Raw genomic sequence first — 288,358 nt, 5'->3', positions numbered from 1 at the left:
ATGGGTCCTAAGTCTCGATTCCCCTTCCCCCAGAGCAGCATTGCTTCTGCAGCACAGCAATCACTGCTCCCAGAGCTAACCAATGTTTACAAAGTTTGTGGACTAAGATGCTAAAGACATCTAAGACCTGCTGAGGGCATTTCATCTGTTTGCCCAGTTGCATATTAATAGGGTACACTGTAAACCAAGGCTCACAGCTGAAGGGCAGGCGGCTTAGCTCAATTCTTTCAAACTGCTGTGAATGTAATTACACCTAACAAATCAGCCTTTGAATGATGCCCACCAAAAACGAAGCACACACAGATTTATTGCCTGGTCTGTGTGTGAGAAAGGCAGAGAATGTGATCTGAAAAGGAGAGAATACAAAATTAAAGGATCCCATAGCATACAGAATTCTTTGTAGATGCCTATGGAAAAGAGCAGCAAGTTTTTGGTTTTATATTAAACATCATCAGGTGTTTTGCCTCTCAGAATATGTCATATCAAATCAATGGCCACCGAGGAGGTACAAAAAGGGGTGCAGAACCACACACTGCAGAAAATGGGAAACACACGGTGACAGCTCTGCTACTGTCAGTCACACAGGCTGGTCCTGTGCAAGAGACCAGCTCTGGCTGCATACCTTAAAGTGCAGCACTAAACATATGCGCTTGCCTGCTTCTGACAGGGGAATAGCAGTTGCATCACTGACTCCAAGGATCTGGAGTGATTTATTTTTCCTAAGCATTCCTGATAGGATATTATTATATGTTGGCTTATTTCCAGCAGTGGGGGTGACATCCAGTATTTGAGCATTATACTCAAAATGCACACACGTATCAGGAAAAGGTCTCTAGCTAGGAAAAAAAAAAGGTAGAAAAAAAAGTGACATGAAAACCTTACACTTTCTGAATGCTCTGCACATACTCATCAACCAGGGATAATTAGGCCCGTTGAAGCCAGTGAATACTGAAAACGTACAGAGGGTTTATTTGTTGCTCTGAAGGGGTGCAATAACAGGTTTGGTTTCTTTTGCTGTTTGCCTGTCAATCATACTTTTAATTACCTAATTGTTAGATCTGTTAACAGCCAAGACTGGTTGACAACTTTAGGGTAAAGGGCCTAATAATTTTACTGTCAACAGTACTCCAGTTTTTTCAGTACAAGGAAAGAAAACAAATGCAGCCTTCAACACAAACAAATGGAAAAAACAGCTCCAAAAGCAGCATGAAGCAAACGACAGGCGAGCTGTAGCACACTCAAATGATCAAGCTGCTGTAAGTGGATGAGCTTTGTGCACGAAGTTGTCCGGTCTGGGGTTGTTGTTTGCATTTGCCTCAAGTCTGAATTGAATCCTAATTCATGCTGAGTGTATAGAAAGTTTGAGAAGATCAGTTTTAGTTTAAAAATTGAGGACTTCTGTGCAGTAGTTTCTACCTGCCTAAAGCTTTTGTTAACTGTTTTTACTCCTCCTGGCACTTCTGATGGTAGGAAGGACCAAATCTTGACAGTGCTGCACAAAGTAGTCACGACTATCAGTTACAAAAGATACTGCATGTGATCTTCCTGGAAACTGAACTACAAATGACAATGTCTGTACTTTGCTATCTGCATGACTGATGAACATCTGGGCTATGTTAAAGGGAACTGAGAAACTTCTGAGAAATTCCCCTGGTTGTGCTAAGCTTTCTAGAGCAGGGTATGATTCAGACACAAGAACGTAATTCCAGAAACAGAACATAGGTTTAAAGTAATTTCTTCTTTCTTTCTTAAAAACATTTCTTCTCTCCTACCCACTTATATACTTTGTGGCTAATATGTTGACATACTGTTACGTGATTTGCTAGCTGTTCAGTAATGGGCACGTGTTGTTGCTACCGTAGGGTATGGCACTGCATAGAGACCAGAATTATGACAGATGCTTTTCTCTAATCAACTCATCGTCTGGCCTAAAGATATTAAGCTTTGTTTTAAAAACAATAAATTTTTGTGTTTGCTTTTTATCTCTTAATATTGTGGGATAAACCCAAAGATTACTACTTGACTGGGAGCCAAATATTTCTCTAACTAGAGTGGAGCATTTGATGTTACCAAAGGTTTACTCCTATCGCTGGAGTCACTGGTTCAGTTTTCTCCTCTTGGATCAGTGTTTAGGCTATGGGAGTTTTCATCGCGATGAGGTAATGCTTCTATTTTGTCTTTTATTGATTAACTCTTTTCCCACATTCTTCTGGCAGAGTGCAAAGGTTTGTAAAGCATAGGAGGCTTTGTCTGGAGCTGTTTAGTTAGCATTACTCTTAGTAAACATAGTTACTTTTACTAATTCCCTGGCAGATTCTTAAATGCTGCTACTACAAAAGCATGAAATACTCCTGTGCAAATGGTATGCCAACCTGTAACCAGTTTGTTCCTCAAATAATGGCCAAAATGAATAACACCCTAGATTTTAGCTCAGCCATGGTTACAGATTCTTGGTTATATTATTTGCTTGTAAGGCAGAAGGAAAATCAATAGGAATTTGTCCAAGAGACAGGCTAGTCACAGTCTATTTCCTGGCTTCTGGTTTGTGGAGAAGAGAGTTTAAACCAAAATAATAAACCAAAATATTTACTTTTAAGAGATGTAAAAATTACTGTTCCAGATATGTTTGCCATTCAAGGTCCTGATCTAGAGATCACTAAAATCCATTATTAGACTTTTACTAACTTCAAGAGATTTAGATCAGACCCAAACAGGCAACCTCTGAGCACTTTCACAGGATCTGGTGGACTGCAAAAAAAGTATTTCATAAAACCTTTATGTGCTACGGCTGTTGACACCCCCACTGACAAGTCCAATGTCATAATTTCACTGTTTCCAGCTGGCATTAGATTTTGGAGCAGAATTATGGCTCTATTCCTCAGTGTGTTCACTCGTCCTGTAGCAGAAGTCAACATAACAGAAGCCCACAGAAACAAACTTGAAGTACCTCGGTACAGTTTGTCGACATACATGCAAGGAGATGTGATGATTATTTTTTTTTCAGCTTTAAACTTGATGCACAGCGACAAGAAAATTACTGGGAATTGTGTTAAATGACCCAAAAGTTAACAGTATGCTATTGTTTCTCATCTTTGCTTTTTGCTCTCTTTTCAGTATCCTAAAATGCTTCATACAAATTGCTTATGGCTCAGATGTCTTGCCTGTTAGCAAAGCAGAAGGTTGCTGTTTTATAACACCATCATGGGTTGAGTGACTGGTACCAGGATGTCCCTTGGGGGGCTGTGAGTCTGTTGCTGATTTTTCAATCACAATAAAGCAAACTTCTCCGGAATCTAGTGTAATGGTGAGATCCAGCTCACAGATAAAGAAAACTACTCCTCAGGAAAGGAAAAGTAATGAGAGTGTGCTGGCTACTCAAAGCCTGGCTATTACCAGCATCCCTGCTCCCTCTTTTATTTATTGTACTGGATAAGAGTGCTTGTAAAACTCAGCTGCCTGTTTATTGGTATATCTGATGGAAATAAACCTATGCAAAGTGACAGCCAGTGCTCTGTGTACAGACCCAGGACTTTTCCTCCATGCTTCCTGGGACACACCCTGTACCCTTCTGCCTCTGAGTTTGGTACCTGACTGAGCGGTCCCTGTGCAGCATGCCTGGATGTGGGAAGACACAGCTCCTCAGGATGCTGCTGGGTCCTGGCAACCATGATCCTTCTGCTCTTGCTGCTGTGTGATCCCTGTCTTCCACTTTACTACAGCCCTGTCCTTGTTCTCTACCCCTTCTCCGCCAGCAGCTCCCATGTTTGCGATCACTCTGGGCCATTGTGACAGCTGGACTGAGACGGACTCTCTAAGAGGAGCCTCGAGTTCTTGTCTTTGCTGCAGAGACACATTTCCTACCCTGGTGTCTTGCAATGGCTTTTCTGTACTTTCTGGTTTTTACAGTGCCAGGCTAAACTCTTTTTGTGGATGTTTTTTTGAGTAGTGCTTTGTGGTGCATGGAGGTGTACTCCACTCTTTCATCTTGCTTTCCATGACACGATGCCTATGTATGTGTCTGCCTCACCTGCATTCCTTTTTCTCCAGCCTCTGATGTACTTGTTCTTTACTATTCTTCTAGTTTTAATGTATGCTCTTAGCAACCCAGTGATTTCTGTTCAGAAGCACTTGTAGTTGGGTTTGAGGTGTTTCTCTCAATGGTCAGTCCTTTCACCTGAATTATTCATCTCATGAATGATCTTGTCTGTGTTTAGTGATTCTTTCATGTCTCTAAATGTAGACATGAATACCAAGGCTCTGAACAATGCATTACAAACGTGGATTTCCTTTGCTAATTCCCAGAGACGAAATGTTATTGTCCACTTTCAATCAGTATTTTAGCAAAAGCATTTATTGTCTATTCACCAATTATTCTAGATAGTTGGATATTATTCTTGGTTTTCTGTTTGTGATTCAAACTGCTAGGACAACAAAGTTTTAATCATTAATTTTCATAATTTTTAAATCCATGAGTTACTCTGTCAATGTTTGAATTCTTCTTTCCATGCTTATACAGGGCTTGAAATCCAGCTCTCTTATTGTCCCAAGTCCCTTCTTTGTTCTGTGCTCGGTGATGTTTCTATTGTCTTCCTGTCAACTGCGATCTCCTCTTCTCTTGCTCTCATGGTTCTGAAAGGCTTTGTATACTATTTGCCAGCTAATAGCATAAGATGATGGCAGCCTTGCCAAATGTGTTCAGCTTCTTATAAAAATAACTACATGCAGAGATTCATGGCCTGATTACTAGTTATATCCTTTGTATACAGTTATTTATCTAAGTACCAGTCAAGCCAAGAGCAAGCTGATTCCTTCAAACTCCTTCCTCCTGTAGGCTATACTCCTTCCCTTTCAGCTAAAAACAACTGCAGCTAAAACCAGCCATCTCTGGAGTACGAGTATCTGCTGTGTCTCCTCCCTGATACTCCTCTCAGTGTCTGTGGTGCAGTCAGGTTCTATGTCTTCAGCAGAGGATTAAATACATGGCATGGCTGCCCAGATTTGGGAAACCTTCCAGGAATGTAAAATTAATTAAATGTAAATAGGCTGATCTCAAGAGCAGATCACACACAAACAGCTTCAGAATTGCAGGGAACTCTAAGGCATGTGACAAGGAAATCATCTGGTACTTACCCCAGAAATATTTCATTGGAAGACCTCACACGGGATGTTGATGGCCACAGGGCCAACCCCCTGATGGTGGATGAGCAAATTCTCTGTATTCTCAAGCAAAGAAACCATCCTACACAATACAGACTGAAAAAAAAAAAAAAAGAATGGCTTTTTGACAAAATCCCATCTCTGAAATAATGTGTTTTCAAGACTTTACAGGGGAAGTCGTAGAGCAAAGGGCAGATTTTAGCTGGGTCAGGTTTCTTGCAAGCTGGATCTGTTGTACAGTGCTGAATTTGATTTCCTATATCGTTTCATACTGTTATTGTTTTGATTTTATTATCTGCATCATCCTAACACACTAAAAATCTCAAATTATAGGAATCCCACAGTGCAGGGTTTATACAGACAGGAAAAAAACAGTTCTACCTGCTGAGTTTGCTTTCTGAGTACAAACCAGGAGAAGAGTATAGTCTGCATGAGAAGCCTTCATGTCAGGCATGTGGTCTGCAACACAGGGAATTCACTATGTTGAGTTTTCATAGTCTTTTTGACAAGCTTCCAGAGATGTACACATCCTTATCATAACTGTACATAAGTCTAATGAAATCTGGAACTAATAGTACATAAATCTTTCCACTTGAGTCATAAATTAGATGGTCTAGAACTGTAGTATCGTAATAAAAGCTGTATTCATAGCTTGATTATTCTCTTTTTTTTCCCTTGTCCCCATGGGAGCTGTGTTCAACCCCTCAGCTGATGTACTCCTAATCTCTGAGTGTGCATTCATTACCATAAAACATACTCCGTGCACTTCGAGCATGAAATAAAACAGAAATTTAATACATGCTCATTTTAGATCCCCATTTCAGGTTGTTTACACAAAAAGAAGAAAAAAGGAAGTTGATCTCTTCAGTTTTTCTTTAAGGAAAATTGACAAGCTGCTTTGAAGGCTTGCTTTGAGGCTAAGTTATTAGTTTTGCTGTGGTTTTAAGGAAAAGGTGAAGACAGAAGATGAAATTAGATCAGCAACAGGCTAAAAGTCCTTTCCCAGAACACCTGGAGAGGTTAAATAAACTGCATATGGCCCACATTGAATTTACACATTGTTAGGACTTCTGGGAGTCAGGAGAAAAAGTAGGCAGACTGCTAACTTGCCATCTTAAGCAAAAAGCAGCTGGGGGAATGATTATTGCAGTCCTAGATAAGCATAATGCATAATGAGATATACATCAAGCTTATAAAACACAATTCCTTGATTTGACTAAAATCTCCGCAAGTCGAGTTGTGATCTTGCATGCAAGGTCCTGAAAGCTAACCCATGCAAGAGAAACGTCTTGTATGGTTTTATTTGCAGTGTGGGGAATTTGGTTGGTTTTTGGGCGGGTTGTTATTTTTTTGGGGGGGGGAGGGAGTGGGGAGGTGTGCCTTTGTTTGTTTTTTTGCTAAACTACAAACACCCTGGTCTCTATGGGCTTGCAACAACATCGGAGTTTGCTGATGCCCTGAAACAAATGGCAATCATGGTATGCTTTCACTCAAGTATTCAGAGTATCAAGGTTGGTTCATTGAAGTACCATTTGATGCTATACACTGACAATGTGCTTTTGTTTGTAACAAACTCTGAAGCCGCAATCCTCGCCCTTCTAGTGTTAATCCAAGATCTTGGCTTGCTTTCAGGCTATAGAATTAACTGGGAAAAGTTGAAACTGCTTGAGATCTCCCAGCTGCCTTGCACAACGGCTTTTCTTCCAGTGCAACTCCTGAAGGCAGTCAGAAGCAATTAAATGTTTGAGGGGTGAAATACTAAGGAATTTTGAAAAACTTGCAGAGATTAATTTGAAATCCACTGTCCTTCAATTGGCAGAAGACAACAGGTGGTAACAAATTATTTATATGTTTCTTCTGGGAAAAATTAACAAAGTCACCTCTTAGCTGTTCTTTATATGCTTTGAGTAGGTTAGTTCTCTCCATACTGTACTCTGGGGGTATTTTTTTTGTACTATTTTTGAGAAAGGATAGACTCCCTACTGATAGAAATAGTTGCTGAACCTGCAGAGCTTTTACTGTTCTGTTGTCACACATTGAGCCCTTCAGTGATCACACCTGTAACAACAGCCCATGGGAAGAGGGTCAAAAGAACACCAAAACAGATTCTCACTCTAAAATCCTGGTATCCTCATGTACACAGGGACGTCTAAACTGTTCTGGCTGATAGATTTCATCTGACATCCCTCAAAACCTCATTCGAGGGTCATTTCTCCGTAGGATTGGTTGGTTGCCAGAGCTTATGGCAAGAACTGGTTGAAAAGAATACCTCTGTTGTGTGTTGTGTCTTAGAAGTCCCAGCTATATAATATAAATATAGGTACATTTGAAACATCTACTGATCTCTAGTCTATAAATACATGGTATGTATGCAGCTCTAAGATTGTCCTGAGTTTGGCCAACCTCTGTGCTATTGACAGAAAAGGTATTTTTTGACTTCTGGAGATGCTTCTGAAACCTATTACAAAGAGTAGGAGTGGAAAGTCTTGGCAAGCAAGCTCATGATTTTGTGCTGTGTGGCCAAGTTAGCCTTTAAGTATGCATGTCTGACAACAGGTTATGTAAATGAGCATATTTTTATGTTGAACTCGAGGCAATGGAAGGGAGGCAGTAAACAGACATGTGGTGGCTCATGTGATATTTTTGCATCTGAATGCTGAAAGACATTTGAAGAAGCAGCCCAACATAAAGACAGCTTATGTGAATGGCATGTGGAGAAAAGAAGGCCAACAAAGTTCATTCAAGAACTCCTACCAGGATCAAAGGTCTGTTGTGTTAGACACCACACCAACACATAGACAGGTAGAGTGACTGTCCAAAAAGATTTCACTCTGAAAAAGTGAATAAAAAAATAATAGCAAAAATAAGCACTTTGAAATAATGCAGCCAAATGTAAAACCCTACATCTATGAACAGGTTTCCACTTAATAGTGCAAATAATTTCCATGTATACCATGACATGAAAAGGTATTTGGGGGCCAGATAATTCTAGGTTTCCAAAAAAACGCTGACTCTAAAAATGACAATTACTCAGAGCCAGGGAAATTTTTGAGGAACTTCTTATAGGACCCACCTTTACAGCCCCTTCCCCATTAGTAGAAACAGCTCCACACAAACTCATGACACTCTAACAAACTTTTTAAGGACATAACCCTCTGGATGCCCAGCCTGGTGTATTTTATATACTTAGATGGTGTCTATGCACACGGAAATCCTTCTTGGACAGTGCTGGAGTGAATTAGAGTATGTACTATTGCACAAGACTTCCCTCTTACATCTCATTTTTCATGTTGATAAGAAGAGGACAATACTTGAGCTTTACAAGGAGGTTAAATCTAGATTTTAGCTTTGAGTTTTCAACCTTTCTCAGCTGTACACAGAAAAGAGTATCAATCTCAATGGTGTAGCTTCTTACACAAAATCAGTGGTAGCTTGCACTTTGATAGGTTCTCAAAAGAGGTACTTTAAAAAAATTCTCAAAAGTCAAAGCTTTCTATTGTGTTTCCAGATAGAATAATAGATGAAAGCTAAGAAGATACGCCAAGTAATTCCAAAATCAACTTTAAAGCACACGATCATGTCTTGGCAATCTGAAAGCAGTGTGTGGAGAAGAGAAAAGGGTTGGCAGAGGAATGAAGAAAAGAAGTATTCTACAAAAAAAAAAAAAAGAAATGGCATGTCTTGGCAGAGAGACAATGTTTGCTAACCTGTTGAAGGGTTCAGTCGTAAAAGAACTGTGTTCATGAGAACTGAAATAGAGCAGAAACCATTTACCACTTGATGTTTTAAAGCAAACTGCCAAATAAAATTCTGAAAGGTTTCGCTTTGCAGATCAACTCGACCTTATCATGTGATAACATAGCAGGAAAATCTGTGCTCTCACTAAGTTCCTTAATAATGCATCTGAGAAGAAGACAACTCACATTCTGCTCTCAGTTACGGTGGAGTAAGCCACAATATAGCTGCTGAATTCATATTTATTTTGGCATAGCTGAGAAAATGAGGTAGTCCAAAAGGTGCAGTAAGAATGAAGTCAGTCACTTGGGTGATAAATTAAAACTATAAACCAGGAGTTGGATGTTGAGCAGGGCAAGTGAGGTGGATGGGGTTGATTTTGAAAGGATAGGAGATGTTGTTAAGCTGATCTTGCACATGAGCATCCTCAGTGTTTGGTTTTTTTCAGACATAGACTATTAGTTTGCGTCCTCTTTCTGTAACTTTCCAGAACATCTTTTTTAAAGTTATATTGCATGCAATAAACTCAAGAGAAAAGGGAATCTTGGAGGTGGCAGCAATCATGGGGAAAACCACCTGAAATACTTCTAAAATCACCATGGAAAGAAATGTGTGGGGAAGGTGAGGCTCTAGTAGCCTGGAGAAGACTTTGTGGGTGACCATGATTGTGTCTATCTTGTGCAGACATGTTCTGGCACGACAGTCAGGCAGTGCCACCACTTTTTTGCAGCACCATCAGGAATGCCAAAACACATGACCATCCACCTCTGATAGGTTTTTTAAAATGATTATTTAGACTGAGGTTTTACTAATCAAGCAGGGAGCAGCTGAACTTTACTCACCCAGACAGAAGCCCTCTTACCCCTATCCAGCAACAGATAACCCTGTTCTTTTGCTCACCCAAGTGGATGCGCAAGCAAGCACTGAAGCTGTGTTTGGATACACAAGGGTTTTGTCCAGCTTGAAAGATCCCTGTGTTTGTACTTAGCAATTAACTTTGCTGTTATCTGTCTTCAGCGTAACGTCTCGGCTGCGTGTGCTCCTCGGGAGAGCTCTGCTGTGAGTACACAGCTGAGGACATAAGTGGGATGTATACAGTGAGGCTGTTTCATATGGATTGGGTTTGGTATGCAAGGTTTTTCTTCGATGACTCGCTTTTTTTGAGCAGCAGCTCTTGTTATCTGAAGATAAAAGAAGGGTTAATGCAAGTCCTTTTTCAGCCCCCCCTCCTTTCCCCCCTGCCAAACACACACACACTCAACAAAATCTCTAAATCATGCTCTCTTCCCGGAGCTCCAAGACTCTGAGTTACACATAGGACCTCTGTAGCTGCACAGTGCCACACTATTCTGAACAAGATGCTGAAGGCACTCTCTCCCCTCCCCTCCGCCCCAGATTTAACCTAGTTTTATGGCATGAACAGCCCCAAAGAAAGCCAGAGAGAAAAGAGATGAAGGCCAGAGAGCAGAGGAGGACCAATGAAAGAAGCAGTAACCATTCTGTCATTCCTTTGGAGAGCAACACTAGACACCTTTAAATGCAGAGAGTGTCCTCTGCCTTTTTGCCAAAGCCCTTTTATCTGTGTGAATAAAAAAAGGAGGCAGGTCAGCCTAGTTTCTGTTGCCAAATAAAAGCATGAATAAATTAGGCTATTCTTAGTAGGCAAGTGAAAGGGAGAGGGGGGGGGAAAAGTCAGTATCTATTTCTAAAGTAATTTCATATTCTGCCCCAACTGTTTGCACAGGATAGAAAGGGGCTGGAGCTGCCTACTATTATGATTAGTACTATTGTTATTGCTGAAGGGCCTCATTGTTCTAGAAGATGTTAGGTTTGCATGATTCACAATCCGTCTCTATTCATCCAGGAAAGGTTAGCAGAGAGGATCTGATATTCTGCAAAGGGTTTTCTCCCCCCCCCTCCCTCCCCCTGCCTTCTCCTTTACTGGCTTAAGGCAGAAAGCAGGCAGAAGGTCTCCTATTAACTAGAATTAGGAAACAGGGATCTAGGTGCCTGGGAACAGCCGCTCCGTAGCTCTAATCCCAGTGAGGACCTTAATTGTATCTGGTTTAACAGTTATTCATGCAGTTTTACTGCAGGCAGGCATGGTGATTAGGGACATTGGTTGGAAAAAATCTGTTCATTAGCCTAATAAAGGCTGCCTAAGCCTTCTTGTTCAGCCACTAATAATCCAACTATTAGTGCCATACTAGATGCCGTGGTATTAATATGTGTAGTTTACTAGTGTCACAACAGCAATATGGGTCAGTTTAGTCATTCCTTGGTTTCACAGTCAGACACCCTGTGCTGGTGCAGTAGAGATAAAATGAATGAGTGAATGAGTCTGACAAAACAGATCACACCATATAGTGAACCCCCAATATGGTTTTGTCTGCAATTCAGAAGCAGCTCAGGAGCCTTACAAACAGGGTTGTTTGAGGACAAGAAAATCAGCCCCTTCCAGTGAGAGATGTTCTTGAAAAGCAGTTTATTTTTGCATAGGTAGTTCACTCATTTTCTTCACAGATGAGCTTTGGGTGTATATCAAATATTAACAGAGGGTAACTGTTGGGGGAGAGGGGAGTTTGCCTTCCTTGCAGCATCACACAGTGCATGGACACACACACCTCCTGGTGTGTGCAGAGACCAACACCTAGCTTGGGAATGTCTAGATTACCTTTGGAGGAGGAGAAAAGGAGGTATCATTGTCTTTTTATCTTCTTCCTTGACTTCCCTCAGATGACCTAAACTTTTCCTTTCCTGATAGGAGGTAAAAATACTGCTCACACTTTAGGGGATTCATCCACCCTAAGCATAATCCTTGGGTTGCTAATTAGAGCTTCAGTGGCTCCTTCTGTAATAAAATCCTGTCATTCATCTTCCTCTTATTTATGGGAATGATCTGTTGCATTTTCTAGTGGAAGATGAAACAATAATATAATATTATAACTAAATTGTTGCCAGATACCTTTCTATGGAAACTCTTTCTGAAAATTTTAATAAGGGATTAGAACATTAAGAAGTGGATTATTGCTTTTTTCTTTCTATAGCTGATCTTTCACCTCCTTGTTTTCAGTATCTTTTCCTGTGAGACATTACGTGTAACCAAAACTTGCCTTGACTTTAAACCAGACTAGATTCATAACCACAAGCAGGGAACAGAATTAAGCATGTACACATGCTGTATGTGGCTATTTATAGTAGTGGTAACTGTCATAAAACACCAAAAAAATAAAACCAACAGACAGGTAGGTGGCCTTTTATTGCCTATACCTACACACCCATCCAAACACAGAGGATATGTACTCTGCTACACCCTGATAGGTGCCACTTAAAACACAAATAGCAAAACTGAAGCCCCTCAAATGGAGACATAAAATACAATCCTTCATCTTCACAGACCCTCACCTGCATTCTGCTAAACACAGGAAAAAATCTAACCCAAACCCTCCCACAAAGTGCAAGAGCTAAAATCTGTCCTTGCTGAGTCGTCTAGATAGTTGTCTAGATCTTGTCAGATGTTGCTTAGTAGCTTTAGAAGAGGTACATATCTTAATGCATCCCTTTTCAGTTAATGACTTTGTTTCCTATTCTAGGTGTGTGTTTTAACTGCAGTCTCTGTGTGCCCATTATAATTTATAATTTTAATCCATTTTATCATCCCAGTGGTTTCATGTCAGTGCTCTTAATCATTTTTCAATGATATTACATTTTAACTGTTTGTATAGTGAAGTGAAGAGAGGACATAGCAGGTTGGGCATGTACTGTTCACTGCTGCATCCATGTGCAAATGTCTACATCTGGGATGCTGGTGGTACACTAAGCGGTGCTACACCTTTCATAAATTTCAGTCAAGTGAATAAGTACATTTTTCATGCTTCTGTGATCATCAGCTTCATTTCTGTGTTCTGAAACACTGCTTCCAGAACTACTGCAGCAGATACTAGGCAGATTCAGGCATCAGTGAGGGAAGTACTTCTTTCCTGTACTAAGTTGGCTTGGAAAACAGTTGAAAACCAGTAAAAAATGAGAGATCTTATGGCTGTGATATCCTCTAATGTTTATGGTTGGAATTCTAAATGCTATAGTCTAAAAACTGGACTATTTCTGGGACTTTACTGAGAACCCATATGCTCATAACTCAGAAATGGAGAGTTTATATTTTTAAGTAATTAACATAGTTTGGAAAATATTGTTATTAACATAAATTCCCCCTCCCTTCAGAATTAGACATAGATAAACACACACAGGTGAATGTTTAATAGACAGAAAGCTTCAGGAATAGAAATAGCTTGTCTTTTTATGCTTCCTGCTGTGTCTCCCTGCCTGATGAGACATGCTTTATGTTCTAATATACTACAAGATGTTTTATATAAGGTTTTTGAAAGAAAACACACTGATTTGGTATGACTGAAGAGAAAAGCTGTTGAAGAAACTCTGAGTATGATATACCTTTGATAAATCCTGGATGTTGACTATTACCACATTTTTTTACTAATAATTTTATTATTGCCATATTTGCCTTTGCTCTTTGATGTTCAGCTCTATATCTGTCAGCTCTGGTTTTTAAAAAATGTATATTACTTTTAAATCTGCAATGGTAGATATAGCACTGGTTTGTAGAGGTGAAACAGTGGTAGGAGTCTGGATAATAAGGCTGATCCCATTTTCAAATAAAAGTAACTTGGAAATGTTTTTACAGATGCTGCTGTGTTGGGAGAGATTCTGTAATAAGGACAGAAGAGGCAGCGCTCTTGTGCTCTGTTTCCAACACTGATGGTCCTTGTGAAAAGTTTAGCAAGAAAAATGAACGTCTCCTGACTAACTTCCAGAATCTGTAAAATTACTGTAAGGACACATTCAGTCTCCAGAGGATCTCACAAGATTGAACTATCTTGGGATCTCTGGATGAAAAGCTCATGAAAAACAACTTATTTACTGGCCCTATCTCTTACAAACCATTATCTTTATTTCATGAACAAATTGCTTTGTTTACTACTTTGTTTATTTTGGAGACTGTATCCTAGATGTAGGGGTACAGGCGTTGTAAAGGACAGTCCAAGACTTCTTTTTATCAAAGTGAAAATTGTTCTACTAATGCATTCAAGGGGATTAAAGTGAGACACTTTTTCTGCTGGGATATAGCTAGACCTCTCCAATAAAAACTATAGCCTCCTCAATGAATTTAAGGGGCCAATTATATGATTTTTCAATTGCCTGTTGCAACCTGTCAGTGCATTGTCCCTTCTCTCTCATTGTCCCTTGTCATTCAGTGAAGAAAGGGCAGCAGCTGTTGAATCATGCCAGCACAACTTCTCCTAGCTTCTAAACTGTTGTTGATAACAACCTGCATTAGTGGCTTCATTTGTTAATGCAGGAATATGTACTGTGACACAAAAAGTTGCCCATGGCAGCACCCAATGGAGAAGACAAATTGCTAGTTCTTGAAGACAGTATAATACAATAAACTATATCTCATTTCCTTTCAAGACTGCATCTAGGTGGATGATGGACTAGGGCAAAGCAGCCAGAGTGTAGGAAAATGCCTAAGTTTTGAAGAAGATGCCCCAATTATGTAGATTAGATATCTACATGGATTATGACAAAGCAAGAGAAGTTTTTGGCTCACTTTAGTTCTTCAGCAGATAACCTCCACAGGGGTTAACAAAACTGAGGTGCTCACAGTGCCTATACTAGAAGAGCCATCACGAATATGGATATTCAAACACTAAGGAAAGAAAATCAAGTGCAGGACCAGTTGCCAACTGACAACTGAAAAATCTGAAAAACTAAGCAGTCATCTCTCAGTTGTATCACATACATATGTCCATCAGATGTTACTTCAGAAGATGGAATTTATCTCACGTCACCAGCAATAGATGCTTTCAACAGGAGCCCACTATGAATTTCTAAATCATACTACTAATAGTCCATGAAAAGATAATTCAGTCTAAACTTCAGTACAGTTTTAATTGGATTCCACGGATTTTAGATAAGCCTGTGGTTGGAAGCCTAATTCTAAGAATCCTTAAGGAGGAGGAAATTGTAACTTTTATTTCAACATCTGCTTAAGAAGGCCTGTGGAGATGTTAAAAAATTAAATTCCACGTTTGCCTTCCACATGCATCTGTCTGGAAAAAACAAAGAAACCCAGCTGCTGCCTAATGTTGAATTGCTTTTCAATATTTGGAAATGTATGGTAGTCCACATGAGCATTTTCTGAGGCATCTCCAGTCCACCTCAATTCTTGCTTTGCCATAATGCTGATTTTAAATTCAGACCTTGAGATGAAAAGAGAGAGATCAGTCATTTGTGTTAACTTACTCTGTGACCTTATTCAGCCTTTAATAGATGAAAGAGGGAAGGACATTTATTTTACCTGCTGGTAGCTTAAGATTGACTGTTATTTCCTAGCCACTTTCACTGTAGATGAATCCTTCTAGCTTTTCCACACACTACTAGTATTTATCTTCTCCGATACATAAGGACACAGTTATCTAGAGTGAGGAATGTAATTTGTAGCAGGCTGCTGAAAGAACAGAAGAACAGTGAGTTACTGTGAAGGACTGCACTATCTGATGGCAAGAACGTTGGACAGGGATTCATGAGACTTGTCTTCTATTCCCAGCTCTGCCTTGTGCCTGTTGAATGACCTTCAGCAAGGCACTTTCTCTCTTTTGTCTCAGCTATCATTTTACCTGTTAAAATGTGATAATGAAACACTTTTTTTTTCTTTAATAAGCTGCTAGGTGCTGATGAACAGCACTACTGAAAAGCATTGTATACAAGCTAAGTGGTATTGAATATTTGATTGCACTTGGCTTCTTTGAATTAGGACTGATAATACAGATATTGACCTGCAGGTAGCTTTATTGGTCCAGTAGATATGTTTATATAACTATCAAATTTTCTATTTGTCTGCCTTTTTCAGTCTCAAAAATAATGCTTCACAGATGACACAGTTTGCTTTCTGCTGTAATCTCACAGAAAAGCTAAAAGCTTGAAATCTTTTCACTGGCGCTTATTCTGTTTGACAAACTTTGTAGGGAATGGAGCTCAAGATGTCTCTTCAGATTAGATAATTTAAGATTAGTTAGTAGTAGGCCAATGAGTCCAGAAGGCTTGTACTTAGGTGCAATTTCTTGTGCTTGTACAAACATGAGACAATTTCTTCCAGCTGTGGCGTAAATTACTGTACCCGACCTACCTGCTGTCATGGGTGGGAGTCAAGTGCTGTCCCCCCAATCTGAAGGAAGCAGAGCTGACTGAGATGCTGTGTGAGACACTCTTTGCTTAGGAAAGGTGGTCAGTTTTAATGTACCTTTCTGTTTCTACATGATCATGCAAGGACCTGCTAAAGTCTAGAGACAAGTAACATTACGGCAACTTAGATGCTTTGCCAGAAATCTGTGCTGAAGGAAATGTATCTAAAATTGAGAGGAATGCTGTAGGTCTCTTAGCAGACCAAGAAGCTCAAGAAAACCCACCAAGGATCCACGATGCCACCAAACAAAAAGATTGCTACTAATCTTTTAAGATTTTTATTTTTAAAGAGCTTAATCCTTCTGCAGTTTTATTCTAGCATTTAACTTAATTTCATCTTGAGGTTCTCAGCTGTGGATACATTGAGCTTTTTGGTTTTCCTAACAATTTCTAACAGTTAGGTAAAATTCAGGCCTTGAATATTAGTGTTTCTTAATACTAACCTATGTATTTTCTGTAATAAGGCAGCGTGGGTATTTTGTCTTGGTATTTTTTCAGAAACGCAGAAAACAGACAAACAAAAGCATCACATCTACTTCTTTGGTGTAAATTTTGTACTCTGTTATTTTTAATCCACTTGCTGAATTATGGGGTTAACATCTCCATTCAAGTTTGTTTAACAGTCTTTTGTATGTTGGTGTTTCTCTGGAGCTGGCACCTTAAACTCTTTAATCCTATCTCTTGACTGGGTGGTCAGCAGCTTAACTTTAATTGATGGCTTTTGGCCATAACACAGTGCAGATATATAGGCTCCTTAATCACGGACAAATTGTAGGACTATTCTGAATAGAAGATCCAATATCTTTGAAATTACCAAGTCATACACCTGACAAGAAAGAAATATTTAAAAGCTCAAATCGAAGTAGGTGCCCAGAGTCCATCTGTTCTCAGTGGCAGGTAGATGTCTATCACTCATGTCTTTGAATACCATCTTTCTGTCTTAAAAATAAAGATTGTCCTAAGGGAGCTATATTTTAGTGTTTCTGTCACAGGAAAGATGAACTTACTTCCATGCTTATGTGGTGTGCTGCAAGGTGAAACAGAGACATTCGATACAATGAAAACAGTGAACTGATAAAATATGAGACTTTGTTAATGCTAGTTCAACCACCAGAAAACTTCATAAAGCATACTCATGTATCTGTATCCTTGAAAGGTGTGATTTAAAAGTATTTCCTACCTATGGCTAAATGATGAGAATTACTAAGATTGAGGACTCATTTCCTGTCTTTCAAAGATGGTGTATCCTTGTAAAGCAAAGGGAGTTTTTATACCAATACTGTTCTTTCAGCATTTGTGCTATCAAGGAAAGAAAAATTTTAAATCATATGTACACACAGTTTGTCACCCAAAGCATAAGAGCATAAAGTTTGCTCCCTATGTTTATTGGTCACTGATGTGCAAAGATGAAAACGTCTCCCTGAAAGTCTAGCATTAGCAGAGAGAATTCAGAAAATGAATGACAGCTGGACACCTAATTTCCTTGGGCTGCTCTCATATTTTATTGTTATAGTTTAATTTCCTAGTTTTGGAGATAAACATTCAGAAGCTGAACTCCTTTACTTCTGTACTTCCTCATAAAAAAATCCTACTTGCTTTGTAATCTCAGCCAGTTGGTGAACTTTATAACAAATAAGAATACAAAATCCAACAAAGTGGAGTGTGATTCATCCTCAGCTGAGTTAAAGACTTGAAGCCATTGCTAAAAGGTACTATTTTTAACCACTACTATTATGCATTTGCATTATAGTAACAAACAAAAATTGTCCAAGTTTGGGATGCCACTTAGTTAAGGCTCCTTTAAACACAAGAGTTGGCAAACTAATATATCAATTGAATATGATCTTGAAAATGTTGTCACTACGGCTATCTTTAAGGAAGAGTGATTTCTGATGTTACTTCTCATTTTGTTACGTGGTTTGTCACGTGTCTCTCCTATCTTATTTGGTAGTGTCATGTATAAATTTTAAGTAATATACACTCTGCTTTCTGCTGTTTAGATTTGTGGATTTGTTTAGTGGCAGTACTAATTTTGTGTAAAAGGATAAAAAAAGAGCTATTGGGATTATCTGAAATCTTAGACTTGTACATAACTTCTAGTACATGTGCTACAGCTTTTAGAGAGAACTCCCCCAGATAAGAATGTAGTATATGAATAATAAATGGATTTATATCTACAGCTCTCTATCCCATACCATACAGTCTGACTTCTGTGTTCACTCAGGATTTCATTTAGGTCTTTGCTACGTTAAATTTACAGTCTCTCTGCCATGCACAACTTTTTAAGGGTTTCACAAATGTGCAGGGGTTACAGCTGATCAGGCCCTTGAGGCAGCTAGAGTGCCCACTGTTGCTCGCTACCCCCTTCGCAAGGGCACATTGCACCCATCACTCCCCGAGCCCTCACTCTGCAAACCTCTTGCCTTGATGCCACAGTGTTTGTGTGGCTGTGCATAGGCAGGCTCACACCAAGAAAGTCTTAGCTGCTTGGAGGTCACCTTCCTTCACCTCCTTTTCCAAAGGGGAGAACCGAAGCCAGAGAAGCTTAGCATTAGCCAGTGAACAGACTACTCTGCTGTTCTTACTTTTAGATGTGCTATTTCTTTAACCTTGCTTGAGCTGAGAACATTTTATGAAATAGTCATATTTTTCTCTAGAGCCTCTTTTGTTTACTTTTCACTCTCAAACTGGTGTTATAAGGAGCTGAACTGATATCCACCACAATTTCCCTACCTCAACAGAACAGATGCACTTGGAGCAGAGTGCAGCAAAGAAAAACTTTTAGCTTTATTATTTAACAAAGCAAAGCTAATCTCTTGATTAAACCATCCTTGCAATAATACTTAATTTCATTCATAGCTTTTCCCCCCAAGGCCTGTCTGCTTCCTCTGTTTTCCTTTCCCCGCAGTGCCTTATTTGCACCTCGTGGTGTGGCTGCTGCACAGGGACATGACTGCTCTTACAGACCCATTACCACCAGGCACCTGCCAGTTCCAGTTAACCTTTGAAGGACAAGGACTCATATTAGTTGAAATTGACAGATAACTGTTAATGGGAAGAGGATGAGGGGTTTAGATTATATATTCTTCAGTTATGAATAGAGTATTGGCTCAATGATACAGCTCACAAAGGCCATGCATGGTAATATACCCTCAGGAGAGCTACCTGCTGCAGGTGGTCACTATGGTGTGGGATAAGAACAAGAGAGACCTTCACTGGCCTACTGCCTCCATAGGGCTAGCCAGGAAGGGCTTGAAAATACTGTGTGTAGGAGTAGGTTATGTAGTTTTGTGGATGGTGGTAAAATGAGGCTGAAAGTCTCCAGCTACTTGGAAACTTCTTGGAATTCATTATAATCTCCTGTGTTGTCCTGCTGTTCTTAGAAATAGTTCTCCTTCTCCTAAAAATTGAGTTATTAGAGAAAATTGTGGTTTCCTGGCATATGGTGGAAATGCTAGTATTCATCGTGGTAGATCCCAAGTATTCCCACATGGAAGAATGGACATGGCTCTTCCACAGAGATCAATGAACCAGCCAGAGTTGATGCTGTAGCAGATTTGGTTTCAGTAAGTAAAAAATGTACTACTTTTGAATGAAAGTATCATAAGAAATTATTACTGGGTTAGGAAACGCTGACTTACTCCTGTTAAAATTAGATGAAAATGTCTCAATGCAGAGTGGGGAAAGAAGCATGAAGTGGAAGAAGCATGAATTACAAGAGAAAGCTACCATGCTGGGCTTTCTCAGCAGTAGCCCCCATCCCCCTTAGCTTTAAATTTCTACATAAATGTATCTTGAGTACATACCTGGGATGGAAAGAACATTTGAAGCTAAAGGAAAATAGTGGTTAAGAGTGGTTGAGTAAAAAACTGGACATAGACAAATGTAGGCTGAAAATAAGAAGGTTATTACAGCAGTCACAGTCTTAGCACTTCTCTCCCCCTATTTGTATTAAAGTCTGGTTAATTTTGATCTGGAAATGCACAGTTTTTAAAGTGGATTGTAGGGTATGGCTGTTAGCAAGAGCAGGCCAGTGAGCCAAATTGCCAGTTCCATAGGCACTCATCAGATCCTTATCCAGCAGTAAAAGTGTAAGCCTGTAATATTGATTTTTTACTAACTGATAATCAAAATGAAACTGAGAAATGAGCTGATTGATGCCTGACCTGCACCCAAATATCCGAATAAAGTGAGTTAAGCTTCTTAAAGTTGACATAGATATTATAGGAGGATGTTCAGTTCCTGCTGCAGTTGACTATGCAGAACATAAAGAGGAAATGTAAGGGTTTTGAGCTGCTCTGTAACCAGCTCTAGCTCTTTTTTCACCTCTCAGCAAGTCTGTGGCTTTTTCTCTCCAAAATATAAATGAAGTTTTCTCTTTGCTTTAAAAACCCAGGGTTTCCATTATCATATTGAATAAGTGGACTTGTCATTTTGTCTTTGCTGTAATTTTTCTAACTAGCCAAAAGAGTAAACCTCCATCTGCAAACAAAGGAGCTAAAGGGAGTTTGTCACCGTCTTCGTGTAAAAGCATACGCTTCACTTGTTCGATAACATTTATTTTCAGTACAAGCTCTGGATTGTCAAATTGATGTACAGTAATTGGTTATTATTTTCTTCCATCTTTTGAAATTTGTCTTTTCTTTGGTGTCAGTTATGGTCTTGTGGTGTGAAAAAAAAACCCTAAAAATCAAGCAGCCTCAGCTTGAGTCATATATACTCATTACACCAGAAAATCAGAATTATGGTACTGCATATCCAGCCTTCAGACACGGCCTCTGCCTCTGAGACATTACTTCTGTCTGTCTCTATAATACTACCATGCTCATATCTCAATAAACTACAGAATCTTTACAGGCATCTGTCATCACTAGTGCAAAATCTTTTCCCAGTGTATCCTTCATTAGTTAGTATTTAAATGATATTTTTGGACCACAAAGCCATCCCTTGGAATAAGACAGTTCATATAACCTTCACGGAGATCTGCTTCCTTCCTCTGTTGAGATCTGTGTTCTAACAGCCCTAGTTCCAATGGGAACCCCCAGTACATTTCACCTAGCAGAGGTCTTGCTTTACATACAGCAGCAAGCAGCATTGTTGAGATAGTTAGGAACATGTAATTGAATATCAGTCCTTAAACTTCTAGTGTCCAGTCTATAGCAGTCCTATTTCATCTCCATATGTGTCTATCTTTCCATAAGATTTTCTTTTCACACTTTAAATCCATGCCTTATGCTCCTATAGTTTTTTAATATTTAATCTGAAAGAAAGAATAACTCCTGCCTAAAAGTAGTTTGTTGACAAGACCTGCAAAAATGAGACATAATTGAGGTCTGCTGAAAGCAACTGTTGGAGCTGGGGCAATGTCCAAATGGAAACTCATTAACTCTGTAGTTTGCTTGTGTTCAAATGGTCTCTATAGGCAGAAAGGAATGGTTTGAGTGCACAACCCCAGATTTGACTTCTATAAAATCAAACCATGATTCAATGAAGCACAGTGTACTGTTTCAGTCTTCAAGATTTTGCCTCTAACCCCACAGGACATTTCTTCCTCTAGTCTCGGATCGCCTATTCTGGGCCAAAACTGAAGGTCTGGTTATTTTCTCACCCTTCTTGGTTAATTTTGCTATCAATTGCCTACTCCTTCTTTTCATTTTTTTCCTGCTTTTAAGGTTCATTCTCTTAAGAATCTTTTCACCTGATGAGCTTATGTTCAATATCTTACTAGCCACACTTGCATTTCTGTCAGAGACCCATTATCAATAGCACACACAGCATAAACACGTGAAGACCAGAGGGAAATGATGTTTAATTGATGATAGTCTATCAGATCTGAACAGTTACCCAGGATTGTGTTCACCAGAAAATGTTGAAGATGGTTAAAAAGGTCCTGAGGTTCAGGAGAGATAAGAAATTTCTATAAAAAGTCAGATAAAGACAGAGGAACCCAATCATCTAAATACAGCAAAGGAATCTGATGAATACTTCAGCTTGGAAGTAATTGATTTTATAATTCTTATCCTACTGGCAGTTAGAATGACTTTCTAAAAGTTAGAACAGCCACAGGCCCTCAGTTAAGCTCAAAGCTAACTTTAGTTACAGGACTCTGCTTTTAATCATGATCAACTTGTTAGTCATCATCATCTAGTGCAGACCAATTTCCAGTTCTGGAAGATCGCTACAGTCAGTTCGTAAATATCTGCTTTTGTCAGAGAAACTGAATATCAGATAATAGCTGAAGCAGTGAAGCCTAAAAATGAACATCCTCATCATTTCTGACAGCATCTGGCATTTAGTAACAGCTACTAATATTTTTTTTTAAATGTAGGGACTATCAGCAAATGATGCTGTATGTAGACAGAATTTTAGTGCTCTGTTTTGTACTGAAATCTAACTTCAGCTCAAAGTGAGACTATCACTAATGATTTTGTATATAAGCTCTGAAGTGTTGAAACAGGTAATTTACAGTTAACTGAGGTTACAAAGGAATTAATGTCAAGGTATTTTTAACTGATAACATTATAATTATTTAAAATACATGTAATTTGTTACTCTTTAGAAACATACTTCTTACTATGACTAATTTTGTCTAGTATTCATGAAATTAAATCAGCTTTTGTATCACTCCATGTTTCCTCTACTTCTGCAATTGCTGTATGTTTTTGTTAGTGACTCTTTCTAGACTCAGCAGCTGAGAGCTGCCTTGCAAAGACAGGGATTGATTGAGGTAATAATTTTTTAAATGTGCCTTTGTATATGTTATTTCACAACAAATATTTCTCCTCCCATCAGGACTGCATGCATGTGTTGTATGTCTTGTTTCCTAAGCCCTCCTTATCTCAACTATTCTGTTCTCATATGTTTGGCTTCCCCTGACTGTTATCCTGGGACACCGCAAATCAAAGATTTTTTTCCCTTGAGTCTGATATTCCAGTTTCCACATCTTCCAGTAAAGACAGACTAAATTTGATGGCAGTATTGTGTAATCTACTGCATGCCAGGAATATCTTACATACAGTTCTTTAGAAGGACAATCTGGTAATACATGTCACCACAATGTATTTTAAAGATGATTAATGGGCTTTTAAATGATTCCTCAGGTGAGCTGTAGATCTTCATTATCTTCTCTGAGGACATTGCATTGAATTTATTTGGAGAAAATGAAATTAGGGTCATGAACCTTTCTTGAAAGGCTAATTTACATCTGCTTAAATATTGAAAGGCATTACACTCTAATGATGTGATATGGTTGTTGATATTATAAAGACAACTGTCAATAACATCCAGAAGATAACTGTTATTTCTTATTTAACAACTTGGGAAGTTGCTGCTGTCTTTAAAGCTATTTTTAATAGCTGCCGTTCCTACTTCAGTTTCATCTGGATACACTCAAATTCTATCTGACTACCCAATAATTAGTTGCTGTCAATCCAATCAGTGTAAGATTGGCTAAGCTCTTTTTTTCTGAAATGCGAAAGTTGTCACAACACTTCTTGACAATATTATGTCATGATGACGTTAGGTACTTTGCCACCTCACCCACTGCATAATGGCTAATTTGAGTAATATTAATTGAGTGATAGGATTTAGGATTTTGATGAACCAGAATTTGCCTGAAGAAGTGTTGGCACATAAAATATTTGTATGTAGTTTATTGGGATGAAGAACATCACAAAGAAAAACTTCTGTCATTTCCTGTTGATATATTAAGCCTTTCCAAGTGAAACACAACATCTAGATCTGAAAATAGTGGCTATGGCCTATTTTGTGATCTCCTTATTAGCTGACCAGGAGTTTATGCAGAGAGTGCTTGGGCTTTTGATACTGTATCATTTTGTGTGGCCATATATTTAGTTCTGTCAGTTCTGCAGTTTTCATATATTGAAAGCTGCGCAGCAGATACCTTGTACCTCTGAGAATTTGGGAAGTGGATGGTTTGCCTGGAAGTACAATTTTGTTTCTAAACTCTTCTGCTGATCCTCAGTTTCTCCATGGTTTCCTGTGCTACATCTATCTAAACAGTTAAAAAAACTTGTGTTAGCTTTAACTGGTCTTCAGTGGTCCTAACACATCCCCTGTGGTGGAAGGAGGCTCTTTTATTTGAATTGCAATCTTTTTAATACCAAGTACATATGTTTTAATATATATTGGAGATTAAAGAGAACTTCAGCTGTGGACTGCTGATTAAAATGACATGTTCTAGTGTTTCTGTATGTCATCACTCAACAATACATCTCCAAGCACAAGTCAGCTGCTTGAAATGAGTGGGTGATTTGTGAAACTCCAATGATCCTACTCAAATTGAATGGCCTTGTCTCTGGAGAACCACAAGCACCCATGGAAGTCACTAGTGCACCTAGGTTTAGCCATGTGCCCTCTCTGGGCTGAAATTGCTGCCTATCACATGCATGAAGTGCACAGAACGTATTTCCTTTGAAGACTGGCAGCTCTGACTGTGTTTCTATAATGGGACTGTCAAACCCATAATAAGCATCATCATGGCAGTGTTTTGGGTGAGGAGTTCCATTGTATGAGCACAATGTCTGCTTGAGGTAAAATGTTCTCAGTGGGATGGCTGTCAGAAGAATAAGTGTTATCTCCCAGACACTGGCAAACACTTAAAGGTCAGTTTTTAGGTTTTCAGGTCCACAATGGTATCTTGCTAAGCATGGACATGTGTAACGCTTTCAGCCAGTCCTCTGAAGATGGCTTATTGCTCTTCACACATATAGGATAGATCTATACCCTGATGTTTGCATAACACTTTTCATGGTTTCTTCAGAGTTTGCTCCAGGTCCGTTTCCTGGAGCAGTCCCCTGTGAAAAGAGTTTGAGCAGAGGGAAGCAGCAGGGACATGTGAGCATGACAATGAACATTGTCTCTTGTGTGTGTATTCCTGTTTGGTTATAAATTCCTTAAAATACTAATATTAAGTAATTCCTTCACCTTTAACATATGATTTGAGAATAATTACATCATTCACTAATTAAGAAAACTAGATAGAGTACTACAGTCTATATTTTTCATGCGAGTTATTTCTAACAGCACTTAATAAATGGAGTTACTCTGGTGAGTCTCGGTGAGGTGAAAAAGAAAAAAAAGGCATTTTGTGTACCACTGCAAAGTAATTGGGGTAGAACAAGTCCTGAGGTGCTCATCTGTATATTACTGGGGATATTGTTGCCTGTGATTTAGAGCGCTGGAAGAAATGTACAACTTTTTGCTGAGAGCCTCAGCAGCAATGGTTAAAATACCCTTCAACTGCACTATCACTTTCCTTTTTAAAAGTCAAAACGGGTCACAGAGGGTGAGAGAAAGTTCTTTCTCCTTCTTGCCTTCATTAAGCTTTTTCTTAAAGAAAAGAAAGAAGGGATTGAATTATGCAGCAATTGCTTCAATAACCTTGCAGCAAACTGCCAGAAAGTTTTCCAAGGCTCCCATGTAATTGAACCTGCTGAAAGGAACGTACTCCTCTACTCCAGCCCACAGCCCTACTTAATAAAGTTGCTGGAAGTCGAGGCTTTTTTGAACACTTATTTGCACAGGCCTCCCGGCAAACCAGTGCCAGGCTGAGAGAATCAGAGCTGACGTTGCCAGTGGGGATGGGAAAAGGCCGAGCTGACAGAGGAGGCTGAGAGGCGTGCGGCAGGCTGACGATCCATGGTCTCCGGTTTCCACAGCTGATCGGCCGGCATACAGAAGTCACCAGTTATGATTGGGTTACTCATGACTATTTAGACTTGGACATGGACTTGAAGCCACTTCATGTCAGTACAAAGGGAAGAATGTAACACTGTCTCTCCAGTGCCAGGGGGGAGAGATTTGTAGGTTGGTATGTGACCTTCACTGCTGGCCCATGCAGGTGCTGTTCAAAGGCCCTCCCCATTCAGCTCTTGATACTGATACTAGATTAAAAAGGGAGAATGAAAAAAGTCGTTGTTAAAAACGTTCTTCTCTGTTTTTCCCCTTTATCTCTGCGAACAAGTTGTCTTTTGATTTGCTTGGGTTTGTGGGTTTAGGAGGCTGTTTTCCTTTCAAGGACTTTTACTATGTATTTTTTTTTCCTTTAATGAATAACATTTAACTCGGTGAAAGAAGATTTTTCTTGAAGCAATTTTTGGGTCATTTTTTTAGTAAATTAATTAAAAAATTGTTTTGTGCATATGATGTTTTGTCACACCAGTTTTTTTACACTTTAAATTTTAGCTTCTTAATTCATACTGGTGTTACAGTACATTCGTTAAGGGTCGAATCAAGGAAATGAGAAGCATGAAAAGCTAGCAAATTCACATCAGGGCAGTTAAAATAATAGCTAATAATAATCTTACTGTTGATCAGGGAAGGGACCAGCACTCTTTCTGGTGTCTGGCACCAGTTTCTCAGTGTCAGTTGTATTTCTGAACATTCCACTGCTCTGTGCACTGGGGTAATTCAGGGTATTTAAGACGTCTTCAAGATGACGTGTTTGAAAACTGTTTAGCGAATACGGAAGCGGAAGAGCTCAGCCTTCCTCACCCTGCAAGATGGCATCTATCAGCAAAGGAAGGCTTTGCTTAGCACAGATTTTCAGGACTGATTTTTGGACTAGAAAAGATCACAGGGTTTCTGAGGAGCTGAAATGTGCAACAGAACAAAATTTATGTAAATGTCATATGCTAGTAAGTGCTTAGGTCAGGTTTCTTCTCCAGTCCTCTTTGGGAGACTGCAGAACTATGATGCCTTCTTATAAAGACTATTCCTTTCCTGTATGTGTGCTAAAGGGAGACCAAAACATGTAAAACAGCGTTGCTCCCTCTGCTTCCAAACTCCCTCCATGGAATACTACGCAGCAGGCTTGGGCAGCAAGCCTGCTCAGCCTTAGCAGCAATTTTTTCCTAACTCTTATAGGGTTTTCCTATTGAAGTGGTTGGCATAATTAAGCAGCAGCTCAGCTGCTGATGATTTTCTTTGTTTTATATTTACTAGAGAAAACCACTGGGTTGTTGATCTGTGAGTTTTATGTTATTATTTAATTACATTGAGGGACGATACTGCATTTTGGCCAATTTAGTTTGAGTGAGGGATGATCCTGCATTTTGGCCAATTTATTTTGAGTGTTGCATTTTCCAGGGCCTCATTTGGTTCCAGTATTAATCCCTTTCCTTCTCAGAAGTTTGCATATTGCTTTGGATTATTTATACTTCACTGTGCTTCCAAATCCATTATTAATCACACAGGTATTGAAATACATTTCACAGATAATACTGGACATACTGCTGTATTGTTTGCTCACATAATACTCATGCTTTCACTCGGCAGGTTTCTCATACATCAAATTATCATTAGATAAGAAAAAAATGTTACGGTGAAGATTTGCCAACAACTTAATGCTGAACGCTCAAGCAAAACCCTGATGTTCCCAATTCCAGGTGATGACTCCTGGGGACAATAAATGAGCAGATGCTCTAGTTAGATGAGAGCATATCACCTTCAGGGATGTGAACGGTGCAAGGTTCTACTCAGTGGACTTAAAGGAAACCTCTTGTTCATTTTTTCTCCGGCAGCAGTCCAGATGACTAAACAAGAGAGATTTCTTTATAGTTGCATATTGGTAAGTATAAAAAGGGACCATATTTTAGCTTTGAGACTGTCTTGCAGTTATTAGTGATTTTAAGCCTAAGAACATGGGGCTGGAAATGACCATCTTCTGTTATGGCGTCCAGTTTCTGGGTCACCCAGTCTCTAGCTGATTATATCATTACAGCCTCACAGCAAGAACTCAAAAACCTGAAGTAAAAATAAAGGAAAATCAAAGGAAAAAAGCAAGAGTGATCAAGAGTTTTAGCAATACTCTAGATCCTTGTAAGAGCAAATAGAGGTCCTTGATGATCCCGGCAGTCAGCCCTAGCCTGCTCTACAGACAAATCAAATTCCCTCATGCCCTGCTTTCTCTACAGGTTTTGTCACCTGAACCCCTGAGTAAAAAATTATTTAACCCTGAGCATTTGAGTAAGTGAATCAGCCAAGCTCTGGGAGATTCTAACACTAATGGGACCTGCAGTGCTTTCCATTTTGTGTATAGTCACTGCTTACTTGCCACACCAGTGTGAGGTGTTTTAGGGCCAAACAAGAGCATGGCTTTGCACATTGGACATGGCTAACCCATGAGTGTGTTGCTCTGCACCATGTAGAATAGTGCTGTTTGGAGGAAAGGGATGCAACACAAAGGTCCAGATTGGGCTGCTGAGACAGATTTGCCATGCTTAGTCTGGTAGGGATCAGCATGGGCTCCTAGCTGTGGTAAAGCATGCTGCTGACCTAAAAGCCTTTCTCAGCTGGCATTAAATTAGGGAGCTTATACCTGGGCATATACACAATGCAAGGACTAGGGAAGAACGCATGAAAATTGGAGATCTCAGTGGTCATTCCAAGCAGAAGAAGAATCTGCAAATACTTCTATTTTTCTATTTCCACATCTGTACTTAAGGGGAAGTGATAACACTTTTCCATAAAAGCATTTTTCTGGTCCTTGAATGGATGGTTGGTGCTGTCATTAAGATATAAATCTGTTCAAGCTGAGGATAGGCTTCTGCAGGGGAGTTGGACTAGATGATCTCTAAAGGTCCCTTCCAACCCTACCATTCAATGATTCTATAATTCTGTATTATTGTTATTATAGTAACTCTCTTAGCTGTTCGAAATGACCTTTTTTTCTTAAATTAACAGAAGTGAAAAAGTAATGCTTGTTTTCTGTCTACTCGTGCAGTCAGGCACACATGAAGTGGTTTATCAGACTTCACAGCAGACTGGAGGAGATGCACTGTGTTATCCTCATTGGTTTCTACAGTGTCTGCCTCTTTTCAGCACAGTAAAAGATTGATTTCTGTAGACAAATAGCAGCAGTAATAATGTCTACATCACTAAAATCTGAAATTCAGACAAATAACAACACAAGCTTACAGAATTTCCTCCCAGTGATCACAAAGGATTCTGCAAGTGGGAAAAAAACCTCAGAAAAACCACCCCTATTTTGCAGGTGGCAAAAACATGTCACAAGCAAGATATGACTCATCAAATATTCACAGGAGAGCTGGGGCACAGCAAAGAGCAAAGGAACTTGACTCTATTGCCTGCCTGTGCTAAAAGCCAATCTTACAAAAATGGATAAATGCATAAAATAAATGTGAGGATTTGTTTCTCTTGCCAGTTGAATATCATTTTAAGTCATGTGCAAATGACTATTCTTCCCTCCAGTGTAATATCAGCTCTAATCTGGCCAGCCTTCGAGAAGGATGTTTGATTGACTGAATTAGAGAGAAGGAAGATCTGCCCACAGGCAATTCTACCAAAACCATTTAAAAGGTTGGCTTAAGTTCAGCCCATTTTGGGGACTCATGAAGTCTCTTTATATGGAGATATTTATAATTTATGTGAAATGATCTTAATCTTTATAATTTATATAATTACAATATATTAATGTGGTTGTTCTAGATTAATTTTTCTGCTGACAAGCACCACTGTGCTTCCCAATGTACAGAATTACAGCTGGGCCAGGGTAGCATCCTCTGTCCTGTCATTCCTCTAGCTCTGAAACTGCCTTGAGAGTAGAAACTTCAGCTTGTCTCTGAGTTTCCCAGTCATCATTTTTCCCCTCAGAACTGTGTATGAACTCTCTTTCTCCCATTTGCTAGTTCAAAGCTCTCTACATTTCCTGCTCTTAGATTTTGCTCTGAACTCTAAATAATGAGATGAACAGAGGAAGCAAATGGAATTTCTTAGGGTAGAACAGTATCTAGATACATCTAGATGGAGAGATCTCTGGAGACAGTAGTACCTTCCTGATTTGTCTGTTGAGTGCCCACCTCATTGAGCAACCTGCTCTAAGACAATAGGCAATTGGATGCAATGCAAGAGAGCTTTATAGTTAAAGAACTTGAGAGGTTTTTTTTTCCTGTAAGGAGGGAAAAGGTTATCAAAAGGAAATGGAAGTTTTATTTGGGGGGAGAAAGTTGCCAGAGCAACATCATGACCCCTTCTGTGTTCCTGTGTCATTACTTCTGTGAAAATTCAAACTATCTCCTCTGTGTTCGTGTTTGCAACATCAAAAGGACCATAGAACAGACTTCTTTGATGTTAAATTTTTCTGCTGATGCCATCTGTGGTCAGGTAATACCACATGATGAATGTGAAAAGATTTGACCTTTGCTTATTTTCCCATGTTCACTAGCAAGGCAAAGATGCAATGCATCGGTGGGATATGAGATATAGTCAATAAAGAGATTCCTCAGTGTTAGAAAACAGACTTTTAGCTTCCCCAAATCAACCCTGATGTATTTTCTTTGTGTTTCGTTTTTTGTTTGGTTGTTTGTATAATCATTTAGTATTAAAGAGAGAGAATATAGTTTGGTCATTTGGTTAGTAAAATCAAGCCTTGGGAGTACCAAGTCTGGGAAGAACTGGCTCCTCTTGCTCCACTTGTCTCAGCTACTGGGCAGCTTAAGCAGGTTACTTTGTCTCTTTATAAAATAAGGATAATGGTTCCTCCATTGTAAAGATGTGAGATCTGCTGCTGAAAAGCAGTACATGAGAGTTAGGTAATATTATTTCTGGCTCTCCTACAGATGTGCTTAATGTTCAGTTTTCCCATCTGTAATGTGGGGATGTAAGAACTAATCTACCTCCCAGGGTTGTTTTGCTTAATTCCATAAAGTACTTGAAAACCTCACATGGAAAGAGTTATAGGAGCACAAGGTTTCTTAATAAAGCTCATTCATGAGTAATGTATTTTTGAAGTAAGTGACTTGAACCTTCACCCATAGTTGGAAACCAACATGAGCCAAGGTTTCTTTGTTGTTCAGCAAAGGTTGGTTGATATTTTTTTCCTTACATATTTAATTCTCATAAGGCTTCACATTTCTGGTTTCTGGCTATGATTGAAAGCAGAAATGCCAAAATACCACAAGAGAAGGCTGGGGTTTTTTACTTTTTTTCCTGACCCTCCCAGAAGCTGGAAGTTTTGAAACGCACAAGAGTCTTCCCACCATCCCCACTTCTCAGTTTCCCCCTGCAAAGATAGATGTCTGAAGCTGGTTTCTCTGAAGACTGAGAACTAACCAAATGCAGTCCATACCCTGAACCTTTTGAGACCTGCCCAACCATGTTGAACGTGATGTGCAAGTGATCCTTAGGTGTATCAGGGCTGCTCTGTTCAGATAACCATTAGATGCTTTATCTGCATCGATTTGCCCTGCCTTGAGCTATACAAGACCACATTCAATCTTATCCACTGTGCTATTGTTGTTGATTATTGCACAGAGCATGGTAAGGATCTTTTGAGGTGCTGCACAAATGCTGAGGCTGAGATGGTCTTCACGTCAAAGGGTTGTAAGAGAAAATTTGCCAAAACTCATTTATCTGAATGTCAAAATTCCTACTAAGTGAGGAGGAAGCAAAGTTGGAGCAACCTGGGAGGCTTTTAGAAAGCCTGGCCTTTGCAACGTGGGATGCATTACAAACGCGGATTTGCAGGATCTCTGCCTGCAAATAATCCATAATCTCAGTGCTCTGCACATATCATTTGATGTGTGTAAAAGAGAAACGGTGCCAGGAGCACAGAAGCAAACTTGGAGCTTGGGGAAGTTTTCCGTGGGTTTTGCCAGGGTTTCCCTAGGTGGGAAGGCAGGGATGGCTTTCTCCTGCCCCCTCCTGGTGCAGCCCTTAAAGTGTGGCTCTGCAAGCACGGCAGGCAAGGAAAAGCCTGAAAAAAATGGCACCTCGATTTTTCAGGGGATTTGCACCTGGAGTATATGACATTGGTCTGTTTGCATGGCACGAAAAGGAGATGGGGTTTTTTTTTCCGTCTATTTTGTGTTCTTTTATGATCTTGATATTGTAAATCTGGTTGAGCTCTGTGAAAGTAAACTGAAGCTGGATCTGATTAATGTACTTGCAGCTGACTGGATAGCAAAATTTAGTGTCTTTCAGGTGTATGAGTGAATGCCTTTCATCATGGGAATACATTGCTTAAGAAATAGTTCTTAATTTCTTTTTTAAGATGATCCAATCCTTAACCAACCAAAGAACGACGTGATGCAAATAATTTAAAGAAGGTAGATAAGAATATGTAGTCTGTAACAAAAGGTGGGAATTCCATTCTAGAGGATAGCTGGAAAAACAATATTTAACTTCAAGAATACAACTTGGCAGTTTGTAAAATGTATCACGCATTTGAACCAAAGACACCCTCTGGGCACTGTACAGCATGGAGCAACTCATGTTGCTTGAGAGTGCAGAGGCTGATGGGGTCTCCGGCATATGAAGGGGGGTTTCAGCACACTCAGGTGACAGGCTAATGCAACCTTATTTTGCAATATTTGATCACAGAAACAGTAAATCAAAGTATAAGTCAAAATATCTACCGAACGGAATTGTTCCAGACTCAAGGCCTTTAGCCTTTTGGATTGAGCTCAGATTGGATGCAGTCAAACACAAACTAAAACAGAGCTCCCTACAGGTGGGCATGCTTGTTGGGATTCTCAGTCTCTTTTTCATGCCTGCATAAAGTTATTTCACTTCTTAAAACTATTATCATTCATCAGAACAGGAAAAGATAGTGCAAGGACTTTCTAGCCTTTTGGTCACAGTATTTACTTGAAATAAGACTAAATCTCTGGACTATAATCTGGTCTTGATGCAAGTTCCCTTGACACTAACACGTTTCTGAAAAAAAACCCAACCTTACTTTCACAAACTTAGAGTTTTCTAACCATAGCAAAAAGAATTGCTGAGTTTCTGATCATTTTCTGACCAATGTCTGTTCCCTTAACATGCCTACAATAGGTCAATTGCAGAGGTTGAGTCATCTCCATTTTATCACAATTTTTTAACTTGCTTTTTTTTTGTTTCAGCTAGCTGTGGTTGTGCTGCATTTTTAGAGGATGTCTGTAATTCATGGGAAGGTGTTAAACTTTCCATCAGCCCCCATGTGGTTGTCCAAAACGATAGGAGCACTCTTACTACACAGCTATATCCCGAGCTGCGATGAAGTAGTAGGTGCTTCCTAGGGTATTACTTTTCTTCGGTATAGATGTTTGAAAAACAAGTTTTGCAGTACTATGTGAACAATCCCAATGACATGGATTCTTCTTCATGAAAAAATACATCTTTTTTTACATGTTTTGGCTGACACACTTCTGTATAAGGTCTTGCAACTCAGCTCCCACTGACTTTGTGTCCAGCAGTTGGAGAAAGGTAGATGAGAGACCACCTTTCTCCAATTGGTCCACATGATTGTGTAGCTGCAGCACTGTAGAGGAGAGAGAAAACAAAGTAAATTCCTCTTAAATGGACAGCATCAGACGGGGGGTGGAAAAAGAAGGGACTTTCTATTAACATTTAGTCATGTCCAGTAGTTGTAACGAGAAGGTCACCCTGCACAAAGCTTTCTCCACCTGAGTGATGTCTTTTAGGGAAACTTCCAGAGATTAATTCCTTTCATTTGGTTTCTCTGGGATTTTCCGTTGCAGGGTATACCTGGCCATTTTTTGAAGATCTGTGACTCTATGAGGTATTTTCATACTGTATGCATCCAGCAGTGTAGCTAAAACGCATAGAAAGGTCTGAACAAAGCCACAAAAATTCTGGGGAGTGAATCATTTGTTCACCACTCACAAATTATGTTATGAGTTGACTTTTCAAGAAAATTTTCCATAAATTTGTTTATATGCAGCAGACCACAAAGACAAAACAATTTCAAATCAAATAAAACAGTTTAGTCAGACTGATGAAAATATCTTCTTTTCTTTTTTTTCATAGTTCTTTCCATCAAGAAGCAGATATGAACTTCACTTCAGGGCAGTGTGAATGTTCTTTTCTCCCTTCAAGTTCACCTAGCAAACTGAAAAATTAGCTATTTGTACAGGCCTGGTTGTGAATCATCTTGACTCAAATGTGTCCCTGCTGGAGGAGACACGTTAGCCTCTGTCACCTTTGTGAGGTGCTTTTGATTTTCTGCTTTTCAAGCTCATCACGATGCAGTTTGGCCTCAGATGGCCTGAAAAAACACCATTTCTCAAAAAGCACTTGAACTGTACAGAGCTTCAGGGCAGGTAAGAACCAAGATAGGTATTAGATAACCAGAACCTTTGTTTCTGATCTTTCCCAGACACTGGCATAGCCCAAGAAGAATAACAGAAAAGCAGAAAGATTTGTTTTCTAAACAGAGTAACTTAGATATGGAAGTTTTGTAAAGTTTTATAATGTTATATTCCAATTTTCATTCAATTAGACCTCTGAAAAACAGAGGACTTACACCTCTTGATAGTTTTAGTATTTTGCTTGTGACTTTTCCTTGAATCATAGCACAGAAATGACAGCACTAGATGGGAACTTAGGAGGTCATCTAGTCCTATGCCTGCCCTAACCAGAATCAGTGAGGAGAGGAGAGGAGAGGAGAGGAGAGGAGAGGAGAGGAGAGGAGAGGAGAGGAGAGGAGAGGAGAGGAGAGGAGAGGAGAGGAGAGGAGAGGAGAGGAGAGGAGAGGAGAGGAGAGGAGAGGAGAGGAGAGGAGAGGATTATTTTGACTGGAAGAGACCTACAAGGATCATGTAGGGCAACTGCCTGACTAATTCAGTACTGACCAAATATTACTAAAGGCATTGTCCAAAAGGCTTTTAAACACTGACAGGCTTGGGGAATCAAGCACGTGTCTAGGAAGCCTGTTCCAGCGTTTAGCCATCCTCTTGGTAAAGAAATGATTCCTAATGTCCAGTCTAAACCTCCTCTGGCACAGAACTGTTCCCACACATCCTACCACAGGATCCCAGGGAGAAGAGATCAGCAGCTCCCTCTCTGCTTCCCCTCCTCAGGAAGCTGTACAGAGTAATGAGGCTGTCCCTCAGCCTCCTTTTCTCCAAGCAACTACAAGTGTTCCTCACAGAGATTCGTGTAAACACATCTTAAAAACTCCAGAGACAGTGGCTCTACAGCTTCAACAGACAACTAATCTGTGACGTTTACAGCTAGAAAAATATTGTTTCACTGTCTCTCCTTCTGTTATTTTTGGTTTGGTTGCTTCTTGTTAGTTGTTTTTTCTAAAGAAATACAGCCGAGATACACCGTTGTTGGAGCTGTAGCACCATCAGCATGACCAGTGATTAATTAGAGTCACTTTAACATTTTTAGCTCATTTTCAAGTTCAGCTTTAAAAACTTTTTCCCTACTGGATTGTATTGCTGTATCAGATCAGAGGTATCTTTCTTTCAGACATCCACGGCTTCTCCACTCAGAGAGGACCATGCAGTCATCACATTTTCTCTCCTGTATGCCATAGGCTTTTCTATTTCATGCTGTTACCCAATACTTTGCATTTGAATCACACATAGCTTTTATTTTGGCTAAAATATATTTTTCTGGAGAAGCATCTAATTGTGATATGAATACATCAGGAAGTGGATAATCAATCATTTCCTTTAGAAGTTTGTCACATTGGTTAATCGCTGTCACTGTTGAAAAATTGTGGCCGTTTTGAATTCCTGATTTCAACTTCCAGTCACCGGTTCTCATTATACATTTCTCTGCCAGATGTAAGAACCCTTTAGTATCCAGTAAGTTCTTGTCCAGAAGTAACTGTGCAGTGTAATTAATACATCACTTCTCTTTTTTTATTTCCAGTAAACTCAGTAGATGGGTCTCTAAGTTTCTCTCACAGTCAGGTGTCTCCTTCTTTCACCATGTCAGTCCAACACTCATTCTCTGTTGCCATTTAAGTTGTTAATAGAGGCTGGTAAAAACTGGACTCCAGGCTTTCTATGAGATGTACTGTGAGGAGGTAAAATCATATTACTGCTCATTGTTCCCTTGTGTGTAGGTGTATAGATCATGGGAACAACTTGCTTTTTTTTTTTTTAGTCATTCTGGAATTAGTAATTTCATGCTGCCTTACTTGCCCCCTGTGATTCCCAAATCATTCTCCAGAATCACAGCTCTCCAAGATCCAGGGTGGCATCAGGTTTATTTTGCCTTATGGATCACCTTTGCCCTGACTGCATTTAGTTCAAATGGGCTTCCTTTAACAAGTGACCCAAAATACTCCCTACGTGAGTATTTTCTCCTCATTGTTATTTACCAGGCTGCTAATATTTGTGTCAGCCATCTGTCGATCAGTGCTGACTTTATATTCCCTTACAGAGCATCAATAAATGTGCTGAATAGCACCAAGTATACTTCAAAGCCCTGCAGAAAGCCAGTAAAGCATCCTGATTTGATGATGATCTGATTGACGCAGCTGGGTTTTGAGTTATGCTAAAAAACCATGTCTTAGCTACTTAACATAAGTTTCCTTGATGTTATATAGTGTTTTTCTAGTGAGTATGTCATGCACTAAGTCTAAAGCCTTGAGAAAACTTGCTACATCTGTAGAGTTAGCTTTTTTTTTTTTGCAGGCAGAACATGAAACCAGTTTTATTCAAGAGGAGCTATTTTCCATAAACTCATGTTGACTGGCAGTAATTAAAATCTTGTTCTTTCATGTTTTGGCAGTTCAGTCTTGTCTCAACTTTTCCCCTATTTTACCTGAGATTGATGTGAATTTAACTGTTCAATAACTCCCCTGTAATTGCACTTGATTTCCTGTTCTCCCTCTCTCTTTATCTATTGCTTTCTCTTTTTTTTTCCAGGCTACCACCCTGTTTCCAGTCACCTGGAATCCCTCTGATATTAAAATGTATTAAAAATTAACATTAGCAAGCCAGAGTTCTCCTCAGTCAAATATTTTAGGACCCCTGGGTGTGATTTATCCAAGCTTGCTGATTTAAAAATGTTTATCTCTACTAGATGAGGGTTAGCATCCAGCTTATTTCCTAATGGGCTAGAAAGTACTTATTCAACCTTGGTCTCTATATATAAACACCCTCATGCTATTACTTTCCAAAATACCAAACAAAAACATTTATTGAACAAGTCTGGCTTTTTGTATTGCTGTTTGTAATTTTACTTTATGCAGTTCTAGCATTCTCAAAAAAACCCTCCTGCTTAGCATCACCACAAATTGCTTTTTCACAGTCTCTTTATTTTCCAGTATCAGTTTCTTCTACACCATAACTCTGCATTTCAGACAGTTGCTGTGTTTTTTCCCATTTGTTGAATCTTTAAAATACTTCTGGTTTACCACTGAAGTAGCTGGGCCTTAGTCAGTCTGTCCTCAATGATGCTGATGGACTAACTCTATTCTGAAAGAACTTCTGATTTTCATTCATGTTTTCCACTCTGATTTCTTCCTCCCACTCGCTGTTTTCTCATAATTTTCCTCAGCTGGAGGATATTAGCCATTGGGAAGTGCCAGCTACAATTGTCTTCATTTTGTCCACTTTTAATTACAAGTTCTTAGGATAATGTCACTTTCCAGCTGTATGACTGATATATTCTTTGCTAATCAGAACGAGTTGTGAAATAAGTAGTTCATGTTGGATGCAGTATCTTTTCCTTATGTAAATGCGTAAGTGCATGTTGTCATCAGATCACTCCCTCACTCTCATTTGGATGAACTGCATTGCACTCAGGATTAATGAGATTATTAAGATTTCTCCAGAACTACAGGTCAATTCTCAGAATCTTTGCACCGGATTCAGGAGAATCACTGACATCAGACTTTGCTTTTCGTTCTGGCTTTATCTCACATCAGGTTCATTTCTCTCTGCCTAAATTGCTCCATATTCTGATGCCTTCCTCGGGGCTCGCTGCTGCAGATGGTGTTTTTATATTAACTTAAAGATTGCATTCCATCTTTCAAATGAGATTAATAAATTTTTCAGACCATTGTGATTACCCGACCTGACCTCCTATAAACGCAGCCTATAATTCTTCACCCGGATTCCAGCATCTGGCCCAATAACTCATACTTGAAACACAACATGTCTTCTTTAGAAATGCATCTCATGGACACGTAAAGCCTCTGTTACTGGGCTGTTTTTCCAAATATTGCTAGAATAAAAATCTAGTATCTTGCTGATATATAGACATCACTGAATCTATGGATGTAAGTGTGCAATAGTGACAGAGGTCTAACTGTACTTCAGTACCTGCCTTCTTCCTGCCTAAAATACTGCCCTAAGTTTCTTTCAAGTGGATATTGCTCTGGGCATGAGCACAGGATCTGAAAAACAGTGAGAGTTACAGATGGTTAATGAAAGATGCATGATAAAAACCAAAATAATCCAATTACCTATGGTGATGTCCTCTTAGGCACATGTGCAGGGGCTTGTTGTCTGTCTATCTCTGGGCTATATTTCATTTTTCTATAATAATTTTCAAATTATGATGGAGCTATAGCTGCTGGAATTGAGGGCATTGTCATTTGCTCTGTGGAAGGGACGTATCTTTTTGTATTTCTGATTAGTGTCAGAAAACAGGAACTGAAGTCTACTTAGTGTTCAACCTCTTACTAGTACTCCTGGGTTTTACACTTTTAAAATTTCATTTAATTTCTTTTTCTATGGTGAGATTTTAAGCTGAACCCTAATATACTCCTGCAGAATGGCATTCTCCTGGGCCTATTTGAAATTCTTGATCTTTTCTGCATCTGTTTAAATCCTGTGTTCATGCACGTACAGTACAAGGTCAACCCTTTTGTTTGTTATTTTTATGGAGTTTAAAGAAAGTCCAAATACCTGACCGAGGTACCTGTCTGGTGCAGCCTTGTGACAGTTGCAAAATCTTCAGGCTCAGAGAGTCACATGATTAACTGTTTCATGAGGAATACAAGAAACCATAAAATCAAGGTGTTTGCCACATAAAAGATATGTTTTGCAGCAAAAGGATGTTTAGAGTTGGCTCACTACTGATCAAAATACAGAAGGTGGCAAATCATATGCTCAAAGGAAACCAGCCAAGCAACATATTGACAACTTGTTCTGCAAACAGAGCCCCATGTTCAGGGAGGTTAACAGATCACAAACAAATCATAAAGCTCAGCCTTTCCTTAGACATCATCTTTAAATTTAGTCTTACTCCACAGTTAACCAGCTCCAGAGATCAAAGAGTATGCAAGTAGGAATAATCTGCCAGGAGCATTTAGACTTATTTCTGCAGAAGTTGTACACTTGAGTCCGTAAATGGCACTTTCCAAGACAATATTGAATTGAGCCACCAGTCTGGTGGTATTAGAGGTATCATATTTCTAGGACAGAAGTTGTCAATTGTTTCAAACATGAAGTTGAGCTGTGTGTTGTGGTACTGGCTGCACTGCTAAAATCCCAGGAACTTGGTCACGGAAGGCATTCTGGAATGGCTACATTTAGCCCTGAAATTGTAATTACTTTAATTTTTTTATCTCTTTTTTTTTTTTTCTTCACAAAAGATAAACTCTCTTTAGATGTTTGAAAGGATTTTGTTATATTTAAGCTACATTTTATTGGTGTAAATCTTTGGGGAGAGGCTGATGTCTAAAGGAAACTTATTATTAAGATCTGGCTTTACTGTTTCCCAGTAGTGAGCTCGTTACTAGCACCTTTTCACCTAAACTCTGTAATTGGTAATTATGTTTGTCTGACCTACATTCTCCTGTGTAATTGTAGCAAGATATGGTATTCTTCAATTCCTAAGTAAAAATGTCCACAGCAGTTGTGGAGTGTTGCTGGGCAGAAGCTTTCACCCTCAAAAGGCAAGAACATTTTTGTGGTGGAACAGGCCTTTTTTTTAAAAAATAAATCCACAAAAATATATCCACTAGGATCCTATGTGGATAAAAAGCAATGCACAAATAAGTTAGATATAATGACATGATTTTTCAGAACCTAGGAAACTAATGGTCAATTAAATCCCAGTGGAGGGTACGTATTAGCTTCCTAATTTGTTTTGGACCCATGACTGGAATGTGTATGCTCATGCTATTCAGTCCAGAGCATTCATGTGAAAGATCCTTTGGGTAATTTAACAGCTACAAATGGCACTTCCATCTAAAATTGTTATTGTGTTGTGTTTCTACACCAAATGAGTCTTTGGTAACAGATCTGCTGCTCAGGTTAGAAAATTCTGTCTCCTACTGGTTTCATCATCTTGAAAAAGAAAAATTCAGATTCCTTCCGAGGCTCTTCAGGGGATAAAAAGCCTTCTTTTACACTTAACAAATCACTTTTTATTTTCCACAAATAACATGAGAAATGTCTTCCCTACTGCTTCATCTCAGAAGTTTTCAAAATTTTTCACCTGTGAAGGCCGGAGGATCTAGTGGATCATTAGCATTTCCCAGTACATGAACTAGATAATCCGACCACAAACCTTGTTTCTGAGCCTTTCACTCTCTGGCTTATTGACCCACAAGTTTTTCATCTGTTCTTTAGGGGCTACTGAGAATTCTGATATTTTCTCCATCTGTTTCTTGAAATTTCCCCTGTGAGCACTCGGCATGTTTCCCTGTTCCTTCCAGATGACCCTCTCTTGCTGTTCCCACTGGGTGTCATAAACTCCATGACTACTTCCAAGAAACGTTAAGGTGAGTCGCGTTTTATTTATTGTGCTGAGTAATGCCATTAACACATTCCAAATTGATCCATCAAAGAAGTCAGCCTGGAGAGCCTGCTCAGTGGAAACTTCAGGTCAAATATTTAGGTGGGGCACTGTCTTTCACCTGAGCACTACATGAAGTTGTTATTGAAGTATATTGCCTAAAATACCCCTCTGGGTAACTCTGGGCTCTGCTGGAGTTTCTGGCCTATTCCACGAAGTCGACCAGCTGCTCCTTTTAGAGTCCCCCTCTGAAATGTGAACACAGGACAGTGGAATTGCCGTCCCTATGGATCATTCATCTGGAAGAGACATTATTAATAAGGAGTGATAGACTTCCCATTGAATTAGGACGAAGGTATGTTTATTTTATCAGTGGTTTGGTGTCTCATTTTTTGAGCCCAGCACTAAGTCCCTGAGCGTAGCCTGTCTGAGACAGAATCCTACTTTAGGGGAAGCTTGCAGTATTGACACTTCCAGTGGCTGCAGTGAATGCTGGCAAAAGGAATCCCTTCATCTGAGGGAGGGAAACCAAAGTAGTCAAAAAATCAGAATCAGATAATTCCCTGTGATGCATTAGAAATGAGAGGATTGCTGTCTGGAGCTTCTCAGAAATTGCTTTTTGGTCCTCAAGCTGTATATAAGGGACAAGGGGCAGCTGTTTTTTTCCTAAAAACCCCAAATGAACTCATTTGAAAAAAACGATAATTAATTTGTGTTAAACCTATTTCTCTTTATGTATTTTGCCATGTGGCTTCACTGAAACTATGTTGTGGATCCCTCTTGATTTTGGTCTCTTCCATCCCATTTCCAAGCCCATTTGCTTTGGGCTGCACGTATTGTGATGTTTCACAGTTCACCCTTTGGAGCAGGGAAAGTAACCTCTCACAGGAGTCTCAGCCACAGGAGTTCTGGGCAAGCTGAAAGCCTGGCACACAGGGAAGAAAAAGACCAGAGAATTATAGTGTCCCTAGTTACCAGGGAAACACTCCTAAATTGAAGCATTTTTTTAATTTCAATCAAGATATCTGTTTCCATTTGAAATATTTTTATAAAAATTTTAGGGTTTTTATTAAAAAATATTTGGGGGAAAAAAGCTGATTTTAAAGTCTCCGTTTTTTTTATGATCGGTCTTTATAACATGCAGACTTGATTAAAAAATATATATACTAAGTCATCATCATCTTTTCATGAACACCTAACCTTGTACATAACTTCATAGAAATACAGACATCATTGTTGAGGTCAAAGGCACTTATAGAGGTTCACTTGTACAGAACAGGATAACATACACCTGGATTTCCCCCAACAGGTATTTGTTTAACATGTCCAGTATGGAAATTCTCCAGTTGTCTTAGGTGACCTTACAATTTCCTAACCCCTACAGTTAGCAAGTTTTCTCTGATACCAATCTAACCTTCGACACAATTTTAAAGCAGTTAAATACCAATTTTTACTTGACTCTGTAAAGCAATCTATTACATATTTGCAGACCATTATGTATCCCCAGCCTCTTACAAACAGACTAATGTCAACATTATTTTCTTGGTCAGAGGTCTATAATCCATCACCTTTCACGCTTATTCTCTTCAGAGAAGACACTTTTTTCTGGAAGTGTCATGCCCTCAACTCACAGGAATGGTTTTATCCCAGCATGAACATTTCTGATTGCAGAAAGGATCCTACTTTTTAAGCAATATCTGCATCTTTTCCTTCGAGCTGAACAGATATCTCACTATATCCAAAACTGTGTGTTTAAACATATTTTACCCTTCATGCCTATATAACAACAATATTTTGACAATGTAATTCGTCAGTAGCATCCTCCTGTTAAGAGCTATCATCTATAATCTGAAGAAGTGATACAAATCTTAAGTACTCATAACCCTCTTGACTTGTTCATCGAAGACGATCTTACGTAGCCTTCACACCTGCCATTTCTCTGGCATTTTCCTCCACAGTATCCATTTGATGCTCATTAGGTTTTCAAGTTATTTTCCCAGCTTTTTAACTATGTGTGCAATCTTGTATTCTAAATAGGGTTGTTTATGCCCCATGTGTTTCAGTGAGTATTTTGGTAGCAGTACACATGCAGGCGATATATTTGTCCTACACATCTTTGTCCCAGCATTCTGCAGTTCCTTCCCACTCGTGCCTGAAAATTGGAGTACACTGAGGTTTTTTTTCCTTCATCTCATCATTGTTGTTGTATTTTTTTTTACCCTCTAGCATTTTTAGAACATAACATATTTTCAAAGTAGTGTTAATTATGTAACAGCAATTTATCTCAGATAAGATCTTTTATTTTTGTTGCAATTTAGCAATTAGAATGCAGAAAATTTCTGTCTTTGAACCCTGCCTTTTATGTCAAGTTGTCTGCCCACAACTGATGAGTATAAGTATCTGATTTGCCTCAGAAAAGGAAGTGAAAAAAGTACCATCTGCAAATTTATTGGGAATCTAAATATCTTGGAGGTATGGCTGAAGGAAAAGATCATGGAGTAGTTAAAGGGTTGCTCTGTAATAGTGACCATGGAGTGCTTCAATTCAACACCCTATGAACCATTATCAAAGGGCTTTGAGAATAAAAGCAGATTGTGTTTTAGACACATGAGGATAAGGCAAATGCCCAGTGTCTCATGGGCAGAAAATTGTGTGGCAGGGAACCAAAATGAATATTTTTTGCTCATGCATCACAGTTTACTGGGATTTTTTGGAGGAGTCGGCAAGCACATGGATAAGGGAAAGCCTTATAACTGTTTATAATTATTTTGTGAGAATTGAGTAATGGTTGGAGAAGAAGAAAGGATATTTCATGAATTAAAGTAGTTTAAAATATGTAAAATGAAAGAGTAAGTGGCAAGACTCACAGTGGACTACCACAGGGGTCTGTTTTGGACCTCTGATCCAGCAGAGATCTCTATAGAACCATTCTTATGTTCTAATTTAGTCAGTGCACCATGTGCTTGATCCAAGACTCTGAGTGTATGGTAAGTCTGACTTCATGTATCTTAAATATGTCTCTTTCACATCAACTCCACATTTTCTTTAAAGAGACTTCATCTATACTTTTTTTGTTGTTGTTAGGGACCTGAAACTACTGGGGACTGGATGCTCCACTGCTTCCATAGGAAGCTTCAACTTCTAACTTCAGTATTAATTACAGCAGACACTTCAGTGCTGGACACACAAACAGATTTGATCTAGTATTCCGTAGCTGCCTTCCTACAAATGTGTATGTTGATGTATCATCTTTAGGACATGGATGTTATATCATCTTTAGGAGTTCCCACTGTGGTGCCACATAGTAAGCATACTGGGCTTCTCAGTATTGCCGGTCTTCCTGTGGCTGTAGTACTCCCCTTTATGCTTCTAATTTTATGGAAAGCATCTCTTTGGATGTTCATCTATCTCTCATCATCCCCCTGAGATACCTTAGTGACACAGAACTACAGATCCTAATTTAGATATTTTTATCACATTGGTAGGACATCACAAGTCCCAAGTTCTCTATGAACTGCCATGACACTGCTGGGTTATGGAGGATATTCCTCACTCCGCTGTGTCTATCTCTGTCAGATTCGACTGTCCTCATCAAACCGATCAGCTGACAAATCGACTACATTGCCTTCAACGTCAGAGTAGATTTTTCTAAGTAGGTCTAGTTGATGAACATATGCAGGAGCCAGAATAGCAGTTGCCCGCCTTTATTTCATCCTCCTCCTCTGACAAAGCTAAGTTAGCTGATGTTTCCTACCCAGTATGATCTTTCAGGTCTTTTAGTATCCTCTGTTCAAACAATTTCCAACTCTGAAAGAGGAATTATATCCCCTTCAAGCCTGTTGGATGGTGATGACAGAGAGGAATTAGCCCTGATGGGTAGACCCTTGCACATGTGTTGGTCAAACAATATGACATATTACTAAGATATATATCCTCTAGACATCTTCAGTTATGTACCTTCCTAGCTTCAGACATCCACAGATCAGCATTCTCGTGACACTCGAGTGTACATCTAAAAGAACTCTAACTTCATCAGTATCAACTAAAGAAGAGTCTGCTGTCTTTCAAAATGTGCTAGAGTTGCTATCTCTCCACTGAGAGAGCAGCAGAGCTTCCTGACGTACAGAAAGCACTAATGACACAAAGTCCTGATGACCTTCACTCTTACACGCTGGTAAGTGGCCGTTCCTGCTCAGCATGGCAAGAGGGCAAGTCTTTGTTTTGGGAACTGTGTGATGAGGAAACACTGAGACACCTGAGACTGTTTAGCCTGAAGAAGAGAAGACTGAGGGGGGAAATCTATCAATGCTTATAAATACCTACAGGGTGGGTGTCAACAGGATGAAGTCAGTCTTTTTTTGTAGTGTCCAGTGACAGGACAAGGGGTAAGGGGCACAAACTGGACCATAGGAAGTTCCGCTTGATCATGACAAGAAACATCTTTACTGTGAGGATGACCAAGCCCTGGCACAGGCTGCCCTCATAGGCTGTGGAGTCTCCTCTGGAGGTTTTCAACACCTGCCTGCATATATTGCTGTGTGCCCTGATCAAGGTGAACTTACTTTAGCAGGGGATTGGACTGGATGATCTCTAGAGATCTTTTCCAATCCCATTATTCTGTGATTCTGTGACTCAGAGAGGGAGACATTTCCTGGGATACACAGTGCTGAAGGACATGAGTGCACATTCAATGGGTACTGTAAGTGCTGTGAAGAATGTACCTATCTGGTATGTTTTTCTCACACAGCCAGGTTTAAATCAATCATCAGACTTGGGATGAAGAAAGAGTATTTCTATGGCAGGTACCATCATCTGTCTCTGTTTCTTATAGTTTTATTGTCTTCTGCAGCATGGTGCATGGTATATTTCCCAAGGACTGTATGTCTCAAACCTTGTCTACTATATCTACCTATGTTAACTGGCTAAAAAACAGTTATCAATGTTGCTCATCTAAGATCACCCACACAGTTTCACACACAAATGCCCATGACTCAGTGTCCCATCCTCCCCTCAACTGCCTATACCATTAATTTATCCTATTCTTGTTGAATTGTGTGGTCCACTCTCTGAAGCTTTTGATCTTTGATTCAGAGAGTTTTAAATGGGTATTGAGAGCTGTTTTGTTATTAGTGATGTCGAGGTCTGGGGGTGAGGTAAGAGGAGAACATCTATTTCTTTCCTTACTAACCATTCATATATGATGGCAAGAATTGGAACTAGACTGTTCCAATTCTGGTCTTTCTCTTTCTTGAAGGACTCTGTTTCTTAAGCAAAAGGTAAATAACCCTCTTTCCTCTGACCCAGAAATACTTATATGAGTCATAACGTTCTAAATGTGCCTGTCAGTGTAAAACTACATGCTGATGTGAAATCTTTCTTTAGGTTTCAAGGTTGTTTCGGAACAAAGTGGATGTTAATTCTTCACAAATGTTTTACTTCATTGTTCATAGAACCTGGAAATGAAGGAACCTATACATGATTTTATTTACACAAAGTAAATATATGACTGTTTACTTCTGATCTCATAACTACACCCTAACGAGGAAAGAAAGGAGAGACGAGGAAAGAGAGTGCAGAGATTTAATCAATTCTGACAAGGACAGAGAAGAAATCAATGCTTCAGGAGAGTTTCTGTCTCCTAAATTTCACTGTAGTGTCTGCTGGACCATCTGTAATCCCCACGAAGCAGAATTTTCAGAACTATTGTAGAGGCCAGTGAGACTTGAAGTCCTTTATAATTTGTCTTCCTGAGCTAAAGAGATTCTTCTCAATATCTGTGCTATTCAATGTAAGATCATTCTGACCTTAGAACCAAGAGCACTCACCTTTTGATGAACTCAGGTGGACACAACACCATAACTAAAACTTGTTCTTAAAATTCCTTGAAACAAACTCCCTCGTGAGTGAAGGGAGAGTAGGAGAGAGGGGGACAGACCAAACTGGAAAATTGCTGGGAATATGAGAATTATATAGGACCAATAATGAGTCTTTCAAAAAGAAGAGCTGGCTAAAAGCTGTAGGAGGATAGTGACAGCTTTGCCAAGTTTTCTTTGGTTCTTTAATAACTACTTTAAAGTTTCACACACACACAAAAATCTATTCCATTGAAATAATGCTTTGAGATACTTTAAAATATATGACAGACAGAAAAGCCTGTTGTAACTCTAGATGTGATGTTCTTTCTACATTTGGAGAAACTGTGATTTTGTAGGTCTCAGGTGAAACCCCCTTTCAAGTTTATTTGTTAATAAATAGTGCAGCACAGTCATCTAACTGGGGTATTACAGAGTTGGAAGATGCTTGGCTGGGATTGGCAGCCTGGATCTGAACCTCGGGTGACTGCAGAATGGGGGGCAAAGATGGTAAATGGCACTGTCATAGTCATTCAGGAGGTATTTGAGATAGTGCCATGGAAGGTGACTCTATTGCCTAGTACTCCCCTTTGTAAATAAAGCCATGAAGATGAGATTTCCTTGTCCTGCTACGGGTCTAAAGTCGATTTATAAGTACAGGTAAACAAAGTGCAAGGCAGTATCTGGTGCACCAAGAAATTAGGACTGAACAAGCAACTGGATCGTGACAGATCTCAACAATTGCAGAAAACCATGTTAATACATTAAGGTTTTAAAAGTCTACATGTACGTCTTTCTCTGGTCTAGAAATTCACATCAGAGGCCATAAAATATGGTAGGAGACTTAAGAGCAACAGTAAAAGATGTGAAACTGAAACTGTAATTTGTTGTACGGTAAGAGCAAGAAAGGGACAGTTCTGCTGATGTCCAAAATCTCTCTGGGATAGCTAGAAATCTGCCAAAGAAAACTCACTGATGTCTCCTGAGAAGAACATTATGCTCCAGGGTACAGAGAAGCAGGGAGGAACCCAAGAGCATCCCTCCTCCCTGTACACCCAAATCTGGTTGTCAGCTTGAAATTGAGTCATTTCAAGAAGACAAAAAACTTTGGTCACAGGGAGCTGTGCTCATGGTTTGCACCTGAGGGTGTGCAGAGGTCCGGATTTTACCACTGAAACAATCATTAACAAAGATGTTTTTGAGCACAGATATGGTCCAGCCGAAGGGTTGGAAGCAGGCTCAGCAGTGTGAAGTTGGGGTGGGGTTTTTTTTGACTTGTGACTCTTTTTGTGCACGCGGTAACTGCTGTACATTGGTGCCATCTACTGCCAGGCCCCTGGCTGTCCCTGCCAGGCCTCCACTAGTGGCACCAGAGCCACGAGGAACAAAAGTGCAACACAGGTAGGAAAACAATTCTACAGTTCTCTGTTAATGTCCTGACATAAGAAGAAAAATAGTAATTACCTGTCATGGTGATAGCAGCACTGATTTAAAGAGAACAGACCTGTTAACCAGCAATACGTCTCACTGTCTTTGGAGGCAGGACAGAAACCATGGGTGAGAGTCTCTACTGCTTGAAAGAAACAAGAAGGAATTAACTGGATTCTTATATCCAGGTACCATGGCACTATAAGTCTCATCTGATCCCATAGTCAAGAACAACAGTAGTCAGACAGTACGCCCAAGAGACAGAGGATGAGCTGCTGCAGCTTTTGCAATGTTGATGGTATGTGGATGATTGCCTGGTATCAACGAGAAGGTTCATGTGGCATCTATGCCAGGAGCTTGGCATGAGAGAATAGGCCCCATCTCACACCCCACAGATGCCATCTCCACCAATTGTGTAGATCATGACATTGTGATTGTCATTATGAGCAGGCAGCTGTGCACTTCTGAAACCCCTCTTCATACCAGGGCTTCTCTGTTGTTCATGTTTCCCTTTTAATATCATTACACTAACCCATTCATAAAGCAGTTTGATGATTCCTTAACCTACTGCTCATGGCTGCTGTAAAACTAATACATGTAAGAGATGTCTCAGTCATCTGGTCTGAGCTATATAGCACAGTCCATGTCATCACAGTTTACTAGACTCGGGCTGCTCCAGAAAACTTGGTGTGCAGGGAAGGCAGGAGAATGATGTCTAAATGTGAAAAAGCTTCTGGTTGTAGAAAGGGTTATGCTATCAGTGGTCTGAATAATGACTGGGTAGCTCCTCACATTTGTCAGATGTTGACTTCTTAAGTAGTCATAGGCATTGTGAAACCTCTTTTAATCTAGCACAATTATTGCAATTAAACTTCAGCAACATCTGCACAAATGTTGAGTTGGCCTACAGGATCCTTGTCAAGAGCCTCTACACTGCCTGGCATTGAGCAGCAGTGGTGTTTTCAGTGAGCAGTGGCATCTGACAAAAAATTAAGTAAATATGATAAGGACAGAAAGAAGCAGAAAGAAAAGTTAAAACTAACCAGGAGAAGAAGGGACTGACCTAAGCACATGGAAATTCAGCAGGGTGTGCTCTGTGCCTTGTATCCTCAAAAAACCCTAAGGAGGAACAATTCATAAATTTAAAATCTGAAAATAAATGTCTTTACATCACTTACTGTTGATATAATTCACTGTCTAAATAAGTGATTGAGAAGGAGAGGGTATGACTGATGGCCAAATAACTGTGATGCTCAGGAGCACAGTGTAGCAACCAGCTCCTGAGGAACTGCTTGGGCTGGCGATGGTGTTTCCTTCCGGTGGGACAGCTATAGGGATCAGGAGAAGCACCTGCTATCCTTCCCTCAAGAACGGGGTTAATGATCCTCTCAATCCATGCCATTTGTTGTTCATAAAAAGCTGTTCAACTGGGTATATGCAAGTTCCTTAGCACTGCTGTGGTCAAGGATTTCATCCCATTCCATATTACTGTGCCCTGTTTGTGAGTATACTGTTCTCCTTTTACAGGCAATAAACAGCCAAAGTTCTGAATACCAAGTTTGTGACCCTCTACCAAGCCAGGACTCAAGCAACAAGAGCAATGCCAGCAGCAGCAGCAAATGCCATCTCCCACTAGATCTATCCAGAGGAAAAGAGGAAAGAGTATCTGAAGACAGACATGGTCTTTGCCTGACTCCTGGTTCAAGGTGAAGTCCCGTTTAATGATGCAGTCTTTCATATTTACTTTGTGACAAGAATTATCTCAAATATTTTCACTCTGTGGATAAATGCTGACTTTTCTAACGTGGTATTCTGAATTCTTGTTTGATCACTGTGATTACAAGGTAATCTGGTAAGCAAAGACTCTTTTAAGTCTTTGACTTATGAAGTGCCTGAGTTCAAAAGGATCTACCTCAGTTTCTCTACTCAGTGTCCCTTGCTTCAAATGAAGATCAATATTCATCCCAAATATCTCAAAGCCAATTCCTATTAACGAATAAAATCTTTTGTAGATATGAATGTATATTTTTGTTACTATGTAAAGTACATTTTCCAAACCCCACAAATAAAAGGAGTTCATTCTCCTTTTTAAGGGGGAAATTCTTTAGAAATTATTGAAAATAGCCTTTCTTGATAATTCAGTTTTATACAAATAGAACATAAACTCTTTTTGAGAATGTGAGAATAAAGGAAGAACATTTTCCCAGGGCTGCAAATCAGTGGAGACTGCCTTTCTAAAGAAGAAACTGAAGTTTCCCACTGGGAGCTGATCCCACACATGACTTTCAGGAAGACCAGCCGTGGCCACCAACAGATACACCACCAGAGCCAAATGTAAACCTCAGGGGGAAAGTGATCTGACAAGCAGCTGCCACTGATGAAAACTTTCTTTCTAGGCTCTGACATCTGGCTTCGTCAGCTGCCAAGCTTGGCCTCCTCCAAGGTGCCACAGGAGGCAAGTCACTGCAGCAGGTAGGAAACTGGGAAGACAAAAATGACAATTTGATATGACCAGGAGGCAGGGGATGGGGTTGGCTGGATGTAAGGCATTAATTTGCCAGGCCTTTGTGACTCCTCTTATTTTCTACTGTTTTGCTCATGGTTTCACAGCTCTAGATGCATAAATTATAGTAGCAGAAGAAGGGAAAGGTGGGGAAAAAAAAAGGAACAATAAGGACTGCACTAGAACTTTTATTCTGTTTACATACTTAGGAGATTGGGATAATCTGATGATTTTCAAATCAAAGCTCCAAATCCAAGTGCTTCGCTATACTGAAAAGGTTGTGGACAGCTATATCGAAGGTGTCAGCAGTAAGAAGCGAGATGGGGCAAGTAGTTGTGCAATAGTGATATCTGAGCCTTAGACAGTGAGGATGAAAATGAAGACTGACATGGTGGTGGTCTCTTGAACCAGCCTGGATATTGGGAACCTGGTGACTTGAGCTGGATGTGGCATGGCAAAGTTTGGGTCTATGCCTGCAGCTCAGCTTCCTGCTGGTGTACAGGGGTTTTTTTTGATTCAAAGAGTATCATCACTTCCATCCTTTTTCTGGTGCAGGTAAGACCACACTGAGGCTTTTTCAGGTACTGAATAAGCCAAGATTTCATTTCAAGAGGTGGTCACTTGAGATCTGAATGGTGAGACGGGGTGAAGGGAAGTTCATGTTGCTACAATAGGCGTGACTGCATCGTCACAGTAAAAACAAGGTGTTTGCTTTCCACGGCTTGCCAACTACTGGCTGTACAGGCCAGGAAGGAAAAGAGTAAGATGAGTCACTCTTTGAAAGGAAGGTTTCTTACTCCTTCCTCTGAAATATCTGGTCCCAGTGTGGGAGACAGGCTAGGTCACTGGTTTCAGTGAGGATAGCACTTTGAGTTGCCTCTTGGCACTGTGCAAATATCTGTTCTCCAAAAAGCTGAAATAGTTCTTTGCTTTATAATAATTTTTGCATATAATTGACTGAACTGCTTTGTTCAAAACTTGGCTCCTACCTAGACCTCAGTGAAGACGAAAAGAAATTGCCTGGGTTTAAATGCTCCCCTGCTTATAATCCAAGCACTGTAGCATGGAGCTATTGCGTGAGAACTGGGAAGTGAACCTGACTACAAGCCAGCTTCTCACAAATGTGAAACAAATGTCAACCTTTCATTATCTGAGACAAAATGTAAAGCAAATGGCTACAGACGTAATTCATTTAAACTGTCTCAATGAAGGATGAAAGTATTTCCATGGACGCGGAAGAGCGTCTTTACCAATAATTACGGGTCTTTAGCAAAAGTCTTTTACATCCCGTTACCGACCATAGTTACCAACGGGAATTAAAGGTTAACTAGTACTTTTTAAATCTACCACGAGATGGCAGAGTTGGACTTAGAAAGACTACATTTTTTCGTAAACTCGCGACTCAAACTTCACACCATAAAAATGTCTTTGTTTCCTGTAGATAAGAAACAAACAAGAGTCAGACATTAAAGAAACATCTTCCCATGGCATGGAATTGTGCATCTGCATAAAACCAATAGTAGCAAACAAACTAATCAGTTCTATCTAGACCTAAAGTCAGACACTGAACTTGGCCTCCCGTCTGATTATCCCTTGCCACGGTGAAGGGAATTACCTGGATCGTGATGTCTAAAAGAGTTGAGGAGTGATTTGGTGGTGGTACTTCTATTTTAACCAGGGTCAGGTAAAGCAAAAAGCCAGCCAGCAGCAGCTGCAAGCTGATTTCCAGATATAGCAGAAATGCACATGATGGCCTACTGGTAACAGCCAGTGTTACCATGAAATTTCCATGGATATATATATTTACAGCAAATAGAACATTGCACACTTCTTGAAAAGTGCTGATGCTCACAGATTGTGCCTGCTAAGCAGCTCTCTCTCAAAAAATAATATTTCCCCAAAGCTACAGTGATGTCTTCTACCCAGTAAAGTTACTGTCTTGAAGGGTATCCTGAGAATCAAACTTCTTGTACTTCAAAATACTCATATGATCCTCAAGATGCTAACCACCAACACATTGTACACCAGGTTCCTGCCATTTCTGCACATCAAAATAAGATAGAAAGAGGGTGAGTGGAAGTAATGTAGGTATTTCACTATTAGGAAAGAAGTTAATTATATGTGTCCAGGTCTCTGATACAGACTCCTATGCAGAATTCTGGCTCTGTCTGTACACCTCAGGACTGCTCTGAAACCCTATGCAGTATCCTTTATCTGTGTAAACTTTTCTTGTTGAGTGGCTAGAAGATAACTTAGGCCATGCTCAGTTATCACATCAATGGGATTGCATACGATGACTTTTAATGAACTTCTGGCTAGTTCTATTGCAAACATACAAGCACACATACACAAGCAATGTTACGAGCATCATATGTGGCATCAATACATAATATGTACGTTGTACATAAGATACATTATTATATACATTCTAGATTTCTGGCCAGATACCCTTCCCTTTGGAGGTTAAAATGCCAACCTAGGGTTATTTGTCCACAGGGAGCCTTGCCTATGCATTTCCTACTGTTCTGAAGTAGTTTATTCATCTCTTTCCAGGTTTGAGGAATTTTGTTTTAGCACTTGCAGTGCCTGGTTAAGGTATGGTTTTCACTTTCCCCCTAGATGGCAGATTGTCATAATTGAAATGCTCAGCCCAGGCTGTTACTGAGCATCATCTATTTGCCAGTCTCCTAATTGAACTGCTCCAAGTACAAAGAAAACTTTAAAATCAGAATAGATTTGGTAAAGCACTCTTCACCTATTTGTTTCAAATTCAACAGGTTTGTTTGCTTATTTATAGAGCTTGCTACACATCAGTCTGACATTTCTGTTTGTATGCATCAGGACACGTGGTTCCCGAGAGCATCAAATCCATGCACTTTGCAGCTCCATAGTACCTGCACAGCTACTTCAGGGCTCTTCAGAAAGGAGTGTGTTGGCCAAACCACTCCTGTATAGATCCAGAACACGTGTGCTATGGCTCTCTGGAATGTCTAGACACAGGACATCTCAAAAAGTCCATCACTATGAGACAAAACACTCTTTTTCCTTTCCAAACCTTTAAGGAATCAAACCTGCTTTCTAAGAGCTGATATCTCTTCTGGTTGTTATTGCAGACTTTTCAATGCCCTTTCCCCTTGCAAATGATGAGCTCCCTTTGCTATAATAGGCCAGATCTTAAGGTCTCAGCAATAAAATCTGCAGTACTGATGCTCCTGTGCTTGCATTAGATTCTACAGGTTCTAGTTATGGCTTTGAAATTCAAAGCAAACTACACTACAGTTACAACATTTTTCCTGTTCCACTCAAACCCATAAATTGTTACAGACTCCTGGAAAAATGACCCAGAGTCTCAAGACCGTTCATTTGGATGCAGTTTTTCTCCTCAAGAATGTGTTAGTTATATCCTTAAGAAATGCTTTTAGGGATGGGCTTGTGCTAGTGTCATTCACTGAATTTAATGGATTTTTTCCTGCTTTAGTTTGGTGTCAGAGAGATCAGAATTGGTCCCACGGATTTCTCCCCTACCAATAACTGAGTTTGCTACAGTGGCCTCCTGACTCTGCAGTCTGGGCTAAGGAAGTAGATTAGCTGTTTAAATGTCAAGGTCTCTCCTTCTAAAACCACAGCACAGAAGATTTCACATGCCCAGCTCAGCGATGGGAATTCAAGCTCCATTAGTCACAAAGCAGCGACCAGCATCTGAAATTTCACTTCTGAGGGAACATGTGTGAGCTTTGCATACAAAGGCAAATAACAAATTACACTTCTGAAAGTGTCAGCTTTGTCATGGACCGTTGCCTCAGCAATGGAGGCCTTCCAATAGCCTCAGAGAGGTGTGAAGTACTCACACCTATCTGTATCTGTTTTCTTAAGTCTAGTGCAAGTCTTTCAAACTTTCATTTGGGAGGAACAATGCTTCCTAATAGGTTTTCAAATGCATGGAGCAATTTCCCACTTTCTTGTGACCTAGGTAAGGACCTTGGTATCTTGCAGTGCTAATTGGAGCCTCTTACAGCTGGAATGACCCGTTGGAGTGTGGCAGCATCAGGTATACAAAGGTCACCCAACATCTTTTTTCTTTGTAAGCAGTTCCTGGAGTTGGCCATGTCCTGGAAAGCGGTGATCTCACCTCTTCGCACATCTAATGTGAATGACTCCTGTCACGGTAGATTAGCATTGATGGGATATATTAGTAGGGACAATCCTGCTGCCTCCCATGCTGCTGGGAGCTTCCTCACCCCTGTTAGACAGTAATCTTTTTCATACACTTTCGTAGATGTCAAAGTGCCAAAGCAATTGTCTGAGTTTGTTTTCTTGTTCTTTCCCTGCCCCAGGATCCTACTAGTTTGTTAATGTAAAAGATTTGCAGATTCATCTCTCAGGGAGGGTTTGGCTCTTCAGAAAGCTGTACAAGTCCAGCAAATACATCTATGTAGAAATACTTCATTTTCCCCAGACGTAGCCATTCCTTCAGGCTCCCAGTCTGCTTCAAGCCCATTCCCATGTGTGTCCATCTGTAATTTGCTGCAAGAGTCTTTTGTTGCCAAATATTGTTTTGACTACATACAAAGAGAATATCCCTAGAAACTATCTGAACTCATCTACTGGAAACCCAAAGACTTGTGTCAATGAAAAGACCAGTTATATGGCAGTGACAGGTTTTCTGTGTATAAAAACCTTGTGACTAGAAGTCCAATAATTCATAGACTGCAGAAGTGAGAGCTTTATATCATTTCCAGCTCACTAATAGTGTTGCCAGCTCTCATGATTTTATCATGAGTCTCATGATATTCTTCTTAAAAGCTTCGTTTCTGGAGTTAGGCAATTACATGAGATTCCTTCTTTTTTTCAACATTCTTTTCTTAGCAGCAAGTTTCTAGCCCTGCTGCTTTCAAGGGGGAAAAGAGGAAAGAACTAAAACAAAAAATAAGAGAAATCTTTAAAATATGATCAGAGTTTGTCCTGAAGATTCAAAAAGCCCAAGAATGCAAACCAAAAGAGGTACGTAGATATTACCATTTGCTTGTTTCTTTTTAATCTTGTAGGTTTTTATAAAACCAACCTCATGCCCAACTCATGATTTTTTGAATGCTTGGGATTGGCAACATTATTTTGACAGACCTAATACTTATGTGTAGTGCTGGAAGTCCTGTTGTGGCATTTATTTTTAGAAAAGCTATTTTAGCTCATTTGGCACATTCTTTATAGCTCCATCTACCTTGTGTAGTGAGGCTCATGGGGCCAGATCCTTTGCTGGAGCAAATTAGAGCAAGGCCAATGATTTAAACCATATGGAGATCATGGTGCAGTCATCTGGCTTTACTGGATACGAAATATAGCCCCAATAATGTCTTTTAAAACTCCATAAAATGTGCCTAAAATAGTCTTTCATCGTTCTGGAGCAGATGTGGTATACACAGAGAACACAAGATGGAAAGCTTCAGAGGATTTTCTTGCTGATTTTCTGAGAGCATCCCTACAGGTCACTCCATCAGATCTGCCTCTTGTGGGTTTTGTAGTCTTCCCATGCACTGCACCACAACTGAGCTGCTGCTTAAGCATGTCCCTGCTGGGTGCTGTAAAATCATCTTCACATAAGCGAGCTCCACACCAGGGAGACACCTGCTGTGCCTCCTTTACTTCATAACCTTTTACCCATTGCAGTGTCACCATGCATCTTAGCATGCATGAAGAAACTCCTCAGATAATAGCCCACATTCAAATCTCTTCATGCTGGGCTCTCAAAAGTCTTCGGAGGTCAGACAAGGTCAGTGCCAGTCGGCTGGATACCTCAAGAAGGATGGAGGAGCTGCAGGAAGCAGTCTTGGTGACTCAGATGATGGCAGTCATCCTGCTAGCTCAGCATTGACACAATGCCCCAGCATGATGTGAGAAGGCAATGTTTGCCTGGACATCCTTCAGAAGAAGTGCAAGGTGAGAACTCCGACAGCTTTCTTTCCAAAAGGCCTTGCAAACCCTTTATTCAGGAACAAAAACTGGAGTATCCTTTCTGGAGACAGAAATAGTCAAAGAAATGTGATTACTAATTCAGATTCAGATTGGAAATGGGCATTTTGTTTTTTTCATTCCCAACTCTTCCTCCAGCTGTTCTGCAGCAAAAGTCTCTACAGCATCCTGTGAAGCTCCTGCTGAAGGTCACTAAACTGCTCCATTTACTGGTTGCACTTTATGAGGCTGAATCCTCCTTTGTTGAATTGTTACCATGTCAGAGTTGTTCAAAGCTGCTCTTTGACTTTAATTTCTGTGACTGTATTGTTGACACCGCACTAGAAGCATATGAGTTCCTATCCTACTGCTGAGTAATTCCAGTGACAATAATCAGAGCAAATTTATCATCAGTGCTCTGAGCCTCTGTAGTACTTTCTGCTCAGCTACCTCAAGTTGCTTCATGGCAGCTGAGTGTTTTGCAGCTCCCAACTCTCTCCAAAGATAATGATGGGAAGGAGATCATAGCCCAGTAGCTCAGCTGCAAATTGTGCAATGCCCTGAACCACAACTGCGGCTGGAGCTCTTGGCTCCCAGAAAAGTGTTGTAGGCAGGATGGCCTATTTCCTCAGGGAAATGTACCCATGGGGTACATCTTCCGTGGGGACTGTACCCATGCAAGACTCAGGGCTTGCTGTGGTCTTCTGAACTGCAGTTTTTGTTTGTTGTGGGCTTGCTTGTGGTTCTGCCTGCGTCACTCCTTGGATGAGCTGTTCTTCTACAATACACTTTGTGCTTTCTTACCTTTTGACTACAGGGTATACATTGTCTCATGTTACATCAGCTCTACCCTTTTTCTTTTTTAATGTTTACTTCAGGTTTTTCTCTGGACTTCTCCAGAATCCAGTTAAATACCTTTGTCCTGAACAATAAACACTTTAGAAAAACTAGGGGGAAATGGGCATTGGCTAGAGAGCACTTGGAAAGAAATGCAGAGGTGGGCTGTGCATAACACCCTCAGGAGGGTCAAGGACCCAACATAGGCTGATGGAAAGCCTTATAACACTCTGTAGGCTCACTCTTTTCTTGTCATGGTCTTCAAAGGTGGCACATCTTTCAAATGGTAACTGTGATACCCTCTGAAAGCTGAGGAAAAGGCTGGTCAAGTACAGTCCTCCAGGGTATGCCTGATTACTTCTACCATGATTAATTCTTACGTGGTTAGAAGGGGAAAACATAATTTATCAGAATAAAACAAATATTTGGTGTGTTATATATGTTTATAGCAGAACACAGTATGTATTTCAAATAAATATTGAAAGGTATGTTGAGAGAAGTCTCAAGGTGGGGCCAACTGTTGGGCTACACCAGGATCCTGTGAGTTGCCAGCCCTGTTCTAAGGGGACCCTACTCCTGCTTAGAGGTGCTGTGGCTAAATGATAGAAGGACAATATTCTTTCTGATATTTGAAATTTATTAATAAGTCAGGACTACTGTGCTGTGTTCAGTGCTTGTCAGCATCTCAAGATGATCTTTGCAGGGAAGAATGTTGTTCTTTGCATTGATTACAATCTGCATGGTCAGTATGGAGGTGTTCACACCATAAGCACCTGGCCTGGGGATGCTCAGCTCCCCTGGAGGCTGCCTGGGCAGCTGGAGAAAAGCACAGCCTCCCCAAAGAGGGATTCACAACAATAGCCTGACTTACATGCTCTGACATGACCTGTGCATAAGCCTCTCCCTCTGCATTAATACATGGGAAACTTAGAGCAATATCCTCCTATATTAGATGCTCAGCATGGTGCCCACATTTTTTGTCATTCTCACCATGTTACAGTTAGTATTTAGGTTATGTCATATTGGCTCTGCCAGCTGGAATTGAGAATTTTGCAGTGATACTGGAAGATTAATTACCCTATTAATAGGTCATATTACTACAGAACCAGATGTATCCCACATTTTTATATCAACACACTATTATGGGTTTTTTTTCATATTTTATGCTAAACGATTTTGTGATAGCTGAATCTGGATTAAGGATTAAGAACATAATCTCTCCTCTCCTTCCACATATGATTGTTAGTATAGTATATTTTCTAGGATTTCTCCACTCCTACTTTTCAATATACCTAGGGATGGAATTTGCTTGGTCTTGAGTTTTTTTATTAGCATAAATGTTATAATTTTCATTCTGTTTTGGAAAATTCAGTTGAAATCATGCATCAGAAATACTCGATTCAAGTGACTAAATAGTTAGAAGGTGGTAGAAATACAATCAGACTTCTGGTGAATGTTTATGTGGTCCTTGCTAGTCACCTTCTGCTGATGCTGTTCCAGAAATATATTAACAGGTCTAAATTGTCTTGGATTGTTGCACTTAAGACAAAGGCACTTATGTTATAGCAGTGTTCAATGTGATTCTAATGTATAAAAGTTGCACATTTGTCTTGTGTATGGCAACATCAACTAGTATTATCTACCACTGAGGACTACATCCCATCTTCTTAGCCCATGGGACATGCAGAGATCATCTCCTGCACGTAAATCCAGGAGGATTTAGGCTCTGTTTGGGAATATTTTGGATCTTTCTGGAAGAAAGGTATTAAATTAGTGTTACAGAGCTACCTATCTGTACATTTTATCCTAAAAACTAACAACCAAGTGGTTTAGTTCTCTGGAAAGGTTTTATGCTGTGCATTTCAATGGAAATAACTTTTGCCTCTGTGGATGTGTAGCTTTTTAACATTGGTTCCCTAAGTATATGTAAAACATATTCTGCCAGTTCTCGTGTAGACAATATGCATATTTATTGGGAAAACATATGCAAATCTGTCAAGTGTTTTACATGTTACCCAATTTCACATGAGAATACATGCATTAGGCTTCAGTGTATTGGTAAAACATTATCTATTTTCTTATTGTATGAGGAAGTTCTGAACCTCACTACTGACTGTGGTTCACAACACCAAGTCCTGTTAAACAGGACATAAAATATTGCCGTGGTGGCGGTTTGGGTTGTGTTGCCATCATGAGAATCACTGAGCAACACAGTAAGTTCAGTGGAGAATCTAGAGAAAAGGAGTATCCAAGCATTAATCATCCATCTTGACACTTCATAAAAGAAATCTCAGTGAAAACAAAAGTAGGAAGCTCAACTATTCTGAGAAGCACTTTAAAGTAGCACTAGTTTCAGCTACCAGAGATTTGCACTATCAATCAAAATATATTTATTTATCAGTTGAATCATATATTAAAACTCCAGGCTTTGTAGAATAAGAGGCAGAAGAGAAATATTGAATGTATACATGCAAAAATACTGAAGCCTACACTTTCTGAAAATAATACATAAATGTCATTTGCTGACAGAAAAAAGGATTGTTGTAAAAGGAACTCCAGAAATGACCTGACATCAGAATCACAATTTCCCGTGTCACAGGTTAGTGAGAAATTGCTTCTTTACAGCCTAACAATTCAAGGAATAATGACCTAACATTGTTCCACTGTGAATTGGGGCCAAGAGATATATTTTTGCGGGTAGCAACAAATAAGAACAAACCTTGCAAAGAACTAGAATACATAAATCCTAAAGCACACCGGAGAATTCAGAAGTTTTGACATAAGCAATCTATAAGCAATATAACCAATTTGAAATATATCAGATATGATTGCAAACATTACTTGTCTCTTCAGCAAAACCAGGCTGGACCTTTGTAAGCAGTACATAGGAGGGCTAGTACTTAGGGATTTTAGGTCCTTATGGTTCCAGAAGTTGATGTCACTCATTTATTCAACAAACGTGATGGAAATTCACATTGGCTTGATAGAGTTTTCAGATGTCAGATGGTTTCAGCCAACAGTTTTGTACACCCTTGTCCACATTTTTTTGTTCATCATTATAAGCCATTAGTCAAGATGTAAAGGATGGATATTTTGGATGCCTGACTTGAGATAACTCATAGACATCAGGTTTTCATAGAAGGCAGGCTGTCTCTGAAAATTTGAGTGCTGAAAATTAGAAGCCCTTTCCAAAACTCTTAGCATTTGTACAACTCTGACTGTCATTCTACAATCCTTGGAGATGTAGTCTTGAGAAAGGCATCCTCAGTAGACAAGAAGTCTGAAAGGCGGATAATACAGTCGTATTCTTGTTTCTAATCTTTTTATTCCTTTACAGTCTCCTAAAACTAGGAGTAGTGCAACAGTCCGTACTTTTGCTGAAATGCTATCTAGAAGATTTATAATTCCTCTGGATGACAGAAAAACTGACTTTAAAAGAGCTAATAAGGTGAGATGTTTTCAAACTTTATATACCCCGAAAGTCAGCACAACAGAAAGAAGTCTGAGCTCTGACAAAGGATTTCTTCTTGGAACAATACTATCTAGTAGCCTTAATTGTGGGTCTAGGAACTGGGATTTCCTTTCCAGCTTTATCAGAAACTCTATATGTGGCCTTGGATGAGATAAGCTTCAGATATCCTAATTAGTACTTATGGAACTGTAGAAGTTGAATGGATAATGGGGTGGGTTTTTGGCTGAGGGAAAGCACAAATTTTTGGTAGAATCGCTGGTAACTATAGATAATGTTTCAGCAGTCTAACATCAGGGTAAATCAGTGCAAATTATTCATCACTATATGTACACGGATACAAAGTGTAGTATAGTGTGTAAAGCACCAGATTATAATTTTTTTACTGACAAAGACTTCTGGGTTTGTGCAAAACCCTACATTTTGTGGTTTTATGCAGTCAATGAAAAGTCTTCTAATTTTTCCTGCATGAAGCACAAATATATCTTCCAACAAATCTCATGAACTTCATATCAGTGGCTGAATTTTGCTCTGTACATTGCCAACTCCAGTTATATGCAGTTCATTTTATAATGCCGTATACAGGTACCCCAGTTAGTATTTTGTGCATCCCATCCCCTGCTTTCCTCTCTCTAAGGACACAACACACTTTGAGTTACTTTGAGTAACCTGATCAACCATGAGCGAGAAAAACATTACCTGGCTCCTCAGCAAAGCAAGCAGGTTGCTGGGAACAGATGAAGTCCCAAAAGAGCCCCGTGATGTTAGTGTGCTGTCCTTCTCCTTTCTCAGACCCTAGGGCAGTCAGAGCCCTGTAACCCATCCCTGAACTGGCAGAGAGGCTGCTGTGAGAGAGGAACAGGCAGAAGAAAAATAAAGACCGAGAAACTGCAAAATAATGAGAAAAGACCATCCCTGAGAAGTTGTGCATTTTGTTCTCACATCCATACCAAAGAGCAACACTTTCTCTGTGCCACATTTTTTTCCTTTCCCCACATAAGCACAGTATACTTATTTTCTACAGCTAGAAACACTATGAGAGGCACAGACTCAGACCTGAGCTTTTCTGTAGTTTGTAGTTTGTAGTTTTCTGTAGCTTGGAGTTCCTAGTCTTAGAATAAAAGGTGTTTTCTGTTTCAGACCTGAATTGGAGAAGAGACCTCTCACTGGCCACAGGCGTGCAAACTGTGCAAACATGGCTTCTTGTCCTTCTATGGAGACAGGTAACAATTAGCATGTATATTCCTAGTTCATGGTGAATGAATGTTCAAATGGTTTACTTACCATTTTACAAGCAGTAATTGCAGCGTATGTAGTCATGTGCATAAGGTTCCGTTTTAAAAGGCTATTTGAACTTGCATTTAAAGTTGAATAAGATCTTGTATCCTCTTTGAAATGAAAGGCAGACTTCCAGGCCAGCTTGGCAGTAAATAAAAGTACCATCTTCTTTGCTGATGTAGCATGGAAGTATCCTTTCATAATCACAGAAAAACCTCAGAAAAGTTTATGGCATTAGCCAATAGTCATGATCCAATATAGATAAAACCTGGCAACAATGGATCTTTCCAGTGGGAAAAAAAGAGAAAGAAAAGAAAAAAGAAGAAGCTATCAGGAAATTAGCACTGAAGTTACACTTTGTAGAGATGAAAAACAAAATAAGGCTTAATCAAAATGTAGAATGCAGGAAGATGGCACCTGCCTCAAGGAACTTCCCACCGAAGCTTTAAACAAGAGACAACACATACCTGGAGGCAGATAGTAATTGGAGTTGCATATCAGCCTGATGAGTATAGTCTCATGGTCTGCCCACAGGTACAATTTCTCCCAGGTAACAGGGATACTTTAAAAAAAAAGGAAGGGAATGTATTCTGCCAAAAAATCTTTCCATTTTCCTAGTAAATTTGGAGCCAGCATGGCACACAATGTCATTAATTTATTAAATATCATTATGATTAATTATATTCCATAGATACAGTGTGCATTCAGATTTAGTGTAACTTGATTGACCCTAGAGCCAGTACAGCTGTTTAAATCAGGGCAGAACTGATCATGTGCTACTTCCCACTTGGACTTAAACCAGACATCATAAAGAAATGAGTTGCATGAAACATGATTTTAGGCCTCTATCTCCTAGTGATCATCCCACATGTAATTATTTTGTTCATTCTAGAAAAGAAGCATATTTAAATGTGATTTTTTTTTCTAGTAGTTTCTACTCCTGAGTACCCTTTGGGTCTTTTAATTTATCATGAGGATTTATGAAGATTTCTAGAAACAAATCCTATAGACACAAACAGAACAGAATGGAGCATCCCTCGTGGATTTTTTCCACAATTTTCTTTAAATATCTTCTTTAATGCAAAATCACAGTCCTCTTTCACAACTATATCAAACATTTTAAAAGCCACATTTGTCCCTTTTGAGGCTAATCTAACTTCCTCTGTGGTTAATCAGATTCATTCTATTGACCTATCAGAAGTGGAACAGATTTCAGATTAGCAATCCTAGACCCAGGGATATGTGTCTTTTATCATTCTGAGAGCTTTTCTTAAAATTGTGATTAAAACCCCCTCTCCCCTTGTTCCAGAACATTTCTGAATGCGTCTTCTATATCTACACCCTCATGCTACAGTAAAGTATAGTAAGTGTACGTTGTCATGTATCTTTATAACCCTACTTGGTTTCATCCCCATCAAGTTGTACAAGAGCAGGAGGGAAGACCAGAGGGAAGAGCTGCACTTTGACCCCTTGTTCATATTTTGGTTCTTTTATGTATACCAAATGTCAGTCATTCTGTCGTCTATTTAATCTCAGACACCTATGGAAGATTAAGAGAGGGCAGTTCAATGAGCAGAGCAGGAGAGGAAAGGATGGATGAGCTACAGCAGTCAGATAATGTAAAAGCCGACTGAAAGTTCTCAAAAAACTCCAGCCAGCCATCATCCTTCTGACAAAAAGGAGTTTCAATTCAAGCTTAAAAATCACCATTTTCTAAAGAATTGACATTTCTGAATTCTAGAAAGGAAAACTGTCCTTAACTGCAGAACTGCTCCGAATCCTTTAATTCTTCCTTCTTTTGATTTTAAAAATGTTCTTGGCCAACAGTCTGGATGTACACGTGTTTGTAACTATGCAGTATCTATTGGGGAGTGGGGGGTTGCAGCTGCTCTTTTTGGTTCATCCAAACCCCTCATATTCTAACCCACCTCCCAAGCTGCCAGGTCACCTTTCCCCAGTAAAGTAACCTGGGAATACAAATGGGCTTTGTTTTTCAGAGAGGAAAGACTCAGTTTGCTCCTACTTTCAGTAACCAAAGCCCCCCTCTCCATTGCCTGGTGCTCTTCAGTAGTAGGTGCAATGAAACTTCTCAGCACAAAATTATCCACCTGCTTGTGGTAAGGTTGTGCTGCTGTGCCAGCATGGACTGTATGTGTACCATGGGGAGAGGAGGAGGGAATTTCTCTGGACGAGAGAGTGCAAAAAAAGAAGTTGCAGTGTTGATGGTTGTGAAAGTAACCTGTTGCCTCACAGCCCCCCTCCAACCTATACAAATGGAGTAAATGGGATGTGGAGATACATGAGGAACCAGTTGTCACCCTCAAATATCAATCTTCTAATGCCATCCAAAAAAACCCAAAAGAGGATGTGCAAACTCAGACAGAAGGCAACCAAGTTGGGAGCAGGCTTTTAGGATTAAAATTGCAGTATCAAGCCTGGATTGCTTTGCACAGGATGGAAGAGAAAGGTTTTTGAGTGGTGTAAAGCTCATTTTCCTCTTGCCCAGACCTGGGCTTCATGTCGGCCAAATCCGCTGGCAAATGTTAACACTGCCCAAGGGACTGAAAGTGAAGCCGGGGGCTGATGTGGCATGCGGTTGCCATGGTACTGGCCATAATCCTCCCAGAGTCAGATACCCTGATGATAGGGCGAGTTTCAGCTTGCTCTTGGGTGCAGTGTGGTGACCCTCCCCAGCAGCATCTGCTTGTGTTTTAAACTTTTTGATGAATTCCGTAGCCAAAGAAATCAAAACAAATCAAGCAACAAGCCCAGTCTGGCTAAACTCCAAGTTAAAACTACTGCATTTCTCATTGGTATTACCGTTAATGCACCAGATCGGTGCAAAAGAGAACATATTTAGGGTGGGAACGGGGCACTTTTGCGAGATTCTTTTTCCTCTCTGTGTAGCTTCGGTCTCAAAACACGAGGATTAAAGAAGATTATCACGCTCCGATAGTTACCGCGTTTAGGGAACAATCTTTAATGAACGCTTCTCCTACCGAAGATGCTCCAAAGCCTGCAGCTGCCCGAGTGCCAGCGCTGGCTGCCCGCCGGGTTCCGGCCGCAGCTCGGGTCGGGCCGGCCGCGGTGCGGGGATGCTCCGCCAGGCTTTAGTCCCTCCAGCCCCGGCGGGGCGGGGGCGTGAAAAGTAGCGCAAACTCCCGAGGAAAACCAAACCACAAAAAAATCCAAACCACCCTCCGCCTCCATCCCGCCTTTACGCGAGTGAATTCGCACAAGGCGAAACTTTTGTTGTTTGGAGGAGGGAGGCTACTTTCTCCGAAGAAAGGGGATTTTTGTGGGTTTGTCGCAGATACCATCGAGCCGGGCGGGGGGCGGGGGGGCTGCCGGCAGCCCGGGGCGGCACGGCGGGGCACAGGCAGGGCAGTGCATCCCACCCCTGCTGCGAGAAAGCCCCGCACCCACAATGGTGCTGTTCGCCGCGGCGAGGGGGTGATTCGGAATGAAAGGGGATAGTAGGAGGAGAGAGAGGATCCGGAGCGGTTCGCTGCTGCCGCGCCGAACGAGTGGGAAGGTTTTGATTTCCTTTTTTTTAAAGGGGGACTAGGGGAGGGAAAAGAAAACAGACCCTACAGCCAGTTTTCTTCTTGTGTAAGGGCTTGAAAGCGCTCCAGCGTCTTCCCTGCAGGCTGCTCAACTTCAACCTGTGCGTACGTATGTGTGTGTGTGTGTGTATATTTCTGTATATATAAAAGTGTGTGTATATATTTCTGTATATATAAAAGTATGTGTATGTGTGCGCTCGGTGTGCCGCCGCCGTCCCGGGCTGATGGGCAGCAGGAGCCGCCCCGCACCTCTCCAAACTGCCCCTGTTCCTCCCTCCTTCTCTCCATCTCTCTCTCCCTCCCGCCCTCTCTCTCTCCCTCCCTCCCTCCCCGCCCGCCTCCGCGGAGCAGCTCCGCGGCAGCAGCCGGGAGGACACGGAGCCACCGCCGGGATTCGCGGCAGCTTTTGGCGAGGAGCGGAGCGGAGAGGGGGGCAGAGGCACAAAAGGGAAGGACGGAGGGAAAGTCCCTCCCACGCCCCCCTCCCCCAAGTTTATGATGGGGGTCCGGAGGAGCAGCTCTGCTCCGCAGCAACCGCTCGCCTGCTGAAAACTTGCTGCTCCGCTTTTTGGGTAAAGTTGATGCTTATTGTTTATTTTCATTGTGCTTTCTTCTCTTTTTTTCTCTTCTCCTCTCTTCTCCTGCTTTCGCCGGAGCTGCTCTGCGCCAGGGAGGGCTGAGGGAGGGTAGAAATTTTGTGAGGGGCTCCTCGCAGCCCTGGGGGAGGAGGGGGTCCTGTCCCGCGCCCGCCCTCCCCCCCACCTTCCCTCCCCCCGCAGGTGAGAAGAGTGGATGCGGTCTCTTGTGTGTATGTGGTGTGTGCCCTCCCACCCGGAGCAGATCCCGCCGGGACTGGGCTTTGGGCCGTGCTTCCAGAGCTATTGTTTTTCGCGGGGGCTGAGGTGACAGTCCCAGCCGCGGGCCGCTGCCCGGACCGCCTTGCCCCGGGTCCCGGAGGACAACCGGGCTCCATAAAGCCAGCAGAGAGTTTACTATTTTTTCTTTTTTAAAGGAAAAAAAAAACCCACCCAAAAATGAAGCTGTCCCCCCACTCCCTATCACTCCCCGGGAGGGGCAATCTTTCGACAAGTATATTTGCTGAGGAATTTAAAAAATTCCCTGCTGCAACTTGATCCCTCTGTGATGAGGAGCGGCTTGCAGAGACCCGGACTCCAATCCTATTAAGGACTTAAGAGAGTTGAGAGTTTTTCCCCCGGACTCGGTGGCTTTAAAACAATCAAGGAGGAGGGGAGGGAGACGGGCTCATCTAGATGCCTTCTCTGCCTCGACTGATTGCCATCATTTCCTGGGAAACATGACTTTTCCACTGCAGGGGCTTTAGGATGGTTTATCAGTGGTCCCGCCGCTGGCCTTGCCGACGGTTAGGGGATTTTATACAGAAATATGTCTTTTGCTAATCTACAGCCTGGGCTTCAAAACTTCCCGGTCCGGGGCTGCCGCGGGCGCGGTGCCGGTGCGCGGGGGGTGAGCAGCGGGACCCTGCGGCGGGGCCTGGGAGGTGCTCCCCTCAGGGGACCCAGCTTGGCCTCCAGCTACAGGCAATGGGCGAGAGAAGGTCCAGGCGTGGGGACACTGCGGGCTGAGCCAGCGGAGCTTGTGCCTTCCTAGGGATGCTCTGCTATTTGTTTCATCCAGTACCAGGTGCCGGGAACCTGTATGCCCACCTTTGGGGGTATAGAAATTAGGATTTTGTTGGTGTGTTGTGTTTATATTTTCATAGGCAGAGATAAAGGGACTAGTTTTAAAACTTTGTCCACCCCCTGCCAATCCCCTTCACTTTTCAAGTTTTCTATTTTTTTCCCCTTAACTGAGGCTCTTGGGATGTACAAGAATTTGAAAGTAAACTTTTTGACTAGCATGCTGCATAAAACAGCATTTAAATAAATATTGTATTGGCATGCACTGTGGGGTTGGTGCCAAAAAAGTAAAGTAAATAAGCCATGAAATTCAAAATATACAGAAGTGGAATAGGCTGATTTGTTATAAGACTTGCTGATTGGATCTGTTTGTCCAAGCTACCTTGCTTTTTATGAAGAACAAAAAATAAAGGTTTGAGTTTTTATAGTTCTAAACCTAACTCAATTAACTAGAAAAGAAACTACATTCACCTGGAAAAGAGAATCCAGCTAAATAATTGTTTATGCTTCTGGGATGTTTGAAATGCGGGGTAATTGCTGCACACATCTAGTACAGTTGGTGGATTGGTTTGGTTCAACTTTTCTGATGGGCGGATATGGTAATTTGTATTTTGGCTGGAACTTCAGGAAATGTTGACACCTGTCAAACTTTGAATTGCAATAAAAATGCCATATTGAATGTTATTGCAAAGCTGACAACTTTTAAGAAGTGAATGAAATTCATTATGGCTTTTCCACTGTAAACAACTCTTGGAAATTTGTCATTTGATTGAAAACATGACCTATCTGTAGCACTGAAAAGTGCCTGATCCACTAAAGATGAACCGTTAATCTATGAGTATGTGTACATCCAAGCCTCTGGTGTGTGTTTGTGAAAGAGCTAATGTTTAGAGCAAGGTGAGGTAAGATACACTTGATCTTGAATGTTGTTATTGCTTAAAGCATGTGACTTTGAAGTGCCCAGAAATGCAACTGCTGTTCTTCAAAGAAAAACAGATCTCGAGGACTGTTTCCAACTTCCTTTCAATGTCTTTTTTTCAGTATGTCAAAGGGGATGTATACAGATGGACAAATGCTGTTTGTGTTAGGTCACCCATTTAGAGAAAAATTAGAGCCGTGGAAGAATTTGAACGAGATGCATATGCCAGTATAAATCTAGCGTGATTTCACTGAAACTACTCCAGTTTATACTTGTATAAAAGAAAACAGAACTTGACCTCAGTTATCTAATACACAGCAGCCTTCATTCCCTAACGTCACACTGAATACTGAAGTCACTTTTAGCAAAGACAGCCTTTTTGCAGTAGATATGTAATAACCAGGACTTTGGGTATTGTTTAAATGTTCAAAGTTCTGTGGCAAAGAACCATTTTTGACTTTGGTTTCTGTGATTGTGATGATCTTAAAGGCTTATACCACAACTTTGCTTTCAGTGGCACATTTGTAAAGAGGCTGTACAGGCTCTGAGGCTGTAAAGGGGAAGGGTTATGGGATCACTAGTGTTGCATAACTTGAAAATATGTTTTTAATGATCTTGACAATTTACTTAGAGAGTTTGTCTTTTTCTAAAGAGTTTTCTAGTCCTCTGGCCCCATGTTTTGTTTTTTAATTTTATTTAAAGATATGGTGGAGCATCTGACCTAGCACCAACATTATCCCCATTCTCTGTTTGTAAGTACGCAGGACACTTGGTTGACAGCCTCCCCCCGTTTTTCGTGGCCTACTGTAAGCCAGTTGTTTGCCCTGTAGTCTGAAAGGTACACAGATACTTCATGCTTTTGTACTCTGAGAAGTGCTCTGTTCATAGTGAAGTTTCCAGTGCAGATTAGTGAAGGCAGTGGATTCAGTAAGCGGTCACCAAAATCTGTATGTATTTGTGCAGCAAACACCTATCTATTGCTCTGCCACAAAGCCTCCACTTAATAATCTGGCCAAGGATTTCGAGGCAGGGAGTTTTTTCAAAGAAGCTACTTAGGAACATTAGATGTGACTATAGCATCAAACTAATTAGTTGCCACTCCATTTCTATGAAGCTTCCAGGGCTTTATAGAAATGCGATATTTGCACTTCTCACTTGCTGCTGAGGCACTGAGGTTAAGCAGTCTCTGCTTTTTGTCTGCTTTTTTACTGATGGGAAAGATTCCAGGGCATTGTTCGAGAGCTGCACAACCCTCTTATATACCTGGGTAAATATTTTAAACAGTTGCGCATTTGGACAACTTTCCACAAAGCACTAAGTGGTATTTAGGGTTTGCTTCAGCTCTGTTCCCAGGGCCCTTTTAAAGAAAACCAAAACAACAGAAGGTATTTGGGAATTAATTAAAGCAACACTAAATAACATAATAGCAAAGAGCGAATCCTGTGAGTGAATAACTGCAAGAAGGCGTTGTGTTTGAAGGTAAATAACACATGTGTGCCTGTGCATCTCTACATGTATGGATGTGCACGTGTGTATGTATGTAATATGTACAATTCTTGACCCATCTATACAACAGATCCCATTTATGTGCATCTTCTACAAATTAACTGGTATTTGGTGTACATGTAAAGCAAAGTGGATCTTGTATGTTAATCTTGACAGTTGAAGAGGCAAAATTGCAGGTTTCCTTTGTGAAGGAGTGACTGGAATGGCAATACTGGGTAACCATGTCTAATTTTCTGCAGGTCAGTTCCAGTGGGGAGTAAATACATATTTGATGTGTGTAGTCCAGGAGAGGCCACAGAACTTCATTCACGCTCATCTACTGTAAAACCACACCCCATACCCTTTAACTTCTTGTAAACAAACTAAAACCAGATACACAAAAGCTGAAATGCGCACCATGAAGGGAATAGGAAAGTTGTTGTCCTGTAATTCAAAAGTTCAGGACCGTAAAAATTGTTTGGGATTTGTGAATATTCAGTACCATTGAAGAAGAGGCCTCGGTGCCTGGAAGTGGACACCCAAATTAGAAAACATTTGAAAACAGCCTCCTTTGGGCCTCCATGGTAATGAGTGGCAGCATTTCTGGTACTGTCATGAGCATGGCTGCCCAAACACATTAGTCACTGGTGAATCTTTTCTCATGTTGCACAATTATTTTCGACTGGTTGTCACCTTTCTGCAATTATAAATATTCCAAGAGGAAACAATACAAATTAGAACTGTAGATACCAGGATCTTTGTACTAGATGTATTTCTTTTTACTTTCTAAGTGTTCTTTTTCATGTGAAAAGAGTTTAGCAGCTTTATCCTTATTCAACTCTTTTCTTTTTGTATCTGCTGGGGAGAAAACCATTAATTTTGAGGAATGGTGAGAGCAAGCCTTAAGCTGTCTTTGACATTTTAGTTTAACTTGAATAGGTTAATTTTTTTTCTTTTTTTAAAAGAAAACAAGTTGGTGGGAAGTGTGTTTTAACTGTGAGCCCCCGATTTCAACCATTAGCATAAGAAAAAAAGTTTTAGTGCATTTACTATTGTATTGAATGAAGAGTTCCAACAGTCAGGGAAAAGAAAGTAAAAGGCTGTAAAGAAATGATGGTCTATTCAGATTATTCAGCAGCCCAAAGCTCTGGTCATCTGCCTCTGAAATCTGTGATCGGGATATCACTTTTATCTTCCTGTGCCTTTCTCTCGCCTTTTTCACATGTTCACTTTTGTCGAGGTTTATTGATCACGTTTTCTTCTCTGCAAATCTGTGGAAAATTTAATGAACCAAAAACAACAGAGAAATAAAGGGAACTTTTTATTCATTAGCACTAGATTGAATTTTGTTCCATAGTCACTACCCTCTTGCCTCCCATGTGTGTCATTGTGTCACTCTTGCAGCACTTACAGTACATACAGTGGGGATGGCTGTATTATTAATTCTCTGCCAGGGAAAAGTTTGTTTAATGTTGTGATCTCATGGCAGATCAATCCCCGATGCTCCCCTCTTCTCTGCTCTCCTCACATTCAGGCTCTCCACTTGGGTGCTTCTGCCACTAAACACCTTAAAGTGTGTATTCCGCAGAGCATTCACCTCTTCAAGAATGAAATGTATTTGCTGCCTAGCAATTAAACCCAAATTTAAATGATTGCAGATTAGTAGTAGTTATTTACAAGCCTGATTGTTTAGGTGCTATGATCCTTGTTCATTACACATCTGCTTTGCCTTGGTGCTGCCCCAGAGTGCTTTGTGATGCAAATGCTTTTGTTAACTTACAAATAGTTTCAGTATCTAGATCATCTCAGGTGACATATTTAAGTCTCTTCTTTCTTCCCAGATGGACTTAAAAAGCTGTAATTAAATGTGGCTTCCAGTATGATTAAGCTTTGCTAACATTTTCCATGGAATGATTTACTTGAACTCTGGCACTTTCTGATCCTGTCACTGGAAGATTTTTCAATAAAGGCCCTTTTTAACATTAATTTCATTTCATTTAGTGCAGCTTGTAAGTGTAGGGAAATGAGTTAAAATGGAGCATAGATCTGCCTGAGAGATATCTAGGGTGTTGCTTGATTCCAAAGAACTTAACTGTTAGTAGTTGTAAATCCCAGGGGAAAGAAAATCACAGAGTTCTGTGGAATAGTCCCCCATACTCGTAGTGAGTAGTAGCATCACTGCTGATACTTTTAAGGGATGAGCTAAAAGCCACAAAAAGGCACCTGTACTCGAGTTTGTAATCTTAGCTACAGTGATGGCACATCTGTGTTTGCATCTGTTTTTCTGTGTAGTAAGTGACTCTGCTCTGTAGGAATACACATCTGCAATCTTAAGCTGCCTCTAAAGCTAGGGAAAGGACTTTGTGCCCACTGGGAAAATCTGGGCTCCTGTTTTGTTTTGTTTTTAAAATAATTTTTAAAGTCTCCTATCCCCTGTGAAATGTGTGATTTTAGCACAGATAATTAATTCAAATAAATCTAATGCAATCTCTCCAGAGGAAGATGCCTTCTCTGGGATGCTCTGCTGCCCCTCAGTGAGGAGCACCCTGTGGTTACAGTCCTTCACCCCTGCCAGGAGGTGCCAAGTACTCCCAGCGAGGGACCAGCTGGTTCTCCCCAGGATCTGCAAAGGATGGTCATCTGCACAGCTTAAGTCTCTCAGTAGAAGTGGAAAACTTCCAGTGGTACAAATGCAATTCAGATGAGTAGGGGTTGCTGTAATATCACACTACTGTGTCTTGTATTCATCACTGGGAGCTTTAAATATCCAGTCCCTGGAAGTTAAGTCCTTTTTTTTTCTTTGCACATCCCTTATATTTAGTGATTATTATTATCTTTGAGCAAGGGGATCACCTGGAAGTTATCTAGTGCTGTGTTAAGCAGTTTGATTTTGTTGCTAAAATTCATTGAAAATCACTTGAAAACATCCCACCGTTGTTTTTTTCCCAGCTTAGAAGGCAGCATCCCTAGCTGAAATTAGTATCCTGCTCCCCTCCCTACCGACGTGTGAAGTCCTATTAGAGCCTCTGTTATCATACCTTTAAAAGCAGGGGTCTGTTGATTGCCACAGTGTTAAAAGAGCATCAGTTCCCAGCACCAAGATAGCTCCTTTTCAGAGCAATCCTCAGCAATGCCTCTTTGTGCAGTGGACAATGCAATAAGTCAGACAGGACTTTCTGAGCCACCTCTATAAGAAACTGTAAGGGCTGCTGAAGTACACTTGTGTTAAGTTGAATTGATTGAAATTTAATGGCTGTTAGTAGCTATGAATGGTAATGATTTTCTGGAGTATCTTCACCATGCTTGACATTAATAACTGGAGAGCGTGTATGTGTGACGCTAGCGCACTATTCATTTTTAAAGATGCTTTCTCCCAGCCCCCTTTCCCATAATTTAGTTGTTTTGATGTTTCAGGGAAAAAAAAAAAATCTTGGTCTTGGAGGAGCATGTACATCTTGTCAACATAATTTTGTGCTCATGATTTTTATTTTTTCCAATTCCAACATAAATCAGACCACAATATAGTGAGAATGATGAATTTGTTTTACATGCCATCATGAATTAATGTTATGCAAATAGAAGCTTTACAGGTGCCATGATTTACTTAATAATTTCAAGTTCTAATATTTAAGCTCATTCATTATGTTTGAGTGGAAAAAAAACCCAAACCCTCGGCATGTTCATATTTCTTAAACGTGAAATGTGAGATTTGTGTGCGTTTGCTGTGTGTAGTTGCTGTGTAAGCACATTTGATGGCTAAGAAAGAATCAATCAGTGTTTGCATTCAACATCTTATTCCTGTAGATGTTACAGAGACATTTCAAAGAGAATAATCAAATATTTGCGTGAAAGGAGAAGAAGAGGCTGGTAAAACACCTTTCAAGGATATAAAGAAGCAGAAAACGGCTAAAGGAAAGTTTTTTGGCCTTTAAAATTTGAGCAGAGTGCTGTAGTTTTGCTATGCAAAGTGGCCTTTATCCTGAAGAGTCTGCTGAGAGCTGCTCCCATAAGTACCATCTTCACTATAGGGTGAGGAGGAGCCAAGATGCTGGTGAGAGCTATAAGCATCCAGGGTCAAAGGTGAATGCGAATGGGAGCGCAGGGTTTTTAGGCTCTGATATCATTTTTAGTGAGCTTCCCAAAGGCTAAGGACAACGGGGAGAAAGTCTGACACGTAAATACATCTTGGATCTCTGAAGATAAGAACAGGTTTTGACTTTATTTCTCAAAAAATTGAGGTCACTGTGGTCTGATGACAGGCTGAAAGCCCATCACTCAATTTTTTTCCTTTTCTTACTTTTTTTTTGCTTTCCTTTTTTATTTCCAAATGAGCAGACAGAAGCTTATTTTTGATACATTGTACACATTGAGTTAGTGACAGCATATTCGAGTTTGGAAGTTTGTAGCCTCAAGGTCAAGGTTTAGCATCAACATGCGGGCCTCTGCCCAAGCAGTAAGAATTTTACTGGTTAATTCGCAAAAGAACTAAACCTCCTACATATGGCAGCATGGGTGAATTAAAAGTGAAGCTTTACAAAATGTGTTCACTCCATGTAATGGGACCATGTGTTTCTGTGATTGCTGCAGCCATTAGTCATGGGAGTAGGCTCAAGAATTGGTCCTTGACCTCTCCAAGCCCAGGGGATCATTGGCCAGGGAGCAGAGTGCTATTTGGCTTTTAGTAATTTTGACAACTTCTTCTTTTGCTGTGTGTGTTCTTGAACTCAGAGAAGAAATTCACCCCGATGCGCCATTCAAGCCAAAGATTTAGCTGGGTGTTAAAGGGCCATTTGGGAAGTGGTGCACAGTGTATGTACCGTGATCAAGTTAATTATGTTGCTTTGGCAACCACAGCTTTGGCATTTCCTGACTAGGGCTCGTTGATGGAGTCATATTCCAATATCTGGTGTCATCGACACTAAAAACTCTTTCAAAATCAGGTCAGCATTGTCAAAAAGTGGGAGGAAAAAAAAGAGGTGAGGGATTTTTCTGGCAATGTTAATAATTCAGTTTTTTGAAATAAGTTTCTATTCTACAATTTCTATTTTACAATTCCATTGTAGGAAATACAGTAGCAATATAATTGATTTTCCAGTAGGCTCCAAGTGGTTGTTTTAAAATAGCTTTTGTGGAGAATTTCAGCATTTTGTGGGTTTTGTTGCAATTCACCATGTCAGATTTGGAAATCTTAAATTCTTTTGTAAACTACATTAACTATATCCCTAACTTTACTCTTCCCTTCTCAGAACCGGTAGGGAATATAGAGCTGAGCTTAGTATATATGTTCCCAAACCATATCCATGGCTAATTATTTTTTGCCTTGGTTTACTGTTGATGCTGTGGGGTCTTTCCCCCAGTTTCTTTTTTAATGAGCATTATGCATATTGGGGCTGCATTGTCTCAGCAAAGCCTGCACCTAACGACTGTTCCTGCTGCAGCGCCTTTAATCTCTATCTCCTATTTGAGAAAACCTTCCTACTTCTGCATTTTACTCCAAGGCCTCTGGCAGGTCTTGCTAAAATTTAAACTATGTGTTAGTCTTATTCTGAGAAATTCAGTGGTGCTGGAGGTGAGTTCATCCCTCTGGGACAAAGCACATAGTGGGGAGTGGGTGGTGAAAGGCAGGTCTGGATCTGTGTCGAGGGGACGGGGATGAAACAGGGCAGTGCCAACAGCCTCTGGAGGATGCACTATTCTCCCAGGAGCATGCAAGGTGAGGGATCCTCCTCCTTTCCCTTCCAGAGGGCATTTCCAACGGTGCAGATGGCAGGGAGATCTTTGCCAAGGCATTTGTATCCTTTAATCTCTTCTCACAGGGTAGAGATACCCAAGAGCCAAACACCATCCAAGCTGTCAAAGGTCCATACTACCTGACGGTTTGCCAGGGAGGGACTGCCTCAGATTAGACTGGAAAACTCCAGTGCATTGGATGCAGTCAGATGATCCAGTCAGCTCCAGCTGTTAGGCTAAAGGAAGGAGGCACAAAATAACTTGAGACTCTTAGCCCTGGTCGTTTTGGTGTCTTCCCTTTTTGCTGTTGAAGATACATCTTTGGAGCCTAAGGAGACCTCCTGGCTTCATTCCTCTTCCTGTTGCTGTGTGTGGAATAACAAGCACCTTTATGAAGTATACCAGGAGCAGTGTAGGACTGACTGATGGAGATGAAGAAGGCAGCCACTCAGGATGTCCTCTTCAAAGTGGCTTTTTCCTCTTTTCCAAGAGAGTGGTTGAACTATATTCTCCTGGCATGGCATGGTTGAGAAGTTGCCTCATGGGGTTGGCTGGATGTTAGCCATCCTGTAAGGAAGAAGGAGCAGTTGTTTTTTTATTGTTTTTTTCCCCTTTTGCTGAGTGTTGTAGTTGCTAGGATGAGGTCAGTGCTTCTCTCACAGCAAACAGTGTGCCTTCTGGGTATACTAAATCACATGTCCCCACAAACCTCCCGTGTAGGCTGGACTGGAAGCTGTTGGTGCAGTAGTTCAAACAAAGTGCAGTGCTGCAGGTGCTCTTTTGCTGGCTGATTGCTTCAAATGTCACACCTCTCTTCCCCTTAACATCTATGCTATTACAACATCTCATGTGAGCTAATGGAGTTTAGACATCACCTGTTTCTCCCTCTCTTTCCCTGGAGGTTACACACTTCTGGGCACCCTTGAGTTGAAGTTTTAAGGTCATTGTTGGCATTCTTAGGTCGTAGAACTGCAGTACCCTATCTTCTTCAGCTAATCAAATAACTAATTAGTTCTTCTGTTGCTGCCCATTATCTTTCTCTCTAGCTTTAGTCCAGCTCTGCAGGATGAAGCCTACTAGGAGACAAGATCAGAGAATTATTTGATTGGAAGCTTAGAGGTAGATATGGTCAAGAGACTCCCTATGAGCAACAACTGATGCCTGTGTTCATCCCTGCATCTCAATTCATTCATGTCTATTAAGGCATCTGTTAAAGCACGATGTTTACAAACTTCTTTCCTATGATTATGGCAGTGAAGATACCAAATACACCTTTCATTCCACTGCAGTTTGAGTCACTTCCACAAGAACTTTACATAATATTTTTTCAACAAAGGCAGCTGTGTACATACATTTTAGTTTGGTTTTGCATCAAGGCACTTTACCATGCACCCTCTAAAATGCTCCTAAGTCTGGACTTGGGCAGTGCAAGCCTTGGTGTGTATCACAGTCGCATTAACCCACTTTATTTCCCGCTTTCCTCAGGTGTTGATGGCATCTGGTTGCGACAGATGCTTTCTGATAAAGCCTTCAGATCAACATGCCTTTGGAGACATCAGTGCTCTGTGTTGGTACTTGCAGACTGCTGTATCCAAATACTCTTCTTTAATTGTCTTATTAAGTAGAGAATTAAGCTCTGTGCTTTGACTGTTTTGGTGCCAGTGATTCTTATTGCAGGCTTTGGCACGGCACCGCGTTGCGTTTTAAAGAGGCAGCATCACTTTAATGATGTGGGAATTGAGTTGGAGGATAAAAATCCACTGAGAAAATGGCTGACTGAGAGTATGGTACGTAAAATCTGATTTTATGTTCTTCCTTTCCAGCTGTGAGGTGGGGGGTTTAGTTCAAATGCCTGCGATGATTTAAGAAATAAAACCCAGAAATTCTCACTGCTGCCAGACCACAGGCTCCTCAGCGCCAGACTTGCAGACGAGTGTCACATGTTACTGTATGTTTTGAAAGCATACCATGTGTTATTCTTTAGCTGTCTCAGTCCTCCCCCAAGCTATATCATCTTCTCCCTAGCCGATCTCACAGAAAAACTTTTAATGAAATAAACGTTCCTCTTCCTCCCCTCCCAGCAGACGGGGGGGATGTGTTCCCCTGTACCTGGCGGCTCCACGCAAAGAACTCTTGTCTGTGAACTTGCAGAAGTGATTTTAACTTGACTTCATGTAACTCTGCCTCTCATACTTTAAATCAGGCACTTCTGACACTGATATTGCAGCTTATGTTGTGTGTTAGGATCAAGAGCTCACAAATGACTAAACATATGGCTAAAACTTCTTTTTTTTTTTCCATGGAATAGAATATGTTTCAGTTTAACTCAGCTGTGGGTCTAGATAACGAATGTTTGCCATTAGAATCATTGCATTTCCAGAAACAATTTTTTACTCCTTCTTTTCTACTGTCTTGGATTAATGTTTCCTCCAGCTAATGACAGGACCGGACATGCAAACTAGATTAGAGCGTAGTGTGAATAGCATGAGCTGAAAATGCTGGCATCTCGCTTTATTGCCTACAAGGTTAAGCGGTTTACTGCGAGGTCGCCAGAAGTAAACTGAAAGCAAACAGGCAAATTAATCCAGATCTTGTGGGTCCCTCCCATGGGGTGAAAGCAGCTCCCAGGGGATTTATCTCTCAAATATTCTTTGAATGCCCCCTCCTCCTCACCCCCTCCCCTGCCCCCCCCCCCCCCCCCCCCAGACAGCAGTGATGCAGAGCTTTCCCACTGATGGCCAAATTGCATACAGTTGGGAGGTCAGAGTCTGGCCACACATCAGATACCTGTCTGTGATTCCAGCAGCTGGCCCATGAGATGCCGCTTCTCCTCCTGCTATGCGGTGCCAGGATGAATGTGGCAGAAGAAGAGGTGGGAACTGCAGCTGGACACTGCGGCTGCCATGGATGGCACAGGCTGCTTCATATTACAGCCATTCCCTGGGGCTGCCTTCCACAGGAGGTCTGCTCCTCATTTCAGCAGGATTTTGCTCGACATCTCTATTAAGTTTGCTCCATGGAAAACCCCATGGCTTGGGGATAGCCTTTTTTCTTTTTTTTTCCCCAGATAATAACATTTAAGTTGGTCCAGTGGTAGGACTTCAGATCGCATCTCTGACTAACATAACTCCCCGACAGTTTCTTGCTTAAATAAAGGATAGGTGGTGAGGACTGGGAAGACCAGAGCAGCTGGTCTGAGAGATGCTACGTGCATACTTCCATGTGCCAGCTGTAGGCAGACATCTGCTGAAAAGTCATCATATTTCGTTTGTATTCCGTCTGTTTTTCCTTTATGTTTCTTTTTCTTTCTTAAACACTGACCTGGTGGGATGTATGCAAGCACCTGCATCCAGCTGTACCTTGTAATTGTATGTAGTGCTCCTGCCAGCCTGGGGCTGAGTGTGCCAAGTGATATCCCAGTTTGCAACCATACTGGCCATATCGGAGACTGGATGGGTCTGCATACATATTCTACTCAAAAGCTTAGATTTGAATCCATGTTGAATCATAGAATGGTAGGGGTTGGAAGGGATCTTTAAAGATCATCTAGTCCAACCACCCTGCAGAAGCAGGGTCACCTAGATCAGGTCACATAGGAACATGTCCAGACGGGTCTTGAAGACCTGCAAGGAAGGAGACTCCACACCCTCCCTGGGCAGCCTGTGCCACTGCTCTGTCACCCTCACAGTGAAATAGTTTTTTCTTATATTTAAATGGAACTTTCTGTGTTCCAGCTTCATCCCATTACCCTGTGTTCTGTTGCTAGATACCATAGGCTGGATCCCAGCCTGTGTCTTGGGTGTCAGTCTTGGAGTTCTATCTCCAGCAGAAATGAACGATTTATTTGCTTTCTATGAAAACCAGACAATAATAGGAAGTTTGTGTTTCACATTTAGGTGTAATTATGAGTAGGTACTTGAATGATGAGGTGTACAGCATTCAGAAAAAAAGCTGGCACCATCTCCCACGAGTGTAGGGTTTCCACCAAGCCGTGTCTCTAGCAGGTCTGTTCAACCGTCCTGCTATGACTGGGACTTCTTTCCTCACCAATCCCTTGTATTTCCAGGAGAGATGCAGTGCTCAAAGTGGGTTCAGCAACCAGTTAGTTGTGTTATAGTGGCAGAAATACTGCTGGGACACAGCAAATGCCTGTACTGGGTCCCCAACCTAAGGAAGAGCAAGTGTGTGTCCTGCCCAGATAAAATATATGGCTTGTATCTACAGGGAGAAAGAGGAATTGTGTCATCTTCCACCTGGGACATCACAGAGGAGAACAGGAGGCAGATTGACCTCCAGAAAGGTAGAGGAGACCATATGGTATCAAGATAAAAATGAGACAGAAAACCACTAGAAAGCCAGAGGAGTGATTCCTGTACTCAGTAAAACCAACTTGTTACTTTTTAAGTAATCTTTGTATTTTTTTCAGGACTGAGTTGTGTTGATTGTAGCAAGGCTCCAATACTGCTTGAACTTACACAGCTCTGCTCACTGAGACAAGGTAGTGAGGAACACAGACCATATTTTGAGCTAGGCTATTGTTTTGTCCTCATGAATAAAACGGGTATCCAAGGAAGCGTTTTAGCCATGGTCAGGGTACAGTTTTCCAAATGGGCAGTCAGGTGGCACTGGTTGACTTTATCAGTAATTTGAAGGTATCTTAAGAAAAGAGTCTTGTCTGCTGCTATCCAAATGCAACCTTCTTCCCTCTGGAGAGGTTGTGGAGGAAGGTGAGGGTACCACTGCAAGGCACCCAGAGTCCTCAGAGATACAGTTTCGAGATGAGCAGAAAACTCTGCTGCTCATATGGACTGGTCATCTGTATCTGGCAGCAGAACTGGATAATGAGTCAGTGCAGCTGCTGTTTAACACTAGCCTACCTTTAGCATCTCACAGGATGGTTTTGAGATCTCTTGTCTAATTTAACAGCACTGGATCTGTTTCATCTTCTGCAGAAATCCCAGAGGGGTAGTTTCACAGGCATTTTTTCTTCCTGAAGAGACTCTAAGTTGCAGTGCTGCAGGTTGCACTTTCTGCTGCACTGGGCTGCCCGTGGGTAAAGGTCTAGGGTCGTTTGGAATATATTTGCAACACTAAAGATATGAAGCCCTGAATCATTACCCAATGTATCTTTCTAGAGGCAAGAGAATGGGTTACCAAGTGTTTCCACAATAGCCGTGCACAAAAGGGTAGCTTGATTTAATCCCTTGGGAATACAAGTAAATGTTGCAGCTCTATCACCCTCATCAAGGGAGCATGGCTGCTCTTTACAACACAGGTCCATGCCATTGAGCTGGAGAGTGATGATTGCTGTGTGAGATCAAGCACGACCAAGAAAGCTTTCTTCCAGCCTTATGTGTCTTATTGTTTCCCTCTCATGTGGACCCCTGTGACCTGCTCGTACTAATGTGTTAGACATGGAGGTGGCCTTGAAACCATCCAGAGCTTGTGTTAGAGCAGAATGGTCACTTATTCTGCAGCCCACCAAGGACAACAAGTGATACACATGTTCTGCAGCATGCCTTGTCTCCATATAAGTATACAGGGGATGTTAAAGCTATAAATTAGAAACATCCGCCAGGTACTTGCGTTGCTGTGACAAGACCTTTCCTTTGTAATGTCGTCATGGTGGCACATGAGAAGCTACCTGAACTCGATCTCCTTGGTTTATGGAAGAGTTGGTTGAAAGCTGGGTTATTTCCAATGGGGCTTCTCAGAAAGCAGTATTTGCCCTGCACTTTCCTTATTAGGCAGAGCTTCTCTGGAATATCACCTTATGTTTCAGGGCATTTGTGGGACACATATATGTTATGGCTCAGGTTGTTGTATGGATTATTTTAGACAGAACTACTGCATTATTATGTGAGAAGTTCTTAGAACTTTCATAGTCTATTTTTTTTAAGGGAAATTTTTGCCTCCAAAATCGTTGATCTTCAGTGGAAGAGCCAATGCCTTATAGAAAGGAAGGATGGAATGTGAAATTATCAGCTCCCTGCTCTGCTAGACCTGTGGGCTAGTGCAAAACCACATTTATCTCACAGCCAGCCACAAGATGAGCTGCCTCTTGGCTCACATGTAGTTAAGGGACATCAAGGAGTCCTAGAGAGACAGGCTCCCAGACAACTTAATGGCATATGGGGTAAATACCAGTGGGGGAAGAAGGGGCATAAGACAACCAAGTCTGTAGAAAATCACCCTTCATTATTTCTGCAACCCGTCAGACAACTCACATTCTTTTATTAACTTTTTATTACGGCAAAAGTGACTAGAATAAAAATAGTCTAGGTGCCAAGGGGATAAACAGTGAATTAAAAGGATTAAGGTCTGAACATTTTATTGCTTTTAGTAAGACGTTATTAGATTTACTAGGCTAAGTTAAATTTACATGACTGAATTACTTCTTAACTTAGTGATGAGTTTTGTGGGGAAAAAGCCATCTGTTAAGGTGTTTTAGAAGGACTTAATCCAGAATACATTATAACTCTTTAGGCCATTATGGAAGAGTAGAGCAGCTATCCTTTCTGCCACAAGCTAAACAGACACTGACTGGGCATTTCAGCCACCTTCTGGAAGTCAGCGTGACCTGAACATTGTGTAGGAATTGATAGCAACTCCAGTGGGAAAGATAGCAGGAGAACTATTCCAAATGTTGTGTTAGTTATACTGCCAAGTGAGATATGTTAGATTATTTCAGTTTTCATAAACTCTTGAGGCACTTCAAAATAACTTGCTATTTTTTTAACTTATAAAAGCCATTGTTTTCTGAAGATTGCTCACGGTAAACTGATGACTAACAATGGCAATTCTGTTTGAAGTCATCTGCAATAAACTTCTCTTCTGACACCCATTGACATAGTCAAGTCCAGCCAAGCTCCAAACTGCTGCCCTTTGTAAGGGTTCAGGATTGCAGGACGTGTGTGTGTGTCAGCTTCCTCTGAATCCACAGTGCTTGTGTGTGGCTTTTTTTCCGCCCCTCAGCTCCTCACACAGCACACTTGCATGTTGGACAGAGTCCAACTTTCCTCCCTCCTGGGGATTCCTTTGCTGTTAATTTAAGTGATGGCAAATGCAAACTTCTTGCCAGAGCTTGCTGTGTGTTTTTGGATGCTTTTTTTAGCTGTTCCCTGAGGGGTCTGCTTTTGTCCATCCCCACCATACTTTGAGCTCTAGGGAGAGAGGCCTCAAGCTGGAGCTGATTGGTCCCACCTGGCTTTGAATGTGTCTCTGATATGGCTTCAGTACCTGAGTCTCTGCCACAGTTTTCAGAGGCTTTTGCTTTGTTGATGTCTGTACAAAGCTGGGCTTATAATAACATATATGTAATCTTTATCTTAATAGCAGAATGAATCGTTCATGCCTATAATAGAGTGTGACTAAGTTCCTATTAGAGGGTTGTCTGCAGCACTGTGACTTGATGATTTTAGATGCTGAATGGGAGTTAAAATTAGGGGGAAAAATGAGTATTTTTAATAGGTATGCAAAATAGCTTTTCTCTTCAAAAGTCATGTGGTGAAGACATGGTGTTAATATGAGACGGAGTGAATGTGTTGAAGAGAAATGAATGCCCATCTGCTGTAAGTCCAAACCAAAGATTTACAGAAGCTCTTCCCAAACTGGAGATAGGCAGATAGATCGGACCATGGTCTGGAAAAGCGCTCAGTGGCCACAGCCTCCTTCCAGGCAGACCTTCAGCAGCCAGGAGCGCTGGAGGACGGCTCTTCTGTTTGAAGTCATCTGTGACTTTGCTCCCCTCCCTCTGAGGGGTCTGCCTTTGTCACTGGAGGGGTCTTTGCTGCCTGCCCTGGTGCCGAGCTCTGCTGCCCAGGATTATTCTGCAGAGCCTCTGGCCTGCTACAAGGCTTGTGCTTGCACAGACAAGAGTCAGTTCAGTTGTGGTTTTATCCCGTGAGCTATTTTCAGCAGTTTTCCTCTTTTTTCTCCAGACAATTTTGTTGGAGGAACTGTGCAGCAGGAGGTGTTCACAGGATGGGAAAGAACAGTGCTGGCTTTATGAAGACACAGGTGTTGGAGGAATGTCATCTGTTTATGCTTCATTTAGCACTGGGCTTCTGCAGGTTGCTGCATTTTCTGAGACCATCCAGGCTGGTTTTAAAAGTGAAATATTTGGCTCAGCACAGATGTATGTAACGTCAGTCAGTGCACAGGTGGGAAGGCCCTGGTGTGGCCTCCCTTTCTCTGGTGGGTTAAAAGTCTCTTGTAGAAGAGGTGGTGCATAGAAGTGCTCTGTGATGGCACCTGGTAGGCAAGTGGATTTGATGGTGAGGGAGTGATCCAGTGTGGCCTCTTGGCTGGGAGGATAAACCCTTGAGGCAGGGAACAGTGTGGCTGGTGGACTTGGCATTTGGTGGTTACCAGGTGACTTGTGTAACTAGCTTCTAGAGAGAAGCATCAACTGGGATATCAAGTTCACCAGGAATGGGCAGCTGAGTGTGAAGAGGCTGCAGATTTGCTGCTTTTGGAAACCTGAAAAGACCTAAAGAAGATTTGGGTGCTCATCTTGCAGTAAGGAGGCATCTGGGACTGAGGTTGTAGCACTGGTAACTGCAGGAAGCGTAATGCATTCAGGTTTGCTTCACTCCATTACAACAGATTGACAAATTGGAGAGAGTTCAGGAGGGAAAAAAAAAGCAACAAGAGAGCTTGAGGGATTGACTTACGAGGGAAGACCGAAAGAGCTGAATATGGATAACTTGGCTAAAGGATGACAAATGAGGTGGTTGAGATATAAATCTACAAACATCTGAAGGGTGTAAACACCAAGGCTATGAAGAATTATTTAGAGTGGTACAATGGGGTGTAACTAGAAGTAATGGGATGAAATTTAAGAGAAGGCAAATTTCAGTTGAATAATGGGAGAAGCTTTTTGACAGTGTGATATATTAGGCCGCAAGATGCTCTTCCAGAAGTAGTCCTATTCCTCACTAGTTAGGGCTTAACCCTGTTTATTAAGAAGGCAGAGTTTTCCAGAGTCTTTATTAAGGACAGTTTTAAATCATGCCTTTTGGGTTTTACGTATTTGGTGTGGAGGTACACACATTCTACACCAAAACTGCCATGGCCCTCAACACATGCACACAGCAGCTCTTGGTATTGTGGCAGTGGAGGAGAGGGCACAGGTCTGAGCAGCCCCTCAAGCTGCTGCTCAGCTCAGATGGCCTCACTGGCATGGCAAGTTCAGCCAGGTCTGTAGTACTCATACTCTGATCAGGACCTCCTTTTGCCTCCTGCACTTCTCCAGACCTGAGTGTTGTAGTATTACCATTTGGGGAGCTGGTTCAGACACCAAAGTTACACTGCAGCTCTGTGTAAAAACCAAGAAATCTACTACTTTGCTTCAAAGAAATCAGGACAAACAAGATGCCATTGATGCACATGGTCTATGGTCTTTTATATAGCTACAATACTGTACCTTAACTTTTTCTTTAGAAACTCCCATTTCTTCTCCTGCTTTTCACTTCACTTGAAATGCAAACTAAGGTCAAAGGATCACTTTCCTACTGGCAGAACACACTGCATTGTCTGTCATTTAACATGTCCTCCACAGTAACAGAGTCCAACAGAGTGACTCTCTTGAATGCATTTTGCTTTTCCTTATCTTGAAGGGCTAAATTAGAAAATTAGGTAAACTAGCTGTGTAAATCAAGTTAGAGCATCTCAACTAAAATGGTAGTTTGTCTTCAGCACAGGGAAGATGGCAGATTCATGTAATTAAGAGAAACAAATGCAGCTGTAGCACTGGCAACTCAGCTATTCTCTTGAAGAGAGGGAGGACAGAAAACTTTAAAGCATTGGCATGCTCAGAGCATAAATGAGACAAGAGCTGAAAGTGTCTTTTATAATTGTTCTTAAATGTGTTTTGTATTGCTCGTGCTGTCCCTGAAGAGGTCTGAGTCTGTATGCTTCAGGGAAATTTCTGAATTACATCCTCTCAGTCTGTGGGAAGAAAGAACTGCTGAAGGGTTTCATTCTCCTCTGGATGAGGATGAATATTTTCTTTGCTGAAAAATGCAGTTTTGGTCTCCTCAGCACGGAATTCATTTGGTGAATGCTTTTCATAGGAAATTTTGTATGTGAGGAAATGTCAAAAGAATTGTGTCTTCATTGCAGCCCTTCCTGCCACTGAGAGCTATGGTGAGAGCACACTTTTGGATAGGAGAGCTTTGCTTTGAACAACTTTTCACATCCAGATCAAGGATGGATGTGTGTTCAGGCCCCCTCGTCTCAGGAGAGCAGCATAACCACTAAGCTACCTCAAGTTTGCCACCTTAATCTAAGTGGTTTCCATTCAGCAGAAATAAATCATTTATGTCAGTATGACTCCAGAATAATTTTTAAAAAATTGTTTGGTTTCACTACTGTGCAGGAGTATAAATTATTCTCCCTACTTTGTTTCTGAGGCTGCTTTAAAAGGGAATTTTAATTATGCAGCTGGAGGTCACTAATAGCATTTGCAGAAGATATCACCGGGTTTTTCCTGGAGTTTGATTCATGATGCTTTTGCACCTCTATTACTAGTCTTGGGCCCTACCCATTTACAGGGCAGACTTTCCAGTCATGCACTTCTCACAGAAAGGATGAGGCAAATACAGCCAGATTTCCTTTAACTGCTGCTGCAAAGTCACGTGAACCCTGTTAGTGAAGTGTGACTTTGCAAAGCAGTGCCCCATAGCATGCCAAGGGAAGTGTTTGGAGGCCATGAACAAGGGCTTGGAGTGAAGGGCACCTCAGAAAAAACCTGTAGCAAATGTTGGGGTCACCACAGCAGTCTAGGCTGCTTTGTTTGGTGATAGAGGTCTGGAAACACCCTTACAAAATGTCAATGTCTGCCTGCAGCTTCCTGTCTATCTTCCACCCGTTTGCAGGTGTGTCTGTACCACCCAGATCTCAGGCTGGTATTTTACTGTCAATCCTTCACAGCAGGGATGGATTATGACCTGGAGCTTTTGGAGTATTTCCACATTGATGGTCTGGGTTGATAATCTGCAGCTGAAGGGCTGGGGAGATGGGTGAGAGCCATGAAATCTCAGCAGGAGCTGTAGAGATTCATCTGCCAGAAGCCCAGCTTGTGAGAGCCAACCCATGCAGAACATAGGGCACAGTAAGTATACTTTCATCAGTATAAGAAAGAAAAGAAAGTTGCCTTCTCTCCTTATCTGTTGAGGGCAATTAAAAATCTTGAGCCAGCTTGTTCAGTGAAAGGATTAATTTGCTGTGGATGTTTGATTAATAAAGTAGCAGTTTATCTTCTTGCCTTTCCCCATAGCAACTGCAAAAGGGTTTCAGATGTGCGTGGCCTTTCCTGTCTCTCCTTCTACTGTGAAACAGATGTTTTGCTGACTGTTCCTCAAAAGTGCAAAACAGCACCCAAAACCACCTTCTGGCAGGACATAAAGAGAAGCACTCGGGCCGACTCCCTCAATTTGAGCAAGGAACACACCTTTCTTTTTCTGCTGCCATATGGGAAAACACGTAAATGTGTGTGTATGAGAGCCACACTATGGAATCAGATTATTTTGACTCAAAATAAGCTATTAGCTTTCTTTAGCAGCAATTTAAAGGCTGAGGAGGCTTCAGCTAATTATACCAGAGAGTTGTATAGTTTCTCTGCTGTCCTCTGTCTTTTCCTGGACTTTTATTCTCCATTACTTCTATACTAGTGCTCTGCCTTTATCTCCTCGAGTCCTGCTCCTCGGCTCAGCATTGAGGGCCTCTGAGAGTAAATGTTTATAATGTTCATTTAGCTTTCAGTGAAATCTCTTCCAACTTTTAAAGCAAGCTCTTTAGTTTGGTCTGCACAGATGTAAACTTTCAATAGGAGAAATTCTCTAAATTCAACTAATGGCTTCAAAGACTCCCAAGTGTTGCTGATGTGCTGCAGTTCAGTGTTGCTGTAATCGTGTAAAAACTGTGTGCTACCTCTGATTTTGAGTTTAAGCACTCCACAAGAGCAGATTTAGGCCTTCTATACTCACAGGATATACTTCAGTACCTATTTATGTTTATATATAAATACAATGTCTCTCCGCAAGATCCCTCAGAGGCCAAGCTTGGGGTTTAAGAAGGAATAAATAAGCAATAGGAGAGTTATTCTGTCATAAGGTGCATTGTGTCGACAGAACTTTATTTTATTTACTTGTTTAAGTAGGAAGTGCTCTGACTTGTTACAGTTTGTTATTGCTTTCTGTTTTGTTGGGTGCTAACACGTCTCTCAGTCACTTTTGTATTCTTTTATCCCAAGAAAAAAAAAATATCAGCTTCTTTTTATTGTTACTTTCCTTGGCAAAAGTTAGTATTTTATTTATTGTTAGTTGCCATAGGCTGTAGATGAACTAGCTCATCCTTGAAGGTACATAATTCACTCATTTACTCTGCACATTTATTTAAAAAATAAGAAAAAGAGGATGTAGCACAAGCCATAGGTGATGGAAATGTTTCCCTTGTTGCATTCAAATTACACAGCAAATCCAGATCAGTAGTGACTGAAGGTTGTGATGGCTGTGGGCTGCTTGCTCTGCCTATCAATACCCACACAAGTACTTTCCACCATACTTCTCAAAGGGCTTTAGAAAAATGGCTGAGCATTATATGCCAGTTACATGTGATAAGAAGCCGAAACACAGGTGGACAGTTGGGAGACTGATATCAGGACACCTGATAATAGCGTCTGAGAATGGGGATCCTTGGCTTCCTGTCCTGGGAATCAGATTGCTTCTTCACAGTGCTGTGTGCACTGAGTTTCCTTTGGGGGCAGATTCTTGTGAGTGATGGTCCCCACCTGTGTCCCACCACATCCCACAGAACTAGGAGCTACACTTTACTTAAGGTCTCAGCCACCTGTCAGTGTTGCAAGATAGTGTATTCTAAAGCAGAACAAATTTCCTGGGATTTATTGGGATATCCAGAAAAATCATCTGTCTTTGCAGTACACCCAGCCTGGATGAACGATTTCTTGTCACTTTCAGAAGACAGGAAACTGAACGGCCGTGACCGAGCTGTGCCCTTAGTGTGCCTTGTGAGGGCCAGGACGAAAGGGCCACATTGGAGCTGGGCTCTGTTGGTCTATGTGTTGAAGCGTGGCTCCAGCACCTCTAAGCTAGCATCAGATAAGCAAGTGATATGGCAGGTTTAGCAGCGTCCTGGCAGTGCTGAAAAGGTCATGCAGTCTAGTGCTTGGCGGACCTGGACCGGACAGCCCCAGCCTGAAGGTGTCCAACACATCCTGTTTGAAGTACAGACATGTCTGCAAATGCCTTCTAGAGCTGCCAGGCTGAAGACTTTCACTAGCCTAAAACTCCCTTGGAAATGTATGAATGAAGGTGAAATGATTAGCAACCAATTGGCTCTGGTCCCCTGAATCAGTCTTCCTTTGTTGCCATTTGTTACCATAAATCCTTTTGGCTGTGTGTATATGGGGGGGGTGTATATGTGAGCAGGGAAAGGAGGAGAGAACTGCTGGTATTGATTAAACTGAATCTTAAACTCTGCTTTGTGTTGAGCCAGAAGGACTTAACCATATATATTTAACCCATAGTGACATGGGACTTGGGTACACTATCTGTGTAAGCACTGCTTGTGACGACTGAGAGCTGCCGAACCAGGCTTCAGATTTAGGAGATGTGGTTCAGACACAGAATTGTGCCGGTGCCTCTAAACTTTCCTATTTTTGAATAACATTTTTCTAGCTGAGGTTTTGCAAGTAAAAAAGCCTGGAGCCAGCTTAAAGAAACTTTATGATGTGAAAATTAAGTTTTTTTCTAGTAAGCTGCAGTTTGTCAAAACAACAGCACACATTCCATTTGGGCTACAATTTGGCAGGATGCAAAGATCTCGTCTCCCTTTGAATATCCAAAGAAAATGGAAACCTGACATCTTAGTGCTGCATGAATTTCTACACATCCCTTTCAACAGCTGGGATAAGCTACTCTGCTTTATCACACATTTCCCTTGTGTTATGAATCACCACCTTCTCTGAAGGCAGTTCACATGCAGGATTCTTCAGTCTTTGGAAGCTCATACATTTGACTAATGGGAGCAAAAAAAGGTTGTAAAGGGACTTGCCCAAGGATAAGATGGATCTCAAATTTGTTTGTCTGATGAGAAACGACTTGTCATATTATTGGAGGTGGTGCTAGCTGATATTTCTGCATTTGGGGGAAATATTTCTGGAAAATTCACTCTTGTTTCCCAAAAAACTCTTAAAAGTGCCTCACAGAAAGGAAATTCCATACGTTTTTTTGCTATGGGAGAAAAAAAAGAAAACGGGGTTTAGCTGATTATTCCAAAATGAAAGAGAGCAGCTGTCTACCCTCACTCCCAGAGCAGAGGGCTTAAAGCTCCCCTAAGCTTCATGCAGAGCTTGGACTAGTGGAGCTCTCAAGCTCCTGCCAGCATCCTAAGATGGGTGTCTGTGCTCCCAGTTGCAGACTGCAGCCCATGGGGTGGGGCTGCCTGGGAATGGGAGAAGCTGGAGGCTTTGGCTATCTACCTGGTGAGAAACTAGGCAGATTTCTGACCCACCCCACCAGTGGTTAGCTTGAACCGATGCACAGTCACAGACATTTCTGGTGTAGACAACCTGATGCTTTCCACTGGAAGCCTCTTGTGATGAGTTGTATATTGGTGTGTATGCCATGTGTAGCATATTGCTGATAACTTTGTGTAAAGCCATTAAGATTTGGACTCTCGCTGGAGCAGAGCCCAGTTGGGGTTGCAGCTCAGAAGGTCACCATTTGCATAAGAGCTAAATGGAGGTGCCCAAGTAGTTGTCAGCAGGTAGTCAATAGACCAGAAAAGCCTGAGTTAGTCCGTTTTTGCTTTGCGACCTCAGTATGTTAGAGCTTTCCCCTTTATGAAACTTGCCCCTGTGTGAATTGCCTCACAGCTGTAAGAACAATTTAGTTTCACTCATTAGTGATGAAGCAAAGGTACGTAATAGAAAGGAAAGGATAATACATCACCTAATGTATTTTGTTCCTGGGCTTGATGTATGCAGGGCTCTTTAAAGTATTAGTTGTTTCCAGATATAGTAGACGCACCGTTGTGTGTTTTGGAGAACGTAACCGTCTAAGTAATAGGAGACCTCGGCCATATGCTCCACTATTAAATTTTTGCTGAGAAGTATGGAGAAACTGGTTTTGCTCTGTGTGTGTTTGTGTGAATTATGAGCTGTGCAGACCAGCAAAGTGCAAATTATCAGTCCTCTACTGTCCTGTCATATCTCGACTCACAATAACAGAGTTCAGAAGTTCATTGCTTAAGGGAGGAAAAAAAAATTATTAAGAAAGTTTGCTCTGACTTAGTTGTGCTTTTATGAAGACTGTCTGGAGCTGAATAACCCCTGGCGAACTTGTATCCTCCACCCCAGCTGCAGCCTTTCAGCTGCAACAAAGACCACTCACTAAATCCAGGAAATAGAGCGGCGCGTGGGTGAGTGACTGACTCCACATTCACACCCTTGCCTGCTCTCCGGAGGCAAAGCCGCTCCTCCCCGGCCATTCCACCCGGAGCCTGCAAGCAAAACCCTCTGTACGTCTGTGTGGAAAAAAAGAGAATTCTTTACCATCCACAGAAAACTGCACTTTCCATTGAGTTTTTCCAGCAGTGCAACTTTACAGAAACCACAATAAAAAACTCCGGGCTGCAGGACTTTTATTCTTTCCATACCTCACTGCACACAAAAAAAAGAGGCGCCAAATGTTTTTCTGGAAGCAGGATTTCCAGCCATGAGCGATGATTTAGGAGGGTGGGAATATCAGTTTTCAAGAATGTTTCATTTGGAAAACTTTGAGATTTACTTGAGACACTACCAATCTATTTCCTCTGCTTTGATTACTCTGCTTCCAGATACATTTAGCCACTGGCTGTTGTTCTTTCGCCCTCCAAAAAAATCTGTTTTGATGCCCTAAACATTGCCTTTGTTATGCTAACATGGGAGATGGAGCGGCATGCAGAGAGAGAGAGATAAAAGCAGTGTTGTTTTATGGATCCTACGCAGTGTGCTTTGCAAGAACTTTTAAAATACTTTGCACAGTGCTCCTTAGTGGGATAAATGGCTTTTAAGACCATTTACAAAACAGGAACAAAAGAATATTAACAAAGACATGTAAGCACAGATTTCCTCATTTCACAGGTGAAGAAACAGAGCTCTGTAAACTTTATTTGCTGGTATAAGGTCTGGGCAGGAGTAAAAAAGGTGAGGCTCAGCCTGCAGGGTCCTCATGTCCACATGTCATGGTGTTTGGAGGGAGATGGTAAAGTAACTAAGAGACACATATTTAGTAATTTAACCATTAAACTTTGCTACTTGTCTGATATGACGTGTTTAGGAGATGCATTTAGGTGACATGGATTTCTGTCATTGGGATGTAAAAACAACCCAGAACCTCGTCTGCCCTTGGCAGAAGCTGTAATCTTTTGGATTGGAGAACTTTACACAAATTTAAATTTTGTGATGCTTGAAGATCAGAAGTTTCCTTGGCAATTTCCAGCAACACAGCCTGAAATGAAGGAGGTGGGCTGTTGGGCCAAGGAAGAGAAGGTCCCTGAAGGAGCAGCTATCAAGGAAGATTGCCTTACTGACCCCATGAATTCCCTCTGTGTGGAAGTCCCACTACCTGGTTTGCATATTTTGTTAAAATCAGTGGTTATTGGTTTAGAAACAGTTGCAATAAAGCTCATGAGGAGAGGTTAATGCAGTGTAGTTAGAGCTTTGCAAGCCTCCTGCTGACTGTGCTGTTCTCCAGTTGCTGCCTGGTCACCTCCTCTGGGAGGCAGGACTTTCAGACTCACTGTACTTGGGGATGCTTTTGGTCAATGGCAGTTTCTTGGGGACTCAGAGTCCACATGCTTTCTCTGGAATCCATCATGAGTATGCCAGTATAAATGCCAACCTTTGAGAGCCTGAACAGTTGCCCTGGGTACCTCGTGGAAGCACATTCATGGGTTTTCCTGGCCCTTCTGCTTGCAACAGGATTGTCCAGTCTCTGCTGCTCACATGAGAGGACATATTTAGGATTTTTCCTCTGCAAGGTGTTGGTCAAAGGCAGCTTAAACTAATCCAGCTGTTACGGTCCTGTTTCCGTCTTTACCCCTCTGGCACTCACATGGTCACACAATATACACATTCAGATGTTGAAAACTGATCTGTTTTTCTTTTTTTCTTTCTTCCCAGAATCATGTTTTTGGCTGGATCAGTTCCCTGAACTGATTGACACTCTAATTGCACTAATGTGAGTGCAAGAGAATGGGAGGTAATACGTGAAGAAGAGGGCTGATGTGATCACAGCACCCCAGTTCGGTATAAGCTGCTGCCTTGGTTGCTGGGACAGGCTGCATTCATGATGGCTAGTGGGGCATAAATTTGAAGATAATATATGCAAGAGAGTACAGTAAAAAAAATCCATTGACTTATCTCCCAGGCCCCTGGAAGTAATCCTCTATGCCAGCTACTACACAGCCTAAATCTCTTGTAGACTTTTATTTTGTTTAATCAGTTGGCCTTGCAGTGGTTTCAGTCTGCGTCATCTGCACTTAAGTGTTGCTTCTGCAGTGTGATACTGCTGCTTATCAGTGACTGGGATTACTCTGCAGCTGGAGCTGAATCTCACTGAGCAGCTCCAGGAGGAGAGCTGGTCCCCAGGGACTGGTCTGAGCAGACGTACACCAAGAGTTTTACAAATGGCAGGCTGATGTTTTTCCCTCTTCTGGCTGGACTTTTCTAAGTCTCGGTAACTGTAGGTACAGCTGCTTTTCCCACAGTCGCCTACAGTGTGAGGACAGAAACTGCTTTGGTTTTCAGAGCTTACAGCAGGGTGATTTTCTCCCTTCTATTTTCACTAGCACATGGGGACACAGACTGACCGTCCTGGTCTAGCCTGCTTGCGAGATGCTCCCTGCATGCTTTTAGCTGTGGTTCAGTCATGTCTCCCAGCGGGCTTGCCAGTAAACTGGAGTCATCTGTCTTGCAAATGGTCTCGTCTTTAATTAGAAAATCTTTAATGTCTGCAAAGTCACATGTGGGTGCCAGAGTTTGAGGCTCTGTAATGTAAGTTCTGTTGCCTCACTGGTTTTAGGTGTAAAGTTTTAAAAAATAACCTCTCAAGTCTCAGGATAACAGTACCCATTGAACTCTGCTAGCAGATGTTCCAACGCTTAACTCTGGCCAAAAAAACCTCCTTATTCATATCTTTACCTTAGTGAAACACTAAAAAACGTTTTCAATTGATTTTCTCATCTTTATCCCCTAAGGCCAACTGTTTTCACCGTCTCTGTGCAATTTTTTTTCTGATTTTGTTTTGTCCTGTAGTCCAGTATCCTGAGACTGTTTGCTTTGTATCAAGTATTAGCTTGTTTTTCTATTAATTCTATTATTATTTCTATTATCACATGATCTTCCTGGCTGTACCTTTTGCTGTCTGACTGCTGCCACAAAGTTTCATACTAAGTGTCATGCACTGGGTATTGCTGAGAGAGCGGCGTCTCTCTCAAACTGCAACCCCTTTCTGATGAGAAATGCTATGACTGAAGCCAGTACAGAAACCATGAAGGCTTCTTGGTGGACCCTTCAAATCTCTCTTCCATGTTCTTCCTGTGTTATGGGAACCTATCTTGCTCCAGACTTAAAAGGACTCGTGTCTAATGGCAGGACTTTGAGAAAGTTCTTTGCCCATAAAACCCTTGAACATTGCTCTGGCTTTCTAGGAACCAGAAAAACATGGCCATGGTTCTTTTCATGGGGTTGTGGAGCAGCCAAAGTCTTTCCACTGAGATTTAGCAAGAGCTGCCCTGCAAAAGATGTAGCAGGAGGTTAAACGGACCACAGACCATATTTCCTATGTCATTCCTAAAAGTTGTTCCTACACGTTGAGGCATCAGGAAAGAATGCTACTTCTTCCCAGAGACTAAAACTCCCAACTCTAAGCAGCACTTTGTGGACAAAGCTTGTTGAGTTGTGCAGAGAAGATTGTTAAGGAAATAAAACAGCTTCATCAGAAGCAACACTTAGTGCTTTGTCTGCAAAGGAGTCGATCTTTCATAAAAGACTTTGTGTTCTCCCGATTTATTTATTTCTTTTTCCATTGACTGAGCAAGATTGTTCAAAAAGGGTGGTGGGGAAGCTCACTGGGGAAAAGCCCCCTCCTCTACTCACTCATCAATTCTTAGAACATTGAAAAAATTAATTTAAATTGCCACTTTCCTCAAAATGAAATGTAAAGCTTTCATAGTTCTGTTGTTTAATTTCCCAACTGGATATGAAATTAAGGAAATTGTAATTGTTTGACCTTTCGCATCAGGGAGCCTAGGTATTTTTTCTTCTGTTTCACAGGAGTACATCTATCTGAGAATAACGGCTTCCCTGGAGGCTCCATTGCTCGTAAAATACGATCTAATGAATTAAAATATATCTCCTCTTGTTGGTGCTTTTGCATGCCGTGACCTGCCTTGGTTTTGAGTTTGGGGTGGCTCCCTTTGAATTGTCTGAAGGCTCTCAGCACGCTTCCTCCTGGTGAATTGTTCTTCCTGAAGATTGTCCATTGATTACATCCCCTGGATTGGGTCGATTGTCTTCCTTACACGGTTCACTAATTTTTCCTCACTAAGCATTGCTAATGTGCCTTCCATAAACTTGCAGCTTTTTGAGCTTTGATCCAGGAACCTTTCCAAATTCAGCAAAAAGTACTAAAGAAGCGGGGACCCTTCTTTTCTTCCTTTGTGTCCTTTGTTACTAAAGAGGGCTGAAAATATTTAATACCATTTAAAGCCAGATAAAAACCTCCATATTTTCTGGTGATTTCTCCAAAATACCAGTTGAGTGTTGTTGGCAAGGACATCACACTGGAAAGGACTAACTGTTCTGAATGGTTTTGAGGCCAGAATACTGCTGGGATTATCCCTGGTTCCTGGGTGGAACTCTCTGGGTGCCTGCCTGAGAGCCATGAGGTCCCAACACAGCAGATGGACCTCTCTTGGTTGATACTAAAGAACAAAGCTTCTTTTTGATGAAGGGTGAAAAAAAAAATGCTGAGTATCAATGAGGAAGCAGCAAACACCGGTCTTGAGATCTCTGTGCTTTATGTCTGATAAAATGCAGATGAGGTTTCTCAGGGGATCAAATCAACTGTCTTTAGAGAGTAGCCAGACGTGTCAAAGTGTGGGGTAAGGATGCATTCATTTTGAGGGGACTTACAGAAAACTTTTTGCCCTGAAGTCAACATTTTGAGAGATTCCCCATGTGGTAGGAATGGGTCTGAGCTGACTTGCCACCAGAGTTAAAGATATTTTCTTCTTAAAGAGAAAAGGTGAGCAAACATCAACCTCACTGCTATATTTAGCTCCTGGTAATTGTAAGGATGAGTTCACTGGATCCACAATCTCTTGCTTAGCCTATATTTCCCAAACAGGCCACACAAGTGGCCTTACACACACCCCATAGCAGCTGGTAAAACAGCTCTGCTTGCGCAATGGGAAGAAGTTGGCAAGAGAGGACTGTCAGGATGGTTTTGCCAGGAGTTCATGGCAAAGAGCTGGCTTTGTCGAGGCCACAGAAGAGTTGTGTCCAGACTAGATCAGAAATTGGGGTCTGCTGTGTTACATTTTAGATTTTAGAAGCTCTGGCTTATGTAGCATGTCTGTGCTTGGGGTTTTAATGTGTAAAAATCCTCATTTTGTTTTCCCCTTCTTCCAATCCTTTGCTTTAAAATTAGAGAAACTTTCCAGCATGCCCAAAGTAAGAAAGTGGCAGAACACAGAGGGTTGCCCATGTTCCAGGGCAACTCCTTCTGTCCCAGCCTGGCAGAGGAGACTCTGCATCCACCCATGGCCTTGGGAGCAGGGGGGAAGGTGCTGAGGTGGGGGTCCACTCTGCCAAACCACAGCACGGTGGGAGCAGCGAGAGAGAAAGCCCTGCCTGTGGCCAGCAGCAGCTGTGGGGCTGGCAGCAGCAGCCAGCTCTCTGACAGCACGGCTCTGGCACCACCGAGGGGCCAGCCCTTTGTATTTAACCATCCAGACCTAATATACTGACATGGTCGTCATCAGATACAGTTGACACATGTTTAAATGGTGTATCTCACTGCTTTGAACAAGTGGGAATGTGTTCTTGGACTGCTTTGGTCTCTGCTCTTCTACGGAGTTTCCCACTGCCCATTTTCCATAGTTACTTACAGCAATTAACTGGAATTCAGGGCTGCAGCGGCTGCACGCATAGCCTCTCAAACCACACCTGTGGCTTTTTTGTGTCACATATAATTCATTACTGAGTGATGCTTCCTGCCTTGTCATCTTTAGTCCAAGATGAATGAATGGTGCAGCTAAATCAGCTTAGTGCCGAACTAAAGCAGCGCTTCTGTGACTCTTGCACAAGTCGTGCAGAAAACTTATTTGTGTTGGTATGGCTCGGTGTTCACTGGAGGCTCCAACTCTTTTGATATCGGATCCACTCACAGCTTGCATGTCCTGCCTCAGCTTTATTTTCCCTTCCAGAGGCATAGATACTGCATGATTCACTCTGTCTTTGCAGAGGCTCCAATGGGCGAAGGTATTTGTGCTGAAACCTCACCAGGCTGTAATTAATCTGTAGACGAAAGGAAATGGTTTTGTGACAGCTAAATGAAGACCAAATAATGCGATGTGATGAAAGGTACGCTCAGCATGATTCAGGATCTGAAGTTTAGCGTTATGGTGAGCTGAAAAACGTTTGAAACAAGAATTGCCTCAAGTCCCAGTTAGTAGCAGGCGAAAGTAGACAGAGGTAAACCTGCATATGATTATATGTTAATATGCAGAAAACTGAACGGAGGTTTAAGAAACAACAGCATGTTATTCAGTGTATTTGAAAACGTTCAAGAAGCTTGAATATAAATTGCATACGAGTGCTGTACACAGAGAAGCATGTGCTTTCTGCATTAGATCTGTGAGATCAGGATATGTTCTAGTGAACAGGCTGTCTCTTCTTTAAGCTTTAGTTATGCTGAAATAGAAAACATCTGATAACCTTTAAAAAAACCCTACAGACTTTTGTAAATTAGGCAGACTGGGATTGTTTTGCAGAAGGAAAGAGGTTGCTGATCACCTTGTTTGAAAGTTAAATATTTATCCAGTGAAATGTTTTGGGGTTTATTTTGTTTTGTTTTTAAAGAAGAAAGTGGTACTGTGAACTTGTGTTTCAGCTTGTTCCTCATCAGTTGCACTTTTGCTGCAAGTTCTCTCACATTACTTCATGTGTAGCTGAGATTGTTTTTAGCAAAAAGACATGGTGTAAATCTGGCAGCTTCCCTGTAGTTTGGTGACAGTGACCTCTGGGGAGGTGCACTCTGAAATTGGTTGATGTTGAACATTTTCAAGCAGCTGCAACAGTGGGTCTTTAGTTAACTGAGTGATCTTCCAGAGCATTGAGACTTCTAACTCTACTTGGTTGGAATGACAGAATTCTAATAAATTCAGAGGGCAGAGGCCTGCTGGGGAGCTCTAGTCCAGCCTCAGTAGTCCAGCCTCCAGCCCCACTGGGGACTGTCATCAGCATCGTGTCAAGTTGGCCATGGCTTGTCTAGGGAATTCTTGAAAACCTTCAAGAACAGAGATGCCACAGCCCCTTGGTGTGGTCTGTTCCAGCACTGCCTAAATAAAGAGTCTTTCTGAATGTCTAGCCTGAACTTTCTGTGTTATACTATCTGTGACTACCAGGAAGGGTTTGGTTCCATCAGAGTTAAAACTGCAGACCATCGTGCTATATCATGTGTGCATGCTTGTATTCACTTTTAATCTAAGCCTCTGATAATGAAAGAGGAGTTAGACTGTCTGTATTTAAGCTAAAATCTGATCAGGCTTATACAAATGTCATGAAATCTTAACTTCACTGTGTCTACATCATACATATACCTTAGTGGTATTATAAGACTGTGACAGTATTGTTGTTATAACTACTCTCATTATCATCATCACTATCTCTATACTTAATATGAACATATTATTTCAGGTTGCCATTCCTATTTTTGAAAGGAGAAAACAACTCTTTTGTTTAATGACTTGCACGCTGATAGGAGAACAAGTTGGTTATGACTTTAGCATCGTCAACAAAATGACCAAGTACTGTAAATTTAAGTTATAATTATGATGTCAGTCAGAAACAATATAACTTGGTTTTCAGGTTGACAGAGAATGTATCCTGGGAATTTGGAGAGAATATATACATCTCATTTGGAAGCTGAATAAGTCCTAGCAGAAGTAAAGTATTTCAAGAATATATATGAAGTTCAGTGGTGTTATATTCAGCAAGTATTTTCTATTTATCCCGAGCTTTAAGGCCAGAACATTTCATTTTTTATTCTTGTTTTATTTACTTGTAACAAATGAACTCGGGATTCTGCACCTTTTTTTTCCCCTCCTAGTATAATTTGTACTCTACATACCTATAGCAAGACTTGATTTTTTTTTTCCCCTTTTTATCTGAGATGTGAATTATTCATTCAAGTAAGAGCATTGTAGGTAACTTGAATCTTGAGAAATCAATGCTGGAGGAAAAGCTCTGTTTTTAAGTTTGGTGAAGGTATGAGTCAGTATTTTCAAGAGTATAGTCAATTGGCTGCTGCTAAGGGACACTGAAACACCTCATCTCATTCTTAAAAATTTCTTTAAAAATCCTCTTGACTGTATAATTTCTTGGAAATATCTTGTCATGGACATCCAAAATCCTTCATATATGAGTGATGGCAATACCTGAGCCGTGCTTTGTCTGTTTTAGAGAAGATATCCAATGCCTTACAGGACCTCAGCTGCTTCTCAAAGTCACCTGGAGGGGGTTATTCCTCTTTAAAACAAAACTTTGTACCTCCAGTGACTTAGGACTTTGTCTTCAAGAGCTTTCTGATTCTTCCCAAGGAAAGACTTTCCTTGGTCCTGTTTGGGGTTTTAGGGTCCTCCAGGATGACTCCAAGGAGGCAGCAAAAGCAAAGGGCACAGTAATGTATAGAACGATGCCGTCTCTCACCCCACAGTGGGGATGTGAGCACATCTCCTGTGATATGAAGCAATATCTCTTCCAACTGGAACCGGTTTTATTTCTGTTTGTGCTGGTGTCTAATACCAGCCAGCTGCTTTGTGAATAAACAACAGTCACTGGAGCTGAGCACCTTGACTGTGCAGCAGCACGGTTCTGTGAACCTGCTTTCTTACCTTCCCGTCTCTCTCTTCCCCTTCCCCCCCCCAGTTTCTACTTCGTTTTCTCTTGTAGACGGCAATATAGGATCAGGCTGCTTTTCATTTCCATCACTTTTCCCTGCTGTGACTGAATCTGTTGCAATTAAATTTTAATTGAGATGCACACAGCTTAAATAGACACAAGACAGCTACAGCTATTGCTAATTAATTTTCTTCCAAAATGACAGCATTTAATAATTATATTCCATGTCACTTACATTATTTATACAAGTTTAACTCTGGGAATTTTTTTAAAGACACGTCAGCTGTGAAAGTGCTTTATGGTGTTAATCTCCTGTAAGGCAATTGTGATTAACTTGAGAAGTGAAAGTGTGTTTATGGTGCTTTTAGTAAATTAGCATGTAGCTCTGAAAGTTGCAAGAAAGATTGAGATGTTTCTATGAGAAGGTAATAGTGGTCCTGGTTACAGCATTCAAATCTAGAGGAGCCTTAATGACAACAATTTGTGCTTCTGTATCTGAGGATCTCAAAGTACTTTCTGCCTACGAACAAACGTGAGCTTTCCTTATGACAGAGATTTCTCCCTAGTTTCTCACTTCACCTTGCATAGCAAAAAAGATCATGATCTGCCCCAGCTTGGAAAATTCCTTGCACTCTGCTACTTTGCTCTAATACCGGGAAAAGAAAATGACCTTTTCATACTTTAGTCTGAAGAATCCATCACTGCTTGCTGTCAGGCAGCATGTTGGATGAGCAAGACCATTTATCTGTTGCAGCATGACAGTTCTTAAGCAGTACTGTGACAATTTGGGGAGCCTGTCTGTGTGAGAATAGATAATTGCAGCATCATGCAATGACTTGGTGTTTGCAGAGAGGCGAATCATCAACCTCCAAACTTCAAATGTTCACTGAACGGGTAGAAACTTCTCGGGACAGCTGTGAGGAGAATTTTTCCAGCCTCTCCTGTGGGGGTGCACAATGGTGACTCTCCCTCTGCAGAACAAAGAAGCCGGCTATGGAAGGTGAGATGCATCAGCCATGGGGTTTTATTGGCAGAAAAGGAAGGTGTGGGAAAGACTGCAGAATCAAAGGGCTTTTTTCTCTTCCCCTTCTCAGCAAGGGTCCTGTCTAAGGTGAAAGTTAAAGCTGGAAGCTACAACAGAAAGATTTTGTGGGTCAGAGAAATAAATGTGAGAGGGAGGGACAGGTAAGACTTTTTGATCCCTCAGAGGACCCAATACCAATAGAAGTCAAATCTAGATGAGAAAAGTAACTGCGAGTACCTGGTTGTGCATATTTCCTCTGCTAGCATAGAGTAACTCTTTAGAAACCTCTGCACCTTTCTACTTTTCACAGTCACCTATCAGTGCAAAGTTAAATCTGCTTTGGGAACAGAGCTCTGGAAAAGTGTGTGCTTGCATTTATTAAGAATGTTGGGGATTAGTAGTGATAACTGCAGAGCAGAATTAGTTGGATAGTACAACCTGCTTCTAGGAAGGCACAACAGAGAAATTTTCCACGAATGGCATGAAAAGCAATTGTACTTTGTGCTGCTGTGATCACAGGCGGTTAAGATGTTTTGGACCTGAACAACGGGGCAACTGGAGTGTCTCAGCCAAGTGAAACTTCCTGGTTGAATATGTAGGACTACCATATTGTATTCCCTTACATAAATTTCAGTGTCCTCTTGAAACTAGTCAATCGGTTCCTTTTACAGTGAACGTATAGTAAAAAAAAAAAAGCACATCCAAACCATTTCACTCTGTGTTAATACAGACTTGAATGGAAGGCTGACTGGTCTTCTGTCTATCCTCATATACTGTCATGGAAACAGATTTGCAGTAAAAAAGAAAAATCCTTTTCATTGTTACTTCACATTATTTCCCCCCACAACTTTGACAATAGCAGAACATACTGGGAAACAATTATTTCTGTTCTGGTGTCTATTTGGTTTCCTGTGTACTGTTGCACAGTGGCAGAGTTAGATACTTCAGGAAACTGTATCTTGGGTTTTTGTTTTAGAAGTAATGTAAACTTTTATTGCTTTTATTTTATCTCTTCTCTCAGCAGGGTGTATCTCTCCTCCTAAGTAGGTACTGCAGTTAATTATACACAGAGTTTTGTGCTTCTCAGTGATACAGTCATGATTCTTGGCAAAGATGCAGCGTCTTGGTAGCACAGCAGGGTGGGACAGCAGTGCATGCAGCCTCCTCTCTCCCCAGTGGGTCTGTCCTGGGAGCCGAAGGCTGCTCCATTGCACCTGATGAGACAGGAATCATTTATTCCTCTAACAAATAGACCTCTTCCTCTCTGTGTTTTCCCTGAAGTTATTTACACATGATGTTGTTTGCTTTGAGGTCTCGCACGCGCTGTGATTTGCATATGGTGCTGGAGTTACTGACGGTTGGTTCCTTTGATTGCTGATTCTCACGGTCCTGAAATATGCCTTTAGCTGCCAGTGCAGTTGTGTAGCTGCAGGGGCTGTAAGCTGAAAGGCCACAGGTGTGGTAAAAGCTGGAGGAGTTTTCTCCAGGACACAGGGCATAAGTGGTCGCATCCAGATCCTAATCAAAAGATAGGGTGGGAGCCATGTGGCTTTGAGTCTGTTTTGTATCATTGCACTGGCTGGCACAAGGGAAGGCTTAAACATTAATGAATGTTCACAGCTAATAGTGCTCTGCTCTAAAAATCTCAGTGGGGTGCAATGATGAAAAGCCAACCCTGTGTGTGCTTCAGGTCTGTTTCTCTGAAGGCATTTGCCTGGATATAGCCCCATAAACAAAGACTTCAGTTACAAGAGTACTAAGGGAGGGTATCTAACGTTTTCTCAGTATGGCACTAATGATTTGGTGACGGCCAACAATTTTTTGTTTTCAAAAGATACATTTTCTCTAACTTTTCCTAGTAAACATTTTATAAGTTAGCAATAAATCTGTGAAAATGTGACTTTGCAGTGCAGCTAGTGGCACCAAAACAGAAAGCGTGATGAGCTGTCTCTCTTGTAATGCATGCAAGGCTACGAAGAGCTCTAGAGGACAAACTGGTACCAAATGTTGGGTGACTGTGGACATGGTTTAGAGACAAGAAATTATGTGGGCATCTGTAGCTGGTGACACGTCCCTTATCCCCATGCCTTCAGTTCTATGAAAGTTTGGGCTTAAATGTATGACTAACAAGTTAGGAGATAACATGTGTTTATTTCTTCAGTAGAAAAAACCTAACTTAGTTTTCAATCAGGTGCTAGGTTATGGCAGCAACTAGTATGAATACTTGAAAAGGTATTTCAGTATTTCTAGTGTATAATTTTGAATGTCAAGGTGCTCTGACACTGTGTGTTATGCAGAGAGCAAAGGTGTATAAGAAATATGCTTTCTTTTAGTAAGGGATGAATGAGTTATGGTAGATGAGTTATGCAAATTATTATTCCCTTACTTGAGGAAAAATATAGTGCATACTGAAGAACTCTAGGATTTTCCTTAAAATCAGACTAATGGATCCTAACAGATATGCTCACTGGTTCATGATTTTCCAAGGGAATCTGATTCTCATATTGGGAACCTGTACTAGAGCAGATCTCCAAGTTTTCATTGGTGAAAACTAGTTATGGTGAAAACTAGACTGGGAGTGATCAGATATCTCTGATCTATAGGACCAAACTGACTCAAAGAACACATGTTTAGGCCCTGCTTGAAGAAAGTGCATAAGCATTTGCTGGACTCTCCCTGAAACCAACGAGATTGAAAGCATAATGTGGTAGGCTTTGAAGGGTTTTGAAAGAGGAGACAATGGTTTAGGCAAAACAAAAGAGCATGCCATCAAAGGATGTAAAGCAAAGTGACAGGAACAAAGTGACAAGCTAGGAAAATGCTCTTTGCTCCCACATTCTGAATGGCTGTGAAATCAGCTTTGTACTCATTAGAGCCGATGCAAAGGAACTTGCTGTAAATGGAAATGAATGGCTTAGAGGCTGGTGTTTTGAGTTCAGATGTGTAGGTGAGTGGCAGGAAGCTCAAGGAAGCACCAGACTCTGAGACATTGTGCATACGGAGTGTGTGCAGGAGTTAGAGGTGGCCTAGAGGCAAAATCTTGCAGTGAGAATGGAAGAACCCGAGGACCACCCCAGGTTTCAGACTTTAGTAACAAACAAGGATGCTATCCACTTCTACAGCATTTGGCATCCTTTGCCACCTTCTAACCATGGCCAGACTGCAGTGAGAAGATATTTGAGAGGGAGACTAAAGTTTCTACATAGCTGGAGGAAATCAGGTCTGAACTAGGTCAATCTGTGAGTAAAATGTAGGAAAGATTTAGTGGAGAGAAATCCCAGGGGCAGCTGAGTACAGGAGATTGGATACAGTATAGCTGTGAATGAGGTGGAAGATGGAATGAGAGTTACAGGCAAAATTAGAAGTTTGGTTTTTAGAGAGAAACAGACCAAAGCAGACTGAGTTTATGCAGAGAAAGAACAGAAAAAAAGAGAGAAAAAGAGCAAGAGAAGTGGCTGTAACATGGTTTAGAAGATGGTTGAGGAGATGTGAGGTGATCAGAGGAGAAGATCAGATGAAACTTTACAAGTAGGGAAGGAATTGTAGATGGGAGGTAAAAGACTTTTTGACTGTTTTCTCTAGGAAGAATTGAACAAGCTTGTGTGCAGAAAGAGATATAGAGATAGAATATCACTATCATACCCATTAATACACAACAGATATAACGTGCAACAACTACAAGGTAAAGAATAACTATTACTAGCAATTCAAAAAAGCTATATCTATATATATACACACACAAGTCTGTGTGCATATACGCACGAGCCCCTATAAACGGGGTTTTTTCTTGAAGAATTTTTATTAATCCTTTGTATTTTGTCTTAAATTAGATAGTACTAAGGAACAACAGAAAATGAGGAAGTATTTACAGGGTCTTCTCAGGCTAACCTTAATGATTTGAGTCTTACATAATGGCATAATAAACCCCATCGGTTTTGTGTGTTTTCTTTTTTAGTGGCCCCAGCAGCCACTGTGCCCCAAAGTCTGGTATAGCATCTGAATAGCTGTGGTTGACCCAACAAGAGCAAATGCAGTTCTCAGTGCTCAACCTCTGGACTGGTTGCCACCAAACACAGTTCTGTTGCTTTAGTTGCTTCAACTGGCCAGTTGCATACACACAACGTGGTTCCTGAACCATTCCTCTGAGCCATAGCAACCTGCCGACATTTGCTAAAAGTTTATTGCTAGCCTGGGTTTTGTTCCAGTAAGTATTGTGGACATGAGATGTGCTGGCATGTCAGCCCAGCTTGTTTTGCATGTGAAACAGATACTGCAGGACAGTAAAGGATCTCTGCCCTCCTCCTATTTCCAGTCTTCTGTAGGCGTGGAGACACACTGTTGGGGTTGGGAAGCGAGGATTTTCCCTTAATTTTTATAACAAGAGAATGAAATAAATTACAATGTTATTTCTTTCCTTGCTTTTGATGCTGGCAGCTACTTGCCATACCAAGAAACCAAGTCAGTTCATGTAATTTACCAAGTAAAAATTGCATGATAGTCTGCTGGTGAACGGTTTTATATCTCAGTCATCAAAATACTTGAAGCATAGTAGACATAACTGCATAGTAAAGGAATGTATGCTCGGCAACATTGCCATTGGCAGGACATAAACACCTTAGAGTTTATCAGTGTTCTGAGAGATCTTTATTACTGTAGTCTTATTAATTCCTTATCACAAAGGCAAAAAGTTGAGAAGCTAGAAGTTTGTTTCACTTATAAGCAGAGATGGGCATGGCAAGATTCAGTCATTCTAAACGTGATGATTTGATCTGTGAAGGTATGGCAAGTCAACCATTTGTAACACACATATTTAGTGCATAAGATCACAGAGGATCAAGGTGCTGATCTAGTCTAACTTTCTATATGTAACACCATCAGAGAGCTTTCCAGTACTTAAACCCATCCATATCCAGTGATGAGTCTTAGACTACAGCAGGTCTTCTGGAAAAATACCTGAACTAAATGTCAGCTCTGCAGTGATAGAGAGCATGTCACAAGTCTGAATCCAGTGCTGCAACTGTGAGCCTTGCTTCCAATCTAAATTCCAGCTCCCAGTCTTTGTAATTGGTATTAGGTAACTCTAATCAGTTTAACCATAGATTCTTTTAATATCCCTTACCTTTGTGTCAAAAAGCATCTGCTATCAAATTTTTGTTGATTTTATATGTATTAATGTTACTGATGGAGTCACCCTGCAAGCATGGCTCTGGAGCTCTCTCGTTTTTCTCAAGGATAGCACTGCAGCCTTTGCATTTTTCATCTTTCTGCTTGAATTTGTGGACACTAGAGCTGGGTGTAGTGTTCCAGTAACAGTCAATTCAGGGTTAGACAGAGGCATTATAACCTCACAAATTCTGCTTATACAAACACAGTTTGCCTTAGTTGTTTGGATACTGGCAAACTCCGTAGAGCTTGTCAGCCACTGTTTGCCCACCATAAACTTCAAGTTGTCTCTAGTCAGTGTTTCTGAAAACAGGCATTTTAATAAATTGTTTTCCAGATGTGTGGCCTTGAATGTGGTTGCTTTAAAATATATAATTATTGTATCTAAGCCATTTAGGGACAGAGAGCAGGTCAGTGGTACAAAGCAATTGTCTTTATTTACCGTGTTTGCAGTCATTTGTCACTGACAAACTTCATGACTCTGCATTGGTTTCCAGTCACTCATATGCAAAATAGTTGTAGCTCTCCAATCATATGAATGTTTCTATCAGATTCAGTAATACTGGTCAGAACTAATTTGTGTATTAAATGAGCTATTCCACTTGTTTATTACTCGGGTTCAGAGTATTGGAGTCTACACAATTAAGGAATCTCTTCTCTTTGAGTCCCTTGGTACTTTGATTAATTTTAATCTTGACGTCTTGATTTCTGCCTAAATGAGTGCTCATTTTCATCCTTGTCTTTTGTCATTAGCTTAATACCCTCCTGAATACTTTAGCCTGTCTCCTGAAAGACTTATTCCCTTCCACTGAAATGACAGCCAGCCACGTCGTACAATCTCTGTTCTCTGTAGAAGATAGATCTGCACTGCTGAAAACTGAGGGGCTCTGCCTTTCTCCACTTACTTAACCATTAATTTTTGGAATCATATATAGTCCAGTAACTTGAGTTGCAGCTCACAGAAATGAGAATATGAATTTCATTCTCCCTCATATTAAAGTTCCTTGCAAGGGCTCTTGGCTGCTCTTGAATCTTTCTTCACTGGTGTGTTTGTGTCCTTGCAGACTTGGGCTGTGTTGTGGTTCATGGGTATGTCCCATATAGCTAGCTCTGTCTTCTCCTACTACATCGTTTCTCATCTCTTTCAACAGTTTTGGGGTTTGCAAATGCTCTGTTACTCATGAGAGGGTGGGCTTCATGTCCTCCGTAGGACCCTTCCAACCCCTAAACACTCTGATGTTGACAGCAACTCTTTTCCCATTCCCATCTGTATGATTTTTTTTCTCCATTCTCCCGTTTATGAACTGCCAACCATTTTATGTGGTCTGCATCCTGCCTTCATCTGGCAACTGTAGTCTTATAAAGACAATATGTGTTTCTACCCAGTGTCAAATAGCAGCTTGTGTGGTGTATGTGTTCAGCAGAGGAAAATGAGCCAATTGAAGTGTTGCTTTTTTGTTTTTAATTACGTTCTTGTTTTCTTCCCAGGCTTCTCTCTTCCATATACTTACATGTGTGCCTCAGGAGGGAGGATTCAATAGCCTGATGAAGTGAACTGGAATGTTTAAAATAAAATTTTGTCCTGAAACACATTCTGAAGGAACCCAGTTGCTATAGGGATTTTTTTTTTTGCAAGGATGCAGTCCTTCACCTTTCATTGCTCAAAATAAAGGTTTCCATTCCTTGGACCAAATGAGGATTTTCTTATCCAAGCTTTGCAGTCCATTCAGTGTCATCTGGATGAACTAGTCATTACAAGATAATATTACTCATCCCACTTCTAAACAAAGCAAACCTATTAAACTTCACTGCATGTGGTTGGTATTTGGGATTTCATTCAGGAGAGTTGAAAAATGCCCAAATTACTGCAGCAAGAAGTGAAATCTTGAGAAGATTCTCCTTCAGTCACCAGAAGCCAACAAAACTTTCACTTCAACCTTCTCAGAAGCTCCCTCAAATCTCAAGGCAGCTCTTCATCTGTCAAATCTCTTGCTTTGACCCTAACTTACTCTGTGGAACCTGCATGAACATCTCTGTTTGGAATCAGAGTTTCGGCTCCACTTGTAGTATGTGAAACTTACTTCCTAGTGTCCTACACTCATAAACCTGCTGAAAAGTCAATAGGTTAATTATTAGGGATTTGGAATTAGAGTCTAATTTTGTTATAAGCAGTTTAACTGCTGGTCCTCCACCCTTGTCTTAAAACAGTCAGTGTTTTGCTGTTACCCACCCTGGTGTATCTGCCAAGCACCACAAATGTTTTATCTGACATGTAAGTTATTAACAGTTTCTGCTCTTGTTGGAGCACGAAGATTTGATGAGGTTTTTTTTTTTAATGTCTTAATTTTCTTCTTTTTTTTTTTAAAACTTTGTTATGGTGTTTCCTAGAATGAAAGCAATATTTTTCCTTTAGATACATGAGTGTACATATTAGTAATACTCATCTTTTTTGGAGGAAAAAATCCTAAACAAACAAAAAACCAGAAAATTCTGTAACAGGAAATTGAAAGCTTCTTTGGATTTACATCAAAACCCCAAACTTAGACAATTCTTGCCAAAGTTTTCTCACCTTACAACAAAAAAAAAAAAACCCCAACAAATAAACAAAAGTCAAGTGAAGATTCATGGACCAGTTATAAATGGTGATGCACCACTTTTGAGTAATTTTTGTTTACCTGGTGGCATCCACCCATACTTTTGCAGCATGTTAACACAAAGTCTGAATGCAGGAGTGTCTTGATTATCGTCTTGGACGTTTTATTTCACATGTTGGAATTTGCACAGTAAAAATTTTCTCATGATAAGACACGTAGGATTGACTTTGTAAAAGTATAAGCATGACTTTGTTTTCCTGTTCCACTACAAAAGGCTCTTCCCTCCAGCCCATACTCCTCCATCTTGTCAGTTCTTCCAAAGTAAGAAACAAAGATAACTTCAGAGAGAGAAGACAAAAAGTCCTGTACCCCAGCCTGCATGTCTCAGCAGGGACCAATGCCGAATCTCTGTCTGGCGCTGAGCTTTTATGTCTGCTCATATGTTTTGATGATGTATTATAATTGTTTATAACTCAGTATCTGAAAGACAATTTCTGTTGTAAGGTTGGCAACTTGAAAATATAATTGAAGTGGGGAAACAATTAATATTTATCTGATATTTTATAAATTAGCATTATTTGTAAGGAAGTAGCAATATTAAAGTGTCGTTAATGTTTGTGAAAAATATGAACAGCAGGCTCAACCAAAGGAAGGAGTGAAATGTGGGTTCAGTATCATCTCCTTTCTAAGAACTGCAGCCCAGGAAGGAAATGGCTTCAGAAAGGGAAAAAAAAAAATCAGTGTTTTAATTCAGCAGCCTTAATATTGTTGTACGGTGCCATGGAGTGTCCTAGGGTAGCCCGGCCTCTGGTTGACATTCCTGAAAGATGCATGTCTCCCTTAGATGTGGCACAGTACCTGTCAGCCTTGCCCAGGACCAGGAGTCCCAGGGTGCTGGGTGCCCCTAGGCTGACACCAGCATTGCACAATCAGCACCTGGTCCCTGCTGGAAGGTGTCCAAGGAGCATGCAGCTGGTGAAAGCTAGTTCTGGAGTAGGTAGCTGAATATCCAAAGACCTTGCGTATGGTGATAATTTCTGGTCACTGTCACTAACTTGACTGATCTTGCTTCATGTAAGCAGAAGGTCTCTGTGGTCAGTGTCAGTGCAAGGAAGAACAGTACTTGTGACCCTTTCTGACATGTTTCATGTCATATACCTGGCCCTACTTGGAGTGGATTGTATACTTGTCTCTAGGTACTCCAGCTACACAGAGTGATATGATAGAGCATACTGGAGGCTTGCATTTTTTTTCTGAGTGGTTTTCTGGCACATTTCTTCCATCAGAGACCCTTGAGCTCTCCATTTTGCTTCCCTGAAGATTCCCTGAACATCTTCTGTTTCTCTTCTCTGTGCCATTCTTCTCTGCCCCATCTCTGCCATGCTAGACATCTTGCCATGCCTTCCTCTTACATAGCAGGGCTATGTATCTCTATCTTCCTTGGTATTAGGTCTGTGTGCAGCCTCATTCTTCCTCTTTCCCGTGCTACTCTTTTTCTCTGTTCAAAGAATGTGACATTGCCTGCCTTGTTCCTGTACTTTACTAATTCTATAGAAAGACCTTGCCTACTCTAGTCTTATTTCTTCTCTGTCTTCCAGTTTCTTCTCCATCTTAAGGAACCCCCTATTCTTTTCATGTCCTTGCAAACATTCCTCCTTCCCTCGTGTCTCCTTCCCACCACACATTTTTCCATACTTTGTCTCCTTTCTTACCTCCCTGAGCAGAGTTGTGCCCATTGGTACCTGGTATGTCCTTGTATTTTCTGGAGCTGGTTGGAGACGATGTTCTGACATTATCACATTACAAAGAAATGCTGCCAAGCACTAGGCAATCCTGAGTATACTTTGAACCCTTACAATAAGGCAGCAGTGGCTTCTTCCTCGTGCTTTTGGTTTGCTGTTGCCATATAGAAATGGCAGATGGTGTTGATCAGGAAGTTAACCTACAAGAGTATCCGTTTCATGCCCTACGTGAAAGATTTGTTCATTAAGCTCAGAACTCTAATTTAAAGCCAATTAACGGAGTGATTTGAAGAGACTTGTTGTTTTTGAAGTTCAAAAGAGATGCTAAGTCTCTGATTTCAGCCTTTGTACATTCCAGAACCTGTATAACTATTGCAGTGTTGCCAACTCTCCTGGGTTTTTTGTCTTTTTGTCTTTTTTTTTTCTTTCTTTTTTAAATTTTATCTTAATTTTTTGAGTGATACAACTTTTACCATCTTTGGTGAAGCCTTTTGAACACTTATGTTTCTTAGCAATTCTAGCCCTATGTTTGGGGACAGATGGGAAGAACTTTTGTGTCTGTCTTCTTTGCTGGAAACCAGCACAACTCTCTCTTTCCTCTCTTTGGCAACTCAGTATTGCTCTTCCCTAAGTAGGAGTTAGGGAAAAAACGAAAGCAGCCCTGAGCAACTTTGTGCCCTCCTAACACCACTTCTGTCAACATGGGGTTGTCTCTGCTTCCTTTCCTTCTCTCCCCACAACATCTCCCAGAAGCTGATAGGGACCCGCCACAGAAGCCTTCTCAAGCTTGGAAGGGGTACATTGTGCAGACCTCAGAGTACAGCTCTAATTTTGATATGTAATCTATGCTGTACCGTTCCTAAGAAATGTCAAGATGAAAAAGTTTGTGTCAGGAAGACTCCAAAATTGATTAGCTCCGAATTAGTATTTATGCCTCTTTTACCTGAGATTGATATTCTGTGAAAACTGTAGACCTTTCAGCAGCAATGTGTTTGAATAGTCCCAACTTTTAATAGCAGCATGTGTACAGAAAAAAACTTACTTTAGTAATTTGAAGCCGTTGCTGATATAAAAGAAAATAGAGAGGTCAAGTTTTGCTGTGGTATAAAGCCTATGACTTCACCAGGTTAACTGCTGCTACTTCCGTGTAATTGAGAATATAATTTGGCTCAAACCCTGGGAGACCAAAAAGGATCACAGCAGACCCCTGCATTAAGCTAACGTTCAAAACAGTTGACTCACACCGAATTTCATAAGCAAATCATGTATTCCTAAGGCTTTAGCTGTATGACACAGTCCTCTGAAAAAAAGAAGAGATGGTGGGAGTATCTCTGTTTATTTTGACTAAAACAGCATGCCAGGAAAAGCTGTCAAGCATGGTATTGTACCTGTGCGGTGGGCAATGTGGCAGCATAGATAAAGCATCTCCCTGTGGGTGCATGAGGGCAAATCTGGCAAGAGCTGTGTTATCCCACATCATGCCAGGAGCAGCGGAAGCAATGGTGCTTCATCCTGGCTGGGCTGTGGAGGAGGTGGTGCTACTGGCAGCAGCCAACATATCTCCATCGTGTTCTCTTGGGGATGAAGGCACCTTGCTGGCACTGCTGGGGCTGTGAGTGAGGAGGTCAGGTAGAGGTGGACTTAAACTTGGGGTAGATATTGATCTAAACCCAAAGTAATCACAAAACCAGAATGGCTGCTCAAAGCCTCATTTGGAAACCCCTTCCTGCTACTGTGTTGGTATACTGAACGTGAAGGTGGTACTCACTGACTGTGGTGGCTTCTGGAGGATTGGACTCATGTCAAAACATCACTGGTGGCATCTCCCCTCTGCCAGAGAGGCTTGCTCCTGTGCTCCTACTTAGTGTTTGAGGAGAGGTGGCCAAAATTGGCGATTCACATTTCACAGAAAAGCTGGGTGGGGGGCAGAAATCTATGTTTTCTGCTCTGTCTGGGGCAGAAGGAGGGGATTTTCTGATGAAAGAAAAATCCCAAAGAAGGAAATAATGCCTTTTCAAGAAAAGAGGCGGGGGAGTCATGGCTGATGAGTATCTGTTTATTCCCAAATTTGCTGGCAGTCCCACTCAGGCTGATGCCCTTCAAAACAGACATTTTGGGACAGCACTTTTGACCATTCCTCGAGCACTTAGCAGGAGGGATTGTTTTATTAGGAAAGTTTACAGCTCCTTGTTTTCCCTCAAAGGCAAATGTGACTTTGTTGGTTTTAATTCTGTTGGGATTTCTCCCTTTTAATATACAACGCAGCTGTTAAAATAGCTGGGGTTGTCTAGGGCAAATCATATAGCACTTTCCTTGTTCAGATCTCAGATGGCTGGTTTTTTAGTGTCGCTGCAGAATTATATTACAGGGCATATGAATAGTGCTGGTATTAGTGTCAAAATCAATTACCCAACCCTTCTCCTGCAGAGAAAGCTACAAACCTTAGGAACAATCTGAGTAATCCATTCTGTGTTTCTAATTCTGAGTAATGACAGAGGGCAGAGACTTGTGCTTGAATAAGTGCACAGGGTCTTTCTCCATATAGTCACTCCTAAATGTATGCTCTTTACTGGAAAAAACAGGCTCCCTGTGAAACCCTTTTTCATGCCAAATGGCTTGCTGCTAAGATTAATCTGTCATTGAATTTATAAATTCTGTGTGGCATAGAGCAGCGGAAAAAGTTTAGCATTGAAGAGAAAGCAAACTATGTATTGCTTAAAAAAAATGAGTGTTGTGCTCCTAGATGGTGTGGATTGACTGCCTTCATCAATATATCTTCTTATACTGGTAATAAAAATACTTCCATAGCCTTGTGCCTCCGAGGATCTCCAAGAACTTTGCAAACAGGGCAAAGTACTATTTCCTATTTTACGGCTGCGGAAACTGGCTGCAAGAGAGGTTAAGCTTTTTGCCCAGGGACACTAGGGGACTGAAGCAGAGCCAAGATGGGAACCTAAATCTCCAGAGTTCCGGTGCTCTGTCCTGGTTGTACACTGGACCAAAGCACGTTGGGAGAGTGTGCTGGTCACTGACTCTCAGCCATCACCTGTAAAACCTCAGGAGGTGGCATACAAAATCAGTGTTGGTGGTTCTTTGCTCCCTCATCTGTGTCCCGATCTGTGGGCAGCTGTGTTGAGCAAGGCAGGATCCATCTAGGAAGGATGCTTGTGTCCTTCTGAGCTGGGACAGTCAGCTCTGGTTGTGGATAGGAAATGTCTTTTGGCTGCTGATGACTTGGGGAAAAGCTCAGAACTTCGTATCCAGCCTCCTTTGCCTCAAGCACCTTTACAAAGCAAAAATAATTATAGGCTTATTACCCTAATTCCTGTAAGATGAGAGTGGCTGCATTCTTTTTATTTTTTTCTCTAATCCAGTATTTGAGAAGGATTTACCTGTTTAATATAGCCATTTATTAGAAACACCTGACTATTTTTAAATTCATAATTAATTTGAAAGGAGAGCAGACAGCTACACTGGCCACATTTTCAAATATGGGCCTGATCTCTTGTCAAATTCCAGTTAGATAAAGGACACATCTGAAAAACTGGGTCTCTACTGATGTGTTTGTGGCAGGGATTTAGATATCTTGCTTGAGGCACTTCTCTGGAGAAAAACATGGCTCCTGTTCCTCATTCCTTCCTCAGGGTCCCTATTTGCTGCAGCCTGCAGCCCCCCTCCACCCCGAGGAAGCTCCCATACCATAAGGCTGCCCTGAGGGTCAGGGTAAGGCTAGGAGGGGTGTGAGGGCAAGTGTCTGGTTTCAAACAAAAGTGCAAAGCCTTGAAAAGAAGGACTAAGAAGAAACAGGTGGGGGGGTTAGTAATATAGCCTCTGAAGTTTATTTGCTTAATGAACAGAAGCCCAGGCTGTCAGACCTAGGTCAAATACTCCTCCAGTTTGAGTATATTTATTTCATACATGGTCTGTAACCCAACCTGATTTCTGGATTAAATCGCTGTAAAGTCCTGGCCCCCAGGAACCCATCCCATGTTTGCTATCAAGCCCAGCACATGCCGGGGCAGGACCTCAAGGGGCCACCTCGATATTCACTGAAGCCTTGTGTCATCAGTAAAGCCTGTAATTGCGGGTCCCATCATTTCCAATGCAAGCTTTTTGCTGTTTACAGCTGCAAATCGTGACTGCAGATCCATCATTTAGTTGTCCCATTAATGTGAGTTGTGCCTGAAGGCTCCTGGGGTAAGCTGCCTAGGCTGACAGCCACTTGCTGGGCCACCATCCTGCTGGAGCCCAAGGCCAGAAAACCACAGCTACCATGTTCCAGATCAGTCTGAGGTACCAGCTCTGTATTTACAGCAAGGTTTTAAAGTAGTTCAGAGGACGAGATACTTTAGGACCGCCTGTCTTGAACAGTGGTATAAGATGGAGGGTCTCCAAAGACAAGTGTGAGGATGTCTGGGAGCACAGGGCCACATGCCAGCTGCAGAGTCATGGAGCTCATTATGTAATGAGGAAAGAGGTTATTCACTTTCAGGTTTGTCTGTCCTGAAGTTACAGCACAAAAACTGCTTGAAGATTGGCAAAATAGTGAGAAGGGAAAAAAAAACCTCACAATCACAAAATGAACTTTTGTTCATTTTTCATGGCCAGGGCCGTGAATGACTAAAGGATAAAAGCTACAGGTCACACATGAGGGTAACTGAAATCTTTATGTGCTTTAAAGTTTTTAGGAGAGTTAATTTTTTAAATTTGAGATCCTCAGGAGTCAGTTAATCCTCCAGAGTGAAGGGAGGTAGGTTTGAGCTGGCACAGTGGTGGTAAAACTACCTGCACCAAGGAAAATGTTCTCAGGTTTCCCAGGCATTTTTGGGGGGAATCTCATTAATTCCAGTAAGGTAAACAGCCAGTGTGCTCCAGAGCATCTCAGGAGCTGAAAAATTTGCATCCGAAAATTTGCATGTGAAAAATTGCAGATCTGCATTAAAATTAGAAGGGAAAGGAAGAATTAGCAGTGGGTTTTCCCAAAGACCAGCCTGAGGCCTGTAGTGCAGTGTGACTCTGTGGGTTCTGTGGAAACAGTAGTCCCATAGAGACATTTGAAATAAAACAAGTTAAAATGGGGGAACAGAAGTATTTGCGGCCAGAAGTGAAGCATGCCTTCTCATTTCAGAGAAGCCACCTTTTTATGTTAAATTTGGGATGCTCATATGTATGCTTTTAGGAGACCAGTTAAGTTTGAGTCATGCGGAACAAATGACCAAGCTAATGAATTTCAGGAGCTGTTATTTTTCATGGTTATTTGTGCTTTGGGTATCTTCTTGTCTTGTGGAGCTTTCACTGGCACTTAATTCACCATTTGGAATGGGGATAAAGCTGTAGCTGATTTCCAGCAGTGATGGGTCAGGATAGAAGAACTTGGTTGGTAGAGAGAGGAATCGCTGGATGTTAGTCCTCATCAGTGAGAGCTGGATGAGCTCTGGCAGACCTGCTGTGCCATATCCATAAGCGCTGTTGAAATGTTCTGGTCAGGGCACTGGTTCAGAACCAGCACACAGAATAAGCACCAACTGGGGAAAAGGAAAAAAAAACACCTTAAATGTACTTTTAACTGTATTTTTATTGGAAAATTTTTGCTGACCCTTTTCTTTGTTATGGTAGACTAGGTCATGTATAGAACGGACAAAGGGGTTTTATACATGCTAAATTTTTGTATCCCACTTGTCCTTTAATCCTGCAAAATCCTTTGGACCTGTAAGCTGTATTATGTAGACTGAGTGGAGAAAAAAAAGTGTGGTTTTGTCCTGATCCTTTTATGTCTTTCCCCATTCCTTTGCAGGGTTATGCTCTTTTTGCCTGTGGCTGCTGTACCACTAGAGTTAGAAACCCAGCATATCTTTGTCGCTTTCCATTTTCCATTCCTCGTTTCCTCATGGAGCTGCTTATGCCTGTTATGTGAGTGGTGACCAGAATCTGGTTTTGTTTCATGTCTCATAGGGTTGCTGAGCTGGAAGATGCACGTCTAAGATGGAAACTTCTGCTTCAACTGCTGCTGGGAAAAAAGAAGGGAAAAGTGCTGTTCTGGAGGGGAATGGCTTTACAGAGACGGGGAAGAAACCCACTCCTTTAACAGCTGCAGGAGCAGCAGTGGCTCAAGGAGGTACTTTATGTTTTCCACAATTTGAAAACAGCAGGAGTGTTTTTCATTAGACTGTAAGAATTTAATAAGTACGGTGGCATCCGTCCTCCTGTGAACATGTTGAGTTTATTGGGGTTCTTGGCCGTCAGAGGTCACAGGAGTGGGAAGCTGTGTCACTGCATGGCATCCAAACATCACTGTGTGATGATGAGTTACTGGTGCTTCCAGCAAACTGGGCTGGGGTTAGGGAGTGGATGGGTGGTAAGAGGTGGCTGTTGGAGAGTTGAAGCTATCCCATCACTGCTTGCCACTGGCTGGCCAGTGTTGTGTGAAGTAGGAAGCACTGTGCCTATCACTTTTCCACAGAATTAGAATGGTGGGCAAGGCTGGCTGGAGCTGGGGAGCATCCTGTTATCATGGTCAGGGAGGGACGTTGTGTACTGGCTGTCATTGTGCTAATGAGCTGAACAGACTGCATTGTCTTCAGTCATTGCTGCTGGATTTCATGGTTAGCAGTGAATTTGGGATTGTCCAGCCCCAACACAAGAAGGTTTACAAAGAAACATCCCCGCTTGCTTTTTTCCTGTTAGTGTTAGAAACAGCTCAGCTCATGATTTCTTTTTGCATCTGTGTTTTTGGCAAGATTTTGGTCCTGCTGGTGTTGAAGTCAATCGGGAAGCTCTTGTAGACACCCATAGGCCTGGGGTTGCTTTTGGCAGGTGTAACACCAGTATGCAGAGGAGGTGTGCAGACATTTGCCCTGCTTCCTCTCACCTGCTATGGCAGGCAAAATATGGCCCCGGAAAACACATCCCTCAGTTGCACATGTGCTGGTAGACCTCCAAATTGATGCCAGGACCCTGTATGGTGGCTCCTTGGTGGGCAAGGCTGTGCCCACTGGAAAGGAACTACACTGGTCTTGCTGGGGCCTGGGCTTGGGAGTCTTTTCTGGACAAGGACGTACGGAGACAAACTTAGAAGGGGTTACACCGGCTTGGATGTGTTGAGACATCCCAGCTGTGTAAACTTTGCAGGCAGACTTTTTTTGTCTTTAAAATATACCTTATTGCTAACCAGACTCTACCTCAAAAGAAGCCCTTCTCCTCCCCTTCCTTCACTGCAGGGTGGTTTCTCATCACCCCAGGAGAGCAGCATGACTCCTCTGCGGGCTCCTGTTTCTTATGCAACTTGGCTGGAGGATGGTGTTTTCTGTTGCCTGAGTTTTAAAGACAGTTCCCAGCCTAAATTGCTTGAATCTACTTTATCTATCCTTCCTTTTCGACACCTTTATTGCTCAGCTTTTGTTTCCATATTGACCCAGGAAGACTGAATATACAAAATAAGGTAGCAACTGCAAGATTATAATCTATCAGATTACTTCATGTGTTTGATAAACTCTGTTAGCCAAAGGAAAGTTTTCCTTAGAAAGAGCTGGGACATCTTTTACACAGAGTTGTGTAGAAGGAAAGACTGTTTCATGCTGCTGAATGTGTCTGAGCCACCTTCCTCATGTGCACTCTGCAAAGTGGCAGAAGGAAGGCTTTCTGAGTGGCAGAAATAAGGGAAAGGCAGAAACAGCAACATACATAAATTGGCCACTCCCCAGCAGATTTTGATCCCTGTTGAGGAATCATAGGCTGCAAGATCCACTGGGGCAGCCCACTTGAGGCATCATCCCCGTAACTGGCAAATCCAAAAGGCTGATTGGCATTGACAAAGTCCAGTCGTGGAAAAATTCAAAACCCACAGACATGCTGTTATGAAAATACCTTCTCCTAACTTGGCACTTGCCTTGGTAGTACCTCCACAGAGGAATCACTGCATTTCCAGAGATGCAATGTAAATGAGGATGTCCCTGAGCTGGAGTGTCCATAGATCCATCTGGCACCTCCAGAGGCTTGATTGGTTTTTAAGCATCCAGTATCATATGTCACTTAGCAGTATGCTCTCATCTTTGGAAAGAATGATTTATAGTCTCAGTGTTTCCCTTTTTATTATGAGGAAGTGGATAAGTAAGTGGAGGACTGTTTGGAGATGTCAGGAGAATTGTGATGAAAGCATTGTGTAATGAGATGTAAAAGGCAAAATCTATGTCATACTGTGAAGAGAAGTGCTCATAAATGATCTGAAATGGCTAGCAGTGAAGCAGAGTGGGATCCCACACTGGCCTGGGACTCTGCAGGTGATGCACATTGCTCTCGTGGTTCAGAGGACTTTCCTTTGAATTCTGACTAGACATAATACGTGCTTCTGAAAGAGAGCATCGTGATGTGTGTGCTCATAAGTAGAAAAATTAATACAAAGTCATCTTCTAACACCAGTTAACTGCAAGGTGTGATTTAGCAATGATAACAAAAAGACTGGGGAGTGTTGAGACTGTACTTATGTGATGTTCATGCTAATATAACATATTGATTCACTAAACTAGCATAATTACTCATAACAGGCCAGAAATATCCATATTTATACTCTTACAGAAGAAAGCAAACAAGGCATGGAGACTAATTATGATTTTCAGCTTGAGGAGGGGAACAGCTTTAAAGAGAGGGCCTCTGAGCCTCCCCACTCTGCTTTGGGGCCATATGAACAAGTCTTTATTCTCATCCAAGACAAACTCTTGATTTTATTTATTGTAGAGGTTTTATTCTTTGTACTAGCATGTGAGAAAGTGGCAGCAAGACTCAGCTAGTGCTGAAGATCACCAAGCTGCTCTCCAGAGCCAAACAAATGTAATTCGCAACACATTTCTTCTCCTTTATTCTACTGAGTCACACAGATGGAGTGCCAACATAGCATGTTTCTCAGATCATGAGGTTTTCTTATTCCCTTGTAGAAATGAACAGATTCATAAGGTTTTATTTGTAATTAAGGTAATTGAAACAATGAATGAATATTAGTTAAATATTTGAAGAATAGCTATTTTCTTACTTAGGCTGCGTTATTTTAAGATAATAATATATCCAGTCTCCATTTCCAGTTCCCTTGTTTTGTATATTTGTCCCCAATGTTTCCAGCCTTGAACAAATTAAGTTATGACTGTAGTAAAAGGAAAGAGTATTGTTGATGTTGTCAGTGGAGAATAGTCCTTTTGTGCTAACAATCTGCATCTTACATTTTTAGTCTACAGAAGCTGCCATATTAAAGACATTTTTTAATAGTAACTCATTGATCAGATGTTCAGAAGTTGGTCTCACAGAAATGACATCAGGGAAGTTTTCCCCGATTTTCATTTTTTTCCATAAATCATGCCAGCCAACAAGTCAAAGCTCCTTTCTTCTGTTCCAGCAGGTGCATATGGGTATGTGTGACGGAGATGAAAATTGGTTTTAATGACAGTACATAGGAGCTATAGATAGGCCCAGTCTTCAGAAGATCCTGTTGCTTTTGCTGTCTATGCTTCTGGAAGGGCAACTCATAACATTTCATGTTTAGAAAAGTCTTTTGCTGAATGCAAAAGTACATATTGCTGTATAGGGTGAGAGACTTTGGAGTGAGTGAGAGTGAGACTAAGTTGTGTCCTCCAGACTTTAGCACTGTGACGTCCTCCAAATCAGCACGCAGAAGGAAGCCCATGCACGTGGCCGAAGGAGGAATTTAAATAAGCCCCTCTTTCAAAGGCGGAGATATTTAGGAAGATGGGTTTCTCATCTAGTAATAAAAATTAAATCCAAATTCTCCTAAAGGCTGAGTGACTTTAACAAGGCCCAGAATGCACCTTTCCCTCTCTACCCCACCCTCCGTATGACACAAACACCAAGTTCCCAAATTGATGATGTTTATGTTTGAAACATTTTTCTGATGTCTGGCTCTGTCAAGACTAATTTTAGCATTTCTAAAGCTGGGTAAAAATATAGCCTCATTACTTTGATGTCAGAGCATAGTTTACTATTAGTATATTCTGGGGTTTATCATTTTAGTCATGTTTAACACGGCTGCAGCAGGCATGCACTATTAAATCTGGCTTATTTTACATTCCTGTCCGAGATTATTTATTTGGAACAATTTCCTCTCTATCAAAAGACACGGCTAATGCTGAGTTTTAATGTGTTATTTACACACAAAATAACCTATTTACAACTCAGTATCTGCCGCAGGGAGAATGAATGGGGCAGTGCTCCCTTCATCCTGTTGTATCTGAGTTTAACAATCTGGATTGCTAATAGAACCATTTATCACAGGGTGGTAATTTATTTTATGTTAGCTGCACAGGTCTCCCTGCCTCTGATCTATGGAAATACTTTGTATATAATGAAGTTCAACAAGTCATTTGGTGTAAACATGGGGGGGAACCAAGCTGCAGAACCAGCAAGACTCTGGCTACACTATTTTTTTTTTCCAGGAGGTAACGACTCTCCTCTGATATTAAGGCTTCAGTTGATGAAATGCAGCTCTTTGCCCTGTGCATGCTGTAAAGATGGAGCGTGGGGCTCTTTTGCAGTGGATCAGAGATTGGAATGGAGTTGGGTCACTTGATTTATGGGCTGGCGGGAGTGCTCAGTGCTGCAAGAAGTAGCACACTCAGCCCTTTCATAGGCAGAGGAGAAGGGCAGGGAGCACCTCCCTTCGCTCTCCAGAGGTCTTCCATAAGCAAGCCCTGAGTGGCGTTGGCAGGGAGTCCTTGCGCAGTTCAGCTTGTTTCAGTGCTGGATTATGGGAAGACCATGTAAATGAGAAGGAGGAAATGCCTGCATCCCAGCAGACCTCAGCACACTGAAAAAAATATATAGTATGTGTGGCCTGAGGCTGAGACAAATTAGAAGGAGAACAGCCCCTATGAAGTCATCTCCTCTGTCCACCCTGGAGGGGCAGGGATCTTCTCCAAAGATGTTTTTCATTCAGTTGTTCACATTTTCCAGGAAAATATAACTAGTACAAGCACATTCTTAGCTTCCCTGCCCTGTATTGCCTCGCTCTAGAGAACTTAAAACACTGAGGTATGCTGTTAACAGAAAAGCCTGGGCTGGTTCCAGGAAGGATAGGGGCAAGTGATTAAAGCTGAATGATGGGAAAATCCCATAATTTAGACTGTAAAATTCTCTTGACAACCACCATCTCTATTGTGTGTCAGTGTACAGCTCTGTGGCCCCCACCTTGGGTAGGGTTTCAGTCCAACCCTGCTGTAAGAGCAATGGCAATCAGGAATCGTATCCTGAACTTTTGTATTGGTCTTAAATAAAAGTAATTATGCAGGCTCTTAAAGTGGATTTCTCTGCTACCATAGCTACCATAGTTCTTCCAGCTGTCCAGGTTGCCTACAAGTCTCTCGTGTGTGCTCAATCTTATCCTTTTGGGCAGCTGGAGGTCTCAGATGCTCAGACTGGTGCAATGTTGAAGCTGTTCCTCAGTCTCAGGATATCAAGACCTGTGGCTAGCTGACAGCTTTCAATCATGCTGGTCACCCAACATCTGCTCTTTGAGATTGTTTAGAAGCATTCATGTAGAGATGGATGAAGTGAAGGCCATGCTGCACCATTTTTATTTTGGCAAGCAGTACCTGGTGCATGGGCATGGTAGAGAGTGTTCAGGTAGCAGTAGGTTCATTTCTTCAGTTCCATGTGACAGAATTTTAGTAGTTAAGATTGCCACAAACTGTGCCAGAAAAGCACATCTTATTTTTCTGCCTGCCCTTTCTCCTCAATCCATGGCTTGCAAGGCTGAGTCTCTCTAGTGTCTTCTTTACAGTAGTCAGTAATACATTTTTGTTGGGTAACCCTTTTCTTTGTTTAGTCAAGTGATAGTCTGGCTTCCTGGCCACTTGGGGGTATTTTTTTCTCACAGACAAAACCCCTTTCGCGAGACCCTATACTGGGTTCTTTGTGTGGTGACCAGCCCTGTGGGCAAAGGTGCAGCCTGAGAGTGGATAACTGTTTACAGACTTTTTGGTTCATATTGTGTAGCCATGACAGACATATCACCAAAGTGACTTTACAGTGGGACTTGATGATCTTTACAACCTAAATGATACTATGATTCTATGATTCATAGCATCAGCCAGCATTTACTGACTGTATACAGATCCCTCAAAACTGTAATACCAAAAGTTCCTACCGTTTTGGCCCATTACAGATGCTGAAGTACTTTGAAGACAGGGTAAATTCATTTCATCCCTAACCACTCTGCAGCATTGCACGCCAATTTGCAAAGCTTTAAGGGTTTGAAATGAACAAAGGTATTCTTCACAGGATGGTTCTGGCACTGGTGATCCTAACCATTAACCTGAAACACCTTTGTGTTTTGTGAGTGTATGGTTATTATCATTAATAATAGCTTCCACTTTTTCTATTATTTTTTAAGCTCCAAAAGTTTATCTTGGGAGACACTGATATATCTGTTTTTCTGTGGATCTAGCCTGGGCTTTAGTAAAGTGCTTCTCAGAGGGTACCTAAATAAAACCTTTTTAACTGATGCTAAACTTACCTATTTGTGGGCTAGTCATTTAAAGTCAAGAAAGAAAATCCAGTGCTGGTAATAGATTATATTTATCCTGATACCTTCCTAGACTGTCTCCTCTGTGCTGCCAGCGTGTCCTCATAATTTGAATTTTTATTACCTTTGGTGGCTTTTTGCCTGAGCATCGGAGAATTTGCGTAGGTTTTGTAAATTAATTCTCCTAACACCATCCATAAACCGTTGCATTTGAGCCTGCCGTTATCATGAGGGACAAGGAATGGGACTTGTTTTGTCTGAGGTTGTCTGCCTAAATGTTAGGTTGTCTACTTTGGGATCCCTTTGCGTTAGGGTGGAGTAAATCAAGTTGTGGAGATGCCTACTTTGCTCCTTTGAGGACTTTGTGCCTGATTTGAGGTGACTAATGTTAGGTGGACAAATCCCAGTCTTCCTGACTTGGCCAAAATTGCAGAGTGGTGTTAAATCAAGGAACCAAGGTGAGACTAGATTAATGCTTTAAAGCTCTTCATTCACCTTCATCAGTCCACAGCCCGATGAGCAGGCTGAGAGCCCTGATTGTCAGCTCTGAACTGAAATCTCACACTGTGGCTTCTCAAGTTGGAGGCAAACTTGACACCCAAGTGTCAAGACAGCCAGGGGACCTGCTTCCCAGAGCTGCTTCAGTTTTGTCCCAGCATTGACAAAACAGTGCTTTAACAGCCCATTGAGAGAGATGGATAATTTAAAATCCCTACTAAAAAGACAAGGAAAAAATCTACTAAATTGTAAAGGCTACTAAAGGCTCCTAAAAATAACCCAAGTGGAGGAAGGCTATTAATGCAAAAGTAAATAATTATGTTAAGGGAAGCAACTGGAGAGACCAGTTGTGTAAATCACTTCAAGGGGAGCAAGCATTAGATAAAATCCATTCTTTTATCACACAGATTAAGTCTTCCTTTTGACGCTAAATAATTGATAGGGTTTGGCAGAGCATTCCACAGCTGCCTGTGCGGAGCAGTGGGACTGCTCCTGAGGTCAGACAAGTGGCAGAGAAAAACGATCTTAGAAATGTTGTATATCCAACACCAGCACCAAGAAATGGGGCTGTATTCCTGGCACCTCCTAAAGAATTTCTGTGTGGCCTTGAGGAGGCATCCCTACAGCTAAGAGTTAAAGGAGGACTTGGCATTGATGGTCTCCTCCTTAACCCCACGCCCCTGAAACCAGACGGTCCATTTTCAGTGTTTCATGTGGTGATGAGTGAAGGGCAGTGGCCTGGGAGGACACAGTCCATTCTGCTGCACTATTATTTCTAAATTTTATTGTATTTAGAGAACATGAACTGTGTAGTCTGGTGGCTTCTGGGAGCCCAGGTCCTGTGGGGGATTCTCTTACCTTGGTCAGCCCCAACGGTGCCTGAATATTTCAGCCTCTTGCACTTACACTCTCCGCGTGTGAACATCCTGGTAAAACAGGGAGATGTCGTTGCTCTCATTCTACTGACAGAGGCCACAGGGGATTTTCCAATGCCAAAGTGGCTGTAATGGGTTCAGCTCTTTCAGAGAGATGTCAAGAACTGGTGATCTCTGCAACTTTGGAAGTTCATAGGTGACATACACGGGACATCCCTGGTGTTACATAGGATCTGGCTCAGGTCTCTTGGGTCACTGTATCCACTAGCAAGTCCTTTGTCTTTTAATGATATGCCACGTAATCTTGGTCAAAAGACTCAAATTCCCCTGCCCATTTGCCAGAGTAGTTATTTTTTTCCCTTCAGGAGAGTGAACACAAGTTGTCTACACATCATATAGTGTCTTTTAGAACATTACTTTGCAGCAATCAATTCCATTCCGTTCGATTGGATAAGGATACAAAAACATTCAGTAGCACTAATAGGATTTTACTGAATTCTACTCAACTTGTTTTTGGCAGTGCCTTTGCAGTACCTAGCACAGTGGGCTCATAATTCGGGGACTAAAACATTTTCCAGAACCAAGTGGGACACAAATTGCGAGAATCTTGAATTCTGAAATAAATCAATATCCCATGGATTCTGTGTGTGTTCCATACTTGGCAGGATAAGTTCTCTGATCTTAATGGTAACAACAGAGAATAAACCTCAGCCAAGATTGTAAGTTTAGCTCTTGAAGGAATGAAGTGAATATACTCTCTTCATACTAATGGGTTTAGGATGATGTTAAACTTGAATTTGGAAGTGATCTGCGCGGCTGCTCTGCAATTCCTGTAGTGGTGTTGGGTTGAAATCAAGCAAACTTTGGTGGAAAGAACTGAGCACATAGGCTGACTGAGTCCAAAATGAAAATTAAAAAAAAAATAACATTGGGTGGGATCACTCATGAACACAAATGAAAAAGATTTCACACAAACTTGTCTAAAATCAGTCCTGTGTTTTATACGGTTTGTTAACTCCTTGGGGTTTTTCTCCTCTTTTGTAACTCTTTCTCCTGGAATCACAGATATTTTAAAGTCTATATTCCATCAAAAATGCTTGCAGTTGCAAGTAAATTGTAAATAAGAACAGGAGTATTGCAAGCAAAATATTTATATTTACTGCCACTAATATCTGATTTTTTAAAATACAGCAACAATTGTAGGGATTGAATAATGCTGTTTTGGCCAGAAAACTCTTCTCTTCTCTTCCCTTACATGGATCAGCTCCTGACTCTGACAGATTTTCTGAAAAATCACAGCTTGCAACAAATGCATCCCTAAGTAAACAGTTAAAAGTTTTGATGACTTGAGTTGTATTGATATAAAAGATCAGTGTCTGAGCATTCCTGCAAACCATCCGATAGAGGAGGTATCTTCATGTAAGCCCCTGGCTCCATGTGCACTGCTTAAACATTAGTTTAACAGTTTAAAGAAAACTGAGATACTCCTGCAGCTAATGAGACACTCTGAGCCTAGAGAGAATGGTATGGATGGGCTCAGCACTCCTGACCCTGAGTTGAAAGTATTGGGAAACATTGAGATTTTCCCCAAGTGTTTTTTTTTCTTTTGCTTTGTTTGTGAGTCAGAAAAATGATCTTTCTCTGGTCTGGTTTTTTATCTGTGGCTCATCTTGGTTCATGGCTTCTCTTCATTGGGTGGACCAGCAGTGATAGGGGGAACTAAACAGTTTTGCATGCTGTCTGGTGTGAGTATCAGTAAGCTAAATCTTGTTCATATCAGCTTCCAGGTACAGCTGGTGATATTACTTTTGAAGCATTTACAGCCACTCTTTAAAGTAAAAACAGAGAAACATAAAGGTGAGGACTTTAGGCATTGCTTTTCACGTCCCATTTTAATGAGAGAAATTATTATGTGTTGTTGGAAGCTGACCTGACACCCAGAGGCTGCTCGTGTGAAGATACCCATTTTTTTTTGTGGCTCCCTATGGTGAGGGCACAGAACTGAGCCTGGAGAAAATTAGTTTCAGTTCCTGATTCAGCCTCAAACTTCCTTCATGATTTTGGAAAAGCTGCTTGACTTCCCTTTCCTCCTCCATTTATATAATGAACTTGCGTTGTTCTTTGGGCCTCCAGGCCCATCCATCAGCATCTGGTTAGCATGTTTATGGCACTGCTCATACTGAAGCACTTAACGGGTCAGACTGCATAGAGGTTGCCATTCCCCCCTCCCCATCGCCTGCAAGAGGGTGCTGCTGCCCCTGGGCACTGTGTTACAAGGGTGACCTTGTTCTTATGTCTGAGGTGTCAACCTGCTGCTGTCAAAGAGGGCATATAAAACAGATTTACAGGGTTAGGGAAGATTAGGTTAAGTTCTTACAGTGAAGGTATTTTCAATATCTATAGTAGAAAGTCTGTTGGGGATACATAGATATTGTTTGTATTCCAAGAGGTCACACTGTGCTCTGGAGTAAGGAAGTTTTTCAGGTGATCTTACCTGGCAAACTCAGTTAGAGAACATTGTGTTGTTAATAGCTGTGTAAATCTTTTGTATTGCAACAAGAGAAAATTAAGTTTTCCAGTTTAAGAAGGTTTCCTACAAATGTAATCTATGGGTAAGGTTCATCAAATGGTTTTCAAAAGTTCAAGCACCTGGACAGAGTTTTTGACAGATCTGGATGAACTTACAGAAACCATGCAGAGGTTCAGAATGAAACCCTGACCCAAGCAATAGACATTGGGTTTAGCAAAGTCCTTTGTAATTAGACTCTTAGGAAAGGTGTTGTTCTCGGGGCCAGGTGGTGGAAGAAGAAAATCACTGATGTGGGATGACAGCTTCAGAGAAAACCTTAGTTTCAACTTTCCTTCCCGTTAGCCTGCTGGGCACGTGCACCTTCTAATACTGTAATCAGCTGCAGAATAGCTGGAAATACTATTGTTTGGTGCATTTTTTTTCCCTTTGGAAAACTCCAGAGAAGCCTTCATGTGCTGTTTTAAAGACATCCTTAAAACATTTTTACTGCAGGGTCCTGTATTTCAAATGCTGGAGCAGTATCTCTTAAAATAGATATGAGATGGCTGAATGTGTAAAAAATGTTGGCATCTCTCTTTCTGAGCTCTGTGCATGCTGCATCACTTCTGTAAGCAAGCTAAAAGGGTTGGGAGGGAAAAAAAGAGTTTTGCTAATTTAATTTAATGTCCTGCTTTTAATTCCACTCGAAACAATATCTTAGCAGATGAAATAAGATCCAAGACTATCTTTTGGCCATGCAGAGTCACCGACACTCGAAGCAGGTTGAATTTATATGTAGTTACTGAAAAATATATAGCAAAATGAAAGTCTCAGACACTGAGTTCATGTGCATTGCCCATTGTAAAGATAAGTAACGGCCGTTATAAGATCACTTAAATGGTTACCTTTGGGACATAAAAGGGATCTTTGAAGACAGTAAGTCTTAATACAGAAATGTTTACTCATAAAAAATACATTTGAAATGGAGGAGGGGAGCACATTTCCTATTAATGTGGTTTTTGCCTTTTATGGCAGGTTGTAGCAGGTCTTTAACCTCTGTAGAACTTGAGAGAGGATAGAAATGAGCTTCTCTAAGTATCAGCCCAAAGGGCCTTTCCTCACTGCCCGTATCTGCAATGTCTCTTGCAAAGATGGTTTTAGTTTATTCTTCCTTTCTGTGATTCAAATGAAAAGCCATTCTTCTCCAACTTCAGTGTCTTCCAGTAGATAATTCCTGAGGCATGAACAGAAATGTCCTCCAAAATGTAGTTCACTTAACCTTGTGTTTTGTGAGGGACAAGGCTTGTGGCCCAAACCATGCTTGGACATGGTGGGAATTTGAAGGCTATTGGCAGCCAACCAAGGCACAGGAACAGGAGAGGCACTCTGCCCTTGAATGATATGGTTGTAGATGCCACACAGGAGGAATGATGTTTCTCCAGATGCTCACAAAAGGTGCAAATGTGCAAGCCCAGCATTCCTGATTTGCCTCTGGGTGCACATGAAGTGGGTGGTGACTCATGTTGCTTGCGAGTTTTCTGGTTACAGTTCTGCAGGCAATTTTGCAATACTGTTCCTAGGCAATTGTTACTCTCCTAAGTGAGGCAAAAGGTGGTGTCAGTAATATTTGATCAGTGCTGTGTAAACTTGCAACTGGAGAGGGCATGGTTTCTGCTTCAAAGTCTTGCAAAATTATTACTAGATGGGGTAAGACACAAGGTGCCACCAGTCTCAGAGTGGCAGAGAGAAGTTTAGACTCCTTTATGGAAACCATGGTGGATTCATGGTCAAAAGATTTTATTTGGATAAGATGATTTACAGAGCAGCAGAAGTAGCCTGCACCAAAGGTGTCAGATTAAAGCTGAGCTGTATAGAGGGATTGGAAGGCTTTTGACCAAATGTTGTCCAGAGATGGCAGGAGCAGGACTGTAAAAGTAGGATTTGGGCCAAAAGACACAGTTTGGTGGGATCTTCAAGAGGAGAACACGGTAGTAAAGGGAAAAGTCATGAAGTATTTGAGTGGAAGAGGTACACACTCATAGAAGCTTAAGAAGGAACTGGCTGGTTGCAGGTAAAAACAGAAGGTAGAGAAGCTAGAAAAAATTTAGTGTTTGTTGTGAAGATGAGGTTATCAAGCTGAGACAACTGTATTTCTGATAAAGCTTTTCTCTTAGCCCATGGCCCAGTGCAAAATTAGCTCTCCACGTGCCAGTGACAGGGCAAGACTATTGGTGGACTTTTTGAATTGTTATTCTAAAATGTTATGTTCATCCAGGCAGGAATCCTTTAGGTGAGTAACAGAAATTAGATTTTGAGTCACATACTGACCTGTCTTTGTAGTTAGTACAGCATGTTCTGGTCACATAATGAGACAGAGGACAGATTAAATGAAAGACAGGCAGGATTTTCATTCAGGAAATTGGTATGGTAATGACAGATATGAGGTCTTGGCGTGCTTCAGATAGGCTTCATCTAGCCTCTTCAGGTAGCAGATACAAGCACAGCTCTCACTTATATTCACCCAGTCAAGCATGAGGAGGTAACGTTCTCCAGGGAGGCTGGTATTTAATATCTACCAGATGCTTGCCGGAGAATACTAATACAGATCCCAGGTTTAGCGTGCCGGGGGAGTGCAGACGGTTAGTAGCAATATGCCTGGTCCAACAGCTATAACTCCCTTAGCTCTGTGGCAGAGATGCCTGGATTTTTATCCCCTGCTATTCCAATTGTAAAAATGATGGAGTGATCAAAGAAGCCTTTTGCTGACCTTCCTGGGAGATTTTCTGGAGGGTTAGTGGGCAAGAGAGGGAGATGCTGGGGTTTGCATCAGGGTATCACACTGGTGGGTAAGAGGAGCAGCAACACCAATTGTCCCAGACATCTCTTGGAGCTTCCTCTCAGGCAGGACACATCAAGTGCTGTGACGCAGTGGGGGCCCAGGGAGGGTTTATACTGGAGGAGAAGCTTCAGCCAACTCCCTGAGGCTTGTGTATTCCCCTCTGAGACCAAGGGGAGAGAGAGGGTGGCATTCAGGCTTGCCACAGCCCTTGTGGGAAGCCCTGGAGGTCCCACAGCTTGTCCTCAGGCTGGAGCAGGGAAAGGACTTCTAGGAAACTCGCTTTCTTACCAAAAAAGGAAGGGAAAAAAAATAACCCCTGCAAGGCTTCATATAAATCAAGGCAATAAAGCTGCCTGTGGTCACGATCAAATTATATGGTCTAAATCTATATAAAAGAACTGGAGCAGGTTTAGTTCAGCGCTAATGTCCTCCTTGCTGTAAGCAGCAAACAGGGCGTGAGGAGGAGGAGGAGGAAGAGGGAGGGCAGGCGCTGGGCTCCCAGCACCAATGCACCGGGGAAACAATTTGCTGAGGTGGTTGAAGTACATGTTTTCAAAATCTGTTTGTGTCCACAAGGGTTTGAGAAGAGGATGTCGTCTGCTTACTCGGTAACTTGTGTGTGGCCTGCAAGTGGTTTCAGATGCTTAGCCAAAACCAAGTAATCTCTCCCTTTAGGAAATTTGAAAACTCTGTTCACGTCCCAAAAAAGGATGGAGATTTGTATTGATGTCTGATGCCTTTGCCTCAGTACCTGGTGTAATTGTGGTACTGCGTGTTGGTGAGGTGGGGAGAGGGATTGCTGCAGCCTCTGCTAGAAACAGAGGCTAGATATTATGATCTGGGCTTTCATGAGACTGAGTTAATAGATTGTTTTTAATGGGAGAAAACACTACCGAGGTATGCTGTATATCTTCAGAATTCAGCTGAATGCTGCAAAAATGTCCAAATTAGGACATGGTACTTACTAGAAGTGAAATAACAGAACTAGTGAACTTTCACAGCGAGAAGAACTTGCAGATAAAGTTGTAATTTATGACAGCATAGGAGATTTTTAAACTGAAGGTTTTGTCTTCTTTTCTGAGTGACCTGGCTATGCCGACAGGTTTATAAATCTCTGCAGTGTTTGCCTGATTTGCACAGAATCTGCACTGTCATTCTCAAAAGTGGTAGCTGCCTTCAGTATTAATTAAAGGCTGTATTAGGGAAGTGTGGTTGGAGCAAGAGGGGTCTTTCAAGTCTGGCTGCCGCTGTATTCAGAGGAGAGGAGGGGAGAGGCTACACAAGCTAGTAGACTCTCTGCGTCTGCGCAGCAGCTCGTCAGGGCCAATCAGGAGGTGTGGAAAACTGATCAGCTATGGGGAAGAGGAAACATCCAATCTACTGGGACAAGTAGAAAACAAAATATGTGGGTAGCTAAAAGCCCAAATCCATCGAAGAGCGTTGCAGACTTTGATGAAGGATATGACACCAAGAAATTTGATAACTTGATATATTTATGTAGCATATTTCACCCTCAAAGCATTGTACAGACTTAATAATGTGCAAATCACGTGTTCATGTGTCCTTTCATCTGCCAATGACTGCAGCCTCCTTTGGTGTGAAGCCTGATGGTGACTGCTTTGCAGTATCTCAACAGTATATGACAGCAATTGGAAAATGCCTTAACTGGTTGAATTGGGAGTAGGTACCTCTAAGGAGACAAAACAACCGTTGGACAACACAGGGGGATTGAGAACATCTGTGCTGGCAAAGGGCACTTATAGCTATAACTTTTGTGACTATGATAAATCGGTTATTAATCTTTCAGAGATATGTTATGATTTACACCCATCTAGGAACAAATGACCATAATCAGCCGTAAGTAGGGAGCGCTTTTGGAACTCCCTAAGGACAGGGAGGGGTCAATTACCACTTATGGTCCCAGAAAAAACAGACAAGAGGTCTCAACTTGGGGAAGAAATCAGGAATTAATTTAATCCCCCACCAACCAAAAACATAAAACCCCAAAATACAACAAACAGAAGACAACACAGAGTGGTACAATGATGAAGAGTATAATCAGCCCTTTAAGACCACCCTTCCCCGACTCCTCTCTTCTTCCCGGGCTCAGAGCCCCGATCCGGATGTCTTTATCTCCTCCTCCTGCTATGAACGGCTAAGGGGGACAGGGAGTGGGGGTTTCAGTCTTTTCCCAATGGCTCCTGCTGCTTCCCTCTTCTCATGGCCGATGGACTCCTCACCAGTCCTCCTTGTTCCAATGCAATGTCCTTCAAAAGCTCAATGTGCATTCATCCCCAGGGCTGCAGCTCCTCTCCACCTCCTATGTGGGTCTCTGCGGCCCGCAGGCTCTCCATCACAGCCTGCGCCATGGCCGTCCCCTCACACAATCTCTCGTCCATCCGGGGGCACTCACTCAGAGCTGCTCGTGGCTCTCAGCCCTATCATTTCCCTCCATGGGTTGCAAGGGTATGGCCTACGTTCTCACCATGGGTTGCAGAGGGGTCTCTGGTCTGGCGCTTCTCCTTCCTTCTTTGTTCTCTGACTGTGGGGGTCCGCATAGTCATCTCTACCTTGTACCACTCCTCCACCTTCTCTTCCAGTGCAGATTTCCCATCTTAAATAATGATGGCAGAGGCACCAGAGTGACCTAGCCAGGCTGGAGGTGAGTTCACCTCAGAGCTGGGGGATGTTTGAGAACTTACTACTGGGACTAGCACTGCAGCTCTCTCTCCCTGTTACCAAGCAAAAAGCAGCTTTTTGCTGCACGACAAGATCCTATCAGACAGAGCTTCCTTTAGGGAAAGCTGGAAAATCAACCTTAGCTAGCTAGAAATCTGGTATTAGTTTTCTTCGGTACCACTTGGCTATCTCCCACTTCAGTACTTGCTGACTCTGACTTGCATGAGCTGCTTTTCCACCTGAGATCCTACGGGATCAAATAACGAGGTTCTATGGACAGCGGTGTGATGTTGTTCATTTCGGAAATTTTCCTGCTTAATGGCATTCTTGTCTCAAAGGAAGAGTGTTTATATTTAACAAGGGTCAATAAGTGAGCATTAGAAATCCTGGGAGATGTATGAGTTGATAGCATTTCAAAGTCATCAGGAAAGAGAAAAAAAAAAAGCCACACCAGCAGTTTTGTCCCTGTTATCTTCCCAAGTTCTGTATTTTGAGGCATGATGGTTTTCAATGTCACCTGCCCTGTAAGAGTTTTGGTGTGCCATCTAATCCCCCAACTTAATGAGTTCTGCAGGGATGCACCATGATAGCTAAAGATCATTTACCTGAATTGCTTTTTAATTTCTGGAATGGGAAGCTGCTTGTGCAGCAGGATAATTACATTATAATTTACAGCAATCCAAAATCAATAAATTTAGTCATATTGGGATAGAGAAGGAGGGTGAAAAATCCCCCCACCATTAAATTATTTCACACTCTGTACTTGATGTTCCAAGAACTCAACAATAAGGGGGATGGGAGAGAGGAGCGGAGAACCTCTGTCTTCCTGAAACTGGTCAGTAAATCAGTATTGCCTGGTGATTTCTGTAGTGAAATAACACATGGTTGTGTTTGCGGAAGAGGGCAAATATGACAGGTAATAACGTCCTCTTTCTGATTTATTTTAATTCCAGAGTATTAAGAAAGAGAAAATGCTTTCTTCTCTCTGACCCCTTATTCCTGTGGGGAAAAGCTGATGAACCATCACCAGCTGCAAGCTGAACTCAGGCATCCACCCGAGCTTTGCTCCCTGCCTGAATGTAACAGTAAAGGTGAATAATTATTGGGGTAAGCCACTGTGGGACACTGGTGGGGTTTCAAGTTCTTGATGTCTTCATCAAGATGAGACTGGAAGCTTTTCTCCAAGTTAGTATTTCTGCCATGTACAAGCTGTTTGGCTTATTGCTGTGAGAAGTTAAAGAAAGCCCATGAAGTCTGTTATAAGGGGAATGGGCTACGTGGCCTCAGTTTCCTGAGCTTCGGAGCTTCTGTTCCTCCCCACCCTGTACCAAGGAGGGACCACACAAGGGACGGTCTTTTTGTTGGAAAGCCTTCAAAATCCAGCAGTGCTCTGTCTGCTGGAAGCACTAAGGGAGGAGGGTTGACCTTGCAATGAGAAGGCTGGTCTCAGGACCTTTACTTCTTCTGCCAACACCTCTTTGGTTCAAGCTAAGCCCTGGCAACACCAGCACTGATCTGGCCAACTCATGGGCCACAGAGCCAAAGGCCTTCACAGTGTTCAGCGCTTGCCAGGGTCCACCCAGAAGCCTGGTTCGGTTCCTGCAGGTGGGAGGAGAAGCAAATAAAGATGTGTAGCCCAAACACACTCCTGGATGATTTAACAGAAATATTATTTGAGCAGACAGTTCAAAGGGATTCAGTTGGGCACATGGAGGTTGGAGCTGTGGTTTTGGTTTGGGGTTGGGTTTTTTTTTCCTTCTATTTTCTTTAAAAGAAAACTTCCTGGTTGTATTTAATCTCACCACGTCTTCACTGAGGTATGGCCTGCTGCATTCTTCTCACAGGAAGATGTATTAGGTGTTTCTGGACTTCCCCCACTCAGACTGACTTGATTTTATTTTTCCTTAGAAACCACACAAAAGCTGTCAATGCTGCACCCAAAAAAGGATGTTGTATGAAAGGAAATCACTTTATCTCTTGTATTTGAGGAGGATTATGATCTGGCATGACCTCATTATGGGTTCGGCGAGGATATTTCTGGAAATACTAATTAAATACTTTTTCCATCCCTTGTGCCCTTGTAGTGTGTGTAGACTTTATAACAAGAAAAAGAGGAAAAAAAGGCTGTCTGCAAGGAATTTTTTCAAGCTCTTTTTCCCATCAAATGAAGGAAGTACAGTTACAGTCATGGTAGCAATATTAGAAGCTATTAAACAAAGTTTTCTTGGTTGTGATGAACTAGAGGAAAATAATTATCTGAGAGAAGAGATTAAAGCTGTGACTCTCCAGGCACTTTTGTCTGTGCCTGACTTTAGGAATCTGAATAATTCTTATCATTTCAGTAAGATTACTCTGGACTGCTGAAAACATCCTTCCTCTCTGCAATTTTTTTTGCTTTTGTTTCTTCCATGGTAAGTCTCAGTAAGCACAAGCACTAGTTCACAGCCCCACAAACCCTCTTGGAGGCAAAAGCTGCCAGTGAGTTGTGTCAGGGGATAAAAATCTGTTACACAGGTGCAGCCAGGGAAGAAATTGCATGACACCATGTCCTAATGTATTTATTAATGGAGATCCTCCTGCTATTTCTTATGGTGGTCTTCTCTGCCTGGGATTACCCATTTTGTTTCAAGATCTGCGTCCTCAACTTGTGACATTTCAGTGAGTTTTGGCAGCTCCAAATCCAGTCCTGACCGTCTGAGCTGTTTCCTATTGAGGACAGTGGAAGTCTTCCAGTTAACTTCAATGAGAATTGGACTTAGCCACTGACAAAATGTCTTTAAAAATTGCCTTCAGCAAATAAACTTGTAAACGTTAGCACTAAAATAGCAACATGCAGGCCCAAATATGTCTGTATTGAAAACACATGCTGTCAGAGAGGTAAATATGTCTTCTTACAAAACCTTCAAACATCATCTTGTTGTAAAGTTGTAAAATTTTTTTTAATCATGAAATGATTTGGGTTGCATGTTCAGCACTTTGGTGCATTACCCTGTTGTGTGGCCCTTCACAAAGTTCTAATGAGATGAACCCCTGACTTGTCTGAATGAGTGGTTGGTGGTTTTTGTTTTCAGTTATTGTTCTAAATCCAGAGACATGACTCCTCTTTTTCCTGTGAATGGGAGATTTTCTCCAAATTGCAATTTGCCGCTGGTATGTAACAATATCTAGTCCTGTGTGTTGTTTAAAGACTCCCTGCTCCCATGGGTGTGAAAGGGGACTGCTATGTTGGAGCCAAAGGAGGGAAATGTAAGCTTTCTCATGCTAGCTTTTGCCCTGCAAGTAGCCAAACTTGCACTGAAACATCACAAGTGGAGAGCAAATGTGGGTGAATTGTCCACATTTTGGTACTTTTGCTCTCCCTCTTTTTCCCAATAGTTAAGGTAAATGAAAGCTCTGGTTAGGTTGGCTTGCATAAGCTGATGAGTAGACTGTGGCTGGCTTGTGCTTGCTTTGCACTACTATACAGCTTCTGGAGCAGTTTGTCTGTCATTAGCATCCTGAAGTACTGCACTTGAGAGAGCGATGGTTAAGGCAAATGGAGCTGGGTGGTGGCTTAAATGCCTGTTCTAAACTGCCGAGCCCCAGGAGAGAATTGATATCAGGTAACTTGATTCAAGGCAAAGCAGGGGCAGCTGTGGAAGTGGTAACTCCATAAGCCATCCCAAGCCCTGCTGCCTCTGCCTGTCAGCGTGCCAGCAGCACCTGGCCTTCGGCAGAGGGAAATTAAAAGATTTTATCTGGGCTCATCTGAGATGACTTGTGTAACCATCTCCATCCTCCAGATTCAAGTCGATAATGTTTGAATCCTCCTCCCAGCTGTGTGAGTGATGCAAACGCTGTTGTTGCCTTTGTTTCTTTTTCTCTCATCAGAAGTGCTTCTTTGCAGGGGTCAAAATCAAAGCTCTTCCTATGAAGTCTGTTAAAATGAGTTGAACCTGACTGCCCAGAACGGTCAACAGGAAAATATTCAGCAGGGTAAACCCTCTTGGAGAACTAATGGAACCTCGAGCTCCACAGATAAAACATTGAGTTTGGCTGGAGTTTGCCAAGACAAACACTTGGGCTTTTCCAGACCATGTCCTTGCCTCCCATGGGACATGGTCACATCAGGGGTCCAGCCCATCCTTGTGGATGGTGGCAGAAGTACAGTTTAGGTGCTGTTGGTTTGGTGCAACCCTCTTTCCTCTGTACTGCTGAAAGAAAAATCTCTTGTTAGTCAGATCTTGGCATTTGTGTTATCTCAGAGAGGCCTCTCCAGCCTCATCTGCGTCAACAAACTACTCCAGTGGAAAGCACAGTTTGTATCAGCAGAAGGGCTCCTCCTGCAGCTAAAAGCCGTTCCTCAGGCCAGCACAGTCTTACACGGGAAAACAATATTTCCCTGCTCACTCCTTTTTTTTTTTAGCTTCTTTTTTTTTGGCCAGTGCATCTTTCTGTGCTCAGGACTTCAGAGGGTAGAGCAGGCTGTGGGACAAAGGTACCAGGACTCATACCCCTGCAAGAGGGCTGAGGACACTTGCAGTGCTTTGCAAATTTGAAGTCATGTGGCTAGTCCAGTCTGACCCCATCATTTTGAGAGGAAAAGCATTCTGCACAGAAATTTCTGCATGACAGAACATTTTTGGCTTTGCAAGAGAAGGAGCCCCATTATTCCCTTCAGCCAAGGAGGCTTTCGAGAAACTTCATCCTTCATCCTCTCTGACTTTCAAGATGAAATAGGTCTGTACCTTTGGGTAAATACACTTGTAGGGTAACAGTGTAGATGGTTCAAGTCCTGGTCACTGCCTTTGCAATGTACAGTCAAACTAAAGCACAGCTCAGCACAGACACTGAACCCAAGACGATTGTGTGAAAAAGGACCATATGAACAAAGTCAGGGTAAGGCACAAGAACAGTAAGGGATTTCAAAATCTCAGCCCTGTTATTAATTTCTCTAGGAGAGGTGAACTAATGATTCTGCTTTTAATTCATTAGTATTTAGGCTAAAAATATGCTGGCTCAGAAAGAAAATGATAAAGGGGGAGATGTAATAAAATCGCCCTCCTCCTCTTAAAAAAAAGAAATGATGTTTTGCACAAAGCAAAGACAATTCACTGATTAGAAATGAAAGTTGTAGTCCCGTGGGGCCAGACTGGAATTACTGCATACCACTTGTCTTTGAAATCAAGGCCTCCAACCTTCTTAATGTCCAGGTGGGGAATTCCGGTGGCTTTACTCTAATCCAGGCAAATCTGAAATCCAATCCTGTTGGGAGGAAACAATGTGGGAAACAGATTCATCTTGATCTCGGCTTTGTGCCTTGGAAAACGATTAAGACCAACTGTTAAGCAGCTCCTGATAGAGTTCACAAATCTGCCGGCCTCTGTGACACACAGATTTCTCAGTTCGGGCTTCACCCCTTAAAATAACAGATGGAACTGATCCAGTTAAGCTACAAATGAGTTTCCCTTATTCTCTAGTTGTTAAAATGTTACTGTAGTTGCAAATGATTTTTAATCTGATTGCTTTGCTGAGATTAATTTCTTTCACTTCCTATTGTTACTTTATAAAAATCCAGCCCAAACAATTTAGTGCTGCTGACAGGCATCAACGCTGACTTCTTTGAGAATGATGCCCTGAGACGCTAAATCCTTTGCAGTACTGTGGCGGTCACACACATGGTCCTATCAAATTCACGCTGCAGGGTTCCTTCTATGATTCTATACCCTTTTTCCTGTCCCGATCTCAGTCAAGATAGCTGGTTTTATAGTAGCTTTTGAGGATTTCAAAGTGATTTAGAAAATCAAGTCCTTTGAGGTACAGAAGTATTCATGTTCTGCACATAAATAAGAGGGGGAAGCAGAAGAGCTGCTTTTTGTTAAAGCTTGTTTTGGCAAATCCATGAAGAAAACCAAGGACTCGTAAGTCCATCTACTGATATCGTTGTTAGAAAAAATTCCTCAACCCGTTTCTGTGAAATTTCAGACCTGGTGAATGCTGGAAGGACATCATGACCTTGCAGAAGCATCTTGGAAATTAATATTGGAAAGTTTAGAGGTGTTTAAGCTCCCACAACACTGGTTAAGGGAGAGCGGTAAGAAATCAAAACCTGAACATTCATGTAATCTTTGTTATTTTTCTCACTTATGTTAATTTCATATGGTTACAATCAACACCTATGGGTAGCAAAACTTGTTGCTGGTTTGATTCTAGGGTAATTTTGCAAGTGGTTACTAGCAGATTTGTGAAGTTTGACACCAGACTGTGCTATTTAAGGGTGGGATTTCAGAAGCTTCTAGTGGAATTTGGAGTACAGATCCCTCTGTTTCTCCCCTGCAAATAGTCACTCTCTGCAGTGGATTTATCATTACCGCAGTTTTGGCAAGGATGTATCAGCAAATTTTGTTTAACACCATTCCTCAGCATTCCTTTGCTTAAAAGGCATGGGCACTTCGTTCTTCTCCCTTCCTTTTTAGATAATACCTCCAATAGGTATTTTTTAAAGTGCAAGTAAATATGCAGCATTTTGCACATCTTTTGCACTATGTCAAAGAGCAAGGGATTGATTCTGCTTATTTTTTTTCTACTGGAAATGTCTTGCTAAAGCTGTATGTGTGTGTGTACTCTTGTGCTGGCCACTAGTTCTGCTCCAGGCTGTAGGTGTAGTTGATGTCTCTTGCTAGGACCAGGAAGACTTAACTCACAAGAGGAATCAGTCTGAAAGTCTGTTTCAGCCTTAAAATGGGGGCAGAAAGTTTCATCATTTTGTCATGGAGGAATGTTTCTGTTGTTAATGGAGTTCCTTAAGGTGGGGTTTGTTTTCCTCTTTACCAGCCCCATTTTCTCCAAAGTTCACCCCATTTCATCCCTCAGAGGCTGCCCAGATACAACACATTTGAGCTGAAACTGGAGCTTTCTGGTTCACAGGCTTTCTGGTTCTGCAGGGTTCCAAGTGCTTTGTCCACCAAGTTGTATCCCATACCCTGTAAGCATCAGTACTCTGCTTCCAGTGCACTTTGCTATTATCTCTGCTGAGTTCAGTGATATTGAAGCATGTCCTTAAAGTTGAATTTGAGTACACGAGTTGGGCTGAATGAGGATATTAATGTAAAAAATAAATGCTACAAGATTTTGACTGATTTTGCCCTTCATCTTAGCAATTCTGTAGCATTGCTTGCCATTGAGTGTTTCCTTTTCCTTACATACTGGGAATGCAGTTAATAAATGGAGAATGTAAAAGGGGGCTCTGTTAACACCAAGCCAGAAGTCCAGTCAGATAGTCGAGGAGGAGCTGGAAAGAGTTTGAGGGAAATTCACATCTGTAAATGACTAGGTTTTTATGTAGCAATATACATATTTAATTTATGCTTGCAGCGACAGCAGTTGCATATGCAAAAGCAGGCGTGCAATTACATGTGCACTTCTGTTCAGGATTCCAGGCCTTAAGAAAGGAGCGATTATCATCGTAGATGAGTTATGCTGTAACGGCTCTTCATGTTGTATAAGGAGCATCTGTATGCCATATTATGCACAAGTGAAACTGTTTTCATTACTGTGTTCATTTGATTTCCATGGGAGATCGCATAGTTACCATTTGCTGCGTAGAAACCCGTCCTGCAGAGAGTTCACTGTTGATGTACACAGTTCTTGACACGGAGAGTGTACGTAAGTGGTTGGCATTTACACATGTACAATTAGTTATTTTTACAACGAAAGATCCAGTTGGTTTGCCCCAGAGGAGTTGCTTCTTGAGATTTTCATTGTAATTGCAAACACGTAACTTGCCAATTATTCTATTCAGGTACACTTCTTAATAAATAACAAATTCATTTTGGTAAGAGTTAGACCTCTGTTCACTGATTATGAGAGAATGATTGGAGGCGGATGGCTGCAAAGGAGCTTTCCAGTTGCTAGTGTGAGATCTCTGCTTTATTTATTTGTTTTATCTGTTTTGAACAGTGATTTCCTTTTTAGGCTTCTCCCCATAAGAAAATTCACAGGATGCAATTTCCTCATTTTCCTGGTTCTTCTAAAGCTTAGGAAGTTATGGTTCATCAGTTTAACTTCCTATATTGAGCTACCTTCTAAAGAAAAGAGATTCACAAGACCTTACCTCAGAAGCAGTGGAGGGTTTAAACTTCTCCCTTCCCTAAGCTCATCTGTTAACGCAATTTTTTACTGTTTTTCAATGCTGTTATCCATACAGATGCTCAGGTCTCTTATGACTTTTCCTGAACTCTTGTCCATACTAATTTCTTATGGCAAACGGTTCCCCCGAGGAGCCACCTGTCAAAATCTCTTACATTTGCGAGTGCTGGTGAGGGTGCATTACAGCTGACCACCTCGATTTCCAATTGAGACTTCAGACAGTGTTGTATTTGAACAGCCACCTTTACTTCTGACTGTGCTTTTTCCGATGCTCAGTTTCCAATTTTCAGATTGCCTCTGTCACAACCAGGAATTTTTTAGCTTCAGAAAAACAACTGAGGAGGGAGAGTGCATGGATGATCATGGTTTTCATTCTTTGCAACATAATAGAGAGATAAAGAAATTACATGGGGAGTGTTGGATTCTAAATAATTATGTTGATTCAGTATGCAGACATATGCCAAGCCTTGCCACAGAAGTACTGCTGCTCTGTTTTATGTGGCTTTTACGTAGCATGTGAGCACCACAACAGGCTTTCAAAGTCTTTCAAGGTCTGTTCCAGTGTACTGCCAGTCCCCTTCCACAGGAAGTGCTCAAGGGAAAGTGGGTAGGAGAGGAGGATGCTGAAGACTGCAAAGAACATCCATCTATGTTAACAGAGTGTACAAATTTTTGTTATAGAGTTTAAGACTATGATACTGGTAAAGTAATTGTGTGTTTTGTTAAGAGAATACTTAAGTTCCACTTAAATATATGAAAAAAACTGTTTCATTGTGAGGGTGATGGAGCAGTGGCACAGGCTGCCCAGAGAGGTTGTGGAGTCTCCTTCCTTGTAGGTCTTCAAGACCCACCTGGACATATTCCTGTGCGACCTGATCTAGGTGAACCTGCTTCTGCAGGGGCGTTGGACTAGATGATCTCTAAAGGTCCCTTCCAATCCCTACCATTCTACGATTCTATGATCTCTTTGGTGGGGCTTTCCCCATTCTTTTTCAAGCTCTGGGTTTAATAATAGTAACATTCTCGTCATGTATTTTAGATAATGATCATCATATTTGCCTGTCTCTTAGGGACACTGTGAAAATTAATTAGCTAGTGTTTATAGAGGAGGAAACTCTGATCTCTTTACTCTGACTAATTACTGTCTGAATATCTGTATTGATTTAGCAGGAGTGTTCCCAGTACAGGATGATGTTTTTCAGGAATAAGAGCATCCAAGTCTGGCCAGAAGTGCCTTGGGGATGACACATGCTTCTAGTTCCTCAGCCAGCTTTGAGGAATGTATTGACAAATACCTGATACTTGATTTTGTTACCTTCCCTTCTGCAGGATGCATTTATTGCAACTGATTGTCTCCACAGTTTGTTAGATCAAATAAAACACGACTCGAGGGGGAAATCCTCAAGTTTCAGGGTCTGAACATTGGGGAAGGCAGTATCTATTGTAGGTTAATATATGTATAAGTGCGTGTGTTTGGGTGCATAGATAATGTTTGTACATGTCAGATCAGGAGAACTGTATTTCAATATGGGTTTTTTTTTTTTTTTCCTGATCTAACAAGTACAAACTTCAACTGGTGGTTAAAATCTCCTGTTTGTAATTGTATTTAATAAAGGAGGTGGCTTGGAGCCAAGCATCCAGAGATCCCAGCACTGCTGGGTTTGAGAATGAGGCAGGTCTTGGTCAGGGCTCTGCAGTGCAGACACATCCCCGTGCTCCATCCTGGCGAGGACTCTGGCACCCATTGTAGGTGACAGATACGACAGCTGCAGCTAAATGTTCTGACCAGAGAACCCAGGGCTTCAGGCAAGATCTGGGCTAGAAGAACACCAGTTGAAAGAAAAAATCTAATGACTAAGCAACTACCAGGTAATACAGTTCTCCAAGTTTAGCATTTAAACCCATTGTGCAGATAGCAGCAGCACTTGAACCACATCAGTCCAGACTGCAAAATCCACACTAGCCCTAGACAGAATTAGACTGTCCAGAGGCTGAAGTACCATGCTTTAGCTTACTACGCAAACCAAAGGCAGCTTGTCCCAGCCACCTTGCAGCTATCTGTAGAGAAGAGCAGCATTCCCAAGCAAAAGATGAAGCGATACGTTTGCACCAAGCGGGCTGGAGAGCAAACAGCAGTCAATGGTGTAAAGAGTGGGCCCTTAGCCCTGGACACGTCCATTTTCATGGCTTCCGTGTCCACAATACAGACTGGAGAGTGCACAGACCAAGCAAACCAGCTCCTCTCCCTGGCTCCAGAAGTCTCGTATCCCATCCTTTGCCAATCACCAGCCTCTGAACTGAAGGAAAGTTTATGCCAGGCCAGGTATGGAGCGACAGATACACGTTTCTGCCTGCTCTGACTCAGAGGCAAAGTAGCAACTTTGGTCTGGTGGGGGTGGAGCTGTGTATATGTTGCAGCCCAAGCATAATAAAGATCTGGAGGCTATAAGTGGGGAAAACCATTCACAGTCCTGACTTGGCAGAGCTCTTAAAAAAAAAGAGCTCCTTTGCCCCAAGCCACAGAGCCTCCCAAATCTCATTTGGTTCCCAGACACCAGTGTTCCTATGAGAAATGAAACACACAGAGTTCATTTTAATAAGGATCAAATTGGCAGCTGTGTGGAGTATTAGTTACAAGAACATAGTGGTTGTGGTAGAGAGACTCTTTAAGCTGCTAAAAGTGACTACAGGGATGTCCTGTCACTTCTGGAGTCTTTTTTTCTTTGACTGCTTCAAAACAGTTGTGCAGAGAAATGTATCATTCTGAGGAGGTGAACAAATGAACTGCCTTTCAGTGGGTCAGTGCTGTTCTTGAGACTTTCACTGCTTCTTGGATTGCATCAAGAGTTGCGTTTTGCTGCAGATTCTGGAGATACCTTTGCTTTCGTAGGCCTTTCCCATAGGTGCTCTGCAAGTCCAAGCATATGCTGAGTGTTCCTACCTGACAGCACAGCATGTATTTTTTGTGTGTCTCCTGTGGTATTGCCTTATTTAACAGAAATGTGGCATTATCTCAGCTTCACAAACTCAGGGTCAGATGTTGTGATGACCCAATTGTGTCAGGACAGTAGTGCTCACCATTAGGAAAGCAAAAATCCTGAGTTTACACATTTATGTGTGTATACATATTTTTTCATTGGATCTCTGTGGATCCCTGACTAGATGCAGGGAAAGTGTAAATGTGACTTGATTTTCCTTTGGACTTAATGTCTTTGCCTGTTGGAGTCACATGTAGCAGGAATGCCTTAGATGAGATAATACTTCTGTGTATCTGAGCACAGAAACTTTGCTGAAACCACAAAAACCCCATTTGGGGCACACTGGTGGTGGTGTACAAATGAGCAAACTAAAGGCTGGAGAGGTTAAGATCGTGACATCAGAGGAAGAACCTGGAAACTATGAGTTTCAGCCTCTTTGACAGCATGGAAGAGAAGAAATCAAAGTTGCTAGTTCTCCGTATTTGGCCACTAAGCACAACTGCTCGTATGGTACTGCTGCAGTAAAGTGTCTTCTTCAGAGGTGGTCCCCTATGTAGCCTGGATAAACCACTGGGTATGAAACCACAACAAAATAACCTCGTCACTAAGTCTGCAGATCTGGAGGGGAAAGAAACAAGTGATGGAAACAATGGATGTTTTTTGCCGGTTGCCAAGATTTATAATGATGATTACGATGATGATGAGTAGCTGAAGGAATGTTGCTCACATTGTAAACCCCTGATCTCCTGATGCTCATCATCAGAATTGCAGCTCTTAGATATTTTTTAGTGCTGGGGTGTTTTCTGTCCTTATCCAAGAGGTTTATTTAATGCAGCTGCAGTCAAAACCCAAGCATGGTGGCTTCCAGCTGCAGAGCCTGTCAGCTCCCTCCCCAGTCCCTCTGCAAGCGGCTGCTATGCTGAGAGCCCAGCACAGAGAGGAGGAGGAGAAGTGGCAGATGTCACCATGTGACATATCTTGTTTATCTTTTATTTATTGCAGGTATTTATACAGGGCTAGTCTCTCTGCTCCCTGCTCACAACTTTGCACCAGCGTCGGCTGCTGCTTGCCAGGCAAAGGCAGGAGGAAGGCAAGGGAAGGGACATGAATAATGCAGCACAACATATTTATCAGCATTGTCAAGTTAAGCCTCAGATCAAGTTTAGTGGGTAAAGAAGGAGCTTTGAATTCCCGCCATACAACACATTAAGATTCAGATAACTTGATTTTATTAAATAAGCAAATCCAAGAGGCTGAAACCCAGGAATCTGTGTACAAAATGCAGCTCTGTTTTTTATTTCTTTCTTTCCTCCTTGTGCTACTAGTGTGGGATTTGACTTGGGGAGGATATTGCTTGAAAAAGATTAGCTGGCCACAAACCTACTTCTCTCTTTTCTCCCACTGCACGTCTTTCCTACACTATGGGACTACTGTCCTATGTATGAAAGGATTGTGGTTTTGCCTTCCCAATCCTCACGCAACTTTTGGCATACCTTTGATGTACACCACCATTTCTAATTGTCAAGGCAAAAGTAATAAAACTGTTACAAGTCAGTAAGCCTGGGTAGCTGGATGAACTGTTTCAACTACTGAAAGCCTTTGCTGGCTTTCAGGAGCACCAGCCCCCATGGGGCTCATGCACAGTGAGCTGTGTGCTGTTTCAGTGCTCAATGCATTTGATGGCAGAGTTGGGCATCCCAGCTCTGTGGTGTCCCCTGAACATCGTTCCTACTCCTGCTGGCACTGGGGAGCAGAGCTGGGTGGAGATGCACAGTCTCAGATTAAGTCCTTCCTGGCTGATCTGACTTTTCCTTTTTCTCCACTGGCTTTGTGTGGTCCTTTCCCTATCACAAGTTGAGGTGCAGAAGTTGCTCCTGGTGTGATTTGCATGTCAGTGGCTCTCCAATCTCATTGTTGATATATGTGGGGTACCTGCTCCATCCCTTGCTCCTCCTGGGGCTGGCCATCAGGGTCCAGCAGTGGTGGAGCAGCCCTGCCTGCACCTCTATGTTTACAGTGATGTGGACTTACCTCACCATCCCAGTCACCTGCAGGAGCAGTACAAACTGCTCAGGCTTAGAGAAAAGTGATTTATTTATTTGTCAATCTATCTGTTTATTCATTAGAGCACTGGACTAGGATTCAACAGATACGATCTGTCACAAGCTACCACAGCTGTTTTGAACGAGTCATTATGGCTGGGATTTTGTTTAAAGTGTGCAGCAATGGTTCAACTCTTCTGCTGTTTTAAAAGAAGGAGAGTAAGTCCTGAGTAACATAAAGGAGAGGGGAGGAAAGAAGTGCGATTTAAATTTGCACCAAGAACTTCAGAAATCCTCACCCCTTATGTTCCTGTTTTCATCTTGGTGCAATGAGAGTGACATTTCCTTATGGTACAGAGAGCTCTGAAAGTTAAACTACTTATAGATGCAGTGGCTTTACAACACTGTGGACACAAATAACTTATTTCAGCAAAAAGTACATATGTATATTTTTTTAATATACAAAAGAGTGAATGTAATTTAACTTTAATATTGTTTGTAACCTAGACAGGATTCTGTGTTCTGGACACCAGCATCCCTGTGCCCCATCACTTTGACATGAAACCTTGGTTTGTCCTTTGAGTTTGGGGAGGCAGGTGCTGGTCCTGGACTCTGAGGTTAGGAACTCATCCGCAGCTGCCTGCCCACGGTTGTTCATTAAGGCATAATTCAGCGGACATCTATTTACTGATACCACTTTTGACTGCAAATTGCAGTCAAATGCAATTGCAATTGCGTTTGCAGGTTAAAAAAAAAGCCCTAGTAAAGCCAGGTAGAAGCCAGGCTGGCCCTTGGGGTGGTGTGCAACGATACTGGTTTATAGCCCCTGATTTTTAAACATCTGTGAAAGGACACCCTGTTGTGTGGAAGTGTGTGAAATTAGAATGGGATTGTTATCTGGCCTGCATTTAAGTGCCTAACCTCTCCATTTGGAAGGCATCCTTTTGCTTTGTGGGAAAGCACATGCTCCTTAAATCATTGGGGTTTTTCCTTTTATTTTTGATTTGGGGGGGGAAATCCACAGGGAGTTTCGTGGGCAGTTCACACCGTCAACTCAGCATTTTTGCACACTCAAAAAACATAAGTCTTCAGTCAAAAAAGAAGAAAAAAGCCCCTGAAGAGATGATCTTAATTCTCAGCAGGGTTTTTTTTATTTCAATGTGAAGGGTCCAGGCTTCAACTTTTTTTTTTTTTAATTCAAACAAATAAATATTTTCCAGAAAGCAAACATAATTTTACTGTGTCTACAACACACAAGGGAAAGAGAGAAAAGAGTACTTGACCTCAGGACAACATGGTGCTCTTTTTTTTTTCTGTTGTCTGGTTGTGGTGTAGGAATGTGCAAACTGCAATTGGAACTGGCAGATGCGCAACTTTTGTTTGTAAAACTGACTTCATTATTCCCGCTGTAGGGGTGGGCTGGCTGAAGATGTTTGGGATGCTGACAGATTCTGGTCTTCCTGTTGAATCATCCATACATTTGACCTGGCCCAAACAAGCAGTAGTGTCGACGAGCTCAGATCCAAAGTCTTGGGAATGAAGGAGAAGCTGGCATGTTTTAACCTCAGCTTTTTAGCACTAGCTCTCATTATCTCAGCGTTATCACAATTTTACTCCACTCCATCCCTCACTTTTATTTTGCCATCTGCTGGGACTACTGACTTTTTGGACCAGGGTGGTTCCTTCACATCCCATGCAAAGAGTGGGGGGCAGAGATGGTTTTAACTGGAGCTTTAGATAGCACTATCACATTACAAATAACTATGATCTAATGTTATATATCACCCTAGAGCTAAAAATCCCAGCCGCCCACCAGTACTTAGCTATATTTTACTTCTGATAGCTTGTGCAGTGCTGCACCTCCTGCTTGTATTACTGTAATGACTGTCTTCCCTTATTTACCTTCTCAGATGTCTGCCCTAGTCTCAAGCGATTCCCTTAAGGTTAAGACAAAGGCACTGGGGACAAAAACGATGTGTGATTATGTAATTAAAGCCTGTATTAATGTATGCTCGAGAGTCTGAGCAGCCCAAACTTTTTTTTTTTGGAGCTCTTGAATCACTCTTCTCATTTGTCTAGTATGACTAAACATTTTTCCCCCTCATTTTCCAAAGTGAAATTTCTTTGTTTTCTTAATAGAAACCCCTAGTACCACTATGCCCAAAAATGATATTTCTGTTTCCTTTGCAACCACCCGCAGGGTCTGAACCACAGACCTACAGCACTGTAACAGAGGTCTCCATCGTGTGCGAATTAAAGGGATTAAAACCAAAGTTAAACAGAAGGGGAAAGTGGCAGCTTGGGGCCGGGTGTTAGAAATGGAGATTTGATGCAGGAACACATCACATCCCCTCCATGGCAATCTCCAGGGGCCATCTCTTGTGTCCCCTTGTTTCTCATCATCCCCGTCTGTCACGTCTCCCCTTCCACGTCTCAGCTGGAAACTTTCCCTTCCCAATGCCCTGGGACTGGCTTTCTCCTCCCCTCTCTGCTGTTATTTTCTCTCTAATTGTGTAAAACGTTTTGGACTGCAGCTTCCATGAAGGATGCTATGCAGAATAAAGTTGGTGCTGTATATATATGAAATTGTGACGGTAATTTGTATTTCCTCCACTGTATAACTCAGAGTTATTAAATAAGGATGTGGCTGGATGCAGTTATTAATATCGAGTAGACAATGCAATTTGTTTTTACCATTTCCTTGTGTTGATCTCCCTTTATTACTTCTCATCTCGCTTGGAAACACCGAACATTTGATTCGTGGCTTTGTGAGCACCATAGCAGTGGGTCGGAGATGTAGAAGAGGTTAGGAGGCATGATTTGAATGTCTGTGACTCAAAGTGACCAGCAAATTCCTCAGGGAGTGTTCAATGTCTGTGAATCTCATTAGGTTGTTTATTTTATCTTTCCTCCCCAATATTTGATTTTTGCTAACACTTTGGCTTGGGATCTGAAGCACAGAACAGCTCATTACTATGGCAAAGCTTAAGTCCTTTGTGTCTCCTGACACTTCTACAACTTTTAATGACCTGGGTGGTGGCACCATCAAGGCCTTTGATTCTATCTTTTTGTTAGTATAGAGAGGAAAAAAAACAGGAAGGAAAAAAAAACCAAGGAAAAGGCATTAAAATGAAAGTCTCTTGACTGTAATGGAAAGGTTATTTCCCCATCTCTCTCAAGTTAAGTTCTGTGCAATTGCAGCTTACTTTGTCCTGTCCATCTCGCAGTCTCATTAGCTGCTGGGCCACGGAGGAATTGAGGAGAGAGAGTTGGGGGGTTTATCTGCATGCCGTTTCGGTGTGGAAGATTCAATGAGACGATGGCTTGTCATTTTTTATTAATGAGTTGGAGCCTGATTCATTATAGATGTGTGGAATGAGTTCAGTGTGGCTGTAGGGGGAGGGGAGGGACTCTGCCAATGAAGAAGTACCTTCATCATGGGTCTTCTCCTCCTTAGTCTCAAGCAAATTGGCTTACCACTGTTGCTTACCAGTGTGCAATGGGGCAGCTGAGAAAATGTGCAGCTCCAGTTTCCCCCTGCCCGGGCCCGTGTGTTTCAGTGTATGACAAGTAGCCCCACAGGAGAGATGAGTATTTAGCAATGTTCAACAATTAGACATTACAAAGAGGTTTCTAAAGGGACTCTCCCTTAGGGTCTAGCTGGCTGGCTGGCAGGTTTGTGCCTGAGAAAAAGGTTTCTGTTTGAGGGGAGAGATTGGTGTAGGGGAGAAAATCATGCTCTTGCCAGCAGAAGCAAACAACTGTGTGTTTTTTCAGTGCTTCTTTACAAGCTGGTGGCATGAATCTTACATATACGTAATATGTGTAAATATAGATATAACTATATATATACACATATATAAGTAGAATAATGATGGATTTTATATATATATATATATATATATATATTTATGAAAAGCCACATAGTCAGAATCATAGAATCATACGGGTTGGAAGGGACCCTGTTTATGTTCAGGTGTGTCAAGTATTGGGAAGGTTGAAGGTAGGTGACCTTCTTGCCCCCAGTTAATCCAGAAGCCCTCGAGCAGGAGTGGGTGCTGACATTTTGAGGACCCTCAGCTGTGCCACTCCAGGAACCCACTCTTGGCAGGGGCAGGCAGGGGCAGCTTCATTGGCTTTGCCCGCAGCTCTTGGCCTGGGTGGCAAGCTGTGCTCACAGTGTGCTTCTCCCCCACTGACCACACGTGCCTCCTGTGAGATGCCTCCTCTGGGGAAGCAGGAGCTTGGACAGTAAGAATTGTTGAATGTTAGAAAACAGGATTAAATACTTAAAGAGTATTTAAGCCCGATTTAAAGAGTATTTAAACCATCTTAAAAAGCCAAGCTCAGGCTCTTATGTTTGCACAAACTTAATGAATTCTGGTTTTGGTGCTTCTGTGTTTCTGCCTATCCTTCGAAGCAGTCCTGAAAAGCTGCAAAAGGGACCCCTCTCTCACGTTTTTTGTACTATTTCTATGGGCCAAAGAAGTACAAGTAAATATCCCAGCTTTTCAAAGTTATTTTGACAACTGGCTTTTTGGAGAGCTACCAAATTGCAGCTAAAGGCAGAACAGGCATCATTTACATTGCTTGTTGTACTATGTTTATTATGTGTTTCAATTTGTAAGCTCTTTGCTCTTCACAGAGGTAGGTAACAATTCAGAATTAATCTCAGTGCAGACTGCTAGAAAAAGACATACAGTTGGAGTTCTCTCTCGTGTTCTTCATAGTCTAAAGCAAAGGTCATTCAGATTGAAGTTACCTGGTTGCTCCTTGTACAGTCAAGTGTAGATTCGGTGTGTTTGTCAGTGCTCTCCCACTGGGAAGGTGTGGTATGTAGCCCTGTGCCATGTCGGTGCACCGACTGGGGCACAAGTTTCTCCTCAACATCAGACCACTAACTGAGGAAATATTAAGGAAATATTCCTGAGCACTTTGGAGAATCATTAATTTAACAGCTCTTGTTGAATAAGGGAATTTTTTCCTGCTTTGCATTTACACTTGCCCTTAAATAAATTCTGACTGAGGTTACGTTCTCGTGATCTGCAGAGGACAGAACATGCTGTTTTCTGGTATTGTTATTTATAATCGTGCAGTGTGGTTCAAATGTTTTAAAGGTAGCTGCACAACTGGATACACACATAAATAAAGATATGCTGCTCCTGTCTTCAGTGAGAGCTTTCTTTTCCAACATTTTTTCAGGCCCCTAAGTCTTTTCAAATGGTTGAGTGTACTGTGTAGAAACGTAAATAAAAACTCAGGGTGCTGTTTGTTATTCTCTGCTTGCAAGGAAAATAAAAGATCAAACTGTCCTTGCAATAAAAATGCAGTCTTGAAAGGGTTAATGCAACAAACAGACCTAAAGGAATCTTTTCCCCTTGTAAAATATGCAGCCGGTGTGACAGCAGTATTCCCAGAGTCAAGTTATCTTTTACATTAGTGAATGTTGTTCCTAAAGCTTTAGCTGGAGTAATAAATGATTCATGGTAACCACACCTTTGTGCACAGCCGTCCACTTGATGTTCAGTCCATACACGACTTCAAGAAGCCTTGTGCAGGAGCTCTACGGCTCCAGTTCAGCAGCTTTCTCCCAGTAACTGTGACAAGGTGAAAGGTATTTGAGAAACAAATGGTAAGTCGAAGGGAAAGGTTTCTCTTCTGCCTCTTAAAGTGTAAATTTGCAGTGTTTGTTTGTGCTTTCTGTGCAACCCAAGTTTGATGCACACTCCTGAGAATCTGGATGTGGAAAGGACGCTAAGGAGGAGGCTGCTGAGTCTATTCTCTCTGGAAAAGAAGAAAATAGGAAAGGAACTTCAAAAGTTGTGCATGTCAGTTTTCCAAGTGCTTCCCCAACATGCTACTAATGAGACCTCCCAGTACACCTGTACTGTGAGGGAACAGGGGAGACTCCCTTGCAGAAGAGCTTCAAGTCAGATGATATTAAAAGTTGGGCTGGACTCTAGAAAACAGAGTCTTCTGACAGGGAGAAACTAGGCAGGCACAAGGTTTGGCTCAATTAAGAGTAGGCATTGCTGACAGGCCATTATTTCAGGGCAGTGTGATAATTTATAAAGCTCTCAGTGAATGGAGAGAGGATACATCTAAAAGTAGGCTTGGACTAGCCTGAGAAGTTTCCTAGCAGAGAGGAGCCCAGAATGAAGCAGGACAGCAGATATGCAGAAATGACAAATACTAATGAAGGGAATTTGGCCCAGTTCTTTCAGTTCTCTCCACAAAATCACGTGGGGGAGGTTTTTTGGTTTTGATCTTGAATCAACTTTCAAACGCACAGCCCTTATGTCATTCCCCTTATGACTCTTCACCGTGAGAGTGTGAGACTATACACCAGGCACTCAGCTGACTTTCTCTGGAGCAGCAAGTGTAATGTATTGGACACCTGAGGTTTATGTATCTCTCTCTCCAGCAGTTCATGAATAGTAAGCACAACGGGTTTTACAAGGACAGATATGGAATAGTCTCTATTGCATTTGAGTAGAAGGTGCAGCATACAATTGACATAGCTCAGTCTTGGACATTTGCTGGTTTAAAAGAAAAAACAATTTCCAACAATCGAGGGCTTTTTCTTACCAGACCAATCACAAACTTTTGAAGCATGAAATGAATTTCACCGGTCCTTGCCAATAAGCTTCTCTCTCTGATATTGGTTTTTATGAAATGGCTATAATCTTTGCAGGTAATGAATGAAAGCTACACTATGAAGTCCCACCTAACATTCTTCTTCTTGATTTATGGTGTATTGGTTAAAATAGCAAACTGATAATGATTGCAAAATAACGATAAATCACTAAGGGCTGATGTATCAGAAATAGCAGAAAATGTTCTGGAGAAAGAAACTTGGAACCAGCCAGGGAACAACTGGGTGTTCTGCAGATACGAAAGATACCAGGGAGTCCACAAAAGTACAAATTAAAAGACTCTCTCGCTTTGTTTCTGTCAAGATTGGGCTGTTCCTTGCTTTTGTATGAAATAAACTTGAGACATTTATGATGAATTGAGGTTCCCACACCTCCTAGTGTATCAACTCTAATTAGAAAGCACTGGTGGAAATCTGTTCAGGCCAAAATCCTGACTGGATCTGAAGTTCGGATCTGGACATGATCATTCCATTGTACAACTCTGCAGAAGACTGGTAGTTAGATCTCACTCCTGACAAGAAATTACTCTGGTGGGTAAATTTATACACGAGCAGTTTGCTAAAGGTGAAGCAAAGTAATGTTCTTGTATTGCTTCAGCTTCTAGATAATGCACCTTTTCTCTTCTCTGAAAAGATGGTGCTTTTCAGACCATCTGTATTTTTTTGTTGTGATCATATAATTATAATGCATTAGCTCAGATATGCTAAAAGATAAAAGAAAAGATTGAATAAAATCACTCCTGCCTAAACATACTTTGAAGAGACCATGGTATCTCCTGAAACCAAGTTACCTGATCTTTTGGGGACTTGACCTATCCCAAACCGATCTTCCTAGAAAGGTTTTGAGTTAAATTCTCCCTACTGTCTTGTCTTGTAATGGAAACTTTCTTTGGACTTGGTGTTAATCGTACCAATGAGCCAGCTCTGATTAGTACTAGCTTGCAAAAGGCCTCTTTTGTTCTTGTTAGAGTATCTAACCTCTAAATCTATTTAATACCCTTTCCCTGGTTGTCCATCATTATGACACATGATTTTCCAAAGGATTTACTATTAGTTAGCAGCACAGGGCTTTCTCCCTGGGGTAGCAGCTACTTGCAGTGAAGAAAATGTATGTTCGATGTAGCAATTTGTCTTTTTTTATATATTTATTATAAGAGTAAATGAGTTATTGTGGGGGACTTCAATATTATTGCAAATTAGGTGCTACAAGCCAAGCCATGCACATTTGTTATGTTTCCAGGCATACACAGCATGCATAGCAGTTCAGAAATCAGCAGTCATATTATATCTAGGCCTTTTCCTGGGCAGCTGCTATTTTGCAGGTATTTTTGTAGTGTGACTGTTCCATAACTCTGCTCACTTCAAATGAAGGGAGGGGAGGAATATGTCACAAAAGTGATTGCTATAAAAAAGGGTTTGATGAGCATGAAGGCATGAATTATAAAATCTCTCAAGATTTAGTTTCCAAAGTAGACATGGGCTAATGAATATACAGAGAGCATTGCTTGTCGTATATTCCTTCTATAATAGTAATTTATGAACTGGGGTTTTTTTCCACTTGCACCTTTCTGGATGTACTTGGAAGCTGGAAACTTATCAAAATTATAAATTGCTCCTTTATTCAGAAAAGTGTATGGAATCAAGCAAAGCACACAGAACCGAATCCTACTTGACCTCCACTTCAACAAGGGGCTTAAATTCACTGCTGAACTTTAAGTCAGCAGAAGTAATCAAATGCTTTGCTTTCAGCAGCTCGACAAATCTGGGATCTCTGTTTTGGGGAGGAAGAGGAGGGAGTTCTGCCCTGCACCAATCTTCTGAGTTTCTGGTTTAGAGGAAACCAGACTCCTGTCAGAAAAATCTCATTTCATGTAATTTCACCTCACAAAGATAGAAAAATGGACAACTAGGCAAAAGACCCTTGCTCAGATCCTCTGCTTCCCAAATCAAGCCCTTTTCTCTAGTTTAGCCATCAGACTAATCCGGGATTTAGAGACTAACCTGGATTCAAACTCTGTTTCTTTTGATGTTCCTGTAGGACAGGTGGTGTCTGTTGGGAGGAGAAAGCATTGTGTGTGCAGAACAGTATGGAAAAAACATTCTTAAAAGTCTCCTTGGCTCCATCAGCTTTCAGAGGAGAGGAACAGATAGGAAGGTAGAGCTCTCCTCTATCTCTTCTTTTCTACTTTTCCTTTTTTCAAGAAGAGAGAGCCCATGTTTCATGTAACGCTGGCTATATTCATCATAGGTGATCCGGATCATTTGTACTTGTGGTTTTTAGTCTCTCAACATCCATTGTTTTCTCTAGCTTCAAATGTAGCACGTTAATGAGGTATGTATCTGTTCAGATGTACGCACTCAGCTCATGAAAGATGCTTTGGTAGCATTTCAGCTAGTTTGTCAACAGTTAGCATTTTGGCAGCTGCAGAGGGAAAATGGTCCAAATTCATAGAAGGGACTAGGAAAATGTGACTTTGAACTTTTAGGAGACATGTTTACACATACTGTGGTTCACTGTGTAATTAGACATGTTGTGGCTTCCCTAATCCAAGACCCAATGAAGCAGCTATTACTCTACAATTAATGCACATCCCCTTCTGACTGGGTTAGAGTCATACTTCTGTTCCCTCTTTGCTGATGGGCTGTGGCTGGTGTGGCCAACAGCCTGAGAAGGACACGTTCCTGTGTGACTTGATCTAGGTCGACCTGCTTCTGTGGAGGGGTTGGACTAGATGATATCTAAAGGTCCCTTCCAACCCCTACCATTCTGTGATTCTATGAACAGGGCTAGGAAGTAACAGCAGAGTTGCATGCTCACGGCAGTTCATGTTAAAGAGTCAGAGTGTGTTTAATGAGAGGAACCAGAGATGCTGAAGACATGGTAGGACAGTCTAGGGAGAGCTGGTGTCTGAGCTTCTGAAGCAGCTGGGCCAGGTTGTGACCTCCAGCATGGGAGACTGATGCTAGCCTTTGGTCTGTGTGAGATGGCCTATGCAAGTAGTCTGCTTCTCTGGCTGTGTGGAAACCCCCCATTTCACCTCTGCTTTCCTATTGAGCATGAGCAGCCAGTGCTCACCAGGGCTCTTGGCTGCAGCAGCAGCCTGTGTGCCATCTGCTCACCTTTCCTGCTATTCTTGAACTACTGCAGTGGCATCTTCATCCCTCCTTATTACAAAACAAACAAACAAAAAAGGTTTTCCTGTGTAAGATCTGTAGTTGCTTGGTGGTGAGAACAGATTGACTAAGAAGTGCTAGGAATCCTGAATTTATCTCCTGATTTGGTGGCAGGTCACAGCTTTGTGCTTCCACACTTTTGCATTGTCTTGGAAAGTTGTTACTATATCAGTTTAGAGCTCTGGACTTCAGCAAACATTGGTCTTGGACCTACTTGCAACACGATAATAGATCTACAATCATGTTCCCAGTTACCAAGGCAAGCGGGAAAGACTTTTCAGACAAATTTGGGAAGGAAAAAACATTCTTACTATTTCTCTATCAGACAAAGAGAATAAAAAGAATTTTCTTGCTGAGATTTTGTGAGGTTCGAGCAATTGTGGAGTACAGTCCTATTGCTGCACATGAATGCAACTTTTTATTATTAATATATAATCATCCAGAAAGCTGTCTCAGTTTGGCAGAACTGATTTTATTTGCATGGTAGTGCCTTCTGTATCAATGGATTTTGGGTACCAATCTGGAGTGGCATACTAAGGACAAAGAACATGAAAAACTACATCTTGAAATCCATCTAAACTTGAATAGTTCAAGTCTCGAGGGGCAAAATTGTGTTATAAGTATTCCTGTTGAGTAGTAACAAGTAGTCCCATTAAGCAGTAGCTAGAAATCAGCATGCCTCTGAGACAACCCAGCAACATTTATTCAGAGACTGATTTGTGGGTGAGATGAGTGGCGGTGTCTTTGTACTTTGCTCTGAAATACTTATCCCCTGAACATCCCTCTGAGCTCCTGGGTTTCCAGAGGCCAGGGCTGCCTCTTTATCTTTGTTTGCATTCACCTCTCAGAGGCCAGTATTTTCTTGTTACAAATTGCTGTGCTTTTAAAATAACAATAAAGGTAACTTTTAGCCCAGAGATTGAGCCAGTTGTTTGATTTAACTTAACTAGTGGTGTATATTTAGGGGCTTTCTGATTCCCAAGAGTTTGTGTATATACGTTCTTAGGAGAATCTTTGCTGTCAGGGGCTTTGGTTTTTTTTCCTTATACAGTGAGACTCTTTATCAGAGCTCATGCAGTACACTTGGTAAGAGCTGAGCCCGTAAGAAGTTTCTCCCAGCTGTACAGAAATCTTTATTGCTTTTAGTCATTTAGTGTTTCACAAAAATAGTATTGTCGTCATCTTTTTCTTTCCATGTGCCACTCTGATACAAATGCATCTTTTATGTTTGCAGATTTGGCCAAACCAGTATGTTATTTCAGCTACTTTTCATTAACAACTCGGGGTATTTTAGCTGCGCAGTAGCTTTTTCATTGTGTTTCTGTGCTTCTTTACTATTGAATGAAATTTAATACATTGCTTATAATTAGCATTGAGGAATGTTACCCTATCATCAGTTCACTGCCACAAAGCTTGCTTAAAGATTTTAACAAAGAAAATATTCTTTACTCTTGAAATGCTTTGCAGTTCCACCCAGGCTGCTCAAAATAAACATTGTTTTTGAACCAAACTCTTCCTCCCTACCCCCCACTCCAAAACAAACAAAATATTTTCAGTGGCCATCAGATAGAAATTTGACCCTAATTACATGCTTTGTCTATTCATGCCCTGTAGTAGGGGTCCAGAGAATGATAGTTTGGAAGTGAATACACTTTAACATAGTATCAGGAGCTGGTAGAAATACACAGCATGTGTTTTGAAAGGTATAATGAGTTATGTGCTCTTGTAAGCTACAATTTGCATTGTGAAGTGAGGGGAGATTTTCTTCTTTAGCCATTAGCTGTTCTGAGACAAACAAGAAATCCTTACTCAGCTGTAACTCCTGATGCTCAGTCATTGTTCATATATTCCTAATAAAAATGAGACTTTTACATTAGCCAATTTTCTGCAGATCATCCCATCTCTTGCCCCACTGTAGATTTCACTAGTCTCTGGGGCAAATCTCTAGCGCTCAGTACCACAGTTTTACTCATCACTTGTTGCTCTAGAAGAGTTTTGGGGTGGAGGCAGGGAGGGTGGTCCCTTGGAGTAGTTGCACACCTCTCTTTGTTAAGTTACCACAGCATTGCCCATGCTTCTGGACATCTCTCTGCAGAAACAGCAAAGCATCAAGCACAATGGTGGTTCCCTTCACAGTCAGCTGAAGGAATGTCTTATTGAATGTGGTCATAATTGGTAGCAGTGAGGACATAATTGAGCTGTGCATATATCTGCATGAACCCAAGTGGGGTCGGTTAGTGGCTCAGACCTGAGCTTCACTGGAAGGTGCTCTGGGTTGGTGCTGGTATGGAAGTGGAAGCGTCCACTCGTAGAGGTGAATCACTCATCAGAAGGACATTTTACTCTTCCCTGAGTTATTAGGGCCTTGCAGCACTCTCATAGCTCTCATGCCCCAGCTTCATTTACTACACCATGTTGAGCTCCTGTCCTTCCCAAACTCAACGCCTCTTCTGAAACCCAAATTAAAATAGTAACATTAATGTTGTTTCATTTCTCTTTGGTGATTTCTTTTGTTTATTTATTGCCTTGTTTTGAGTTCAGTTTATGACTTTGGTTTCTCTGTTGTATAGGAAAGTTTTGTGGTAGTTCTGCACAGACATTACTTCTAGGCACTGACTTACAACAAAGCAAGAAGAGGCAGAGAGGAAAAGGAGGAGATTGTCTCCTAGTTACAGAACAACTAGTTTGTTTGAGTTGAAAAAGAGGCTAACTCTTAAAGAATGCACTGTAATTTGTATTGTAGATCTAATTTGTTTGAGTCTTAAGTGCAGCCATGCATTAGAGTGTTTGCAAAAATCAAAACTTTGAGATGCGGGAAGAGATTTAATTTAATTTATAATTTGTGCAAACATTTTAATCTCCCTCACAGAAGACTTGTGAAGTCTCTTCAAGCCCAGAATGTTTAATTGTACAGATAGGGTTTTTTCAAGGGGCCCAACGTAAGCAGGTACCAATTCTCAAATGTAAATTGCGTCCTTGGCCTCTGTCCCTACTTTGATCAAACCTGCACTTTTCACCTCTGCCATATGAGCTACCAAAGAAAAGTAACAGTTGGCCCATGACGAACATCAGCTGTGGCTTCTGAAGAAGGCATCAGGGATGCATCAGATATAGGTATCCTTACCTGTCTTGGCTCTAAATGGCCCTTAGTAAAAGTGAAGAACTCATACACAGTCAGTGAGTCAGCATGGCCATTGGATGAGAATGGAATGAGGAGCAGGAAGTGAATTTGTTCAGCAGGCATGTTAGAGACTCAGTTTTGAGCTGCTTTGATGGTTCTGCAACTACTTCAGTCAAAAAGAGAAATGAAAATGAAATACTGGTTTATTGAATGCCTCCCAGTCCAAAATGGCTGTGCCAGGATGAAGCATTGATGGATATCTGCAGCAGTTCTGCAGTAGGGACTTTTCAGTGAGGAACATCAACAAAATTAACAGAACTGTTAATTTGAATATGTTAGTAGTAGCAGTAGCATCACACTTGAGTGGGTGTACCTCAAGGGTCCCTACTGGGCCCAATACTATTTAATAACTTAGTGACAAAGATGGTGGGATCCAGTGCAGATGACACCAAGCTGAGTGGTGCAGTTGACATGCCTGAGAGACAGGATGCCATCTAGAGGGACCTGGACAGGCTGGAGAAGCGGTCCCATGTGAACCTTATGAGGTTCAACAAGGCCAACTGCAGGATCCTAGAGAGGTTGGACTAGATGATCTCTAGATACCCCTTCCAACCCCTACTATTCTATGATTCTGAGATTCTGTCCTGCACTTGGGTTGGACCAAAGCCCCAGTATCGATACAGCCTGAGGGATGAAGAGATTGAGAGCAGCCAGAAACCCAGCTACATCCTGGATTGTAAAAGAAATGTGGCCGGCAGATTATGGGAGATTATTCTTTCCTTCCACTCCTCCCTTGAGAGACCCCACTGAGATTACTCTGTCCAGCTCTGGGGTATCCAGCACAAAAGAGCACAGAGGAGGGCCACTAAAGTGACCAGAGCTAGACCAGGGCTCTGGAAAGATCCTATTGCGATTGATCAATACTTCAAGAAGGTTTATAAGAGAGATGGAGAAAGGCCTTCTACCAAGGACAAGGTGCAACAATTTTAAACTGAAAGAGAATAAGCTTAGATGGGACATGAGGAAGAATTTTTTGATGAGGAAGGTGGTGAGCACTGGAACAGGTTGCCCAGAAAAGTTGTGAATGCCCCATCATTAGAAGTGTTTGGAATCAGGTTGGATTGGGCTTTCATCAACGTGATCTAGTGAAAGGTGTCCCTATAGCAGAGGTATTGGATTAGATGATCGTTGAAGGTTCCTCCAACACAAATAATTCTCTGATTCTATGATTATAGGTTGTCTGGATTGAAGCAGGTATGCTGAACGTTTCACCAGCTTGAGGCACAAGCTGTCTGAAAACAGCACACAGTCTCAAGTTGGACTTTCAAAATCTCTTAAAATGCTCTTGAAATATTTCTGTGAGTGTGGTGAAGCTCTGTTACACCCTCTCCAACCTACTCTGAAGAAGGTACAGATTTGGAGTGTGGCTTGCCTCAAAGACAATTTGGATGCTGTGCTCCTAGTAAAAGTGAGTGGTGTGCCATAAACAGGCTATTTTATGTTTTGCACACACCCAGTCATCAATGGCTTCCTGCTCGGGAACTGTGGTATTCAGACATATTAGCAGCAGCAAAGACATGTAAACACATTTACACCCATTAAGTCAAGGCCAGAAAAATGTTGGCCCATTCCCACTTAGAATATAACAACTTGCTCACTAGTGCAGGTCCAGATTATGTGCTGGGGTGGTTTCCAGAGCAGCTCAGACTGGTGGCTGGATCCCAAGGAAGCTCCATGACGTTGGGACTGACTGATGTATGGGCTGATTTGCAAGGCCATTGCGTTTTTTCCTTCTGCTCAGTTGTGTGCTTGAGGGATAATGGCCATTTTGGTCATAGTTTATTCCTGGTGTAATGTTTGTTTCTCAAAGTCACCAGTGGGGTTGCCAGTTTCACTATTCATGATGGAAAGACGAGCAGAAATGATGTTGAAACCCACCATTAGGATCTGCTTGGGCAAAGCCCTGTTATTTTATAATTAACTCTGATGCTTTTGGCTCAGGTCCTTAGGAATTGACTCTAATCATCTTACATAGCCAAATTCTGGTTTTGATCTTGGTTCTGGCAAGCTTCTACAGTAATGTTATGATGTCTGGCTCCAGTGATGCCTATAGTGAGTTTGTATGATCAAGAGTCAGAATGGAGCAATCACACATAGACTATCCTTAAACAGAGGCTTCAGTGGAGTGCATTGCCACGTTTTTGTGTGACAGCACAAGGTGACAATTCTGTGGCTGCTGTGTATCAGTCTCACTCTGAATCGGAGCTGGTATTTTTGTCCCTTTATGTGTGTAGGTGCCCGCAGTACTGAATGTACCTTAGTACTGTAGTATCAATGCTCACTGCTGAAGATTTCCAAAGTGCTTCAGAATATGCTCCAAGGGGCTGAGAATATGGGGAGGGAAACCAGACTCTGTTTGTTTATTAATTGATCCACTGGTTGATTTTTAATGCATTCTGGAGGGATGTGTGCTTTTTTTACAAGAGGCAACTTGCTCTTGCAGCCCCAGCCTCAGTAGCCTTAGAGGACTTCTGCACACATTTTGCAATGGGTCTTTGAAGGCAGTGACTCATAAATGGGTTTGGCCTGACTCCATTGAAAAGTGATTTTGATCCCCTCCAACAACAGGCAGCACTGCCAGTCTGTGTCAGCCAGCACGCCCTCTGTTCTCCTGTGCATTCACATTTCCCATGAACCCATGACAAATCTGGTGTGTGTGTGGCAGTGTTTTTCTTTTCTAAGCTAAAAAAATGTAGTAGCAATGGTCCAAGTCAAGCCAAATCTGAGCACTTAGATGCTTTGGGAATGTTCCCATTGTAACAGATAGGAAAACTTTCATTGCACAGAAGGGGCTTTGCAAATCCAAGTGAAAAGCATCAAATGGAAAGCTCATTGGAATATAGTCATTAATTCTTGAGCTAAATTAACAAGGTTAAATATAATTTAGTGAGTTTCTCAATATAGGTCTGCCCAACCCATTTACAGGAGTTTAAAACAAATGCTTCATGATAACTACATTTCTTAAGAGCTGCATCAAAAGTGCTTTCACAGAAGGGCAGCCCTGGGTCTGTGATATTTTGGGCTACCCCATGCTCTTGGGACCACTTTCAGTGTTTAACATGCAATGAATAAATAAGCACTCTGCAGCCCTTTTTCTTTTTTTTTTTTTTCCCCTTCCCCCAAGTGTCAAAGGCTCTGAGAAATAATATTGGCAGCAGAAACATCTTTATCAGATCAGAAGAAAAACCTCTCTTCCGACTTGAGCTGACTCCAGCTAATTACATGGTTGGAGATGGACCTTCAGGGAAGCTGCCCTATGGCATTGTCCTGGACAATCCCCACCAAATTAGGGCCAGTCAGGCCGAATGTGAAGAAAGTGGTGATTACCGAGATTATTTTCTTTTTAAATGTGCTCCTTAGCTCTACTTTGCTGGGTGTTGGTTTTCAAAAGGGACTTATAATAAACGTGGGCTATCTATATATAGCCCAACTTTTGTTCGTTTGCACAGTTCAGAAAGCCTACTGTTTGAGGTTAGCCTTGAGTAAACTTGTACCATTTACTTTGGAGCATTTCAAAGCGAACAAAAACACAAATCATGATGAGGCTAATAAGAAGTTTGGGTGTTTAGTTTAAATGTGTACACAGCAATCATTGTAGAGGAAGTCCTTCTCTTTGGGAGTACATTATTATTAAGCAGCATTGCTGTTTGCCTGGTTTTGTCTGGTCTGCAATTTGCATTCACTTGATGGATTGCCAGGGTCGGAGGTGCACTACTTGGGAAACACTGAAGTGCCGTCTCAGCAAACTCTTAAGAGGAAGGGAACACTAATACAAGCATTTGCCCAAACTCCTTGAGTCTTCTTAGGCTTCCTTAGGCTGTGCTAGATCAATATGACAGTTTGCTAAGAAGCTTTGGACATGCATTCACAAACTCTCTCTATTGGCTTTCTTGGCATGTTATTCAGGGGGTAGCTGCTAGTGAAACATGTCTGCTACCAGCACAGAAGATTTATACATGCATTTTCTTCTCCTGCTAAGTGATTTATTTACTAGCAATAATGCCTTGCAGAGCTGCTTGGTCCAGTTTGCAGAACTCATTATGTCGACCCTCAACAATCTATAGATGAATGGGACCGCTTTCTCTCTGTATCTCTCTCTGCACCCCCCACCCACCCCCCTCGGTTTTTTAACTGTGGTCACATGGCTTCAATCCTCCTGCTCAGTGGAGTGAGATGATCCCAAGCTGGTGAACGTTTCTTTCCATACTATGCACAGAGGTAAGTTCTCTTGTGCCACTTCTCTGAAAGCAATGAAGGGGCTTGGTTGCTTACTTGCTTTAATTGTCAGCATTTGCTTTCTGACTCCCTCCTATCAGTTGCCCGCAAATAGATGGGCTTATATGTGAGGCAGTTTCCACAGCTTATTGCTCATGATCTACAAGCCCTGAAAAGTAGAGCAAAACTGTAATATCGTGAAAGTTTCTAATGGGAGAAACTTTGCGCTGGCGTCTACTCACAGAGCACTCAAGTCTCTCCTGTTTCCCGGCTGCCAGTCTCATGCTGCTGTCTTTCAGCCTTCCTGCTCTCTGGCTGGCTTAAATTCCTGGCTCTCGTGAGCACTGGGTGAGATTCAGCCCCTTTGCTTCCCGCTGGTGGAGGATGGGAAATTGGCTGCTCCAATAGCTCTCCCTGTCAGTCCGTCAGACAGGGAGGTTACGCAAAGGTGAAAGGTGGCCAAATTATTCACCTTTTTATCTGTGAAGGACTAGCAGTGCTCTCGTGTCACTTACAGGAGAGGTGGAGGCAGTCTGGGTTCAGACACACCAGCATTTTGGCATTCCTCTCAAAGCCCCCCACTCGACATTGGTCTGGCTGTGGCCAGGCAAAGCTCCCAGGCCCCTCTGTGGCTGCAGGCAGCTGCCTGCAGAGCAAGCTATGGGACTTCTCCATCCACCACGCTCTGAATTTTCACTTAGTACAAAGTGCAGCTCAAAATTTGGGTCTCACTGACATTTTAGGGGGTGGGGAGCCTCATCCAGTCTTTCCACTTCACCTGAGTCTTTGTTTAGGGAGCTCCCCAGCACATTTGGTGCCGTCGCCTTCCCCAAATGCCTGAACCGATATATGATTCCTTGGACATGTGATTTAAAAATGTTCCAGGGCATCTTAAGCTGTTTCACATTTTATTAGCCCTGCCAAGTTCTAAGCACACCTTGAATAAATTCATACTTGGTGGTTGTGGCGTATGTACCTTGGCTATCGTGGGTGGATAAAAAATGTTTTATACCCCCGAGGAGCAGCAAAAGAGCAAGGGAGCTCCATGCAGAGGAGTGAAAAAGTTGGATTAAATCATGTCTGTCTGCCTGTGGTTGAACTAGCAATGAGGCATTTTCAATCAGAGGTCAGGGCTGTGGTCAAATTTCTGCTTCAGTTTTTGCTTGCCATAATTTTCCCTTATACCAGATTCTCTGTAAAACTCCAGAAGGACCGAGACACTCTCTGTGTCTGACCTTTTAGGGCAGGATTTTTCAGACAGTCCTCTTTCAATTGAACTTGCTGCCAGAGCATGCAGGAAGGAAGCGACATGTGTTAGTCATACACCCCGGTGTGTGTTTAGCATCCAATTTGTGTACAGTCCAGGAATAACCCAGCATAATTCTGCAAAGCTGGACTCACGCTTAGATGTTTTGATGTTTAGGCTAGGAGGGGATTTCTTCATACATGAAACAGGCTTTCAGCACTCGAAAACAATCAATACTTTCCCCGAGGGAGCTCAGGCAATGAAAATATTTTTGCAGTAGTTGCCAGAGCTCGACCTGTGCATGGGCGTCTCAGCCTGAGTGAGTGCATTTCAAAGCTGGAGTTTACGTGCGTTTACCCACCCAAGCCAGATCCACAACGGGTGCACATGCGGGCATCGCTGCCCCAGCTTCATGGGGATGGCTGATGTGCACCAGTTCAGGGCTGAGAGTGTGCCACAAAAGGCAGATCGGGAGAGGTGTGGGAAGAGCCTGAGCGTGCTTGTCTTACCAGCCTTTGGAAATGCTGCTAGGGGCAGCTGCGCCAGGCTTGACATCTTGAAACAACATTAATTAAAAGTTTTTAATCCTTTGGGGGAAGAGAAACCAGAAGTGACAGTCTCCTGGCTACAGCCCTTTGGTTTTAATCCCAGCTTTGACTTTTTGCCTGGGATCGACAAGCCACAGAGAACAAAAACATATTTCAGAAAGTTTCTTTCAAAGCAGATGAATGTTAATCATGAGGGTGGGATTTTTTTTTTGGTGTTGGGTTTTGGTTTGTTGGGTTTTTTTGTTTTGGTTTGGGGTTTTTTTTTTTGACTGCTGCCGGTCTGGAGGAACAGGAACAGCAGACAGCCTTGCTTTAAAAGGGTTATCCTTAGGACAGTATTTTTGCACTTCAGCAATCACAGTTGTATGTGGTATCTGACTGTTTGGGGGATATCAGGCTACCGTGTAGGATTCCTGTCCTTTGCATCACATCAGTGTGGTGATGGGACAGTCTCTGTGAAAGGTCCTTGACTGTGCTGCTCTGTGGTAAGAGGGACTGGGATAAGCCAGTATCTGGTGCAGTTGAATATCCTTGAAAAGAGTATCTTTGAAAGAAAACTAGAGGTGAAGTGATGCAAGAGAGAAAGGAGACACTGTTTCTCTTCTTTCTGTAAAATCCCACCCTGTTTTCCCTCTGATGCTGCGTTACCAGCCAGTACATCTGCTCCCTCCCAAGGGCCTTGGCCTGGTAGCAACTTCAGCAGACCTTCTCTTTTCAGCTACCTGTTAGAGCAGCAAGCTCAGGATTTCCAAATAACCCCCTGATCCAGAAATGTGTGCGTGCAGTACCACAATTAACATTCCTTTTGAGCGCATTGCATTAAGCATCTCTATATGTGTCTTGAAGGAAACCTCTGAGAGATTGTCTTTTATGGAGGAGTTATAAGAGATTTCTTATGGCTGAGTTCACCTATAGAAAATACAGAATTGTAAGTCTATGTTGTTCAAGAAAGAAACTGAATTAGCTAGACCCAGACAAGAATAAGTTAACAGTACTCACTAAGGAGCCTTGAGTGGAATTAGAAAAGAGAAAACTAGCCTGCTGATAAAAACAAAAGCCTAAAAACATGAAGAAACCCTTCCTTCCCCCATCCCCATCTAATCAGGACAGAGCGGGAGCAGGGGTAGGAGGGAACACGGGATCTGCTTGATGCTGGTGGTGTATCTCCTCCTTCCCTTCTTTATTTGACCCTCTTTTAGAGGAATGTTTAGCAAAGCTGTTTATTTTGCATAAACCCAAGTAATAACGTGGCCCCGGGTGACAGGACCTGAATGAAGATGACAGCAGTTTGATTTAACGATTAGCCACCTGACCCTATAGCACCTCTGGAATCTCAACTGCAGAATAAATTCCCATTCTTCCCGCATGGGCTGCATGTTAATCACGGGAAGAAAAGCAAAGGGTGGTTGCAATAGGGCCATTGTTCCTGGGGGCGAAGGCTTGAAAAGAAACTGCCCGTCCCTGCCTGCTTTGTGCTGGCTTCACGCTGAGTCTTGGACACTCAAGTTTCTTTTACTGCTTCTGTAACACCCTCTGACTAAATACTAGTTTCCAACAGGGTAGATTCAGTCGGGTTCATTCACAGAGGGCCTTGCCTTCTCTCTGAATTATCACTATGTAGATTCCAATTTTTGTTTCAGCTGAAAGTCATCACTTGCATTGCGCGAGTCTGTATTTGCAGAGTTAGTGGGGCAAGTCACCAAGGAATCCCTGCTTTTTTTCCCCAAACTTCCACTAAAGCAGCTTAGAGAAGTGGTAGGGCTTTGTTTTGAAGGAAACCAATTTGGGGAAAATCTTGCTGTGCTTTTTGTTTCCTCCCTCCCCTCCCCCTGCCCTCCCAGCACTTTCAAAGCCCCTGCATTAAGTGTGGTTGTAATGGTACAACCCTCGCCTTAGCAGGCTAATACTCACTTACAGTTCAGCCTTCCAGCTTGGTAGCACAGGGAGAGATGTGGCAAAGGGGAATTTAAAAATGATTGCAAAGTCAATGGTTTAAAGAGTAATTACAGAGTCATTAAAGGTTATTACAGGGAAATGTTCAGCTGAGCAGCGATTAGCATTCCTGATACCTCAAGTTCACCACGGTTTGAGGGCACAAGTGAAACGAGTTGTATAGGCCTCTGTAGCGAGGGGATGGAAGTGACTCACAGCCCTGCAGCGTCTCTGAGGCTCTCAGCAGCCACAGCCAGCAGCCCACTGACCGCCTCCTGCTTTCCCTGAGGCCAACGGCTTGGCCGTCAGCGGCACCTTGAGCTCATACTCGGCTCCAAACTACGCACTGCCATGCTCTGCCCAGAGCAACACTTGCTCAGGTTAGCTTGTGGCCGGTGATCTCAGCCAACCATTCAGAGCTGCCTCAGTCCTGTCCTGCCTCCTGCCCATGCAAAAAACTTCAGGTGCCGTTAGGATTCAGCTCTCTCACAACATGGGTGGTAGAAGGCTGTGTGCTGCCGTTTACACCTGCAACTAATTTTGGAGGTTAAAACTCACAGCAGGCAAATTCTTAAAACCAGTACCTCAGCATTGCCCTTGCATGGTCACTGCCATGCACTTGAGTGGCCATGTCACCCCAGTGCCCAGAGCTACTGAGATTTGGGATGCTGTCCTTGACATGGAGGGACCTTGCTCAGCACCAGTCAGAAGCCTGAAAAGCCTGGTGTCCCTCTGTACTGGAACTCTGAAAGTCTTGAAGAGCAGCAGGAGCAGAGTGTTGTCTTTTTCTATGTGTTTGTCCATATGCCGTGGAAAAAAAACTCACAAATCAAAGTTGGGTCTGTTGTGTCAGTGCAAGAAGAGTTCATGTTATTTTATAGTAGGGATGGCCAAGTAAGGTTTTAAACAGATAAAACACAGAGGTAAAATAAACCCAAATATTAATGACAATATTAACAGGTTATAAATATTCAGGTACAAAGCAGGTACCGCTCCCATTGCTCAGGCAGTTGGCTTCTGGTCTGTGCTGCTGTTTGGATTTTTTTCTGAGCATTGAAAAGGGCATTAATATGTTGCCAGGAAATATTATTTCTAAGGTAAATTGAAAAAAAGCAACAGGCCCAGCAAGCCAGCGAGAGCCCCGGGATATGCAGAGGCAGATCCCGCTGGAGCTTGGCGTCAGGGCAGGAATGTGCCTGTGCTTGAACAGTAGTAATGGACAGACACATCTGAAGTGGGTCTCTGCACCAGTGAAGAAGACTCAGCCTTCCTTCTTTGGTAAAATAAAATGGAGTTCGTTTTCAGGTTAAAAAGAAATATATTTAAAAAAAAATGAAACAAGATGAAAAGCTACTCTTTTTTCCCCCTTCTGAGGGAGAAAAACACTTAAGTTTGTTTACTAACTAACACCTTGGGAGGAAAACACTGCTGCCTTTTCACCGTGCCGCTCCCTGCATGTCTCCCCTGGACGGACAGGCAGACGAGGTGCATCCTGCCAGCCCGGCCGCTTCCCTTGGGGATCGCAGCCCATCCAAGGAGGGGGGTTGGGCTCTGAGGCTGTCTGGGCAGCTGGTATTCATTTATGTTTTACAAGAAAGCCTCTCACTGCAAATAGCTTTTGCAGATCTCTAAGATGTCGGAGCAGTGTAGGGAGGGAGGCCGCATTTTTGGCTGCATGGGGCTCACTTCTGTGTTGCTGCTCAACACCAGTCTCCAGTTTTTCCTTGTCAGATCCATGCTAGTCTGCTGCTGGCAGGGGGATTTTCATATTGATATGACTAAAGCTCATCCAAACACATTCCGTTAACTCAGTTGGTTTAATTATTCTTGTAGGCATCTTCCATCCTCTTTGTAAAACCTGTGACATCTGAGATGGAGAGCAGTGAAGACAAGACGTTGTGTGCTGGGATTTCAAGGCCCAGCAGCAGCAGAGGGAGAACCAGATGTCATAGCTGGAGCATGGTGCGCAATAACTGCTTTACGTTTGAGACAGGGGGACTTCTGAGGCCATCAGATACTTTGACAAAGCATCAAGAATGGAAGCAGAGCCTCTTACTGCTGGTGCAAAACAGCCAGCTCCTAGACCAAGAGTTGGCTTAGGGCCAGGATTTGGGGGTTTCCAACACTCTTGAGTGAGCAAAAGTTTACCTGGTGTCATGCAAAATACATAAAGAGTAAGAGTCCCAGCCTCTGGAGGCACCAGATAACGTTTCTCACCTATTTTTTTCACCCACTGATAGGAAGAAAGACAGCTGTGGGTAGCTGTTATGTTTAGCTGGACAAAAGACACTGGAAATAAGAAAGGTCTGATTCAAGCAGTCATTGCCATTAGCCCAGCTGGCTGCATCCCAGCCTCCCCACTGCTTCCACACGCCTGTTGTGCCATGTCAGGGATGGGACTCCATGAAACATAGAAGCAGCAGCTTAGGTCGAGATCAAGATCTGTCTACCTCTGGCCCCACTCTGGAAAGGGATGAGCACACAGTTGCTGGGCAGGTGTGCAAGCAGCTTCCTGGCAGTGTTTTCACAGCCTTGCAATTCTTCCAGTTCAAGGACTGTCTGAACTGCAGGTGGCATCACGGGATTTTTCTTCCACGAGTTTGTAGTCGTTTTTTCTGAAATAGTCTGTTCTTTTAGTGCAAGGAGTGCCACAGCTTAGCTTTGCCCTATGCAAGGAAACACATTTGATCCCCTTAGCCTGCTTCCTCTCTGTGTCATTTGGTGGCTTGCAGGTCTTGCATGGGAAGAGACTGTGAACTAGCAACCTGTAGCTCTGTCTTCATCCTAGCCACAACTTGCCAAACCTCCTTTGATTATTTTGGGTTTTTTTTTGCAAACTGATGAGCACAGGTTTTTATCACAGGAGCAGAGTTGAGACCACTGGACCCAAGGCTCCTTCCTTTTAAGTTCTTGAAGTAGAAAATGGGTCTCTTCCAACCTCTTGGATAGTCAAAGGAGAGAAGAAGCCTCCCTGTGGCAGGAGAGCCAGGCTACCCCGTCTGATCCCCTCATCTTTCCTCTTTCTGCATTGTCTTTATAGGGAGACTCTTTATGTTGAGAACTACAGGGTTCAGGTGGTGTGATTGTAGCCCTGTAAGATAAAGAGCTTCTACTTGTGACTTTCAAAAGGACTGAGTGATTGCATGCTGCTTGGTTTATGGTGGGTTTCTGTGAACTAAGAGAGGGTTCTGTTGGAGTGTAGAGGTTCTTGGGTTTAGGGTTTTTTCTTTTGTTTTTAGATCCTTTCCAAGGAATTGCTGCGGGATACATCTTAGAAAATGGAGCAGTACTGATAAGTACTGGTAATTTGCTGGTCTCCTCTGTGAATTCAGGCTGTACTGTCTTTTCTGTTGGCTTCTAATGATACATACTCTCATATTCATAGTGAGCCAAATATACATCTTCATGATGGGAGTCCTTTCTGGATGGCTTGCCTTTTCTGTTTGTGCTTTGGTTGCAGGGGACTTGCAGCCCCTCCGTCAGATGTATCCTCCAAGGAGCAGTATGTTTTACCTTAGAAAGAAGATGCAAACACAGAGACGTGTTCCTTGCGTAGTTAGCAACACCAATGACGCTCAGCACACTGCAATATGCCTGAGGCCATACAGAGGTGCTTTGTGCAGCCCCACGACCTGCTGGCTTATCCACTTCTTCCCTGAAAATATTTTGCATGTGTGACTGTGCATGGGGAAAGATGGAAGAGTCGGAGGAAGGGCAGGAGCCAGGGATATTTGGGACAGGCTCTCAACACACTTCTACCAGCTCAGTCACAAATTCTGCCTTCCCTGGCCTTTGCCTGTCGTTCCTACCTGGTGGCAGAGAGGCTGGGAACGCAGGCAGGGACCAGTGGGAATCTGCACCCCCTCTTTGAGTCCCACCCACCCAGGCTCTGAGCGCGGGTCTCCATGGGTGAGTGATCAGTGCCTTAAACAATCGCCCTGCGCTGTCCCGGCATCTAATTACCAGGACAAAGCAGTCTGTAATAATGGATATTGCAGAATGGCTTATTCTCTGGGAGGATTTGATCCAAACCCCAATGAAGTCGGTGGAAAGACTCCCATTGATTTCAATAGACTTTACGTCAGGCCGCTAGCGTGCTGTTGGTTGCTTTGCCGTTAACTGAGATACACTCATGCAAAACTTCTTCCTTCAAGACAGCACCTTAGTATCGTAAATTATTTCCTCAGAGCTGAGAAATGGCATCCTTTTCTGAATGACTGACCCTCTATCTTTTATTGTGATGAGAAAATTGGTAGGAAAATAGCATCACTTTTGAATATCGCCTAGTTTAGCTTCGGTAGTGACAATTGGTAATTGCTTTCATGGGGTTTTTTTTTTCACTTTCCAGTAAGTAAAGCTGAGCAGGAGTTTGTTCTAACATCATGCCATTTCAGGAACCTGGCAAAAGATTTTATTTGCTTCCTCTGTTGAAAGCATATATGAGGGCTGACATATACACTACAACACTGTTCTCCTGTGCTTTCATGCCTTGTGGCTACGGTCTCATTAACATTGCTGCATGTAAAAGACTCGTAAGGCTTTCTCTTTGTAAACTGTTTCCTCATCTGGTATTTTCATGAGTCTCAGGAAAATAATTTAATATAAACTGATACAGGAAGAGGAGAATTTTTATCATTTTAAATATTTATAATTTATATTAAATTAAATGTATAATTTAAATTAAATTTATAATTTAAAATAGTTAAAATAACATGTAATGCTTAAACATTCTTATAGTCCAATGAGATTTCTTATCATCACATACTACTCTGGGAAAAAAAAAAACTTGTTTTCCAGCTAACACAACCATATCCCTTTATATGGACCACATTATTTAGGAAACTAAAATTTTACAAGTTGATGGTGCTTCTTTCTTGCTTCCTGATTTGACTCTGGTTAGCAGGAGGGTGTGACATGACCATACCTTGGTGAGGATTTTGGCTGAAGGTTCAGCATCCACAGAGTGAGCCTCAGAAGTCCTGGGGGAGGCGCAGCCTTGACCCACAGGGGAAAGGTGTTGGGAGGGATGGTGCACATCTGAGAGAAGGAATGTTTTGGGGTGCCAGAGGGCAGCAGTGATGTGTCTAAGAGACAGGGATGGGGTTCCATGGGAATATTGGCAACTGCTGACATGCTCAGAGCTGAGAAGCCCCTAAGGAAGGCTGGGATACCCTCCGTCTGGGATACCCTTTGTCATCGTGTTTAAGGAGATAGTAAAGAGACCAGAAATGAAGCAAAAGGAGAATATTGAGAGTGGGACATTCAGACCTGCCCTGGAGAAGGGTGCCTGGGAGAAGACAACCAGTGTGTGGCTTCCTCCAATGCAGGTGCTATCAGTGTAGGTCATGCAGCTGCTGAGCACTATCCTGTCCCAGATCAAGGGTCAAGGATGGGGGCTACTGGCACAAGGCTACAAAGATGATCAGGGGACTGGATCACCTGTCATATGAGGAAAGGCTGTGAGAGCTGGGGCTGTTCAGCCTGGAAAAAAAAAAAAAAGATTGAGAAGAGACCTTATCAACACTTATAAATACCTAAAGGGCAAGTGTCATGGGGATGGGGCCAGTCTTTTCCAGGTAGTGCCCAATGACAGCAGAAGGGATAATGGGCACAAACTGGAACATGGGAAGTTCCACTTGCACATGAGGAGAAACAACTTTACTGTGAGGGTGAGGGAGCCCTGGAACAGACTCGCAGGGAGGGTGTGGAGTCTCCTTTTTAGGAGGTTTCCAAACCCACCTGGACAGACATGTTCCTGTGTGATCTGGTCAAGGAAAATCTGCTTTAGCAGGGATGTTGGGATGGATGATCCCTATGGTCCCTTCCAACCACTACCATTCTGTGGTTCTGTGATTCTTTGACCTCTGGACAGGAGCTCATCCCAGTTCAATGGGCAACATCAGCTGTGTGTAAACTTTAAACTGCAGCCATCCTTGCACATGAGTGTGCAGATGCCGGGTGGTGCTTTCTGTCTGCTGGGCTGACAAACCTGAGGAGTGAGCTGCGCTGAGCACCATGCTCACCCAACATACCATCTCCAAGAAAAACAGTGTACTTCACTGCCAAGAGACAGCTAAATTTGTCTTCAAGCTACAACAGTTTGGAGCAGGATCCCTGTGAGGGGAAGCTGGTTCGTCACAGTTCAGAAGATTATTCAAAATGCATGAAATTTGCATGGAATTTCCTTAATCTGCCTTTACAGGAAAATTCCTTTCCCATTTCCTGAGGGCAGGCCCATATTGTTGAAGGCAGCATTCTTTAACGGGGGGATATCATTTATTATAAAGGATCACGGGTCAAAGTATCTTAACCCAGATCAAGGGCAAGGTCTGCAGGGACTGCCTGGAGCCTTTCGTGGTAACTCACAATAAAGAGCCAATTATACAGAGAGCGACTGACACCAAACCCACCCCACGCCTGCAGATGGCAAATGCACCTACTTGGGTTGTGCATCTTGTAAAGAGAGAGAGGTGACCATGGCTAGCAGGGTAATTATGCCTTTCCAAAGTGAAATCCATGTTGCTTAACATTCGCTGTATTTTTCTCAGTAGTTTAACCTTGATATCTTTCCTGGGATTAGAGAGTGATGAAAGGTTGAATTATTTGCCTCTGAACTCCCACCGTGAGAGGTCTGACTGCATCTGTTCCCGTTCCTGGTTTCTCAATGTTGGTGTTGCATGTGATGCTCTGAGGGTGTTAGGCACTAAGATTGTATCACTTTAAACTACTGTTATTCACTTGCGATGCAGTATGCCGGTTTGGAAGAGAGAGCAGTGCCAGGGGAAAAAAAATTAGACAGGTAGGGAACCCCATGTAATTAAAAGAAAACTTAAAAATTAAGAGGTTTACATACATATTCATGGATTTCTGTCCAAGCTTTTTTGAAGCCGTTTGTGAGCACTGGTAGATTTTTGTAAAACTAAGGAAAACTTTTTTCTTCCACTTTGCTGCTGGTGAAACTGAGGCACAGCTTCAAAGGGAAATCTCTCAAAGTGTATTAAGTACAAAGGCACATCTCTGTCTCAGGATCTGCGATGGGATATTACCTGGAAGGAGTACTCTGGAGTGTGTGTACATTTTCTGGCCTTGAGATCTTCTCTGTGAGATGACCACTGTTGGGGATGGGACACCATGAGCCTTGTCTGACCTGGTGGGTCTGCGTAGAGGTCCTTGGGTATTGCAATTGCTGATCAGGAGGTTGGAGGAGGGGAACTCCAAATACACCATTCACTTGCAAATAGTAAAATCTGCTTATTGCACTGTTTTGGAAAGCCAACCCAACTCTAGACCTGTGTTTCATTCCTGTTTTGTGTGTATGCTTTTGGCATGTCCAGCTAACTGGCCAAGTGGTGTGTTTGCAAACACAGCCCTGGTGCACGGAATGCTCTGCAGGCGAGTGGAGGCTCAGGGAGGTGAGCAATGCGTGGGATATCTGTAGCTGCTCTAAGTGCCAGGCTGTGCAAGGAGGTACTGTAACCTCTCCCTATGTCATTAAGTCTTATCATTGCCACAGACAGTGATTGGAAAAGGCTTTTTGCAAGGCTGAACTGTAAGCAATAAAACTTGCATTCTGATATGGGCATAGTGCACTTAGCTAATAAAAATAGCCTTAGTGTCAAAAGGTTTCAGTAAATGTGGCTAAAGATATTAGCAGTCACTGTGTTCGCCTTTCACTTCTCTATAGACCCAGGATGAGGTGAGGTGATAAAAACAGGCTTTTTGTTTCCTCTGGGAGCTAAAGTCACAGAACTTGACTTAGTATGCTGAGGAAGCAGTCCTGACATTTAACAGTGGAGATATTTTGCTGCTCTTGTCCCCCTCTGGCAGCCCAAATATACTCTCAGCCGCGATGGGTTCAGTCTCAGGTGTCTTGGTGTGGGCAATAGAATTGCCCTTTCCTCCTGACTCTGGGTAGAGGGCTGGAGTGCAGGTGACATACCTGACATGAGTGGAAAGAGACCGGGTCCTGTCTTTCTCACTCCCTGTGCCTGATCGAGCTCAGACACTTGTATTGTGTAGCTTGAAAGTTCAGGTTCTGAGAAGACAACTGTGCTGTGATGAAGATGTAACTGTGTTGTGATGGACACAAGGGTGTGCACCACCACTTTCCTGAACCGAGACCTGCTTTCCAAGGCCCAATTCTGCCACCCAGCCCCAGCTGGAGCTCTGTTAATTCAGTGGAACTGCTTGTAAACGGTGGTATTACCAGGCATAAGTAAGTGTAACAAAACTGGACTTACAACTAATAAATTAAAGATTTCTTGGGACTAGATGATAGTAAAAAAAAAAACCAAAACATGAAGGTCAACATTGATTTGACAGGAAGGTATTATTTGGCAATGGAGCATTTAATGTCTCTTATTTGCCCAACTGTTAACAGATTTATTTCATGTGATCATGTAGTCATTTGAGTCAGAGAAAAGTGTATTAACCAGTCTGCCTGCATTTCCCAGTCATATGTCAACCCCATGGTGTTTGCCAAGGAGAGGTGACAGGGGTGCCTATGAATTGGATTGTACTCCAGAGGTCCCTTTGCAGCTGGTAGCTGTGGTCACAACACTTTAGTCTTCTAATAGTCTTCTATTAGCACTTCTGTGTACCGGCCAAGCTATGTTTGATAACTCTTTTGGGCTGTGGATGAGGCTTCCTTTGGTACTTGAGGAGAGAAAGTGGAGAGGAAAATAAGACAAGAATACATCCTGAGAAATGAAGAAAACCCAGTAATCAGGAAAATCATTGTGTCCACAGATTCTTTTGCTGGCCAACCAAATAACTGAAAATCTCTCAGGAAAGCACGTGATTAATTAAACATAGTCAGGGCCATTTGTGGCCCTTGTAGTTCAATTAATAATTTAGAAAAGTTTCTGCAATAGGTTCACTCCTCCTTTCTTCACATCATGGCTTCCCCTGCTGGTTTTCTTCCTTCTCTTCTTTTATTTCATCTTTTAATAAATAAACATGGCAGGATCTGTAGTACCAGCTAATTCCTGGAGAAATGGGATAGGTCCTATGAACCCATCAGTGTGGTTAGATATGCCATTGCCTCAATAGCGGTGGCTTTGAGAATGAGCAAAATGCCAGCACTGGTTTGTCCAGGCCTTCTCTTTGATTCCACTTCCTCGGTAGCCTCAGAGATGTGTCAAAATGCTGGTGACTACCTGGCACTCTTGGTCCCTGAGGAACAAAGTCAGTCTTCTTGCAGTGCAGTTTCTTTGTCTCTCCAGTCCCTGACCCAGATCCCTTCTTCTTTTACGCACATGCAGGCATGTTTGCCTACGAGTGAAGAGTTGTGAAATCAGGATTGGTAATGGGAAAAAGCTCGCCCAGGTGCTCAAAGGCATGTGTTGCTGGAACTTTGAGCTCAACTGAGGATGCCAATGGTGCTCCTTGGCAGTGGGTGTCCTGTTCTAGGGACATGTTCAGTTCATATCGATAGCTGCCTCTGTGGAGCTGACTGAAGGAAATTGTCCTCAGACTGTAGATCAGGAACCTGAGCTTCCGTGGGAGCACTGACCACTGCCGGTGGGGTGGAATGGGTGATGACGTGAGTGCAGAGATTAAGGCTCTGCAGCTTCCTCAGCTGTCAATACAGCCTTACTCACACGTATTAGAGATGCACTTGAAGTTTTCGGGAAGATAAGTAGAAAAGTTCCTCTAAAACTGTCTCTCAATGAGGCTGTCACCGACTTCAAGGGACAAGCGCTCATGTAGGCCGTATTTGAGTTATCAAACCCAACAGCTAGAGGCAAATGTCAGCTTATCATAACTGCACAGTAAACAGAAATCATCACATAATCTTTTGTCTCACCCATCACATCCAGGTGACAGCCCAGGAAGCCTATTAGCAAATGCCAACACACCTACCACATTGGGGTGAGTTATGTGCCTGGGTTAAACACCGCAAGGGGAGTACGGGAGCCTCAGCAGGGTAACAGCAGTGAGTCACCTGGAGCCAGAGAAGTGCTAAGTGATTTTCTCATGGGAAAAACTGAGATCTAACATCACCAGGATTGAAAACTCTTTTTTTTTTTTTTTCCCCCTTCCTTTAAAGTCTCTTATTGAAAATATCATGCAAGATAAAAGGGGAGCACAAGAAGGTGCGTGTACCCATACCACTCTGGATGGGCACATTACAGTCTGAATTTTGCAATGGGAAGATAAATTATAGAAGCAACCAGAGCCAAACGAATACTAGAGCCAGGAGTAAAATTGCAAGAATTACAGTACACACTTCAAAGTAAAGTGCTTGTACTAATAGCCTGATAGCAGTACCTGTTTCAAAGTTAGAAGCGTGTTGTCAGTAAAACACAGTGTTCACAGATGTTTTGATCTGCCAGTATTGCATTTCTGAAGAACTTAATATGCCTGTTTCTGCTGCTGCCCTAGTTCGGGGGCCCAGTACATGAGCAGTGGATGGTACATCGCATCCTGAAATGGCACGATGAGCCACAAGCAGTGAGTCAATGCAAATCCAAAGGTTCTTCCCCAGGCCTCTCCTACCAAGATGTTTGACTACTTTTCCTATCCCGTACTGCTCTGCAGGTGTTGCAACATTGCAATTGTTTGGTTTCTGCTAAAATAACACTGAAAATTAGAGAAAAGTGCAATATGATGTTACATCCACCAGGCAGTGGCTTTCCGACTCAAAGCCAACGCTCATGTTGCTTTCAGCAGATGATGAATGAATAAATAAAACACAAAAAGATGTCTGAAGCTGTTTGCCATAGGAAGCTCCCCATCTTGCAGATCTCTCAAGTCAGCTTGAAGCTATCAACACTCATCAACCAGACTCTGAATTGAGAGTGGGGAAACAGCTCCTTTTTCTGCTCACTGAGGACAGATGCTAACAGAGGGGCACAGTGCAGAATCACCCATCTTCGAAGTTAAACGTGGTCTTTTACAGGTGGGGAATTTGCTGTCAGTGGCAAACAGGGGGTTGTTTTTTGGTATCTTTTACCAAAGAAAGAAAAGCAATACATTACTCACAAATTACTAAAACCATCCCAAAACATGAGGCTGCAGTGACCTGTTTCAGAGTTACTTGTGTCATTAAAGATACTCATGCTGTCAACAAAACTCTTTGGACCGGTGTCACATTTTTAACTCCTTTCTTTTTTGTGCATCCTTTAAGATGAGATGCTTTTTAATAAGAGACCAGCTCCAAAATTAAGTGGGACGATGGGGAGTGTTGTGGTGATCAATTAGATTGTTTCAGTGTGGATGTCATTTGGTTTATTCTAGCTTAGTTTTAAGGCCATGCTTAACTTTAGTCCCAAGAGAACTTTAACCTTAGATGCAAGAGAAAGGGTTTTGCAAAGGCTGTCTTAAAAAAATAAAATGCACATAAATGCAACAGCACAGTTTTTGTGGTTTGACCTGGCTGAAGCAATCTGATTCACTTCCCAAAGTTATGGGATAGGTTGACTGACTGAATTAATACGGGGAGTGATACAGGATATTTGAACTCTTGTCAGTTATTTTATTCTGCTTTTTCCCAGCAGTAAAATGAATTTGTTCTGAAACCTGGAAAAGAAAGAAATAAACTTGGCAGATGTAGCCAGTTTATGATTTATTCTGAGTTTGTAGCCTGATCCAAACACCACTGAAGTCTACAGAAATCTTTTGGGGGATTTCAAAAGGAATCTCATCAGGCTTTTGATTAATATGCTGGGGAGTTGGTGGGGGGGGACATATTTGGGACTGAGGGAGTCTTGCAGATCTAATCCTTTTTTTTTTTTTACCAGGGTTTCCATTCTCTTGTTATACATCTTTTCATGCAAGTCTCTCAGTGTTCCCTGAACCATATGTATTTGGATTAAAAGGTAATATGAGAAGCACTAAGAAAAGCTGGAGCCAAGTCCTATTTTATTGCAGGAAGGCCTTGAAGTGATTGTGAGGAGGGACAGCGAGTCTGACATCTGGGACTGTGGGAATGTTACTTAGTGATTGCAATGCAGACGGGGATTTCTTGTCAGTCCTGTTTCCTTCGTGTCCAAACTCTCTCATTCATGCGCCAGCTCTGAGCAAATTCAGGGGTGGAAAGGAAACAGGGGATGAAGGAGAAGAGAAGTTTGCAGAGTGTGGTCTCCTAGCAGAAGCTTCACTCTGAGGGATGCTCAGCAGGCAGGTGTCTCGTCTCAGCATGCAGGTGAGCCAAGGGGAGTCACAAAGCCTTGTGCTCTGGTGCACTCTAAATCACTGTTCCATGAGGCAGCATTAAGTGTGTGACCTTAATCAAGCTGATTAACCTTGCTGAAGCATCTGGAAAGAGATGAGTAATAATTGTAGCAGAATTTAGCATGCAGTGTCTTTTAACTTTACAGTTATCTGCAGCGTTTGCTAGACAGGAAAATGTCCAGGTTTCTCTAGGATGGGAAGGGCCACTTATGTGGTGTGTGGAAACGAACCAGGCTTTGCATCTCGATTGATTCCTAATCTTGTTATTGCATGACAGGATCAGTAATCTCTCAAGGAGTGATATTAGTTAATGTTTATAAAATATTTGCAGTTCTTGGGCAAAAAATGCATCACAGAACTGTGTTATTGCCTGAGCTATTTATTAGATGGCACCTGAGATGTGAAACCTTCCTGCTTCCAACTGCCTGCAACCATGTTTCAATACATGTGGAGAGCTTTCAAACTCCTTTTGGAAAAGCTTGACTTTTAAAACCTTATTATTTTTCTTTTTTTTTTTTTTCCACCCTTAAAGTGGGAGGGAATCACAGATGATCTTTCACATGATTCTTCCAACACCCAGTCATCCATCAGCATAGACTTAAAGATAATAAACTTTTTGTTTCAGGCAATTACTTAATCTCGACAAACTCCTGTGTTAAGCAGGGCTATTAACTGAGCAGGCCATAAATCAGTGTGTTGCCAGGTGGGTGAGTCTCCTGAACTGCAATCACTCTTCAGGACCTTCCAGAGACCCCTTACAGTCTTAAGCACCCTCATTACACAAGCAGCATGCTAACAACCAGTGCTTTGCATGAGCTGCCCAGAGAATCCACTGCAAACTGCGCTAGGACCATTTTTAACACCAGTCGGAAAATTTTCATACCAAGGCAGGATGATACATGGGAGTTATTAGCCTGCACCAAAACCACAGCTGGGTAAAACAGATAACTTCCTCACCCCTCTCCTTGTCAGACCTTCTGCTTAGTTAAGAGCAGCAGTGTGCCATATGCTTGGTTAAAAGCCAGCTAGTGCAGTATCCTCTTAGTCTTTATGGAGTAGGAATGCTTTGGGGACTGATTTCCTGAAGCACAAAAGCTCCCAAAACTTTTCTTTGAAGGCTACCAGGATGCTTATTACCTGGGTATAAGTGTAAGGAAAAAATCCCCACCCCTGCAATTTTATCATGACTGGTAGAAAGCAGACATCTTTTCTTCCATTTCTAGAAAGAAATCTGATCAAAACACCCAGCAGACTCTGCACAGGGTTTTTCCAGACTTGATTTGTTCAATTTTACAAATGATATAAACAGACCTTTCATATGAAGGGGAAATTTTTCAAGCCATTGCCTATAGGAACAGTTTGATTTCAGTTTGGTTTAGTGCCTGGAGGAGCATATGCATAAAGCAAGCAAACTCACTCCTGCGGTTTGGATTGGAGAGACTAGAAATGCCAGTGCTGCATTTGAAGCACAGCCTTGTCCTGAAAGATTGAGAAAGGTTCCCATAGCATGAGGGGGTAGGGGTGTCCCTGCAATGGCAGCAGGCAACCTTGTCACGAGGGACTGTTCAGGTAGGTCTGTGCTCAGGGCGGGCTGGCGTGCCCTTTCTTGTTGGCACTAGCACCTGAGCTTTCATGGCATTCAGGCATCTGCTTGGGAGTTTTTCTTACTGCAAGGCGGCTTTCCAGCTCCTGCAAGTTGTGCTGACTCCTTGAACAGACAGCTTATGGTGTACTGCCTGATGGATTTGGGGAAGTGTATTTAGTTTGCAATGGCTAGTCAGCCCAGCTACTCCATACACTCAGTTTGGCCAACACTAGAAGCAGCCTATGCCCCCAGGACCAGTACCTAGGAATCTGGGCTTTAGGAAGGGGTAAGTTATCTTCCAATGGGCTGCACTCCTTAGTCCAGTCAGCCCTGCAGCCTCACAGAACCACCCTGACCACTGTAACAAAGAGTGTCGTGACATGGGGACAAGTGATCAAGGGAGGGCAGGACTTTCAGAGGCAGCCTGGGTTGGAAGTGATTGCTGAACAGCAGTCTCTAAGGGCCTTTGCTCATTTGTGCACCAGTAATCTCACAGTAAACTGGTTCAGGGAGTTGATCCAGCCAAAACCCCATGCAATAAAATTTTAGGTGATTAATTTTCAAGTGGATGAACTCCCTGAGCTGGCTCAGTGTGTGATTGCGTGAGTGCCAGTGCCACCTCCGGGGAGGGGTGTGAATGCATGGCTGGGGGCGTGAGGCAGGGTCGATTTGAATGCTAAAAGACATCCTCATCTGTAGACCTGCTCCTAGGGATGCAGCTTGGGATGACGCTCCTCAATAAACTTTTATTTGCATGAGTGGAAGGCGCAGGGTCAGGACTGTGCTAGAATTGCAGTCAGATGAGAAGTGTCATGCAGAGAGCACTGTGCGTGATAGCTGATCTGCTTTCCTTCCTTTTTCATACACTGGTTTTGTCCTTTGGTGCTCAAGTAGTTTCCTTACCTCCAATCTGAGGCTACTGAAGTTCCCCATTCCTCCTGACCAGCAAAGGCCTTTGGTACTGTTCAGTGCAATGGAGGGCATCCGTGTCCTCTGCTGCTCCAAAATGTCAATTAGTGCTTTCTTCCACAATGCCTCCATCTAACAGCAAATTACAATTTAGCTTTGTATCATATGTGACCTGAAGCAGTTGCCGTTTTGAGGGCCAAGGAGAGGTTTGTTCAGATGTAAAATCAGGCTCCAGGAGCAGTTAAGCCATATTGAGCAGCACGTTCAGCTGCTTAGGGATTCATGCTTCGATTCTCAGCTCCCCACGCTCCCTGCCACAAGGGATGCATTTCTCTCCCCTTGGGGTACAGAGAAAAAGAGACATTTTGAGGTCTCCGGTCTCTTACAGATGGGTATTGAGGATCAGGGGAGAAAGGCAGCGGGTATTGGAGATATTGGGGAGTACTCCAAGCATTCAGAAGTCAACTGAGGTTCACACAGTCCCTTTTCACCAGCTAATTCGAGCAACTTGGCTTCCACAGTGAAATGAGCTTTAATGGGAAACACACAAGGGAATGAGAGAGTTTGCCATGTGTTGGCCTGGTCTCAGTGCAATCAGAGACAAATCCCCTTGACATATCTTTTTGGTTTGTTTTTGATATTACAGTATCAGCTGGAGATACAGGTGGTTGCTGAATCCAGGATGCCACTGGCTTCCGAGGAAGCAGGGTGATAACAACTTGGAGAAAACTTCTCCTCTTAAACTTGTAGACATTTTTTCTTCCCTGAATGTGTCTTTCTTGAGAAAAGATCTGTAAGTTTGCATAGATATTGTTGACATACTGATTTTTCTCCTACTGCCCATCCAGGCAGTCACAAGCTGAACCACCATCTGGTCTGCCCCCACCGCCCTGCCCCTGCCCCTCGTGTGCCAGGATTTCTCCCTTGCCACTTGAATTTTTTTTTTTCCTATTCTTTTCTCCATTCTGTGTCAGCAGCTGTTGGGAGAACAAGCCCCAAGATCCATCTGGCCCTTCGAGCTTATCACCCTGTGTCTTTTCTTGACAAAGTGGTGGTGGCCGCCCTTTCATACCAGAGTTACGTTATAGAACAGCAACTTGCTCAAAAAGCAAGCAGCCTTTATTCCCTTGTGCTGCCTCTCTCCCTTCAGAACTGCAGCCACAGCCGAACCACAATGTAGCCTCAGATCTGAGTCAGTCTAGAGGGCTGCTTTTCTTTTTCTTGGGTTTTTTTTTTCCCTTCTCTTTCCCTCCTCTCTTTTCTGGAGGAGTTGGCACAATCCTGTGTTATTAGGACATAAGCCAGCTTGTTCTAGTGGAATTTCCTGTCTGATTTTAATTTCCCCCTCTTCTTTTTTTTTTTCCCCCCTCCTCAAAGTGAGACAGAAAAGCTTTTTAATTGCACTGCCGTAGGTTGGCCTTTCGGGATATTATTATTCTTATTAAGTACTTCCTGTTGGGAGGCGGCACATGAGTAGAAAAGTAACAAGGATCTCGGTGCAGTCGGGGCTTGTGGCCTCTTTGTTTGTTAATAACCGTCATATTGACAGAGTCCTCAAAATACATCTTGGCCCGAGAGCCTGGCAATTAAGTGATTTGAAGACTCTCAACATCTGATGCTCATGACCTGTGGAACTAAAAAAGCTTCATTAGGCCGTTTGGGTGTGTTTTCTGCCTTTCAGTGATCACAGCTCCTCATCCATCTAACAAAAAGACGTCACTGGTGGGAAAATCTTACTCTGGGAGTCCTCAGAGCAGAGGTAGAAACTCCTCATCTGGAGCAGACTGGCAGGTCCCAGGTTGGATTTCCATTCTGTTGTCCGTCTCAGCTTTGGTGGCTTATTTTTTCAGCAGGCTTACCGTACCTGTATAGCATGCACTGATGAGCCTGGGATAGAAGCAGAAAGGCCTTGACAGCAGCCCTGTGCAGTGCAGCTCAGAGCCCAAAACCTGGGCAAATTCTCCAGCAGCAGTGTGTGTTTGGAACAAATTTCCACGTGTCATTGTGTTCCTGATGTTTCAAATCTCATTGCATCCCCAAAAACAATTGAACACTTAGCAGAAAGAGGCAATTTTATTTTCTTACTAATTTCCCATGAAGCAAAAATTCTCAGCAATCTCTTTCAGAAACTTCCCACGTTGGCAGATATTGTTGTAATAAAGTCAAGGCGTTTCAAGTTCATCACTTCCACGTTCTTCTTGTTCTCTACAATATAATAGATCATAAAATATCTTGATCTCTTCCATGACGCTTTTGAGAATAGCTGCAGGCTCCTGGAAAATGTTTTCTGATAGAAAACTGTTCTACTTTTAACCTTCTCCCAACTCAGACTGTTTAGGACTGAAGAGGATGACTGGTATCAGCAAAGCTGATCAAGAGACTTTTTTAATTATTGCTCTTTGGAAAACCATTAGAGCTCTGCGGTTCGAGCATCCCACTGCAGGACTTGCTCATGCTCATGGGGTTTCCCCTGGCTGCAGGAGAGCTCTGCTTTCATGTTATTTACCCTTCCCAGAGGTATAAAAATAATGATTTGTCCCCTTAAGGCTGCCACATATCAGTAACCCAAAGACCTCAGGAATTCCTGTAGAATAATTAATAAATAATGCATAGCCTTTATTCACAGACACCCTCAGAATGTCTGAAAATGCTTCTGCAGACATGAATACATTCTCCTCACAACATCATTTTGAGGTTTTTAAAAGTTTTGGGTACAACCTATTTTAAAAGGGAGGAGTCAGAACTTTCCATGCAGGCTGTCCACAGGCTCCAGAAAATTCCAGTTTTCTCACCATTAAGCAAAATGCCCTATTTTTGGTCACACCTGAAGCGTGTTGCAAAACCAGCTACTGCATGGAAGCACGTCAGGGGATTTCCTGGCATCTTCATGTTCCTTCAAGGAGCAGCTGGGTTGGCCCCATGGGACAACCGTCCCAGCCTTTTGGTGGCAGAAAGCCCCTCATGTGGTGGTTCAGAGATGGTAAATGGCAACTGAGGTATTTCAGTGTTTGGTTTCTCAACGACAATTCTGTGTTCTTACAGAAAACACCAATGAATACTTTTCATCTAAATTTTCCATGTAGAGGGAAGGGCTATTTTTAGCCTCAATGTAATTGTTCCATATCTTTTGCCCAGGAAAGAGGTTTAATGCTCTTATCAAAGGTCAGGCAATGCACAGGAGTGAGCTGAGGAGAGTTGCCGGGAGCTTCAGGATGCATTAGACATTTGGACGAACAGAAATATTCTACTTTCATTAAGACCTGAGTTCATTTAAGCTCACTGCTTCCCTCTTGGTGTGGGGAGGAAATTTATGGGTAAATTCCTTCAGTGTTGCCTTGAGTCAGCCACGAGGCCACGGGGGGAGCTGGCTGATCTAATCTCACCCCATCCCAGCTGCAAGAGCCAGTTCACTCTGCAGACACTTGCCTGCCTGCTCAGCTTCTGGACACAGCCTGCGGCTCAGCAGTGCCGCCCAAATGCAAAAACAGGGGTTGGGCTGAAACGTCTGCCCTGGCTGCCTTGCCACCGGGACCATGTTTCTGCCTGCTATGTGCCAGCAGAGCCTGTGTCCTAGGTGGGAGCTGTGTCATGATAGTCCTCAGCATCTTCAAAAGTCTTTGCTCTTCCACCTATGCTGAAGCAGTATAATAAACTTTATAAGGGAATAAACTCTGCCTATCCCCAAGAGGATGGAGGACTGTTGTGATGACTCCCAAGGAGGTTCCCTCTGGGATGCTGGAGTGAGACAACTTTGTACTTGCAGTGCGTGATGGAGATATTTGCTGTGTATAATGACTTCTCAGATAACTCAGTCTTCTTAGATAATGACTACTCAAGATAACCCCAGGAATGAGTTTTATTCTGCAGGAACTAAGTGCCACATCCACATGGGCATGCAAGCTCTTGTATCCCCACAGGGAGTTGCGCAGCCACAACTGCAGTCTGGCTGCTGCCTGGCAGGGAATCAAACAGCTTCTGGGGCTTTCTGTGGCAGTGGGTGTGTGCAGGGGGCTCTGGCAGTGCTGCTGGAGACAAGGCAAGTGGAGGGGTGAGCCTTCTTGGCATTGTCCTCTGCTCTTCGCTGCACCTCAGTTTCTTCGAGTATGTAGTCATACTCCTTTGTCCTGCAGATGCTTTGAGATGTCAACACAACAATGTTTGTTTCAAGGCTTGTGTTGCTGATTTTATAGCTGAAGGGCAATGTATTTTTATTATTTCTTGTTTACTTTTTGCTTATCTGCATCCCAGTGAGGCCCTTTTTCCTTCTAACACTCCTACGATGTATTTACCATTACCTGAGCCATTCGTCCAGCAGAATTTAGTTGTGTGTTCTTGACTGTTTACCTGAGTGTGGAGCTTGGCTTGCTGTACCCAACCCACGGTTAAACTAAGCATGTTGCCTTCTCCAGCGTCCTGACACCCATTGTCTGGAAAAAAAAATAGTTTTGTAAATCAGGCTACCACCGTCTTTCTTCATAAGGCATATTAGAAGAGAAAACTGGTTTTGTGTCCCTCTGGGTGGGAACAGCTGGCTGGATATGTTTCAAAATGACCTGTAACACTCAGGATGAGAGAGGGGTCTCTCATAGGTGAGGTGGTGGGAGCCTGCCTCCCATTTATCCTTGCTGGATAAATCCTCCCATTTATCCTGGCTGCAATGTTCCTAGTGGGCCCGAATGAATATTTACTAATATTTTACCTGTGTAGTTCCTCTTTTATTTTTGTCAAAGCCACCGAGCAAGTAATGAAACAATGCAATAATTAACCAATAATAATTGAAGTATGCTGTATGAAAACCAAACCAAATGCTAACAAGCCAAACAAAAGAAAAGCACGCACGGTGCAGCCCTGTTTATAGTGCTGTCTGTTGGAATCATTATACACGTTGATATAATAATACTGAGCACTTAATTACCACATCATTTTTAAAGTGCTGTATAAACATTAACCAAACCTCTGAGGTAGGGAGGTATTATTATCTCAGTTTTAAAGAAAGGCAATTCCGACCAAGCGAGGTTAGCTGGTAGTTTAGTGTCGTGAGGACAGGCAGCTGATGGGGTGGGAGGTGAAGTCACGGCTCCACGGCTGGACCATGGTAGTTTTGGAGACAGAAATGTGGAGCTGCTGAAGCACCTGAGATGGATTTTTTTTTGTGAAATAGGTAGTGCTGCCATTTGGGGAAGGCAGTTACTCCCCCAAACACCACTCTCTGCTTAGAAAATACACAGATTGGTGTAATTAGCAACCGCATAATTATTCCTTTTCGAGGTTGTTGCGTAGTTGGTGGATTTTACAAAGTATCAAAACAACATTAAAGTGAAACACTCAAACAGGGGCTCACGGGGGACTAGCCTTGTGCATCTGCTCCTGCTCCCTGTATCGATCTGAGTGGTGGTTCTAGGAATGGCTTTCCCTACAAAGCCCTTAATATTCTGCTTGGTGGTACATGACTTCATCTGAGGAGAATCCCACAGGCGCATCAGCGTGATCTGCTCTGTCATGTTTCTGTGACCCAATTTTCCCCATCCTTTGTCTCAGACCTTCCCTGACCCCAGGCCTATTATCTCTTCCAATAATTCACCCAGGCCATTATTAATGCTGCATTAACTTTGGCTGTGCTTTCAGCAAAGATGTTTTTCTTGTGCTTATTCATTCGCTCAACTCACTTAAACAGCGAGATCATTATTCTGAGGACGTCACACAAACACTAAAACATCTCTCTTGCTGACACCTACAACCCTGCAGCCCTGCAGCACTTCGCTGGAGGGGCGGCCATCCAAGTACAACACTGAAACGCCCAGGAGGAGTCAAGGGAGTCAAGCAGCCACACACACACTGAGTGACCCAGAGCTGTGTTTGCTTCTCCTGCTTGAATGCTGAGGCTATCCAGGGATACTCCGAAACCCATTGAGCCCAGGAGAGCTCTGACATGATGAAAATCACTGTAGAAAGACCAGACAGCAAAGCACAAGCCCCTCTTTGCTGTTTCAAAACAAACCTGATGTTTACCACCACAGTTGCCAAAACACATCCCTTCAAACTGTGTGCTGTGTGTGAGTAACATTGGGACTTTAAAAAGTGGAACAAGAAAACACATGCCACCAGGAATTTATTTCTAACTTGATGCTTTGGGCTTCTCCAGGTGATGGCTGAGTGAAGGACCCTTTATGTTTGCTGTATCTTTAACCTTGTCCTTGAAAAGAGAGTGAGATTTGAACATTCAGGAGAAAACGTGAGCAGCAAGAAGGGTCTTCTACCCTGGAGATGAGGAGAACTAGCAAATGCCTCCTCTCTGTCTTAGAGTTTTTGTGTAGTACCTAGTGTAGGCAGCAGTTATTTTCCTTCTCAGTGAAGCTGGATCTGGGGGAAAAAAACCCATCTGTTGTGAGCTACCAGGTCGCAGCCAGCAGTGTCCACCGCCCGCAGTAGGAAGGATATGGCCTACGACAGCACAGGGCTGCTACTGCAAAAATACTCTTCAAAATTCACCAGCATCTTTTAGGATATCTCTTTGCCTTTTTTTCTTGCATGGATTGCTTGTGCACAGCTGCTAATGACACCGTGGTGACAGGAGTGCGTGAGCTGTTGTCTGGAGAAGTTTTTCTCCCATTAATCCAAACCAATTGAATACCCTGGGGCTCTGAAGCCTTTTAAAGTTGCAGTTTCTGCTTGCTGTGGTTGAGGTTTGCTGGGCAACCTGCTCTTGTTTGACTGCATAGATTTGAGTAATTATCCAGTTCCAGCCCCTCTCGAGTAAAAACAAAGGCTGTGTTTCAAATGTATGTTTACTTCTCTTCCTGAGAAAGGTGAAGCTTTGTTAGCCTTTGTGAGGAGGTACCTTGCGATCCCTTTATGAAAGCTGTCTTCTGTGCATCAGTAAAATCGTTGGAAACCAAGCCAAAAGGGATCTCAAAAAGTCATTATTTGTTTTTCCTCCTTTATAAGATGTTATTTTTTTAATGGGTGTTTCTGCAAATTTCTGGGAAAAGCACCACAGATACTGAATAATCCAGGCAGTGATCTTTTCTTTTCCTTTTTTTCCCCCTCCCCATCATTTTTCCTCAACAAATGACTTTCCCTGTTGATTGAAAAACGTTTATGCTCTATTTCTATAGCAAAGAAGCCCACTCGTGGTCTGGACTGTTTTTTCCCACAAAAGATTGTTTGGCATCCATAGGAAAACCACATTTTTTTAGCCCACCTGGCAGCCTGCACAACTCATGTCTGTTATGTTTTGGAATGTTTTAGCAGTATGTTTTGGAATGGTACAGAGGAGGGTGCGTGAAGGGCTTCTCGGTGTATCTCCTCTGCCAGTCTTGCTGCAGAACCCCAGCTGCAAGTGGGAACAGAAGATGTCCTTTAAGTGCTTTCCCAAGGGCTTTCCAAATTGTTTTTCTTCAAGTGAACTGCAAATGAATCCCGACTCAGCGACATGGGGTCGATTTCTTTTCTTCTGCTACTTGCTTGGGACTTTTTTTCAGTGATCACATCTGTAGGCTGAAGTATTTGGAATAGAAAAAGCTTATTTGACCCTCCCTAATTCTCCTTTTTGGGCTCAAAAAGAGGTGCTGCTGTGAGCGATGTCAAAACGGCTCCTTTGCTTGCTATACAAACCCATACACGCAGCCTACGTTCCTCTTGAAGCACAGGTTTATCTGTGGAGATAATCAAAAGCCTGCATCATCCTCAAAAAATGCCTGTTTCTGATGCCTCCCTCCCTGATTCCTGGGATTTTCGGCAAAGGGACATCCCCTTTAAACCCGCGCTTCTGCCTCATATCTTTTCTCTTTGAAGCCGGAGGGCTGGCTGGCCTTTGAATAGACAAGGCTGAGAATACAGCAGTGGGAGGTCTGTGTCTCGTTTATAAACCTTGGCCAGAAAATCAGCTCCGACAAGTGGGGACAGGTAACAGCGTCTTTCCTCTTATCAAAACGGCGCAGCAAAGCAGACGCATTCCTGCACGAGCAGCGTCTGGGTGGAAGGTGGGGCCTCCCAGTTGCCTTGCTCCTTCACCCTGGGACCTGCCTGCCACTGGCAGGATGAGAAGCCATGGTATTTCTGTATGAAACACCCTGTTTTCCCACCATTCCCTGCCTCTTGGGGGCTGCTTTAGTTTGTTCTTTTGGTTCTCTCTTCCTTCTGCAGAAGCCAAAGAAAACGTTTATCTGTTGTTCCAGGGTTAGGAGACTTGGAGGTGCCATGTCGTGCTCTGGCACCCTGGTGTATCATACGGCATAGCTCAACCTGGTCCATACCTTTTTCCCAGCAGAAAGCTTTCCCCAGGCCTTCTGGTAAAACCTTCCTCCCTCTGTGTGAAACAATCATCATTACTAGCACTAACTGGGCAGGTTTGGGGTTAAATCTGTGAAGGTTCCTTGGGTTTAGTAAATCCTCTGCCACTGCAAAGCAGATAATGCTAAACAAAAGATTGCCTTGATTAGATTAAAGTTGGCAAATTCATTGCCCTAATCATCATATTGCCCTTCTCGTGCCTATTCAGGAATGCATCACCATGACTTACTTGAAGTAATTGAATATAATTGTCTTTTTAACTTGTATGTGTAAAACATCCATCTTTGTTAACAGCGTGTGTTGCTGTCCTGCTGCCAGCTCGCTGTCCTCTTCGGGAGGGGTGGGAACAAGAAGCAGAGCTGGGCTGACGTTTATGAATTGGTAGTTGATTGCCTATAAAACCATTCATTATTTCTGACCAAGCACCTGGAAGAGAATAAAAAGGAACAGCACCAGCCGCTGGAGCCCACAGGCTTGGCTGGTGCTCCCGGGCAAGGAAACAAGCGGAGGAGAAGACTTCAAGCAGGATGTTGCAAAGGGACATCACTGAAAACAACCCTTCCCCTCACCCTTGGTGGCAGCAAAGCACAAAGCACATGGCAGGGCTGGAAATGAGAGCTGAAGAGTGAAACAGGTGCCCAAGGCAGAGGTATTGCTGACCCTTGCATCATCCAAAGAGACTGATATGCTAAAAAAAAGAAACCCAATGACACCTTCCCAATGGGGAGGGAAGAAGCTCATGGAAATTTTTCTCCCATTAATAATCAGAGGTGTGAAGAAATTCTCTTCAGATGTCACTTTTATACCAACAGATAGCTACAAAAAGAGGCCAAACAGCAAACACCTCATGTTTTCTTTTTCCTAGCTCTCCTGAGTGACAGGGAAAGACTGTTCTAGCACAAGAGCAATTTCCAATAATACCTCAGCAGCCAATTGCTTTGAAATGCAGTTACAAAAGAAAACATAACTGGCCTGGGTTTTAAGCGATTCAGACTGACCCGTTGTTCTAAATGGTTTCATCATTATTGCTGAATGAAACTGGTCCAAGGAATTTGCCCAAGGGTATGAATCTGTATTATTAGAATGCTACCATGATGGCCAAGCCAGCTTCAGCCCATGTTAACTCACACTTTCCTGCAGCTTAGGGGTTAACCTAGCCCTGGACTTACCCTTTACAAGCAGAATGTCCACCCTGTTTTGGGAGGTTGGAAAAATTTACATGTAGGGATGCCACCAGCTGGGCTGTGTAGGTTGACTCTAAGACCGAAGGTGAGTCTCTGCTCCTTTGGATTTGTGTGGTGTAAAAACAAGGTGAGCACTGCAGGAAGCTCAGTCGAGGGACTCAGAGTGGAAGGGATGCTTCTGTTGTCTGTGCAGGGACAGTTGATTTTGGGACCATACTTGGTATGTCCCTTGGTATGCCTCACACCCTCTGGTTCCCACAGCAGCCATGGGTTGTGGTGAGATTGTGGTCAGGGGACAGCAATGTCCCCAGAGAGGAGGACAGCAGCTTTAGGTGTTTGGCAGCTGTTTGGAGAGAACAGAGGCTGTGTGGTGCTGCGTGAGCAGGGGATGGGATGTGAGGGCTGAGCTCTGCTGCGTTTTTGACCTGGAAAAACACTGGCTGTCTCTTAAAATGAAGACTCCTTATAAGTGTCCTTGTGTAACAGATTGTCCCTACCCAGGATGGTTAAAGGGTGAATCTTCCTCCTGCCAAAGCAAATCCTAAAAGGTGCAAGTTTATTCTCTCCCTGAACTGCTTTTGGGAGAGAAGGGGAGGGGAGCAGAAGGGGGGAAGGCAGTTAACAGTTACCCTACTGTGCACTGACATTAGGCGAGCTGCAAAAATGCTCCCAGTGTATCAGGTAGTGTGCAGTGCCAGCCCTTCGCTGGAGCACGGAGAGTGAGCCTGCTGCGGAGCCTTAAATACTTTCCACCCGACTACCTTAGCTTAACGCCTTTCAGCAGAGTTGGCAGGAGGGTTGTTTTTGTGTAGTCTCTCACCTCTCCCAGCAGCCTGGCTGACGCGCCTGTGCCGCGCCGTGCTCGGGGATCGTGCGTTGCAATGGGAGTAGGAGCCTCAGATCCTCCTGCTGATATGCCGGGAAAGACGTCTGCAGGGATTTCACGCCGGCTCGGCGCGACGGACCCACACGGAGCCCAGCCTCAGAGGACGCGGGCAGCGTAGCTCCGCTGCAGCCGGAGTCACAGATGCAAAAGGCTGAACTTTAAGTCTTCCATAGAAAAAGAGTTTGTTGTTTACTGGAGTTTGCTGAACATCAGCGAGAGACTTGGCCCAAGCCTTGACACTTTGGTTTTGGATGGTCCTCCCCCACTCTACAGAGAGATGCTACCTGTCACGGAGGCAAGTCACAGTGAAATACCGAGCGCAGACTGGGCTTGGAAATGCTCACTTTAGGAGGCTGGGGTTTGTTTTGCTATTAGTCTCCCATTAGACAGAAAGGCCAAGAAGCCAGAGAGGGAATGGGAAGACCTGCAACGATATCAAGTAGTCTTTAATGCAGAGTTTCTGACTGTTTGCAGAGAACAACCAGCCTTTATCCTTAATCAGGTAGCCGGTACAAATCTAAGAAGCGGCATCATTATGGATGTGATGAGCCCTATCAGAGGGTGACTGGATGGTATCGTTATCGAGACTCTGCTAATTGTATTTCTTTAGCTTCTGGATTTTTAGCAGGAAAGGCCCAGGCTGCCAGGCAGTGTTGTCGGGGGTGGCGCGGAGAAATAACCTGATGAATTTTCCATCAGCTCAACTCACTCAAATATTCTCGCTGTTAACTTTTGGGGTCAATAATAAATATTAAAACCTGTAGATTTAATAAGTCAATGTAGGTGTTCTCTGCCTTTTGAGACCACTTTATCTTTCCATCAAAGATGAAACAAGCTTCTCAAATGAATAAAAAATAGGGCCTCAAGTGATTACAAGTGAGAGCAATTTGGGCTCCTCTCTCAGAACCTGGCAGTAGGCACTTTTGAGCCTCTTCTGACTGCCTAGACAGTCTGCATTAGCACTGCTCTCACTGTTACATTTTTAGGTAAATATTTTCAACCCGTGTGTACAGACCTTCAGGAAAGGTGTTTGCTGCCACTCCAGGCATGAGGGACGACACAGGTCTGGATCCCGCCAGGCTCTGTTGAGTCTGATTTGCGTTGCAAGTCTAGTTTTCCTTGGTGCTTCCTATAATCTCCTGAAGTTCAAAGAGCGCTTAGCTGCTTGTCTTTGTCAAAAACCCTGTTGGAGATCTTTTATGTCGAAGATGTAGGATTTCTCCGCATGACTTTGATTATTTATTCATTCCACTTCTCTGGTGTATGATAGCGCTGATATCATGAGGACCCCTTGTCTTGCACTGCTCTTGCTCTGAAATTCATGGAGATTTAGTGCCTTTGAAATTGTTTTAAAAGGAAAGGAAAAGTTTTTGAAGTCCCTTTTTTTTCTTCTTCTTCTTCTATTCCCCTCCACAGTGCCGCAGCACATTTTTCCAGCCTTCCACGCTCCTTTACCAATTGACATGCGCCACCAGGAAGGACGATACCATTACGAGCCTCACTCTATCCACGCTATCCACGGGTAAGTCTTGCACCTCCGCTCCCGTACCTTGCTAGAACGTCGGCTGCCCGCTGTGTGCCAAACCCCACTGCAAAGGTCCCAGGGACTCCCTGTCCTCCTGGCAGTCTGACCCCAACGGCTGCCCTCTACCCCACTGTCCTCACCCAAGGAGTGCCCTATAGCAGTGGGATGGGAGCACAGGGCGTCTGCGTCGTTGTCCGACTGAGGTCCCGGGCACAGGCTTGACTTATGGTTTTGTGCCCATGGTGTTTCTCACATCTCGCTGCCGTGCCTGGGTCATTTCTGACCCCATCTTGGCGCAGACCGAGCACTGCTCACTCTGCTTGGGACTCTTGTGTGTACCATTCCTCCGCGCTCGGCAGCTGGGGGCATGGCAGAGAAAGGCTATAACTCCGTTTGATTTTTTTCACCAGATAACAGCCCAGGCAAGCTGGGCAATGTTTTCTAAAATGTAGTAAAGAGGAAGATCCTCACCTGGGTGCTTGTGTCCACTCCAGAGGAGCAGGACCCTGGGTTTTGATGGTGGCCTCCTTGCCAGAAGTCTCCTACCTTGGGGCAATTGATGGGAAATAAGCACAAATGCCACTCAGGGGCTGTATTCTGAGAGGGGAGGGATCATGGTTAATCTTGTCCAGGCCATGACAATTCAATAGTCCTTGATGCATTGGAGAACATGCTTATAGAGTGATCTGGGTTTACCTGCTGGAAGCTTTGATCAGGGCAGGAGAAATGGAGCCAGGGATCACGTCAGCAAAGGCTGTGGTGACCGTGTGACTGGAAAGGTTTCTCCTTGTCCCTGAAATGCACCATCCCTGTGAGAGATGAGAAACAGCCTGATGGCTACTCCAAAATCCCTTAACTGAGACAGGTGCCAGGGCACTTGGTGTGAGGAAACCTGTAAGGGTCAGAAACATTTTGCAAGAAGAGTAAGGAAAGAACAAATAGAGCTGATCACTCAAAATACACTCATTTGACGCCCTGGAGCCACACTGCAGCCTCGCTGTCCGTCTGGGGTGAGTGCTCACCCAGCTTTGCAGGGGCTTTTTGTAGATCTGCGCTTTTTCTGGGTAGGTGTGAGGAGGGGAAACTGTCCCTGGGAGGCAAGTAACACAGACAGAGGCAGCCAGGAGATCTGTGGAGTCCCACAGCTACCAAGTCTTTATTCTGGTTCCAAAATGCTGTGGGGAAAAAAAGATAGGGCATTCCCCTGGATCCTAGCAGAAGACAAGTCGTCGTCTCTTTGGCTGGCAGTCAGTGTGACTGGATGTTTAAAGGGGCAGAGCAGATACTTCCCTGCTGTGTGCAAAGACAGAACAGGTTGCTAATATGGGAACTGAGGGGGCTAAGGGGGGGAGTGGACTGAAATAGTTCTGATCTTTGTGCAAGTACATGCAAAAATTGTGGCAAAAAGAAAGACAATTTAAGAAAAAAAAAGCTATTGGGAGATAGTTAATAAACCAGAGCTCTGGCTAATAAAGCACACACTGGCTTCTAAAAGGGGCAATACTCAAAACAGTGGTTAGAAGAAAGGATGGCACATGCTTTGCTGTTTGGCACAGGTTATTTGTGTGCCCCTCTCAGTGCTTCCCCATTGCTCCTCGCGAGAAGGATCCGGGTGCACTGTGTCTGCCTTGGACTTTCACAGCAGTTTCTTCGGTGGGGTCACAAAACAAAGTCTTCTCCAAAATGCAGCCAAGAGCTTGCCAGCTGGTGCCTTGTACCTGTGAATGAAATCACCTGGTGACAGCAGACAGTATTTTATCATATTGTAGTTGTCCAACTGATCAACCCTGGCTAAGTGTGTAGTGCTAGCAGATTGCAGTTAATCCGTGCCAGTGTTAATAACCTGCTGCCTTAGCAATGACCACTTTTGTCTATCAGTGTATCAAGAGTGTCCTGTTTAGTATTTGGGTAGAGTTGTTGACAAATACATATCGCTCTTCTTCTTATGGATCTTTAATCTTCCCAGAAACACCTCTCGCATAAAAGAGTTGTGAGGTACTGGAGAGTAAACTTGGTTGTTGATCTTAGAAGAGGAAACATAGTCATCTTTGAAACTACCTGGGCATTGCACTGAAAGATGCTGTGGCTGGCGAGACACCAAAGCTGAGCAGCCAGCTGTTTCTTGGTTGTGTGGGTTTTTTAGGGTCAAGGGAATGCCACTTCTGTCTGACACTTTTCCAAGTGCCCTGGACTGTGGGCACAACCACACTGGGAAGATTCTCACCAGCGGTGGAGTTAGTCTCTCAACCATTTTTTCTCTTTTCATTTTATCTGTAAACATCTTAATTTCTCTTGCCCTTTCTTCCTCTAGTTTTTGTCCTAATTCATTTTCCTCTTCTCCAGTCTCTGCTCTGGAAGTCATAACATAGTGCTGACCCTCCTCTCTGTAGGATAATTCAATGTAAAATCTTCCAGAAGATGACGGTGGAGCTGGGCTAGAATATACTTAGTGGTTGTGTGGCTCTTGTTTGGTAGGCTGGGTAGACTCTGTGGGCACAGTTGAGCGTCTAGAAATTTGTACTTCATGGCACAGAAATTCTTGTGTTTAAAGTAAACAACTCAAAAAAGGCAAGTGCATATTTTCACTCTAGAAAATTATGGCAAATGTTTGGAAGGAAAAATTGTGTCACTGAGTTTTGGCTTTATGATTAATGTGATTGGTGCCTGACAGAGAGTCCCCAATTCATCAAGCCCATATTCTAGCTGTCTGCTGTCTTGCTAGTACCAAATTCAACTAATTACATGAACATTGCACAGCAAATTAAGTGTAGTCTCATTTGTTGCTAACTACAGGGTCTTATTATTTGCCTGCTGCATTATGTCAAAGGTTTGTACCCTGATTGCTCGATGTGACATGGCAGTGCATTCCCCTTCGTCACTGTTTGCACTTGGCCTAATGAGAACATATGTTATTTCATCCTAACTGGACGGTAGTGGTGTGCAAGGCTCTCTTGTGCAGGACCACCTGCAGGACCCTTTGCTCAAGAATATAGATGGGAATATGGAAGACTCAAGTAATAGAAGACCCACATGTCAAGGCAGGGTCCTGAAAGATTTGCTGCATTTCTGCTCATTACTGTCTGTCTTTACATCTCAGTGATTTTCTCGTTAAACAGTGATTTCCTCGTTTGTTAATGACAAATAATTTTCAGGACTTAAGTCTTCTTCCAAATCACCAAGCATTTATTAATATATGTCCAGAAGAAGATCACATTGGTATTTCCTTGAAGCATACTTCTAGGGGGCTTTTTGGGGGTCTTTCAATGTCTCTCTGGTCATTAGGACAACTCACTTTTCTGTACATCCTCTGTTATTTTTACCTATTTGGTAATACCTTTTGTTTTTTAATATCTTTCATTTTTTGACATCTTTTGTTTTGGTATTAAGAACAATTGTCAGAACCCTGGTGCTTGCTTGGCTTTTCTGGAAAAAAGACCTTGATGATCTTTTGATGATGATCCTTGAGCTACTCATGGCGCAAACCAACAGGAATATTGTGGGTTCAAGGCATCGTTCTGGGTTCCAATGCTTGTGAGCTTGTGGTCATATGGAAGATGGAGTGGACACTGCAAAAGTATGTAATCCAGAATGGATTAAAATCAAATGTAGGATAAAATCTATTCCAGGAGTTTAGAATGATAGCAGAATGAATAAATTAAATTGTATTGGTACACGTAAACTGCATGAGGCACTACATCCACAAAACAACATCTGCTTACCATTAAGGTTGCAAACCACAGCTCTCAAAAGCTAGGAAATGCCAGCAAAATAAATTTGGAGATTCTGATTCATTTTGTAGCCCATTGTGATAATGCAGTTTCAGGATGGCCCAGGCTCTGTGGCAGGGCAGTGGTGTGTGTTGCATGCATTTTCTGCATGCAGCTTTTATTGATCTGTCAGAATTTCACTCTGCACCGCTGGTTGTAAACAGAGCATAGATCAGTGATACTGGAGTGGAAGCCACCAGCCAGGGTATTTCAGCAGGTTCAAAGCTGAATCAAACAAATTCACTTCATAAGTTAGAACAGATCCTTTTCTAAAAAGGATCTATTTTGTGTTTTAGCATACTCCTTCAGTAGGGCCTGGTCTCTGCAGTAACTCTATCCACTTTAAACCAAGGGAACTCAGCATCAGTTTTGCAAGATCAAGCCTTTGACTAGAGAGGAGAGCCGCTGGCAGATATGGCAGGTGGTTACAGATAGTTCCCTTCCGCTCCTCACATTTAGGTGTGCTGAGCTACTTGTAACTTTTTTTTTTTTGTCTTAAAGCACAACAAAAATAACTAAAAACTCCTTAGCTCAGCTTAAAAATCTCTGCCAATGCAAGAACCTTCAGGGCTAACCCTTGTAAACAGCATGCCTAGACTTGACTCAGCAAGAAGCTTTTTAACAGTAGCTTCTAAACTGTGGTTAAGCCCCATCAGGCATTATGCAGTGTAACAACAAAAGCAGCCTTGTTTTCCTACCGACATCCTGGTGGTGTTTCAGGATGCAGTTCTGACATTATTTATTAACAAAATGTTGTTGTTGTTCTTCTGTCTGCAGATAAAAATAGTTAAAAAACCCTCCTGAGCCAATAGTCACATATTCCATGGCTTTCATGAGGATGAATTGTCCAAAGATCTAAACATAGAGAAGGCTCCATCTCCATGACAATGTGGAGTTGCCCTTAATTTCCCTCTGGTAAGGATTTTATCTGGTTTAATCATGGATCTTCCTCCATTTCCCTGAGATCTTAATATATTACAGATTTTTCCTGATACTCAGCCTACACTTTTTTTCTTTATCTGATCCTATTACCCCTCCTTGTTGAAGTTTGTTTTCTTTTTGCTATGTTAAAAATTACTGAATACCTTTTCAGGACCAGTTCCAATGTTCCTGAGCTGTTCAGGCAGGGTAATTCACAGGTGGGCAAGGTGACTGTTAAACATTTAATCGTAAAACGACTATGTCTAAGTGTTTACAAATTTGCCAAATTTAGTGTTGAACTCAAGATTTTCCGCGTTGGATATCTGTTTCAGGCTCGTTTTCTCTTTCCTTTGTTGTTCCTTGTGAGTTTCAGCCAAGGGAGGCCAATTGGGGTTAAGGGAAAATATGTTGTTTAGCCATACAAAAAAATAATCATCATCATCATCTTATAACTGTGCCTTGAGAAACACCAGTCTCTCTTGTTTTAGAGTTGGAATTTACTATTGTTACAGATGTGCCTTTTGCCATTCCTATTTAAAAAATAAACCTCACACACAAACCCCACTTCAATTTTGTCAGATAGAAACGCTGTGAAAAAACACTTCCAACACACTCAGTGAAGGGGTGTCGGAGTTTTGTGGTGAAATTTCCCAAATGTCTCCGTGGCCCCGACCATGCTCCAGCCAAGCCCTACCAGGGCTTCCCTGTCAGTGCTCCCCATTTTCTGCCCGGGCCTCTCAGTCATCCTCTTCTCACAAGGGAATTTGTGTCCTCAGCCGATGGTGGAGGGAAGCTGGAGTTTGTGGGGCTGCCTTTGTGCATCGTCGGGCGTACATAAAGTGTCTTTGGTTACCCTCCATGGGACACGGCTCCCACAGGGCTGCAGCTTTGATCCCATCAGGAGGTTTAGGATGGGACCCCAGGTAATGGTTGCTCCTGCAGCAAGGATGCTGCTCGGGTGAGCCACAGAACGTACGTGCCAATAAAACCCGTGTGTTTTCATATTTACTTTGCTACCAGAGTAGAAAATCCTTGGCAGGTCATGATTGATGGTACTGTGCTGCTTTGGAGATAGAGTGAGCTCCCTCAGGAGTCAAAGCAAACTCAGAGAGGCTCAGAGAGGCTTTCTTATGTGTTTTGCAAAGTTTTACGACTTTCACCAAATAGATACATTGCTCATTTGGGAAACAGGTTTGGGGGCTCCCACATCCAATTTATTCTGTCCTCTTCTTTCCCACTTGCTTCTTTTATTTATTTTTTAAAAAATAAGAACGTATGAGCATGCAATGGTGTGCAGAGGCTGGTCCCCTCCAGAAGGCTGGTTCAAACTTCTCCCTGGTCTGTAATTAGCAGGAGTGTGTTGCTTTTAGGTGGCTCTTTGGTAACCTACAGGAGGTGATTTGGGGGAGGATCAATATCGATCTCGCTGTAAAACTACCAGGACTAATACTTGATGGTCACCTAATCCACCTCCAGGATACCACAGATTAAATACTGGGCTGCTGCTGTCGTGTTTTAAGAACTGGAATAATTACTTTAATTCCATCTGTGCTTTAGTTCTCCCATCTTTAAAATGCCATTAGAGCAATACTCGCCCTCCTGATGTTTTGAGAGCTAAGAAGAGTCAGGTGGTCTGTGACCTCAGAAGAGGCTTGTGACATGTTTTCAGATATCAGGAAAGAAGTACACAGCACTGCCTACCTGTGCAGAAACTGGGAAGGTACATGCTTTTCATCTCCTGACCTCAGTGGGAGGACAGGCTTATCAGGTCTTCTGAAAATGGGGCAGATATAATCCAAAACACTCATCAGGGATAGAATGTTTCTGAAGGTTCTTCCAATCTGATAAACTATTCCACAGAAAAAAAAAAACAACCAAAACCAAAACAACCAAAAATAACAACCAGCCAAACACAAAACCCCCGGTTTTGTCTTTTGAATCTTGTTAACAATTTTCAAGCCTTTTCCATTAATGAGAGAGATTTGCACATCTATACTGTTCCTTAAACCACAGATAGTTTTATTGTGTATGTTTAGTTAAATAGCCTTTAGAATACTTTGAGAAACCCAAAACTGAAGTCCAGAGGCACTTGAAGGTGCATGATTTCAGAGTGACTGTACTATGCAGTAAGACACAGATCAGACTTTTGATGCTGGTGGCATCACACTGGCGTGAGGGGCCTCGATGAGCTCAGATGGAGTTGTGCCCGTTAGCACTTAGTGAAGATCTGGGCCACCGAGTTGCTAGTGCTGTGACATCACGACTTACTGAATGAAAAACTGCAGCTCTAATTTAGCCTGGTCACTGCCAGAAGTATAAAAACAGCTAGGGGGTTTCAGTATTGGGAACAACAGCCTGATCTCTGAGGTCTTTTATGTAAACCTCTGGCATGTGTTCGTTTAATATGATGTCACTCTGTAATCCACCATTGCTTTTAAATGTCATTCTCAGAGCTTCATGTCAGCAAGTCTTAAGTGATAATCCCTTTGCTTACCTCACTTTATAGTAGATTAAAAGTGACTTCATGCTTCCACCTTATCCACTGTTAAGCTTGTGCTTTAGGAAAAATTTATTTGAACTCTATTCCCCTGCTGCTTTCTACAGAGTTTCTAAACAAAGAGTGCAGGTCTTTCAGAAGCTATTTCTATAGTATTGCCCGTTCTCCATTGCTTTCAGCGTCCTGTGAAAATGGATAAGTGTTCTGTGCCACTCTCCTGCCCTTTTAAACTCTCACGTTATTAATTTGTTTCTCAAGTTTTCTCTCAGCTAAATGTGAAGCACAGGGTTCTCTTTTTTCTTAATCCTAAATAAATCCCCTCTCTAGATGATGTTTCACCTCTCAACAGCTTCTTACGGTCAAGAGGACAAGAGACAATGAGACCTGTTGCGGTGGTTTGCTCCTGCATAGCACTTAACTCTTGTACAGCGCAGGGGTGTGCAGGTTTCCCCTTTCTGGTCCTTTGGCTCTTGGTTGAACTTTTACTCTATCCTGCAACAAATCCTTTCTCAATATAAAAAGCTCACCTTGCTAGTCCACCCTCTTTTTTTTCTCTCCCCGAATTTCACCCTTCTGCTCCTAGCACACTTTGTGTAACACATCCCTCCAGATACTTGCTGCATGTTGTCATATCCTTCCTCCCTCTCCATACTAATGAACTGGCCAGGCTGCAGCCTGCAGCATATACTCAAATATCAATCTGCTCAGCCTCCTCATTTTCACTGTGTTTCTCTGAAATCCTTCCAGGGTATGTGGAGATAAATGGACAAAAACCATCCATCCCATTGGCTTGTGAAATGAAGCCTGCGGCACACCACTTCTCAGGTGCTGGTTAATCTGAATTCCCAGCTACCAGTGGCCATGGGCAGCAAATAACACGAGGTGCTGAGAGATAAAAACTAATAGCAGGAATGTTGGCTTGTGATACTGGAAGAAAAATGTAGGATTTTTAATGTCCATACAGAGCGGAAATTTTCAAATCTCATCCAAAAGTTCCCCCCACGCAACAAAGAGCAGAGAAGTCAATTTACCCTGGAAGGATGAAGGACTGAGTCAACTCTGCTGGGATTAGAACATGTGGTTCGAGGGATCCTAGGTATTTCGGGTCTGATTCTCAGACCACCCAGATGGCCGGGGGGAAAAAAACCCAAACGACAAAACATCAAAACTAATAAAGAAAAGACCCTCTTTGGCAGGACTGTTGATCTGGATACCCTGCCTTCAGCTAATGCTGTGCACACACATCTGCACAAACCAAAGGGCAGAACTGGGTGCTGTTGCTCTGGCAAATCTCAGATCTGCAGAGTACTCCTGTGGGAATGCACGTGTTTAAGCGGGCTTTCTAGGTCCCTCCCTTTGACACTAAACCATATATGTATGTTTTTCTTCTGTGTGCCAGACCATTTTGAGAATTTATGATTTTCCACAATGTTCTGCCTCGGAGGCTTTTCATGCTTGCTCTTTTACGTTTCACCATTGATATTAAATAGACAACTAACGGAGCTGAAGTTTAGAGCATTACTCAAGGGTCAAATTTTAGAAAGTACCTGTGTGATTTCAGATCATAAGTCTCGCTGTACTGACTAACTGTTATGTTTAAAGTGGGTGTTGTGGGTTTCAAAATAATATTGACCCTTAGGGACAGTTTGTCAGGTGCTGGTAATGCAAAGACACAGTGGGCTTTTCAAACGTGTTGGATCCCAGTCGATGTCTAACTCCCCCAACCTGCACTGAATCTCAGAACCCCAAAGCCAGCCCTAGGAGTTAAGGGCCTAAAAATTAAGAAAAGGGCTGGAAATTATGTTAAGAAACACAAACACATTAATGAGGTGGCTGTGCATACTTGGTGTCCAGCTTACATATCTGGGTAGTACAGCTTCTGTAGGACTGACAGGAATGTTTTCTGCCCCATCTCTGTTGTAGGAATGTGCATGTGGCAAATCTTGTGGGAGGATGTGCTATGGAAAAAACATATTCGGGGTTTAGTTGATATCAGTTGGCCAGACTCCACTTAGAGAAAGTTTATTACATACCCTGTGCTGACTTTATTGGCATGTATGGGGTTGGGTTTTGATATGATTGATCATGGTAGCTGATAGAAAAACCAGCAGATTGTGAGTCTTTTGATGGGTTTGTTTTAAAAGCTGATACTTGCAGGGGAGGACACTTTACAGCATGGTGGGAACCTGGGAGGAACTCTCCTTTTCCACCCTTGTGGGCTGCTGAGCACCTACTGTTAGATTAAATTTGAGACTTGGGCTCCACCACCACCTCCTGTCCTTTCTACATCAGTGTTTCTTTCGTACAGGCGGAACCTCCTCACAGCAGAGATATTTCTTCCTGCTGCAACTCATTTTATCTCTTTCTTGTACCTCTCCCTACACCTCAAACACATACCCAAGTTGCTCATAACAGCACCTGTGTTCAGTCAAGCGTGCCTGAAAAGATATGTTAGTGCTGCATGAAATGCAGTCACATTGACCTTTTTCAATGTAAGTCTCTCTGATAAATAAATGTGTGTTCCTAAGTCCTTTAAGAGCCTTAGAAATATTTTCCTTTCAATCCTGTAAAAGCATCCTGGAGAAGAATTTTTCTTATTCTCCCTCTTTCCCCTTCACAAGAGGCTTTCTTAGCTTGTTTCTGTAGCTACTTATATGGCTTTTGATTTGCAAACTATCTGCCTGATATGGCACCTGCTGATTGAATACTTCATCTGAAAGCTTCTTAAGATCCCACAGAGTAACCACACATCCCGAATTACCACTGGTAGAGGAAAGACTACCCGAGTGTGGTTAATACATTAAAAAACAGGAAAGCTGCAAGCTTACAGCTGCATTCAGGTGATGTTCTTACATGTATATTCTTGTTTGAGACTATTTGTCTGTACTGTGATATAAAACACTTGAATTCGTATGCTATCTTTCATCCAAACTCATGTGCAGTATGATATTTGAGAAGAGAAAATGTAGATGACAAAAAGCAGCGTGTAGAAAGATAGGGTGGTGAAGGAATTAATGCATTCAGTCATCCAATTAGTAAATGAAAGGAAGATCAATCTAATGGGGATTAGCAAAGAAAGATATTTGTAGAAGATAGTTGAAAAGAAATTATGAGCTGATGAGTCAGAGGGACGTACAGAAAATGATGTAGGCTACAGAACTGTTTTTAAGTCTCTCCTTATTCAGGAAGACACCTAAGTATATGCTTAATTAAAAATACCTGCTTAGGTCCATCGATTTAAGAGGAACTTAAATGCATGTTCACATACTGTTCTGGAGAGAAGTGTTCTTTGGAAGATATCATAAAGTAGAAATGTTTACTAAATCCACTTCTGTATTCCTGCTGTGAAAATAGTTTATGTTAGAGGTTTTTCTTGTGCCAACATGGCCTTGGCAGTTGATTTGAGACCTGTTTGGATTATTTACTGGTATTCTTATGGAAGTCTTCAGTTACCCTTCCTTAAATAATTTTGGCAAAGTAGAAGTCAAGGCCTAACAAAGAGCGTCTAGAACTCTGTGGCTACTTCCACAGAATTTTACTGTGAGTCCAACATCACCACAGAGATCCTACAACCGGTGTCAAACAGGCCAACTTGGAGGGGGCATAGTTGCAATGGTACCATGTGGACAAAATGTCCTGGTATTTGCTTCCTAGGAAGATCTAATTTTCAAAGAATTAACAGTGTTTGAGGTGCTGCTTGGAGTAACTGATCACCAATTAGATCAGCCAGTGTTGTGGTCCTTCTTGGGTGAAAAGACTCACAAGGAGCCAACAACGTTTCCAGTTCTTTGGAAGGAACTGAAATGAGATCTTTGCTGCTGTTTTACCCTGATCATGAGGCACCCATTTTGTGATGTCATCTTGTCAGGGTCAGGATACAGCATGAGAGAAAATATATAGTATGGACCAGGTCAGGATAAAGAACTCTGTTATCTGTAGACCAGTGGGAAGGATTTTGCAGTTAGTTCCCAGGGGAGAAGTCATATAAATGTTATTTCTAGCATTTTCCCTTTTCTCCTAGTCATCCAGCACAACTTTTTCTCTGTAAGATGTAATGCCAGGAACTGATGAAAAGTGAGGTATCTGCAAAATTTTATCTAGTACATTTGAGCACTTAAATAGTTATTACCTGTTTGTATATTATTTCCAGACTATAGAAGTCTCCAAAAAGAGAATTGATCATAGTGAAATCAATGGCAGCAGTTCCCACACCACTGTATTCACTTGAAAAAAAAATAATAGATGACTTCCAAACTTGAAATAAATTTCTAGACATGTTTGTGAAAGAAATTGTACACACACACACACATAACCAAACCAATTTTCAAGTTAAGTCAGGAAAGTTCAAACCCTCCCTCAGGGCAGACAGCAATGAGATGACCAGAATGTAAAAGACTAAAATAGGATTGAGCTAGGTCAGATATTTTACAACCCATGCCTTTTCAAGAGTCCCACAGGACCTTTACCAAGGACAAATGTACTGGACTTTTGGCCTTTAGTGGATAGGAATGACAACCACTCTGCTTCCCTCACCAGAGCATGGTCACTTGGTGCTGCTTATTGAGTAAGAGGGAAAGGCACTCTCTCAGCAACAACTCTTCCTCCATGTCCTGGGATTTTATTTGCAAGTCATCTATTCAAGTTTTGGCTAGGTCTTGACCTCACTTGGCATGTAAGATCTAAACCTGGTCTGACTCCAGACTTCCCTTAACTGCATCTGGTTTGAATCCTGTCAGTGCTGAGATGAATGTTACCGCAAGAATAAGAAACTCTTCAAAGAGTTGTTTATTTATTTGTTGCAGATCTGGCTTCTGCCAAATGTGAAGAAGGTACGAGCGCTGTGAGCCGTAGCTTCTTTTCCTTCAAGTCCTGATGTGCTGATGCACCTCAGGATTCTATCAGCCTGATTTCTCCACGCTTAATCTCTGCAGAGCAGAGTTTTCATTTCTGGTGAATTATGTGACAAAGATTTCTGATAAGGATGGATGCATGGTGAGCAAAGACTTGGGTTTGGGAGGTTGGACTAGATGATTTCTAAAGATCCTTTCTAACCCTTCCCTATGATTCTATGATTTAGTTTGTACGTGGACATCACATTGCTTCAGGTATGTCACGTGAGTGCAGTGTATTGGGTGCGTGACCTTTCCAGCAAGACTCAGTAAATAGCACAAGCTGAGTGAGGGACAGAAATTTCCTTGCATTGCCTTACACTGAAGAGCAGATTGTGCTTTCTCCCAAAATCTTGCACTAGACATGGTGATTTGCTCTCCCTTCATTTGTTTTTTTACCTCATTATAAAATGGGCCCTCATCCAGCCTGGTTGTGATTGATTTCAGTGCTTTGCCTTTCATTTACCCAACCCCAACCTTATCATCTCCATGTTCATTGGGGGCTCTTCTCCCAGGCAAGGCAATTTTCTGCTTCACACGTTCACTAGCAAAATCACAGTGATCTGTGAACTTCCAGTGCAATAATGAGATTTGTATCCATGTGTGTTTGTGCATGTGTTGTCTTACTTGCCAGTGCAAGGCCTCAATCTAATCTGCTTCTCCTGTTATCATCCTCAGTGTGTGAAAGCTAGGATGAAAGATAATCTCCTTGTCTACAGTATAGCATGGTCTGCACTCCCCTTGCTAGCATTTGAGTTTCAAATGAAAGAGTCTCTGGAGTCCAGGAACAAATCCTCAATTAAAACAAAACTGGAGAGTTTCAGACACTGTTCCTGAAGGCTGAAGGTACTAGATAGAAATGGTGCAGCAAGGGAATCTGTCATCATTAGAAGCATCACAAGAGCTTGACAAGTATGCCAGTAAAAATCCAAGGGTACAATAGCATCAACTACATTTCTTATTCACTTTTGACTTTTCCAACTTTCGTCCTGATTTGTTGAACAGCAGAAGGAGAACTTTCAAGTGGGATTTGTGTAATTAAAACTTCATCCCCTGCACCTAGGTCCTTACAACTCTTTTTGCACTTGCTCGGTCCCTCACATATTCTATGTCTGAGCTTAGAAAATGCCCTGTGAATTCTTGTACCTTTTCTATTGGCTTGAAGCTCTTTTATAGCGAGTGTATTAATCCTTACAGCATTCATGAGTACCAAACACGTACTGCAGTGCTGGGTAAGAGTAATTATTTTGCCATTACATTATGAATAGCTTTAAAACTTGGTCTGCAATGTGAGGTGAATAAAGGGAATTGTTACTATTACAAGTTTAGTTCTGGATAGTTGAATTTTCTTGGTTGCTAATAACACTATAGGTTGTTTAAACCATAAAGTAATTTTAAAATCCATTTTATTTTCACCTGCTATATCCTTTGCTTATTTTAACAAATCAAGCAGCAGTTATAGCTAAAACCAAGAAATCCCAAACATGCAAAGTGTAGGATCCTAAGTCCTGTTTTCAAAGTAACTCTGAGCCAGAAATATTTATACATTAAAGTCCCATCATCAGCCTGTTCCCACAATGAAGGAAGGAGCTTATACCCCACTGAAATCAAGTTGGACTATAAAAGATAAATTTATGGAGCAAAAAGATGACTGATGGAACTTTCAATAGCTGCTTCGACAAGGAACGCCTTGCTGATGGGATTTCAGCTTAGCTTTGTTTTCCAGGGTTAATTTGTTTGTCATTGTGTTGTCTAAAAAGGTAAAATATCCCACTGCACCTTAGCAGTTCTGTTTTCTCATTCCCAGACCCCATTGCCATGGCCCTGCATTTGCCATTTCCAATACTGGAGAGAAATGTTTAAATAAAATTTTGTGCTGAATTATTAAAGGCACTGCAAAATGTTTTCATTAAAATCTGAGTATGTTTAATATCCCTTCCCTTGAATTTTAAATAGAACCAATACTTGGTGACTTAATTACCTAGCAATATCTCTTTTTTAGATTTTCACCTTATATTAATAAATTGAGTGTATTTACATAGTTCCAACCTAAGCACATCTCGTTTTACTGACTAAAAGCATCATTTAAAGGGCACACAATGTTAACACCTTTTGGCTTGCCTGGGACTTTACATCATGCTACACACTGAATCCCATTGTGAACTTTATCCTATGCAAAAAATAAGTCATTTTCTCCATCCTTCCTGACCAATTCTGTGGTCATTTTAAGCTCTTCTCAAAGTATACTTGCTTTCATTGACATTATGTTCAGGCTGCCTAGAGTATCGTCTCAGATAGACTTTGGCTGCTGTTGTGGAAAGCAATGACTATAAACACATGAGCTGATCACCTGCAGTTGACCATGCAAAGACAACAATTACCTCTTCCTTGACTCTGCATAGTTTGAGGTCTTGGCAGAGTGTGTAGAAATGTGGCTGGAGGTCTCACCCCTCTTTTCACATAGGTGTTATAACAGGAGTATAAACTGGTGTTCGGTGAGATGCTAGAAGGGTGTTTTTTGAGGGTGTTGGAGGGATGAAAGACATCCTGCTTCTACTCCCAACCCTGCAGTATGGACCATCAGTAGATTTGGTAGCATGAGGAGCATGTCTAGGGCCTTTGCCAATGCTGATGCTGTAAAAAAATCCCCTGGTTTCCAGGCAGCACCTTATACCCAGCTGTGATTCCCTGGAAAGAGGAGTGTAGAGAGTGGCTGTGCCTCTGCCATTGCTACATTTAGGACAGAAATAGTTTCAGCAGCTTGATGTCACCCTGGTACTTTTTGGAATTAGATGTAACATCTAAGGTTGAGTTGAGGGAGGACATTTCAGGTTCAACAGAGGACTGGAGATACCTAATTTCCTACCTTTACCAAACTGAGCTTAGTGCCTGGTTTTCACCTGAGCTGAAGGAAGGTTTAGGGCATCTAAATTGGTCTAGGGCATCTAAAATTGGTGTGGGGCATCATGTAGGCAGAAAGGCAAATGAGAAAGGTGGCCAAGGACAGTGAAACTATGACACAGCCATGAAAACAGAGGTCTCTGGAGGATAGTGGCATGGTGATGAGCTGTGCTGTGCTCAGACCTCCTCTCCTGATAGGCTTGTGAGCACCAGACCTATTGGACCCCAACACAACCACAGTGGATGTGCAAGTGCAGGCTCTTGAGCCTCAAAAGGCTGTGTGCATGTGTGCATTACTCTTCAGCTAAGATGATGAGGACTCTTTGAAATGTTTTTCTGAATTTGCATTTACAAAAGCTGGAGAAGTCTTTAAAAAAAAAAATCTGATAAGTAGCAGGCAATTGAATTAACCACTGTTGACTGTATTGCTGTCTCTTAACAAACTCCATCTGTATGGTCTCCCTTTGTAGACACAATTTTATAACTTAATTTCCCTACCAAAACATCAGTGTTTACTTAGTAAGAAATCTGTTCTTTGTCAGCTTAAAACAGTGATTTCTTTATTACCACTCTGTGCAAGGAATGACAGCACAGAGTTGGCACTGGAGCAAGTCTGGTTGAGTCTACAGCGTTGTAATGGAAACAGGGTGAATCGAGGGTCAAGTATAATGGGATTTGTATACAGAAACGTGTCTGCATAAGGAATAGCTGCACGAGATAAGAGGATGAAAGATGAGGCCCACAGGTCTCCCTGTGCATGGCGGCAGGAGGCAAGTGTCCCCGTAGGTGCTGCCGACATGGGAGAAGTGGTTACCTCTGCTCTGGTGCAGCCACGAGGCCTAAAGCACATGTATGTGCTCTGGTGCGTGCTGGTGGCTGTTGGATGGATTGGGGCAGTGGCCAGTGATTACTCTGAGAATGTCTCATCTGTAATTTGTATTGATTTTGGGAAGCATAGGGTCAATGAGGGGTTTGCAAGCTATTACAGTCTGCAGCCTCCCTAAAAATTTCCTAGCAGAGTTGTCAAGCACAGTATAGGGAATTTGGCCTGAATAACAAGAGGCTTGCAGGGTTTTTTTGCTGTTTTTTACAGCACCTGAAGGAGTTTTTTGTGATTCCCAAGGGTTTTGCAAAGCACAGGTTAAAAAGCACTAGGGTAAACTTTCAGCAGTAAGCAGCTGGGGAACATCAGCTCCCTTTTCCTTCCTTGATAAATATGTTATATTTTCTTGTGTCTTTGTAAAACTGGAAAAATAGGAGAGCCACTGTAAAGAATGACACCAATGGTTCTGGGAGCAAAAAGGGTTTGGAATAGAAGCTTTTTGGGTCATATGTGTAAAACACTTGATCCTTTCTTATGATGAGCTTATGTTTTGGAGAGTGTGGGCAGCATCCTGTCTTCTTTGAAGTCTGTTGGAGTTGTACAGTGCTGTGTTTTACCACAGGACTGGGCTTCTGTTTACTGTATTTAGTTTCTCGTGCTGTTGAGCCTTTCTTGGTCTTACACTGTAGGCTAGAGCTGGTGGAGAAATGTTTGTTGTTTGTCACAATCAATTGTAGAGAGATTCTGCGTTCTTTGTATTATTTGTGTTCATCTTTTCCCTATGGAAAACTCTCAGCTGAATGTTTTCCAGATCTTAAAAACATCTGTGTGTCATTTTGGTTCACTTTCTAATGATTAAAAAAAACCTCCAAACCAAACAAAAAAACCAAAACCAGTGATAGGTTTAAAAGAAGAAATAAAAATTGAAGAGATAACTTATTGTTAGTTCTCTTATTTTGTATAGAAAACCCCAGACACTTCTAAGAGAAAAGCTTGTTTGGAAAATAAGGAGGTTTGTTTTTTTTCCCCTGCAGTCATATCAATGAAAAACTTTTACCTAGTTCTGCTCTTCATCATATAATTGCTTGCTTTTCAGCATACTCATAGCAAAGGAAAGGATGGTTGGATCAGCCAGCTTGCTGGATTAGATCTTACGTTACATCTTGAGCTCTTTGAGTGCCATTAGCATTTCCTTTTAGAAGTGAAGAAATATTGACAGTTTGGTAGGTTATCTCGCATTTTACTGCACGTTAGGGCACTTCAAAGTCTTTATGTAGTGATGGGAACTGTCATGAAGTAGATGTGAAAAGGGCCTTTGGTCCAACTAAACCTGTCAGCAAGAATATTTAGGGCAGATGGTTATTATTAGAAATCAATGTATTTATTATATATTGTTCAAGAATATTTCCCTTTGGAGATTACTGTGAGTGCTGTTGCTGTTTAAAATGTGTCAAATGCTGGTAAAATTAATTCTTACTGAAAACCCAGGGAGCCCCAACCAAAAGCTTTGATATTATGGGTGTGCACGACTTCCACTTCTCTGTGCAGTGATGCACCAGGGGCAGGTACACATGCAGCATGCCAACAGCCTGCTTGCCATGTCTGTATGTGTGTGTGTGTGTCAGATGTGTTTCTGTGCAGCTGTCACAATCACTTCAATAGAGCTCTTCTGACTGCTGTGTCAAGAAGGGCTTTGTAGAGATCTGTGCTGAACCTGCTCCCATTTTGGCTTATTCCACTTTGTAAACCGTTGTTTTCTGGTTACTTCCTGTTGGTTACAACAGCTTACTGCTGCTTAGGGCAAGCACAATATCTTTACAAAACCTGGATGCCAATGGTTTTCCCATGTACTTCAGAAAAGAGAACTGGGAATTTCAGGCTTTTTATAAATAGTTGGGTTTCCTTCCTCGGTGTCTTGTTTAGTTACGGGATTTAAGTTATAGAACCTTGGATTATGGGAAGAAGGCATTCCCAAGAGAAAAGGAGCATATTAGCAGCAACATTAGTGCTGGAAGTCACTGTCCTGGAACAAAGATTCATTTTCCATTCACCCCATGATTTACAGCACATTCCAAACAAGTGATTTGGCTGTGGTCTTCTGGCATAACATTGTTTGCCCTTTCTCTGACATTTTGCATATAAAGAAAAGTTATGAGCTTCATGGGCATTCGAGGTACCAGGAAATGCAGGAGTCTACCTAATTTGTTAACATGAAATTATAGATGTCAGACATAGACTCTGTTAGTTAACATTGGTTAGAGTAATGCTGCAGCCAGTTGATTGTATTACAGTCATGATGAAGAGGAATGGTTCTTTTTTGCTTTTCTGGGATATGACAGATATAGAGCCAAGGCAGATTTAAAGTGTAATGAATGAATAAGCATTTCCTATGGTTTGCCTGACTCTTCCATGAGCTCCACTGCTGTGGTCTTGCTGCCACCGACTTGCCCTTTCCACAACAGGTTGTTGCTGACCTAACATGGAAAGGGGCTTTTCAGAAGTAGTGTGGGAATAGCCTTTCAAATGTTAAACCCCTTTGTAGCACTTGAACGTTGTTTCCTTTTAAGGGGGAAAAGCCCCCGCCCAAAAGTAGCATGGCAAGAAGACAGTAGGCAGGGATGGAAAATTCAGATTTCCTCAACACACACACACACACACACACTCACACATACACTTCCCATTTGTTTTCCCAAGACTGGTGTCTTCACAGCTACAAGCAAAGTATTGGCTCAAAACTGCTAATATCCTCAACATGTGTCCCAAGGGAAATCAATCAGATGTAGGGAAATGACTGTGTCACATCTGACACATCTTTCCAACACCCATTTCCCACATGCACTTGCCAGACTTGAATCCCTTCAGATCTCCCTCAGCAGCTTCTTTAGATCTGCCATCAGGATCTGGCCCATGTCTACACCTCCCCTAGTCTTGTTCCCCATCACTTCCCACTTTACTTGCTCTTCCCTATACCCACCATGCCTCTGCCCATCCTCTATCCCCTCCTCACCCTGAGGATGCAGCATTTTGACACCTTAGCTCTTGAGTTTTGTGACTATTGGAATCAAGTTCTTATGCTTGGTGGTTTCAACCTGAAGTTCACATGCCTCCAGGCATCACTCCTTCAGTCTTTCATGCCTTTTCTCGCACTCTCCTTCCGTCTCTCCCCCTCAGCTACCTTCCTTGAAGTTCCCCTTCTTAAAATATGCCTCTTCTCTGAAGGCTTTCATCATTAATCTCTCAAGAATCTATCTTAGAGGTTCATCTGCCGTGCTTTGATTTATTCGTGGTGGGGTGTTTTTTTGGCGGGTATCTCACAAGAACTGAGCTGGTCATTCTTCTGCCTCCATCGCTAAAGGAAAGCTTGTGTGAAAAGGTGGGCTTTCAGAACTTAAATTAAAAGATCATGTAAGTAAGATAATTGGATAAAAAAGGATATTAGGATCTGAAACAGAATGTTTACTTGCTTTGATGTGCTTTGGGAACATATGTCTGCACAGTGGGCTGTGTGGCTGATTAAGTATAAAACAACCCAAGAAAAAATCACCACTATTAAGCTTAAATCAAAGATCTCTCCTCAAGACACTAATTTGATTTGGGTTTGAAGGTCTCATATCAACTCTGATTTCTGCCTTTGATGTCTTGCTTCTTTGTGTTTTGTATAATGGAGGGCAACCTTACTTATTAAAAATTTGCATTTTTCTTCCATTTTAAAAGCAAATATTGATATTGTTGTTGCTGTTGCATTGCAGTTGTGCCTACATCAGCTGAAATTAGACCTGTATCATGGTAAATGCAGCATAAATGTCATAAGAAACCATCTGTGTTTAGGAAAGTTTCTAATCTAAGGATGAAGTGCTATACTCACACTCCCAACTTTAATCCTTCCAAACATTGCCCTTGTCCCCAGCAGCCTGTGAGCTTAAGAAGGTTGTTCAGTTCTGGTGGAACTTAGATTTTTTTAAAAAAAGTTTTAAGTTCTAAACCACAATACTTTTGATTTCATTAACAAAAACCATAATATTCATATCAGGTGAATTTGAATATTTTCGTTCCATTTGTTCTTGAGTTTGTACACTTTAAGGACCAAAGTCAGGCATGTTTGAAAAGGGAATGGTTTTTTGAAAGGACAAATTAAGTGTGTTTACCTCTTTTTTCCACTTTTGAAACAAAGAAATCCTTCTTCTTACCTGAAGCAAATATGTTAAATTGACCTCATATGCTAGAGATTGCATTAAGTCTTCCAGATGTTTTTCTAAGAGAAGGGAAAAAAAAATATGTGCTAAGAAATTGTACCCACCTTAGATTATTATACAGTTTCCATGGTATAGATGGAAAACAGAGGAATCAACACATTGGAGACGTCTTGTTACTCCTACCATCAACGACAGTTTCTTTTGCCTTCAGTGGTACAACATTAGGCTTTAAGGTGCATTTAGACAAGTGCCATTGCCAATGGATACAGAGTGGGGTTTTTCGTAGTGTCTACCTAAATCCTTCTCAAAGCACTGCTCTAACCACAAATCCACAAATAAGGGATTTTATACTCCAAGATTTGTGTTTGTTAAGGCCCAAAGGAATCACTGCAGTTATGTGAACTTGACATCCACGACACTGGCCATAGGATTCCCCCTTTTAATTTCAACAGCAGGAGAAATTACTCTTTCCTACTAATAAAACTCCCAATCTTGCAGTACACCTAGAGCCCATCTTTTAGGAGAACATCTAAGTTTTGCTGTAAAGTCTTGCAGTAGCACTGTATTTACTACTTCCCTCCATAAACCCATCTAATGGGAACTTGCCCTCACTGTTAAAATAGTTTATAATTATTATTCTTCATGCTTTCCATGCCTCAAAGCCATTTTTGAGGGGAAAAGAGAAAACAGGAACTGCCCAAAACGTGCCTATTAAATTTCTGCAGAGAAGCTGTAGGAGAATTTTTGTTCAGCTTCACAGTCCCCATAACAACTTCTTATAAGGGAGTGCATTGCTTACTGAATTAGCAAAGGTATCTCTGATTTTCTATATATTCATCTTTGTAAGTATAGAGAAAATAATTTAGAAAGAAATTATTAACCCTTTTTTAGAGCTGAGAAGGTACAGGAAAAAGAAATAACATGGTTTGTGCTGAGCATCCCAGCAGGGGAGGGCTGGGAGGTAGCAGTGAAGTCTCTCAGATCCCCATCTCAATCTCTTCCTAGCAGGACATATAAGCTGGAATCTTCAAGTTGACAGCTCTATATTTGAGCATCAGGTCACTTTATTGGATAATTATCAACTTATTGCAGTGCTGGGAGAGCTGGGAAGCATGAGTGATTCCCTGTCGCCTCATTACCCGGCTGCCCCATGCTCCCTGGCAGTGGCTGGTGGGGAGGTAGCTGCCAGGCAGCACATCCTCCTCTCTCTGAGCCGAAAACATGGGAGAGAGGGAAATCTTTGTGAATGATCAAACACCATGTGAATTCAATAGTTGTGGCCCAGGTTTGACCTCTGAAAGGTACCTTGTTTTGAGAGCCCTCATGGGGTTTGATCCTGAGGGTACCGCACAAGTGTCGCGACCTCTCGCCCTTCCTGTTGTAATGGACTTTAAATCAGAAATAAATCAGAGGTGAAATTGAGGGGCTGGCTGAGAGCTGTTTAGACTGAATCATTTAGCATGAATCCTGGGGCATTTTAGGCTTCCTGCTGGATACAGCTTTTGCATCCCATCCATACAGAGTCTGGCATGAGCACAGTCCATTTTTCAAGCATGCATATGGCTCTTCTGCAGATGCTGGGTAGTGTTATGGGTACGTAGGACTTGTGAAAAGCAGGCTAGGAAGTTTTCTTTAAAATAAAACAAAAGCAAGGATCTTTGTGCAGGGTATAAATGGGATTGTTGCCCTTAAAACTCTTTTTCTTACACCAGAACTCTACCAGGTTACAACACCCTTCCCCATGAGCAGCTCTGTTCCTGGCTTCCATCTCTGTGTAGCAGCTACACAGGTTTTTTATTTTACAGCAAAACAATTGCCTACAAGTGCCCATGTTCCATTAAACATATGGAAAAGTATTCAGTCCTTTGTTTTCCACTGAATTAATACATTTGGCACATAAGTATTAATTTAGACTAGTCATGGGACATTAGTGCTGGTTAATTGTCCTCATTTTTCTGGGGTTTATTTCACTGATGGAGATTATTTCAGTAATGTGTAACTTCTTTAACTGCTGCATACATTGCTGGGCATCCTTTGCAGAGGCTCCAGACGCACGTGCAGAACCAGGGAGATGGTGCCACATCTCTGCCAAGCAAGATTTTGGGATTGATGGTACACGATCACATGGGGAGTGCAGGATAAGAAAAAGTCACTCCAAGGACATGTGCATAGCAGCAAACACTGGTTTTGCCAGTCCCTGAGGGCTTTCCCTTCCCAGGAGCCCAACCCAGCTCCTTAAAAATGATGCTGCTTCTCAGCCATTGGACCACAAAGATCCTTTCTCAGCATTTCAGCACACACACCTCTCTTACTAGCAGTGGTGTTGGAGACAAATGCCTACCAGGCTCAGAGGCACATGCAGGGACACACTGGTCTGCCTCATTGAAAACCACAGGCTGATTTTTTTGCCTTGCTTGCCAAAGAAAAACTACCAGCTCCTTCCCCTAGACTTTAAAATGAGGTTGTGGAGCTTCAGACAAGCTAGTGATCCTTTCAGCTAAACCCAGGCAGTAAGAAAATTAAGCGGATTTAATTTCCTCAGTGAAGGATGGTTAAGGAGTGATCAGCTCCTGGAAAACCACTCTCCTAGTGGAAACTAATCTCCTAGTGTCCCATTGGCAGTGTGTGTCATGTCTTAGATGCTGGTAGCTCTCCTTGTGTTGGTCAGGCTCCTTCACTACTGTCACTGCCCCACAGCCCTGCTCTGCAGGTGGCTGGAGCCTGGTAAATAGGGCAAAGAATCCTGGTCTTGAAGGGAAGTTATCCACTGCACTGGTAAAGACCTGGTCTGCAAAGCCTTCAGCATCGTGCATGACCCCAACATCACCATGAAACCCTACTGCCCTTTGATGGGATCAGGTAACGTCTCCCTTACCTCAGTGACTCCCTCTGTTAGAGAGCAGGGAAGGGAGAGCCTCTCCTGGGTGGGAGAGGAAATGAACCCAGTCTCACAGGCTTTGTCAGAGATGCAAATTGCTCTACACGTCCTGAGCATTAATTATAGAGCCTGGGCTTCTCACCAGAGCCACGGGGAAAACAGGCTTCTGGCTCCCATTAAATTTAATGGCATTTGGACACCCAATTCCCTGAGCCTATTTGAAAACCAGAATCTCTGTTTCTTCAGAAATGTGTGTAGTCAGGTGAAGTCCCTTGTCCCGATACAGACGGTGAGATTTTTGCAGTATTGACTTCAGCAAACCTGGAGCTCTCCCTCAGGCACTGGGGTGTTTACCTCCTGCTATCCATGGGATCCAGGGAGGGAGTGAGGAATGATGTATGAATAGTGAAGATCTGGGTTGGGAGCTCTACAGACACACCAAGAAACCCAGCTCTGGTACCATGGCAGCATTGCTCAGGCTGGTTCACCACACCAAGCTGGAAATAGTCCCGCTGTGGAATTTGCCCAGGAGGTGAGTTGGGCACAGGGGCAGAGCTGCCTTCTCACAGCTAGCCTTCATTTCTCATCCATTTAAGCTGCTGCCTCTAAAAAGCAGCAGCTAGTAGTCCTTCTTTGCCAGGAGCAGATCTGGGAGGCTACAGCTGCCTCTCGCTGTGTTTTTTGCAGAGTGCCAATGTGGTGGCACAACAGTGGATAAGAAATATCACCAGTGGTGCAATGGCGAAAAAAAAGGAGAAAAAGATCAAACTTTGTTGGAGAGAATTCCTCTGGCTGAGTGAGGCATTCCTGGTAGGCAGCTACTGGAAGACATGTTATTCTGGGACATGCTGCACCATCCGATGATGCTTCCCTGGAATTGTAGGTGTACAACAATGAGAGACGATCCCTGCCACATAAGCCCAGCAAGTGCTTATGAGAGCCAGACCTGGCTGAGAGTTCATCTGTCCTAGTCCACAGGTGGTGAGGTTTGGTGAGGAGAGGCTTCAAGCCGAGCCATAAGGAGAAGCCTGCTCATCAACCCAGTCTTTATTCACAGAGCGAGCCTCGTATGGAAACACCACCCAGGTCTCCAGCTGCAAGCATTTTAGGTGAATTCCTGATCTTTTTCCCAACGTTAGCTCTTTGGCCAGGGTGGAGTTTTCCTGTTCTGAGAGACTCCAGCATTTCTGCCCAATTTAGCAGAGAGAAAATGAGCATCAAACCCTTCATATTGTTATACACATTTTAGATGTCCGCCTCACAGTTTGATCAGCGGAGGCTCCGAAGGCTCGTAAACCTGGTAATACATAGTTTCAAGCCGGCATCAAAGGAGTTCACAACCCTTTTGGGAGAAGCTGTGAGTACTGATGAAAGAGGGAACTTATTGTATATGTAAGAAAACTTCTTTCGTGGCTTATGTATTAAGTCGGGCTCTGTGGCCCACAGAAGATTAGGACTGCTTTTAATTTACATCCCCCCTCACTTATATTAAGTCTTCATCAGAAGAAAAATTAGTCAGATGTTTTCTTAATGACATCATTTTTTTTTTAATCCCGTTTCATTTTTTCCAGATGAGGCGGTGGAGATTATTAGAAATGAATTGAAACTAAATCTGGAACAGAGACTTTGATTCACTTCTCCCTCCTCCCCGGTAGAAATAAATTGGTTAGCTCCGTGCTCGGCTGCCTTTATTAGCAGCCTCGACAGAAAGCAGCCCCGGCGGCCTCGGCTGCAGCTTTCCTGAGCTCGCCTGACGTCATGGCAAAAGGCACCATAGAGTGCCTTGAAGAGAGACCCCTCTCGCCCCATAATTTTGGCAATGAAAGGCCGTGGCGTTGCAGGTGGGGAGGTTATGAGGTCTAAAATAGCCATGCCGTCATAAGTTTGTCTTTCAGGGTTGTAAAAGCAAACAGGTCCAATGCTGGTGAGTGTTCCTCTCGCAAGCGCCGGCCTGGGTCCAACGGGTGCGTGTGTGTCAGCGGCTGTGCATCCCCACCAGTCCTTTCTATCTGATAGGTTTTCACTGCCTTGTATTTCACACCAGTGAGCCACAGAGAGTATTGCTACAGGAAGGCACTTTGAACTATAAATATTTTAAAAGGCATTTAATTTACTACCCATCAGCAGAAAGTGTTCAAAAAGCCACAAGGTTTACTAATTTATCGGAAAGACAGAGAAACAAGCGGAAGATCAAACAAAGACAAACATGCTCGTAAACTGCTGAATAAGTCTGCAAAGCTTATACTACATTTCTCTGTGGTTTTGTTGATATTCAAGTATTACAAATAAATTAAAATGCACCTGAACTGTTGATAAAGCAGGGTGGAACCGAGATCCTGAGGTGCAGGTGGCATGTCTAAACTGCTCAGACCCTCGTGTTTGTGGTTGTTTTGTGTATGGAGAGACAGATCTTACATGCACTCGCTAATGACATATTTAGATATTCTTAGAGGAAGACCTTTGTAATACCGTCCCTGAGCTCAGCCCACATCCCAGGTCCCTGACCTCTTAACCCCTGAGTCTCCATGGGCTTCCATGCCTGCAGTGCAGCCCCATGGGGTGCACATCCATCTCCCTTTGCCAAAGCACCCAGCTAGGGACGAACGGCATCCCTGCTGTGACCCATGTCTCTGCACTACCTCTGCTTCCAGCAGGCTGAGTGCAGTGGGAGTTAATGCAAAGCAGATTTTACTCTTTGGTTTTGCCTAATGACAACTCTGCTTCTTTTGGTGTCTAGCTCAGATTTTCAGCTTCTCAGGTCAGGACATGTAACTTTTTCTCCCCTCCTTGCCCTCTCTGTGGTTTGTCTAAGAGTCTGGAAGGCACAGTGGGATACATATCTGGGAGCTGTCTCTATATTTTCTCTTCCATCCTTGCTCACCTTGCAAAAACTGCTCGAGTGCCTAAACACATTACCTGCTGAATCCTTCAGCATTTACTGACTTCTTTCTCAGGTAATACTTGGCCTGAGGAAGATCTGAGGGATTTAACAGAGGTGGCCCCTAGAAAGCATGCAATAAAACCTCCCATGAACTTTTGCCCTCTTAACCATACCACTGACCTGTCAAGGAGGTTTGTGCAAGCAGTGATGGACGCAGGCGGGGAGGGCTGCTCCACCGGCACTGGCCAAGCCACGCATCTTGAGTGAGCAAAGCACGGCTTGCCTCCACATTGTCCAAGTATTCCTTGTGTTGTTCATATCCTTTCACAGTCAGCCCTGTTCAGGGCTTTCTCTGCATATAGCAGTACTGGACATCTGGACACGCAGAGACAGCAAGGAGCTTGCAAACCTTGACTGTGCCTCGAACTCTTTGTGCAGTCAGCCTTGCTTTGCAAGGAGATAGGGGAAGATCTCTAGCACAGAGTGTGCTCCTCACAGCCTGCGTGTGCCACAGTGCCTGAAGCATCTCATGTCCCTTCTCACAGCAGCCCAGCTGGGGCGAGCCCCATTGCATGAATATGAGTTTAGTGCAAAGCGAGTGTGTGTCCACAGGCAGCTTGCCCGTTCTTCAGAGGGGAGGTTTGCTCCCACCATGTGCTCGAACTCCTCCCTCGTGGGTGAAGGCAGAGAGGTGGGAGGGAGAAGGGTGGCAGAGGGCCGTGCCCAGCGCGGGTGGCTGTGAGTGACAGCGTGTCTCTGTTTCCTTCCCAGGCCTCCTCCTCTGAGCGGCAGCCCCGTCATCTCCGACATCTCCCTCATCCGCCTGTCCCCACACCCTGCTGGCCCCGGCGAGTCTCCCTTCAGCCCTCCACACCCCTACGTGGCACCCCACATGGAGCACTACCTCCGCTCTGTCCACGGCAGCCCCACGCTCTCCGTCATCTCTGCTGCCAGGGGCCTCAGCCCCGCCGACGGTAAGGCACCGTGCTACTGATATTGCAATGATTTTGTAGCTCAGCAGCACTGAAATTCCCTAAGACCCGAGGATTTACAGCTGCAAAGGCTCCACAGCTGCTCTCTGAAGTGGGAGAGCTGTCTTTTTTTTCTTTTTGTGGGGTTTTTTTTTTTTCCTTTTTAACTACACATTTGTTTTGCATCATTGCACCAAGAAAGCAGAGCGTGAGAATAACTATTACTGCTGGATCGTATTATAAATATTTTGCTTAAAGTACGTTCCTTTCTGCAGCGCTCTCAGCTGCCTTATGAGTTTCCCTGATCTTATGTGTCTACTAGAAGCCCTGCTTTCCCCAAAGAGGGTCACAGTTGCTCCGGCTGCCTGGCACTGATGTTGCAGAGATGAGGCGATGCCGGCTGGGTTATTCCCTCATGGCTTTGTGTCACAGGGCAGGGTGGCTCCTGGGTCAAAGAGAGGGACTATCCTTTCTTCCTTCTTCTTCCTGCAGGAGTTTTCAAGGAAGGCCAGGGTATGCAGGGAGCTGGTGCTGGGTGCCTGTGGAGGTGGTGATGCTCTCCAAGGCCCAGCAGAGATCCATTGTTGGGGAGCTGGGGACAAAAAAGACTGAGCAGGGAAAGCAGAAAAAGCGCCACTCTGCTTTCACTCAGAGAGGCACAAGTCATGCCTTATTTCATCAGAAGTGCTTCTTTATGCAGTTACATACAGCTGGCTCAGTGCCTAAGTGAGCGGCTGGGATATGGGGACCTAGTCTTCACGTCCAGTGAACCCCAGTATCTCTGGGCTCCTGAGCTGCTGCACAGGCAAGCAGCCCTTCTTCACTGCAAAGCAAGACACACCAGAGAGCAACAAGGCCCCTGGCTTAGTGTCTGGCAGCATAAAACCATCTTCTGTGGCTAAAAGAAAAACATTGCTAGGGTGATGGGGAGATGCATGCGTCTTCTTCCCTCCCCTAAAACGTCATCTGAACTCTCAGCCACCCACTGTGGAGAGGTCTGATGGCTGGCGTGCGTGTGCTCTGCCCCATCTTGTCCTTCCAAAGCCAGTTTTGTTGTTTGCTGTGAAAAAAAAGGGATTGTGTTTTGGGTCACATTTCTTTTCTTTTCTTTCTTTTTTTTTTTTTTAAGGCAGTGGTAAATAAGTTAATGGGGCAAGCGAGTAGGGAAGCAGGTTTGAAAAATTGCAGCTGGGAGAAAGTGAGCGTAATTGGCTTTGGCAGCCAAAATGGTTTTATGCTGCCAGACGCTAAACCTAGCTCTATGCATTAGACCTTGGCTTTAATTTCCTCACGCTGCTATCGGGAACTGGGCTGCGTTTGTCTTTGCTTCCTAATAGGCAGGGATGTTAACGCTGACAGAGTTACTGCTGCCGGCAGGCTGGGCCCTCTCCCCCCTCCCCGGGGTGCCGGCTGCGTCCGAACAGGAGGATTATTAGAAGGGGGGAACGAGAGATTGTTTATAAATTTGCGGAAATGGAGGAATGCAGAGGCCCCAGCTCAGTTGCTTTTGTCCGCAGAAGCACGCCCAAGCGCACGTCACCAGCGTCTGCCGCAAGGCCCGGGGGGCGCGGGGGGGAGACGGGGCCGCAACGTCAATGCCGAGGGCTAACACTACGGTGGGATTCTTCTCCCCATGTTCTGCTCCTCGGCAGTGGCTCACGAGCACCTGAAGGAGCGAGGTCTTTTCGGGCTGCCCCCACCTCCGCCGGGAGCCAACCCCACCGACTACTACCATCAAATGACGCTGATGGCCGGCCATCCGAACCCCTACGGGGACCTCCTGATGCAGAGTGGGGGAGCAGCCAGCACAGCCCACCTCCACGATTACCTCAGCCCCGTCGATGGTGAGTAGGGGTCTGGGTGCTCACGGTCACTGAAAGTTTGAGACAGACGGATGGGGCTGTCATCCAGGTGGAGATTGCTCGACATGGTCACACTGCCTTGCTGAAACCCAGGGGTGCTACACTATAATTTTTTGGCTTTAAATGTCATCTCGTTCCATATATACGTATAAAGGATGTGTAATGTAAAATATATGTATTGTGGCCTCTTTGGGAGGATGGCATGGGCAGGATATTGCATGGGCAGGAGTCAGGCTGCTCCAGCAGGCAGGGTGTTGCTGCCATCACGCTGCTGTGGCCATGGGTCACCATGATGTGCCTAGGGGCAAGTTCTTGCTCCCCAGCCCACCCTGTGTTGAGCTTGGTTGGTGTCTGGGACACAGGCTGGCCATTTCCATGCGCAGCCATACTTGGCACCATGGACCTCTTGTCTTGGTTGGGACCTCTCAAGTCCCCAGGGAGAAAAACTATGTTAATAGGCAGCCACAGTGGAGGGGATATGTTATTATTTTATTGGAGTAAAAAATTACAGGAATGTTATTTATGCTAGTATTGGGCATTATAAACCCAGAAAGTTCTCATTCCTGGCTAAATGAAGAAGAAACAAAATCCCATTAGGCTCTGCAGTGCTGAGTCACCCCGACGGCCTGACTGCTGCCCTGGTAAAGTCTATCTGGAAGAGTATCTGAGGTCCAAATGATTTTTAGAGCAGTTAGAAATCTCTTTCATTTCATTTTACGCCACATCTCCTAAGAACTGGGGTTGCGCAGATATTACAGAGGGCAGTTTGGGGATTATTTGTGCTGTGAGAAAGAGAAGTCTCAGCTCGTCTTTCCTGGGCTGCCTCCGGATTTGCCTGTGGACCATTATAATTTTTGGAGTGGGGATCTGCATCATTTCATTACCGCTTCAAAGTTTCTGTTGTCGAGCTTTTAAGATGAAAGGCTTTGCGGCCTTGCTGCTTCATAAAGTGACTGGTTTAGAATGATAAAAGCTGTTCTGGCTGTTCAGTGATGGGGGCTTGCTTATAGATACTTCTAACAAAAAAAAACCCACAACCCACCCAATTTCTAGTCTGCAGCTGCTGTGGAAGTTTTACCTGAGTAGTCATTTTCTGATGCCAATTCCTAGATTAATCCGAAACCTGGATCCCATGTCTGGAAAGCAGAGCACATTCTCCTTGATGCCATCCTGCCTCTAACACTCAAAATATCTTCTGGGCTTCTCTGCTACAAAGTAGCTGGTCAGTAACACAGCTCTGTCTTTCCCTCCAAAGGGTTAATGTCTGTGGTTATAGCAGATGGATTAAAACCAGCCCTGCCAAGTTCTCCTCAGCACATGAGCAAGACTCCTTCCTCCTTGACTCCTTATTAGTCCATCTCTGACCAGCAGTGCCTCACAGAAGTGCCAGATAAACAGACAGTAAGGGAAGAAAACACAACTGTGTTCATCTAGCACAGACAGACTTTCGGCACACCAAAATGCTCATCCTCTGGTTTGCTGAAGATCAGTCTTTATCTGAAGCCATCTGAGATACTCCCTTTGGCAGAAGACTTAATGCTTACCTTCTCCCGAAAATGCCTCTAGAGTGAATCATGTATCAAAGGTTCTGGTTTCTTGCAGCCAAGCTTATAACCATTATTCACTGCAAAGCCAGGACTCACCAAGCATTTATTCTGGTCTTTCCATAAAACTTTGTTGATGAGTAGCTGGAAAGCCTTTTCTGGGCCTTCACTGGCTCTGTATGAGATGAAAACTTTCAAACATCATAAGGATGTGACATGAGACACTGGAAGGCTACTTTGTAAGAATGTGAAAAGGAGCAGCAGCCCAGTGCCAGTCACTGGTGTATGTATTTGGGTTTACTCATCAGCCAGAGAGAAGAGAGAATTGTGTGTTTTCAGGACAGAAACTAAAATGGATGGTTTCGAAATACTGGCTGAGGAACCAGTCTCTCTCTCTTTTTAGAAAGTTATTTTAAAAACTTGAATCAGCAAGGCCTAAGTAAATAGTTGAACAGATAATTTAGAAAAGCATCCTCTTTTGGTGCTTTTCTGAGACAGGAATATCAGTAGCATGCATAAAACTCAATGAGTCACCACTTCACAGCATCTGTTATTCACAGAGCCCTTTTCTTCCCAGAGAACCCCAGAACACTAGAACTTAAAAAGAATTAGTTTGCTCAAAGTGCAGCTAGCACACAGAGCACCATCACACATCTGTGATAACACTGGCACCTGCAAAGCAAAAAGCAGCAGATAAGTGTATAATAAACTGGCCCATTCGGTGTCATGTCATCTCCAAACATCTGCAGGTCCATGGTAGACCCAGACACAAGACGTGGCTGTTCCTCCACAGACAGATACCCGGATCCTTCCAGTTGCTGTAATTGCGTTTCTTGGAGGATTTCTCAATGCCTCTGTGTTTATTGGTGTTTTTTCATCCCATCAGGTGTCTAGGGTCAGGAAAAGTAGCAGGATGTAAGTGTTGGCTGGAAGTTGTTGGTACCTACCTTGAATCAGCTGTGATAAGTGTTTAAATGGTGACTGAGCTAGAGTGCTGCAGACCTGCATCTCTATAGCAGGGTTTTCACTGCATAACCAGAAGTAGTTAAACCGCTGAAGTAGATCAGATCTAAGTTTGTCACACCAGGCTGTTGGGATCTTCAGGTTGGTTCCAGTGGAGACTAAAATAACCCTTCAGTTAGCTGTCCTGTTTCGTTCTGTCAGGCAAACAGTGATTCTAAAGATTCGAAGAGCAGGATTTGAACCCAGGATTAAATCCATTTTCTCAAAAGCCTACTCCTTCAAATCAGAAGTTAACCTCTTTCTGATGTCACGTGGCTGGTGTGGCACTTTCGAGGCTAATTTGCATGTTCTATTCACCTGGTCTGTTTTAGAAGTGGGTGCCACATGGCAGATTGTTCCAAGTGACAGAACATTTGCACAAGAGCTTCACTGGGGTAATAAAGACTTGTGGGAAGCACAGATGAACCTGTGATGATCCAGATCTTCAGAATAAGACCTTCATGGCCAGAGTGGGAAGCAGAGATTGTCTTTAAATCCATCATTTCTGTTTGCACAGTGTCGAATGTGTAATTGGATTGTCCATGCTGAATCAGGGAATGAAGGAAAAACATCTTGAGTTCAACTTACATCCAAACAGTGCTGCACCAGGGGTAGTCACTCGGGTCAGGAGGGCTGCATAGATATGTTTGTGCAGCCTTACAAGTTAACAGCATCAGGGATGAGCCTGAAGTGCTGTCGTGGCATTTCATCTGGTTCTAGAGCTACAGGGGGGATCCCTGTCCCGCTTCTTGCTGCCTAGTGCATGGCAGTCATGAATGTCTTGACTCACATCCAGGAGTTTAATCGGGGAAAGTCTTTGTTCAGCCCAGCATAACCAGCAAGCCAGTGGCTGGCACAGTTGCCTGGGACATGGGCAAATCATCAAGCAGGACTTTATTTCCTCAAATCAAGCAGTGATTCAGCTTCACTGGCTTCTTTCAGTCAGTGTTGTTGGAGCCTTTCTACTTCAAGTAAATGATTTAATAGCCATCAGGGTAAGGAACAAGGCTGGCAGATCAGCCCAGTGGTTACTGCAGTAAGCAGGCATGTGGCTGTGAGAGGTGAGCCCAGGACTCTTCTCCAGTAGGTTTATGTGAAGCAACTGCTGCATCAGGATGGACAGAGAGAGCTCAGTCCCACAGCAGACTAGGAAAGAAGTGCCTTGACTGGGGCTTGAGAACATCAGCAGGGTTTTCAGGATGGATATGCTGGATCTCAGATGGCTTCCCACACGAGCCAGCTGTTGGCTGCTCTGGGCAGACGGCGCGCCCTGTAGTCACTTCCTTAAAAACTCTGAAAGACCTTTTATTTTGTGTTGTTTTCTTTGTCCCAGCACAGAATGGAAACTTGCTGAAATCTCAGAAAAGGTTCAGACAATGGGAAAAGATTTCCCACCCATTTCTAGCCAGCAATGCTGTTTTCCTCCCCAGAAAAATACACCCAGAAGAGAGGAAAAAGTCCCAGAGCATCTCATAAGTGCTCTGTCTGGAATCCTGCTGCACTCTGGTTTCTAAAGAATTCAATTTACATATGCAAGTTGGGTCGTCTAAACAGTTACCTTGTGGATTGGGAGTAGAAGAATGCAACCTTGTCTTTCAGTAAGGATTTGAGGGAAGCATTAATATTCCTTGAACTGTAAAGTTGATCAGCCTGGGGAGGGAAGAAAGAAGGATCCCAGGACAGCGTCTGGTGCCAGAACAAATGTCCAGCATCTGCTGCAGTCTAAGACAGACGTGTGTTGACACTGCAGAAGGGGAGAGGGGAATAAGGAACTGGTTATGCAAAGAGTGTTTGTAGATTATTGCTGCTGGTTATTGATTAAGGGATTATCCTGTGTTTTGATGCTGCCCTTGGATTTAATTTGATGATGGGAGGAGGGGGATATTCTGTGCACTTTGGGTGGAGTTTTCTTGGTGAGTGGCCAGGAAGAGGGACCATTCAGATAGTGCTGTATTTATCCCAGAGCTTGACAAGGGGATGCAGGGGAAGCCATGGCTCTGTCCATATTTCAGTGAGGAGAAGGGTGAGCCATCTGCAGCCCACGTGCCTTATAGGCTTGGCCATTTGGAAGCAGATTCCCTCAAGTTCCTTCTGCAGACAAGATCACAGCAGTATGCCTGTCCATTAGGGCACCTGATTTCCTTGCCCCAAAGGAGCCTCGAAGAAGTTACCTCTGAGTGGCTGGCCTTTTCTTTTGTGATGGCTTTGCTGCTGCTGTTACTGGTGTGATACAAGGTCTGAAATATTCCTCCAGGAAAATCATCTCTTGCAACATTCCTTTGATGGACACAGCTATGGCAAGTGGTCTGGGCTGGAACCTCTGCTCCCACCTCCCACATGAGCCAAGGTCTGATCCTGCCCTTTGAGACAACAGCACCAGGGAAAGCCATGGAAAAGCCATGGGAGTTAGGCCTCAAGATGACACGTGTAAAAGCTGACCATTTGCCTCATCACTGGCCCATTATGGATAAATCTAAATTTGAGAAGAAAATCCCAGTTTCTGAGCAACTCGTGGATGTAACATTGTAAGAAACTGCCAAGTAAACTTTTACCTTTTTTTACCAAGAAATTCAGACCTTCCTCTGAGCTCCAGGCTGGATGGAGGACAGGGCTTGGACATTTGGCAGTCATAGACAGTGTCACTTGAAAATTTAGCCTTGAATTCTTGCTAGTTTAGAAATGAGATCTTTAAAACCCTCCCACAAGAGAGAAACAACTTTTGTTTGTGAGCCGTGCTATTTACATTTACTCTGCAAAGACAATTCTCTTTCTAATGAAAAGTTATTCCGGGCAGTTTTAAAAGGTTTCTTAAACTATGTGGGTTATATTTATTCTCTAGCTTGTAAAATTGAGTCTGTGACAATCAGCATATCTAGGTCTGTGTACGAAATTATATGGAAAGGCCAGTGCATCCCAGTTAATACACTGTAAAACATATTTGAAATTGACTTTTTGTAAGAAGAGGCAGCATGGGGCAAAGACCTATGGTAATTTTTTAACCTTCATGGGCTGCCATCCAGAACACATCTCCCTCTAATTCTGAGAGAGAAAGGGACAGTCTTTTGGCTTAAAATTCCCTGTCTTACTGCAGGCCAAAGGACATTTTTGTTGCTGCTTGGAATCTGAAACAGTTTGGACTTCTAAGAAGATCTCTTTAGTTTTTGCAAAAACAAAAGAAAGTCAGGTTTCTTCCATTCAGAGCTAATTTATTTAATTTACACTGAATAAAGAAAACCCAAGCTGCAGTATGTCCAAAAAAATGAGTGCATAAACATAGCATGTTTTTCAAGTGGAAAATAATTAGTTCGAAGCTAAAGATGAGATATCTCAAAGAGGAGTGTCTCTAGGTCAGTTTTAAAATTCATGTTTATTCCCTGTTCCAAAGTTCATGGAATTCAGTGGAAAGTATTCTCTGGCTTTAATAGGTGATCATTCAAGAGGAGAGGTAGAAGTAGCGGAGCAAACTGGTACAGAAGCAGCCGCCACCCATCCTGGGCATGCTGTAAATGTATCAGGCTGGAAGTGTTATTGAACATGAGAGGAGGTAACAATAAGAGATTACCCCTTGATGTTGTCTTGTTTCTTGTTTTGTTGTGTGAGCTTTGGCCCATCACTTCTTTCTGAACCTGAATGAGAAAGAGCTTTCACGTCTTTCAGTAGCATTCAAGAGAAAGAAAATGAAGGTAAAAAAGATCTCCATCTGAAGTACAGAGGCAGAGGGAAATTACTTTTTAAAACTGAAATGCTGGTAGATGAGTGGAATCAATCTTAAAATGATTTCCTACTTTTATTTCAGTGTGAGACTTTTTAAAATCCATTTTAACCTGTGGTGATTTTAGGTTTCTCAACAAAACATCCTTTAGAATAACAACAGAAAAATACCAGATTTTTTTAATTTATTTTGGGAGTATTGAAAGGGGCACTCTGACAGTTTAGTAAGTTTCCCCAACATATTTTCCAAACATCAAAAAAAGTCTTGAAACTAACCCCGTTCATTTTGATAAGTCAGCATTTTTGAAGGAGAGATGAGAGAGGGAGTGCTGGTGATAAATCCTCCTGAGACTCTCCATCTCTATGTCTGAAAAATGGATCCTGCTCTCATTTACTTCTCTGGGCACAGTCACTACTGAAGTTGTATGTGGTTTTCCCTTTGAAACATCACTGGACCTCAGGCAACAGAGAGTTTTGCTTATGTATTCAAGCGGCTGCCAGTCAGTCCGTACCGAACACCTTACCTGTATGCACAGTTACATTAGTGCTGCTGCCTAGTATCATACATGCACAGCTACATTAATCTTTGCTGCTGCCTGGTATCATTTAACACTTGTGCTCAGTGTCTTCTGATCAAGGGATTAGATTAGGCCAATTTGATTATTAAGAATGATCCCGTTGCTGCTAATATTCTTTTGGACAATACTTTTGAAAAGATTCTTTGTGTGGTTAAACACTTTTTATCTTTCCCAGGCGCTTCCTTTCCCGAGTACCTTGGGCAGGCTGTCGTAGGGAAGAAAGGAATTGTTCCTCCATAGCATGATTTTAGGTTATAGATTTCCCTGGAAGCCTGTAAGACCTAAGAAGCTTTTGTGTAAAGCATGAGTCCAACCTATTGGATCTGCTATCAAACATTTCCAATAGCCCATGGTACTCACAAGATCTAAATTAGTGCAGATGCTAACACAATGCATGTTACTGGGTTTGGGCTGAAGAATTCCCAGCCCAGTTTGCAAATCTAACAGCTTCCAGTAGAGTTTTACAGGAGGCTAAAAAAGAAAAAAAGATATATACCTGCATGCAGATAGAAGGGATGCCCAGGTTGGCTGTGCTGCTAAAACTCAGATTTCTGATGGACATCAGGGCTTCTTCCCTCTGCAAATTAATGGTGGCCAATGGCTGAACCAACACTGTGGACATAAATCACGGGAAGGAACAGCAAGAAATGAGTACAAGGCTTTTCTTTCTATTTAGTAATTTATCAAGGGAAGTGGCACATTAATAAACAGATCTCCCTTGAGGTGTGGGAGTAACAGAGATAAATATGACTGTCAAATCTGGCCTGCTTCCGTCTGTTAAAGGAGGAGGAGACTGTGGGAATGCAAATGCAGAAAACAATATCTGTATCTGGAAAGATGTATATTGTTTGTAGGACAGAAACACTGACAACTCAGCTGAGATGGTGCCATATTTGCAGAATAAAACATAAACCCTATACCTAAAGGAGCTCATCTAAACAGATAATGCTGGGACACAGGGACACAGAAAGAAGCAGCAACTTACTCAAGGATGTATGGCTGAGGAGGACTGGGAACAGCACCCAGATCTCGGTTATGGCCCATGTATCAAATGAAGATGCCTTATGGCTAGAGGGAGGGGAAAAAATTGTTTAATTAGTTCAAATCAATTGCTTTAATATATTAATATGTTGCAAATAGAGCAGTTTAGACCATTACAATCTAGACCCAAGCAACCCTTTTGTTGGTTGGTCCAGAATTCTGGCGGGTCCTGGATTTCATGAACCAGATGTGAAGACTGGGAATGCTCCACTCCAGCCTTTAGGCAGGGACAGCCTTTGCTGAGGGGAATTAATTTGCTCACTTTGGATTTGCTCCCATAGTACCTCTTCAAACACACTGCTCTTTTTCCAGCTCCCAGGGGAAGTGCCACTCACCACTCCGGCAGAATGGGCTGGAGTCTGCCAGCCACAAGGATTAGAAAAGTTGGAGTCTAGTCTCTCCAAATCATAGGAGAGATTTAACACTCAAGAGGTGATTACAAAAGACTGCTGTTTGCTACCTGATCCTTGAGTTATGTTTTCTAGCATCTCCATGCCCTGTGAGGCTACAAAATGTGGTTATACAAAATACTATAAGAAGAACATGTTCAGCATATATGCAGCAATCTGATTTTTAGAAGGAATTCTCAATATTGTCAGTATTGGAGTAAAAGCATTGCAGCTAGCAACTCTTGAAGCTTCTCGGGTATAGGACAAAAGTTATCAGAGTGTTTGGTTCAAGTCCAACTTAGCATTGGACTTCGAGTGGGACCCTGGGAAACTCATGTATCTTGTGCAATGAAGGACATGATGGACAATAAGGGGACAGTGGTACTAAACCCCATCGATTACAGAGCACTCAGACATGGTAATGACAGAGCCACTTAGGTACACGGGTGAGTCATGTGGAGACCGGGAGACTGCAACCCAGCCACTGGTCTCAAGGAAATGTTGACATAAACTTCTGAGAGCCAACACAAATCAAGGAACTATTTGGTCATGCTGACAGGATATATTTTACCTCCTTGTACATCACATTCATCCTTTCACATACCAGCACTGTCATCAGGACAGAAAGTTGATGCTCTTACAAAGTGCTGGGATTTTATTTGGTGATGTGCAACTGAGATCAGTCCCTCCAACCAGCTAGAGGAAAACAGCTCATATTACCTGTCTGGGCAAGTTACTGTTTTATTCACAGTGTTTAATAGTATATACCCACAACAAGATTTCTGGGATAACTGCTGCTGGAAAAGCCAGGTAGTAACACGGTGCTGTACTCTTCAAGAGAAGGAGCTGGAGCAGCTGAGCTGCACCCCTGGGTGGATGATGGGAAGTACCAGCCCAATCTTATGGCCCAGTGACTATTTTTACCCCTAGATTTTTTTTTTTTTTAAATAGACAACCTAAATGCTGCTTTCATTGCTTTGGAGGGATGAGCCCTATCAGACAGGGCTAGGGCTAGGGCTCGGGCTCAGGCAGGCGTTGGATCTGGTACACTGCCATTGGGGAATGTTGTGAGATAGCCCATTCCCAGCTCCCATCATGCCACCCAGGAGATTTGCAGGTGGGTCAGGCCTGGGCAGAGTTTCCTCTGGATGAGGTCAGTTGTTCCACTTAGCAGTGCTGAAATGCTGGGGGAGGCCAAATCTGTACAGTAGTAACTCGCCACATATTGCAGATCCACAAACAGGCCTGGCAGGGTTGGAAATGACTTCATGCCTGAATGATTGACAATTGCTAATAGGGTCCAGGCATTGGCAGGTCCCCTCGGAGGGGGAGAGCTTGAACTTTGTGCCTGAGCTGCCAAATTGGTTTTCTTAAAACTCTTAATTTACTTTTGGGGCTCGTGGAGCCTCGCCACCGTCATTAATTGGATGGTCAGCATTGTGCTCGTGTTCGTTTGGTTTCCGCTCCCTCCACACACAGCCACATGCCCCAGCTCCGGGGTCTGTCCTGCCTCTGCTCTGCAGCTCCTCTGTTCCACTGCTCCTGCCGCCGAGTCAATGGGGATGGAAACCTTGGGGGGCCTTTTCACCTTTAAGTTAATGTAGTGTCGATGGAAAGGGGTGATGAGCAGGCTTCTGTTGATCCCCTGAGGAGGGCAAAGCAAGCGGACATTCGCAGTGCTGTCTGACCACTGTCATTCAGAGAGGAAACCTCCCATCAAAGTGTGGCTTTGGCTGGTCCCTGCTCTGCTGCCAGCTCCTGAGCAGCCCACAGCAGTCACGAGTGCAGCAGGTCGCAGCACCTCCCGCCCCGCCACAAGAAGGGAGCAGCCTGATAGTTTTGTCTGACAAACTCCCTCTTTCCTATAGTGTCCCGGTTTTCGAGCCCGCGAGTGACTCCAAGATTAAGCCGGAAACGAGCCCTGTCCATCTCCCCGCTGTCTGATGCCAGCATCGATCTCCAGACCATGATCAGGACCTCCCCGAACTCTCTCGTGGCGTATATCAACAACTCCAGAAGCAGTTCAGCAGCGAGTGGCTCCTACGGCCATTTATCTGCCGGGACAATCAGGTAATGCTCTGGGACCAGCTCTGTGTAGCCATCCCCCTGAAAGAAGGGGTGATACTCCAGCAAGAGGGAGACCTTCCCTTGCTCACAACCTCTGCTTTTGTGCATTGAGGCTGTGTACTGCATTAAATCAAAGCCTCCATCTGTTTTTTCATGTGGAAGGGGACTCTGCGACATATGTTTTAGGTTGGGTTTTTTTTTTTTGGATGGATTGGGATTATTGGTTACCAAGTTCCCAGCAATTACAGTATGATTATGCCTCCCTGCAAGCAGGAACAGAGAATAAATTCATCTAACAAAACGTTCATTGTGAGCAGTTGCACTGGTTAAGAAACTCTGATTTAAGAGATTGCCCAAAAGTATTCTCCAAATTATTGGCCCACATTCTTAAAAAAAACACAAGTTGCCTGGGTAGACTGAAGAGCCTAATTCTACGAGCTTGTTTCAAACAAATATAAGCCCTTGAGTAAAGTTTTGTTCAAATCTTAATTAAAAAGCACTTACACTAGGCAGCTCACTGTTGTCAATTCCTGCCGTGATTGCTTCACCCAAGTTTCACAATGTAATTATTCTTTTTATTACTTCACTGTTAAAAATGTTGGATCTAATTAACACTGATGTTGCAAAGCAAGAGTTTCTAAAGATTGTGCACTCCTAAAATTTGTTGGGGGGAAACAGAGATATTGCCATTTGTAACTGTAACATTTGTTTTAGAAGTTACTTTATCTAGCAGCATGGCTTAGAAATTGACTGTGAAATCAAACATAAAGCTAACTCAAACAAATTGCAGCTGCTTGCCTGGTAATCATATTATTCCAGTCTTTTCACCTGTTGTCATTAACTGGGCTTACCTGTAGTATCTCACCTTACACTCACATTTTAAGCTTCTCAAGGTAGCATCTGGTATTTTCCACAAATAGATAGAGTGCAGAGTCTGACCACTTCTGTTTGGTCAGTTGTTGGCATCCGAGGGAATAATCAAGCTAAAATAAAGAATTTGAAACCCTTCTTCTAAAAGTGTATCTTAACTGTCAGGAGTTGTAAAAGGGGTTACATATATAACAGGATATTTGTCATCAATTTGGAGTGAAAAGACTTTTTTGGATTGAAATCCTTTCTCACCCACTCAGACTCAGATCCTAGTAGCACTTCAGAAAGTCATTTTTGGCCTTTGCTGTAAGATAACAAAGCTGTGCAGCAGCCTGCCATCACACCTCATTTGCTGCAGTGCATGCTTAACTCCCAGAGCTCTTTCACTGTAGTAATTTTTGCCCTTTATCCTTTTGGTCAAGTTGTCATTAACTGGTTTGGAACAAAACTGACCAACACTAATTGTAGAGTCACCAGCAATAAGTATTTTCTCGAAAAGCAAAATTGGAAATGAAGCATGTTGCTAATTATGGCCCTGTTCTGTGAGCCCTCACACCGTGGGCAATTTCAGTGATGTGAGAGAAAATACCATGAAGGTAAAGGTTCAGGGCAGATGCCTCTTAAAGGTGTCAGATTTGGGCTAGTATTTTTGGGCTGAGAGTCTAATGTTTGTGCATCACCCAACCTAGAGCACAGGAAGCAGGACATGTCCCCTTCTTCTCCATCTCTGCTAAGGATACTCACCTCTGTGACTGAATCCTTTTTTTCCAAAAGCAGAGCTTTGGTTTTAATGCTATGGACTGCTGCATCTGGCTCAGACCTGTTGCCCTCAGTTAGTGCCCGTGCAGCCAGGAGCTGGTGATGTTTCTGGTCACTGCTGACCTAGTTTGCAGCTGAACTAGTGACCTACATATGAAGGGTGACATACTTCAGCAGTTCCCTGAGCCAGCACTCCCCTCACCTGAATGCAGAGTAAATTGTATGGTTTTGGACTATGTTAAATTGATAGTTATTCATCTTGGCTGCGATCTATGCCAGGTGAGCCAGGTGATGCTGGGTTTTTATATCCAGAGTAGCATAACCCCAAGGTTGCAAGTGTGCAGAATAGGCCTGTGTGAGAAAACCTGGGAGCCTCAGGGGCTGCAAAGCCAGATGTGTCTAAGTCCCATCCTCTTCTGCACTCCCTGCCAAGGGCTTTGTCTGATTTTAAACATAGGAAGCAAAGAAATTACAATCAGTGTGATACATGAGTCAAAACGATTCACAGTTTGCTGAGGCACACAGGAGATGAATCCTGTCTTTGCAGTAAAGCAGGCTCTCAGGCTTGTCATGCATTGAAGATATCTAGCTGGGGCATTGCAGCCTATTGTCTGGAGACTCCAGGAAGCCAAACTTGAATCAGTCTTGATAGCTAATATTGTTATTATTGTTACTGATAAATATTGTTTAAAACTTCCTCATCGTTTTTCCTCCTCCTGTTGCTGCAGTCCGGCGTTCAGCTTCCCCCACCCCATCAACCCCGTGACGTACCAGCAGATCCTGACCCAGCAGAGAGGCCTGAACTCAGCCTTCGGACACACTCCTCCCCTGATCCAGCCCTCTCCCACTTTCCCCCCACGGCAGCACATGGCCGTCATCTCTGTCAACCCACCACCTGCGCAGATCAGCAGCAACAGCAACTGCATCTCTGACTCCAGTCAGGTAGGAACAGCTGTCCTGGTTCTCTCCATGCATGGCACGTGGGGAAAGGGAGGCACGTTCTCCATGGGATGGGGGCTGCCCTTCATGGTGGTTGTGGGAGTTTTACTCACTTTCTTTTTACTCACTCTCTCCCTTTACATTGCTTTTTCTTCCTCCTGGCAAAGCATTTTTGGACTAGTCACAGTCAAATTTTAAGCCCACCTCTATTCCTTGCACATACACGTACCTGCCCATGCAGGAACCAAAGGCCTTGAACATGATATGCAGCACCACCTCGAGCAACAAATCTTTTTGAACACCATATGTGCATAGAAATGGAGGGAATCCAGCACGTGCTGGAGTATTTTGCCAGATAAGTACCTGCACACATTAGTTCCTTCACTAATCCTTCCTTCCTTTTTTACTACTGATGTGAACCACACCAAGGCCCTTAAAACATCTTATTCATTTCCTCCTTAACAAATCAGAGACCTTCCAAACATTTTACTTATTGTTCCCTCTTTTCCAGTAGCTTTCTTTTGTGGGATATCCCTGCTGTTGATTTTTACTATTAAGGTCTGCAAAAACAGGAGCCAGACTTTGAAAACTAGGAATGCCATGGTGTGTATGAAATCCCACACCTTCAAATGCATCCTTGCAAATACCCATGACCTCACACAGGCACATGCATGTGAGCACAAGCCCTCCACATGCACAGGGTTAGTGAATATGTCTAGCACATTTTTAGTCATTTTTTCCTTCCCATTTCCATTCCTTGGAAATTGAAATTGCTGTTGCTTTTCTCCCCAAAGACTTATTTCACCTCATTTCACACCCATTTCAAATTGTTGGTTTAGTCATATCATTACTGAACTTTTCAGACTGGTTTATTGTTTTAGGGTTTCTCATGGCTGCTGCACTGTAAACTCTGTTTGTTATTGCAGGTTATTTGATTGATTGGTTTTGTTTTCTTCTTACAAACTGACTACCAAAATAATGTGGCTGGCAGCAGTTATGCCTCTGTTTAATAACTTGCAGGACCAATCTTGAGCAATTAGAAACAATATGTTTAAAATGTTAATGTTCCGATTTTATGCACATACAATGGGATGTTTTTTTGTCCTGAAGTTGTTCTCATTTTTTAAGAGCTTAACAAAATACACACATAGCCTTTCATGCACCCAGCATGCAGGAGCCCCCATATGTAACCAGAGCTCCCCTCGCCCTTCTCCCCTCCCACCCAGGAATTCATTTTCTCAGCAAATTATTTCATTGCATTGAGAAATCAAATCATGGCTTTGGTGGGAGTTGCATATGGCTATACTGGCTTTGACAGGGACTGGATTGCTCTGAAATGGAGCAGCAGTGGTGAGACTAAGCTTTCTGAGGAGTTTGCAGAAGATGATGCTGCCCTTGACTCTTCCCTCTCTTCCATCTCTGCCTTGCACAAACCCACACAGTCTAGTTTCCATGTGAACACCAGGCTAGCAGTCCATTATTCTGTTGTCCCCAGCCACTCCCAAAGTTCAACCTTGACAGATTTTTACGTTAATTTTTAATGAGAAGGTGGGCAGCAGTCTGGCTCTCATCCCAAACCCCAGTGCCACATCTTGCCTGGTTTTATTTCCTAGAGCAAGCAGAGCAGCGAGTCGGCCGTGAGCAGCACAGTCAATCCAGTCATTAACAAGCGCAGTAAAGTCAAGACTGAAGTCGAGGGCTTGCCTCCAGCATCCCCAACCACACAGGTAACCTTCTTGGGGGAGAGGCATGTTGTGGGGTCGAGGCAGTGAGCTGCTGGGTCTCGTTGTCTTTGGGAAGGATTCTTTTGGGACTTTTTGCTGCAGCTGGGAGCAAGGCTTCAAAGCCTGCCATACACAGGGGTGTCTCTTGGAGCACGAAGCCCAGCAAGGTACAGGGCAGAGCTGCAGTGACTGAGCAAAGTATCTGGTAGGTCCATGGGACTAAACCTTGCTGTTGCTGTGCTTGGATAGAAAAAAAAGAAGGAGGGAGTATATCAAGCATGATAATTTAAAAATCATGTCTGAGTTTTCTGTGCTGTGAAGGAACAAACATAGATTATGAGGGAATCTTGCGTGTAGGTAGAAAGCTTGCAAAAAAAAGGATGACTTCTTGTTTCAACAAGGAATTGCTCCTAGAAACATCCTTTACACTGGTGACACAACATTTGACACCAAGAAGGGCCCAAAGGCCTTTGCTTTCTTTCCGGAGCTCTGTGATTGCAAACTGTTTAATGGCTGACAGTATCCATCTGACCGTCCTTTATCACAACTGTAAACTATCAGGAGTGCTCTGGGCACTTCATTTTCATGAAATATTAAGCCATGTTATTGTCAAGCGAATGGAAGAGTTGATGACAAATTTCTCCTCCTGCCCTGGTTCAGGAGCAGGTCTCAGCATGATGCATGGGGACAGCAACGTGTGCAGTCATCAGGGGGCTGGTAAAATTGATGAAGATAGCATATCAGGGAAAGATAAACATGCTGTAGTCAGCACGATTAGGGCAAAGAGGCACCTCTCTGGAGCTTTGAGTTTAGGCATATATCTACATGCTGCTGCTAAAGCACATGCCCTGACAAACCAATCTGGTTGCCACCTGGGCTAATAGGGCCACATGTTTAATTCTTGCAGCAAATGAAAAAAGGTTTAAAAGCTGCCCCCAGCTTTCTCAAAGCCTCTGTAGCAGAGGAGCCGTCGGACAGACAAGTGCTAGTTCCACGGCTGTTCTCTCCTCCAGTGCAAAGAGTGTGCCCAACAGCAGGGAGTGCTTGCATAGCATCAGCCTGGCTCACTCCTGCAGCCCTGCCCCAGAGCTTCATCCGCTGGCTCTTGCTTGAAATAAGGGCTGAAAGAAGCATGGGAGGAGTTTAAAGTAGTGCAAGGGGATTTGGTTGGAATAGTAAAGTGAAATTAACAGAAGGGAAATGCACTCTGATCACTTAATAGTTCCTAATGAGGAGATCTGTGAAGTAATACCCCAAGGGAAATGTAGGCTTCACCTCTCACAGAATTTTGGTATTGCCTGGGAAATTACTGGAAAGCACCTGGTAAGAGACAGCCCCTTCTTGGCAAGGAGAACAAGTGAAAAGACCAAACACAGTAGGTGTCTCCTTTTCAGTTGATCCTTTTCAGTGACAGCAACTTGTTAAATTTGGAGATTCCTGTTCTGCAGGAGACTGCGATGAAAAGTGGAGTTACAATCAGTTAATTAATGATTGATACATTTTTTACAGAGTGTGAAGATCACCCATTCCAAAAAAAGCATGCATGTGTGTGTTTTGTTTTGGAAATGCTGTACTGGAAACGTGTCATGTGAGTTGTGGTTTGGGTGTTTAAAATCCTTGGCCAGACAGTATCTCTCATGATGGCTTGTGCTATAAAAAATACAATCCAGACAAGATTTGTGGGACACAGTGGAGCGCCAGGCACGAGGAACCTGAGTTACTATGTTCTTACGATACCACAGTAGCTCCAGTGCAGATTCAGATTAATGTTGAATTAGCCAGAAATGAAACAAGTTCTTCTTAAAGAAATTAAAACCGCCTCAATTCCATTTTTCCAACAGAAAGTGTAAACGTTTTGGCAACATTTCATCTTTCCAGAGACCACACTTTGCATGGAGAGAAACATTTTGACAGAAATAACTTTCAAAGCTCAACCATTCGGCAGGGGAAAAAGGCTGCTGTTTGAACTTTCTAAGACTATTGCTCTGGGCTCTGATATAGTTTGAATCTCTGTAAATTCCTACAGTTTCCTGTCCCAGGAGCCACCTTACAATGTTGGATTTGATTTCTTTTTTTTACATTCAGAGCTAATTAAAACAAATCTCTTCCTCTCCATATCTAAACTTCTGGATTAAGAAGTCACAGCTGGCATGTATGTCATGAGATAGTTAATGGAAATCATTGAACTTTCATACAGTACATCTCACTTTCCAAGCCATATAATGCCAGTCAGTCATTAATCATTTCAGCCCTTCAGTAGGCATTGGGAAGGAGATGGCAGACAGATGGTTCCATTTGGGCAGGTCAGAGACAGCTTCAGACAGGTCTGGCTGTGTCTACACATTTACGGGACCAACTGGAGCATCAGGTCATGAGGAACAGTGTCTGATGTGGTCAATAGCCCTAGACATTCTAAATCTGCCCTGGAGGTGGGATGCTCTGTGCTGGGCAGTAGCAGTAATTGGGAGGAAAGGGAATGAAGGAGGTCAAAACCTGCAGGGTTTTGTATTGCTAAATTCCTATGCCAATATTGGCTGCCCATCGCCTTGTCTGTAGTGCAAGTGCCTGACACACGTAGTTGACAGTTGTCCTCACGTCTGGATCGTACTAATGTCCTGATTTTGGCTGGGACAGAGTTAATTTTCTTCCATGACAACTAATTATGTTGTATGTTACACTATTGTGTAGGTGTCAATGCTTTAATCCTCATAGCAGCCATAAAAAAACCCAAATCTTCTGTGCTTCATTTAGCACTGAGGAGATGGCTAGACAGAGAAGTTAAGGAGAGAGCTCACAGCGTGCCCAGCATTAAACTAACTCATTTATGAATCCAGAGCCCCTGGAGCTCTCCTCTGCAACCCACTTATCATGGGGTCTTGCTCAAGCTTCCCAAATTCACCAAACTCAGAGGAGTGCTTTGGGGGCTCACAGCTTTGTCCCTGTAGAGCACCCTGCAGCCATAAATCTTTGGGTAGGAGTTAGGCATAATTTTCTCATCTATTGAAAGATACAGGTGAGTGTGGTAACCATGAGGCTCTGACTGCTCTGTGGTTTCTTCATGCTCATATTTCCCCACTCCCCTAAGATCAGAAGTTTTACTCCAGCAAAGGACAAAACCAAAGGTCAAAAAACAGCCTTTTCCTTTCTCCAGCCTTTCCTAGCACTGCCCATGACCTGGCTGGAGCCAGCCACTGCTGCAGCCATGGTTTCAGTGTGATCCATTTTTACCAACGCTCTGTAACTCATTATTTCACAGTAATCAAGGATGTTGTGTTGCCACAATGAACAGTTTTGTGATCAGTTGATACCTGCCCTGTAATCTATGAGTGACAGAGGAATTCAGATGAAAGAAGTTCACCTTCTACAATACACCGTTGTGTGTTGCAGGAGCATCTGACAGACCTGAAAGAAGATCTCGATAAGGATGAATGTAAACAGGAGCCTGAGGTTATTTATGAGACAAACTGTCACTGGGAAGGGTGCACAAAGGAATATGACACTCAAGAGCAGCTCGTCCATGTGAGTAATGGTTGGGAGCAAACCCCAGCGATAAATTTGAGTTTCTGTGCACTTGTCCTCATTTTTTATCGCTTGCTGCTATACAGCCAGAGCTCACTCTGGGAGCTACTAAAGGTGCAAATCAGAGATACGGTGTGTAAACACTGCCAAAGCAGGTCGCTGCTCCCTGAGGAGTTTAGCTGCAAGAAGCCTCTCATAGATTATTTGATGTTGCTCTCTTCTCAGTTGCTGAGGCTGCAGTTTCAATCTGCCTTGTGCAGAGGACCTGATCAGAAAATGGGGAAGGGGGCTGAGCCTCCTCCTGAGCCTCCCCACGCACCTACACTAGCTATGGGTCAGGGTTCATCCATACTGTCCTCAGTCCTTGTCCAGGCAGTGAAAGCCTTTTATGCTGCGGTGGCATGAACTCTGGGGCCATATAACTTATGGACTGTTGGCCTGCTTAACTCATCCTTCCCACAAAAACAGTGCTTCCAGAGTTTAGAGACGGTGTCCAGTGTCTCTATCAGGGCCTGCAATGTAGAAAGAAAGTGGATGATTTTTGTAAAAATTGGGAAGTAGGACTGCAGTAATCACAGTGATGTCCCCAAACTAGCATCAAAACTACTCTCTGAAGGAATCCCAAACAAAGTCATTAATCAGATTTTCAGTTCTAATTAATTCCAAGAACCTTTTGTGTGCTTTGCTTCACCTGGGAATCCACCATTTGGTTTCTTTTGGCTTCTGGAGTCAAGAGATTCCTCAAACTCATAGCGAGTGCCTGTGAAATCAGACGTGATCTGTGCCTGAGCTTCATCCTGCCCCCAGCCTCAGCCCCTTTAAGTCCTTATTTCGGGTCTGTGGTGTGAGCCTCATTTGTTTGAAGCCAGCCCAGAACTGCTGGGAATTCATCAGCTTTAGCAACCCTGCTGCTTGCAACAAAATGTTGGATTGAGCAAATTTTGCAAAACTTATGACCCATTGTCTTCTCCTCTCCTTTCAGCCTTTTGCTGCTGCCTCAGCTGGGCTCCAGGCCTGCTGGGGCTCATCCATGTGAAACTCTCATGGAGCCTTCTTCCTGAGGGATCAGGATCATGGCTGCTCTTATTCTTTTTTATATTATTTCATTTTAGCTATGTTTAAACAGCACCAAGTACTCATCAGTCTCCATTTTCCCAAGCTCTGCATGAAAACATTATCTTAGACCAAGATGGACCACACTCTGAATGATAATTTTAGGCACATGATCTTCTTCCATCTAAGGCTAGCACCTGCCTGCCCCTGCCAAAGTCACTGGTTCAGTGCAGCGAGTCCTTGAGTACAGACAGATTTGAAGTGGTTTTCAGGGACAAAAGAGCAATGAAGGTGCTCAATGAGTTGCATGCCACAGTGTTGCTTTTCTAGGGTTAAACCACAGAAGCCCCATCAGATGGGCTGGGCTCACATTTGTCCAGCAATATTTGTGCATTTTCCTCTCAGACAGAAGGAAAACTCTTTAGCTGTGCTCAGAGCAAAGCACAAGACAGACCCAAGCAGCTCAGCACAATTTATTTCCAGAGAAAACCCAAAGAAAAATGTTTGATGGAATGTCCAAGATTTTCCTAAATTTGGAAGCTTACAAAACCAGAGACTTCTGTACTATGATTACTAACAACATGGATGCCCAAAATACACACTTAAATGAAATACAGATGTCATGGGCCAAGTTCTGAGAAGGTGGCATCCCACCATGCATGAAAAAAACTCTAGTTTGTATGCAGAGCAAAGTAGCTAGGTACTCAGAGTCCATTCTCCATACACAGGGGGCAATGTGCTTGTGGGAGGAGCACATGTCAACGGGGAACAGCAGGACTGAGGATGTTTTTTTGCCAGCACCACTGCTGCTCCCAGCTTCAAAGGTCACACTCACAATCTGAGAGAAGCCCAAGCAAAGCCTCAGGCCAGATGAGGGTTTGATGGGGGCTGTGAAGCTCTAGCTGAAATGTGGTGAGTTGTGAAGCTACTCCTCCACCACGTGATGGGAAGTTAATGTTGCCCAGACAGTGAGTTGATAATCCTGAAAGGGGACCAGTCTCCCTCCCATGGATATGTCTTCCTCTGGCCCAAACAGGACTGAACTGTGCACTCCTCACTCCTGGCACTGCTGTGCAGTCTTTATTGCAAGTCAGACTCCCACATAAACAGAACCAGAAGACCTGTCTTTCCTGTCTGGTCTGGACATGGTTTAGTGTGTCCATGGGTCTCCTGGGGGTGGTTCACCAGATTTCCACCACATGAGGCTAAAAGCTCACATTAATGCCATGTTACAAAACCAGAACCATAGGCAGACAAATTTCAAACTCATATGAAACTTCTCTCAAACCCACCTTCCCTGACCCTCCCAGCACACAGCTTTGGCTCTCACTGTTTACCTGTGGTGTTTGAGGGACCTGCTGAGTGCTACACACCTCCTCATGCCCCTGGGTAGGCCTGGTGCCCAAAGCAGTCAGTTCCTGTCCCCAGGACTGGGCCATGGCACACAAAATGCTGGGGCTGGGTTTGAATTACACCATTAAGACTGGTGATTCTGCTTTTAGTGTGTTTCTGTGTCCTCATGCTGCTTCACCGCCCCAAGAAACTCCCATCCCCAGCCACAACATGTGTGCCTGGCCTTGGCCAGGAGGCTGAAAGCAGGGGTTGGAAAAAAAAATCTCAGCACAAAAAAAAGCAACCAAACCCCAAACCCAAAGTGGTTTATTTTAGGATTTCCTGTCAGTGAATGTCTGCTGAAAACACAGGAGCAAGGACAGGCAGTATTTTTGGCAGCAAGACCTCATTCAGAAAGACAAGGCCACCATGGGAACAGTGCTGCCGACGAGCTGGTTTCTGGCTCTGTTTATTTTCAGCAGGTCTTCGTCTAACCTGAACTGGGTAAAAACGACCCTTGTCTTCCTCTCAGGGTGGATGAAGGCAGTATTCTGGGTTCTGGCTTTTCAACACCTCAGACCAGGGTCTCAAGGACCTGAGTAGTTAGCAGTAATTGAGGCCGCTGAGCTCTGCTGGCTCATAGCTCGCAGATGCTGTCATTTCCTGCCAGCCACCAGCGCTGGACAGCAGGTGGATGGATGCCTTGAGGCCAGCGTATGGGCTAGCCTGCAAACAAGCCTACAATCACAGAATCATTTAGGTTGAAAAAGGCCTTTAAGATTGTCAAGTCCAACTGAGGTTTGTCTCCTTCTCTCCCCCGTCCTCCGGCAGCACCCCATGAGTGGGTCCTGGCTGCTTCAGTGCTGCACAGGAGGGTTCAACAGAGACAAAACCGACTGGCTGCCGTGTTGCTGGCATCAGCTGTGCACCCAAGACTCAGGTGCAGCACCTGACCACAGGCACTAGGAAGGGAATGGCTGGCTTTTGAAGCACCGTTGTGTGTTTTGTTGGCATCAGTTCTTCCAGGAGTGACCTGCTTCTCCCTTCTCTCCTACCAGCACATCAACAACGACCACATCCACGGGGAGAAGAAGGAGTTTGTCTGCCGCTGGCAGGACTGCACGCGGGAGCAGAAGCCCTTCAAGGCTCAGTACATGTTGGTGGTGCACATGCGAAGGCACACCGGAGAGAAGCCACACAAGTGTACGGTGAGCTGGCAGGGGCACAGGGTACACTTCAGCTTGGTAAGGGAGACACAGGACTTTGGTGGTCACACAAATGTATATGCAGACACAGGCATGACTTCTTCAAGCAAAGGACTCCCAGGGTACCTGCTGACACACCGCTCAAGGACAGTCTGGCTCTCTGTGCCCAGATTGTAGCTACTTGTAGGTTACACCCTGGGGACATGGCAAGTGATTAAGGAAGGTGGTCAAAGTGTTAGTGGGGAGAAGTGCATTTCCCTGGGAAAAAGGGGTTGAGCTCTACCAGAGATCCAGAGAGACTCAGGACAAGTTACTTAGGGTGGAAAACCAGACAATTTATTTGCTTACATCCAAGAAGGAAATTCAGTAACTCCACATTTGTGTGGAACCACCTAACCCTGGTGGTGTCTAATTCAGCATCACCAAGTACTGCTGCTGAGAGTGCAAGTTCCCCTTACCAAATACCTGGGTGTGTACATAAGCTTCCTTCCAGCCCAGAGAGCTGGGCCAACCCCTCCTGCCCCTACTGTCTTAATCCAGAGGTGAGGTTAACTGCTAGATGCTTATGCCCCAAGAGGAGCTCAGTCCCCAGACCTTCTGCATGCAAGCAGCATTGTGCCTAGTGTTAAAAACTACCTGAGGAAGAGCGTGGGGTGCTGTATCTCAGCCCTGTGTGTTTGGGCTCATCTAGCACATGGGAGAGCTGAACTCACCAACTTCCCAACCTCAAGACAGGAAAGCCCATATCTGCCCTCATACAAGGAGTCTTCCACTACACTACTGGCTAATGTGGAGCAGCCAAAGATGCCTTATGGGGGGCACAAGAAGTAAGCTGTGGAGTTTAGTGACTGTCAACAGCTGATAGGAATGGAGAAGTGTTCACCATCTCTTTCCACATATGCTTCAGCCATTTTTCCTCCTGAAGGTCCATCTCTGTCTTTTGATATCCTCTGCTCCCTGCGTTCTCCTGATAGTTTTTCATACCTCCTCCACTATAAGCAGTGCATCTTTCCTGTCCCAAGAGTCTTGAGGGTGAGACTCTTTCTGCTTGAGCCCTCCTCTCATTTCTTCTACCTGCTCCATTAGTCACTTCCAGCCTTGCTCCCTCCCTGAACCTGCCTCAACTCCTGCTTACAAGTATGAAGATATGTATGATTTGCTTGCTGCACGACTCCTTTATGAATTTGCCAGCCCTGTGTTCATTTAATTTAGAGCATAAGCTCCCTGGGGCACTGGGCCATGTCCTTTGTTTTAATCTTCTAGAGCACTTTGCCCAGTTCTTTGTTTTAATCTTCTAAAGCACTTTGCCCAGTTCTAGTGCTTTACCAATCTTCCTTAAAAGTATTGAGGAATATTGATCATTGGTGTGCTACAAAGTGAGCTGTGAGGGAAAGCCTAGCCCTGCTCTTACAGCTAGAGAGACTCAGAAGGCAGGAAGCAGCAGGGACTCCATCCTCTTTAGTGCTGTAATGGAGCAGGATAAGCCACTGCTGTACTGGAGCAATGGCAAGGCTCAGGTCTGAAGCCATCCTCTACCTCTTGGACAACTGCAGTCCTAGCCTGAACAGTATGTCACAGCAGGTATCTCTGAACTGGTGCACCAGCAGTTCCCAGTCGCCTGGGATACATGGCATCTCTGCAGACACTGTCCTTCTGTAGCAGAGCATTCCTTGCCCAAGTCTGGCAGGCATTGTTTTCAAAGCACCATTGGTTTCAGACAAGAAGTTTGCAGTGTGCATGAAGCTACAGATGAGCCTAGTTACAGCATGCGACTCGGTCCAGGAGTGTTTCAGCAGATGACAGCCAGAACTCCCACTGACATAATCAAATCCACGGGTCAGAGTGGAAACAACCGCTTTGAACATTCATGGGCTGCTTTGCTGAGAAGTTCTTATTTGAAAATGTGGTCTTGGTGCTTTTGCTCTCAATAACTGCATCTTTGTGTCAGTTCCCAACAAAACCAGAATGGATACATAAGCTGCCTCATGCAGAGTTCCCTTTGTTTCCCAGCAAGTAGAACAATATATTTCAATAACCATAAGTGACTTGAGTTGAAAAGGACTGTTTGCACAGGGCAAGAGAAGCAAAGGATATACTGGGCTACTTCAAAGCTACAGGATGTCCTACAGGCCAAATGGGCTAATGAAAGTTGACTGAGGAAGGGGAACTGGATCCATCCCACCCTGACAAAACTGTGGAAGGAATCAGCTCTTGCAGAATGTCCTGGAAGAGATCTGAATAGCTCAAACGAGCAGAGCAAGTTTGCCTTATGTCCACCACCCCTATGCTAGACCTTAAAAGGAAGCTTAAGTGACACTGTTCTTCCAGCACAACAAAGTTATAGGGGATCAGCCTGTGCCTACAGGCCTCATGGGTTTTATGGGCTGCATGTTTGCCTCACTCTTTAGCAGTGCAGGCAAGTCCCATGACTGTGGAGCACAAGGAAACAGGTACCATTGTTATTGCATGCAGCTGCCTTTGGCTTCTGCCCAGGAGGGCCAGATCGCTGCACGTGTGGGTCCACTCAGCTGCCCACAGGGAAATCAGACACTGAGCTGTGGCATGACCTGTCCTGCTAGAGCACCAGTTTCTTTACTGGCCAAGACCCAATCATAGCTCTGTGAGTCCTGTGGCATCTGGACTCAACCTGTAGGCACATTTGTGTGATCTGACTAAAACACACCACCTCACAGCGTGCATGTATTGCAACATGAGGGGCTGTTTGTTGAAATTTAGGGCATGTTTTAAGGTTCTTGCATAGAAAGTGCAGCATGGGCTTTGGAAGGCTCCCAAATGAACAGTGAGTAGAGCATCTAGCTAGAATTTGGAAGGGAACCTTGCGTAGAAACCTCTTCCAACGTCTGTAAGTTCCCACTTGTTTCGGCAAAGAGCATTTAAGGCAGCCTCCTTGGTTTGAAGGGAAATCCTCCCATGCTTCAGACAGGGCAGCTGCAGGAAGAAGTCTCCAGCCCAGACAGAGTGGACAGTGACAGGACTTACATCACCCAAAGCTTCACCATGTCTCCTAAGCTGCTCCTTCTCATTGTGTGGGCACATAGTTTCCTCCCAGCAGCAAGGCTTCTGGCCTGTTTTGTCATCCAAAGTTCCATCTGTCTTCAAGATTGAGAGTCTTGTTTTTAAACTGGTAACGTCAGATGGCCTGACCACAGCATCCTCCAAGAGTAGACCCAAGCTGTAATTTGGAAAACTTCAAAGCTTGCAATATTGCTGCTTGTGTGTTAGAGAATGGTCCAGTGCTGGTGCTAGGGATGAAGTCACAGGGCTGGTCAAACTCACAAGAAGACAGTCCTCTGGGTGAGAAGGAGAATGCCTCCATTTCTGAGTGTGTTAACTGCAGAGGGATGGCAGGAGGGGCTCAGAGAGCCCTGGGAGGGGTGCAGGAGTGTTCAACCCTGCTGGAAAAAAAAGAGTCTCTTGTTGAAATGTCAGGTGGGTACTCAACCAGAAGCACACCTTAAATATGACTCACTGCTGAAACTCTCAGCCTTCTTAGGGAAGGGAGTTCTCCCAACAAAGTGGATGTTGTTTCCTAAAACACAAGCCCTTTAAAGGGAAGGGAAAAAAAGAGAAAGAATGAGAAACAGATGAGAAGAATTTAGGCACAGGGAAAATGAAGTTTCTTCTAGTAATTATTCACTTCTCTTGTGGTTTTTTTTTCATTTCAGTTTGAGGGTTGCTCCAAAGCCTATTCCCGCCTGGAGAACTTAAAGACACACCTGAGGTCCCATACTGGAGAAAAACCCTATGTCTGTGAACACGAAGGCTGCAATAAAGCCTTTTCCAATGCCTCGGACCGAGCCAAGCACCAGAACAGGACACATTCCAATGAGGTAAGCCTGGGCTCACCGCACCTCAATGTTGCTGACAATAAACATACACTTTACACACTGGACTCACGAAAAAAGAAACTTTCTGTAATGAGAGGGGTTTTTTTCTTATTTTTTAATGGGATTTATTTTGCTGGAGAGCCAGACCACATTAGCTGTATGTTTATGAAAGCCATGTTTGAAATCGTAAGCAGATGTTAAAGTATGCAAACTTTTAAGGCAGCTTTGGAAATTAAAGCAAGCATGTTCCAAATTTATAATTTTTAATAGCACAAATAGGATTGTACAGTTGTGCATGTGGTGTTTAATATTATTGTGGAGCAGAGTTGCAGTAGTATAACAGCTTCCCCAGATCCTGATGCTCTGGAAATAATGCTCCCTCCATCGTTTGATGTACAATGATAGAGCACAATGCAATGCTTTGTTAACCTTGGCTAATTAAGACCCACTATTAGTAGTTGGGGAGCAGAGGAAATTGCCTTTATTGTAATGCATGTGATGGTCTATTGCAATCAACCACAGCCGACGATTGAAATTTATATTACCACTAATTAGCTGACAGGGGAAGAAAAAACAACACTCCAAAGTTCTAATAGTGTTTGCAGCCATGAAGAATTCAGTCTGTAGCCTAATTTGCAACAGTTAAATATAGACTATTGGAGAATGGAACACAATTGCCACGGATGACAGCTTTTTAAAGCAATGCTGTGTTTACAAAGGGCTTGTTGGGAGTATTTCTGTCTCTGGCATAATATCAGTCAGTGGTAACCAAAGCTTTGTAGGTTTCAGAGATTCCGTTGGAGTCAGAATAAGGACTAGGATGCCCTTCTATATGATGCTGAGGTTGACCCAATTAATGCTATTTTAATTCATTTGAGTATGAACCCAAATTGTCAGGATCATTCTTCATCAGTGAGTCACTTCCCCAGCAGGACACAAGTTAAAATTAACCCATATCTGCACTGGCACTAGGTAGTTTGGTGTTTGTTTAATGCTATACCAACCTTGAGGCCAGGAGGAACCAAAAAGACATGCAAACTCTTGTCTGTTCAGCAGCCTGCATTCCCAGGTGGTGTTTGACTGAAACACCATTTGCTCTCTCTCTGTTAAAGCTTATTCCTTTGAAAGGTAGGCAGTCATGATTTAATCTCACATTTCAGGTATTAGAACTTGTATATTTTCTAGCCCTGAATGCTTTCTCTGCCTTCATCCGGTGCCAGATCCAATGTCCCATTCGCTTTTGCCATTTCCACTTCCAACGCTACAGTGCTAAGTCACTTTCCATCTTCTTTCTCATAAACTAAATAAGTCAATCAAACCACTAAAGATTCCCATTACTGCAGCATTTTTTCCTGTCCTTAAATCAATTTTGTATCTCTCTCCCATGCCTAAGGATGCTCATGTGAATGGTCACAACTGCTGCTACAGCTTTCAGTGCTGGGTACAGACTCACTCTGCTCAGTTTGTGCACACTGAAACAATATATGAACTACTTTTTGTCCTTAGAGAGGACAGAGCTCAGATCTCTAGACATTTTTGAGAATCCTTCCCAGGTAGGCCAGAATTTCCCTTCTGTTGGGACAACTGATGTCCCATGTTCCTACTAGTGGAATTTTTGCTTTGGTTGTATTCTTAAACATAATTTCTTTGATGGGTTTGGTTGTGATCCAAGTGATCCAGATCAGGAGCTGCACTGGATCTGGGAGGACTCCTCACTTCGGGCAAAGCTTGGACACACTTGAAGGTCTGGTCCTTTGGGTTCCCACTGTGTAAGAAGGTGAGGCAGTAGAGCAGGAGCATCCAACTCCTTGTCTATGGTGGACCCTGATCCACTTGGCACAGGCTGCATTCAGCAGCACAAATTAGACTCAGATAACAGATAGGAATTTTATTCTCTGCTGTTGCTTTCCCTGAAGGATTCCAAAGCCTTAGGTGCAGAAACAGCATAGCCACAAGTGGAGAGCTTGTACCAAACCATCTGAGCTTTACCACAGGAATGATCTTACATTTTGCAATCATGCTCTCTCCTGAACTCCATTCAGTCCTCCTTGGTGCTAGACAGGCAAGACTTTTGGGAGATCTGTAGGCTCTCTCACCCATATATTTCACACCCTCTTTTTGAGGAACGTATAGAATGATCCTTTGGAGCAGATAACATCCCTCATCAAGTTCATTGCATTGGGCAGCAGGCCCAGGTGAGGATCCTGCAACCAGCTGTGGCCATGACCAGCAGGCCATGACCAGCAAGCTGCAATGAGACCTTGGCTCACAAAACTACGTGGATGCAAAGCAGGAGTTTGTGGCTGTGAATATTTCCTCTTACCCATTGGTAACTCTAACGTAGTCCTTAGCTACCTGCTAAATATTTCCCTCATCTTGCAAGTCTTTACTTGGGATGCACCAGTTTCAGAGTTAGCCATCTGTGCTTCTAAGGGGGAGGTTCCAGGTTCCTTGTATTTGTCTCCATTTGTGACAGAATGTGGGTGTATCGTCCAAACATGCTGAAGTTCAAGGCTGAGAACCCATTACCACGCTGGCTTTTGTTTGGTTGTTGAAGTGTCACATGCACTATTTCATTTTAAACTTTCAGTGACTATTTTAATCCCTTTGGGGGATACCTTCAAAGTCACCCTTGGGAAAATGGGTAACTAAAAGAGTGGCATGAATTCACAGTCAGCCAAAGGCTCAGCATGACATTTTCTCCAATTCAAGCTAAACAAGGGTAAAATGCAGAAATTCTGTTCTGCTGAGTGCCTGGGAAGTTGCCCAGTTCTCCCACCCTAAGGAGTATCATGCTGCATGTGTATGAGAGTAGGAGGGAAGCATCTGAGCTATCTAAATTGTTGACTTCATTAGGGCATGCACTGCATTAGATGTCAAAATCTGGATAACCCAGGGGATATATGAGGGCATGTCAGCAAAACAGCAGCTGTGCTCAGTTCAGTTGCAGGAGGTGTGACCTGATGAAGAAGATGGTTGCACACAGTTAGGTGGAGTATCTGCTGTCCAAGCAGCAGTAATCTTGTTACTGGTGTCTGAAAAATCAGAACTGTTGGGCCTAAAGGAGCTTTATTTTTAAAATCTTTGAACAGTTTCATGAAGGACTTTTTTTTTAACATGTGTGCTGGAGGTTCTGTTCTTTAGAACAGGTTTTAATAACAGTAATAATATTTCTATAATGCCTCATCCAAAAGGTTGCATGAGATTTATAAACAAACTATTTTACTTCTTGGGCTTTGGTTTACCCAGCTTTAAAATATATCAAATATTTACCTCAGTGGGGTGTTATGAGGATTTAGTTTGTTCAAGAGATGTGCCAAGATCAGTCAGGAAACATGATTTTGAATGAAAAACAGACCTGCAGTGTTTTTCATGTGATGATGCTGGCTTTCTGTAAAGAATATATACTCTCTTGTATCTTTTCACTTAAACTTCTGGACAAAATGACAAAACAGATTAAAGAAAGAATGGAAATGGTCATTTTGGGTAGCCTTCAAACAACAAATATCTGTTTTTTTCATGCATCTGTCCTAGCTTAATGGCAGAAAATTCTTAAGAGTAGCTGTGAGGCTGAAAGTGGAAAATTGTGATGAATTCAGAGCTTCCAGTGCAGCAGCACCGGCTCAAACAACTGCAGCTCTAATACACTTTGGAATTGGAAACTCGATAAAAAAAAAAAGAGTTAAAAGAAGAAAAGTATCTGTTTGCTGACTTCTTTTTTCAGAAGCATGGCTTCAGCCTTGTTTTCCTGTGGCAATCAATGATTCATGAATTCGGGACTAGAGTGCTATCGTCTGAAAAAAACATCGCATGCCTGTGGTTTGTTTTGCACAATAACAGATTTCAAGGTGACAGGTGCTGGAGTGGTATGATAGATTGGGTAGGGTGAATCCATCCTGGCTTGGTTTCACTGGAATTCTATCAGCCAGAAGGTCTCGGACATTTTCTTGGTGTAGACCCCACCTTAGCAGAGAGAATGTGTTATAGCCAGTCACCTACATCACCTCCCTCCCATCCATAATCAGGAACATTCCTGTGGCCACCCAGGCAAATACATTCATGGGAAAATGATATTAGGAAAATATTTCATGAATTCTTTGCTGTCTTTTAATCCTGAAACTGAAAACAAGCTGTTTAGCCAACATCAAATGACTGGCCAGGTCTGTGTGGATCAGCAGCGGCCTATATGTCACATCTTAGAGATCTCAGCCTTACAGAATCCTGTGGAGCACGTGCTACACATTTTCCTGCCGCCAGTCGCTGTGCTCATTGTGTTTTCTTGGCCTGTACGCTGTACCTGGAATACTTGGGCTCGTTCTAAATATAACCCATGATTCACTTGTGTTGACAGAAACCCTACGTCTGTAAGATCCCTGGCTGCACGAAGCGGTACACAGACCCCAGCTCCCTCAGGAAACACGTCAAGACCGTGCACGGGCCCGATGCGCACGTCACCAAGAAGCAGCGCAATGATGTTCACCCGCGGCCGCCCCCGCTCAAGGAGAACGGGGACAACGAGGCAAGCGCCAAGCAGAGCAGCAAGGCCGCAGAGGAGGGCCCTGAGGCCAACAGCACCACGAGGGGCATGGAGGATTGCTTACAAGTCAAAACGATAAAAACAGAGAATTCTGTGGTAAGAGCAGTTGCTCTTGGCAGAGGTGACGCGGCCTCTTCTCTGACACAATGGGAGTGTGAGGTGTTTGCGTGCCATTTAGCTCTCTGGGCAGTTGCCCTTCACCTGCCAACACCCTAGAGTTCAAGTCCAGAGATGAAACTGCAGGTCTGGGCACAGTCTGGTACATTTGTACCCTCCTACCCAGCATCACAAATTCCCGCCCTTGCAGTCATGGGAGCCACGTGATGCCCAGTGTTGCGCTTGGCCTCCCCGTGCTGTGAAAGTGGGTAAAACTCAGAGTGTTGTGGTCAAATGAGCTTTCCCTACCTCACCAATTTAAATTGAGCAACAACCATAGGGCACACATTGATGAATGCTTCTTGAAGCTGAAGTCCTGGCTTAAGCAGTCCTTTTTCTTCTCCTTCCTGCACCCTTCACTGTTTTTCTTTCCAAGCTGCTGCTGCACCACAGCGGTTTTACTGGAACAACTCCATTGTGGGCTGTCTGATGAACCCAGAGGGGATAAAAGTAGCTGGCTCACTTTTATTTGTTATCTTAAAGCAAATTTAGTCCTTTGGTCCTGCTCACCATACACAGAAGCACAGGGTCACTGGGGTTGGCAGGGATCTCTCAAGATCACCTAAACCAACCTCCCTGCTCAAGCAAGGTCAACTGGAGCACATTGCTCAGGAATAAACAAATTCAATAATAAACTCCATGATGCTACAGAAAATTGTAGTGAGATGATGGCTCAGGAGAGTGAAACCAGAAATAAACATGGGAGCAACACTGTGGCCTACAGACTATGGGCTTGCAGTCAACTGCGATTATGCTTTGCCAGCCCCATGAGTGACCACCAGCTGAAGCAGCTCCACAGTAGGCAGAAGTGTGATTGATACAGTGATTGGTTCAAACACATTCAAGCCTCTTGTACCCCATGCAGGGAGCCCACCTGCTCCTCAGAGCATTGCTACTGGTGTGGCGGAGATGGAGATGGATGAAACACACAGATCACTTTTGCCTTTTGATGTTTCTCTTCACCTCCATACCCAAAGTTCTTGCCAACTGCACCAGCTCAGAGTTGGGCCAAGGGATGGGCTGGATAAAACAGAAAAGACCTTTACCTGCAAAGGAGTGTTCACACAGTCCCCAGATTTCTCAGTAGAGATTAAAGGATTTTGAGCTCCAAAGTGTATATTTTTTTTTATTTGAATCCAGGAGAAAAGATTGTTTTTCCTATGAAACAACACACCCTGGAGCTACAAAGGATGTCTAAAAAAGGTTAGGGGATGTGGTGTTGGACAAATTACTAATTAGCAGCATATTTCAGTTAAGAAGGAATTCTTTTCATATCCAAAGTGCCTCTAATTGACTAAAGGAACAGTTATACTGTGATAAGGCTCCATATTGGGTTACAAAAGCAGAGTGTGAGATCCACTGGACAGAATGACCTTTCTCCAATATCCTTTCTCTGCATGTTTTGTTTTGGGTTTTGTTTTTCTTTTCTATGAAAACAAGGACACAATCATGGCTCCCCACCCTGTTTCTCCTGAAGGTGTGGGATTGTTTTCCTAGGGCTCTGCACTCTTGGGGTGCAGCCAAGCTTTTCTGAGTGGCAGCAGAGCTGTAGGTTGGATGTTCCTCTCCACTCTCCCCATCCAGCGCTGCACACTTCACTCATGCACATCTAATAGGCAGTGTCAGACCTGGCAGGCCCACAGCCAGCTCTTGTTTCCTGCTTAAGGTCAGGGTAGTGGGAGAGGTGAGATGTCTCACTCTGAGGTCCCTTGCTTTGACCTGTCTTTGAGTCTTATTCCAAACTCATGGAGACAGGTGGGATATCTCTCTTTGGGTGCCCCCAAAGAGGGAAGGCAGGATAGATGGGGTACAGGAGAGGGGGAGATGTTGCCACTATGTTGTATTATGTAGTCCTCTCTTCTTTCTTTTACTAACATAATCCTTTCTGTTAATGCTGTGTTTATCCTAACAACCTGTTCTTTATTCCCACTTACCCTTCCTTACTCTACCTTCCTAAGGACAGTCGGTACTAAGGTGAGCAAAGAAATCCTTTGTATTAAAATAGCTGTATAAAGCACGGTCTCCTGTAGACCTCCTCTCTCCAGATGACCCTGCAGGGTGGAGGTGGAGGCATGGGGATGGATGGGGAGGGACAGGGGACGTTTGCTTGAGTGCAGAAAGTGGGAAGACACTGTGCCCAAGGATTCCCTTTGCCATCTTTCTCCCAGCATCACAGCTTGCCATTAAATTCTGGGACTGCAATCTCTGTCGTCCCAATTCAAGGGCCATGAGGCCATCAGAGACAGCCAGCCCTGCCCATGAGAGCTACTAGGGAGCAAAGTAAAACACGGCATCACCCTGCACTCCCACCTTGGCCTGGGGCAAAGTGCCTTTTCGGCACTCCCATTTCATTTTTCACTCATGTAGGGGCCTCAGGCATTAAAGCCAGGCATCCTGTCTGGTAGCAGCCACAGCTACCTCAGAGCAAGTTCAGACCACTTAGTGTCTGCTGCAAAAAAAAAACCCCAAACCCTACTCAATGTGTAATGCAATTCCTAATGTAAATAAAATAAATATTTATGGTGCTTATCTGCCTTATCTGCAAGTGGGAGTGTGCAAACAGTGAACCAGGTTTTTATCTGGCTGGGAAGTTTGTCAGCTAATTATATGTTAGGGTATTTTAAAGAGAGAAATACGTTGTGTCTGAAGTACTTAGGCCTTGATCCTATGTTAGATAAACCAGTGCTTGCTGCAATATACCTTACACAATCAGGTAACATGCTACTTTTCTTCGAGAAGCATCTGTCCTTAATCTTTTGGAGGAACAGCATTTGGTTTCTCCCCATCCTCCAGATGAACCCACCATAGATTTTTCCAGTTATGGGGTGCTGCCCTGCCCTTCTCCCCCAGGGAAAGTGACCCTGCCCTCTGGTAGAGCTGAGAACCTTCATCTGGAAAGGGTAAAGAGAGGGGAGAGCCTAAGAGAGGGCCTAATACATAGACTCTCTGGGGATGTTGTGCTCCTGGTTTCTTTCTTTCCACCTACCCAACTCCTCCTCTTTTCCTTCCCTAAGATGTGTCAGTCCAGTCCTGGTGGCCAGTCGTCGTGCAGCAGTGAGCCGTCACCCCTTGGCAGTACCAACAACAATGACAGTGGAGTAGAAATGAACATGCACAGCGGGGGAAGTCTGGGAGATCTGACAGCGTTGGATGACACCGCTCCTGTTGTGGACTCAACGGTCTCATCTGGTAATTCGGCAGTCAGCCTGCAGCTAAGGAAACATATGACGACGATGCAACGACTTGAACAGCTCAAGAAAGAGAAACTCAAGACAGTTAAGGATTCCTGCTCATGGGTGAGCCCAGCTCCACAAGCCAGAAACACCAAGCTGCCTCCCATCTCAGGAAACGGTAAGCCCTGGGCCTGAGCCATGTGCTGTAGGAACTCTCCAGAGTTTGGCTCTGGTTTTAGAACTAAGAGTCTGCCCTGGAGGAGGATCATTTCTTACTGCCTCTGAGTCAGCCCTTGCTGGATAGAGATGTCAGGTAAAATGGAGAGCTTGGGTGTAAACACAGACATCAGGCATGTACAACAGAAACTCAGATTCACAGTGCTACAGAGCTGTGAAGGGAGGCAGAGGTGTTGTTATCCTTGGTTCTAGGCTTACCCAGAGCCCAGCCACAGCTGTCCTCACCACCCCAGTTATAGCCACAAGACTGCTTTGGATTTGTTCCAGCCGTAACAGTTCCTCAAGGGCTAATGTGCCTTCTGAGAGACTGATGCAGCACAGCAGTAATCCAGACAAGCCCTTCATCCCTGGCTCTGATCTGGCCTTTTGTCATCTGGAGAGCTCCTGACTATTACCTACAGTTCCATATGCTAGTTTCCCTCTGGCTGGGGATTCCTCTGAAGGCATCTTTATGATCACTTCTGTGCTCCTCTAACTTTGCCAAGAAGTCCCGAAGCACAGGGTCTGGGTTATGCGAAGCCTCAGGGATGAGTATACTGGAGCTTCTTGGTTTACACTAGGAAGAGCCTTTGAGTGTCAGCTTTTGGGTTCTCAGCATCCTATCCCTGCTGTGCACCCATCCCAGTGAGGACCTGTGGTTCTAGCTACATGGTGTCCCTGTGGCTCTGCTCACATCAGTCTTACTTTGTCCAACCAAGAGAAGCCTGTGTGGAGGCACTTCCTCAGCAGTTGAGTATCATCAGGGTACACATTGCAAAAACTCCACAGCAGGCACTTCTTGTCTTCTCTCCTCAGCCTTCTTGCTCTTTGTGCATGGATAGGAGATATGATCACTCTCTACAACTACCTGAAGGGGACTTGTAGTGAGGTGGGAGTCAGTCCCTTCTCTCCAGTAATGAATGATGGGAAACAAGGAAATGGGTTCAAGTTGCACTAGGGAAAATTTAGATTGGAGATTAGGAAGAACTTCACTGAGAGGGTTGTTAGACACTCGTACAGGCTGTCCAGGGAGATGGTAGAGTCCCCATCCCTGGAGATATTCAAAAGACACATAGATGGTTCTGAGGGACATGGTTCAGTTTAGTTTAGTGGTGGGCTTGGCAGTCTGAAGTTAGTGGTTGGACTGGATGATCTTAAAGGTGATGATGATTCCATGATTCTGTGACACAAAGCTGGAGACAAAGCTTTGAATTCACTAGTGGCACATGAAATTCACCATCATTCCTGTGAAATATCTGGGTTGGGGTCTTTGAGTGTCTATATTCTGTCACAAAGAACATTACGTAATGGAATTTCTCAGCTAACTAAATCTTTTCCTTCCCTGCAACCTCTCTCTCAGGCTCTATTCTAGAAAACAGCGGTGGTACTTCTGCTACACTGCCTAATCCCAGAATAATGGAGCTGTCTGTCAACGAGGTTACGATGCTGAACCAACTCAACGAGCGCCGCGATAGCACAACGAGCACCATCAGCTCCGCCTACACCGTCAGCCGCAGGTCGTCGGGGATCTCCCCGTACTTCTCCAGCCGCCGCTCCAGCGAGGCCTCGCAGCTCGGGCACCGGCCCAACAACACGAGCTCTGCCGACTCCTATGACCCCATTTCAACAGATGCCTCCCGCCGGTCGAGCGAGGCGAGCCAGTGCAGCGGGATGCCGGGCCTGCTGAACCTCACGCCAGCTCAGCACTACAGGCTGAAAGCCAAGTACGCTGCTGCCACAGGGGGCCCTCCTCCGACTCCCCTGCCCAACATGGAGAGGATGACCCTGAAGAACAGGATTTCGCTTATGGATGGGCCAGATCCTACCTTGCCCTCCATCCACCTCCCACCAGGCCCCCGGCGTTGCAGCGATGGTAACACCTATGGCTACCCACCAGCAGCACCGTTTCCCCACGAGGTGCCAGGCAACTGCACCAGACGGGCGAGTGACCCGGTAAGGAAGCCTGTTGCAGACCCCCAGGCCCTCCCACGAGTTCACCGCTTCAACAGCACCAACAGCATGAACCCCTTCCATCCTCCTCATGCTGCAGACAGAAGGAATTACAGCCTCCAGAGCTATGGGCGCTCAGACGGAAGCCTCACCCGACACACCTACTCGCCCCGGCCGCTGAGCATCAGTGAAAACATTGCCATGGAAGCCATGTCTGGGGAGGCTGAGGCGCCCGTTGGAGATGATGACATTATGCTGCCAGATGATGTGGTGCAGTACATCAAATCGCAGAGCAACGGTACGGCAGCCGAGAGCACTTCCATGGGGTACAGCAATGACATGCAAAGCTTCCAGGGAGGCGGGAAGCTGCAGCCTCCAGCCTTGCCCGGCCAGCGCAGGATGGCAGTGGCTGAGGCAAACATGAGCCACTTGGGACCCATGATGGCAGAGTGTCCCATGAGCTTTGATGGTTCCTCAGACATGAATAAAAATAACATGCCCGTCCAGTGGAACGAGGTCAGCTCGGGTACAGTTGATATTATGTCAAATCAGTCAAAGCAGCATTTTTCACAAGGGAATCTAGCAGTGGTCCAGCAGAAGCAGAACTTCAATCAATACCAGAACTACAGCCAGCAGCAGATGCAGTTGCCAGAGAACAGTATGAATGTAACACAGCAGAGCTTTATGCAAAGAAACATGGGCATGGATGGGCAAAGGCTGAACTGCATGCAGATGCGGCAGCAGCAGATGAGCCTAGGCTCTGGTATGAACCCTGATCTGGGCTTGCACACAGGGTACAACCAACCTCATCAGATGCTGAGCCCGAGTACAATCAGTGGCAACCCAAATCAGATGTCTCCTTCTTGTAGCAGCATGGTAGCAAAGTCTGGACCCCACCTTCCTCCTCAGCAAATGGACATGGCAACCGACTCATCTTTAATGGTCAGCAGCAACAGTGAGCGTACAATGCTGGGCCAGGTCATGCATGAACCGAGTCAGCAGAACTACTCATCTCAGCCAACTCACCTGAACTTCCCCATGGCTCAGGAGTCCTTTCACCAGCCCATCATGACCTCCAATCAGCCCAGCTTTGAGCCTCAGCAGAGCATGCTGGGCTCGGCCACGCAGTCCTACCCACCTGGCATGATCCAGCCTCGTCCTCCACCTGAGCCGAGCCCGGCCAACAGGCCTCGAGGCCTGCGTGCCATCCAGCAGCTGGGCTACATGAGAACTGCCCACCAGACAAGCACCATCAGCCCAGGCCAGGAGGCACCAGAGGCCATGCATAAAAGACCCAGCGACATGTTGCCGGCACCCCCAGCCCAGCAGTGCGCGGACGGCACAAGGGAAAACAATCTGATGTACTATTATGGTCAGATCCACATGTATGAACAGAACAGCAGCTTTGATAATCAGGCTGACTGCCGGGTCAGACAGCAGCAGTGTGTACTGAGCAGCAAGCCGGCTGCCCTGCCTTCCCCAGGCACCAACCAGGTGTCCAGCACGGTGGACTCGCAAGGTCTCGAGCCGCCTCAGATAGATTTTGATGCCATCATGGACGACGGGGATCATTCGAGCCTGATGTCGGGAACCCTGAGCCCCAGCATCCTGCAGAACCTCTCCCAGAACTCCTCTCGCCTGACGACTCCACGAAACTCTCTGACACTGCCCACCATACCCACTGGGATAAGCAATATGGCAATAGGCGATATGAGCTCCATGCTAACCACGCTGGCAGAAGAGAGTAAATTTCTAAACATGATGTCATAACGGTAAAGCACAAGGCCTTAGCACTATCCAAGGGGCTCTCTGCATGAAGCAGTTTTATGAATGTGCTTCTTAAAAAATAATCTGTTTCAATAGAGTAGGGTGGGGGGTTTTTAAATGAGCATTAAATATGTTAAAGGGATTCAAAATGAACATTTTTTTAAAGTCTCTGTACAGGATTGTGTAAACTATAACGAGGCAGTTTAGCACCATGAGGGTGCACCTCTAGTATTATTTTTTGGCTTGGTTTCCCAGAGCACTGAATGGTATCACCACCAAGCTAGGAGACAGCACGATGAGTGTGGTTAGAGATGAAGCCCTTCCTCCCCAGCAGCCCTGTAAATAGCGTTTCCCATCACCTTCCGCTAGTTATGTGTGCAAAAATTTCCATTTTCAGCCCACCCCAGAAAGAAACAGGAGGATGAGGTTTTGATCAGAATAAAAGCCATACTATTCTACTCTGATGAGAGTAGAGTTTAGTTACGTCTCCAAACAAGTCCTCTGCCAGCACTATTGTTTTATACCATAAATACCTTTATACCTTGGAAAGAGCTTCGATTCCAAACGGCTTCTCAGCAAAGTGCCTTACCATGCTTTAGTGTTAAGTAGCCAAGGCCTCTCTCTTCCTTTAAAAATCAAATATAGTGTATTGCCAGAAGCATATATAAAATGTACATTTATAAAAACAGTGGTGTTTCTGAGAAAACATTGGAAAGACATATTGATGAGACACATAAAAGGTGAACGCACACTTTGATCAGATGTGTTTACAACGTGGTTTATATCATGTGCAGAGTGGAGCAGAGGCCTGGGAACAGCAATCACTGGGAAATCATCCCCCGTGGCAGGAAGGCTCCAGCATGCAGGCTCACACACACACCTGACTTTGCGCCCTGTGAGCACAGTGACTTTCTGCGGGGGCCCCGAGAGCGTCTGTCATGTCAGATCTCTGAAGCACACATTACCATATCCCTGTGCAGCTTTGCAACACCTTAGCTTTCTGTTGGTTTTTTTCATGCTGAGGTGCTCACTTACAAAAGCGATGGTGATGGAGGGAGTTCTGTGATCATTTCAGCCTGATCTGTGCTGTGGCAGCGCTGTGGGAGCTGGTTTATCTGGCCAGAGTTTGCCTGTGTAATGCACTCTGTGTAGGACTCTGCCCGGGCTCCATGCACACTCCAGGCACGTGGCTGCACTGATGCGAAGCCAAGCATGAGCTAATACACCCTGCCCTGCAAGGAGGCTTGTTGGCATGCACCCAGTGCTACATTAATGTGTCCCACAGCTTCAATCAGCATGAAAAGAGCTGCTGTATCCAAAAAAACATACTGTGGATGACCTGGGCCGTTAGTTTGGCTAGTGCTTTGTACTACAGTATATAGCTACTCTTTGTACCCAGTCTGGTTCAGTTCAGCGCTGCACCTGCAGTCTACAGAGTAGGCAAACATCTGGATAGTCTCAAAACAGGTATTCGAGTCAAAATAGTGCAAATCTCTTGGAAACATCCTTGGGGAAGAGATGGGAGGAGCTGGGCCTCTCAAAGCCAAATTCTCCACCAAAATTTAACTGCTTGAAATAATAATCAGCTGTTTCCAGGCTGTTCCCACCTGGCACTGAAGTCAATCTTAGTCGCATTATTTATTTTTGCTGTTGCTAGACAAAAGGGTAGAGGTGGTGTGGTGCATGTACTTGCTTAACTTCTGACTGCATTGTACAAGGACATCTCTTCCCACTCTCATAGCATCAGGTACTTGGTAACCCATATGTTGAAGGGCAGGGGACAACTATGACATCCTCCCAGGTTCTCATAGTTTGACTGGACAAGCATCTGCAGAGCTTTGTTCTCTCTCCTTCTGATCTCCCTTCTCTCCCTCTTATCAATGTGACGTTCTCACTTGCATCTGACTCCGTCCCCTGCACAGGACAGGAACACCCCTATAAAGGTGCTTTCTGGTGTCCCTGCTTTCCTTCTGCACAAACTGAAGTGAGACTCACTGTTTCCAGAACGACCAGGGACTGGCATGAAAATGCCACGTGTTACCTCTAGGCAAACTTGGTGATATCAGATAGACCAGCAGCCATGAATGGCAGCAGTGGGTTGGGACAGCGGTAGCTGCCAGGTAACCCTGGATATGCCTGGTGCAGGAAGGTGCTGCTCAGCATCCCATATCCCCTCTGTTCTTGTCCCAAATGCAGAAGATGTACACAGGATGCCTTCATCCCTGCTTTTCCCCTCTCGAGGCCCCCATGACTCCTGCCAATGTCCAGGGTGCATGAGGACAGGAAAGCAAGGCAAGGTGCCTGGCTGTTTGTTTGTGTCTCCCATGAAAGTTGTGTTTAAAGGGATTGCTTTCTAGTCCACTGTATATATTCTCCTGCAGTTACTGACCTTGCCCTTGCCTTTGCATTTATGAAAAGAGGGTCAGTACATATTTTAGGATTGTGTATGTTGTCCTGGACACTTGGAGTACAACTGGGCATCCCTTGTGCTGAGATGGATGGGGCTTTCGTTGAGTCCTTCAACTGCTAATCTGATTTTTTCAACAGCTGCGTAGGGCAACGATGGCTACTGAGTCCCTCTTCACAGATATCTCATTAGCAAAAGATCAATTACAAAAGCAAAACCAAATCTCCAATGGCTTGAGATTTCTCAGACTTTCCAGTGGTGGTCTTCCTTCATTTACTGAAAAAAAAGTATTATAATAACCATTCCAGCACTGTATATATTATGTATAGAAGATATCATTACTAAAAGTACTGTAGGTGAATTGTTCTGTCAAATTTATATCTTAAGAACATTTTTAGCTGTTTTCTACATCATAAGAACGGAGGTAACATGCTGAACCTGTATATAAACCTTTTGTACATTAAAAAGTAATTTTTTTCATAATTCCTGGTGCCTGTTGTTATTGCTTTCTATTGGTAGTGGTGGTCTGCCTTGGTCTGTCATTGCCACACCAACATAGGTGGTGCTTAGGAACATCAGCTGGTGAGGAGCTGGACTGGCCTGGTGTGGGAGCCACTGCACTGGATGTGCAATGCTTCTTGCCTTGAGGAGCTTCCAGTCAGCAATAGGATGGAGGTGGCAGAAGAAGGGGCAGAGAAGCCAGGTGCTGCAGCAAGCACAGACAAGCTGCTCAGGTGTCTTTCATTGGCCTCTTGGCAGAGTTGGTTTAAAGGAGGATGACAGTGCAGCAGGGATAGCACAGGAGTAGGGTTCAAAGCAAGGGCTGGAGAAATTTGGCAATGAGAAGAGTCATGGCAAAATGGCTTGTTGACTATCTTGGTCAGTGTTCAAAAGGAGACATAAATAGGGCAGATTAACAGAGCTCTGACAGGCCATGACAGCAACAAGTGGGTTTGAAGAAAGGAGAAAGTAATCTGTCCACTATGTATGTGATGGGAAGCAAAGACACGGTGAGAAAGAGGTATGTGTTCCAGTTTGAGTCTGGTGCGGCCTGTCAATGAGAAGGATTTAATTTGACTGCAGCATGATTTATCTCAGCCACTGAAAACACTGATTTTCAACTTGGCTTCTTAGAGGTGAGTTGGTGTGAACAGCGTTGGAGCTTTAATGGAAGGAGGGGAAGCTAAGTGGACCTGCTTCTGCAGGGGGGTTGGACTACATGACCTCTACAGATTCCTTCCAACCCTACCATTCTGTGATTCTATGAAGCTGTATAGAGGTGATCCTCGTGAGCACAGCAAAGAGTTTGGAGTAAAGTCAGCCATTGAGCAAAGCACTTGGTCAGTAAATGAGTCGTGACACTTGATGCAAGTGAACCAGCAGTTTCATCCAGAAGCAGCTGAAGGAGATGTCCTCATTTTCCTCCATGCAGGATCCCTGCTGAGCTGATTGGCAGAATCAGGTAAGTTTGGGACAAATCCTTACCCTATCATCAGTGTTCACTCATAATCCGTGGAAAGAGCTTGACATATCCCAAGACAGGATTAATCTTTCCTGGTTTAGACAAGTAGGATGGGGTGGATTTTCCTCCAGAAAACACATGTCACTCTCCTCATCAATTACAGAGAGACCCCATGCAGTCAGCTTACATTTATATAACTTCTCCAGTCAGGTGAGATGAATTCCATGCTCCTGCGTGTCTCTTGCACCAATAGAACCACCCTCACTCTCTTAGGTTGAGACAGTGGACAAGATGTTGATTAATGTGTTAATGATCCTGTTAGTCTGCAAATCAATTAGATAAATAATCACACCCCTCAGACCTGTCCAAGAACTACAGAAACCACTTTTATTTAAAAAATGCAGTGATATTATTAAAAGGAAATTGTTCAGAGATTTTTATTGACAAAAGGCTTTGGAGAATCAGATCAGCTTCTACTGCTTTTCTACTTCAAACATTTAAAGTGGGTTCCTAATTTAGATTAAATGCAGCTTTTAGCTGATATTTCACTTCAGAGTTGGATCAGGGCACACCTCTGCCTGTGTAAGAACACATTTATTGCTTAAACTGGGCTAAGATTTCCTAGGAGCCCACTCGAGGTCATGTACCAGCATGTGCACTTTCACTTGTTCGGCCATCCTGGAATAAACAGGGATCAAAAGGCTCGTTGCTCCAATTGTAAGCAGGTAATAACCCTTCTGCAACAAACATTGTTTATAAGCCAGAGCCTGGAGTTTATATTACTATGGCAGCTGCATAATATTCAATTAACCTTTTTAATCAGTCTTATCCCTTATGAAAACAAACCATCCTAACAGGGCTGATTCTGACCCTCTTTGGTGAGCGTTAACCTCACTCCACTCCCAAAACCGATGGGAGCATAGGAAGAGTAAGAGACCACTCTGTGTAAAACCATCACACCTCTTTAATATTGCACTAATATCTCAGGCTTTCCTGGAGGGGACAAAAAGCCCATAAAAGCTACTGTTGCTGGATCTGATTGCACTTAGCGAGTGCAGAGTCATTCCAATGGCTCTTTATTGCAGTGGCCTCAGTAGGGATGACATAGGAGCTCTTGTTCTTTATGAGCTGTTGGATCTACTTGGAAGAGCATATGTGTTGTAAATAAATGGTGTGTTTTATATTATTGGAAGGACAATTTATGACCAACCAAGGCCTCTTGCAGACAGCTATTTAACTTGTAAGTAAAATGACCTAACACTTAAGAAATTTAGAAGCTACAAAACAACCTATGTTGTGGCCAATATACTTATTTCTCCTTGATTTATGTCTCATGTAAAAATTGAAATGGCTATATTAAATATGTTTGCTGTAAAAACAAAAATAAAATTAAAAAAGAACAAAGTGATGCCTTCACACACCCTGAAGGTTTGTGACTACTGTAGCTTCCCTCAATTGCACTAGCACCTCTGATTCATTACACAGGCCCCTTCCCCTCCCTATTTCCATTTTCCCTGCACTGACCTGTCAGGCAGATATGTAGGGGGCATGATGGCCTGCCTGCTGTCAACTTTGAAAGAGCTGCTGCACTGAACTACAGTGCACTTGCTGGAAATGTCTCTCTAAGTATCAATGGCTTACCGAAAGGCAGGCTCTGTGGCTGCTATGTCTGTCCATCAGAGGCTGTCTTGCCGTCACACCTTTACCATCATTTGCAGGGTGGTATGAGCAAGGAGGGGCAGGCATGGAAACACACCCCGAAAGACAGCTCCTGCTCCAGGAAACAGTGCATGGGGCTACCTAAATCTTTGGTCTAGGTTGCTCTGGCTGGTCAAAATTCTTAATAAATACAGCCCAGGTGACCCTCCATACAGAAAGGAAGTTTAAGGAAGGACTGCTTTAAATGCAGGATCTTGGTCTGATGCTCTGAATGTCTTTTAAAGGAGTGTCTCTTTCCCCTTCTGTCTTCATTCACTTTACAGAAAGCCTACAGGTAAAGACAACCTTCACAACCACTCTCTCTCTCCCCTGTCGCTAAGCCTCTTCTGCTCTTCTTTGGGAAGGACCCCAGAGTGCTTTGCCCATACAACCATCCTTCCTCCCAGGGTGTGACGGACAGATGGTTGCATTTTTTTATTCAGGAGCATGGGGAACAGCTTTCCCAACACCTGCAGAGGGAATCATGCAGAAGACAAGCACACATTTCACAGCTGGATGTTGGCCAAAGCACCAGAGTTTGTGCTACCGTGGTTAAAATAGATCAAATGAAGTGAGGATGGCAGCGGGGAAAGAAGCAAAACTCTGGACAAAGCAAGGATAATTTTCTTCCTGATTTTGTGTTTCCCAGTGTGTCTTTCATCTACAAAATTTCAGGGACTGTGAGGAGTTACTGGCTGTGACGAAAGCAAAACAAAGAAGTGATGTTTCTGTGGGTATGAGGGATCTAGTTTTGAAGAGTTTACATCTGTAGAGCTTCACATAAAAGGTTTTTGGGTACAAAAGAACCAGTTTTAGCTCTGTAACCTCTTCTGCCTGCTAAACCATGCAAGCAGCCTGAAAAGGCAGCATGGTGTGCGTACAGCACCCGGAGGGCTTCAGCTACCCGCTCAGAGGGAAACAACAGCAGCAGCGATGCGACCGAGGAACAGAGCTGGGATGGCTTTGCAGCAGGCTCAGAGAGGCAAAGCAGCCTCAGGCCTGCAGCAGTCTGTAGGTGGGCTGCCTCACCCTTTGGCAACGCCAGCATCCTGCCTTTGGCTGCAGAGCTCACAGCAGAGGCACTCCCAGCCGCTGCAGCTCAGCCAAGCTGTAGGAAACAAACGTGCTTCTCCCTCTCTGCCCGCTGTTACTGTATAGCAACAACCTGGAAACCTCCAGGTGGCTTTATTGGTCCCACTTGCCAGCTGGCAAAGCAGCCCTCTGAGATGTTACCTGCCTGCTGCACTTACCCATCTGACTGGCATCTGAGCAAAGCATCTCAACTCACTGAAAAATGATGGATTAAACTTTTTTGTCCTTTGTGGTTTGGTGGGGGTTTTTTGAGCAAAATGTCTCGATGTGAGTGGTTTCACCTCTGTGTCACTCATCAATAATGACGATAAGTGAAATTCGATAGCGTTACATGAAATGCACAGAGGATTAAACATCACTCCAGGCACGCTGAGAGTGGGCGGCGTTACCGTATCTGGGAGATCTTAAGGAGGGGTGAGAAAATGGGTTTTGCTCTGCAGTCCAAGAAGCTGCACCCCTGTAACACCAGCGCCAGCTGGGGAGGGTGCTCCAAATGGTGATTGTTACCTGCAGGCCAGTGAGTTTCCCTTGTTAGCAGCCATCCAAGAACTGAACAGGTCTCACCTTGCTTGAGGAGCTCTCAGGAAATGATTACCTGTCTTAGCAATGTCAGGAGATCTGTCAGTGAATATGAGAAATGTTTTCAGGGAACAGAAATTGGGCCTGAGCCAGGTGAAGGTTTCTATCTAGTTGGAGGGAAAAAAGGAGGTCCCAGCATTTCCATTACTAACTGGAAGTAAGTGAGAGCATTTTTAACAGATCAGCAGTGGTCTAGGTGTTGAAAGCACCAGTGATGCCAAAGTAGTTGAGAAGGCTTTTCTTAGAGATGAAATCCAGCTTTTTGGCCTATGAACACTTAAAAAAGCGTGGCCTGTAGTTGCCCAAATTAAGAGGGAGATTTTAAATCTGACCCCATTCAAAAAGCCTTCCCAAAATTTAACAAATACTAATAAAGCCTCAGGAAGTTTTGCCTAAAAGCCTTCCAAACCTAAACCTTGAATTTAGAAGAGTGTGGGGCTGAGGCATGAATTCCAAAAGTCACCTTGCAAAAGTGGCATCAAAAGGATTTTCAGCTAAATTATTATCAGTACACTTCTTCCTTAGAGTTTTAACTGTCATTTACACTTTTTAAAGCATAAATATTCAGAGAGCTGGGCTGGCTTCACAGTGGGTGAATCAGTACCAGAAAAGGTCTAGTCTCCAAGGAGCCCACAAGGAGTTGTTTTCCACCCTGCTCTTCCTACAAAGTTTTTTCCACTTCTGAGAAATTGGGATTGAGCAGATCTTACAGAACGATGAAGGTGTCAAATCAAGTCAGGGGCTAAAGGCCTTTTAGATTGGCATCATTCCTCCTCATAACAGGAAAAACCACATTGCTGGTGGTGTTTGAAATTATTCGGGCTAACACACAAAGTATTGTACTGTGTTGCAATGAGATTAGCTAAGGTAAAGCATTTTCCCTAGACCTTCTTTCAGTGCTGACACAAGGTACTTCAGGCAAAGCACTGGTCCACAGATGTTTCAGCAGAATTCAGTAGGCTCAGAAATGGATCATTTGGGAGCACAACTGGTGAACAAAGGGGGCTTTTTCTCCTCTCAGAATAAACCCCATGGATGAAGGGGAGGAGGTTTATTTAACATATTTCAAACATTTTTGCTACTACTAAAAAAATACATTGGTGATTTTGAATAAAAAAATAACTGCACAGACATCAGGGGGCTGCAGCTGTAAACTTGGCCTTGTTGTACATGCATCAGTGCTCTCTCTATTAGATTAAATGAAAACTACTCAGAAAAAAAATCCTCAAATGAACCGAACTGGGTATCATGCCGAAAACTAAAGAAGTTTCTCCTCAAGCATAAATAGTGCAAGTGAGGCACCATAATTTGTCTTATTAGCTCTATCACTGCAGGGCCCTCCTGGCACATGTGAGGACCCAAGAAGAGTGCTTTGGCTGTGCCAAGAGGGGAAAAACAAGTGAAAGGTGGAAAAGCCAAACTGTAATGGTATCATGAAGGAGGAAGGTGAACACAAGGATGGGGTTGGAGAACCAGCCACTGAGGTGCTCTGACAACAGGACTGTTACCCTGAGGTTCCCACTTCCTTGGCAAATGGCCATTCCTTCCCATCTTCTCCAGGTGGAGATCCTCCTGAACTTTGTAGCTACCTTTCCTCTGCAAAGGGCTGTTCCTCACCCTTCCTGTGCCTTTCACCTTCTGCTCCTCATTCTGCTGCATCCATCTGACAAAACTCCCTTATCAGCAAAATCAGACTCCTTCAAGGGTTTTGTCACCACACTGTCACCTAGGACCATCCCATACAATTAAGCCAGGAAAGGTCTTGAGGCCAGTCCTCAAGCTGTATGCTTCTTTTGGTGGTGGTTTGTTTTACTTAAGATGTCAGATTTTGAACTTACTATTTCTCATGGCTAAAGAAAGCACAGGGAGATGGCACTGATGGGCAAAACTAGCCCAAAGGCTGAAACTTTGGCCAAGAAACATCTTGGTGACCTCAAAAAAGGATTCAGCTAATTCTGTCCTCAGAGGGATTTATGCTGGAGGCAGATGAGTGTAGCAGCTTAGTTGAGCTGCAAGATGAGGCTGTGTTGCTCTTTACCTAGGTCTGGCCAGCAGTATAGGGGCCAAAAAGACAAGTAGCAGGGATGAGGAAAGTGTAGACATGCCAATCTGGCAATGTGAGAAGAAATGAAACATGAGGCCTCTCTGGTCACAATTGCCCCAGGTTCCTGGGGCTTTGAGGTGTTCCCTCTGGGCAAGACATGCCATTTTTTTAAAGGAAAGTTGTCCTGGCCTAGTGCCACTGCCAGTGGTGTGGGCTGCTTTCACTGGCCCGGTGGGGTGGTCACTGCTGATATTTGCAACTCCCAGCTGCAAGACAGGAGTGAAGTTGCTCATATGGGCCAGTGATAAAAAATATGAGCCTGATCTGGTCTCTCTTAAAAATGGTTTCTCAAACGCTCAGGCCTGAAAATTTGCTCTTTCATGTGACCTATTTGCTCTTACAAGCTGCCTTAGTTCAACTTCTGTCTCACAGAGAAACCTGTGAGGAGTGAGTTGCAGTTATTTTGAGTTTTCCTACTGTATCTCGGAGCTGTTGTTCTGAGGCTGTTTGGTTTGGTTTATCAACTTGTGTATAAGGTTGCTTTTCTTTCAGCTACAAGGGAAGTAGCCTTTGTCCAAGCTAGTCAACCAGCAATGAGAGAGGAACACTTCCAGGTGGAGGGGCCGTCAGTGGAGAAGTCAGAGCTTTCCTTCCATCTGTGCAGACTGCAGAAATCCAGCTCTGTGGCTGAGAACATGAAACTTCTGTGAAGAGCAATGTGGTATGTACTCAGAAAAATCTTTTTTTACTGAAAGTTCAGTGGGAGAGACAGTTATGGGCATCACATGACGTGTAGCAGAGAGCAGAAGAAAAAGCAGGAGTAGGTCTGAGCTTAGTGACTCAGAAATGCCAAGCTGCATCACCCAGGTAGGATGGACAACTGAAGACTCCTAAGACATAAAGCACAATGCGTGACAGCAGGCTCCAAACACCTGCAGCCTTCACAGTGTGCTCAAGGACATGTACAGTGAAGGACAGCTGGGTATGAGCTGTCAGGAAGCAGGAGATGGAGCAAGACAGGGTAGAAACCAGTTATGTGGGACACTTAAAAGACCACATGAATATACTGGAGGCACAGCAGCTCTTTGGACACAGTTTTCGGACAGTCACGAGAGCTTCTCTTTTCATTGTGTAATGCGTGAGACAATGCTGGTACCATCAAGGCTTCAACCAAGAGACAAACACCTCATTTAAAAGTTTATTTTAATGAAGTCACAATAAGGCCTCCAGCTGGAAAGGTTATTTATTAACCTCTTATTTACAAATTGAGCCCTGATTTGAAAATTAAGGCATTGTAATTTAATATTAACCCACGTGTCAGAAAATAATGAGACAAACTACAGGGAAAATTGCATTCCATATTGCAAAAGACCCATTTTATTTATAATGACCAGGATTACAAGTCATGCCAACATTGATGGATCATACTTTAAAAATCTTGATAGCTCATTCATTTCTATAATTATATTTATTACAAATTAAATAAGTTGCGGACACCCTTGATATACAAAGAGACAAAATTAATTTGTGAATCAGTATTAATCTGTCATCAAACTAAATGAACTCCTTTTCTGGCAGCCTACTGAATGTAATGTACTGTACCAGACTTTCTGTGTTCCTCAGGACACGAAAGCAGGGGAAGTGCAAGTCCAAGCTGCTGAAGGAACATCTCTTCACTTTTTTGTATCTCATTTCTGAGTATGGCTTTTTAAATCAAGATGAGACAGCAACAGAAAACTTTCTTGGCCAATCAAACCAGATTCTAATGTTTTTGTGAGCCTGCTAGGGCTCTGTAAGCCAAGTGCCTCAATGCAGCCAGTTGGTATTGCTCCATGGACCAATGTGCAACCAAGCCCTGCAGTCTGCCCATCCCTCAGCCAGCAAACTAATGCAGCAGTCACGATTGCTGTATGCCACCGCTTGGACCAGGAGCAAAATGCAATGTGCAGCTTTGTAGTACTTTTCCTGTGACTCTCTATACCTAAATCACACTGTGGAAGCTGAAAAGAGACATGCATTACTGCTATCCTTTCCTGACAATGCACTTCTGAGGCCTTGGGACAAAGCCCCGTTGTGCACTGTTGCATCAGCAACATCATTCACGCTCTCTGTCAGCCCAAGCAGTGTGGGTGATGCTCGCTCCCCTCGGCCAAGGGATGGGTGAGGGTGGCTATTCAGATATTCCTGGATGAGACTACAGACCCTAATGTTCAACAACTGCCACTGTGGTTAGCCAAAACATGTGCCCATCTGCTCTGGGGTTTTGTGCCTGTAGACAAGGAGTTTTGCCAGCTTCAGGAGGACTCAGGCTTGCGTCCAGAGTAGTACATTTCAGGGAGGTGGAGTGGGAGGAAGAAATAGATCCAATACTACAGGTTAAAGCACATTGTCCCTGTGGACACAAGCAAAGTGTAATAAGATGGGTGGTGGCTGCACATCCCCTTCCTTCCAGCCTTCTCATCCCAGAATCATCTCCAAAGTCAACGTTGACAAGATAATGGTCTGGCTGTTCTCCTCCTAAATAGGACACGACATCTAAGGCAGCAGATGGAATCATCCTTGTGTTTACAGTCTTCTCAATTTTTATTTATATTTTTTTCACCAAATTTTCTTGCTTTCTTTTTTTCTTCCTTTTTTTTTCCCGACTCTCCCACAGGAAGATGCACAAGCTCATCTTGTCAGAGGCAAATTTTCAACTCCAGAAGTCTGAAACCCATACAAAATTGGCTAAAGCACCCTGAACTCTCCTGCCATAGTCTGCTGATCTCTCCATGCCATTTAGCAGCTAGGATCAACTAATAAAGTGCAAGATGTAGAAATGTCGTTTAGAGTTACCTACCCGTAACTAAGTAACTTTGTAATGAATGAAAGGCCATTTTGAGCTGATGCCTTAAAGACTAACTTCATCTCCATAAAGAAAGAAATATGACTCAGAGACAGCCCGCACGTGGCATTAACAAAACCTCTTTGTGTTTCTGAAGGAAAGACTGACACCAAGTGAGCTGTGTGCTTGCATCATCTTCACCTTCTTTTGCTTTAATACGGATGACATCACCCCAGAATATTCCTCTGGCTTTAGATCTGTTTTCAGGGAACTGGTGGGCCCCTTCTGTAGGAAAGAGAGAGCTGGAAAGGTGTTTCTGAGCTAAAAATTTTGTCTTAGGTTAGCTACAGAGCAAGAACAGTACCTGGTTTAGTAATGTAACAGTAATTAATTCTGACTGTTCATAAAGGAAAACAGTATTGCCAGAAGAAATGATTTACACATCTTTAAACGACAGTGTTTTTCCATTCACCTTTTTTTTGGAGTGTTTCCTTCAAAAGATATTAAGCCCATACATTACTATTTAAAGAGCCTAATTCAACCCAGGCAATAATGACCCATAAATATTCATGATTTTGTTTTAACATTAAAATAACATCTGTTTCAAAACATCTGCAATCTGTTTTCAATGCTTGGGTAACATTTAAATTAACTGTAACTAATACAATAAACCACTATTAGGGATAATGATAATGAAAGATGCCCTATTAAGAGACAGGAACAACATAGAATTGAATGAAAAAAAACCTGAGGGGTGGAAGGGACGAACTCAACAGTCAGATACCAAAGCTCCTTGGAACTTAAATCCACAGTTACAGGAGTTTCCTGTGTGCAGGACTATTGTTTAACCATCTCAGCTGCTGTGTCTCAGCTCCATTTGTGTCTCATTCAAATTTCCACAGCAAGAGCAGTAATTTATGGCACAAGCAGCGTGACTACTTTTAAGGCGGGAAAGGAAGGCTCATTCTCTCCAGCTGAAGGGGCCCACAAAGTATTCCTGAGTTGGAAAAGCCAGCTGCAGTGGGCTCAGGGCTCTACCAGCCAGATGGGGTTAATGAGCCCATTAACCTCCCCACCCATCAGCAGCAAAACGTCTCCAATGAGCAGTGATGCCCTGTGACCACGCTGCTGAGCACTGCCATGCTCCAGGGTGCAGAGTTAGCCAAAACATTTAACTTCCCCCCCTAGAAAAGGCTGTTGTTTTCTGCTATGATGTCTCCTCTTTTTCTCCCCATGGCAGGGAAAGATGACATCATGCACATCTGCATATGGTTGCAAGGGTGAAGGTGAAGGTCAGGGGTGTGATGGTGCTGGGGAGGAAGGTTTCCCTCCTGTGCCAGCAGCCACTGCCACCAGACCCATACTCAGCTCGTGCCCACAGCCCCCCGGCTGGCAAGTTTTACTTTCATGGAATGGCTTGATGGGTCATCAGTCATGAATGTTGTTTTCAAATTGTGTTTAGGGGTTTTGTGGTTTGCTTGGGTTTGGTTTTTTTTTTCCTTGTAAGCCAGCCCTCCCTCTTCACTTCTCACACTCCTCGACAAATATCCAAAAGGTGTTTTTAATCTCCTGGACCCAATGAAAAATGCTGGAGCAGCAAAAAAAAGTGAGGATTGGAGCAGCAAAATAAAATGAGGATTGCAGCAGCTGGATTTGCTCTTATCTGATTATTTCTTTAAAAAAAAGTCTATGTTAAAATATATCTTTTTAGCCAAAGCAAAGCCTTGCCTCACATCTTAGCAGACTCAAAAGAGCATCTGCTTACAAGGCCAGAGAGACATTTTAACCTCCAAATCCTCAACCAATCCAAAGAGGCCATTGCACAGATACAAACACCTCCAGGAATAACCCAGTGACTGTTCATCCTTGCTGAGCACTGCACCCCTGGCACAAACCCTGAGCCCTGGCTCTGTTCCCAGCCCCTGGCACTAGGCTGGACCAGGTCCTGGAGGAACACCATAGAGCCATGCCTTCCTGCCTTCCCAGCAGTGACAGGAGCCCGTGGAAAGCAGAGCATAAATCCAAACCATTTAAAGTGTGATTAAGACTTCCCCTGATTACTGCTGTGCATGATATTGAATGCTTCGGCTGTTGGTGATTTATTGAAGTAATATATAATATGCTGCATTCAGTTAACAGTCCCCATCAAGCACAATCTAGATGAATAAAAAAAAGGAGAGACAGAGAGGAGCGAGTTCTAAGAGGAAATCTCCCTGGATTCAAGGGAAATTGAAATATGTGCATGGTAATCCATGTCCAAAGCTTTTAGCACTTCAAAAAGTGCCACTTGCTAATTCCACTGGCTAAAATCAACATTGCTTCAATGTCTAATGGTCCCAATGCCATCCTCACCCGCTCCTTCCCTCTACCACTGATAACTGGCCTTTTCTACCTGAGTTACTTTGTGGCAGACACTCGCCTTTTGAGGCAGGGGGTTCAGCTCTTGGGTTTTTTTCCAGTTTTCATGCAGAGTGAAGTCTCATTTTCAGTTTCTTTGGCAGAAAGGAAGCTGCACCACATTGTCTTGTGCATCACCACCAGCACCAAACCACTGCAGAGGAGGTAAAACTGCTAGCAACTATGACCTGAAAGGGATTAAACTGGGGCTGGCATTGAGAAAAAGGAAAAAACAGAGCAAGATAAGCACTCAGTATAGTTTCAATTCTTTTAATGCTTTCATTTTAATAGCAGAAATAGCTGTTAGTTATGTAGGGAAGAGGTTTATTTATTCTCATATATGATATTTGATGTATTATTGCTCCTTTAGAATCTGACTCAATGAGATACCTCCATAGTGGGCTAATTTTAAAGCATCATCTTCAATTAACGCTGATCTCAATCACAAGCTTTCCAATATAAGGTAGCTGGCTTAGAAATGATAAGATTATAAATCAAATGTTTTCTTTGACACCTGGTTTTGAGGATCCAAGCCTGCAAGTTGTTGGGTGGCTGTTTTAGGGTTGGGGCTTTTTTCCTGAAGGTGTAAGCATTTCAAATAACTTTTTGAAACCGGCAGCAGTGGAAGCAGACACTCTCACACAAGCATCCCTACTCCACAATGGGGCTTTCACAAAACCCAGATGCAATGCCCAGAAATCACAAAGGTTTTCAGACCAGTTCTAAAATTTCTACAGCTCAACAGAAGTGGTATCCAACAACACAGATGTGGTTTGGTTTTGTTTCCTCAGTTTCTAACACTATTGAAACTAGACCAAATACCAAACCCTGCTATTGATGAGAAGGACTTTTCTTCAGCTCTGATGTTCTTGCTGAAAGTCTCAGAGCTGTTTTTCTGCACCACAACAAGTAGATGATTTTTAGTTTGTGTGTAATGGATGTTGATGCCCATGTCCATTTCTCTCCCAGTGAATGCATGGTCCAGCAAACAAGGGAGCGTTCTTGACATTGCCTTGGCTCAGCTGGCAAAGAGCAAGATGTCAGCTCATGTCTTATTCTTCATTCCTCTGGATGCTGGTCAGATGTCCTCCATGGTGACTGCAAGGACACACACCCTGAAGCACAGTCCCTGCTGTCAGCTGTGACCCCAAATGTACTGCCACCAGCAGAATTGCATGAAAAGTCCTATGTAGCCTCCCACAGTCCAGGGATTCAGGCTTGGTCTGGCTCGGGAGGTGGTACTTTCACATTTGGGTGGGGGTTGGAGCACTCGTTGAGCTCATGGAGATGCAGTGGTCAGCCTCCAAGGTACTCTAAAGTACATACTGACAAATAGATTTGCAATTACTGTGGGAGTACTTTCATGGGAGCAGTAAAAGTGCAGCTCTGACCTGAAGGTAGATGTATGATGAGGTCTTGCTCCAAGGGCTTCTCTGGAAAAGGTCTGTAAGAATATTTTACCTCAGATGTCGTATTGTCCCTTAAAGTCACTCTCAGAAATGACGTCACCATTTTAGCTGAAACTTTCCAAGTCAAATTCAGCCCAGGTACAGATGGTTAAAATTCTGTCAAAGCTGTAGATGGCTGGGTCTTCAAATGGGAAGATTCAGCCTCTCAGGTGTAAGTCCCATCTCTGCCGATAAGCTGCCAGACCACGTGCCTCCTGAAGCAGCCTGCAGCCCATACATGACAAACCTCAGGCTTGCAGCACCAAAACTATTGCTATTTCTCAGCCCAATAAAGCAAAAAATGCATATGCTATAAATTGCCTTTTTTTTTTTTTGGTTGTTTTTTCACAGTTTGATTATCCGTCATGATAAGACATTACTTAAAGCAGTGCTGACACTGTCTAATCATTCTTGTGAAATATAGACTTCTCTCTCCACTTCAGACAGAGCCGACATTAATACACATTTATGCAAAGCAGAGCTGGAGCTGTCAGGGGCTAATCTTTACAAGTATGATAAATGATGTTTATTTTCAGTGATGGAACGAAACACCCGGGCTGACAATAATTGTAATAAAAAGGACAGATCAACTTCTATAAAGTGATTGAATTACCAGTCTATTGCATTAATGCCTGATCTTGGCTCTGTCATAAACCTGCTTCAGGTTACCAACGACTGCACATTAGGAAACATCCACCTTCAGACAGACACCCTGCCCTTGACCTGTGGGAATGCAGAGGAGTCATTGCAGGATGCAGGTTTTTGGCCACTCTCACTTCTGTTTGCTTGCAGTAGTGTTTCCTCTTCTCAGGCTGACAAAGGGACACCCTGTGTCTCTTGAACCTTGCAGAAAAGTTTCAAAAGCTCAGGAGCTGCACGTGCCTCCTCCACACACAGGTGATGCCCAAGCTCCCATACTCAGGGACATCGGTACCCAATTTGCTGCTCCTGCCTCCAACACAGATCACATTTACAACATCCACGACGACCAGCACAAGGACTGCAAACTGACAAAACCCACAGGAAGAAAACATTGGAAAGATATTAACCTTCCCCCCACCTACCTGGGCAAATGGCAGTATCCTGCACTGGACAGGGCATGATGCAGCCCAGAGCTGTGGAGAAAAAGGAGACACGTGTGTCAGACCACAGGATCAAACACCTTGTGCAGCCAGAGCAGCCTCTGGAGCAGATGTGGGCAGAAGCCATCTTCCACATCTCTGCCAAAGACAAATGTCTAAACCACAGACTTAGAGGATGGAGCTCTCTTCACCTTGGTCTTTAGTTTCTCAGAGGAGGATATTTTGGTAAAATGTGGGCTCCAGAGGGTGGATGGTATATCTTAGCTTCATCTGTGGGTTTTGCTGACTGGATGCTACCACTCGATTTTCAGTGGTTGCCCTGGCTATGACATGAAGGAAAACAAAAAGGGCCCTTGAAGCCCTTGCTGGACATTCCATTGTCTGAGGATATTCATAGCATGGAGACACACAAGTCAAGCAAATCCAGCTGAGTGGGGTTTCTGTAGCTTCTCCAGGCTCCAGATTCCCAGCTCAGACACTGTCTTGACAGGGCTTGGCAGGGAGACATTGTACTGTCTGCTTGCCCTGCTCTACAGCTCACCCACTGTATGACCAAACCCTCTCATAAATAACTGGGTCAGCTGATTGCTTTGTAAGTTACTTTGTCATAGAAAGTTAAAGTGTTTTCAGAAAGGGATAGATGTTGGGAGAAAAAGGAAAGGCAAACAAACAGAATGAGAGTGTGCAGCTATATCTCTGCATATTTATATAAACATTTGTGCCTCTGACACCCTGTGTTTCCCTCCAAGTAGAATTTCTGATGTTAGACTAAAAAACAAATAGGAAAAGTAAAAATGGGATTAATCATCAATCCCTCACAAACAGCGTTCCAGAAACACTTCAGGTCAACTGAAACACTTCTTTGCATTTTTTGGATTATTTCTTTTATAGGTTTTCCATCCCATTATGTTTATAGTTAGTGTACATTTCATATTCTGGGTATTCCACATTTCTATTCCAATCCAGATTTGTATAGTATTATTCTGTGTCATAACTCATTTTGCATTATTTCACATAGGAATTTGTACTATGCTATACATTAAGGCACCCTGGTGCCAAAGAGAAGTCATTTCAGACTGAGAACTTGAAATGTCCCATTCTGACAGCTGACTGCTGACTGCTGTGGGTTTATTGAAATGAGTTATTCTGACTTTTTTTTCCCCCTAAACTTGTTTATTTGTTTGCCCAAATTGACACACTCCCATGGGACAGTTCAATTTTAGCAGAGCAGCGTTTTCTGACAGTAGACATTAAGCAGGAAATTTTCAACTTTTCTCAGTCATATGTGTGTTTATCTGCACATGAGTGTGTGTGAGGACTCCACAGGGATTGGGAGCACACAGCAGGAGCTTTGATCACAGCCCCAGTGATGGTTTTCAACAGCCTTGGCTCTTGTCCAGCTGATGCTGGAAGGGTGATGGTGCATCTGAAGGTCCTACCAGAGAGAAACATGTTTCTGAAGCAAAATAAATACAGTTGATCTAGAGAGTTCACTGACTTTACTGAAGAGCATCCTCTATATAAATTCCCTCATGAAACAAACCTTATTTCTGCTGCCTCTGTCAGTTCCCACCAGTGTTGTTCCAAGGTTCCAGGTTCCATTTCTGGTCAGAAATGTGACAGACCAGCCTGTCAGTTCCTCTGTCAGTTCCCACCTGTGTTGTTCCAAGGTTACAAGTTCCATTTCTGGTCAGAAATGTGACAGACCAGCCTGCAGTGTGACTCCTGTCTGTAGAACCAGGACCATCTGATGTGAGGCAAAGAGACATGGCACATTCCTGGGATGATCCTTCAGCACTGGGAGAGAGGAGGAAGAGGAATAGCTGGACCTGCTCATTCATCTGGGGCTGTGTAGGGGGCTCAAGGTTGGAGGCACTTTTGACCAATGGATCAGGAAACACAGATAGATGAGCATAAATATCCACTGTCCTACTACTGCAAAGCTGCTACCCCCAAGCTCCTTTCTCTCCCTCTCATTTCCTACTGTGTGCACTGAGATTTTCTAAGTACTCTACTGTTTATTGAGGGGGATATGTGCCTAGGATGTCCATCTCACAAAGAGGGCAGAAACCTCCATAATTACATCATACCTCAATTTTACACATTACATAATGCTATATATTCTCCAGGGTGCACTATTGTGAGTGAAAATCAACATCATTGGCAGTTAAAGATACTTTCCCAGCACAGGACTGAGAAAAGATCCAGCACAAACTCCTGATCATCCAGCATTGCCTGTGTCTGTACTTCAATGGCAGAAGTGCTGGAAAGTTGAGTCAGAACAGCTATAGCTGCCTCTGTCATGTTCCACACATCAAAAAGACAAGCAGGTTCCCATCAACCCATCATCCAATAAGGCCAGTGAGACCCAATGTGCCCATTCTCAAAGTATTGCTGGCCCCAAACATGCTGGCACTGGTGAGCCACCCATGCAAAGTGCACTTGCTTAACTAAAGGGAAAAAAAAAGGTGTTTTTAAAGTCATGTATTTGAATTTTTCCTTTATCTGGCTTTAGCTCAGTGTTTCTGAGTGCACTGAAGAGTGCAGAGAAAGCCCTTGATAAACAAGGAGACAGAAGGTGTCAGGCATGGGCAGAGCTTTGCAAAAACAGCAGCAACCCAAGTGGAGGCTGTGACTAGAAAGTGGTCCTTTTCCCTGCCATCCCCAGTGTCTGGTACTGCCACAGGGCAATGCCAATCTGAGGCCCCTCTGCTGTCCCTGCCTTCTCTATGGGGCAGAAACAGCTGTTACATAAACTGTCAGTAATCATCTTTCTTTTGGCTGTTTTGTTTGTACCAAGCTGTCATAAGGAAAACTGAACAACATCTCCTTGCTTGGCAAGAGTAAAGACTTACCCCTCTTACCCAGATACATGCAGAGAAAAAAACAGAGCAAAAATCCAAGTAAAGCTCCTGAGTGGTGAGGAGTGATGTTGGGGATGCCAGTGGGGATAAGCTGGGGGCTGCAGCATGCAGCACCCAACAGTGCCCAGCCTCAGTGTGGGGCAGCAATTGGCATCACCACCCTGGGGGCTCTGCTCTCCAGAGTACAGGTCACTAGAAGAGGTGTGAACCCCCCAAAAAAGCTTATGCAGGATGTCGGTATTCTGGTATAAGCAAAGGGTGATGGGAAGCTGAAGGATGTGTGGGAAGAGGTAATGTGATAGCAGGGGCCATGGGTCTGGTCCCCTTAAACAACAGGACTACATCTCCAAACAAAGAGAGAGTCATATTTCCACACTAGGTGTTGGTGAAATGGAAATTGTGGTCCCCAGCTCCCACTTTGACTTCTCTAGTAGGAGTTACTGCTCTCAGAGCTCTACCTGAAAAGCCCAACCCTCTCATGCTCTATATGTTACAGGTCTGAACAGATGTGAGTGGGTTTTGCTTAAGTGGAAGGAGGGGACACTTCCATAAGCTGCTCCCTCAGCAGCAATTGCAATAACCTTGAAAAAGGGAAAAGCAGGAGGAATCAGAACACAGAGACCACATTCACTGGCAACAGACCCCAACCAGGGCATTTCACTGAAGCAAAGAGCAGTTGTATGAGGCCAGGGGAGAGCAGGGTCAGGATGCCGAGGTGCAGGTCACAGGCATTTCACAGTGGAGAGCTCACATGGGGCTTTTGTCAGGATTGCCAGAGCAGGGAAAGAGGTTTCTGACACTTGAGCGTGTCAAGAGGTAGCACTATGATAAAAATTGTGCAAACAGCAGGAAGATTTCTTTAAGTCGTCTCCAGACAGATAAATCACAGCCTAAGGACAGATTGCAGTGCTATTTATTAGTCATTTGTGCATGATTTGCTCACCCCATTGGTAGTGGAATTTCTTTTTTGAGTATTTAATTTTCATCAGAAATGATTTGTGTGCTGCACAGCAGTTTGTACTGACACCACCACCCTGCAGTGCACAGGTATCTGTAACCAACCACTTACAGGCAGCTCCAGCCTCAAAGAAAAATGCTGACACTGACCTCCTAAAGGAGATGCCCCAGTGGTTAAATGCATCAACTTTCATACATATTGCTCTTATTTTTCAGAGCTCTGAGGTTTCCTCGCATGGCTGAACAACACCCACCAGGTAGCACATGGCCCTTTAAGCTGGATTCTTTATTACCAGCCTTTTCCACATCCTAGTTTTGCACCGGGAAACAACAGGCTGGGTGGCAATGGGTGACAAGGCACAGAATGAGGGAGTTAAAAGGGTACTGTAAAGGAAAACAAATGGAAATCATTAAACACACACAAATTACTTTTTATAACACTAAATGTCACCCCAGTTTGTACCTGCTGTTAATCCAAGGGGTTAAGTCAAAGCTAAATTTTTTGCCTCTATATAAGATCCAGCAAAACAGCAGTACTAGGACTAAAGTAATGTGGCAGAAGCTCTATAACAATTGCTGCTGTGCAGGGGAGATCTTGCTTGTTGATGCTTCTTCAGAGGAATATTTCCAGCTCTTGCAGAAATAATTATCTGTCATTCAGAGATCATTGTGGGACCTAATGGATGACTGCATGTTCATTGCTGGATAATTTTTGCTTATCCACTAACAAGAGGTAGCAAAGCAAAACTTTGCATGGTAGCCAGAAGCTTTCAAGCTTTCCAGGACTAGTAACAGCAAAGGCTACTTACTTGGAATAGTTTAACTTACTTGTAAATTATCCCCATCTCTTGTTCTTCTGATAGTTCAAGGTACATTCACTTGTTACAATCATAGAATCATAGAATCGTTTCAGTTGGAAAAGACCTTTAAGTTCAAGTTCAACTACTAACTTCATACTGCCAAGCCCACCACTAAAACATGTCCCTCAGCACCTCATCTATGCATCTTTCAAATATCTCCAGGGATGGGAACTCCATCACCTGCCTGGGCAGCCCGTGACAGTATTTAATAACCTGCTCAGTGAAAAAATCCTTCCTGAAGTTCTTCCTTCTTCACTCAAAGCCCCACTTACCAGAAGAAGCTGTAAACCAAAGGGCTTGCACTTTGGAAGACATTCCCTAAGAAGCATGAGGAATCTCAGACTAAGGGTCTGCTATCATGTAAACTCCATTTTTTACCTTATTCATTACACAGAGAAATTCAGCCCCTAGTCTACTGTCTGCCCAAGTCCTTCAACTTGCAAGAAGCACTAGCAGATGTTCATTAGTGCGTTGGTAACTAGAAAATTGGAGGTACTTGTTAACTCTGTGTGTGATGAATAAATGTTGGAAAGTTTCTGCTGGTGAATCTCACTATTGGTTTGGGACCAAGCACTCAAAAAAAAAATTGTGTGAGAAGCAGAGGAGTTACAACCAACAGTTCCACTTTGTTGTTCCTGTTGTTAATTGTGTGAGCTGTCAAAAACCTGAGGGTATCTAACCCCCACCTAAACAAATAGCAAATATTTGTGTGAGACAAGTTGGTTTTTTTAAGTTTACTAGAGATTTGTTTGCTCATGGATATACATATGATGCCCTCCTGCTCCTTGGCACCATAATAGCCTGAACATCATAGTCATCTCACAAATGGCCAGGAAGAGAAGAGTTCACACTAAAGCACTGCAAGCACCATCAGTGGAAGTCACAGCACACCTCCCAAATTCATCTTCAGGCTTGCACTTACCTGGAAAGTTCAGGATGTTTCCATTCACTGCAACTACCCCCTCAGAGCCTGAGTCCACCACCAACCCCTCCAAAACCCAGTAAACATCTCCAACCCACAGGGTAGCTGTGATGACTCACATCAGCTAGTCTCTTCTTTCGAAAGGAAAAAACTACTTTCCTTAGCATTAAGCTACACTGTGTGTTTCCCAGGCTGGTCTGGGACTGCAAGCAAGACAACACTGTAAAGAACTCCTGCACTGTGCAAGAGAACAAAGGCTTGGTGGTGGAGAAATTGCTTCAGTTTGAAAAACTCCAACATTTAAGCACTTTTTATTAAAGTAATTCAAAAACACAACACTGTCCCAACAGGAGAAAAGCCAATGCTTCTCCCAAGGCAGCTGTCTGGGCAAGAGCTTGCTCTCTACGTGGGAGTGAGCAGCTCTGTTCAGTGTGTTAGCAGAAAAATAACTGAAAGTGATCTGCTGGAAGCTGTCTCCCTACACACAGGCATGTAGACATACAGACACACACACACACACAGAGCGTTGTTATGTGGGTCTGACTTAATTACATCTGGTAAACACAAAAGTTAGATATGCTTGAGAATGATGTTTGACAAAACTATACTTTGCAGAGGAGAACTTGGTTTCCCAGGGACAAAATAAAGCAAATAGTGACCACATCTGGATTTTTTCTTGCTCTCACATCACTCTGCATTTCCTGGTTAGAGCTGGGATCTCCCCAAGAGAAGCTTTTCTTGTGGTATTTCTAGTTGGGACTGGACGTACCACAAATCTCCTGAGGAGGTCTTTCCTTCCAAGATTCATGAGCTGGAGGCTCATGAAGCACAGATAGTTCAGGGAAGTGACCGACTGTGCAGACGTTTTCCAAGCTCTCAGCCTTTTGGGGGGTCCGGTAGCACTCGCTCCAAAGCATCTCGCCCCCTTCCCATTAACATGGACATTTGATTTTACAACTGCCTGGAAAGTTCCTTACTTCACAAAATTACAAAGGGGAAAGAGAAGTCCCACTGTGTGTCAGAGCTGGCGGGGCTTGGAGGGCTGCCTGGCTGCTTCAAGGTCCTAAAGCAGTCATCTCAAAACTACTGCTCTAGTTGGTAATACACAAAGAGCAGAGGGACACCCCGAAACGTAGGTACCTAAAGGATAGATGTCAAGAGGATGTGGTGACATTCCTTCTGTAGTGTCCAGTGACAGGACAAGGGGTAATGGACATAATATGGAACACAAAAAGTTCCACTTAAACTCAAGGAAAATCTTCTTCACTGTTGAGGTGAGGGAGCCCTGGCACAGGCTACACGGGGAGGGTGTGGAGACTCCTCCTTTGGAGGTTTTTAAAACCCACCTGGACATGTTTCCGTGCAACTTGGTTGAGGGGAACCTGTTTTAGCACTGGTGTTGGACTGGATGAGCCCTAGAGGTCACTTCCAAGCCCTACCATTCTGTGAAACCCCTCAATGATTTCTATTGCCAGAGGAAGTGGCCACGCTGGAAGGTGAGCAACGTCCAGCAGGAGCCTCAGACCTCCTTTTGCTGGAAAATAAACCAGGCCAGCCCAAGCATTTCACTCCAGTCAATTCTGGTTCTAACCCATCTCCATAACACACACTACAAAACCATGTGAAAAAAACAAATCTTCGTAGCCCTCTTCACTCTGTACTTCATCTCTGGGTTTTCTGAAAAGGTACAAAACAAGCACTTCAGAAGGCCTGTAGCTGACTGTGAGACACTTAAGATCTTAGTCCTGTCTTGCCATGGGCTTTTCTGCCCAACCTTGAGTAATCTGCTTAACTGATCCGTGCCTCTGTTCCCTACCCATAAAAACAAGAGAAAGACAGAAGTAACAGCATTTCCTGGCATTCCTGGGATGTTGTGAAGATTAATGCATTAAACAACAAAGTGCGTCAAGGGAAAGCAAGTCAGAAGGTCAATATAACACTGAGGACTGTGTTTCAACACACTCTGCTTTATCCCATATTGTTCCTGTCCAAGAGAGATTTGAAGGTTAAAATTAAAGCAGAACAAATGTCTCTGTTTCTGTGCTCCAGAAGGGACTGCTCAGTGTGTGGGCACATAGGAACACTCTCAGGAATAGGAAACGATTGTGAAAACTGTGGTCAAAAAGTGAAACCTACTGAATCCACCAAGGAGCCTTTGCTGCCAACCACTGTGTGATCTCCTTATAGGCAGATAGTGGTGGACACAAACTTCTTTGCTCTTTGACCCAAATACAAAACCTGGAGTTGCATTGACTAAAGGGGCTTAGTCACCAGATGCCAAAACTGTCCCTCCCTTGCCTGGCTTTACAGTGCCTCCAGGGTAGCTCATGATGAGCCCCTCAAACCCACCAGGCACCTCTGAAAAATTTTGGCACTAACCTCCTGTAGGGTTAGAGACCCCTTTGCCATATAATCCCACTCCTGAAGTCCACAACCTTTCTTCCTTCCACTTCATTGTTGTTCAAACCTGAAGGTTTGTAGCTCTGCTTTTCCTGGAGGAAATCTCACTCTAACAGTGTGTTTTGGCACAGCATGTGTTGGCTGGGGTCACATCACATGGGGACTGTGGTATCATGTTTTAGGACAGGACAATGGAGCTTCCAGGGCCTTCCCTTTTCACATGAGGCAGCCCTTGTTTAAAGAGCACAGAGCCAGCTGGGAGCTGAGTGTCCTCCAGTTCAGTCTGCAGTGTCATATCGCATGTTTATTTTCCTTCTGGACCCATGAGACAGATTCCTGAGAGAGGACTTTTCTCTCTGGAGAAGTTAATACTGTGTATTCAGACCTTTTTCAACTGATTAAAAAAAATAAAGAGCTTAGAATTCAGGTCCATCATCTCCTGGGCTCTAGTAGGAAATGTCTACCATTGTCATGAGCCAATCTGAAGAAAAGTGAGAAACTTCTATTTAAGTACTCAGCCTGGACATCTAAGCTCAGGACACATTGCCTTTGAATCCTCAAGCTATGAAAAAAACCATCTCAAGGCTGCAGAGCTTCCAAAGTAACTGCAGGTACCTTCAGGTTCAAGCACATCACTGGTACTTCCTTCCTCTCACCTGTCTTAGATCTTGGGCACATCCATCCCATTGAAGGCTATGCTACTTAGGAAACTCTCTGTATGGCAAAGGTAAGCATCTGAGCCAGCATGATGCATCCCTGTGCAGTGCTGGGATCACAAGCACTCCAGGACAAGCCCAGCCCTGACTGCTCGGGTACACAGCTTCCCTTCATCCAGTTTTCCGAGAGGAGAGTCACTGCTTTCATGCCATCGCATGTAGCTTGTCCATTTAGACTCTGAATTACAGAGGTGTGCAAAATCAAATCCAGGCATGACACTTGAGTGATGGGCTCCTGACATATTCTGACCCTGCAGCATCTGTTCCTCTTCTTCCTTTGAACTAGCATTTTAGATAGTGCAAGAAATTCCTGAGGAGAAATGTGATACACTACAGCTGAGGGAGAGCACGGGATGCTGAGGCTGATGCCTCACTCCCTGTCTGAGCCTCTTGCTGGGGGTCCAGCTCTGAACCCTCTCAGAGGACCCTGGAAAGCACAAACTAAAGCAAGCAGGAGCTGAAAATTCAAGCCAGTCCTTGGTCCAACAGGAGTCAAGGGTCCTATGTGCTGACATATGATTGTATCTGCCACTTCGCCCAGTACCACTGAGCCTGAACTTCAAGAAGATTTGGCTGACAGGGAAGGGCATACAGAGGACAAGTGCAAGGGAACAGAAGAGATCAGGAAATGCCAATTTCTGAGTGCAAGTGTGATAATTGGCTTCAAATATGCAGTAAATTACAGTGAAAAGGAAAACCACTGTTTTCCTGACCAGGGTACATTGCACAAGAAGTCAGGGGCATCAAGTGTGGCAAAAAAGGTTCAAGTTAGACAGTAAGAAAATCTCTCTAATGATAATGGCAATACAGACTATGGAGAAGCTGCAGTATTTCCCCCTTGGAGACTTTTAAGCACCAGTCAGATGAATAAATACGTGTCAGGCAGGAGCTGGGAGTATTTGATCTTGCCTTCAGGTGTGACCTCTTCAGGCCTCTGCCACTCCTCTGATCTTCCAGGGTGCATCGAAGCAGCACAAGCACACCACTCACCTGGGGCTGCTTTGGCTCCCAGCCTTGAGCTGTCGCTGGGACCACTGGAGATCTCAATGGGAAACATTACCTTCTTGAGGTGGTAGAGCTCCTCCTGACAACCTGCTTGTCTCTCCATCCAGGCTGGGTATGAATCCTACCTTGGAATAATTCACATGCACCTGGGTAATACTGCTACAAATACAGATGTGTTTGGCTTGTGGGAGAGGGAAAAAAGGGGAGATACAAGGAATTAACATCAGTGGAAAACACTAAAGGTGGTGACAGGTGGAATGAAGCTCACCAGAATTAGATCGTGGTGATACTAAGCCGCCTTGCAATCACCCTGAATGCTCTCTCCCCTCACCTCTCTTTCTTTTTAATAGACAGAGCCCATTTCAAACCATATTTATGAAGAGCAAAGGGTCATAAAACACCCACAGGGGCCAAAACAACCAGCCTTCCCATGCCTGGTGCATCAGGGAGGGCAGCTGGTGGCAAGCAGGACCTGGTGGTCCCTGGGCTGGCAGCCCCCACCCCCTGCCCTACCTCTCCTCCAGCCCTCTGCAGCAGCACTCCTGGTTCAGTTGGGTCTGCTGGAGCTAAAACAAGAGATCCTTAGCTTCCTTTCCTTGTGCTGAGCCGTGAGGAGCAGGAGGATTTTCAGCCAAGCTCTTCTCTACCACCTAGTGGGAAACCAGATGTTTCCCACCATGGCAAGCACGGTGCTGAGTGTGATCACTGGAGTGAGGACAGACAAGCCCTCCTTGGCCTACCAGGGATATCCCAATGGCCCCCAAAGACCAGAGCAACACCGTGGTCCTGTCTTGTACCCAGCACTCTGGCTGGGATGACACCAAGGTACGGTTGGGAAAAGTTGTTCCCACCAGTACTCACTATTTCTGCTGCAGACAGGGACTATCCAAGCCCATTCTCCAGTCAGTCACCAAGCAAATGGCATCTAAATTTGCAGCATTTCAATGCAAACCCCCTCACCCCTTCAAAACACCTATATTTCTTCCTTGTGCATAAATTCTCCACGTTTTCCTGCCCCCAACCACCCCAGCCTTGGTTTTGGCACAGCCCACGTGGGCCCAAGGTGCTTCTATAGCCCCATAGCACCTGAGCACCAGCCATCGGCATCCAGCCCCGTGGCGGCTCGTGGAGGAGCAGGGCTCTGGCCAAACTCTAGCACAGGTAATTGTAGTCTGTGTACTTAAATTCCCCCTGCAGATATGGCTGCCTTAATTTCCTGTCCTAAACTGTAGGGTAGTGTTGCAGTGTGTTGTTAAACAGCCACCATGCACTACCCAGAGGGGCTTGTATTTCGGCACACTTTGCGTACAGTGAGAAAGCAGGCAAGGAGGGTGCTGGGTTAGGCTGCAGCTTGTCTCTCCAGTTCCTTGGCACAGTTTAGGCATCACCAGTTCTCTATGCTTTTTTGTTTCTAACATGGCCAAAATCTGGATACCCCTTTCTCATTGCCTGGTAAGTGAGCACCGATGGGGAAATCTGGTCTTTCCTCCAACAGCTGCCAAAACAGAAGATGCAAAGGGTTAATGGTGCAACAGCCAGGGGAGGGAGTGGGGGGTGGTTCTCCTTGCAAACTGGAGACCCCTGTGAGTTTTATAGGGAGGGCTGGTGGGGGTGGAGGGACTGGGCGGGGGAAAAGAATTTGCTTTATGGCTTTGACAGGAACTCCCATCATGGTATAATTATGGAAGTGAGAAGTCTGCGTGTAATGAAGACCATATGCCGTGTTAAAACACACATGCACAAATATTAGGCCCCCGTGAGGCCTGCGGGGGAGCTGGCGGGGATCAGGAAGGGCTGGAGGACCCAGCCCTCCCCTCAAAGCATCCTCGCAGATTTTCCAACCCTGCCACGGCCGGGGCAGTGGGGATGTAGAGCAGCTGGGGAGCCCGGTGCAGCCAAACAGGGCCAGTCTGGGGTGAGAAACATCCGGTTTAAGAAACACAGTGAGTGGAAGGAAGGACCCTGATGCCAAAAACCAAACAACAAAAAGAAAGGGCTTTCACCCTGCATTGCCACAGACAGCCCCTGGAGAACAGGGTCTCTTTTAGCACTAGTTTTTCTCCAGGTCCTGCTACAATTTTTCCTTTTCCTTTCAACCTACGCCCTCGCTGTTCTTCCCTCACTGGAAAACATCTGCATGCAGCTGCCCGTGGAGGCCAGCAGCCCTCCTCCTCCTCGCCCAGCCCAGCTGCGCCGGCGGGAGCCGCGGGAGCCACGCGACATCCCCGAGCAGCTCCTGGGCTGGGGAACACAACTCCAGCCAGCGCCAGGGCCACCCAGCTGGTGTTTGAAGTCCTCATGCCATCCTCTCCAGCATCCCGCCTGCTCTTTATGACGTGAAGCTTTCTTGGCTACGGCATATTCATTTCTCCTCTCCGGATCTCACATGTCTTCTGCTTCATGTCTCCCATTCGCAGTCTTTATGGGTGTTTTTGGCTTGTTTGAGGCTGTTTCTTCTCTTGCAGGACTATCTTCTTCCCAGCTCACTTTCTGGATCTGTCACCCTGCAAGTCCTTGTGCCACTCACACTCCCTTGCCCCCATGCCCGGCCCATAGTCATCCTTACATATTCAACTATCTCCTAAGTCTCTTAGAGAGGCATTCTCCATATAGGGATGGACACGAGCTGTCTCTCATCAGTCTTAAGCCTGTTTACAATATTCACCTCCCAACTTTGTCCATCCTTTTCCCTGCTGATGGGACAGACTCTGACCTGGAGCAGAAAACCCGGTGTTTTTCCCCACTCTGGACCATTCTGTCTTTGCTGGTGATACTTCAGCTGGGAGCCCCAGCTCCAGCTGTCTGGCACAGGCTCATTTTGCTCTTCCAGCTATTTGCCAGCAAAAGGAGAGCTGTTGCTTTTGTGTACCAGAGCTGGAGGTGAGAACTGTGCAGGAGTCACTGTGGACAGCGATGCTTCCCTCCTTGCCAAGCAACACTAAGGGCCTCCAGCTGCAGGTCGGTCTGCAGTCAGTAGGGGAATGCAAGGGTATGGCAGAGCAAAACATTCTCTCAACACAACCTCTCCTTCCATCTAAGGAGG

At 43.1% G+C, this 288,358-nt stretch overlaps 1 protein-coding gene across 1 annotated transcript; it reads left to right on the top strand.

Annotated features, from left to right (window-relative positions):
• The first annotated feature begins 65,982 nt into the window (after window positions 1–65,982).
• GLI2 (GLI family zinc finger 2) lies at window positions 65,983–259,602 on the top strand. Its single transcript, XM_062004617.1, has 14 exons — window positions 65,983–66,083; window positions 115,972–116,134; window positions 192,487–192,592; window positions 219,117–219,319; window positions 220,969–221,160; window positions 231,312–231,513; window positions 233,868–234,081; window positions 235,692–235,805; window positions 239,190–239,321; window positions 242,765–242,914; window positions 246,598–246,762; window positions 251,111–251,392; window positions 254,467–254,803; window positions 256,202–259,602. The coding sequence occupies exons 2-14, from the start codon at window positions 116,002–116,004 to the stop codon at window positions 258,559–258,561; spliced, it is 4,590 nt and encodes a 1,529-aa protein (XP_061860601.1). The 5' UTR covers window positions 65,983–66,083; window positions 115,972–116,001; the 3' UTR covers window positions 258,562–259,602.
• Window positions 259,603–288,358: the final 28,756 nt, after the last annotated feature.

The sequence above is a fragment of the Colius striatus genome, chromosome 11 (genome assembly GCF_028858725.1).
Source record: "Colius striatus isolate bColStr4 chromosome 11, bColStr4.1.hap1, whole genome shotgun sequence".
NCBI lineage: Eukaryota > Metazoa > Chordata > Aves > Coliiformes > Coliidae > Colius > Colius striatus.
The sequence above is the reverse complement of the archived record's forward strand: the minus strand, read 5'-3'. Positions and strand labels throughout refer to the sequence as shown.

Coding starts and splice junctions, on each gene's coding strand:
- GLI2 (XM_062004617.1), top strand. CDS start 116,002: ATGGAAACTTCTGCTTCAACTGCTGCTGGGAAAAAAGAAGGGAAAAGT. Junction 231,514..233,867: donor TTATCTGCCGGGACAATCAG/GTAATGCTCTGG, acceptor CTGTTGCTGCAG/TCCGGCGTTCAGCTTCCCCC. Junction 246,763..251,110: donor ACAGGACACATTCCAATGAG/GTAAGCCTGGGC, acceptor TTGTGTTGACAG/AAACCCTACGTCTGTAAGAT.